Genomic DNA, 246,291 nt, shown 5'->3' with positions numbered 1-246,291 from the left:
CAGCACTTGTGCCAGGATAGATCAAATTTGAGGCCACTCGAAGTGGCTAAGGCTCGCTGGCAGATGTGCACAGGACATACTCAGGGGTTACGGGCTGACTGAAATGATTTGGCACATGCACCACATGTGCCCTCTGTGCCAATTCGCCGCGTTTTATCAGCCGGACCGCTCCGCTTGTTGTTGTGAGCGTCGCTCCTCCGCTTTCCTTTGTTCCTGGAGGGGCGACTGCCTCCCATTGCCCAGTAGCATCTGATACCGCTGGTACTGTACCGGTCATTGGAAAGTGCATACACATCTCTAGGCCCTCCTGGACCACATCAGCCCATCTCTGCCTTCTGGTGACCATGTAACCCCCCCCCCCTATCTGGCACAACAGAAGTTGCTTGGACATCCGGTGGTTGAGGAGGCATGCTGTGGCTGGGCATGCGGGCTATATGACCCAGCCAACGCGTACATTTGCTCACACTCACAGAAGCACATGGAGGCGCGCACACATGAGCGCTGTTCAATTCAGGTCCCCTGATGATGTCCTCTCGTGAATTCTCTCCCGCAGAGCCATCAGCCAAATTGATCAGTTGACAAAACATTCCAAATATTAAAGTAAAACAACCGAAAACACAAACTGCTTTGATGATTGCCCCCATTGTTAGTGGTGGCGCTCACACCACGTATCTTTTTTTTTTACCAAAATGAGGCATTCGGCAAACATGAAAATCAGGCTGTTAAATCGAACCTGTTAAATGTATTTATTACAATTCGGCCAGGTGCATGAGTGGGTTCAGTGTTTTTTTTATTCTTCGTTTAGAATAATTTTACCCACCAAGAGATTTAGAAGTACACTAATTGATGGTGGTGGTTTGTGAATAGCTCGGCTTCTATGTGTACGTGTGTGCGCACTACACGTCGTGCAGGGCAGGCGTCATGACGATGCTTTAATTGATTGCGGGTGTTGGCAAGGCGAAGCACACGGCACGTACACAGACGGATGCATTGAAACAATGACAGCAGTGACATCGCGCACGCGTACTTTTTTTTACAATTGGTGCTTTTATTGTCATCATCGTAGCATTTGCATCGTTTTTTGTTTCTTTTAATTTTCATCGTAACACAGGAGCCACTCAATCCTATATTCGTGCCGTGGAATGTTCAGTGCCACGTGGAGTCAGAACAGATATAGATTTTTTTTTTGTCAACGATGCAGCCGCTCCATGCTGCATTTCACACGCGGTCACACACACAGCGACACCATCGAGTGAGCTGGACACACGCAGTGGCACAGCCAAGAGGTGACACACTGACAACAATCCCCCGTATAGCCTTACCAGACTGTAGGGGCAAGTGCTGTTAGCGAGCACATATAAAGGGCGGCACGGCACACGAGGGCGTGAATGGCCAACACCACGCCCGGCCGCCTTTGTCTCCCCAGTGGCGATGTGTATGCACCGCACCAGGTACTTATTTGAAGCTGAGTCGCCGTAGGGGAGGCCCAGGACCGGTTCAGATAATCTTCACTGGGTGTTGGCCGTGAGCGGGAATCGAATTTGGGACGCCGGGTTCGTAGCGCAGCGCGCTAATCGCTCCCGACAACACCCACAGTGACATACAAAGTAGCACAGCGTGACACCAACACACACACTGTGACACAGCGTGGCACAAACACACACCCACACTGTGACACACACTGTGACACTCAGTGTGGTATAAACACACTGTGACACATCGTGACACAAACACACACCCACAGACAGCGTAGCACAGCGTGGCACACTGAAGGGAAATAGCAGCTGGGTCACGTGGTGCGAGGGGGGGCTCACCTCCCCCCCCCCACTACTGCCCGGCACTGAGAGTCAAGTTGAGAGTCAAGTTGAGAGTTGACCTGGCGGTAGGTGCGGGAGCGGGGGGGGGGGTAAGGAGGAGGGGGGGCGGGGTGATAGGGGTGGGGGTCTAATGCCCAGTGAAGTGAACGCGTCTCCTGCGCTTCCCCGCGTCTTCCCCGGGCTCTTCACGTGAGCACGAACACTGCTTAGTCTCCCATGGGAGACGATGGCTGGTTTTTGGAATGTACCGACGGTGATCGATAATGATGATTATCCGTAGGCTTTCGCGACTACTATCCATAAAATAGATCGCGATCTAACCCCCCAAACAAACTATATTATGGATGATGATGATGATGGAGATGATTAGCTCATCCAGGTCACCAATAACTGAACTGAAAACTCAACCCCCCCCCGCCACACACTCCAGCGTGTGCACATTCATTCGCTGTCCGACGGACATCGCCTGCGCCCCACGCGACAACAACAATAACATTTGAAGAGAGGCGACAAGAGGACACGTGCCGCGTGGGTGCAACGATGCCATGGCCATCCCCTTCGGAAGGATGGAAGCCACTTCCAAACTCAAATCTGGTGACTTAAACGCACCCCACCACCACGGCCACCACCGCGAACGTTTCAAAGGGGACCCCAAGACACACCTCGCTCGCCTTTGGTGTGTACGCACGTTGAACTTCTTTCGCACCGTACCTAACCGACGGAGAGGGAGGACACCACACCGCGAATAACGCAGCCGAGACCAAACAGCGCGAGCTGCCACGGAGTGATTTTTTTTTTGCCACGGTTCAAACCCCCCCCCACCCCCCGTGGCAATCCACTTCAGCATTTGCACAAAGCCAGCTTAAGAAAAGAACAACTGATTGTTGTTATGATAGCAGGTGAGAAAGCACAACTTAAAGACGTAGGTGTATATTGCTGAAACGTGTGGGTCACTTTGCTTTCACTCGACTTGGACGAAATTTTTGTATTTTTTTGGTATTTTGAGCCACTCCCTCTGCCTGCCCTTGAGCCGTGCCAGTGGCCTTCAACGTTTCTCGTTCGTGAGCGCTCCACCTCTCTCTCTCTCTCGGCGGTTGTCCATCGCTCGCTCCACCTCGCAATGCTCCCCCCCCGCCGTCCACCTCTACCACCAAAGCCCCCCCACAGGGGCTTGATGGACCGCTCACGAGACGTGTCTGGCCACATTCCACTCGCGAATGCCCCCCCACCACCCACGCCTCCTGCACAGCAAGAACGGAGAGAGCGGTAAGCAAGCAGCAGCAGCAGCCTGCGAGAAATTCCTAATATTTGTGTTTTCGTGATTGTGTGTGTCTTGCGATTGAATGTGCGCTTGTGTTCACGTGGCCTCAAAGTGCACGTGGCCTGGCACAGGCGCCGTGGTGACGTCACCGCCACTTATGGGGTATTGGTATGTTTGGTGTGACTCAAATGAGTGTCTAGTGCGATGTGTAAACATCGCTACTCGGGAGACAAAGGCGGTCGGGCGTGGTGCTGACCACCCAATCCCGAGTGTGCTGTTCCGGCCTCCATAGGTGCTCGCTAACCCCTAAGGGTGCCGGCTTCCACGGGGTTAGTAGTACTCGCTAACGGCACTTGTCCCAAAAATACCGTGAAGGCTGTACGGGGGATCTTTGTCTTGTGTGTGAGCGTGTGTGATTGGTTGTTTCTCCCGCGGGGTGATTCCCCCTCCTCCCCTCCCCCCGTTTCACGTCCAAGCATCCCCCAGGGGCCACCTCCTCCAGAAGGGCCCGGACCTTTGGTGCACCACGGCACTCTAAATAATGTTTACGTGCTCCGAGGAAGGGGTATTGCCCCAAACGTCGCCTATATTATGGGGTTTTTTTCTCTCTCTCTCTCTCTCCCTTTTACGGCCGCAGTGTTATTTATGAGTTTTCGTTGTTTGTTAATTGTGCTTGTGCACCCCTGCCCAACGCAGCAGTAGCAGCATCAACACCACCACCACCACCACCAAATCACGTATTTCAATAATACTCCATGTTGCTTCTTGCCTGCCCAGAAAAATCGAAGCAATAGCTGGAAGATCTTTTCAAAAAAGGTATCCACATCAACCGTGGTCAATCCACTGCTTGGACGACGACCTCCCTGCCATATATTTTTAACCATCCAATTAAAATTATAGACATGCAAACGTCGTGGCGTGAGCGCCGCGATGTATGGCAACGGCCAGGAGGGACTCGTCAATGTTACGGCGCACGCGGTCCTCCTGGATTTGCGCTCGGCAGTTGCTGGCTGGTACGTGCGGCAATCAAGTTTCATTTATTAAGTATAGAGCCCTGTTAGCCATTCGGCTCTTGAATCGGGTGCAACCGCAACAAACAAAAAAACAAAAACATGAACAAGAAAACATCTTAAAGTGAAATTTCGATTGAAAGCTTTCGTGACTGCAGGGATTCATCTTCTTGGTTCTTTCGGTAGTCACGTAGAATGGAAATAATAAAATAATAAAAAGAAAACCTATGATTATTTTATTATTTCCATTCTACGTGACTTTACCGAAAGAACCAATAAGATGAATCTTAAAGTGACTATGTGCAAACAGAAAATCCAAGAAAAGACAGCAACATATTGCAGAGAAAGCACCGCACACCAACACTGTGTGCAAAAATCCCAGTGGGATGCAAGTCAAACAACAACAACAACAACCGCAAGACAACCTAGATCAAGGCCATCAGTCTAACTCTGTACTACAACAAACAAACATGGCCAAACCGAAAAACCTTTCAAAAATCACCGCGGCGGGAGACGCGGTAAGAAGCACGCGGCCAGGAGTCCAACCGGTGACTCCGTGCCACCCGAGCCCCCCATCCCAACCAGCCTCGCTGCCCGTGACACGCGGCCACGTCAAGACCCCCCCCCACCCCCCCACTGTGAGATGAGGCGACTCGAGGAGGAGGAGGAGGAGGCGCTCACAAACCGAGCGACATTCTCCCGGGGCGAGCCCCCCCCTCCTCCCCAACTCCGCTTGCCCCACGGGGGTCAACATGGGTGGCGCGCACCTGCTTTGGTTCGAGGCATGCGCTGGCGTGATGTTGTGCGCGCGCGCGTCCATGCTGCGTGCAGGGAGCCTGGTGCTGCGTGCCTCGTGGGTGCTGTGTGTCCTGTGTGTCTTGTGGGTGCTGTGTGTCCTGTGTCTTGTGGGTGCTGTGTGTCCTGTGGGTGCTGTGTGTCCTGTGTCTTGTGGGTGCTGTGTGTCCTGTGGGTGCTGTGTATCCTGTGTGTCTTGTTGGGTGCTGTGTGTCCTGTGGGTGCTGTGTATCCTGTGTCCTGTAGGTGCTGTGTGTTCTGTAGGTGCTGTGTGCCTCGTGGGTGCTGTGTGTCCTGTGGGTGCTGTGTGTCCTGTGGGTGCTGTGTGTCATGTGGCTTCTGTGTATCTTGTGAGTGCTGTGTGTCTTGTGGGTGCTGTGTCCTGTGGGTGCTGTGTGTCATGTGGCTTCTGTGTATCTTGTGAGTGCTGTGTGTCTCGTGGGTGCTGTGTATCCTGTGGTTTGCTGTGTGTCCTGTGGTTTGCTGTGTATCCTGTGGGTGCTGTGTATTGTGGCTTCTGTGTGTCCTGTGGTTTGCTGTGTATTGTGGGTGCTGTGTATTGTGGCTTCTGTGTGTCCTGTGGTTTGCTGTGTATCCTGTGGGTGCTGTGTATTGTGGCTTGTGTCCTGTGGTTTGCTGTGTATCCTGTGGGTGCTGTGTATTGTGGCTTGTGTCATGTGGTTTGCTGTGTATCCTGTGGGTGCTGTGTATTGTGGCTTGTGTGTCCTGTGGTTTGCTGTGTATCCTGTGGGTGCTGTGTATTGTGGCTTCTGTGTGTCCTGTGGTTTGCTGTGTATCCTGTGGGTGCTGTGTATTGTGGCTTGTGTGTCCTGTGGTTTGCTGTGTATCTTGTGGGTGATGTGTATTGTGGCTTGTGTGTCCTGTGGTTTGCTGTGTATCTTGTGGGTGATGTGTATTGTGGCTTGTGTGTGTCCTGTGGTTTGCTGTGTATCCTGTGAGTGCTGTGTCCTGTGGTTTGCTGTGTATCCTGTGGGTGCTGTGTATCCTGTGGTTTGCTGTGTGTCCTGTGGTTTGCTGTGTATCCTGTGGGTGCTGTGTATTGTGGCTTCTGTGTGTCCTGTGGTTTGCTGTGTATTGTGGGTGCTGTGTATTGTGGCTTCTGTGTGTCCTGTGGTTTGCTGTGTATCCTGTGGGTGCTGTGTATTGTGGCTTGTGTGTCCTGTGGTTTGCTGTGTATCTTGTGGGTGCTGTGTATTGTGGCTCCTGTGTGTCCTGTGGTTTGCTGTGTGTCCCTGCGGGCGTGTTGTGTGTTCCGTGCGTGCTGCGGGTGCTGTGTCTACCGAGTGCTGCGTGCGCCGTGTGCGCTGGACGCGCGCGTGCTGTGCGTGGACACGGCTCTTTGTGGGGCGTGTTGTGTCTCCGTGATCTCTTATCTCGCCCCACGGCCCGGCCCGCGCCAGTCCCGTGCGGTCCGCACCTTGAACACAGCCCCACACCACGGCAGCGCGATACTGCGACCACTGCCAAGCGCAAGCGGGAGCCCACTCCCGAGATAACAACACCACACACACACACCGCTTGCTCGCCACTGCTTAAACCCAGGTGCAAAAGCCCCATTGAGAATGCCCTGCACTGGACATGCTTTGCTGCTACCGGTTGCAGCAGCAGTAGTAGCAGCCCATTGAAGTCAAATCAGAAGCCGTTTCTTAATTTTAATGTATTGACTCATTTGCACTCACTGCTTACATTTCTTTTGCGGGATTCGTTGCGCGCAATTTACTCTGCTCGGTCGGCGTTCGGGCCCGAGGTCGGGACGGGTCTCTCTCTTCTCATTTCTTATTGCTCCGCGAGCCCCGTTTCGCTGCAATGCGCACCGATGCACAACCTTCTTGAGGGCGATATCGGCACGTGCAAATACAAATCGATAAACAGGATTTTTTTTTCCTGTCGTCGCAAGGAACGAAACCTCAAGTGGGGGTCCAGGCATAGTTTGGTGAAGGCCAAATAAGTAACCGTTGTCCGCAAGATGCCTTTGACACGGAAGGGCTCTCTCACCAAGGTGACATCGCGGGGGATTACAACGTTTTCTGCCAGTAGTCGTGTAAGTGCGGCTGTCGAGCCGCACGGATCGGTGAGGGGTCGAGCCTGGCACGACCCTCCTCCCATTGTGGCGAGATGGGCGCCGCGGTGGCTATGAGATGTTAACTACCTCGCCTGGTATACAAGAGGTCGTGGGTTCAATCCCGACCCAGACACCTGCTGTATATTTGGAGTGTGTGGTGTATCTCTCTTTCCTCGTGATCACATGGCTATTTCTCCGAATCCTCCGGGTTTTTCCCTCCACATTTAGAATCAACATGCGTTGAGAGTATTCGGCTGCTATACATTTCTACGCGATAATCATGTGGCCAGGTCGCTTCTGAAAAAATAGCTATATAGCTCAGTGGGTCTTACCTGGTAAATATTTGTTTGTTTATTGTAACTGAATGCGGAGAGACAGCCAGTGCAGTCCCGTCTCAGCACGATAAGGCGAAGTTCGCCAACACGGTGACAGGAGACCGGCAACAATGAGGGCCAAACACCTCTTGAGACAAAAGAGTTGTCAGTGAACGCCCGTTACGAAGCGATTCACACTCTAAGAGTAAGAAAGTCTCTTTAACATTTTTTTCTATTTTCAAAACAGTTTTCTAACACAATAAGAACACTAATATCAAGCCACGCATTTCACTTTTTTGTTATTGCAGACCTCGTGTACGCCCGTTTTCACGTTTCACTTTCGGCGTCCGTCAAGACGTGGGCGCGCACGGGGGTGGGGGGTCACCGCGCGATCGGCAACGGTCGCCGGTGTTTTGAGCCAATGGCGCGCACATCGAGACGCAACACCCAGTGAACCAGCCGATCTGCCGCTAAAAACCGACCAGGGGGCCTTTCTCCTCACCCTTCTCTGGGTCTCGGCCGTCTCAGGGTCCACCGCCGTCTCAAAGAGAAGCCACGGATGTTCCGGTTCCATTGTACCGTATCTTTGTTTACATCTTTACCGAATCTTCCCCTGAAACGCATCCGGGTCCCGGGAAATAATTTCCCAATGGGTTTCCGCGCGTCGTCGTTTGCCGAACGAGAGCAACGCCATCTTAGGCAACCGCTGGAGCCTCGCCCCAACGAAACATGTCGAGCGTTGCCTCCTCGCGGAGGACATCTTCCTGACGAGACATCCGCCCCGAAGTTCGATGAAATTGAGGCTGGAATTGTGTTCCGTGATGTCCACCTAACACAATTCAGGCAACTTGTATTCACACGCAAAAAAACTGAACTCAACATTTTTTTTAATTTTTACTCAAATGAATGAACACACGTATAAGCCAAACATGACTGAAAACAGCAGATATGAATGCTCCAAAACACAAACACACAGGCACATGCACACCTGAGCTCAAATACAACGATCCCTATTCTTCAAGCCTGGAAAGACTGTTGGTCGGAGTGTTGTTAACGAGCACTTAGTAAGGTTGGCACAGCACCCACCTTTGTCTCTCCAGTGCCAATGTTTTTATGCACCGTATACGGTAGGCGAGTTGACAATGCGGCGAGCCGGAACACCAATTGCCACCGATGTGCACGGCACATAAATCAAACTCGGGTGCTTAAGGCCTGCGAGAAAACGCGCCAACTCAAATCCATGGCACACATGTTGCCTGCAATACGGAAACACATGGGGCACACTCGTACCACCCAAAAAAAAGCACAGCAGCCGTCACGAGCTCAACGTGGATTCCTTTTGATGTACAATCACGTCAGCATGCCTCGACCCGAAGCGCACATTAAACATAAAATTCCCCTCCGTGCCAGCTCGCTCGACATTGGCAGCAACTGGGATGGACTTGAAACAAAAGTGGCAGGGCGCCCGGCATGCTGTCGGGCGGTGTGAATCTCAAGCCACTTGCACGCGGATGGGCCAAACTCTGAGAGAGCGAGAGAGAACGGGGAGGAGGAGGTGGGGGGGGGGAGAGAATAAAATACAACGGGGAGACGGTGCTGGGGTGGGGGTGGCAGGAGAGGAAGTGTGCACCGTTTGGCGCTGCCAAGTCCGGCGCAGAGTGAATAACAACTGTTAGCAGCTCCCCTGACGCTCGGCGTCAAGTTGGAATCCGGCAAGAGGGCGCTCGCTCAAAAACGAGCCATGGCCAAAAAGCGGTCAGGAGAGTTGGGGGGGAGGGGGAGTTAGGCGCGAGTGAAGGGGGGGGGGCGGCTGGGCTGAGCAGCCTCGCCGTGCGTGCGTTCCCACGAACCCGCGCGGCTCACGAGGGTGAGGGGGGGGGGGTGCCTTGCGCCGCGCGAGCCCCCCCCCCCCCCTCATGAACCGCGCTACCCCAAACCCACGACCACCGCCTTCGCAGGACGAGCGGAATTGAGCGAGGAATCCGTACATTTCCGCCGGGCTCGCAGGCTGAGAGCGAGCGAGGGAAACGAAAACCCCGCGACTCTGTTGCTCATTAAACGCCCTCCACCACCATCCCCCCCCTGCCCTTTATTAAAGACAAACGGCGCGCGGGAGGGAGGAGGCGCAAGGCCCATCGAGAGAGCGCGGCGCGCGGCTCCGTCTCCGCGCTCCGGTCTCAAATGCTCAGACCGTGATGCCATCATCACCGCGGCTCGACGCACCACCAAGTCCACGGGGCAGCGCTGGTCATCCACGAGTCGTGGCACGCTGCCTCGCAGCGGTTCGGCCCGGGAGGGGTTGTGTCAGGCTTAGCGAAGGGGGCATTTAACTCAATCAGGAAAAGGAAAATTTAAAATATAAAGATCGTTTGGAATACTTTAAGCAAATAACCTGACAGGTTAATGTTACACTTTTATTTTGTCTTTGCCAATAGCCTCACCACTGATGCTTTGGTTCCAAGAGTGGAGTGTTAAAAGCTTTTCCAAAAAAAACTCCCCAAAGTGTTAATAATAATAGCAAGTCTTTTTTTGCATAAATATCACTATTTTCAATGCCTTCCACCAACACGAGCCTTTCTAAAAAAAAAAAATCGTGCCAATTGCAGCCGCCCCAAAAAGCACTTTTGCCCAGCGAACAAACGTCACCGTGCGGCACGGGGAGACACAAATCAGAACCAACCACCACCACCACCGCGCGTTCGTGGTATTTCCACTTCTTGTTCTTGACATTTCTATAATTGTTCTCAACATTTAAACCCCCTGCGCATCAACCGATTCCTATTTTTTTCCCGAACTTTCTGGTTGCGCCTTTTCTTTTTTATTTAATTAAACACTTTTAACAATACATTCTTTTATTTTTTCCTTTTTTGTTAACGACACTTCTCTCCAGAGATCACCACCGACCACCTTGAGCCGCAACCCGCCGATCGTGCCAGGGTTGCCGGGCCGGTCGCCCGCGCGTTACCGCCACCCGTGCTCGAGAGGGAAAACCTTCATGACGAGTGCCGGCAGACGGGGCTCGCCGCTGGCGGGGAGTGGGTAGCCACACGGGCGTTGTCGCCTTGCCGCCCGCCTCACCCCGCACTCCTCCTCCTCCTCTCAGAGGGAGCACGGGCGCGCGGCCGTCAAACGCGCGCCACGCGTGCGTCGCGAGGAAGCCGCCGCTCGCTCCTATTCCGATCCCTCGGGGCGGTCGCTCCGTGCGCTCCTCGCCTCAGCCCACGTTGGCCCAGGCGAGGAAGGCCGGCACGTCCTTGACCGGCACGTTCCTCGTCAGGGCCTTGAGGCGCAGGTTGCGGTCGTCCGTGAGCAGCACCACGTCGCGGCGCAGGCGGATCGGGTCTCCTGGGGGACGGGCACGAGCGGGGATGGCACGGGGGGGGGGGGGGGGGGGAAGCGGCGGTCAGCGAACCGGATTCGCGGAAGAGCCGGCAACATCTGCAGTAATAATTATCACTGCAAATCATCACTATAAGAGTCCACGATTGAACTGCGATTTGCCAGTTTTGTGAAATCTGTGCACGTTACAAATCTTTTTTGTTAATCGTTGTCATTATTAGCATTATTGTTGTTTGCGTGGGAGCTTTTCACTCAGGGCTCAGCCCAATCTTGCCAAATTGTGCGAGCGTGGCGATCAGGTGGGCACAGCAGCACAGCAGCAGCAACTGGCAGCACCGCGTCACAGGACCCACGACACCTGCACTACACATCCACTGATTTGTCACGTTCAACTCTTTGCCAATCCACTGCTGGATTGAAGGTCTCTCCCGTTAAAATATGACTCTGCACCCACCATGGGCTGCCATGCTCGTACCAAAATACGCGAACCAATGCCCGCCCTCACTCCCTCCGCAGTGGCAGCCTTGTAATGGCACTGTGAACCCATGGCGTTGCCTGCTCTTGTAGGAAACTACATCGCGAGGTTTGGTACGGCGCACGGAGGCACCTCAAAGGTCCCTCTTGGGCCACATTGTCCGCGTGCCTAACAGAGACTCTCGTCTTGAACGACTGCATCTCTCCCTCCTCCTCCTCATCCTCCTGGCAGTCGGCCCACTCTCCCAGCAGCAGGGAGTGCAGTCTCTCATCATCTCGGTCCATCAGATAGTGAGTTCAGCACCGCCTGTCTGCTGGTGATATCGCTCCAACAGAGCTGTCTAAAACGATCTCCTGGACCCGACTTTCATGCCGCCGGGCCTCGCGCCCCCCTTGAGAGGGGCCCCCCCCCACCCCGCACCGCCGTGTCTGTGCGTTAATACAAAGGTGCAAGTCTGCGATCACCGGACGTCGCATTCAAAGGCACTGGGGTAACTTAAAAGAAACCAGTGGGGATGAACGATTGGAAATCTTGAACTATAGGTACACGCTGCACGCAAGTCAAAGACTGTTATGGAGAGATGGGGTAAAAGGGCTAGGAGTGACCACCGCTGGCTTCCTAGTGATGGCCGTCAAACAATGCACCAGGTACTAATTTTAGGCCGAATTGACCAGGGGGCAGGGTGGCCCACAGCACGCGTCGATGCGATTCGTGGCTATGGGAATCGAACTAGGGTCGCCACCTCTCCCCGCGGACGCACGACGACGCACACTTGCAACGTGTGTAAAATGCAAATACGATCACTGCAAGGAACGGACCAACCGTATTCTGACTGATTGGCCTTTGTGAGGGCAATATATCTCGCTGTCACTTATGCGAGACTTGGACCGCCTCTGGATTTCTGAAGAGCTGCTCGGTGCAAGAACCCCAGCCAAGTCTGCTGTGTCCCACGTTTGCCAATGTCAACGTTTTCCTGTTGGTCGGTTGGCCAAAAATATCGGCTCTGAAGGTTTACTGATGTGCTCTGTAATTTTAGTGAATTAAATTCAGCCTATTCATAAATATATTGTTTGTTAAAGTTGCTGAGGCGGCAATTTCGTACTGACGGTAGTCTGTGTAGAAAACAAAGACACCCAGTGTAGCTTTTAAAAGACTGTTGGGGCAAGCGCTGTTACCGAGCACCTACGAAGGCCGGCACGGCACACGAAGCGGGTGGGTGGCCAGCAACACGCCCGGCCGCCTTTGTCTCCCTCGTGGTAATGTTTACACACCATGCGCCAGAAACTCGTTTGAGGCTGAGTCGCACACAGTCACCCACACACCCGCCAGCGATACACACATGCGCACGCGACAGTCAGCAACACACACATCAGGCATGCGACTACGCATCGATTAATTGACTAAAATTAATTCTTAAGATCGCAACACACGCATAAGTCATTTGCGGGAGAATCAATTATTCTCAATTTGTGCCGTAATGGGTTCACGTGACCCCTGCAACCACTGGAAATGTTACCTTCACCACAACGTTAAAAACAATGCTGAGAATAAACCGCGATGGCCGGATCGTGCCGATTCATCGAATCGCGAGGTGGACGCAGCGTTACAGGTCCAACGCGCGTGCACACAGGCAGCTACGCAGACAGTAACACTCCAGTCAAACAGACACACGATGCACACACACTGCCACACCCCCAGCGTGACGAGTGAGCGTGGTGATGCAGCGTGGTGATGCCGCGTGCTGGGCGCGTGTCGGGCGCGTGTGCACACCACTCCGCTGTGTTCCGGAAACCTTGAGTGGTGGGGGAGCAGCGAGCGGAGGGGGAGCAGCGAGCGGAGGAGGCAGTGAGTGGTTGCACGCGAGCACCTTTACTGGTTGGCATGAAGTCCTTGGCTTTGTCCTTGCAGTAGTGCAGGCAGCAGGACAGGATGAGGTCATCGTTATTCCCCTGTGGGAGGGCACACGGGCAGGGGGCGCCGTTAGCGCCGGGCGGGCGTCACGCGGCCACGCGAGCGGCAACTCGGTGGAGCGCCGCGAGAGCCGCCCTTGGACCACCGGCGGCGGATGTTGGCGGCGGTGCGCGGTGGGGGGCCCCCAGTGTTGCCAAGGTGTGCCTTTGAACAGCTACGCATGTGTCTGTACATGAGTGCCCGGGTGTGTGTGGGCATGTGGGTACGTGGGCACCCGGGTGTATCTTTGGACGGCAAAGCGTGTTTACACATGGGTGCCCGGGTGTGTGGGGATGCGGGCATGCGGGAGCCCGGGCGTGCCTTTCCCCGCACGTCCAACTTCTTTCGCGCCGTACGTAGCCAACCGTGCTAATCGGCGGTGAGCGGGCTCGGCGAGAGCAGGCGAGCGGCCGTGTGTGGGTGCGCGAGTCCCACCTGCCGCCCGGCCGTGTCCTCGCTGCGGAAGGCGATGGACTCGAGCTCGTTGCCGCGGCTCGTGAGCGCCCGCAGGCACGGCTCGCGCTCCTCGAAGCGCCCTTCCAGGAAGGTGACGGCGGCGCGTGCCCGCTCCTGCACCAGCCTCGCCTGCTGCGCCGCGCGCCGCGCGTCCTGGCCCCTCGCCAGCCCGTCCAGCTCGTTAATCACTGCACACGCACACGGGCGCACCGCGCCACCGGTGGGCTCTCGCGGGGCTCATAATGGCCGTGCGAGAGCGCCGAGCTAACACCTCGGAAGAGATCTCTCTTGTGACGGGGGGGGGGGGGCCCTGGAGCCCTGGCATCTCGAGGGATGATCATAATGGGCGTGTCGAGACGGCGGAGTTTAACACCTCCAAACGTCCTAGGTTCGGCACCCGGAGCTGGCCCATGGGGAATTTCGCGGTGGCGGCGTCAGGCACGAAGCGAACGACTTTTGAGAAGTTCGGTTCAGAAAGCAGCACACCTCGCCATCTCCCCGGCGGGCTGAGGCTGTGCGTGGCACACGTCAAACACGGTGCGCGCAAGGGCAGGCCGCTGTGTACGAGTGTCAATGCGGAAACCTACACCTGGTCAACCAAGCCACACCTCCGATGAGCGAGGTTGGCTTCGTGCGGAGCAAGACAAGTTCAACGCACGGACAAGACGCAACTGGTTCACGGAATCGAGAAGTCTCTGTGCAACCCCAACTCTGCTGCGGATCTCTCGTGCGAGAGAGAATGAATTTCAAGCGGGCTCAGGTTAGACGCATCGTGGAGAGTTGGACTGAAGAGAACGGAAAACCGTGAACAAGCAAGCATGCAGAACAAATCGTGAAAAAAATTAATTAAAGGCCATGAAATGAGCGCATGCACAAACACTGGGGCGTTGGACCACACATAGAAAGACAAAAGATAACCCCCATAAAGCCTTAACACACTGTTGGGGCAAATGCTGTTCGCGATTAGCACCTATGAAGGCCGGCATGGCACACGAGGGGGTGGGTTGACCAGCACTATGCCCGGCCGCCTTTGTCTCCCTAGCGACTGAAGGGGAGGCCCAGGGCCGGTTCAAATAATCGTCACTGGTATTGGCCGTGAGCGCCAATCGACTCAGTTCGCCGGGTTCTGAGCGCGGTGCGCTAACTGCTGCGCCACCACTCCCCAGACACACCCACACACTCACACGTACACACACTCACACACACTCACACGTACATACACACACTCACACACACTCACGGGGTACGGACAGAGGCCTGTGGGGGTGTGCTTGGCGGGAGCAGGCGCACACACTCACCCACTCAGTGGGAAATTAATGGCGCTGTTCTTAAGTGGCGCAGTCGAGTAACTCGGCATATATCTCGCGTGCAGTGCTGCCCAAGATGGAATTAATTTGTTTAAGTAAGACAAATAGGCGGCTCTGCTCGATGCGCACATGCGCACACACGCTCACACGCACACAACGGTCACCCGCAGCAATGACCCCGGCGTTCCTCCCTTACCGTGAGTTAATAAGCGTTAATGCACACCGTCTCAGCCGCAAAGTGTTCATTCGCTCAACTTATGTTCACTGCAACTTACGTGGTTCACCCACAAAGGACGAAAATGTTCTCCCCCCCTCGCCCCCACCCCGCATAGCCTTAACAAATCGTTGGGGCAAGTGCTGTTAGCGAGCAACTAGGAAGGCCGGAATTTTATCCCCACGTGTGCAGGATAAAACAAACTGTGCACGGAGCGTTCGCCTGATATTAATTAGAAATGGGACTTCAATAGTGCTCGATACCTCAATGATAAATGTTCTGTAAAAACAAGCCGTGTGACACAATGCGCCGCCAAGTTTGCCCACGCTATGGAATCCAGAGGGTGTGGAACAAGGCCACACCACACAGAGGGAAGGTGTGGAACAAGGCCACACCACACAGAGGGAAGGTGTGGAACAAGGCCACACCACACAGAGGGAAGGTGTGGAACAAGGCCACACCACACAGAGGGAAGGTGTGGAACAAGGCCACACCACACACACACAGGGAGGGTGTGGAACAAGGCCACACCACACACAGGGAAGGTGTGGAACAAGGCCACACCACACACAGAGGGAGGGTGTGGAACAAGGCCACACCACACACACACAGAGGGAGGGTGTGGAACAAGGTCACACCACACACACACAGAGGGAGGGTGTGGAACAAGGCCACACCACACACAGAGGGAGGGTGTGGAACAAGGCCACACCACACACACACAGAGGGAGGGTGTGGAACAAGGCCACACCACACACAGGGAAGGTGTGGAACAAGGCCACACCACACACAGAGGGAGGGTGTGGAACAAGGCCACACCACACACACACACAGAGGGAGGGTGTGGAACAAGGTCACACCACACACAGAGGGAGGGTGTGGAACAAGGCCACACCACACACACACAGAGGGAGGGTGTGGAACAAGGTCACACCACACACACACAGAGGGAGGGTGTGGAACAAGGCCACACCACACACACACACAGAGGGAGGGTGTGGAACAAGGCCACACCACACACAGAGGGAGGGTGTGGAACAAGGCCACACCACACACAGAGGGAGGGTGTGGAACAAGGCCACACCACACACACACAGAGGGAGGGTGTGGAACAAGGTCACACCACACACACACAGAGGGAGGGTGTGGAACAAGGCCACACCACACACAGAGGGAGGGTGTGGAACAAGGCCACACCACACACAGAGGGAGGGTGTGGAACAAGGCCACACCACACACACAGGGAGGGTGTGGAACAAGGCCACACCACACACACACAGAGGGAGGGTGTGGAACAAGGCCACACCACACACACAGGGAAGGTGTGGAACAAGGCCACACCACACACAGAGGGAGGGTGTGGAACAAGGCCACACCACACACACACAGGGAGGGTGTGGAACAAGGCCACACCACACACACACAGGGAGGGTGTGGAACAAGGCCACACCACACACACAGGGAGGGTGTGGAACAAGGCCACACCACACACACACAGGGAGGGTGTGGAACAAGGCCACACCACACACACACAGAGGGAGGGTGTGGAACAAGGCCACACCACACACACAGGGAGGGTGTGGAACAAGGTCACACCACACACACAGGGAGGGTGTGGAACAAGGCCACACCACACACACACAGGGAGGGTGTGGAACAAGGCCACACCACACACAGGGAAGGTGTGGAACAAGGCCACACCACACACAGAGGGAGGGTGTGGAACAAGGCCACACCACACACACACAGGGAGGGTGTTGAACAAGGCCACACCACACACACAGGGAGGGTGTGGAACAAGGTCACACCACACACACAGGGAGGGTGTGGAACAAGGCCACACCACACACACACAGGGAGGGTGTGGAACAAGGCCACACCACACACAGAGGGAGGGTGTGGAACAAGGCCACACCACACACACACACAGGGAGGGTGTGGAACAAGGCCACACCACACACACAGGGAGGGTGTGGAACAAGGCCACACCACACACACAGGGAGGGTGTGGAACAAGGCCACACCACACACACACAGAGGGAGGGTGTGGAACAAGGCCACACCACACACACACAGAGGGAGGGTGTGGAACAAGGCCACACCACACACACACAGGGAGGGTGTGGAACAAGGCCACACCACACACACACACAGGGAGGGTGTGGAACAAGGCCACACCACACACACAGGGAGGGTGTGGAACAAGGCCACACCACACACACAGGGAGGGTGTGGAACAAGGCCACACCACACACACACAGAGGGAGGGTGTGGAACAAGGTCACACCACACACACACAGAGGGAGGGTGTGGAACAAGGCCACACCACACACAGAGAGGGTGTGGAACAAGGCCACACCACACACAAGGGGGCGAGTGTGGAGGATGGGAACGGCTGGAGTTATTGCGAAATGAACACCTGGCGCCCGTCACAGCCGCAGGGCCTGTGTGGAGTGGGCGCTGTGTGGGTCACCCACCGAACCCACCCCCCGCCCCGCCCCCCTTGCCAAACCCATGTCCATGAAACACCAGCGAACAGCACTTAGCCCACAACCAGGCTGGCCAAACATACTCGGAGGCGCCAAAGCTCGTGGCCGATGCTATAAAGGTGGCGTGAGAATATTTCTGCGAGTCAAGTTCACGCGAAACGAGAGGTTTGCGCATGCTGACCTGCAACCAAAGTTCAACCGAACTTCCCAGGGGAAGCGCCTGGCAAAGTTTCAAACGCGCAATTGACGCGGTATCACCTTGCGCGTTAAACCAGGACGCTTTCCGCAGATTTCTGCGCGAGCCCTTTCCATCGGCCGGCAGAAGGCGGGGGGGGGGGAATACACCCAGCAGGGCTGGAGGCGACGTGGCTTCTACGACGACAACTACGAGCGGTAAACACGCCTGTTGTACAAACCGCTCAGGTGTCTCCATCGAAGGTGCATGGCAGCGACGGTGGGGCTGTCACACAACTCCGCGTATTACTGTTTGCACGAGCACTTCACGTGCGCCTTTCCTGACGTGCGCGCGTGTTAATTTACACGCAAACGTCTCTCGTTCTGAATAGTTGGTACGCAAGCAGGCAAGCAGGCAGGTAGACGGCAAGGCGGGAAGGTTGGGAGAAACTTAGAGAGAGAGGGCAAGGAGGAATGTGTGGACGGAGGGCAGGAGAGAGGGAGGTAGAGGAGTACACGGAGAGGCGTGGAGCGGGGTAATGGGAGGGCGATAGGTAGGCAAGTGGATACAGAGATAGTTTTACCGGCCCCATACCAAAAAATACCATGCCGCACTGAAGTGATGAACGAGGTTTAGGCACGATCACACACGAGAGAGACTGGACACGCAAGTTTCCTTCCAAATGCTGAAAGCGCCGATGAGGAAATGACCAAATATCCCAATCAGGGACCGTCTTGAAAAACGGGCTGTTATTAAATGGGCGATCATGCGACTGAAGTGGGCCATGGGGGTAATAACACACAAGGGCCAACAGAGATCAACATAAACACTCTGGCTTTTAAACTCTCTTCAAATTGTGGTTTAGTGTCCAGGAGGGTAAACTTTCCCCCCTAATTATATTCCAACTGTGCGGCTACTGGCATCATGTCCAGAGGCAACTCATTTTCCATTCACTACTCTCAAGAGCAAGCAGTGCACAACCCTGCGTCAGAGAATGGCCATGAAAGATGACGTCGTAAAAAACTAACGAGCTGCCCAATTAACATGCAAATTGTGTTCCGGTTCAAGTGATTTGGTTTCTTTTGACGTTTATTTATTTATCTGGGTAGCCTTTTCGGCTTACCCTGAATACATCAATAGGACACACTCTACCCACACTCGGGGCACAACTTTTATATACCCCTGCAAAGAATTCAATTTGCATCGCAAATAAATTTAAAAAAATGAAATGCTCACCACTGGAACACAAGAGTAGTGCCATTGGTGACCCTGCTCAGACCATCAACCCGCTATAATTGAGAACCAAGTTTAATCAGGTATGGTTGCCTGAATCGGAAACTCAGGATATCAGACGTGGTGGCCCAGTGACCTGCCATGTGACATCAGATAACGAGTCAGCCAGCCCCCCCCCCCGAGGGGTATCAACACACCAACACAATAACGGCCACTGTGATCTGAAGTACGCGCCGTGCAGTGTCAGAGGAAGTCTGCCTGCATGGTGGCTCAGCTCTGCAGGATCACCGAAGGCGATCATTGCACTTGCAATGTCAAACACGTGGAGGCGGTAAACGATACATTGATTCGCACAAAACGCATTCGCCTCGCAGCTCTGTTATTTATTTGTTATCCGACAGGCGAATTCCTAAATCAAAGTCTGGAACGCGGAGGTGGGCGGGTGGACTGATGCAGAGATGAGCTTATACCCACGTTGAGTCAACACCGATGAGCGCCTGGGTTTTAATCCTAAACCTCGGCTAAGTCGAGAGCGGCCTTTCACGGGTAGACAGCAGATGGCCTCCACCAATTATTAAAGAAGGCAAAAAAAAAAATAGAAGAAAAACAACCTCATAATTCTCAATCCCAATGAAAAAAAATTACCATGAAGTAAATTACGGACATTCGGCACCCCTAGACGAAACAGAGCTTCCCGATGTTTCTCTTGAAATATTTGTACTCTAAATCTACGGGGGGCTCTCGCCAGGTCAAAGGTCAGCCCACGGCTGTGCGTGTATGTGACCGCGGGTTGGTAATCTGCACGGGAGGTGTGCACAGGGCGACGCCGCCATTACGCACGCCGTTATTTGTCACTCTTCTCCTACGCCTGCCAGGAGTTCAAAGCGACTCCAAGAGGACGATTCCACCCGATGGGGGTCAGACAAGTCAGGTGACTTTATCGGGTGGAATCTAACTCGCCGCGTGAAACGCTCGTCTAGAAAATGCGGACATGTGCGAGAGTAAGGCAGGAAGGTAGATTTTGCACTCGGCTGATGTTTTGTGTTGGTGCCCATGTTGGCACGTACTCGATTACAGTTAAATCAACCGCCGCTGCAGAGAAGAGTCCTCTCAAACAGTAACCGTCTCGACCAGAAGAGGTAGCTTAGAATAAACCATACACTGCACACTATAGCCTTGTCGTTCACGCAACCTGATAACTTAAATAATGTGTACCAACATTGAGGAACCACGTGACAACGCGATGGAGGAATAACGACGGCACCCAGGCATGACCCTGAGATGAGAGCTGGGAGGATTGTAGATGGTTGTCTTCACACATCCATGACAAAAATGGCAATGTCTGCCCCCCCCCCCACCTAAACACCTCCACTCCCCCAGTTGCGCCACGGAAGACAAGGCCCGCCGTTCTCTACGGTCCTGTTGAACTTCTTTGGCACCGTACGTAGCCAACCGTGCTAACCGGGGGTGCGGGGGGGGGGACGCACGACAAACCGAACACTGGAGAAGGGGACGAGTGGCCGGTTTACAGTGAGGGCCAACATCCCCAGGTCTGACCCTCTTGTGCAAAAAAAAAAACTCACCCCAAAAACTATGACGCATAACAGGGAATACTTCTGGAACTGAACCCCCCCCCCACCCCCAGTTTAAATTATTGCCGTGGAAATAGCAAAAATAATTTTAAAGGTTTGTTAAACTCCTTCAAGGAGCCCTCAAGACTTGTTCAGCCTATCCGGCGGATCCTTACGGGAACAAGCCTCTTGCCATCGACAGGCAAAACTCTTCGAGATGCCTCTTGGACCTGGGCAGACATCTCGGATTCCTTGAGTCGAGGGCACGAAGGAGAAAAACGTCGAGTGGCACAAAACAGGCAACTTGGCTACCAGGCGCCAGCATATCAGACGCGGCAGGCACACTCGTGTACTCGTGGCATAACCGTTAACATGTACGGTGCAGCAACAACAGGGCGGCCACAGTCGGCTTGCTCATGTACAGCAACTTGAATGCGCTTAACCTTCAACAATGTGAGTTCAATTTCGATTTAAAGCTTTCATGACTGCAGGGATTCATCTTCTTGGTTCTTTCGGTAAAGTCACGTAGAAGAAAAATAATAAAATAATAAAAATACAACATAATAAAATAAGTCTCACGACGTTTCGGCTACAACGCAAGCAGCCGTCACCTGAGGACGGCTGCTTGCGTTGTGGCCGAAACGTCGTGAGAATTATTTTATCATGTTTTATTTTTATTATTTTATTATTTCCCTTCTACGTGACTTTACCGAAAGAACCAAGAAGAATGTGAGTTCAACCTGCACTCCCCAGGCTGGACCCTCGGCCCGAGGAGAGGTGCCCCCCAAGTTTGCAGCCTCAGGAAAGGTGCCCCCCAAGTTTGCAGCCTCACCATCGGTGGCAGCTGAGCTGCATCCTCTGGCGGGCCGCACGCCAGAGGAGGAGCCTGGACGAGCGTGGTTGACGGGCAAACATTTTGAGATGGCGGGTCTCCCATGCTAGGCCCTGGCGTTCCTGGCGTCGTTTCTGATACGAGAGATGGCTTCTGTCTCTTGGGGCGCTGGGAGCATGGGGCAGCTCACCGCACGCCTAACTTCCGCTTCGCGCGCCGCTCTCGGACGGGCGAAGCACTGCCGATGGATGCCGGGGGTCTCCTCCTTCTGGCAGCTCGGCTCAGCCGGAATGTCTTCTCGGAGATTTCTTTACAGGAAGCGTGCCACGTTTTCGGTGGGAAGGAACAAAAAAAATCCGCTCCTGAAGATGAAGCGAATTGCTAACAAAACAAAACCACTCCTCTGCCTTGATCTGCCAATGAATATTCCAAAAATCTATGCAATTACAAATAATGAAATAAAAATAGTCAAGCTGGACCGTTGCCTGCAGTCACAGTTGGTGCAACGAGAAGTATAAGCTAAGAGTAGTAAATATGGGCTGACACGGGCACTAACACTGTCGTATAATGGAGGTCAACTTGGCAGCACTTTGTTAAAAACAGCATGGCTACAAACACTGGCCAAGCACTGCCTCGTAGCAGTGGGGCTTAAGTTTGGGGAATCGCTCGGGCACAAAGCAACTTGGCTTTGGCACAGCCGAGGGAGGGTAGGGGCAGAATTTGACCTTGTGACCTCCCTCTCGGCAGCGTGAGGCCATCCTCATGCAGCCAGATATGGCTGCAGGGTTTGGTGGAACATGCTGTTCACGTCATTTATTGTGAAAATTCGGTTACAGTTCCTATGACCACTGTTTCATTGCTTTTATGGCTTTATTTTGGTGATTTTCGATACGTTTTTTGGTTTGGCCATGTTTGTTTGTTGTAGTACAGAGTTAGACTGATGGCCTTAATCTAAGTTGTCTTGTGGTTTTTGTTGTTTGACTTGCATCCCACTGAGATTTTTGCACACAGTGTTGGTGTACGGTGATTTTTCTGCTATATTTTGCTGTCTTTTCTTGGATTTTCTGTTTGCACATAGTCACTTTGAGATGTATTCTTGTTCATGTTTTTGTTTTTTGTTTGTTGCGGTTGCACCCGATTCAAGAGCCGAATGGCTCACAGGGCTATACCTAATAAATGAACTTGAAACTTGAACTTGATCCTCTCTGAGTCACCCTCCTGCCCCACACCATGTGGCATGTTGCATTTTATCATCGCCATCCTTTGCGTTGTTATTATTGAAAATAATATTTCATCTGTGAAGGCCATTCATGCAATACAGTTGCATTTAGACGGACTAAATACATTCAAATTGCGTCATTGTTTCGTGACACATTGAGAACCTTCCCCTGTTCCGGGTGCCCAGCTGGGATCCTGAGCTATGGGGAAGAGGAACCACTCTGCTGCGTCTTCGTACTATTTGGTTCCACGAGACTGGGCCTCAGCCTCAGGGCCAAAGCCTGGACACAGTGGGGTGGGGGATCTCACGGCACCATCCCCGACTGATCGGCAACAAACAGCTCATCCGTTTACGTCTGCCACTCGCTGCAAGAGAAAGTGTAACAAGGAGGCTCTCAGCTCTGAAGCATTATAAGGAGACTTTGGTAAAAAGAATATAAATAAAACATTGCTCTTGTACCCACCTTACAACACAAAGCGGTAACAAGTTGTTGACGCCAACATAAAATCCTGGTAGCAAAGGGGGGGGGGGGGGGGGGGTGGCTGCATTTAATTCTTAGGGACATAGTTTGCTCAATAAAGTGGTTATCCAGAAATGTGTTGCTCTGTTTGTACGGCCTCATAGCTGGTGTCTTCAAACAGACTCTGCTGCGGTCACTAATGCTAAAGAGCTGCCTTGTGTTCCCACGGCTTAGAAATTGCATGCCAGATCCCAAGAATCCTTGTGTGTTGGGCTGCTAAATCCTACACTCCAAAGCACCCGTACGCTTGGATAATCAGTGGGATTGTTTTGACTGGAGGTGACATGGTTAGAGTTACAAAAAAATAACATTTACAGCACTAACACTTCAAATCTCTCGCATTCAGCCAATACAATACACTCAATTTAATTCTTATACGCTTTCCAGTTCCATCCATCACTCGACTTATTATTGCTTAAATACACATTGGGAATGCGGTAAAAAAAACCTTTTCAAAAGTTGACATTTTTTTCCTAAATCTACTTTGACAAGAGCGACGTTTTATTTTTCTTCACGACCAAGCACAGGTTGATTTGAGCGCACGGCTGTGCCTTCATTGCCAAACTCCCCGCGCCTGCGCGCGTGGCCCACTCTCGCGCGTTCGTGGCCCTGGCGCCATCGCGTCCACGCGGCACGGGCGTCCCAGCCCCGTCCGTCTTGATAACCGACAGAGGAAGCTCCCGAGCAAAAACACAAGGGCAACGTCCCAGGTACTCGCTCACCGCTCGGGCTGACAAGAGGCGACTTTATTTGTAACTTGTAATGTTCCGCACTGCCGTGGGTCATTCAAATGTTGGCACTCAGGGGCTTTTGGACATTTCACGCATCCTCCCCCACCTCTCTCTCTCTCCACCCCCCCCCCTCCTCTCTCTCTCTCTCTCCCTCCCCCGTTTTCTCTTTGTGTCGCATCTTGAACATTTGCATGCCTGAATAAATTACCGCCGGCCTGGACACGCTGGGGATGTGCGCGCGCCACACAAAGGGGCCTCTTCAGCACCAGTGAGGCCGCACGTCTATTGTCTCCGCGATGCCCAACCGCCCCCCCCCCTACCCCGCCCCCATTTTTTTGCAGGAAATAAAAAAAAGCATGAAAAATAAGAATAGGTTTTTCTCCCCTTTCTGGAAAAAAGGTTCTCCCCCCCCAACCCCCTAAAAAAAAAGCATTTTAAAGGAAGGGAAGAAAAAAATCTGGCAGCATAAATTCAGACAAACTGCTGTTCAGCTTGCAATATGCTCTCTATTAGAATGAAACAAGCCCACCGCCTTGAGTAAACAGCCTAATAGATCATTTATCAACGGGCACTCCACTGTAAACACAACCCCGCATCCGCATGGAGAGGCTACATCTGGTCACGGGATGCCGAATGCGCCAGCTCGCTCACTCTCCCCGCCGCCGAGCAGAGACTACTGGGTTCAGAGCCCCGCCGCGAGCAGCCACCCTCCATGACGTTCGTGTACCCACCGCCGCCACCGCTCACCATCTCTACTCACCACCACCACGGACATCGCTGACCATCTCCATTTACCACCACCTCTCACCATCTCTACTCATCATCACCACCACCGCTCAGCGTCACTTAAGCATTCACAAGCACTGCCATTCGCCACCACTCACCATCTCCACTCACCACCAATACCTCCATCAGCACCGCTGCCTCTACAATAACCACTATTAAGACAACCGCCACCACCACAACTACGACAGCCCCTATCACTTCTACCCTCATCATCATCACCAGCAACAAACCATCATTACGATCTTATCACAACCAGCATCACCACTACCACCTCCACCCACTGCCACCTCTGCCATTATCACCCACACCCTTGATTTCCACCATCTCTACCATCATCATCAACACCACCACCACCACCATCCCTACCACCGTCGCCACTGCCATCATCACTGATTATGTATCCCTGCATAGATTCCTCAAATTGATTCCAAGGGTCACTATACACGTGGGGACTTGTGCCCAAGAATAACATATTTATATATATGATGAATGTCAATTATACGCAGTTACAATGAGGTACGTGGAGCCAAAAGACTTTGAAGTTCATGCTGTTGTAACCAGGTGAGAACTCAAGAGACCAAGATATTCGCATTTTCAAGAGTGACCCCGGGGGGGGGGGGTCGACACGAGTCAATAACAGAGAAGCATTAGCAAAAAAAACGGTGAAAAACACAAAACTAAAACGAAGTTAATTGTGACCAACAGCCACCACTGTCCCACAGCCGGTGGTGCCGACAACACTCGCGTCGTACCAATGTCGTTGCACCATCATCACGACCGCACCGCCAGCCCCTATGAAAACTTCCACCGATCCCAAAGACAAAGATCGCCCCCCCCCGTTGTAGCCTTAGCAGATCGTTGGGGCAAGTGCTGTTCGCGAGCATCTATGAAAGCCGGCGCGGTACACGCGAGGGAGTGGGTGGGTGGCCAGTACTATGCCTGACCGCCTTTGTCGACTTATTAGCGGTGTTTACTACCACACCAGGTAGTCACTTGAGGCCGAGTAAATCTAGGGGAGTACCGGGACCGGTTCACATAACTGTCACCGGTGTTGGCCGTGAGAGTGAGTCGAACTCGGGTCGCCGTGTCTGTAGCGCGGCGCGCTAACCGCTGCACCGCCACTCCCAAATCTCATCGTCACCACCACCACCACAACCATCACACAAATCAACACTACCCCCCACCCACCCCATCACCACCATCCTCTCTCCAACACTGCCAACAACCCATTCCTCCTCGCCGGCAAGCACACCACAATCACCCTCGCCACCGCTCTCCCTCGACTCCCAACCCCCAAAAGCCGGCCCCACAAATCCAACCCCATGCCAGCAATTTGCGCTGGCGCCGTGCCAGCCCCTCGCCTGCAACCCCGCGCACTGCCGTGGGGCTCATGCCCACACGGCTCCGCTGGCCCAACACCACAATGAGCCTGGGAACCCAGTGGATCCAACACAACTCCCATTCTCATTCTCACTCGCACGCTTACTCACTCGCTTGCTCACTTACTCGTTTGCTTAATCGCTCGTTCACTCACCGACTCGCTTACTCACTCATTCACTCGCTAACTCAGTTACTCACTCGCTAACCCACTCGCTCGATCGCTCGCTTACTCACTTACTCAGTCATTTACTCGCTGACTCACTTGCTCACTCTCTCGCTCGCGCGCTTACTCACCCAGTTTCTCGTTCGCTCACTTACACTGTCTTGATTTACTCTCTCACTTGCTCACTCACTCTTTCAACTACTCACTCGCACGTTCATTTTTTCTCACTCGGCTCTACGATTCTCTCAATCAAATCACTCGCTAAACCTCTCCTACTCGCTAATTTTTCTCATTCGCTCATTTCTTTCAGCCTCACTTACTCACCCTCCTCACTCAATCACTTTCTCACTCACACATTCTACCTTCTCATTCACTAGCCCACTCTCAGAGTCTCTCATTCTCTTACGCCACGCTCACTCCCTCTCAATCTCTCCCTAGCTCACTCTTATTCTCTCCCTCACTTGCCAGTCACTCTCTTGCCATCTTACTCCCCTTGTTCACTCACGCACTCTCTCAGTTGTCTCGTTCACCGTTTTATTCACTAACTCGCTCACTGCCTCACTCCCCTTCCCCCACTTCCTTACTCTCTTGCTCACCCACCACCTCGTGTACTTACCAGGTATTTATTTAATATGCCCTTTCTTTTTAATTATCCTTAAACACCTCTCAAATGCATCTGTTTTGGGTGATGGAGCAACTTTAAAAAAATGTCCTGTTGACTTAGCTTAATTATTCTTATTCTTAGCCACAGCTAAGAATAATAATATTGTTAGTAATTTAATGCAATTTGTATTCATGCCATTCTCATAGCGCAAGGCTTCTAAGACAAAGGCGCCGTTTCACAGACACTGCGTTAAGTTTCACAGCCGGAGCGATGTTGCCGTGCGTAATCCCAAGTAAGTAATTTGCAGGTGATTTTTCACACGTGACAAATTGTGAGCACGGTGCCGGCACACAATGGCCCGCGCTTTTCCCCAAACGACGTCGCGGGAACTTTTAACGTCGGATGCGAAGCAACGAATGGCAAAAAAAAAACCGGGGAGAAAAGAGAGTGCGGTATTTTGTCCCCTTCCGCTGTTAAAATCCTCGTAAGAACCCACGTCGATCCCGCCAACGCGCACGGTTCAGGTGCCCTCCGTGGGGCTTGCCCGTGAGATTGAACGGAGGAGGCCGCGGTGGGAACGTACCGATGAGCGGCACGACGAGGATGTAGCGGCGCAGCGCGAGCAGGCGCGCCAGCCCCGGCAGGTGGTCCACGAAGCCGTTGGTGTCGGGCACCAGGAAGAGCGGCACGACCTCCATCTCCATGCGGCACCCCCCGCCCGAGTGGTCCTCCAGCACCGCCTGCGCACGGCACACCAACCGGGGCACGCGTGTCACGCGTGCACCAAGGACAAACCGCGCACGCGTCGCACGCTCGCACGCTCGCACCGCAGGTACCACGACGACCACGAAGACGATGGCCGACGTTGATCACCAAGTGGCGGTGACGTCACCATGCCGCTCGTGCCTGGCTAGGTGCACCTTGAGGCCGTCACGTGCAGTGTCGAAGGCTCGCTTGACTGACTGGGATGATTTGGCAGATGCATCACCCCGCCACGTTTTTGCTCCCCGGGCGCTCCACTCGTTGTTGTGAGCGTCGCTCCTCTCCCCTCCGTTTTTGTTGGAGGGCGACTGCCTCCAACTGCCCAGTGGCAGCGTCCTTCACGAGCCTCCTTCACAGAGGCCGATCTTGATACCGCTGGTACCAGTCATCGGCAAGTCCAATCAACTCCACATCCTTCTGTATCGCATCAGTCCATATCTTCTCTACCTCATGCGGCTCTATCGAGCCAAACAAAAGCTGCTTGGGCATGCCGCGGCTTGGCATGCGGGCGACATGACCCAGTCAACAGAGGGATACACACACCACCATGAAACAACACGCTACAAACAAAGCACACATACCGGTACACCACAAAGGACACATCGCTCATCATACATGCCAAGCACACACACACACACCACACACCACACACAGTACATGGGCATGATGGGAAAAGGCGTGCATCAAAACCAGGGTACAGGGAACGGGGGCATGGGGCAGGGGAAGATGGGCACAACGATTAACCCTAAGCTCGGCTCGGAGCTGTAAACATGTTAACGTCGATGTAAATGTGTAACGCTAAAATCATTAATATTCACTTAAAGTTTGATGAGCGGGCGGCATCTGGCACGTTGGGCGACGGTTATGGTCAGTGTCATATCAGGGATGATAAAACACAACGACGTAGTTTTAAAAAGTGGCGACCCCTCAACTCCAGCCATTATCTCAAGAGGTTTGACAAGGAAAGCGAGACATTCTGGGCACGGTGGCACAAGTTCAACGATAACGATGACAGCGCTTTGGTTTGGCGGAGAGGGCACTGCCTCTTCTCGTGCACCCAACAGCGATCGACAAAGCCAGCAAAACCGTGGGGTCGGGCTCGTACAATCCCAGCCACCCAACCCGCGCGCCGGCTTGGCTGTTGCGCTAACGCAGACCCGCGGCAGAGGTCAGAGAACACCGTGACTCGGGGGGGGGGGCGCCCTTCCGAGACGTCGAAGCGGACGAGAGGAGCGGAGGCGGGGTGAGCAAAGCAAGCGGACACTCTACCTCGAGGCACGGCGCCTCTGCATTCCTCCGCCCGATACGGTGGAGCTGAAAACGGGCCCACGAGGGGCCCCGCGGGCGAGAGACGATGCGGCGCTCCCCATCTGGATCCTGCCGCACGTGGACGCCTTCCAAGCTCAACAGCAGATTGTGGCTCGGGCGATAAGTAAATGACGTTCGAAAACATCCGACAGCGCGACCGAGCGGCACGCACCGGGGCCGTCGGGGGACGGCCGTGGCGGGGTGCAGGCCAGAGCACGGCTCACAGCGCCGCCACCGTCATCGCCGCCGCCATCACCCCGGCGTTTCTTCGCGTTCTTGAGCGTCGACACGAATCATTCATGCTGGTTCCGGTCACGCTGCCGCGCACGCCTCGCCTGTCACGAGCGCTAACCGTCGACGTTGTGACCAAGCGCCACCGAGGGAGTTGGCGACGCTGCCCCCAGTTAATACGAACTGAGCGTTGTAGCAGCCACTGTTGTAGCAGCCACTGTTGTAGCAGCCACTGTCCCACGTGCAGTCGTCAGCGTCACAACGGCATTTTCGAGAGTTCTTCATTATTGCATCCGTTGACAACTGCAACCGCTAATTATTCATCAACATCATCACCATTAGCTGACAATGAAATATAACGTCTGGCTACTTCTATTGTGACTGGAAAGCCTTAACATCCCAGTGGCCTTTCAACAGCACCTGCTGCACAGAAACACCATGCGGGTGCGGGTGAACGCTCCAAGCGTCGACGAAGCAAACGGACTCTCGTGGCGACTTCCTGGTGGCTCGGCACCCATAAACAACTTTTGGGGAAACGACGTAACTTCTTTGAACATCGCAGATCAACGATCGGCATTGTATGCTGCGACCGAGCCGGGCGGCGGGGGATGCGCGGTGGTTCCAAGCGGTGCCTTCCCTCCAGAGGTCGCAAACGGGTTTTGATTCCTTACTCGTACTCGTACCCGGCCACACCAGGGTCGCAAACGGGTACCCGTACCCGATACCCGGCCGGGTACAGGTATCCGGGTATCGGGTAGGCTACGGGTATCGGGTACCCGATTGCGACCTCTGGGATGAAGCCATGTTGCAGGCGCGGGTGGGTTGATTCTAGGAACTTGAATTGTGAGAAGAGACAAGACGTTGGGAAATGAGTGACAAACGGTGACTCACCAGTGACTCACAGCCTACCCGTACCCGTACCCGGCCGCACCAGGGTCGCAAACGGGTACCCGTATCCGTACCCGGTCGGGTACGGGTAGCCGGGTATCGGGTAGGGTACGGGTATCGGGTACCCGGTTGCGACCTCTGCATCCCTCCGAGGCCAGCATTCCCTGGACTCTGCGACCCTCGTACCCAAACGGCTCCAATCGGGCCTCCGCTCGGCCACCCAGGTGGCCACGCAGTGCCGAGGGGGGGGGGGGGGGGAGTGCAGCTCCAGCGCTAGGGATTGTGACCCGATTTGTCGAACAGTCGCAATTCATGGGCCACGATGCAACTCAGGGTCAAGATTCAACTCAGAAACGCGCACGGTTGGTGTTGGGCCGTCGGTGAGGACGTCAAGGAGCCGGAGTGGAAGCGGCGGTGGCACGGTTGTTAGCACACCGTGCTCTGAATCCAGCCACACGAGCTTGATTGCCAGCCACGGCTAACGTTGAGTGGAGAGTAAAAGTATGGATGTCATCGCTTCACCAACCCTCACTAACCAGCGTAGTCAATTATAATCACACAACCCCCAGGGAGGCCTTCATCCAGCAGGGCCGAAAGGTAACTTGGTACACACACAATGATAAATGAAAACCAATTAATGTGAATGACAAGGCAATATCAATAACAAATACATGTACAAAAACTAGAACTATAAAGTCACGTAGAAGGGAAATAATAAAATAAAAAAATAAAACAATAAAATTCTCACGACGTTTCGACTGCACACCTGATGACGATTGCTTGTGTTATTTCTTGCTTGTGTTACCCCTTCTACGTGACTTTACCGAAAGAACCAAGAATATGAATCCCTGCAGTCACGAAAGCTTTAAATCGAGATAGAAATATAAAGTTAAAAGAAAGAAAACGAACCACCAATGATGACAAAAAGTGTTAAGGGCACTATATGCATGTACAGCATGGCCGACGCTTCAGCCTACCGGCCTTTAAGCCATCAAGCTGATTACCAAAGCATAGTTCTGAGAAACTGATTGAATTGGAGGGAGTAATCTTTACATTGACAGATGTTATACGAACCTGATTTAATAGCATCTGCCCACATTATTCTATCAACATAATAATTCTACTCACACAAAAGACGAGTGTGGGGAGGGGGGGGGTTCCAAACAATGGCCCTGGCACTTAATGCGGATTTTTTAAACTCCGAGGATTATGGAGGCCACCCACCCCTCGAGGTGACCAACGTCTGAATTAAACCCCCCCCTCCTACGTGTGCCAGCCAAAGAGCCAGTGAACTAATGAGAGCCAGTGAGCCAGCGAGCCACAGGAGCCAGTGAAGAAGTAGAGCCGGAGTGAGCGTGGGAGCCGCAGAGCCGCTGGGACAAGAGAGCCGGTGCGCAAATGAGTTGGGAGGCCGTAGAAGCCGGAGTGAGACGGTGTAGCCCAGAGGTCGCAAACGGGTTTTGATTCCTTACCCGTACCCGGCCGCACCAGGGTCGCAAATGGGTACCCGTACCCGGCCGGGTATGGGTACCCGTTTCCTACCCGTACCCGTACCCTACCCGAAATGAGTGACAAACGGTTGCTCACCAGTGACTCACGGCCTACCCGTACCCGTACCCGGCCGCAACAGGGTCGCAAACGGCTACGTACGGGTAGCCGGGTATCGGGTAGGGTACGGGTATCGGTTACCCGGTTGCGACCTCTGGTGTAGCCGCAGGTGAGAGGGGACGTGGCTTCCAACAAAGGTCGCAAATGCAGCGCCCGGTCCCGTGTCGATTCAGGAGAACAAAAAAAAATAAACAGAACCAAATGAGAGCGATTACATTCAATTAAATACCCCCCCCCCCCAACCCCCGCGCCAGCGAGAGTGACAATCCACCCAGAAAGACCTGCATCGTATTCATATTCACACAATTAGGTTGCGGATATTTTCACATCTTTGTGGAATTGGCCGACTTGAAAGCTGCCGCCGGCCAATTCGACTTGCCACGGAGCCAACGGAGAGACGGGCGTTTCACGGAGCCCGCCCCCCCCCGTCGAAATGCACAGCCCGGCAGAAGCTGCTGGGACCGTGGACTTTGTGCAAGATGGCTTAGTTACGAGAGTGTTAATCACCAGGCTCACACCATCCTGTGTGCGCGTACATAATTCGGATGTTGTACACGCAGTATGGGTACACACGGACTTACGACACGCATGGTTGGGAAAAACGCAGTTTTGTGAATGGGGAAGTAAATGAACGTCAAAACTCTCGCTTCCTGCTTCACTGTGACATGACGGTGTGAGAATTCTCAAACTCGCAATGCTTTCTTCCACTGGCAGGCCTAGCTAAGCACTGGAAAGTCCACATTCCTATGGCAAGGAGCAGCCTCTGCTAAAAAAAAGAAAACCACTGTTTACTTCCTTAAAAGTGGTACTCATTCTATTCAACCCCCCAGAGAGATAACAGAAAGAATCAACTCGTTCCGAACTTGCAGCCGATAATAAACGGGAGGAGAACAGCACTCTGCCACATCACCATTCAGCCGGTTTTTCAGTTATCACATTAACAGCGAGCGTTAGATGACTAACACGTGAAGATACAGAACAGCATCTTGACCGTGTCAAAAACAAAGATCCCCCGTATAGCATCAACAGACTGTTGGGGCAAGTGCGGTTAGCGAGCGCGGAAGAAGGCCGGAACGGCACACGAGGGGATGGAGTGGCCAGCACTACGCCCGGCCGCCTTTGTCTCCGTAGTGGAGATTGTTTACACACTGCAGCAGGTACTCGTTTGTCGACCAAGGGGAGCTCCAGGACCGATTCAGATATTCGTCACTGATTTTTGCCGTGAGCGTGCTTACCGCTGCACTACGGCTCTCCATTTGAGCGTGTAGACACACACGTAAATAGTGTACATAACACAACCCCTACACAACATCTATGGTGGCATAATTATGTATTCCCAAGACCACTGTTAAATCAAGTGCTTTGTTCCATGCACAGCTGACAACAAGTTAAACAAAGTGGGGGGGGGGGCCTTGAGGGGTAGAGGGGGGTGAGAGTCCCTCCCCTGTAATTGATGGCAAGTTTTCCCGCCCCGGAGGCTCTGCCAGTCGCTGTGCACAGGAACACGCACCGCCTGCCAGCCATGTGCTTTGGCTCAGGCTGGTATGAAAAAACACATGGCAGCGGGTGGCGGGAGTGGAGGGAACACGAGGCAGGGGGAGCGCGCGGGGAGGCGGGGTGGGGTGGCCGTGGTCGCTGCTTGGCCCGTTAAGGCATCAGGAAATGGAAAGAGAAAAGCCTGGGAACGGGGCGCTGAGACAGGGCAGAGCTGGAATGAAAAAAGCGATTGTTTTCCAGCTAGATATTTAGTCATCTGCGATACCGCTTGCTCCTCGCTCTGCCGCGTGTGCGCGCGCGCGCGTGTGTGTTTTAGCCGCCTGCCAAGGGGAGTATTGAATGTGTGAGAACTCTGCCGACTGCGGCCCGACGTTAATTACAGCAAATGCCCAAAGCATGTCCAAGCCAGGAAAACAAAAAAAGAAAAGACAAAAAAACGTGGAGAATTATTTCCCAACGAAGGATGAGTACAGCCCTCACCATGCCCCCATCCCGCACGCACCGCGCTCTCCCACTTTCCCCTCTCTTTATCTGGCACACTCGCAGCCTATTGAGGCATATTTATTCAACACTCATACATACATGTCTTGGGTGGCCGTAAATCAGAGATGTAGGCATGTGCTAGCAAGTCGGCCAGCTAGCACAGGATCGACGTTCAATTCCCATACCAGCTCGCTAATGCAAGGAATTACCAAAGTGCCTTGTGTGTTAAGTGGGCATTAAAGCCTCCGTGATGTCATTGGTAAATGTAGGCCAACGCGTGTCGGTGTAAGTCCAAATGTGTATATTCATAAGGGTAATTTAATTAACGTATAGTCGCAGATGCTTCAAAATAAACAAGCGCTACCCTCTGAGTAGCCATCGTCCACAGGCAAAAAAAACTGCAGTGGGAATAGTGCTTGACAATGTGCGTTATCGCAGCGGTCTGCAGATAAAGGGTTGTTGGGTGTTTGAATGAAGCTCTTGGAATTAAGCCAAACCACCCACATCTAAAAAAGGGGCCCGACATGAAAAGGGCCACTCCTGTTACAACGGGCAACATTTGCGAACACGGGAATGGTAATTTAATGGACTTTGTCGTTCTAAACAATCTTTTCATTGTACATCTAGACTTGGCCGTGCATGCTGTTAACGACGAGTGTTTCAGTACTTTGCGCGTGCATTCATGCAGATGAATCGCTCCGAGCGCCACGCTGACCGGCGCGGAGGCAAACGGCACGTTCGGCACATGACGACCGCCAACACCCCGGCAATGCGCGTCGCGCTAACGACTGCCCCTTCCACGCCGACGGGAGTTTTAGACCGACGCGCAAAACGCTTTGCGCGTCAACCCTCGCCGACTCTTTTTGCGGCGCTCTATTTTTTTTACTAATCACGGTTGGCTAAACGCAGGCCCAAAACGCCAGGCAGCCAGCAACAACATGGCACTATTGAATGTGAAATAGATTTATAACACTGGTCAACACACTTTTTCTGGCATAAGGTATTCCAACTGTTTTAAGGTAATTTCGGGGTGCTGATTACAAATCTGGCATCAGTTTTTGTCTATCACATCAGGTTTTTGAGATATCAAATATTGCATTTTCAATCAAAACTGCAGAAGAAAAATATTAAATAAATGTGGATATCTACATAAAATTATATTATAAACACACTATCCTAAAAATGCAGCACCATATTTTAACACTAAAGCAGTCACTGACTCGCAACAACTTGCAATCATAAGTGACAGAGTTAATTTCGGGTAAAATCAATGAAAATGGGGTATGCCGATAGCATAAAAATGAGATGTGATAGAGCAAATCAGAGATTAGATTTGGAATCAGCACCCTGAAATTAGTCTAAAACAGCTGCAAAAGTCCAGGCCAGAATTTTTTTTTGTTGTTGCCCAGTGTAATAAGAGTTAACGTGCTTCCTGCATTGTCCAACCCCCTGCTCGCCAGGTGCTGTCAAAATGCAAAATGGATTTTTGTACAGTCACGTCGATGACGATCATCATCTTCGCTGTCAATTTAATTTTCACAATCGCCACCATCATCATCGTGGTCTCCCATCATCCATTCGCCACCCACGGCTTGTTTATACATAATGTTTCTATAGATATTAATGTTCTGATGCAGCGTTGGCAGTGGTGCACAAGCACGATTAACTATTTTACGAAATGTCGCTTCTTATACATGTTTTCCTTTTGTACGGCGAGTGTTAGTTACAAATGCGCCGAGTTTGTTTTGTTTTAATAAACAACATACGTCGCTCGCGACCATGAGAAAAGCGGAGGGGGGAAAAAAAGCAGCAACAAAAAAAAACCCACACCTGTATTAAATAACCGCTCACATATTTCAAATCCTCAACATGCCTTGCCACACTGGACTGTGGGGCTTTGTGGACCACCCTCGAATTAATCTGGAGAACTTACAAACCTGACATCATAAGGGCACGCATACGAGCCACACAGCGCCCTGGTAATCCCTCGCTCCCTGCTCGCGCAGGATGTGGAAATTAAACCGGAGACTTTGCCGAGCATTACATCTGCAATAAAATCTATGTGTATGCACGTGTGCGTTATTTATACGTGTGTGTGTGTGTAGAAATGAGAATTAAAGTAAATATTAATATTACGGTATTTATAACGGAGCGAAAGCCACCGTTACACGTATTGCAGACAGTGTATCAGGTACGATGATGCCTGAATGGCTTGAAGTAAATTCTAATGGTGTTCTAGAAGGGTCAGAAAGCTGAAATTTGGCAAATAGTCAGTCATGCCTTTGCTTATAACTGGAACCAACTGAAAACCAGCATTTTCTAACCAGGACTCGTGCCAATTACGACCTGAAAGTGAACACGATCACATTCTGCTGCACTTGTGTATTTTAAGCAATTTATTTGCAATAAATAACCCAAACAACCACTTGTTATTATTTTTTTCTTCAATCGGTGCAAATCCGTGAATGCACGGCCAGTCCCAGGTGTTCCTCCCCGGGCATCACCCCCCCCTCCCCTTAGTGTTCTCTAATTCTGCTCTCAGAAATCTGACAATGCTGAATATGAACATGAAAGACCTACGCTTATAACCGGAACCAACTGAAAGCCAACATTTCCTAATCGGGACTCACATCAATTACGATCTGAAAGTGACTGGCTTCCCTCAAAGGGCACGAAGCGCCTAGCATGTCGCGTTGCTTTGAGTCTTGTGCTAAAACACTTCACAAATATATGATCACTATCATCAGCGAACCGGGCGGATTTGCCTCCCGTGGAGTGCGACGCTGAAGCCAATAGTGCAAGCAATATAGCAAGCACGCCTTTCATCACGAGCGTGGCATAGAGCGCAATCACGGCCTGGACGTGTTGAGAGCGACCACGGAGGGCACGCCACTGACTTCTGCAATGACCGCGAGATTGAGAAGAAGGGACGTGAGCAATGGCAATCCCACTGGATATCTTCACTAGACGTGAATATATCCTTGACGTGTGCAGCACATTTCCTAGAGGCTTTGAAAGGCCTCTCCATTCGCTTTGAAAGGCCTCTCCACTCGCTAAGTTTGAGTTGCCGTCCAGGACAGGGTCATCGTCATCATCGTCATCGTCATCATCGTTACCGTCATCCTCCCGGGGACGGAAAAACGTGCACCGCATGCGGCATGCGGAGGTTGCACCGCTTGGTTGAAAGTGAACGGTGCTTCCTCCAACAGATGGTCAGCAGTCGGCCACAGTATTGTAGAATTTCCGTCGCTGTGCAGGTGATCAGGACCCATTACGTGCGAGTGGAGTGTTCATGCACCAATGCCCACCTCCGCTTTATGATGCCATGCAAAGGTAGGTACACAGACCAATTGAAGCGTAACACTTTATTTTGAACAATGTTCCGTCTTGAGCAATTCTTCGCTTGCAAAGCTACGCGACGATGAAGTGACGGTTATAACGGTGCAGGCAGCAGGTGGACATGTTTGTCAATCGGAGGGGCGGGGGGGTTCGTGACACAAGGCTCCATTCAAAGGGGGGGGGCCCTGCTCGAAACACTTGGCTCGTCCCCACGCTGACAAGGGGCGCTAATGGCACCGCGTGTATAATACCTAACGATTACGACCTCACTCAACACGCTGTGGGTGTGCGGGACACGTTGCATTCTCGCAAACATCGGCGGCAGCGCGGCGCCGACGAAAAAGAACGCGAGGCTCCGTCAAAACAAAGCGGCCGCAGAACTTAGAGGAGAAACCCGACGAAAACAATCTCCAGCACTCGAATCTAGGTGAAGACAATCCTTATTAAGCACGCGTCACCGCTGAAAACGAACAGGAGGCGCGTGCGTGTTGTACGCGCGCGCCCCCTCTCCCCCCCCCCCTCGCAGTCGCTCGCCGTCGCGGATTTCCAGCAAGTTAGCGCACGTGCGGCGAGCGAGAGACGGACGCCCTTCAGCACGCCGCGCTGTGCGTAGGCTCACAGATGGCCACACACATGCTTTTAAATACAAGGTCACACAACGTAGAGGGCGCGCGAACATGTGGCGATGCTATTAAATGTTCCCTCAATTGTAAGTTGTACCCTTGAAATTTTAATTCAAACTGGGGGTACAAAGCAAAGCACTGCCCTGGAAGGCTTCCCGGCAAATTCTTTTTCAGCAGCAGAAGAAAAAAAAAATCCCACACAACCAAAACACGAACAGAGTCTGCAGCTGCACGGCTCCGCGGCGGAATTGCTTTTCCGAACGCGATCGCATTCTGCCACACGTGTGTATTTTTAGCAATGTGTTTGCAAAAATAAATAAATATACCCCCCCCCCCCCAACAACCACTTGTTATTGTTTCTTTCTACGATCGGTGCAAATCCACGAATGCACGGCCAGGCTCAGGTGCTCCCCGCGCTTTCCGAGCATCTCCCCCCACACACACCCACCGTCCGCCCGCCCTCCCCTTATTGTCCCCTAAGTCTGCGCGCTCCAGAAATATGCCAATTTTGAATATGAACATGAAACACGAGCAAGCGTTAACCTCGCCGGGTCAGTGTCGCCGCCCTCCGCAAGATGAATACGAGAGGAAGCGGGAAGCAGGGAGGTCGGGACGCTCCTCCTCCGCAGTAGCAGCAGCAGCAGCAGTAGACGCTACGGCTCCGCACCACCAGATCTTACCCAGTCAGGGCAATGTAGCCCTTGCCGCCAGATGAACCCACAACAGGGACAGCTGCAAGTTGGCAATGATGATCCCAAATGAGCGTGAAGCCACAACAAAGGAGGGCCATATTGCTTCAATGCCACGGTAATGTCAGTTCCACGACAAAACTAAAAACTAAACTTATTTTTTATTTCACTATGAAAGGCCCACTGAGCTACGTAGCTCTTTTTCAGAAGCGACCTGGCCACAAATGATAGCTCAACAAAGTGGCTTATCACGTGGATATTTATAGCAGCCAAATACTCTAAATGCATGTTGATTCTAAATGTGCAGGGAAAAATCGGAGGACCTGGAGAAAAATCCACGCGACCACGGGGAGAACATGCAAACTCTAAATATCCAGGCGTCAAGGCGGGAATTGAACCCACGAACTGACGACCTCCTGTATACCAGGCGAGGAAGTTAACATCTCGCCACCGTGTATGACAACAGGCTGCCGTACACGTGAGCGTGCTCTGGTGGGGCTTCCAAGTTCCTGCAGACTTTTCCCGCGATGATCTGTGGCCAACACACCCGACAGCTTGCCGAGCACGATTTGAAATTCTTCCCATGTCCCAATTCTGATCTGAAAGGGTCTGCCGGTCAGGGCCACCGAACATTAAGCGTTAGCAGCGGCATGCACGCGTTGGCACTGTGACCTTGTCTGCCGTGAAGCCAGGGCCATCCTTTGTCAGCGCTTTTTTACGCCGATTTGGGTCTCCGCCTGACAGCTCCATGCGGCGGCTGTGAGACAAACTGCTTTGCTGACATCTTCTGCGCGCCAAAAGCTGCAACTCGGCGTCCGTAGCAAAAGGCTGGCGTAGCGATAAAGTGCGCGCGCGCCAATGCGTTCGCTCGGCCGCGTCGCCGGGCCCATGTGCGTGTGGAGAGTCACGTCCTCGACATGCGTGCCGACACAGGCAGGAGAGTGCGGCGTGGGGAGAGGGCACGGGGGGAGAGCAGCACAACGTTTTGTGATGTGGCCACCAGCAAATGCTATGGGCACCCGAAGCCTCGATCCGAACCAATCGCTCGATAAATAACAGCAACAACAACAACGACAACACACAAAAAGGGGGTTTATGATGTTAAAAGGTGCCGACTATGAGCTGTGTCACATAAATATAGTCCTGGTCAGCTATAGGAAGTAATCGAAAGCATAATATAATCAAACAAAGGCACGGGATTGGTATTATCAAGATTGCAATCACATTATTCCTATCTGCATGAGCTACGAGTACGCTCTACGCACAAAACACAGAAATGAAGTCCTCACTTTGAACTGATTTGATTATATTCGCTTGCACTGCATTTTGATTACACTTATTTTTGCAAAATTTGCGCTTCCATTTCTGTTGAAATTCAGTGCCCTGCCTTTTCCAACCTCGATACTTAACCCCAGGTCTCTCTTGCACAAGAGGCTCCTCGTCTCCATGGGCTCTCGCCTGGTTCATATCGGTGCCCGTACCTTTAACCCCTTCCCGTTTTGATGACTTAGGTGTACGTCATCAGTTGACATGGGTGTAAGTCATCAGTTTTTCTTCCGGCTCCGATGCAATGACGTACGCCATTGGAATGGAACCGTAAGAAACACTCAAGTAACTTTATCGGTACTGAGGCTCCCACGAGGCCATGCGGGAAAGCGCGGGGCACAGCTCGGCGCCAGCTATCGTAGAGTTGCGGTCGTGTCGCTACAGTTCTCTGCGGTGAGTACAACGTCTTTCAAAACAAGGGCACTACGCCTCTCTAAATTAAATCAACGCTGAGTCGCTCGCGCGTTCCGTAATTCAGGCGGTAAACGGGGGGGGGGGGGGGGGGGGACACCCCCACCCTGCAACTTGCAGACGTCTCGGAACAAGAAAAGGGTTAACGGCCACGTCGCAGCAGACGCTGAGCTCTGGAGGTGAACCGGGGCGGTCGCAGGTGGCCGGAGGAATTCAACCGTCACTTGGCTCAGTGGTGAGCACGATGACCAAGAAAGCTATTAATTCCCACACGGCAAAAACATTTCGTTCTGGCCCCCGGCCCACTCTCAGTTGGAGTCGCTTTTCACTGTTTGCTTGGTATCAGCACGTAAAATTCGGGTTCACTGTCGACCCCAATCTCCTCTCTAATTACGCTCATGACATGAGCTCTGCCGTAGATCTGCACATGACAATGCTGTTTACTTTTCGTATTGCACTGGATAACGTCCATCGCTTCTGAGCCCGGCTGTGAAAAGCCCACGACATTAAAAACGAGTAGGACAACGCTGGTTAAGATAAGTAATGTGGGGGGAGGGGACGATAAAAAAAAAATCTCAAATATCTTCCTCTCAAAAAAACGTAATCGTTTCTGGTTTTACAATTTTGCAACAACCACTTCTCTTACCATTCTCTTCGGGTTCGGAGACATAAAACTTGTGGCTGGTTACAAATCAAGTTGTTACTTAATTAATTCAAGCAAGCCGTACTCTTGACAGACACTGGATGTCAAAAGCGGTCAAGAGTTTGCTTGTACAGAATCAATACTGCTGATACAATGCACTTCCCAGAAGGCAGTTAGGCTGATGGGTTGCTTACATGGAGACACAGACGTGCGAAAGGGGGGACACAGCACTGTCTGCTTGCCTACGCTGTTCTTTATATTCTCCACGACGCCACGAACGACTGTTCCGTTGGCTGGTGGAGGTGGCGGAGTCCGCGCCCCACTATGCCGCTCGCCTCGGTCGACAGCGCCGCTCCTGCGGCCACACGCTGGCGCCTGCCGGCAGGGAGTTACCGAGCCGCGCGCGCGTCCTCCGCTCTGCCTGTGGGCAACGACGAGGGAGACACCGTTGCCGTCCACATGCGCAAAAAAAGCCACCGTGTGTTCCGTATCGGAACGCAAAAACACAAGTCTTACTCCGACACGTGGTTTAGCGATAAATAATAATAATAATAGCTGTCTGCCTCGTGGCCTCACTTACAATAGGGATAATTAATCATTGCTGTGCTGCCACATGGCTAAATAAAGGACGGCGAACAGAATGCCTCTGAACGGCGAGCGTCTCTCCATGTAGCCCCATCGGCACGCACATGGGCTGCTGTGTGCATGCAATTGTTCCCAAAGTGCGTGTTTGTTTGAGTGTTTTTGTATTCTGTGTGTGGTGAGCATGTGTGTACGTATGCGTGTGTGTGTGCATGTGGGGAGCGGGAGTGTGGCGGTTAGCGCGCCGCGCTACGAACCCGGTGACCCGAGTTTGAATTCCCGCTCATCAGAGACCATGATCTGAATTGGTCCTGGACCTCCTCGAGGTCGACTCAGCCTCAAATGAGTAACCCGGTGCGATGTGCGTACATCGCCACAAGGAAAACAAACGCGTGGTTCTGGCCACCCACGCCCTCGTGTGCCGTGCCAGCCTTCATACGCGCTCGCTAACAGCACTTGCTCCGTCTGTTAAGGCTATACGTGGGTCTTTGTGTTGTGTGCATGTGTATTTTGGGTGCGCAGCAGGATTGCAGTGGTTAGCACACTACGCTAGTGCCAGTGGACCTCCCCTAGGTAGTTTCAGACTGAAATGAGTCTGTGGTACAGACAGCGTGTAAAAAACATCACTCAGGAGACCAAGGTAGCCGGGCATGGTGCCAGTTACACCACCTCCTCGTGGGCTGTGCTAATGACTACTTAGTAGGTGCACGCTAGCAGTGCCATGCCATAACAATCTAGACAGGGCATCTTCATCTTTGTTATGCTTGTCTCTGTGCCTTTATGAAGGTGTGTGAGCGTGTGCGTCAGCTTGTGTGTCAGTATGCGCGCACATTCATGTGTGTGCACACGTGTGCGCGCGATCGTGCGTGCATACGTTTGTGTACTCGGGCACGCGAGTGTGCAAAGAGAAAGGTCACCCGTATAGCCTTAACAAACTGTCAGGGCAAGTGCTGTTAGCGAGCACCTATGAAGGCCGGAACGGTACACGTGGGGGTGGGTGACCAGCACCACGTCCGACCGCCTTTGTCTCCCCAGTGGCGATGTTTACACACCGCACCAGGCACTCATTTGAGGCTGAGTCGACCTTGGGGAGGCCCAGGACCGGTCCAGATAATCGTCACCGGTGTTCGCCGTGAGGGGGAATCGAACCCGGGTCACCGGGTTCATAGCGCAGTGGGCTAACCGCTACACCGCCGCTCCCCACTTTTGTGTACTCGGGCGCGCGAGTGTGCACACACACGCGCACGCACGTACGTGTGCGGGTATGGTTGCGTGCATGTTTGCGTGCGTGTGTAAGTGCTCGCGAGCATCTCCCACACATTTCCCTGCTCCTGTTTCCCCTGGCGGGAGCCCGGGGCCTCGCGGGGCCCTGCTGGCTGAGCCCCGGCCGTCAATTCCTGTTCCCACCAAGGAACCCAAGAGCGTCTGGCTCCGTTGGCAGGGAGCAGCCAGCCCTGCGCTCCCCCCCTCTCTCTCTCTCGCGCTTGCCCCCATCCGCCTCTTCGCTTCCACCGCGACCACCCCCCCCGCCCTCCACTCCTCCGGCACCGCCGCCCGCCCCATGCGTCAGGGTTTACTGGGCGAACAGCGGAAACAGCCTGATGTGTTTCTGTAGTGACAGACTAAGCTGTGGAGAATACTTGACCTCAATTGCGGACGGCGAGAGCCAAGGCAGCACCTGCTTTTTTGATGAATTTTCTCCTCTCGGGAGGTGTTAAGATTTTGTGCAGACGGGTAAATTTGAAAAATGTGTAGCCTTGCCCACGGCCCACCACCCACGGGCGCCGCCCGAACCCTGAACACGTGGCGGGGAGGCATGGGGCGTGCGGACGGGGGGCGGGTAACCCGAGTACCGGCCCTGATGCCTTTAAGATGCACGTCACTGCTGGTTTGCCAGCATGCCCATTCTGCGCTAACTTTTAAATTAAGTTTCTCCACTCGTGCGCCGCAAGAAATTCAAAACGTGCAGTTCCCAGAATTGCGTTATCTGGGACGCATCACTTGAAAGGCTCAGCGCTCAAGAAAGCATGCCGGAAGATTAGTCGGAGAGTTTTTTTTTTAACGATACTGCATGTGGCCTTTAAGCCCAATCGGACACTTGCTCAACCGTCCCTACTGAAAAGAGACGCAGGGTGCGAGATGCGTGTACACACACGGGCTCGCGTACTCTACCAATGTGGCCACTCCAAATCTAACAGCAGTGCACGTGTGCCATTAGAGCACACCGCCAAAGCGGGCCTGCGTCGGCAGCTCGAGTTGGACACACCCACCACGTGTGTCGTTAACACCGCCTTGGCAAAAGAAAAAGTGGCAGGGTGATGTTTCGAAAATGACTTCGAAATTAGGCCTGTTCTTTTGCTGGCTCACGAGTTTGATTAATCTGCATCAATTATATGCTCGCAACATTCATGACTGCTTCGTATGCCATACGGCAGAGGTGGTTTCACCAGACTGTGCAGCTGTTTCAGCGACAATATGGCAACCGAGTAAAATCATATTAATAACGTGAAAATGTTTCCGTTCCAAAATAGGATGCAAGGGTTATAATTATTAATTTTAATTTGTTTAACTTTTTTTTTACATTCATCTAATTGTTTTCATAACGAAAAAGAAAACCCAACTCGTTCTCTTCAAGGCGTGCTCATGTACAGGACACACGTGCAATCAAAGTGTGGACTTGTCACAGCGAAGATACTTGAGGATCGTAGGCACACACGCACAATATTGACAAATCAACATTGTTCAGTGATATGAATGGTGACAGGAAGGTTGATGGGGGGGGGGGGTTAGGTAAGGGGCAGGCAGAGTGCTGGGGAAACCAAGAGGTGATATTTAATGCTCAGAGCCCGGAGACGGCCAATCAGCAGACACACGCAAAGACAAAGATCCCCCGTATAGCCTGAACAGACCCGTTGGTGCAAGTGTTGTTCGTAGCGAGTAGCACCTATGAAGGCCGGGACGACACACTAGAGGGGGTGGGTGGCCACCACGCCGGCCACCTTTGTCTCCTTAGTGACGAAGTTTACACATCGCACCAGGTACTCATTTGAGGACGAGTCGACCTAGGGGAGGCACGGGACCGGTTCAGATAATTGTCACTGGTGTTGGCCGTGAGCGGGAATCGAACTCGGATCGCCGGGTTTCGTAGTGCAGCGCGCTAACCGCTGCACCACCGCTCACCCCCCCCCCCCCACACACTTGCCTAGAGGCTACGCGCGCAGGCACACCACCGCCGGTCACAGTGAAAAGCCGCTCACGCAACATAAACACACGGAATTAAGTGGAGCTACGTTAGAAGGAGGTAAATTAGCATTGTTTCCCGACGTCTGTAAAGATTCACACAAACGGGCGTGAGACATTTGCTCCTTTCGAATGCAAACACACACAATAAGAAAACGGTGAGCAAAATACAATTCGATAACCACTGAGGGGTAGGCTTTTAAAAGGCGCTGGGCTGTAATATTCGTGTTTTTAAATAAACTTTCAACTGAAACATATTTAGTAATGCTGTGAGCACACCGAACCCGCTCAAGAACGTGCAGCGAATGTGTCCCTGCGGTCTGGTGTCTGACTCCCGGTGTCCAGGTTGGACTTCCGGAGACCAGCCTGGATGGCACCGGTAGCATTTTAATGAACAGAAAAGATTCACTTTTTACGCGGGAAACTACCTAGCGTGGTAATTTTTGTTTTCAAAACGAGTGTCGGTATGAAAGAGATAATACCAACAGAACGTCCGTCGACTTCGCTGAAACACGGCCAGGACAAGCAACGGCGATCCCATGCACTCAAGCGGCGTTTGCGGACGATGCAAACGCCAGGGCGGGGGGGGTGGTCACAGAACCTCACCCAGCGCTCGTATTTGTCTGGGTGGAGTCCCACAATCACGGCCCTAACACCTAACCAGACATTGAACTCCACCTCCAACTCGGCACTCTGTCTCTCTCTCTCTGTTATCCACAGGCCAACGGCTCCGGCAAGGGGAAGATCCCAAAGGGCATGAGGGTAAAGAACGTTGGCAGGGCAGTGAGTATCATCGCACGGTTGCCACTTGTGAGCTGGTGGTGCCAGTCGAAACCCAAATTGTAAGACCTCTGCCACTTTTTATAGCGACAAGTTGCTGTGCCCTCACGCGGCGAGTTTGGTGAAAAAGCTGGGCTTTCGCAGATAATTCTGTTGCAAGGTTAGGCTGGCTGGCCATGGTTTAACAGCAATGGAAATTCACTCTTAAAATAATCCTCATTGTTCCCATTATTAACAAATACCGGCCTTCAGACGAACTCGCGTGGCTATGATTTTCTTTCAGAGAAGCCTGTCTCAATAGATGCACACCGGCAATGCAGCCCCATGCGATTGTTAAGATTTAAAAGTAGTAGATCTGTGCATCTACAGATTCCCTCGTCGCGGATTGAGCACAGCGAATAGAAGAGTGAACGTGAACATCTTTACTTCTTGCATGTCACCCATAACCTCAGAGTTGGGGCCTGCCCATCAACTCACGCCACCGCCAATCACGTGCGCTCATGCAGCAACGGGGCCCCTTGTTTCCCAGGCAACGAGCGGTACTGGCCGCGGCGTAGAGGTGGGCGGCTTTGGAATATGAGGTTAAGGTGGACGGACGGACAGTGTTAGATGTGGAGCCATTGTTACGCTCTAAGCCTTTTTGTCAGATAAGCCGAATTAATGTTTCTCTTAAGATCCTTTATGATGACAACCCCTCCCCAACCGCCCGTTATTATAGAACTGGCCCTGAAAGGCGGCCAAGGCATCTCTACACGATCTGTTCCGCTATCTAAAATTGTAAAAGGATGGCGAGCCCGTTTATGATGGACATTTGCTCGACAATTGTACACGCCTGGGCTGGCTAATGCGCCTTCTCTCCACATCGCCCAATGAATGCCCAAAGCCAACACAACGGGGGACGTTTTAAAAAGAACCAATTTTACATATTCGAGGTATTTGTGTGCACCATAAATGTACGCATGCATATCTTATGGTGTGGGTGTAGGGCCGTTCATATGTGAATAAGACGTACTGTGCAGTAAATCATAAAAAAAAACATGTTTATGAATGAGGCGCACATGGCTGCAATCCACTGATTTAGAGGTGGGGTTGATGGGACATGCGGAAATTCAGAAAGCAGTGCAGAGCAACGCATCACATTCACGAGGCAGTACAGCCAAGCAGCTCTATCCAAAGCGTGGGCTGTGATTGTTACGTCTTACTACGTGCGGAGGGTTTTCCCCATTGGCACTTCTCCGGTTTTCTTCCATATGCTAAAACAAACAAAATATTCCAATGGCCAAACGTCCCAGAGAGGGCCCCCCCCCTCCTGCAAGCGAGTCTTCAGGCCTGGCCAGACGTTCCGAGGCAAGCAAAAATGAATTATCATTGTTCTTACACGCGGCGACAAAACCGCTAACGCCAACAGCGACCGGGTGACTCTGGGAGAAATCGGAGCGGGTCGTCGTGACAGCTGACTCGTTATCAGCTAAACGCAAACAACCGGAAAGCCAAATATATCATCATTTCAACAAAGAGGATAAAGCCAGAGCGAGAGACAGAGAGAGAGAGTAAAACAAGCGTTCTGCAGATATTGATGTCCACAACTCCCAAATGCCTCCGCTGCTCTCCCAGCAGTGTGCTTGGTAGGGAGGAAAAACAAAGACTGTGAGATTTTGTGTCGTTATGTCATCGTTTGAGGAGAGATTAGGAACGCGAAGGGGATGCGTCTCCCCCCACGGCGCTTCCTCCCCTTGCCGCGCCGTGGAGACGCGGGGGGACGGAGCCCGCCAGTCCCGGTCTCCGCGTCCGGCCGCCCGGATTTCGAGAAGGCGGCGTGCATTATGGGAGGATTCCTGTTTCGGTGATGAATTTCCAAAAAAAACATCCCTCATGAAATGCAGGCCAACTTAAAGGAACATAAAACAGATTTCTGACAATGCCAAAGGGAATTCATTACTGTGAACTCACACACACACACAACGTATATATACATCAACTAGGGCAATGTGAGCCTGGCCAGTGGATGACCGCACTTGTTTTATTCTGTACAATCCATGTCGTTACGACCCCCTTCGATGGGGTCAAATGTCAGAAGTGCAGCTCTCCAGAGTCCTGTGTTTTTGATCTGCCAGTGTTAGCGTTTCAAAGACGAGCTCTCCGTTGGAAATGAGGAACCTTTTACCGTCATTCGCTCGGTGCACTCAGAATCGGAATCACTCCGAATCGGCTGTGCTGTACGTGGCGATCACACGCACCTATGTAATTTTAACACGTAGGCTTTCGCGACCAATATCATCCAAAATAGGTGGACTCTCCACAAATCTGTCTGTCGCCTGATGGAGCTAGTTGTAATTACTGCCGAAATGTCGTACTCAGATTGCAAATGTTGTGGCTCGGCTCTCCAACACACCGGTGTGCTGTACTGGTGACGAATTGGCATGTTCTGTTTACGTGACAACCCTTACTAGGTGGCTGTGTCGGGTGGTGGTGGGTTTAACGACGCATTAATATATTTACGAGATCTAACCCATAAAAAACCTCTATTATGGACTTATGTCATTATCGTGCACGCACGCAGTTTAACACGGCGCTTTTAAGCAGGCAGTCAAGGAGGAGGTGAAATTGAGCGAAATGTTTTACAACAATGTCACTATGACACTGGCACACGGCCTTCCTTATATGCCTAATACAAGATATCCCAGGACAGTCGTTACAATATAATTTGGGGTGGCGTGGGGGTGGGGGTGTTTGGCACACTGCGCTATAAACCGAGCGTGCCGAGTTTCATTCCAGGCCAAGGATATCATCAGCGGCAAGGGATGTGATATCAGACCAGGACACTACCACATCCCCCTTCGCGAACCTGTACTGAGCATTGGGATGAAGCATGCTCAAAACCACCCCCGTGACCGACACGCAAGGACAGACCTTGATCCAGCTGTTGATTTACAAAGGGCCACCACAGAGTGGCATTACAGTTGCATCGCGCAATTCATCGCACCACCATTTCGGGTCACGCGGTGCCTAAATGTATCGGGCACACCAGGGCGCCATCGCGTGTGATTAATACAGCACGGGCCCCGCCTCCACGCACCGCGGGTCAGCGCTGCCCGCAAGCGCGACCCTCTCGCAGCCTGTTTTTCCCCCGGGGGCGGCTGCTGGACGAGTCGAGACACGGACCGACAGCGAGAGAGGCTCGCAATCTCGCGCCGTGAGAAATGTGAAGCGTCCGAGCGCACGCCGTACCGCACTCCGTTGCAACGAATAGCACAGCGTGATAGATTGCAATAACAACTAAATTAATACAACTTTAGGCGTGTGATTCATGAAAGGAGAAAAGAAATAAAGGGGGGAAAAAAAAAATGCGAGTTTCTGGAGAATGTCAAATTACGAGAGCGTGAACCAACAAAAACAGAGAGGAATCACGAGCGATGGGGCCGGGTGGCCGGCAGGCTGGCAGACGGCACCCTGGGAGTGGGAGACCTCTTGCCACTATATTGTTGCGGCTCAGCAGCAACGTCCAATGTAAATTCACGCTCGAGAAATGTCAGGGTGGCCCACGCCAAGCTCCGAGCCCGACTGCTCATAACGATGAGCCCGGCAGTGCTCGTCGGCAAGGCGTGCAGCGCGGGATCAACCCGGCTAAGCACGCTGCAGCAAGAGCGAAGCCCCCCCCCCCGCGGAGATCCACGCGCGTCTCCGAGGCGTGTTCCTTCATGGCCTTACACACTTCCACCTTGCTCAACTCTCACCTCCACGCACACCTTCCCCCTCCTGCTTCTCCTGCCAAAGGCTATCTTTGTAAAATTGTCATCTCTCAGGATCCCCCCCCCACCCACCCCTGACTTGGGCCTCTTGGGCAAGAGAGAGATGCCTTCTTGAGTGAAGGTGCCATGCTTCTTCTCACTGGGCTGGAACGCAGCTGCACCAAAGCCGGCGAGACCCGTCCGGTCCAAACGCACAGCGGTTACCACTTTTTTTTCCCAGCATCGGGTAATTAAGATGTAGATTCGGGGAATGGACGGAGCAGCTGTACGGCCCCAAAACCCCATTCCAAGATATGTGAAGGAAAGGGAAATAAATAAATAAAATGTTACGCAAAGTCGTGAGATGCCCCCACGGTTCAGACGCAGGGGAAGGGGAGAGAGAGGTCCAATCAATCTGCACGTTGCCTCCTTTGTGCTGGCACAGCAGTGATGTCATCCGCACAGCCCTCCCGAGAATTCTGCAATGCCCTGCGCTTCCGCCATGTGGACAGATCCCTGCACTGGCCCACGGGCGCTCGCACCGCGGGAAACAAGGTGTGTGGGGGCGGAGGCGAGTGGCGGGAGGGGGGGTGGGCAGTGGGGGGAGGGTAGTGAGGGGAGGAGGCATGGGGGGGGGGAGCGGCGGTGGGGGGAGGAATGGAGAAACTCGCCTCTCTCCCAACGTAGACGAGAGAAATGGCAACAAATAGTTTTTAAACTAAACTGGATCAATGTGCTTTCTCGGAGCCATGCTGACCCAAACCATTCACCTGCTGACGTTTTTACGCTCAGGCGTCAAGAGCCACGTATAATTTCCCCATTCTCTTTCTTTGGCAGAGTGGCCGTAATAATAATTAAGTAATAATGACTAATGTACTGAGGATCTATACATTTCACGTGATGGCCGTCAAAACAGAGGGAAAAATTAGCACTAATTGGAAAAGCAATAGGAAACTGGAACGGAGTCAAGAGCGTTTCACTTGAGAGAGCACTGGGGCGGAAAACCTAGCAGAGGCTCTGGGCCCTTTCTAAAGTTTGGCATGGACGAGAGGGGCAAAATTAAATGCAGAGTATAAATAAACACATTCAGAAATAAATAATTTCCAATCAAACCCTGTCCCGCAAGCAGCTTTCATCCTGGGAGATCGGAGGTTATAGGAACTTCAGCGACGGCGTTGGTTGTCTGGCCACTACGTAGAGCGCACCCGAGGCTTGGGGGCCATCGATGGCAGCACGGGGACACGCGGCACTACGGTACGGGGGCTCGGAGGTCGGGCAGCTTTGGCTGACCGTGCACACCCAGCTGCTCTGCGACATGGCCTTCGTGCATGACGTTACCCCAGAAGACCTGACAGCGAAATAAATTGCTCTGTTGACAAGCGGGGCTCAGCGTTTGCCAACGAAAGCGCCAGTGGCTTTAAAATGATTGTTCTGGACTGGGTTTTCTTGGAAGTGATACCACTTCCATGTTAGCCAGCCATCCCAGCGGCATGGGTTAAGCAAGGTTTAAACGCACGAGTCAGGAAACCAGCGTGGCAACGGCGCACTTTCCATGAATCGCAAGGGCCGGGTGTTTCTGGTGGTGGTGGGGGGGGGAGGGCAAGAGGGAGGTGAGCTGGGAAGACGGCTCACAAAGGGGCCGGCAGAGAGAGGTGGGAGGAGTGGGTGTGAGGGAGTCCAGGCGGGAGGGATCAGCGGTTACATCAACAACATCGGTGCCACCATATGCTTGCGCAAACCTTTCCATATCCACCACGTTTGTAATTTTTTTTCAGGGAACACAGAAATGGGTCGATCGTGAAGCCTAATGAATAATAATAATTACCATTATTAATAATAACAACCCTCTAGCACTCTGAGTTTGGCCAGAGCACTGTAAGTGCAGCAAAGAGCCTATGTATGTTTAACTTCTTTCAGGGTCTCAGAGAGAGAGGGTCTTACAGTGGAACACAGAGACGAGGTCTCGAATGCGGAGCATGGAGACAGGGCCTCACGGTGGAGCATGGAGACAGGGCCTCACGGTGGAGCATGGAGACAGGGCCTCACGGTGGAGCAGGGAGACAGGGCCTCACGGTGGAGCAGGGAGACAGGGCCTCACGGTGGAGCATGGAGACAGGGCCTCACGGTGGAGCATGGAGACAGGGCCTCACGGTGGAGCAGGGAGACAGGGCCTCACGGTGGAGCAGGGAGACAGGGCCTCACGGTGGAGCATGGAGACAGGGCCTCACGGTGGAGCATGGAGACAGGGCCTCACGGTGGAGCAGGGAGACAGGGCCTCACGGTGGAGCAGGGAGACAGGGCCTCACGGTGGAGCAAGGAGACAGGGCCTCACGGTGGAGCAGGGAGACAGGGCCTCACGGTGGAGCAGGGAGACAGGGCCTCACGGTGGAGCATGGAGACAGGGCCTCACGGTGGAGCATGGAGACAGGGCCTCACGGTGGAGCAGGGAGACAGGGCCTCACGGTGGAGCAGGGAGACAGGGCCTCACGGTGGAGCAAGGAGACAGGGCCTCACGGTGGAGCAGGGAGACAGGGCCTCACGGTGGAGCAGGGAGACAGGGCCTCACGGTGGAGCAAGGAGACAGGGCCTCACAGTGGAGCAGGGAGACAGGGCCTCACGGTGGAGCAGGGAGACAGGGCCTCACGGTGGAGCAAGGAGACAGGGCCTCACGGTGGAGCAGGGAGACAGGGCCTCACGGTGGAGCAGGGAGACAGGGCCTCACGGTGGAGCAGGGAGACAGGGTCTCACGGTGGAGCAGGGAGACAGGGCCTCACGGTGGGGCAGGGAGACAGGGCCTCACGGTGGAGCAGGGAGACAGGGCCTCACGGTGGAGCAGGGAGACAGGGCCTCACGGTGGAGCATCGAGACAGGGCCTCACGGTGGAGCATGGACACAGGGCCTCACGGTGGAGCAGGGAGACAGGGCCTCACGGTGGAGCAGGGAGACAGGGCCTCACGGTGGAGCAAGGAGACAGGGCCTCACGGTGGAGCAGGGAGACAGGGCCTCACGGTGGAGCAGGGAGACAGGGCCTCACGGTGGAGCAGGGAGACAGGGTCTCACGGTGGAGCAGGGAGACAGGGCCTCACGGTGGGGCAGGGAGACAGGGCCTCACGGTGGAGCAGGGAGACAGGGCCTCACGGTGGAGCAGGGAGACAGGGCCTCATGGTGGAGCAAAGAAAAGGGGACTAATGGTGGAGCAGAGAGACAGAGTCTTACAGTGAAGAAGGTGAGTGGTGAGTGGGTTCCAATTGATGATTAATGACCGAGGTCTCCTGAGTGAGTGGTCAGTGAGGTCTCCTGGGTTAGTGGTGTTTTGTGGGTAAGTGGTGAGTGGGGTCTTCCAGGCGATTGGTGTCTCATGGGTGAGTAGCGAGATCTCGTGCAGTCTCGTGGGTGAGCGATGAGTGACGTTTCAAGAGCTAGTGGGGTCTAAAGGGTGAGTGGTGAGTAAAGTCCCGAGGGTGAGTTGTATCTTATGTGTGAGTGGTGAGTGGGGTCTCCAAGGTGAGTAGGGCCTTAAAGGTGAATGGTGAGTGAAGAGTGGCATCTAAAGGGTACGTATTTCTAGATTTGAAGCTTTCGTGACTGCAAGGATTCATATTCTTAGGTTTTTTCCGTAAAGTCACGTAGGTAAAAAAAATTAAATTAATAAAAGTAAAATAAAAATAAAATAAAAATCACAACGAGGCAACACAAGCTTCCGTCTTCAGGTGGAACCGTCACAGCATGATAGCTGTATCACTTGATATCACTTGATACAGCTATCATGCTGTGACGGTTCCACCTGAAGATGGGAAGCTTGTGTTGCCTCCGAAACGTCATGATTTTTATTTTTATTTTACTTTTATTAATTAAAAAATGTTACCTACGTGACTTTACCGAAAAAACCTAAGAATATAAAGGGTACGTGGTGAGTGGTGTCTCACGGGTGAGTGGTGAGTGCAGAGTGGCCTCACACAGGTGAGTGCTGACCTGCACACCTTCACGGTCGCTGTGAGTTCACTGCTGCAGGCACCACTTCGACAGCCAGGTTCTGCCAAGGTCTGGGCTTCTTGCTCAGGCATTTTATTGGGTGACCTTTTTTGTTGTTGCTGTTTCTGGCATCCTTGTTTATGAGGATGAGCTGGGTGGGCGCCAGCGAGGCGCTTTTGTAGGAAATGAATGAATTATAAACACGCACGTAAAACAAGAGAGTGGAGGAAAACTAAATTATAAATATGAGAGTCACAATCGCTCGCAGATGAATTTTTTGGACCACGGCGTTGTAGAGAGAAAAAAAAGGCGTAACCAAAATGACTTTTTATAAATAAATGAAATTGCTAAATGTAATAACATAATGTCTTTGGTGACACTCCACATTTAGCCGAACATAGTTTCCAACTGTAATTGACTAAATCATCTCAACATCAACGGTAACCTAACCTGGTAAATTTAAAACACGGGGGGGGGGGGGGGGGGGTTATTTTTACCCTCCCCGCCAACCTTTTCCCTTCCTTTCACCTCTCGTCTAAAATAAAGAAATAAAACAAAATAAATAAATATAGAATTAGCCACGGAGAGGAACTCTCACATCAGTGCCGGCGACACGACACCACCACCACCCCCCCTTCTCCTCCCTTTATTTCGAGGCCAAGCTCACGCCTCCGCGTTCCGCGTGTCCATTTCCAAGTAAAGGAGTCAAGAGGTAGCCCCGGAGCCGTGAGGCGTGCCGGTGGAAGGCCCTCCCCGCGGCCCCTATCAGCCGGGCTTTCTCTCATTTTGATTGGCACAGCTGTGGAAGGGGATATGGCTTTTGTCCAAGCTCAAGCAGCATAAAGGTATGACGGGTTCTGGCACCGGACAAGAATGCATAAATTCTCACATCAAAATGCCGTGTTCTTTGTAAGATTTTTGATGGCGGTGAATTTTTTTTTTCCCTTAAAATTTTGCACGAAAACAGGTGTTTCAGCGGGTTCAGGTATAAGGAGGCTTGACAGAGGTTGGCAGAGCCAAAAGGAAAAAAAAACACTTTTAAATCCCCCTACTGCTTGCAACGTCTCAGCCTCCGCCGCTGCTCGAGTAAAGTTTGAGTGGCAACCCAAGGGACTCACTGCTGCATTCCCCCCGTCCTCCTCGAGCCACAATTACCGAGGGCCTCTCGCTCCGTGCAGAGTCTGGCAGAGAGCTGGAGAGCGCGGCTCCCGTCCCCGAGGTGGGGCTTGACCGAGGCCTGACCGGCATGGAGCTCGGCGGAGGAAGCAGGCGTGAGCTGAGAAAACATCCCGCGGCAACTGGGGAATCCTTGACCCACACCTGCACCACCGCGCCGCGCCGCCGGACCCCAACCCCTAATCCCAACGGGAGCAGAGTGCGGGGATGAGGAAAAGGAGCAGGGAGATGAGGAGAGCGGGACCAGGGAGAATGGGAGCAGAGACCTGGGAGGGCGGCGCTGATGGGATGGTGTAGGGAGGGAGGCCAACAGCCCATGCACATTTGAGCGGAGGCGTGTTTTGTTAGAACTCAATAATCGCCGTCGAAAAACAGGGTCAGAAACAGCATCTCCCAAATAACCCACCCAACCCACACCCTCCCCCCCCCCACCCGTCGTACCAGCACCGCCCCAGTCGTGCCCATCACAGATTCCGCCGAGGACCCAACGCGGTTCCTGCTTGGAAGGCGGTGGACGCCGGCGGTGACGCGCCGCGCGGCCACGGCGGTTGTTATTTTGGGACAGGTCACGGCACGCGGCGGATCCCCACGCGCCTCTCGGCAAAACGTGGACGCAGTTTGCCGGTTGGGCTACGTGAAGCAGCACTTGCGCGAGGTCGGGGTCGGGCGGGCGGGCAGGCGTGCGTACGTGCGTGCGTGCGGGCGGGCAGGCGTGCGTACGTGCGTGCATGCTAGCGGCCGTGGGGGTTGGTGGGACAAAGCGCTGGGGACAGGGGTCGCAGTGGGGGCTCGTTGCACTTGTGCAGCCACTGGCTCACGAGAGCAATCGCGCGGAAAGGCACCAGCAGGGTAGCGCTGGCACCGCACCCAGCCCAAACCACACCCTGCGTTTGAGAAAGAACGCACTTACCTGTCTGTGAGCCCGTGTGCAGGAAAATAACCGGGAAATTTCATGCTGCTTGTACGTGTAATTATAAAGATAAAATCGCGTACCTTTCTTATTTACAACACTGCATGCGTGCGTGGCGGAGTCTGTGAACTGGTACAGTACAACATATGTATACACGGACAATCCCAAGTTGTCGTTCAAAAATGTGCAGAGTGCTAATTACCAAGAGGGTTTAACTTTACTCGTAAACAAAGCCAACAGTACAGCTGGCAAGGATCGGATTCCCCGCAGAGGAAGGACAGCAAACAGAAAACAAGCCGGGGCTCTGTCAGGGACTAAGGCGATCTCGCTATGAACGGCAGACGTGCGAGACACGGCCCTGCCTTTCAAGACACAGAGCCTGCTTTTCTCAAGCCATTAACTAGAAGTGCCGTTGTTTTGGATCATAGCCGATAAAGTCATTAAGTTATTATACGTTCATAATTTTCATTTTCATTTATCTTTCATTTACTAGCATTGCCAAGTTTGGCTGAATTACAGAAAAGCAATTTTCTCCTTTTTTTTTTACAATGCTATTCCCCACTCATGTTATTATTGTAACAGTATTGTGTTAACACAATTCTTGCTTTTTAATTAAAGAGGTTTTTGTATTTACTGGCTGGTACAGTCAGCTCAATCGTTCGACTCCGAGGTCGTCTGCAGAGGCATGGGGCACAATGAGGCATGCAAATGGGATTCACCGACATTGGGGCTCATCGGTGAGCCATGCCAGGCTACAGACTGCCATCGCTAAATACGGGTTACCGAAGGTGGGATGTCCAGGTCTGATATGACTTACCAATGATGATAGCCTTGCCTACACATGGACTATGTGTCCAAGCAACCGCTAAAAGTAGCGACAACGCAACAGAATTACGGGACGTCAATGCTGTTTCATAAACATTAAGAAATCTCTACAAATTCTTCTTCGCCTTCTCCTTATTTTCCCCCTCTTTATAAAGGGCCCACGATATATATTTTTATAGATCAACTTATAATTACATTTCTCAAATGTAATTAAACGTAAGAAACAATGACTGGCTCCAACAACGGTGGAATTATTTTTGTCTTACTCAGCGACATCTTAAACGGCTGTGTACTTTTAGCCAACTCTTGAAAACACTCGGGGAGCACGTGGTGGTGGTGGGGGTGGTGGGGGCGGTGGGGGGAGTGCATCTGTTACAATCTGTAGCACAACAAACTATTAATCCGGCTGGGTGATGTGAAAATAACAACAATTACCACATGGCTCGAACCGAGAGCCTCTTTAACGGCGCTACGGTTCACCGCAAACCCAATCGGACGGGACACCCGCGCGCGTTTGTGAACGCGAGTCTCCTCTGGCTGTGCGTGTATCATGCACGTGAGCTTCACTACATCTCCCCTGTTGTCACAATTTTATTATTTTTACCCGTGTTACCACCGTCTCTGACGGCCACATTCCCAACTGTGCAACCATCCGTGCTCATAACACCCGCTCTATCACTTGTGCCGCTTGCATGTGTATTACCTGTGCGTGTGTCGCCTGTCACCCACGTGTCACCTGTGTGTGTATGTGTGTGCCATCTGTGTAACCTGTGTGCGTGACTGTCTATCGCCCGTGTAACCAACACAAAAAACTTCCTGGTTTGGAGCGGCAAAGATTTATGGATGGCAGGGTCTTAGAAATCCTGGAAGGAGCAATCTTGAGACATGGTAATGTTAGGCCTGATGGCCTCCAGGGATCAATATTTGCATGTCTGTGTGTGTTGACCGATTCATAGCGGTGCCAAGACACGGACCGAGGTGTGGATACCAAGAGTGGGGTTAACCATTGGCTGCTGTCAAGTAAATGTCACGTGTGTCTGTAACCATGTCACCTGTGTTCAAAACTGTATCGCTTGTGTACATGCCACCAGTATCTGCATCACCTTATCCATGTATGCGTCATCTGTGTGTTTCTGACCTCCTGTACGTGTGCATCACCTGTGGCTATTTCACATGTGTCTATATAGACGATGTCTGCATCAGCTGTGTGTGTCCCGGCCACCCACCCGCTCTTGTGCCACGCCGGCCTTTGTAGGTGCTCGCTAACAGCACTTGCTCCAATAGTCTGTTCCGGCTATATAGGGGCGATCTTTGCTTTTGCGTCACCTGTGTCTGCGTCACTTGTGTCTATATGACACCCATGTCTGCGTGGCCTGTGTCTCTGTGACCTGTGTCTCTATCACCTGCATCTCGATGACCTGTGTGACCTGTATCACCTGTATCCCCGGTGTAGACGTCACCTGTGTCTGTGACCTCTGTCTTTGTGTCACCTGTGCCACCAGTACCTGTATCTGCTCCTGCCGGCGCCGCTGCTCTGCCACCTTGCGCGTGAGCGTCTCCCTGCGCGCCTTCAACTGCCGGATGTCATCACTCTCCTCATCGCTCCCCTCGCTCGCCAGCAGCTCCTCCTCCACCAGCACGTCATCCTCTCCCTGTCAAGACACACGCCGTCAACGCGTCATCTCCACCGTGGGTGATGCACACATCATCACAGTCACTCTCGCTGCACACAATGACGGCGTGTCACTCTCGCCCAGGTGACGCACGTCGTCCTGTGTCACCCTCGCCCACGTGACACAAATCATCTCCTTTGATGCATACGTGTTCTTTGTTTTCTGTAACGTTTACGTTGTCCGGCTGCTACTTACTCCAGGAGTTTCGTGCTCAGACAAAGGCTGCACCTTCTACAACACGCTGCCACCCTCCCCTCCCTTAGCCCCTCGCACTCTCGCCCCCTCACGCCCCCCCCCGTCCCCGTCTCCCAGCACGCCCGGTGAAGTGGCTTCGTATTTATTTACGTTGTATTTTACACAGTGTAATTCACTCATTGTGCGAACTGCCTCATTACCCCTTGTGCACCGTAAAGCTTTTATTTAAAAAGCTTTAAACATTTCATTGAACCCACGGTTAATCATGGCACAAGTGGAATGCTGCCAATTGGGGATTAGGGCACTAAAACAAACAACAAAAAAATGGCCCCCTGTTTTTTCCCCCAGTATTAAAACAAATTGGTATTGCTCGCTTAACGCAAGCTCGGAGATTTAGGGCCAGCGGCCTACGGTAGCGCCTTTTGGACCTGGGCGCTGTGGACGCGCCACGGTGCCGAGTCGGCCTACACCCGACGCGGGCGGAGTGGCGGTGCCGGAACGCGCGCGATCGCGGGAGAGACTCGTGACCGGCCAAACCGCGAGCGCCGACGGACGTCAGGAGCGAGCTCTGGCACTGCGACCGCGTCGCCGAGATCGCAATCGTGGGTGCTGGTCGCCCCCCCTCGGTTGTGCCGAGCCAGTGGTGGAAATTCCACGTTCCTATGGTGAGCACCAGCATTCAAAAGATGACCGAGATCAGTGGTTCTTAACGTGGGGTGCACGCTGCACCCCCTGGAGGTGCGAGACATGGCCAGATTCTTTCAGAAGGTAAACCATCGAAACACAAATTAAGCACGGGCACGTAAGTTACAACTACTTTGTTTCATCAAACCCCTACGTATTTAGTAACATCGTACATTTTTGTAACGATTCAGAACCAAAGGGGTGCAAGGCTGCAGTAAAGGTTAAGAGCCACTGACCTCGTTAGATGGCGACTTCTCCCCCACTAAGCGGTGCTCATTTTATTGGTCCCCGAGGAGTGATTGTTGCATTAACAGTGATGACGAAGACGATGACGATCATCATGATATTGATTAGGTTGATGATGATGAGAGTGGCGATGATTACGATCGTAATTATGACGACAACGACGATAATAATATTGGGTTGAGTTGATCCTGGCTGAAACTTGATCTCGCGGCTGCCCTGCCACTCACTCGGCCAGCTGAGCTACATTTCGGCTCGTGCTTATTTTGCGCCAACGTAAAATCAGTTGCAACGCACTATCCTTACGAGCAGGGACACAACAAAGACTTAAGTTATGCAGATATTAAAATGGCACGCGGATATAACACTGGCGCACAATGGCCTAGGTATGTCTCACGTCCCTGAGGAGCGTGAGATGACGAGTTTGGCAATGCAGTGCACAAACCTGGACCTCGAGCGCATAGACACCCCCCCACCCCCCTCCAAGCGTGACCTCTTACCACTGTTATTACACGTATGAATATAATTTCAAAATACATTAACGGATGATTTTCAAGACCTGTGTTTTTTTTTTCTCCCTTCTCTTTTTTCAGAACCAAGAATTATTATTTCTTAAAACTATTAACCAGCCAAGGATAATCAAACAAAAAAACCCCAACGTACAGAAGAAGAGAGGGAATGAAGAGAATGAAAACCGCGAGCTCATTTCCTACGTAGCCACGCAAACAGGATCCCCACTTAACATTGTTACATTCTGATTTAATGGTTTCCATTTTCCATCTGCAGAGAAGCAGACGTTAGCCAGTCTGTGCCCTGGGTGGTCTCACAGAGAGCCTTCCAAATTTGGCGAGCCCATTCCGTCTGTGCTCGCTTGGTGTTTGCGAGACGAGAGGCGATATTACACCCGAGCGTCTGGTTTGGCTGCATTGCGTGTGCCAGCTCATGTTTATGGTATATACAAAGACAAAGATCCCCCGCATAGCCTTCACAGACTGTAGGGGCAAGTGCTGTTACGGAGCACCTATGAAGGCCGGCACGGCACACGAGGGGGTGGGGGGCCAAAACCACGCCCGGCCGCCTTTGTCTCCACAGTGGCGATGTTTACACATCGCACCAGGTACTCATTTGAGGCTGAGTCGACCTAGGGGAGGCCCAGGACCCGTTCAGATAATCGTCACTGGTGTTGGCCGTGAGCGGGAATCTAACTCGGGTCGCCGGGTTTGTAGCGCTGCGTAGCGCTAACCGCTACACTACCACTCCCCGTAACATATACACGCGCGTGCACACGCGCGTGCACACGCACGGCATTTTCTTGTGGTCGTTTTAAGCCTTTTATTTTTTATTTACACGGGGGAGACTGGCGCTGCGTGGTGCCGAAACGTTGCGCTGTGCGGGGCACGGTGCCAACGCGCCGTGTCACATTCGGTCCTCCGCACGCTAAATGCACGCTTGCTGGGCCATAAAGGTATGCTAAAGTGGTAATTATATTACAAGCGCATGCCAACTTTAAAGATTTAGTGATTGTGATGGCTGTTGGTTTTTTTTCTTACTCGTTTCATTTGCTTCTTCACTGCCAATGGTCTCCGCGTACATGTACATGCGCGTACGTGTACATGCACGTTACGGATCTCTACATATAAGAATGTACATCCGTCACTTAACTTGAAAACTAAACACCTGGGACTGTCCCGCGAGCTTCTGCCAAGAAGCCTTCAGCGCTCTTTACCGCCAGCGAGCTGGGTTTGGCACAGGCGCTGTGGTGACATAACTACAACTAAGTGGTGAATGACAGCCGCTGCTGTGTATGTACACATCGATGCATCATTTCTGAAACAAAAAACTAGTTTTTTTCGATGGAAAAGTAAAGAATGAAATTTTCTGAGTTCCGGACAGCAGCCCATCCCCCCAGCCCACCCCCGCTCCCCCCCCCCCCTCGTCGCCTCCACGAGACTCGAGAAAATCGCTTGTGCCGGAGCAGCAATCGATGTCGCATTCCCAGCTGCTGAAGCAGCAGCAGCAGCACTCATTCATTAAAAGCATCGTAGAGTCGGCGGAGCTAAGGACTGCATTAGCGACGCAGGCACGCAGCGCTGGCCCGCACGTCAACACTCACACGCTCCTTCACCTACATCCCACCCCCCCAGCACACGACGGAGCAGCGTTCAGAGGAAGGCGTGAGCTCCCGAGGGGCGGCACTGTGGGCACGCGCGCCAACACGCGTGCCAACACGCGTGCCAACAAGCGTGCCAACACGCGTGCCAACACGCACACACTCGCGCGCGGCGCCATGCAAGCGTGCAACCTAAAACTCAGAGCAGTGTCGCGATTGCTTTGTCGGTACATCGCCTATCAGATGAATCATCCGATCATGGTGGTCCTCTCGCACTGCTTCCCTTAGTAGGAGTCCCCAAGGATCAACAAGGTGTCAGCTGGTGCTCACCAACCACGAATGTTCCTGAACAAGCAGTGACAACTCCACATTCTTATGGTGTAGAAAAACCCCTGTGAGAAAGCCACCCACCGGTTGGTACACAAGAGATGATGATATCGATGACAATGATGATGAGGTTGATTTTACACAAAGGACTTTTCACCAATTACAAAGGTAAGCCAGCGTACCTGTGTTATGACCGAAATCCTGAATAAGACAAATCACTGCAAACAATCTGAAACAGTAACCAAAAAAAAAGAAGCAAAGCTCCACAGCGACACGTACAGAAGAGATGGTGAGCCTTGGGCTCTGGTTAAATAAATAAAACTGAACTGAAACGGTCAAAGGATTCACAGGTATGAGTGCAGCAGCGAAGAGAAATCTACAGGCGTGTACGCCAATGGCTGTGCTGTTTATGTGTCGTCCGGTTGGGAAGGACACACGCTCACCCGCAACCCGGGCAAAAAGGGATTCATTCGTTAGAGGTCCACACGCAGTCCTTGAATTAGACCTCAACATTCACCTCCAGGACACCGTCATTCCTCATGTCCACCTCCCTTCTCCTGCCGTGGCGACTGTGGTTAGGTTGTTTCCTTTGGTCGACGCCGGCGCTTAACGTGATTGGCTCCTGGACCGACTAAAGAGGGGCAGCAGAGTCAAGGAACACAAGTGGCGTGCCCTCTCAAGTACAAGCCGAGGTCTAATCAAGCGCACATGCTGGGAAATAGTCCCCATGTGGGATCGCCTCCTACACACCGCAGTGCTACAAAGCAAGTGGTTGCGGGCCGTGGCACGGTGTGTGTGCACCGCGTCACTGCCGCCCCCAGGGTGTAGTGTTACAGAGAGGGGGCCCAGGCAGAGCCTCCCTGACAGAGCCCGTTCTCGCCACCCAGACGCGACGGCCGCTCAGAGCGCGAAGTGGGGTTCAAGCGGGAGCCACGGGTGCTGGAACCCTGCCGGCAGTAGGGGGGGGGGGATAAGCTACTTGCCCCATGTGCTGGGCCATCTTTGGTTACCGGTGATGCTGCTTTGTCTGAAGACGAATGGTGACTCGAGCGAGACGCTTTAACCTCGCCCACAGCGTTCGCCATCAATGGCCACGCCAGGCTCGAGGCCAGAGCAGTGCTCCGCAAGCCACCCGGCCACCTCATGTTTGCATTGTGTTTTTTTGTTCGAGTTCCAAACGGCCTACGTTGCATGAGTGCGGCGAGTTCTGGCAGGGCGGTAATTGCTCTGCGCTATCTCTCTCTCTTCCCATGGCAAGTTCACTTCACCGCATCTGTGAAAACAGATCGCTGCGAACCGTGCTGGCGATTTGGATGGCATCCAGTCCATGACATCACTTGCCCTCACTTCGACTCGGAAAGCCCACGCATCTACAGCTGGACAGTTGTGAGTGAGCATCATCCCGGAGCGCCCTCCTCTCGATGCTTCTCGGTGTTTCCACGAGTAAAAATCACTCGGCGACAGACAGGGCGAAGTAAAGCCACGACAGTCGGTTTCAACTTCTGTTCGTGTCATCGTACAAAATACCTCCCTGATATTTTAGCGGACGTTGCTAAAATTCCATCTCTGAGAGGGCTTCGCAGTTTTTGCTGTTTCACTGACACGCCGAGCAGGTTTAAGAAGTGCACGCGCTTAAAATCGCCGCACTCGATATACTTCAGCACACATTAGACACGCAATCGTTATGAACAAATAATTTGTGGGATGATGAGATTCGATTAACGATTTCAAGTATAAAGTTTGCGTTAAAAAGAACTGAACACACCTGAATTTTACGAGGAGGCCAGCCTCAATTCCCAACACGTTTTAGGGCATTCAGGGCAAAAGAAAGGGGGGGGGGGGGGGGGGGGCGGGCAGCTAAACCGAGGGAGGAGGGGGTCACGCGACATGGCGAGAACGCAAAGAAGAGCGGTGAGAGCGGCACAGAGAGAATGCGGCCACGCAGGTGTCAAGGGGGGGCGGGCGCGGCTCAACGCGATCGTAGCAGGGTCACTTGCAGAATGCCACGTGTGCTGCGCTTATCCACGCACAACAACGACGACAACGACAGCAGCCGCCCTTTGCAACTACACACCTCCGAGTCTTCTGCCAGGATGGCTGCACTGAAGCCACGCGCGGTGGTGATGTCCCGCGCCAATCGGTCATGGGACACAGCGAGTTGATATGGGGTTTGTAGCTGGAATTACTTTTTATGATTCTCTCCCCCACCCCCTCACCCGTACACTAAGTCTCTGCTCACGTGCGGAACAGCCAGGCATGTGTACACACAAAGCCACATGCTTTCATGCTTACACGCTGGAACACACGTACGAATCACTCCCACAATCTCACTTGCACACAGCGATAGGTCTCTATTCCCCTATTAATTGGAATGGACTGTTTTTACAAGTGTTGTTAGTGGGCAGCCCATTGAGGTATGTTAATCATGCAACAAGAGGCAGTGGTGTGTCCAAGTCCACCGGAGGCTGATTCGGTCACCCCACTTCTCTGAACGAGAACTCACGCAACTACATCAGGTACCTCATTGAAGGCTTGGTCACCCAGGCCAGATACAACTGTCATGAGCGATGTGCATGACTAAGCATAATATGCATACACGCGAGTACGCGCACTGGCCTACTAACACACGCACAACTATTAAAGTCGGAGTCAATCTAGGAGAGGCCTAAGACAGGACCAGATACAACTGGTCACTGACATGCATGGTCAGGAATCCAACACTGGTCGCAGTGTTTAATGCTTTCAAACAACACGCAAAAATGTGTAAAATGCACACAGCCTCTGCGCGTGGGTAAAACCCACCAGCATTTTCTGAAGAAGTGCATTGTGGTCCTCTTGTCCGAGGTCACCATCGAAATTAATTGAGAAAATATGAGCAGTGGACAAAAGCGGTCCACAGTTGTCTGTCACCGCCTCTCAGTCGGTCACATTTGCTCAAATTTATTTTGACGGTGACAAGAGATCCACAATGCACGTCCTCAGGAAATGCTGATGGTTTTTGCATAATGCAGAGGCCGTGTGCTTTTGACGCATTTCAGCGTGTGTTTGTTTGAAACGTACGGTTTTCCGCCTGCACCATTATTCTGTTAAGATGGGTTTTTTTCTCATGAATTTCAATTTGATTATTCGGGTTTGGAGCGCAATGTGCGAACCGCTGCAATTCCGCTCCACACATACGTAAAAGTATCCCCTGAAAAGCCTTAACAGACTGTTGGGGCAAGTGCTGTTAGCGAGCACCTATGAAGGCCGGCACGGCACACGAGGTGGGGGGTGGTCGGCACCATGCCCGGCCGCCTTTGTCTCCCGAGTGGCGGCAAGTACACATCGCACCAGGTACTCAAATGAGGCCGAGTCGACACACACACACATACAAAAACAAAGATCGCCGTGTAGCCTTAACAGATTGTTGGCGCAAGTGCTGTTAGAGAGCACCTATGAAGGCCCGGAGAGCACCTATGAAGGCACGGCACACGAGGGAGTGGATGGCTCGCATCAAGCACGGCCGCCTTTGTCTCCCCAGTGACGATGTTTACACACATCGCACCATGTACTGATTTGAGGCTTAGTCGAGCATGGGGAAGGCCCAGGACCAATTCAGTTCATCGTCACTGATGTTGGCCACGAGCGGGAATCGCTGCACTACCACACATGTGCACACACATACACACAAACACACAAACACACACATCCCCACCCCCTCCTCCACCGCACCATGCCACTCCTGCCCCCCACAAGCAACATCTGCCCGCATGTCAGCGAGCGGCCAGGAAGGAGGTGAGCGCGGCGAGCCCTGCTGCTCGCGGGGACGCGGCCCCTTGGCCATGCCACCTCGTGCGCCACGACCCCGACAACAAAGCCCTGCGCGCCGCGGGGATCTCGTAAACAGACGAATTAAAAACATTGTCACACCGGCAGCAACGTGGGCTTATTTACAACGAGCCCCTATTTTTAACCCCGCATCCTCCCTATGCGTTTGATTAAATAAACATAAACCAAGGCTAAACAGACTTTATGGGCAATTTTTATTTGATGTCAGATCGACCCCTTAATGTTTTCCGCCCACTGTGGTACGAACACGGGGAGGGGGTCCGATCGGGCACGAAGTGAGATTGGGAACGGCACGCGGTGAGGACAGGCGCACCGTGGACACAATGCCTTTCATGGCCATGTGAGGAAATTAACCAAATGAAGCACAAAACCTTGCCGATCTCGTTAAGGAGCATAAACCATCACGTGAGCTCCGGCCATCCTGACAGCAGCGCCTTTTGGCGAGCCATCAAACAAAGATGGTCACCGCATCGCGAGCTTTCAGACGCGCTTCTGCGGCCGCCTGGAACGCTCTACCTTTCAATATAAGGAAGCCACTGGAGCTGTGCACTTTTAAATCTAGATTGAAAACTAATTTGTTGAGAACTGCTTTTTGTGTTAAGTTTGTTATCCTTCCCCTGCACCTCCGATTAGCATGGTTGGCTATGTACCGTGCGAAAGACGTTCAATATACATACAGACAAGCGACGACCATTTGAATTCAGTGACACTAAAAATGATTATCACGAAACCTGAGGTCTCCTGCAAGGAGGCCCGAGGTGCTCTGCCCATCATAGTTTATACAGATTACCCGCACACAGCATTCTCCCAAAATATGTGTTTTATGATTCTGTCCCTAATGGTTTTACTTCAACTCAAACCGATGCACGTTGTTGGAATTCTAGTGAACAGTGGACACTGATTGGAAGTAAGAGTTATTGCCCCCAAATGTTATCAGGTTCCAGAAGGCAGCATTTGGTTTGAGGGAGGGGGAAAATATTTAAGCCTGTACCAGCAAATGTGCTTTTACATGTTAGTGCACTCACCTGTGTGCACATTTGTATGTAGAGAATGCATGTACCCGCATATGGTCATAAGAAAGACAAAGATCTCCTGTAAAACCTTAACATACTGTTGGGGCGTGTGCTGTTAGCGAGCACTTATGAAAGCCGGAATGGCACACGAGGGGATGGATGGCGAACACCACGCTCGGCCGCATTTGTCTCCTGGATGATGATCCTCACAACACCGCACCAGATACTCATTTGAGGCCGAGTCGACCTAGGGGAGACCCAGGACCGGTTCAGATAATCGTCACTGGTGTTTTGCCGTGAACGGGACTCGAACCCGGGCCGCCTGGTTCGCAGCACAGGAGACTAACTGCTACACTTCCGCTCCCCATAATTAGAACACACACACAGGTACAGACGCACTAGCATATGCACGTGCGGGGTAACACTTGACCAGTCTGCCCCGCTCTCCACGTCACGGCTTTCCCCTCACCTGGTACCTGGAGAAGTCCCCCCCGTGGACACGTGGCCCTGCTGATGGGGTGGGCTCGTCACGTCCTGGAGCCACCGACACGTACTTGCCGCCCTTGTAGGCAAGCAGAGGCTCTTCCAGGCCGCACAGGGCCTCCAGGAAGTACTGGAGCGCCGCCACGCGCTTGCAGTCAGCCGCGAGCACCTGCACGACACAGGGCGGGGGTGGGGTGGGGGGTTAGAGGTGAAGCTTCGCGACACCGGGCGCTCTCTGCTCGGGATGTGGATGAGCCGCTGTCAAGGAGCATAAACCATCACGCGAACTCCGGTCATCCTTGCAGCAGCGGCATTTGGCTGGTCATCGAACAAAGACAGTCATCTCGTCGCGCGCTTTCAGATGCGCTTTCGCGGCCATCTGGGATGCTCTTCCTTCTGATATTTGGAAGCTACTAGAGCAATGTACTTTTGCATATATTTTGAAAACTCATTCATTTCGAACGGCTTTTTGTGTCGAGTTTGTTGCCCTTCCGCCGCACCTCCGATTAGCACGATTGGCTACGTACGGTGCGAAAGAAGTTCAACACATGTACGTGCATCGACGACGCAGCTCAATTCAAGCCACAATTTGTCATTGCTGCCACGTGCGGGACGCTGCCCTCGGTTTTCTCAGTGAAGCAATGAGAGTACGGAAACGCCCCTAAGTGCAGGCGAAGAGGTCGTGACGTTTATGGCGAGGGATGCTCCGTGGAGGAGCGGATGACAACCGGCAGTGTGGTATTGGGAGACGAACGATCCATAACACTGGGGGGGACTGTGGATTCAAATGCCAGATTTTCTATGATGAAGTTTGAACAAATCTCTATTGGCCCCGCAGGCTAGGAAGGGCATAGCTGTAAACCCATACGGTTTACCCATATTCTTGTACAGGGAAATTGACTTTTCAGGTCCATACAGCGTACAGCCGTTTCAATACGGGCAAAAAAAATAGCTTATTTGTTTGTGTTTCTCCCTTGTGGTGACCAAAACGGTTTGAAGTGGTCTGTAATAAGAAGGTAGGCACTGAGAAGGGGTTTACAGGTATGGAAGGGTCTACTCTAAGACAAATAACTAGGCTACATGCCCACTGCACTTCAGTGCCTGAATGCAAGATCTAATAATATTAGTAAATGTTCCAAAGTAACTTTGGGGTCCTAACAAAAAAAAACAGAAACGAAAGTTTCTTGATCGTCAAGATGAATAACAGTGAATCCAAAGGGGCTTCTAGAGCAACGGAAGAGTCCTAATTAACGCGAACCAAATGTGAACCAGGGGTTTCTCTGCCTGGTCAAATTAGGGACGCCGTTAAATGTCGAGTTGTTCTGAATCTGGGGACCTTCGAATCGTATAATTCTGGCGGCAACGACCAACGTCAAGTTGGGGGACTGTGGTGCTCACTCTCGAATCTGCGGACCGCTATGGATTATTTGACCTCCAAGCTGAACACTCTGTCACACCAACCAGAGGTTGTCCTGCACCGACATGTGATGTTGCAGCCACGAGACTCAATTATTCATTGTCTTGATAAATTTATCACTGTTAGATATTTATGTGGAGATGTCCAGAGGCATGTGTACATCTTTAGTCACAGGGGAGTTCAACAGCGCAATTCGCTTCAACATCCTCTTCTCTAACAGAGTTATAGCCCATCAGCATGGGAGATCTGGGATTGAATTTATAGAGGCCCAGTCTATTTTTTTTTTATTTTTTGTTTCTAATTTATTTTGGGCTAGGACACGACACACAAACACCTCTTTTCTTACCCAAGATGCCACAGGGTATTCACGTTGGCGTTGTCTCATAACAAGAAATCTGGCAGGACAACCAGGATTTAATAGGTGTTTAAACAAAAATGGATATACCATCATTAGTGATATTGTTGTATGAGAAACCAACACTATATATAACTAATTAACGACAATATTTAAATCAGTGCTCGCTACCCTCTGTGGTTTCTTTAAAGATGCGGATTCCCGAAGCGGAATGTCCAGGGCTGTCACGAAAGCACAGAGAATGATCGAAGCGGAGTTAAGGATGCCCCCGTTGGGGATACGACGAGCGGCACCGCATGGCTCAATTGGGGCCCTCTCAGAACCAGGCGGCGGCCTCAACGCCGAACGCGGTCCGATGCTTCACAGCCCAGGCCGCATGGAGTCCACTCGGGGGAGCCAGGCCATCCCACAGAAAGATCTTTTGATTATAACGATCCCACCCGCATCCGTCGTGACATCTTGTGAGCAAGTGGTCTTCTAACAGGAAAGACAAGGCAAAGATTCCCCTGTAGAGCTCTAACATACATTTGGGGCAAGTGCTGTTCGTAAGCACCTATGAAGGCGGGTAAGGCACACGAGGAGGTGGGCGGCCAACACCGTGCCCGGAAAATACATAGACACACACACGGGAAAACAGATGAGTGCAAAGACATCAACCCTAACCCTACCCAGTGCAGCCAACTACATATGACACGATTCACCACCCCCGGCACCTCCTCAGTGATTTGATTAATTATCATGGTGTGATTCAAGAGTTATTTTCTGTCTCACTTTTCCCATCTTGTTGGTTATTGTTTCTTTTTATGTCTTGTTCGCACAACTTTGTTCACAGCACTCGCCTCATGCAATAAAAACATTGCACGACAGTAGCATCATTCCCAGATAATCTATTCTTACACGCACGATTCATCAGCGTAAAAATGATTATTTTAATTGAACTGATACATCATTATACACCTCAAAAGAACAGTTTTTTAGCAGACCCAGGTATGTTTGCGCTCCGCAATCAACAGCTGTGTGGTCACATGACTCAAGGCGGCAGAGTGCAAGATGGGAACAGCGGCGTGGGCAGCAATCGAGGTGCGATGTGTGGGCAAGCGCTTGCTTGCCCTGCCACCACTGACACTGAAGTCCACTCGTCGACATTCCGAGACGCAATCGTCTCCTCTAAAGCCAGCCCTACAGATGGGACACGTTTGTCACATTTCAAAGTAGGCCTTCTCAACCAAAACAACTCCAAACATCGTTTCCTTGAGAATACGGAACATTGGTTCCAATCCTCTGTGAGCAGCAAACGTGTCACTTGTTTTCATCACCCAAAATCAAATAGAAGAGGCCTGGACCCAGAAGCGAATGAGGAACAGTGTGGATAAGATTGATATGCTTCACTGCATTATTGGCCTGCTACCACTGGGCCTGCTATGGTTAGTCTGCTATGCAACCTCAATGACTTCATAGCTGACAACTACATGGCAAATTTGCAAGCACGCACAATGCAGAACTATTCTTAAAAACGTGTCTTATGGCTGCGTGAGGCTTTCTTGCACAAATAAAGGTTGATGAAAAGCTTGTAAAATACATCTCTGGTTATATGCAAACTTTTAACTGAAGAATTTTAATTATTGAGTGCTCTGAAAAACTGTCTAAAGTTTATGGGACAGTGGCACTATTTAGATGGCCTCTCGTAGGCCAAGGCCTCCAATAGGCCGAGGCCTCGCAGAGGTGGCGGTCGCGAAAGAGGCGGTGGCGGCAAAGAAAAGAGCCCATCAACTCCTCCCTCCCTGCGTTCCTTTCAATAGCCTGGGGGCTGAAACGAAGAAAAAGCACGAAAAATTCCTCCTCAAGGTCGGGAACATTGCTCGTGTCTTCACATACGTCTAGTTCCGAACAAGCCACCCCAAATAATGAAGACCTTAAACCCCCAAAAAAAATACCGGTGTTATTCATTCATGTAAGTATGTGTTCACAAAGTAAGCCCCAGGAAGCCTCTTGGAATTATTACCTTTTTTTTGGCCCAAGTGACCAAATTGGGCACAGCCTTAACAAGCATGTGGTTTATATTTACGTGACATTTAAAATGGCATGTTTTGAACACAAAATATGTGGCGTAAAATATCCTCCCAAGAAATGGTTAGTGCCCTGGTAACAGTGCCCACATTTGGCCGTGCTTTGCACTTGCGAACGAGCAGAATGTGACAGCCGTTTATTGTCAGGGTCTGAGAGGGCCTATTAGGTTCCCCTGGCTCCATGTGCCTGTGAATGCCGTTAAACCAGTCGTCGGACATTCCCTGGACAAACAGCCAACCTCCAGGCGCCACCCCCGCCGTGTCCCTTATGCCCACACCCCGATGCCCCCCCCCAGCCCGCCGCCACCTCCCCCCGCCGGTTCCCCCCAGAGAGGACCGTGGCCGACCCCATTGGAAGACGGTGGTCACCGGGGACCCGACCCAGAACTCTCAAGGCCAAACGCCCCGTCAGCCATGTAAAGAGCGACTGTGACACACGCTCACGGCACGGGAGCGGTGCACTCTGGGAGCGGAGTGGGCGCGACGCGCAAGTGTTCACGCACGCCGCAAGCTCGCTCGGGGCGGCCCTGGGCCACCCTGGCCTCCTTTAGAATTGCTGCCCCATCGCACGGCTCTGCTGGGAACGGCCTGCGGGCCATGGTGGGGGGGGGGGTTTGGCGTTTTACGAGCGCGGGTGTTCAAACGCCATTGGCCGTGGCCGTTGGACAACAGACGGAACCCGACCGCGAGGGAGGGGTGGCGTGGGTGTCAGGGGGGGGGGGCAGGGGGGTGCTGTGTTTTGTATTCGCAAGCTCCGGGGTCACGCAAACAATGCGAAGGCAGCAGTTCGCCCGGGCTGATGTTCCACAACGCCACGAGCCTCTGCTCAATGCTCCATTTGTTTTTTTTTTAAGACCCCATTGTTCTGGATGCTATAAAAACTGGGGGCGCTTTAGCAGGAATTAAAAAAGCCATCTTTTGCCAAAATATGAATGAACAAATATTTTCCTTCTAAGTTTTCTAACTGTAGTATCTGCTCCACAACCGGGAATGATAGCACAATCGGCAGGGTTTGCAGTTAAGTGTTCTTGCGGGGGGAGGGGGGGAGTTAATCTGCCATTGAACGCACTAATTTATGGTATAAAAATACAAATATGTATAATAAACCAAAAGGAAATATTTGCGATAGATCAGAATTGTAAAAAACATTCAGCATCAATGAGTTGTTCTTACATTCGTTTCATACAATAATATTGATTAATTTAATCAGGAATTAATCGAATTATTTCCTTTACAAAATACCATCCTTTCTGCCCCTAACACAATTTTAAAAAATCGAGATACATTGCTTAAGATGGCCTTGTTAAAGACAAGTCAAGCAGACATGACCCTTGCACAGCTCTGCTTGAAATTGAAGCTGTTAGTTGGATGTGAACAACGGTCTATTTAAAAAGAAAATGCTACTTGTTTTCTCTCAAAACGCAAAAAACACACAGAGACGAAGGGAAACTCGCCGCCGCCCGTCACAAAAAGCCACGAAAAGCAAGCGCTTTGCGTTTAAAAAAGGGGGGGGGGAAACCCCCCCTGACCCTTGGCACACCCCTCTCCCCCCTCCCCGCAGAGCTCATCGCAGGGAATACGCCGCTGCCCAACCCATGTGGAGAATGTCACACTGCTGTTTGTTTGAATGGAGTGAGTCAGTGTGTCCCGGGCGCCCCCCGAGAGGCATGCTGGGAAGTGCCGTGTACGTGCCGAGCAGCAGTGAGGCCCGGTGCATGCTGGGAGGTCGTGGCGAGGTCAGGGCGATTTTGCTGCTCGCCAGGCAGGCAGGCAGACGAGCACACGCTGTGCGGGAGGGGGAGGGCACGCACCACGCTCGCTCGCTCGACTTCACGAGACGCCGCTCCGTGGCACGGCGAGTGCGCCAGCCCCGTGTTTACTTTCACAACCAACGCTGCGCCAAGACACACATGTGCACACATGCACTTTTTTTTCTTTCCCTTTTCCTCCCGCGAATACTTATTGCAAAAAAAAAAAATTTGCTTCCCCGAAAAGTGCACGCGGCCAAGCAAGACGGGGCCCACGTGCAGCGGTCGCGAGCCGCGCAATTAGGAGCCGAGAGCACGGGGGCCTACCCACTGCATGGGTAATTACCCTGTGCGTGGCCCTGGCCTGGAGCCCAACCTTCACCGCTGTGACACCGGGAGATGCAGTTAAAGAGCCAGCGAAGTGGAAACGGATAAGAGTGAGACAGACACGCAAACGGCCATGAAGGCTGGAACGGAGACGGGCACGGAGACAAAAAGAAATACAGATTTTTCCGGGTGGCAAGTAGCCACCCGGACCGTGCTGCTCCTTACATTACCGTCACGGCTGACATCAATAAATAAAAAATCCCAGGAAGCTCAAAATCCCTTCCTCAAATTTCATCCGTCGGTTGGGCACGAAAACAGCCCCCCCCTCCCCCACTGCCGGATAAATTATATTTCCAGGAAGTCTATTCAAACGCACATTTGCAAATTTTCGTGAATGTTTACGAACACTAAATTTAGCGGTGATCTCTTTAATGATGAGGTCTCTCATGCAGACTTCAACCAGCTTCGCTAGCCACGGTCACCATCCAATATATTGCTTCGTTTGTCATAAAAGCGAGTCCAAGTTCACAGAGCGCTCATCCCTTTATCTAATTCCCTACTTGCTTTTCGCCTGCCAGAGAGTACGGCTCCTACATATGAATCGCATTATTAATGTAGGACCACACGATCAATAATGGATGCATATAGAGCCACAATGTGTCAGGTTCATAAAATCAGCTCTATGGCGCATAGCTTTCATATTTGCTTAAAGGAACGTAATGTAAATACAGAAAGTATTAAACGGGCAAATGAACGTGCAGATGGCTGAACAAAGAAATAAACACGAGCAGTAAATAACTTCCAACAGCAACATTCTGCAAAATACAAGCGTACACGTTGTTTAAAAAGTGTTTATTTTTTCATAGATAAATAGCCCTGGATTTATTTTGAGTTTCCTGAAAAAAATTGATTGTTGTTCTGGAGTTTGATTTAAGGCAGTACCATTTCGATGACTACTACGGATTACGCGACCCAATCTTTACCACAGAATTCACGTTAAACACCCCGATAGCCTCGTTCCTGATAGGTGCAAATTGTTCCGTGACCATTAAATAAGACTTACTCGAGTGAGCCTTTCCTTGCTGTGAATCATTTACAGCACAGACACCAGGGCGAGCTTCCCTGCATTTGATCCAAAAATTAATTCACTCAAATTTGAAGCTCACAATTGGACAACAGCATGCCCAGTGTGCAATGTTATTCACTTGCACTGCACATCTCAAAACACTTATTCATCATGCTCCCGTGCTAGTTTTTGTCCTTCTTTACCAAAAACCTAGTGCAGGGCTTTCCAAACACTAGTCATTACGTCGGACCACATTTATTCACATCTAAACAGATGTGAATAAACGAGTGAGGCGGGCATGCGGACCGGAGATCGGGAGTCATGGTCCTGCGTGAACATGGCTGTAACACGGCTTCTAAATGCCACCTTTTTCACACAAATGTAATCGATGAATCAATATATTGTTCCTGGCCAAATATTTATCACGGTCTCGCATGTAAAATTAATCATGAATCTCAATGGGATTTCACAAGGTATGTAGCTTGAATTAAAATCACGTGTGATCTGGGGAGTCACCTCATTAGCCGATTGCTTAATAATTTTGCCTCCACCCAATCCCTTGCAAATGTAACCCGTACCACATCGCGATTGAGCGGTTGTGTTGTTTTTTTTTTACTTTAATTCAATTAAGTGTCTTTAATCACATCACTGGCTCACAGCGCACATACCCGCTGATGTGTTTTGGAGGTCACGCTTTGCAACAAAGCAGGCCCGTCGTGTATAAATATTCTAAAGACGAGCCCCTGATGACGATGACACCGCTTCCCCACATGAATGTCAGCGACGATGGCAGTGACTCCACCTGCACCCCCCCCCCCCTTACCTGTCACTTCACCCTAAAGCAGCTGATCGCCCCCATATCACTCCTGCATTTAAAACAACCTCCGGTATAGCCTGCAATTTGCACACGGTGTCAGCGCGTGATGCGTTCAGGGTGCACGCGGCAGTCCGCGCCTGGACGGCGTTGAGCAGATGCCCCCCCCCCCCCACCTTCCACCACCAGCAAGAGGAGCTGGACAGGCCCGAGCAGCCGGCTTGCCGCCGTGCGCGGCCGCTATCGTCTCGGCGGCGTGCCGTGGAATCAAACGGACGGAACGTTTGCGTCAACACTAGGGGCTCTCTGGCACGGACGCCCGCTAACCGCCCCCCCCCACCCCACCACCCCCTTAGCGAATTTTATCTGTGCAGTAACAGCCCCGCGTCCATCCGTCCATTTGGATGGCGAAGTCTCGCTAAGCCTAGGGGCCGGCGACAGCAGCTTGGGCCTCGGTAGCTCGGCGACAGAGTCATTGCCCGTTAATTTGGGGGGAAACAAAAGGGAAAATGGACAACAGCGAAGGGAAATCTCTCAATGACCCACTGAAACGTAGCAGCAGGTCACGCTCTATAAACGCCCATGATCAAGACAAGACCTGCATTAAATGGGCTTCAAAAGCAATTTCATGGGTTACGTTTTTTTAAACACGTGAGGAAATGTGATTATGAAGTGAAGAGAACTACAGCAAGACCACATATTAATAGGATGTGTTACTGTTTTGGTTTCGCGTTTCAATTGGGAATAAAACATTCATTTGAAAACATGGGGGAGCATCCATTTCCTCGAGGTTTGCCTACGTATCTCTATCACTGGGCTCGCATCTCTTCGGGGAACATTTTCATTCGTGGGGACATTTGGTGTCTAAAAAGAAAATGTCGCGTGACATTTTCACGGCCTCTTGCGCGGAGCCGTCTGAACGTCCCCTCAAGCAAACGGCACACTCCATCACAGCATGGCACCGTATGGATGTATGTTGAAGAACTTCTTTCGCACCGTACGTAGCCAGCTATGCTAATCGGAGGTGCAGGGGAAGGACAAATTAGACACAAAAAACTGTTCTAAAGAAATGAGTTTTGAATCTATATTTTGAAGTGCATAGCTCCAGTGGCTTCCTCATATTGGAAGGAAGAGCATTCCAGAAGGCCAGAGAAGAGCGTCTCAAAGGGCGCGATGCAGTGACCTTCTTTGTTCGATGGCTAGCCAAAAGCCGCTGCGAGGATGACCGGAGTTCGCGGGATGATGGTTTATGCTGCTTGACGGCATGGCATGGTGAGGCACGGCACGACACGGCATGGCGAGGCACGGTACCGCGAGGAACAGCACAGTGACGCAAGGCATGGCACAAAATGGCAAGGCACAGCACGGTGAGGCACGGCACGGCCTGGCGAGCCCGAGCTAGGTGTGCGCACAGCACTCCGGCGATGGATGCAGAGCGAGCGCTGCGCTCTCCATCACAATCAAAAAGGAATCCGTCAAAAAGGGCGATTCGGGAAGCGTGTGCAGGGCTGTGCTGGGACCACCGCTTGCTGTAGGTGTGTCCTTTATGGCTCCTTGGTGACAGTTTATAGCCTTTGTTTTGTTTTATAGTGATTATATAATGGGGGGAGCGGGGGGGGGGCAAATGTTGCCGGGTAGGAAACCACGCTTCCTCAGATTGGGCATTATAGAGACCAGCACTGCACAGTCAAAAAAGAAAATGCACCGCTTAAACTTGAGCTACTTTTCGATTTGTAAATTACCTGCAGTAAATGAAATGTACATTGAACTTCTTTTGGACAATACGTAGCCAACAGTGATAATATAATCGGAGATGCGGGGGGAAGGGAAACAAAATAAAATATACATGCATCACTGGGTGAAGTGCATATGCTCCTGTTCGTATGCGCCTGTGAGTTTGTGCAAAGCTAATAATGATTCCATTTGTTCATCCAAAAAAGTTTTCACGGAGTCTCAAGACTTGAGAAGGATCTTGAATTGCCACATTTGGCCAATTCCATCGATGGGTGTTCGACAATGACATCCACCTATACGTACCATCACGAAACATACACTCATCTGCTGAGAACCTGCTGCTGCCGCTGCTGCTACTACTGCTGTATGTAATCAACTCGGTTGTTCATCCGGCGCCCTGGTGGTCTGGAACAGTCTCTACCAAGTGAAGTCCGCTCAACTGTGACCATTGGCGCTTTCAAGACCGGACTAAAAACATTCATTTTCGCTTCTGTTGTGTTTAATATTCCCTGTGCCATCCGCGGGTTCCGTCTCAGCCTGTTGCCGAATATGGCCAACGCGTGACAAATCTCGGATCGACCGACTGATTGACAAGTGAGAGGAAATCGGCCTACCCGGAGAAAACAACGAAAATCAATCACTCGCCATCCTTCCATCATCTGGCCACCTCGCAAAAATCTCCAACCAAATAGTTACCAGGCTGAAGGCGGCTTACTCTTCTAGAAACCGACGAGACCGGACACGGTTCGCCAGGGCGATTTTTTTCTTTTGCGTTGTCTGCGCGTACCTGCTCGTGCACACGTGCCGCCTGTAAGTGCCCTACATGCCAATCGCTGCCGATCGCGGGCACACGTGAGAACGGGAACAACGGTGGCGGCCGACTCCGTCCGTCGTCGGACCCAACGTTTTAATTAAACTCAGCTCCACGCCACAAAGACGACCCCATTGATTAAAATGTAATAAGAAGGGGCTGTGACGGGGTCGGTGGGGAGTGGTGGGTCGGTCGGGGGGGGTGTGCTACGCAGGTGTTCACGGGGGCCCCCCCGAATCCACGACCCCCCCCCCACCCCCCGCGACCACCGTAGCCGTGTCGGCTGTCGGAGCCCGTTACTCTGAGGCCTCGCAGCCGCAGAGTGAACGTCCCCACGCTGCGTGACCGCCAGATGCTCCTGGTGTGCGTGCCGATTTCAAGCGGCAGGAGGGGAGGAGCTGTGGAGGGGAAGGCGTGCCGAACCTGGGAGCACCGTTTGCTTCGCGAACATAAAAAAAAAAGTTTAATTTCTGCCTCGAGTAAAAATCGCGGCGCGACAGGATTACAGCTAAACCCACGGCGGAACGTGGGGTTAACGGGCGGGAGCAACTCCGCGCCTGTAGCGAGTGCCGTGTTTATCGGTGACCGTAACAAGCGCGGAGCATTTGACGATGTCAATTAGCCAACGTTTAACGTTCCCCGCATGGCCTGCCAATGATCAGTGGCTCGTGGAAATGGTAAATGCTGTCAAGGTCCCCACCGATGTGATGTAATTTTATGAATCGGTGCGGGCGGTCAAATTATGCTTGCAACAGATTCAGGATATTTAAATCTCGATTTCAGACGAGACAATCTGATTTGTAAAAATGTGAAGTAGCAAACAGGGTGATTACATGAAGGAAAGTTTTGCTTGTGCTGAGACCTTGTGGTGTTACCACTTCATAAAATATCTCTCGTATTCTGCTGCAGATATATTTATTTTAAATCTGTCCCTGTGTGTATTTTTTTTACTTACGCCAGTGGGAACTATTACCCTTTTTTGAAAAAGTGAAAATGGAAAGTAAAATAAGCATATTGGACGTTGAAAAATTGTACGGTATACAAAATAATAATTAATGGGCACTGCATCTGGTCACTGTCGAAAATGTCCGATATTTAAAATCACAAACAACCATAATATTCCAAATGTGCCTCGTGTTACACATCTCCGCATATGTGGGGCTTGGTTTTGTGAGTGTTCAGCAAGTGAATATTTTAAATGGGACATCAGCACCGCACCTGGTTAGATATAGGATGTTGTTCGACTCGGAGACTATTCGCTTGACATAAATAGGAATAGAATAATTCACTACACGTGATTTCTCGGTGCATGACACTATTCAACAACCGCCGAACCGATTCACCTTATTACACCAACCAAACCTGCCAATCACAACCAATCAAAGCGCAATCAATTATAATTAGTAAATTAGATCTCATGTTTCGACTGTGTCGATGCCGTCATTGCATCAATTGAATGTATGTCAAACTTCTTTCGCACGGTACCATAACCAACCGTGCTAATCGGAGTTTTTAGCTCCTGTTAACAACCTGATGATTGCTGGATGTCATCTCCGGCGAAACGTCGTCACCCATTTAACCGTCGTGAAATTCCTCTCCAACAACAAGAACAACACTGATGGTGCTGCTGATGCAATAATACACTTACTGGACATCTGTGAAAAAGAGCTTTATAGCTCATCGGATTCCTACGGTATAAATATTCTGATTCTGACATTTGGCATGTTTGATTCACATGAAACTTTTCTTCATAGGCTGGGTCGGGTGGAAGAAGCTTCATGACAAACACAAGATGACCAAACCCAGAGGGGTCCAGCAACCAAAATAACAACAAGTAAACCCGTAAAAACAAAGTTTTTCACTATAAATCCTTTATATGCGTGGCGGTTAGAGTCCTCTCGTCCTCTGGCTTGAGATGGCTGCCACCTATGGGTCAGATGATTGTCTGCCACCATTAAGCAATTGGTAATTAAATATTTAATTTGTTTTCCCTAAACAGTGTAAAATTTAGGATTTTTTTTTCACAAAAATTAATTGTCACACACAACGAGTCTGTGTGGAAAATGTCAGCTCGATTGGATCACGGGAAGTGGGTTAAAAAAACGAGCGAAAGATTTGCATGGTTCTAAGCAAGCAAGCGAACTTAATATAAAGGATTTAAAAATATATTCGCCTGTGGAAGACGCGGGGATCGATCCCGCGACCTTTGGCATGGGAAGCGAGGGCGCTACCAACTGCGCTACTCCGCCACGGCCTGTGGAGGGGTTACGCTCTGGGCTCTTACACTCTGACGTTCAGCCAAAGCCATGAATGACTTCTATTTGAATATATGTAAAATAATTTTTTTTGCCTAAAAAGTGTAAAATTTTGGGAATTTTTTTCACGAACAATAATTGTCTGGCACAACGAGTCTGTGTGGAAAATGTCAGCTCGATTGGATCACGGGAAGTGGGTTAAAAAACGACCGAAAGATTTGCACGGTCCTAAGCAAGCAAGCACGCAAGCAAGCAAGCAAGCACGCAAGCAAGCAAGCGAACTTAATATAAAGGATTTAAAAAGAGCGATGTTTTTCGAATTCGGTAGAAAACTAAATATTTCAAGAGTCGCAATGCAGTCCTTAAAGAGCCGCACGCGGCTGACCTAACCGAAAAGAAACCCGATTATGAATCATATTGGTCGTGGAAGCCTAGGTATGAAATGACCTCTTCAACAAGTTTGATCCGGAGTTTGAGTGTCCGTGTTGTGTGTTGGTGTCTGCTGAGCGTTTATTTACTGTGAAAAAGGCTGACACAGAGTGGCGAGGCCAGAGCCCACGAACGCTCCGTTGTGCCGAAAGGTCACGTGTTAATTACTCCAGGAGGGCGTCCTGACCCTGACCCCGGTGCAGACGTGTTAGCCCGGACGCACGATTGAGCAAACACTGCCTCCACCTGGCCTATCGGTCCAGCCCCACATCGCCAATTCACAATCAGACACGTCTCTGCCAAATGTAAACCTTCCTTGCAACTAATGAAACATTTGCATCTGGTCTTAACCGTAACCAACACACACAGTAGCGCTTACGGGAAACTGGGCAGCTCGAAAAAACTGCAAGTGGAAATGTTCCACGAGCATTTTTTGTTGTTGTTGTTATTGTTGCAGTTACGAGCACGGCTTTGCTTGCGGTGCAAACGCTTCGGTGGGTGCGCAACCTTGCGACTGCCAAGGCGACAACAGACATGGGGAGGAAGGAAGCCTTAAGAGATTCCTCTCCATCGGTGACGTACGCCACCAAGACAACCGTGCGACCTCCCACAAAATTAAGTCATAACGTCTAAAATTATCCCATGTCAGGTGTTGCCCTGTACACTTGGGGGAGGAGGCAGGGGGAGGGGTAACGTCTGTGCAAACTTTTCCTCTCCAAATGTTATGACCCTGGTTTGAATGCGGAGAGTTATTTCAGACGAGCCTCTGGTGCGTGGTTGCGCTCTGGCTCTGATGATTGACATCCCCGGGAGATTTTTACATTTTATTTCCCCCCTCCCCCCGCCTTTTCTTTTCCCCGAGCTTCATTTGTGAACAATAATCAGCCATCCTTCCTGTGGCCTGCTGGGTAAAAATAGTGGGCGGCAGTTTGCGCTGCCAATGAAATGTGATTCTGGGTCAATCGTGTAGGCAATAACAGTGCATGCCGTGCTGTGTGTGTGCGTGTGGAGTGCGTTATGTGTCTTGTTGTGTCACGAGTGCTGCTTGTTCAGGGTGCGCCGTCATTTGCTAAGTGCAATGAATAATAATGTGTGTTGTTTGCATTGTGTCACGTGCAGGTTGTGTAACGTGTGTGTGGTGCGAATGGTGCGCACGTCGTAGGTGCCCGTCTCCAGTTGGCGAAGGAAATTCCCTGTTCTCACTCAAACTAAACTATAAACTAAACTATTTGGATTTTACCAGGTAACTCCCACTGAGCTATATAGCTATTTTTTTTAGAAGCGAACTGGCCACAAATGATAGCTCAACACAATGGCTTATTGTGTGAAAATGTCTAGCAACCAAATACTCTAAATGCGTGTTTCTGAATGTGGAGGGTAAACCGGAGGACCCAGAGAAAAATCACGTGACCGCGAGAAGAGAGACATGCAAACTCCAAATATACAGCAGGCGTCAGGGTCGAGATCGAACCAACGACCTCCTGCATACCAGGTGAGGGAGTTGACATCTCTTACGGCACGAATCAGACTGCCCAAAGCAAAACCACAATTGCCGCCTTCCCACCAAGTGATTGTTCACCAGAGATGTGACGATAGTGGTGATGATGATGACAGTGATGACAGGAGTTTAACTTAAGATTGGAGTGCTGCTATGCCATACCAGATGAGCTGTGCCAGCCCTGACTGTGCAGCTATATTTGGGTAACATCCTCGTACCGTTTCCAGCCTCGTTTGGTGCGCTGGGGCGGTGGCGGGGGCCAACTTGTTTCTAGCTCGGAACTCTGCCAAACCTCGCTCCTTGAAAAAAATAAAAGTCCGATACAGCGAGGGTCAAGGCTCCCTGCTGCCCTGATCAGGAAATCGAGCCACAGCCTGCTGGGGTTCAGCTGCAGCTTGAAGTTCAAAACAACTCCTCTGAGAGTCGAGCAATTCTGCTCTCACAGTGCGACACTGCGATTGCACAAACACGGCTATTTTTGGACATCGTCATGACCCGCGACTTTGACGGTGTCCGCGTGCGTGAGTCCGCGCGATCGCCTTCCCTTTGTCCTGGAGCACGCCACTCTGCTTGTGCTAGGCCGCGCGCGTGAGCGGTCATTTACAAGCACGGACCGAGGCTACCAAACTAGAAAGTTATCGGACGTGCGCCTCCTGCGATTTATAAAAGACACTCAGCTGTTCAATCACAAGTCCGTTATTGCACGAGGTAAGTTCCCTCTGAGATTCATTTAGCTTTTAGTTTTTATAGGAATCTGAGTGACAGTGTTACACAAAGATGGTCTCCATATTTTATTAATTTCAGGGAAGAATAAACGTCTGAAATAGGCTATGGCAAACTGCCCCAAATTGGCCTATCTCTGTGAATGGCCATACTACACATAAATTACCTTCTAATGAGCCACAAGAATTAATGCGCCGCTTTTTCTTTTCAAGCGATGCATAATCTCAGTGGGCTCTCGGCTGCGAATAACAAAGGAAATTCATAATTGAAAAAAACACACGCATTTATCGTCTCCGGCCATACAACAGTTCATGGTGAGCCGTAGAAAGTTAAATAACCGACCTCTCGCGGTGGGAGCTTAGCGTGGCTATCCACGTTACCCGAGCGTAAGCACCTTCACATGCGCTGACCGCGTGAGACCCCCGTCACACGGAAGGGCCAGGGGAAACCAGAGCCTGGCCGCTCCCGTGTCTCACCAGCGCACGCAAACATCGGGGCGAGCTGAACGGCGGCATCATTTAACAAAGTTAAACGAAAACGCCGGTGGCTCTGCTTCCTCGGCGGCGGGGACGCTCGCACACTGAACGCCGGTTCATCATCATCATCATCAACGCAACTGACAACGTAACGGATTTAAAATATCCAAGCTCACCTATTCTTCTGCTCGCAATTCACAATTTCACAGCGAGCCGTGGCGCACTCTCGTTCTACTTGTTGTCTGCGGCATCTTCGCCGTCTCGCTGACACGCTCTCCTCCTCCGGTTCCCACGTTTTTAGCTTATTCTGCGCATGCCTCGCGGGCTCCAATTTGCATGCGGCAGATTCCCCCCCGCGGAAAAATGAAATCCTAGCACTCGCTGGCATCAACACCTCCCAGCCACAGGCGGAGCGCCATCAGAGGGAAGCTTAGAGTATGTAAATATTGTAAGCCATATAGAGATATGGATACGATATAGAAAAAAGATTTCCCAATATTGACTCTAGCTCCGCATCATGAAAATGGAATTTAGGTGTCGTGATAACACGTTAACACAAGCCACAATCGAGAAAGCGGGCACGATTAAAAAAACACGTGAAAAGCAGCGCAGGCAAACAGAATGTGTTAAACATACACGGAGTTAACAAGAACAAAACATTGTGCTCGTACATGGGCGCACTTGCCAAACGTATTCCTACAAAACTCTCTTCCTGTTGCCCGTTCAGGTGAATTGCTGTCAAGCAGATGTGCCGCGCTGGAACCCGCTCCACCATAATTTCCACCGCACAAAAGAGGCGGTTGTGTGTGAGAGAGCGCGTGCGTGTGAGCCGCTGCCAAAAGCGCCAACTCCTCCGAGTCACAAGGCGGTTCAAGCTTCCTCTTGTGCTGCCTGAAAGAGTTTCTAATTAGACTTTCACAGCTCCCTTGTCAGAGGAAGCAAACGCTCCCCGAGTGGGCCGTGGGGGCTGGGTGGGGGGGGCTTAATGGCGTGCGGGGAGCGTGCGCGGGGGAGTTATTCGTGTCATGTCGTCCTCGGCATGAGCAACTAATTAGGGCTTACAGAGAGGGCAGGGCAAGCGCAGCCGCCCAGGTGGGAGCCGCCACAGGCCGCGGGCAGGGGGGGGTGGACGCTGCAGGTGAGAAGGGAGAGACGCTGTTAATTAAAGGCACGCGCTTTGTTGTCGGAAGAGAGGCGGTAGAAGGGGGCATGGGAGAATATATCAGTTTCATACTAAACAGCTATACGTGCAAAAGCGTGCGAATGTACTAACGGAAAAGAGATAATGGATTCCAGTCCGCATTTAAGGTAGGGGAAAGTATTGTGAGTGAGCACCTATTAGAACCAGCCTGACACACTCATGCATGTTGGCACCATGCATAACCCGCCTATGTGTCTCCCCAGCGCTGACTAAGTTCCGGCTATGATGTGTCCATCTAGGGGTGCAAACTCCAATGGACGCTCAACCCCGAGTTCACAGCCAGCAAACACATGAAAGTAATTACTTTTTTCTTCAAGGAATGGACATGGAAGAGCTTACACGGTGAACAGAGTAACGAGATTGACAAACCCCGGTTCGTCGAACGTCTCTGTCCTCGGCGCATTAAACACGCGAAGCAATCACAGATTGGTGCGATGCTAAATTGCATTTCAACATATTCAGAGAAGGAAAAAAAATTGCAGACAAAAAGACAATAAACATTAAACAGTGAGGTCAGTGGGTAACTCGTTTTAGATTAACCCGAAGCAAGAGATTCAAAAGCCTGGAGGATCAAATTGATGAAAGTGATGCCACCACTTAAAATAATGAATTTACTCGCATTGCAATGGATGATGCATTGAAGGTGGGGGAGAAGAGGTTAGAAACCAAACCGTGAGTGAAGTATCCAAACCCACAAAAAAACACTGCTGACGAAAAGAAGAAATGTTAATTGAGACAGAGATGCAAAACTGAAGACAGAATACGCAGGATAACACTGAGAGGAGACATCGGAGAACACAAACACGACGATGATGATGATGATGATGAAATAAGAAGAAGAGGTTTTACCCTCTCTGGTAATACCCTGCACTGCCTCCACCACGTTTGACATTGGAAAGTGTCAACTCAGTCCAACAATGGCTAAATACAACTATCTATTTCAAAAAGTGAAAAGCATTTACAAGAACTTAAAGCTTTCGTGACTGCAGGAATACATATTCTACGGGTCTTTCGGTTGCGATCGAAACGTCGTGATATTTTTATTATTTTTCCTATCAACGTGGCTTTACCGAAAGACCCGTAGAATACATTTACAAGCAACAGAACTACCCTAAAATCCTCACTTTCATCACCAGTTTGCTTGGGAGATCAACTCTACGCGGCGCTTTTCCTGGCCTCAGGTTCTGGGTCGCTCTTCGCACCTCCTCGACAAATGGCACAACAGTCAGCCACTCACGCGGGGGTGCCCAGCTACTTTCTACAATTTTTCGAGGCTCCACAGCTCTAATAGGGTCAACCCCCCCCCACCACCTTTCCCCTGCGATGTTATCTGAGCTAGGGGGATTCCCCTATCCAAAGACCTCGCAGAAATGCTCAATGCATCTGCAAATCTCTTCCCGGGGGTCGGACATAGGATCGCCAATTCTTTCTCTTTAGGATAGCAAGAGGGTGAGGTGTTGCAAGTTACTTTTTAAAATTACATTTGTGATTTTTGATCGTCAGCTGCTGAGGAAGTTTCTATCGCCTGAGCAACCCGCGACTACCAGCCATCCTTTGTCGCCCTGCAGGGCTCACCGAATCTCCAAGCATAGGCTGTGGTAAGCCTCCTCATTCTCAGGCATGTTACACTGTAGACGGTGGGAGTCGGGCCTGCCGTTTTCTCTTGGTAAGCTGCATGAGCAACATTAATGAGCTTCACCCATTTCCTCTCAACATCAGGAAGGGGTGGGGAGGGGGGATGGGATGATGCCAACCTCAGCTGCAAGTGATAATCAAATTCATGCTTGCAACTTTCAATGGCCAAATTATTTGAATGGGATCCTAGGTGGAAACTCACAACCGTAGTGGAGGAATGCCAAGCGCATCTTACAGGTGACAAGTGGGCATATCAGCTCCACAGGAGGTCCTGGTGTCAAGGACGTGGGCGAGCATTCGCTGTTCTGTTACTATATAGTCCAGCACATGTTCATGGTTGAACCTGGCGTGCATTCAAGATGTTGTGTGGATGCACCGATGGGAGAAAAGCATGCCGGTAATCAGTCCATGGGTTGCGCATAAATCTAGCAGCCTCCTTACGTTGTTATTGAGCTGATATGGCTCATGCCTTCTCATCACACCTGCCCAAGTGTTAGCGTAATGGCCCACTAGAGCATTAAAGTCACCTAATAATAAGATGACGCTATTCTCAGCAGCCACTTTAGCCAACACTTGGGACAGGTCACGGAAAGCATCTGACTCATCAGCCATGCCTGGATCCATCCACAAATGTTCATCTTCTGTGGGGCCCAGGCCACCACCACCATTGCTCACCTCCTGCTGATGGGGAGGTGAGCCCACAATAATCTGTGGGGCTCACCTCCCCAAGGGTTCATAAAGAAGTGGCCGGGACTAGTGATGTTAAGATAGGAGAGCGGCCTCCTCGACGAGGGCACGGAAGTGGCTATGTTAATGTGAGAGCTTAGCATGTTAATGTAAAATCAAAGACTGGTGCAATCCAAAGGCATGAGTGCAACCCAACGGGTGCAATCCAAAGGGCCTGTGAGTATAAGAGTGCAATCCAAAGGACATGTGAGCATGAGAGATCTAAGAGAGAGGCATAGAGAGAGACACACAGAGAGTCGGAAATAACAGCTGACATAGTCAGGTAGAATGGAAACATCACAGTCAGTTAAAACTTTACCTGGTTAATAACGTCCTTCCAATGATTGCTCAGTTTGTACCCATCCTCTCGGTTGAAGTTGTGTCTGTGTTTATATATCTCTATGGCTTCATGAACAAATCTCAGAAGGTAACTGGTAGGTTTGCAGAGTACCACCGTCTTGGAAAAATCCACCATTTCGTGTGAGCCCACAGCGTTAAAACAATGATCGGCAACGGCAGAGGTATTGGTCCTACCGTGTTTCAGATCTGCCTTGTGTTCGCGAACGCGGTCCGAGACATGTCGTTTCGTTTCCCCAATGTAACTGCTGCCGCAACCACAACTCAAGTTTGGAGACACCAGGGTATTGCATGTCAGGAATCACATCCTTTACAGATGGGATTAAATCACGGATTTCGTGTACTGTGTTGAAACGAACCTGGATCTTGTGTTTGTTAAAAATTTTGGAAATCTTTTTGGTAACCCCTGCTATGTACGGTAAAGTGATGGTTTTGGTTGGATCCTCAGAAGGTTGTCTCCGCATTGCTGCGGAGACAGCTTTGCGGATTGTACGGTCCGAGTATCCGTTCATCCTGAGGGCTTGGTGTACGTGCTCCAACTCACTGGCTAGGTGCCTCAGCAGCAGACCATGCTTTCCCACCAGATCACAGACGCTTGTGTTGCGCCCAAAACGTCATGATTTATTTCATTTTATACCTACGTGACTTTACCGAAAAAAACAAAGAGTAAAGACCTGTCCAGCAACACACAGGCACACGCATGCACATACAACGTGCACTGCATGTACATTCTCTCAAATGCAAATGCACCCGCGCGCTATCACATGCGGCGGAGCTAAACAGTAAATGTGGGCCCCGATTGTATTTATTATAAAACACCTATTAGAATGCCCAGTTAAATGGGCGCTCAATCAACAAGTCACGTCGGCTCTTTGCTCACCAAAGACATAACCAGTAGGCATTCAGGTTTCTCTACTGGCAGCGTGGACTTTCTCCAGGTAATCCCGGTTTCCTCCAACACGTATAAACCACCCGTCATAAAATTGGCTGACAACAAATTAAAATAAAAACCCAATGCAGCGGCAGGACCCTCGTGAAAAAGAGTCCTACGACTAAGTAGTGGGCGCCACAGTGGCGAGATGTTAAACTACCTCGCCTGGTATACAGGAACTCGTGAGTTCGATTCCGACCCTGACGCCTGCTGTATATTTGGAGTTTGCATGCTATCTCACCCCGTGGTCGAAGATATTTTTCTCCGGGCCCTCTGGTCTTTCCCTCCATATTAAGAATCAACATCGTGCGTTTAGAGTATTTGGCTACCGATATAAATTTCGACCTGATAAGCCACTTTCTTGAGCTAACATTCGTGATAGCGAGGTCACTTCTGAAGAAGAGCTTTATAGCTCAGTGGGCCTCACATGGTAAAATACAAAATATTGTTTTTATGTTCAGTTTTAAATAAAAAATACCTCTGCTAATATTACACATGCATCTTATTATGCACACATGTTTACACTAGTTCGGCTTTCGCATGTCATTACGCAAGGAATGTGATGCCTCTATTGTGATCAGCTTCATACTTTCAAGTCTGTGCATTTATCTCGCTAAATGTATTTTCACCATTATTGCTATTATTACTGACATTGGTCTTGCTAAACGCCGCAAATGCATGCACAACCTACAGACGCTAACGGCACATTTCCCAGATAAAACCTCGCCACGTGGAATAAACAAACGGATGAAAAATGAATCGCGGCAGAAAAATTACGAGTGCACGCTTCAGCACAATAATCTCGAGCGCATTATGAGTAGCCTTAAAGTGTGAGCCCATTGTACCCCCGTGTTAACACGTGCACGTGTGCGCGCACGGACGCGCGCACATCTACAGCGCGCGCGCGCGTCTGTAGCGGTGGCCTGGCTAGCAGTTGTCTCAGAACCATTGAGCCAATGTTGTTTCATGTTTGGCCGCAAAAGAATTTCTTGTCTGATTATATTATTCATTAATTCATTGTCATGACGGAAGGTTCAATTTCTTATTATACTACACCACACTTTTGTAATTCATTTAACTGACATGATCTCTGTCTGCCGAAGCAGCCATTAATTATATTATCACACCGCTTGTGGTGAGGTAGAGTGTAGCTAAGACCACATTTGTTAACACACTACCAGATCCGGCAGAGACCAGTATGAAAGAAAATGCCAAACTGCACCTTGAAGGCCTTGCGATATAATTCATTAAAGCTTGCTGTGTAAACCTTATTGCTTTAGTTGTTAGTCAGTCATGGCTGAAAATCAAACTCAGGAAGCCAGGTTCATAGCACGCTGTGCTAACCAATCGCACGAAACACCTGCGACCACACGTGAGGACATGTGGCGGGAGCGCCTTGGACAGCATGAGCATTTGTTGTAACGTTTTGACGCCGTGCCCTTACTGGACATCTGTGAAAGAAGAGCTGTTATAGCTCATCGGATTCTTCCGGCATGAATAAAAAATAAAAATCTGATTCTGAGTGATCAACTCCTCACGGGAGCAATCGTGGGGTGGACCACGTGGACAACTCTGAACCGACCCCGCACTCAAGGGGGCAGCTCAACCTGTCCACGTGGCAGCGCGCCACAAAAGCCGGAGAGCTGCGATGGTTGCGGCGAGAATTACCGACCGCGCGACGCCTCTCCGTCTGCCCACGGCTCGAGGAACGCCCCCGGCACCACGCAAGGTCTTGGCAGCAGGCGACCTGCGAGCGCCCGAGACGTGCTCGCCACTGGAAGGACATTTGACAATTGGTGGAGGGACGCGAAAGAAAAGATCCACTGCGCCGCCGTTTCGTATAAACACGCTGTCGGTGTTGGTTAAGAGGCCAAGTCGAAGAGACCCATAAATAAATACATTAAAAAGAGAACGATCGGTGTGGGTGTGGGGGGAGAAGTAACACTCGGTATGCATTCCAGCATGATGTCAAGAATAAAATTTTGATATAAGGGTACAACTACACATGTATAAACACTCATTAACTTAATATACAGAGGAATTCAAAGCTTGGCCAATTGTTGGTGCCGGCTCACCACCTGGCTGCCTTCCAGCTTGTCTGTGGTTCCTCAGCAATTATGAGACGCAGTTTGCATGAAGGATGCTACATATATACACACACAAATGAAACATTATTATTATTATATAGTGAGATACAGAGACAAATGGGTACGCACACGTGGCCTTAGTTATAGGCTTGGTAGTACCCTGCGACAACGGGAGAGATGCGTGCCATCCCCATCCTCAACAGAACCACACTCAATCCTCTCTTCTAAAACGTCCACATCCCTTGCCGTGCTTCGCCACACTCCGTGGAATCATCGCAGGGGGGGGGGGGTGGTCAAGTTACGAGGCAGGGTGCGTCGCCGCGCCAAAACATTACGAGTGGGCACCGTCAGAATGTTACTATGGATTACAGGTAAACGCAGAGGCCTTCCGCAATACACGAGCACATGGATTCCTCGTAAACGTGGGGAAGGGACGATCGGGCCACCGTTGAGGGGGCATAGATTTGCAATAAACACAAGAGAGCAGGTTTATCACCTGGAGGTGCAGAATCGGATTTATAATAAACGCAAAAGATGCCGTACATCACTCCCACTATGTAAAGGTGGATTTACAACACGTTAAAAATGCTCGCTTTATTACACATTGACTGCTTCACTAAGGGCGGCGTAAATGAGCGACACGGCACGCAAATGAATATCACCGCGAGCTGAGAGTTGAGGCTCCGTGGACTCCACACAGACTCGCGACACATATTTAGGATTATTAAGATTGGTTGGATCTACACCGGGCACAAGGATATATCGGGGTTGGTGGTACATCATACGAGAATGAAAATTTTTTGTTCTGATTCAAGGTAGCCCGAAGATTGGAGTACATCAAGCTGTTCATAATCAACGTTTTTGGGTTTAGATCGCGTTATTTATAGATGTGTCGTAACCCTCCACCATCCGACACGGCCAATCAGTAAAAAAGTGTCACGTTGACAAAAGACAAATAGTTCACTGCTTTAGCCCACCGGTGTGTTGAAGCGTGAAACCACAACATTTACAATTTGAGTACGACGTTTCGCTGGTAATTGCATCCAGCATCATCGGTGTCAACGTGACACTTTTTTACTGATTGGCCGTGTCGGGTGGTGGAGGGTTACGACACATTTATAAATAACGTGATCTAAACCCAAAAACGTTGATTATGAATAATATTGGTCGCGAAAGCCTGCTACGTGTTAAACTACATCAAGCTGGTTGCTGCTCTGTCCATGTGGACTTGTGACTGTGAAGCCACTCGTAAGCTTGATTTGTTTTCTGCGCTGTCCAGATTCCTCCCACACAGTGTTGAGGAAGGTGACCACATATCCCAAAATAGGAACCGACCATCCTCAGATGTCTTCACGCTTTTTCAGGAGGGTTCTGTATTTTCTGCAGGGTCTCCCCTTTGCAAGATAGACTTGTCTCAGGCATTCTCTCAAGAGACGAACCTTTTCTTATCATGCATCGCACCTCCGATTAGTAACGGCTGGCTACATACGGTACGAAATAAGTTCAACATACATACATGCATGCATCACTCTTAATTAGCATTAATACGAATAAAATATGCAATTTTGTATTCATACACGTGTTCCTTTAATACATCTCAAGGTCACCAAGAGAGCAAGACAATGGAAAATACAAAAGCACTACGCAGCGTGGGATAAGCAGCGTGCCAGGCCCACGTGGAGGGGGGGACAGTGTGACAACGGGGGGCATGGGGAACGGAGACGGCAAGAAGCCGGGGGGGGGGGGGGGGGAGGACGCAGGCACAGAGGCATGGGGGACATGAGAGGTACGAGGACAGCGGTGTGGGGAGGTGGTGGTGGTGGGGGGGGCAGCGGCAAGTGAGGGGAGGGCACGGGGCGGAGCAGCAGTAGAGTGGGCAGTGGCAAGAGGCGGGAGTAATGACCCAGGTGAGATGACAGCAAATGATTGCTTGTCACTTTGTGATTAAAGATGCTCGCTGGCGAGTAAGATGGGATGAGGCTGCACTCAGCCGGCCCGCCCGTCCGCCCGCCCGCACGCCCACCCACAAGAAAGCTCCGTCTAATTAAAAGTCCGCCCGCGAGTGCGTCTGCCACAGCTGGCAGCACTCCGCCGGGATGAAAGGCAATGTCAAATGACATTTTAATAGCAAGAGAAGGGGGAAAAAATTGCAAAGTGAATATTAAGTAGTGTTTGCTCAAGCGGTCCACTAAATAGCTGTTGAACATTAATAACAGCTGTAAAATGTTAAGCAGATACACATTTTTTCTCTCTCCCTAATTTATTACACTGCATGCCGATTTTGAGCTGCCGCAGGTTAGGGGGGAAAAAAATATACACATCTGAGTGGCTCGTGGGCTTTCACTGCGCAGCATCAGCATTCAGGTTAAGTGGCGGGAATGGGTTGGGCTGAGTAAATGGATAAATTGTGCGCTTCGCACGATCCCTGCGCAGAAATTAAAATGCTCGCACAATTATGGGCGGCCATGGAGTAATGCGTTGCGACTAAAGCAGCCGCAACTAAAAAATGTCTCTATTTTGCAGCGGAGGGGGGGGGGTATTGACAATGAATGATTTTTATGAGTGTATACGTAAAAAAAAGGGCACCCACGTAGCTCGTTCCGATATTTTGTGTCGTACATTTTTGTAAATAAGACAGCTGCTGGCAAATTCCACTTACATTTTTTTTTACAGCCACTAAGCAACACCTACAGCTGGGGAAGTTAAAGAAACAATTCCACTGCTCTGTAGTTTTTTTTTTATTACGAACAAGTGGGCACAAGGAATTCTTCGTTGTCGAAGGCATGGGCTGTGCTGACTGGTCACTCGAGTGAGTAGGATAACGCTGGCCCCAGGGGCAGTTTCAAATAGCAATTGCCACAGGTGGCGTGAGTCACGGCTAGAAATCAAACACGGGCCCACCAGGATCGTGGGTTATGGACCTCCAGAGTAATACTCCTTCAAGTGTGCACGTGTGCATATGCATGCACATCTAATTCATCAAAAATAGAGTGCTGCAGTGAGCTGAAAAAGATATCCCTCCAGGATTAAAACTGTTGCAAGGTAGATCTTGCCAATTAATCAATCAATCATAATGATGATGATGGCATAGAGTGAATCTGAAGCTCATTCATTTTCGGCAAATTGCTGGTCACATGTGCAACATAAATGAGCAGAAGCCGATTTTGAGGAGGCCGGATGTGGACTGTCAGATGAACCATAAATCACTCAATTATCATCGTTTAATACGTCTGCAAAACCTGGCACAGACTGCACATGTCACTCGAGATACACACCAATCAGTGATAGCCCTCCTCACGCTGAAACGTGGGTGTGAAATGCGAGTTTCAGCCATCGGTGAAAAAAGCCAGATTCTCTTAGGATACTGTGGTGCCCGGCCACCAACGAGCGTACATAAATCTAAACACTTTTTTTTTGCTTTCTCCACCCAGCTCTGCTCTGAGATGTAAAATTTCAAGCGGATGACTGACATGCGATAAACCCCTCATTAGAGGTAGAAGGAGCAGCGTGTCGTGTTGGCCTGGAGAGTTCGAGGTGGCTCCAGAAACAGTCCTGTTGTGTCATCATCCAGGAATCCCAGAAGACGACATGAGGTGACATGTGACCTAATGTGATGCTCTGCCGACTGAAGGAGCAAATGTTTGCGCGGTGCAGTGGGGGGCATTAAATGTTCCGCATGAGCGCCTAAATCCAAAATGCTACGCACACCCCGGGCTGAGACGTACGACCGCTAGCACACGACTGCCTCCTTGCGTGCGTGGCACACGGCCCGCTAAACCAGCACGCACGGACTTCGCAATGGCAGCCCCACGCACGCAGATTTAAACAACGAGGTGAATTGAATCGATCAAATGCACGTAGAGGCTGCAATTCAAAGAGACCTCAAGAATTGCTTGCGGGCTGGATGAGCTCAAATAAATAAATAAGAAACCAAACAACTGGTCTGAACGCTCTGTGCTCGTAATTGCTTGACAATCGGTACCCATTTTGCTGATCGTCACTTTCCATGGGTTAGGAAAATTACACGCTTCCCGGGTGGCAAGTGAGTGGTACAGTACACGGACTGCATCCACCTCGAATTGTCATGCGCACACACAAAGACAAAACGCACTAAAAAATATACGCGTGTCCAGGTGTGCACTACTCGGCAGCAATTTGACTCTGCGAGGAAAACAGCAAACGGGCAACAATTAATTATGATGTCCAGTGGCTAAAGGAAATGTCAAGGTTGTTGTGAGGTTTCAGCACATGACATAACCTTTTGTTAAAAGCATGTGAATGCACGGCAGCGTGGGTCCCAATTGGGGTTGTGCCGCCCCTCCCCAACCTGCCCCCCCCCACTCGCCCCCCCCCCCCACCTATCCCCTGTCCTCCCCCAGCGCCATTGTGCGTCAATCACGGAGGCCTCGCCGCGCCTCACGCCAAGCGCAGAGCAGCTTTTCCACAACAATCCCGCACGGCTCTGATCCCTGGGCTATATCGCGCGCACGGCTGGGCGAGCGACTGTCCGCACGCAAAGTCCGCCGTTACCCCCCGCGGGAGCGGGTCAAAGGGGGGTCGGGCCAGGTCAGCGCTCTCCGCTAATCAGGAAGAGCCAAGACCAAACACCCCAGTTGCTCTCCCCAAGGGGCCACGGTGCAGGGAAGATGGTGGGGTGGGGGGGGGATGAGTGCAGGAGGAGTAGGAGGAGGGGGTGGATGGGCTTGGGATGAGAGTGGGTGGACGGACAGTCAGCCGAGACGGCGAGAGGGAGAGCGGGCGCGAGAGTGTGGGAGGGAATGGGGCAGAGGGGAGTGCGGCCGTAGGCAGGAAATGGGAGACAGGCCCCGAGAACGTTGGCTCTAAAACAACCGCGCGGTTGCCAGGAAATGCGGGGAAGTGTCAAGTGGACGTGAGCACGGCCACCGGGAAAGGCTACGCGATGCCTTTTCGCCGGGATGGACTGCAGGGCACTGTGCTGCTGTTTGCACAGCGATCTTCGCTGGGGTGGGGGCGGCTAGCGCCTTTTGCCCATGCCGTTGTTGCCCAAGTTTGACTCGTGCCACCGCCCTGCACCAATGCTCATGTGGCTCCACCACGAGTGTGGATCCACTCTCTGCCTCTAAATGCTGACATTCCGACCGTTTCACACGGTTGTTTTGGTTTGTAACTTTGTCGTAGGCAACCAGAAACCAGTTGTTGCTTGAAACACTGTCATAAGCAACCAATTTTGCTGACATAAAAAAAACTATCCCCATGAAAAACAATAAAAATGAAGAACGATAACAGTCGCTTTGTTCATTATATCTGTAATTAATGTGTATTTTCAAGCCTCCCACGTTGATTACGACTCATCGTGGTATGTAAAATTAGTTGGCATCGTCACCGATACTGCTCCTGGGAAAACGGACGAGAGGCGGCTTTTCTCCATGACTTGCACCACGAGGCTTTACCCCGTGATGAAGGTATCACAGGCTTCTACTTGTAGCTGGAGTCACATGCGAAGAAATCCTCCCAACTTTAAGCTGAGCTAATCTAGAGGAGGCCCTCCCTGAGCACTCATGTGAGGCTGTCAGTCTAGAAGTCGTCCCAGGAAGCCACTGGAGCTATGCACTTTCAAATCTAGTTTGTTGTCCTTCCCCCGCACCTTCAATTATCACCACTGGCTACTTACAATGTGAAAGAAGTTCAACATACATACATCACCGAGTATGTTTTTCAGTTTGAGAGAACCCAGCGGAGGAGGTACGTGCTGGCTAAAGGGACTGGGACGAGGAGCTGGGAGATGCATGCCTGCTGTGCTCACCGCTCCACTCTCTTCATTCCCCATCAGCATCGCTAATGATCCTCCTGAACAAACGCCCGGCTGTGCGTGTTGATTCAGCATTAATAAAACAAGCTGCAGCGCACGCGCAGACAAACACAGGAACACGGACAGCGCTTGAGGGCGACCAGCCCCAACCCAGGCAGGCAGCTCGCAGCCCCATGAGCTGATGATGTGCTCACCACTGACCCGATATCCCCAGGTGTGTGGTTTCATTCCCACAGCTTTGCGCAGGCAACTGCCAGAGAGCTCCTGTTACTCGTAAAACGGACCTTGAAGAAGCTATGGCTTCACTACCAAGAGTTAGGCCAGTGTCGGCTACGACCACGGTTGGAATGACGCAATAGTACACCATTTTTACAGCTGTGGCAGCTTTTTTAGTACACGATGATGCAATCCAGGGCCAAACTGAACCACAAACAAAACTAGGCCAAACATTTTACATTCAATTCACCCCGAATTTTAGGGTTAAAATCTATGATATCAGATGACTGACATATAGTGAATCATTCTTCACTGCACGTACCAGGGCCACCTGGTGTTGATTAAAACGGCTCTATTGAAGTGATTCCAGAAGGTGCTGAAAACGAGTTCGGTGACTTATGCTGGCTCGGTTTCTTGAGCAGCTGTTGACAAACTCCCTCCGTCCATCAGCGATCAATGGATTCCCGCGGACTCGCTCTGCTAGAATATCCAGAACTGAAAAATATCTATAGGATCTACGCATCCTGTGCCTCCCCCCCCCCACTACCAGTCTCACTGGCAACAGCATAACACGTTCCACGCCACGATAAAACCAAGAACGGCAATGAGGAACTAATGCACTCGACAGTCAGAAACCTGATCCGAAATGATGGGGAGTCGGGCGAGCCTGGATCTCGAAGAAGAAGTTGCACTGTCTCGTTTCATTCTTCGGTGTTCCCAACTGATAAAAGACGAGCAGCAAGACAATGGGGACGAGACAGATGATTCCGAGGAGGATATTGGTCACCTCTTGTGCTTGGTTGATCTCCTCCCTCACCATGCTCTTCTGGGACTTCATCTCCACCCTCCGATTTAAGATGTTCCTCAAGGCGAACTGAAAGTAACCCCAACCCCCCTCCACTTCTAAGGCAACCCTTGGAGGGGACGCTTTCCCAAAAAAATATTGGGTCTCCTGGTACTTACCGAATACAAAGCTTTGGAAACAGCCTCCTCATCCACACCATATTTTTCCTTGTCCCCCATGCCCACGGCCTGCAGCTCTGCACCGTGGCGTAGGCCCCTGAAGAAGGCCGGGGGTGCGAGTGCTGCATCGTCGACCTGTACCCGGCCTCCCTGAGAGCATTTTGCGTGCCATCACTACAAAGTACCCCTGGCATTAGAGTTAGGGTCGATCCCGTAGAGTTAGACTCGATCCTGTTAAAAAAAAGGCTTTCTGCTCCTGTGATCGGGGTCAACGATCGCCCTGTGCTGCGTATGGTGGGGGGACCTCATCAGCCCCAACTATCCTGTACACTCAAGTTGCGACTGTCCACTACTTTTCGATTTAAAGCTTTCGTGACTGCAGGGATTCATCTTCTTGGTTCTTTCGGTAAAGTCACGTAGAAGGGAAGTAATAAAATAATAAAAATAAAACATAATAAAATAATTCTCACGACGTTTCGGCCACAACGCAAGCAGCCGTCCTCAGGTGAGGACGGCTGCTTGCGTTGAGGACGGCTGCTTGTGTTGTGACCGAAACGTCGTGAGAATTATTTTATGTTTTATTTTTATTATTTTATTATTTCCCTTCTACGTGACTTTACCGAAAGAACCAAGAAGATGTCCACTACTTGCGAGCGACTTCCATCAGACCCACCTTGCTTGCTGCGAGTGCTGGGTGTGGGGTCAACTTAACGACTCCTGTTGGGTATTGTAACTCTGGGTGTCGACCTCGTGGTGCTCCCATGCTCTGGCATCCATGCTTATTGGTCCACACCGTGCACTTAACCGACCTCTCCTGCAGTTCCCTGGCCAGCAGCGCCTCGTACATGATACAATCCGCCCCGCTTTGAGCTGGTCCCAGGAAAGTAAAACACTTGGATTTGGGCATCTTTGCTTTCAAGCAATGTGCCACGCTTGCCACGCTCATGTTGCACACATGTCACTTATGCTACCAATTCTTCCGGGGCTCACGCTAAGCCCTACTTTGCCACTGCCAGACCCGCAGCCGAAGCCTCAAGAAAGCTAGACAAAATCCTTGCAATGCCGCAGCCCCGGCGAAAACTCCAGCCGCTTAAGATCGACCACCAACAAAAACTAACTCTGTCCTCCCTGGAACACAATACATACAGCAGACAGTGGGTCTCCAAAATATCAAAAACTTGTTGTAAGTAGGATTAGTAGGAAAGGACAGGATGTGAAGTGACCAAAACTTAATTTCAGTTCCAGATATACTGGCAGAGCTGAAACAAATGATGAAGTTCAATGATTACGAAAGGAGGGAGTTTGTCAATGGCCACGAAAAAAATTTCTGGGGCCATCTCCTGACATGATGCTGTAAGGCTGTCCTGGACAGGAGGTAGTTGGTAGAAGGACATTGCTTCGTTTTTTGTTACATTACATTGCTCAAAGAAAAATTACAGTTGTCGTGATGCTGCCCCCACCCCTACCAACTACTGCCCACACCCACCACTGCCTACTGCTTCGCGTGCACACACTCCCACCCCTACTCCAAAATTCTTTGGCACTAATCGTGACGGGTACTGCAAGATCCGACCATGTCCGACCAGTGCGTGCCGAGCTGCATTGCTTCCAGTTAACGAACAAATAACATTTTAAGGTCGCACTCAATACATTCAAATTGCTCGCCACAAATGAACAACAGTAATTCTAGATTTCAAGCTTTCGTGACTGCAAGGATTCATACTCTTAGTTCTTTCGGTAAAGTCACGTAGGTAAAAAATGAAATTAAAATTAATAAAAATAAAACAATAAAATCACGACGTTTCGGAGGCAACACAAGTCTCTCACTTGATGCAGCTAATCTGGCTGTGACGGTCCCACCTGATGACGGAGACTTGTGTTGCCTCCGAAACGTCGTGATTTTATTGTTTTATTTTTATTAATTTAAATTAAATTTTTTTACCTACGTGACTTTACCGAAAGAACTAAGAGTATGAACAACAGTACCTTGCTGATCTCGTCAAGGAGCATAAATCATCACGCAAACTCCAGTCATCCTCGCAGCAGCGGCTTTTGGCTAACCGTTGAACAAAGACGTTCACTGCATCGCACGCTTTCAGATGCGCTTCTGCAGCCATAGGAGCTATTACTTTTAAATATAGATTGAAAACGAATTTCTTTACAACTACTTTGTGGATTTGAAGCTTTCGTGACTGCAAGGAATCATCTTCTTAGGTTTTTTCGGTAAAGTCACGTAGAAAGTAAAATAAAATAAAAACAAAAATCACGACGTTTCGGAGGCAATGTGTTGCCTCCGAAACGTGTGTTGCCTCCGAAACGTCGTGATTTTTGTTTTTATTTTATTTTACTTTCTACGTGACTTTACCGAAAAAACCTAAGAAGATAACTACTTTGTGTTTTAGTTTGTTGTCCTTTCCCCGCACATCCAATTAGCACAGTTGAAGTTCAACATACATACAATCATGTCAAGTTTCAAGGAATACCCTTGAGACTCATGGGTTTTCATGGAGTGTCTCTCGGCCAGGCAATGGATTAGCACGTTTTTTTAATGGCCCAAAAATAATACTCTCAGTCTTATTTATTGCAGTGCACCAGCAGCTGCTGATGGTTCTGCTCTTATGTTAAAGTCAATTCCCAAAGTTGTTCTTTGCTCACAGCCTTTCTACGAGAGAAAAAAGCAAAAAACTAATCGTAACTATCCAAGGTTATTATTAATTCAATGACCATGGGAGTGTTCACTAAGTGGTGTACATTAGCCCATTGCTGCTGCGCAAACCCATTCGGTAACCCACACTGTAGACTCGCTCTTGCATGGGTGAGTTTTTTTAAGTCGAGGCCTTGCTGAGTTTTGCTACTCAGTTGATGTCTCTCACTCCAATCAACTTGCTTTAGCCCACAGTTGCCAAGTCTCATGGAGAACAAGAAAAAACTGCTTTCAAAAACAAGCCCAAGCCTGCATCCAGAGTTAGGGGTGGAGGGGGGGGCTACAAAATAAAGGGGCAGGGCGTAAATGAGAGGAGTGAGGGGAGGAGTGTCTAAACAGGACAGTGGCGGGCCTAAGCAGGAAGGGGATCGGCCTAAAACGAAAAGTTCGGGCCTAAAGAGGAAGGTGTGGGGCCTAAGGTGGAAGGGTGCAGGGCCAAAACAGGAATGTGCAGAAATTTGTATTTAAAGCTTTCGTGACTGCAGGGATTCATCTTCTTGGTTCTTTCGGTAAAGTCACGTAGAATGGAAATAATAAAATAATAAAACGAATGTGCAGCTTATAAAGAGGCGTGGTCTCTCCTCCCCCTTTAACCTGTATTTAAGAGCTTGCATCTTGAATCCCTGCCTCACTTGATGCAGCAAATCTGGCTGTGACGGTCCCACCTGATGACGGAGACTTGTGTTGCCTCCGAAACGTCGTGATTTTTATTTTTATTAATTTTTATTTCATTTTTTTACCTACGTGACTTTACCGAAAGAACTAAGAGTATGAATCCTTGCAGTCACGAAAGCTTCAAATCTAGAAGGAATGTGCCGCTTATAAAGAGGCGTGGTCTAAACAGGAAGAGGGGCCTGAAAGAATAATAATAAACGGAGCCCGAAAATTTATCCGAAATAAGGGTCCTCCAATTGCAAAAGGCCCAAAAATGCAAAATTGTTACTCTCAAAAAATGACAGCAGCTAAAAATTCCGTGTATATAGAAGTACTTCAACCATTAACTTTTCCGATAGATTCAAATAAGGACAGCAGGTAGCAAAAACTAATTGTTGCATATGCGCCCGCAGGCCAACTAGTTATGGTATGATTATCTGATGAGGACTACCATAAACACTTGATAAAAAAAATACTGTTCCAAGGAGAGAACTGGCAGCAGATTCAAGGTTTTTACTCTGGCGCAACGGCAAAACACAACCACAACAAGCACATAATCCCAGGCTTTATCAACCACCACATCTGCTTGGAGGCCTGCCAGCCAGCTCTCGGACCGCCCTTCATTGCTGCCATTATCACGCACCTGTGGCTGCCCGGGTCCTTGCGTAACCCTGCAGTGATTATGAGCGAGGGCCAAGACAAAGATCGCCCGTATAGCCTTAACAGACTCTTTGGGGCAAGTGCTGTTAGTGAGCACCTATGAAGGTCTGCACAGCACACGACGAAGGGGATGGGGTGGCCAGCACCCGCCCCGCCGCCTTTGTGACACAATGTTTACACACCACACGAAGTACTCATTTGAGGGTGAGTCGACCTGGGGAAGCCTCAGGACCGGTTCAAATATTCGCCACTGTTATTGATCATGAGCGGGAATCGAAGTCGGGTCACCGGGTTCGTAGCACTAACCGCTAAGACTACCGCTCCCCACACACACACACCCACGTGTACACACATGTACGTGTGCCATGATTCTAGATTTGAAGCTTTCGTGACTGCAAGGATTCATATTCTTAGGTTTTTCGGTAAAGTCATGTAGGTAAAAATTTTTTATTTTAATTAATAAAAGTAAAATAAAAAATAAAATAAAAATCACGACGTTTCGGAGGCAACACAAGCCTCAGTCTTCAGGTGGAACCGTCACAGCATGCTCGCTGTATTAAGTAAATTATTTTTTATTTTACTTTTATTAATTTTTATTTTTTACTTACGTGACTGAAAAAACCCAAGAATGTGTGCCATGATGCCCTACTTGCACACAAGCTGTGTATTCAAACCAACATGGAGCCACACACCCTAGCCCTATCAGATAATCTGAGCATCGCTGTCAGGATCTTCTACTGCTGCACCTCACATTGAAAGCAAATCTCTTACAAAGACATATGTTCTCCTGAACAAAGCATGATAAATGATGTCTAAATAACACAGCCAATTAAAGGGAAATTGCACGATTATGAGTCAACAAAGCAATGGTTGCATGCTCAAATCCTGACCGAATTGGGTAATGATGATAATGATGACATTCGTATATGATAATAGGTTGAGCGATTGTCAGGGGTCAATTTGAGGCTGCTACTGTAAACAAATATGCCTGTTAATGCATCTGTCTACCGATTAGTGTGTGTTTGTGAACGCTGTTAGTGTATGTCAACTAACCCACTCCTGTGTGAATGTTGTTAGGGCGTGTGAACTAACACACTGGTGCGTGAATGTTGTTAACGTGTGTGCACAAGGCCCATCGGTGTGTGTGTGCGAACATTGTTGGTGTATGTGAACTTAAGCATTTGTGTGCGAATGTTGTTGGGTGCGGAGGATTGGATAGTGAAAGGAGAAATCACCGTCGGTGCACGCATCTGCCCACATCTCCAAGCTCGCCTGATGGCAATTAGAAAGGCCATTTTCAACATCACCATCTTCAAGGGTCAAGTAGGTCAGTCTCAAAGGATGGTCGGCAAAGGCCCAATACATCCAAGGAGATGACACTCCATGGCACCACACCCCATCTCAGGGAAAGCCTTGGATGCCGCAAACCTTAAAGAAACCCGACAACCAGGCGTGAAGAGACCATCAACTTGCCTTTTCCTTATCATGGGCAAGCAGCTACCCTGATCTTAAAATAATTGAGTACCAAGCCCATCTCAAACTCCTCAACCACAAATTTTCCCAAGTCTATAAATTGAGTACCACTTTATGGAGAAGTCAACTGTGGTTGTCACGCCTCTGCCATAGGAATTGTGTAATTTCTGCCACCAGCTGTTGGCTGCAAACTAGAGATGAGCACCACCTCAATGCTCAGCCGAACAGAAGATCACTATGACTATATGATCAAGGTAACGATTAGGATGCTAGTGGTGGTGATGATTCATGATAAAGATGATGATGGTAGCAGCAATGATTGCCATTGTGCTTACAATTGTAAGCACGACGGCATATGCCGCTGGCTGGGTGGCCGAAAGTTTAGCCCTTCTTGCTACTAAGCCAGGTGGCATGGAATTTAATTGTTCCTTTCCTGCAGATGCAGACAATTTCCGAGCGTACGGACGACGTGAATTGTCATGTGGACATTAAAGACCTCATGGTATAATCGCAAAACAGTTGGCCACTGTGTACCCACCAATCCTGGTTGTTCGTATTACATATGTATAATACGCAAATTTAAAAGCTCAAATTTTTAACCTGATAATAGCAGCAGTCACCGTTTGAACAGTTCGCCAGGTCCTCTCCCGTAAATAACATTGAATAAAAGACCTTAAGCGACTGACGTATATGTTACACTACAAAACATATATTATGCAGCGAGTAAATTACACATTGGCAACAACACGTGTTCGCTGCGGGAAAGAGGACACGTCCCTACTCTCTGCAGGAGTTCGATGTAGAAAATTCCCCAAAAAATGACACCGATCAACAACAGCCTTTCAGCCAGCTCATAGCACCTGCTCACAGCTTGGATGCTATCCAGTCCAAAATGCATCATTCTGCAGCAGTAACAACACTCGAGGCGTTGATCTAATTCACACAGCACGTGGAGACAGACCTCCAGATGTAAAACATAAGAAATAGAAAGTACACACAGACACACAGATCCAGATATCACAAATAGATGTATACGTCACATGGAGATATGGCTCCAGACACTACAGAGATGAACACACATAACACACAGACAATTATGTCACACACAGAGACCCAAACACACAGATTACATACACGGAGACACAAAAGACACCAGACATCACACAAAGACACAGGTCCACTGAGACACACACACACACATCACACAAAACCTCCAAATCTCAGTAACAAATAGATTATTGGACATCACACAGAGACACACGTTCGTCACAGACACTGACGTCACACACAAAGACGCATCGACACAGCTCCGTGGACAGCACGGCTCACATAGCACCATGGGTAATAAAAAGTCAGCGAGAACGTCAGCAGCCTTAGAAGCACACGCGTACCATCGTCCTCCGCACCCACCCCAATAGAATCCTCGAATCTACCAGCCAGCGAGGAATCCTAATGCAACTGGATGCCGGCAGCCATTTCACTACCCTTGAGCACTACTGCCTCCGCAACGGCATCTGCATCACTCCGCCGTGCATGAGACGCCGGCAAAACCCAAGGGGGACACTCTGCGGCATTGGTCAGTGCCCTGCAGGCAGGCCTCTTCGTCGAAAGCACTTGGAAGACATCGCGTCGCTCGAGATGCTCTGGAAGCATCCCCAGAAAGTTGTGGACTTTTTAAGAGAAGTCGCAGTGGGCGGGAAGGGGGGGGAGGTCAGGCAGGTGCCTTCGCCGCTATGGTGCTGGTAGCACAGCAGCAGGGGATCTGGTGATGGGTTTTTGAGGGTGATTTTTTTCTCTTGTTGGTGTCCATGAACACAGTAACACACAATGGGACTAATGTTACACGGGAAACCCGCGTTATGTCTTTGATAAAAAAAAAAGGGAGCACATAAGCAAAAAAAAACCGACATGATGAACGAAGTAAAGTGCCGAATGACGGAGCATCTTTCTCGTTTGATCGTTTTAAAACAAAAAGGAGGGAGGGAGGGGAAAAGTGGCCAGGGAAGTTACAGCCTCACCTGGTCGGCGTCCTCTTGCACGAAGCAGGGCTCCTGCGGCGCGGACAGCAACGGCACGAATCCAGCGAGAGCACGGTCCTCATCCAGCACCAGCGGCACCAGGCCCGGCCCGGCCTGCGCTTGCAGCTGCACCTCGCTCACTGCCACACCAGCCAACGCGTTGCACAGCTCCGCCAGGGTGCTCCACGTGTCCCCGCACACGCTGCACACGCCACGCGAGCCATGGTTAAGCTCCGGCGAGCGTGGGTCAAGGATCACAGGGGATGGCGCACGGATCATATAGGTCACGGGCCACAGCGCGCGGATCGCGAGCAATGCCGCTGGGCGAATTGGTGGCTGGAGGGCTTACTGCTGGGCTAGGGATAGTTGCTGGTTAAATTTTTCACTCGTGTCTGCTGCAGAGCGGACCCCAAGGTTAATCATTCATACTTTGAAATACCTTATTTGCTCGCATTTATTTGATGGTCATCTCTACCAGATCGACCTTGTAAAAAACAGCCCATGCAGGGTCAAGTTCTTACGTGGTGAAGAAAGCTCTCCGATTCTGAGGGTCTTTATTTATAACGAGGTAAAAGCCCGAATTGAGACCTAAAATATGAATGTTAAAGTTGTCTGCATTTAAAGTAGAAAAAAAAGCATTACACAGATTGCGAAACAAGAAAAACAGTTCATGAGATATTCAGAACAATTTTAGAAACATACACATATAAATCTAATCAAAGTTAAGTAAAAAATGTAGACGTAAATTAGTCTCGTCCAGAAAGGCTTTTAAAATCAAATATATAACAAATCTATTGCCCAATCAAGATGATACATGTTTCATGAAGGTTTACTGGGACAAAACTACTTAAAATGCAACACAATCAATATTGGTGCACTTATTAGGAGTATCAAATATGCAAGTGGATTTGCCAAATTTAGTGTTGACTTTTTGGAAGATGGCATGAGCATTTTAAATTACGAAATAAATCATTAACTTTTTCATCGGAATAAAACATCCGATCGTACCCTAATTCGGTAAGATGGCAGCAGCACATCAGTTCCACTTTAAACTGACAAGAACACCGATATAACAACTGAATATTGCATACAAGAGTAGACAGGGTAGACATAAGACATTCAAATACAATATGAAGTGAAAAAAGTTATAAAATGGAGTGATTGTTAGAATTGTGACAACAAGTGTAGAGGAGTGACGTCGCAGGGAGTGACGTCAGGGGGGAGACCCCTGGGGGGACGGTCACGTCATGTTCCAGGGGGGAATTTAGGGGGAAGCCCGTGACGTAAGAGGGGTCGTCGTGGCAGCCGGGAACGGGAGAGGTTGGAGGTTGGGACCCGGAGTAGCGTAGTCTGACAGGAGGCTAAGGGTGGCTACTCACCCGACCGGCCGAAGTGCAGTTAGCCCTCGGCCGGTGCAGGGAGGAGAGCCCAGATAGCCGGGGTGGTAGCATCCCCAGGACCCGTGTCCCCTGGGGAGTATAGTCTAGGGCAGGGGTCGGCAACCAAAATAACAAGAAGAGCCATTTCTTTCCAATTCGGTACAAAATTCAGTATTTCAAGAGCCGCAATGCATCTGAGTACATACTGTACATACGTACATATTGTCAGAAAGCAGCCCGTAAAGAGCCGCATGCGGCTCCGGAGCCGTAGGTTGCCGACCCCTGGTCTAGGGCGTCCCTTGTTAGGCGTAAGCCGGTGAACCAGTTAGGCGTAAGCCCCAAATAAACTTGGCGCGAGACCCCTACAAACTCACCTGCCTCCGTGTCGTAGTTTGCACCACAACACAAGATAAAAAAAAAAGCATTTCTTAAAAATATTCCAACTGTGCTATCGACGGTAAAGCCATGGGACGAAGAATCCATTTGGAAATCTCACAGCAGCGCAATTCGTCACGTGAGAGAACGACCCACAGAAGCGGATCTCAAAGAGCTACCTCTGAGATCCCTTCAAGTGACCTCTAGTCCACACAGTAGGGGGGGGGGGCAGCACTTTGTCTCCCCCACTGACCAAGGGATTTGAATGTCCCTTTTGAAGCAGACAGTCAGGTTTGTAAATAACAACCGAGGGCACTACCAGGCAGCTGTGGGAAATCAATAGTAAACCCCTTCCAGACTCTAGGGCCAGGGGGGTGTGCAACAGGCCACATTAAGAATCTCCTAGCGCTCTGTGGGCCGCGGGGGTCACGTGGAAACGTCTCAAATTGTCACGTCGGGTCAGCGAGAACGACATCGTGCTTGTAAACAACAACATGGGCCTTGGTAGTCCTGTTCGAAAGCGAACAGCCCGCAAGTCCCTTTCAAATGGTGCTCGAAGGCCAGTTACAATCTACGCGGCCGTACACCAGAGGTCACACGAGCTGTAAGTCGCGCACCCTAACTCTGGGAAGGCTAATGCAACCCTTACAAGTTAATTCCTGGGCAAGGGAGGAAGTAGGCTTGACTGGCAAGAACCTCGGTGCCTCAATTGGCTGCTACGTGGAATAAATAAAGGACATTAAATCAATGGATCTCATTCCACAAAACAACATTTGCGCTCCAATATATAAATGATCAAAATCAATTTTCATGCAGCCACTTCACGGTGCAACTCGGGATGTATTTGAATGACATAAGCCGACGTCATTACCACAAAACGTGCAGCCGGTACAGATTGTACCTACTCCAAAAAAAACCCCAGTGCAGCGAAGGCTTCCCACTCTTCATGGAAGCTGATGAGTTTGACTCTTGGTGTAAACTTTAAACAGCACAGCTTATTTGTTTTAAGAATTTCCCTATAAACGACTTGACAGCACTGTTGCGATCCTTGAAATCTCCCACTGTTGTTTTGAAAGCGTGCGCTGGAGCAGCTTACTCTTCAGCGCCATCACGAATTCACAAACTATCCGCACCCCACCGCCCCCCTTGCATCCATTGCCACTCCCCACACCGCGAGACCCAGGGAAGGAAGGAGCGGCGGCGGAGGGAGCGGGTGGGCGACGAGAGGGAATCGTCCAACGCCTATCGGCACGCATCGGCAGGCCACACTCCATTACACGCGTACACACGTACACGCGTACACACGTACACACGGTGCGTGCAGCAAATAACGACAACTACCAAAACAACGGCGGTCACTTAGGCCGCGCTGAATTATTGAACTTGGGCAGTCAGCTGATCTGCGCGATTTGGCGACGTAGTAGTGGAGAAATGCGGGGAAGCTTCACGCTCCATCCACCAAACATAGGCTGCCTGCGGGTGAGGCGCATAAGGGAAATAAATCTGCAAAACTTGAGGATGCCTCTCTGTTAGATGTTCCAAACAATCTCTGAAAAGCGAAATGAAAGGCAGCAGACCACACATGGGAGCTTCCGAGTGTTTCTGTTGGTCCAGGACGTCGCTCACGATCAGCAAAGCATTTTTACAGCTGAGATTACCGCTGATCCCGCTCCATCTGAATTGAAATCTTTCGGCAAGGTCAGGGGTCGATTACTCAGGTCCACGTTTGGGCGATGCCTACGGCACAAGCGATCCCGCAGTGAAAGCAACAATTATTTCTGATTTATCTCTTCGAGTGTTGTGCCTTTTTTCATTGCGCTGTCATTCTTTATGACCTGATAATCCCAATGCAAAAACAAAACAGCTTGCGTTCCCGACTCCGCTGCGAACCTGTTTGTTCGTGAAAAGGGGGACCACCCCCCCACCTTTCATTCAGCATAAGGCATGGATATCCAGCCATGTGGGTGCAGCTATGCAGTGTGCGACACGCAATCGCAAGGTTCCGGGTTGATATCCTGGTTGGGGTGGTTTCCTTAGCCCTCTTCACCCTTCCATGGTCAATGAAACGAGCACCACAGTCGGTGCGGGAACTAAACAGTGGGCATCCTCTTGAAGACTCCTCTACCATAGGAATGTGGAATTTCCTTCACTGCCTCAGGGCTGTAAAAACAGGAAATGGAGTGCCGTTACTACTCGGCTGGGCAGGAAACCACTTGTGATGAGGCGTGTAACGATTCATCACCCCAACGACTCCATGAATATGAATATTCACGATTCGAAGATGCGATTCGCTTCAAGAATCGATTTTTTTTTGTCACACGTCTACCGTCTCATTGGCATTGTTATTGAGTTTTCTTGCGTCATCGTTTGTAGCATTTGATGCATTCCGTAACTAACGTATTCTTGCACACACGCTGTGATGCGTGTACCTTGAGCATACGAATCAATTTTAAATGGGGAATTGATGCACTGTTACGTGCCTGTTTGGTACAATTGGTTTGCTGAAACTGAGATGAAATAAATATATGCGCAGGGGACCGTTTAGAACACAATTCATTTTTTAATTGTGATTAATATTAACGCACCAGTGAGGTTGGTCAGTACCTAATAATGGTACTTGAATAAAAGCAGCTTTTTGTTTGTTTTATATACATACAGAGAAGTCACCGAGTCTGAAGAGACTGATTGGATAGAATAGTGTTAGTGAGCACATACTTACGTGGTTGGTTAAAGCCTGAGGCGACACTATAAACAACATCACAAACACCCAACCACCTTTGTCTCCCAAGTACCGACATTGACCGCAACACACCAGGTGCTCACTTTAGGCCCGAGTTGACTTTGGGGAGGCCCAGATGACGTTCAAATTGCCACCAGTGTGAAATGGCCGGGGAGTTACACATACCCTGTTCGCTCATATCACACCGAGGTGCACTCACAAAATTAGCCACAACACTGCTCCTGAGACAAACATACACACAGACACACAGTAGCAGCTTTCCTGTACGCAGGTAAACAGCACCACAGTGGCGGTATTCCCACAGGTTCAACCCCAGGCCGAGTGCGCTAGCTGTGCTGACCCCGCTGTGGGACACTGTCGATGCGACGCGTAGCTCCGCGCTCGCCCGCGTTGGAGCGGAGCGGCAAACTAGTGTCTCTACGGAGCAGGCCAAAAAATGTCATCAGATTTGCTCCCGAGAATTTACACTCAATCTCGGGACACATCTTTTAGAAAATGAACGGCGCTGCTCCGCGTTCCGCGAGTGAACCACCGGTAAACGTTCATGCTCGGCGTGCACATGTCTGCGGCTGATAAGGGCTTTCTAAGATTGTGGCAAATTACGTGTGGCAACTCCAGTTTATGTGCGATGGCTCACAGCGAGAGGGCAATTTAAAACGTGCAATTGATGCACATATGCTCCGCTGATTTAACCATATGTATGACACATTAGTGTAATGGACTTCAGGTGAACTTCCAGATAAATTTAATGAATTCCTAATACTGTCTTTGTTTCACAAACAACTTTAGCTTTCATAAACTATACATTTGCTCTTAAGGAACATTGTAATGTCATAACGTGAACTGGATGTGCAAGTGAATGTCAATCCCTTTCCACAGAGCCGGCCTTCATCAGAGGGCCACGGAAAACATCAAACTTACCCATGGAAATGGGATTGTGATTAGATTATGTAAATTGTGGGAAAAAATCCAATTGCACTTTACGGTTGGCTACGTCCGGTGCGTAAGATGTTCAATATACAGACGTACATTTCATTAGAAGAAGAAAATATACCAAAAACATGCTCACGCGCCTCCTATGTGAGGATGGGCATCCCCACAGCAAGCAGAGTGAACACTCTTCAGCCGCGACAGGGAATCTCAAGCTCTTTGGTTTCCACTCCTAATCCCACCTGAGGGTGAGGTCTTTTTTCATGCAAAATCATCATTGTGCAAGCACTCTTCTGTGAGACGGTGGGGTGATTATAATTCTCCGATGGTTGCAATAGAATTGGAAGTGTTCGTGGAACGATGCACTGGGTCCTCCAGTTCCCACCTTGGCCGCATCACAAAATATTCCGAGATCACAAGAGAATTAGAATGGGCCCACATTAACACGTGACATTACAGAGACTCAGTTTCCCACAGGTCTGTGAATGCAGTACGCACAACCAACTCCCAGATCCTACCCATAACACGGCTTCAACGTTAATTAGTACAGTCGACTGGAAAACTCGCAGCCCAGCGGAGTTTCACACATGCGCTTGATCCACCAACCCTTGCCTCCAAAGCACCAGATCACAGCCCGTGCAGACCCCCAAGCCTGGCTCAAAACTACGAGTGTTTACAAACAAAAGCATTCCAGCAAAAAATGGGCGAGACAATTCGTAAAGCCATCAAAGCATTGTCGCCGAGCTCATTCATCGTGGCAGCCGGTGTTCAGTGCAAGATGACGGCCTACTCTAGCGAACGTTGCGAAGCACCGCCTCTCAGAGCGAACGTCTGCGAAGCGACGTTTCGCGCGATGGCCCCTTTCGTCGCGCGAAATATGCCGTTGCACGCGCGCACTTCGTTACGTACGTACACGCATACCGGCTCGCAGCTGCCCTACTTCCTGCTGCAGGATTGCTCCCTAATCAGGGCTAGAAATGGGATTACTTGTTTCTCCTAAAAAGCTTTTAAATGCTATTATGCGGCCACTGCGCCACGCGCAGGTTTGCTAACGGTGCCATGGCCACAAACCAGGCCCCCGTGTGGCGCTGGGCTGCAGGAAAATTTATAAATTTAACATGATCACCGCTAATTGCTTTTACCAAACTACCCCCCCGCGATACATCACAACACATTATTTACGCTCACTTGTGTGCAAAGACAACGCGAGGCGGCAATGGGCACGAGAGCCGCGCCTGCTGACAGCGGAGAGACTTCACGTTTCAAGACGGCCCGGGACCCTTTTACGGCGGGCCGTGGCGGCGGCACGTTAAGGGAAATTGCATCAAACCCTACGAGTGCCGCAAAGAAAATTACTTTGTTATCATTTCCAGGACAAGAATTCTCGTAATAGGACAAGCTGAAAATGCCGATCCCTTATCCCATTATTCGACAGCTTCCGCTGACCGCACGGGGCACTGCTCCTCCGACGTTGTCTCGCACGACAACATTCGCGATGTCGAGGCCGTTCTTTGCGTCGGTATTTCTTGCATGCTCGAGAACAGAGTAGAAGGGAGTGAAATGGTTTCCTTGAGTGCCTTTGCGATAAATACCCGAGGCCATTCAGGACATGGGATTCAGCAGCAGGAACATCGGCTGTACGGGTTTGCACTTCACAGCTCGCTTCCTTACAAACCTGTCCTTAAGTTGTGCACTGTTGATTTTACCAATAAGATTGCCGTTACTAATGCTGGGTCGCTGTTATAGCAGGTACAGACGCTCCCTGTTCATGCTTGTTGATGTTTATTGCTTCTGTTGCCGTAAAAGTTTTCCTGATTGGTGCCATCTATGACTGCTGTAGAAGACGTTGATGTAGATGTTATTTATGACTGTGACTGATATGATCTTATTTACAAACGCTGTGCAGGGCAATGATTTAAATTTTTTCTACTGCCAAATGTAGGCGGGTACGAAAGACAACGCAGATGTTTTTGTTGCTGCGACTCCTGCTGCTTCTGATGATGTCGCCCCTGCTGATGGCTTTGTTTGCGTGCACCCTCTCTGCTGCTTAAATGTTGTTGTTGACGTGAATGGAGCTGCAGTTATTTATTTTGATGTTACTGCTGCAGCTGCCATATCATCCCCGTTCAGTTTAGGTAAAGGAAAATGCCGTGGCGATGAATGGGACAAATCATTGTTGTGGGCTAGAATCAGTTTATTGCGGATGGGAGTTATGCTTAATTTGTTTTATCGATATTCTACATCGTTGAGACTAAACACAGAGGTATACTGCTGTAACCCTCACGCAGGTATTAACCTGTTATTACACCTGAAGCACACAAAGCAACAGACAGCTGACTCAAAGAATGAATGGCCAAATCAGAGCAAAGGCCAAGTATGTACCTCTGGGAGCCTGGGTTTGAGCCCCCGGCGTGATAGCAGAGGTTAAAATCTAAACATAAGCGCACGAGCGGAGCGGGTCTGAAAGCTGCGGCCGTGTCACTGGTGATTAATGCAGAGAAAGCTGCAGTGCAAAATTAGTCCTGCTCTATGAAACGTGGCGTAGGCCGAATGTGCATACCTGTCAACGCCTTATCAGTGCCCTACCTTATTACAGATCAATTCAGACCTTATTGGTCACCCCGTGCCCTTATAAATCTCAACGTTCATCCAACAAAGTTCCATCACAAGCAATGGTGGAGCCAGGATTTTCAGGTAGGGGGGGGGCAACCCCTCCAGCAATGAAAAATGATATGAGTTGTTAGTAAGTAAGGACTTGTCCCTTGCTTTTTATTCGACGCGTGTGCGGCGATGGCACAGCCATCGATTGAGGGTCGAATTCGAACCGCGTTGTGTGATCGGCATCGCGCTCGCTGAAGGTATGACTTCAGGGAAGTCGTGTACTGTATACACAACTGCGCACAAATCTGAGTCACTTATAACTGCTTTGCCATTACGTATTGCCAATTATGGACTCAGACTATTGTCCTATCATCTCATAGAGTCCCTTCTACACAGTGCCAGTGGGGGTTACAAAATGCCGATTTATTACTAATAAACTCCATTGGGGGGCACGTGCCACCCCTCCTCCCCCCACTGGCTCCGCCAGTGATCACAAGGGAGAAACACAAACAAAGAGGAAAAAAATGTGTTGCCCGTATTGAAATGGCTGTATGGTGTATGGACCTGAAAACTCGATTTCCCTGTACAAGAATACGGGTAGACCGTGTGGGTTGACAGCTATGAATCTGTGGAGTGAACATTGTTCGGCGAAGTTTGGAGAGAACACCCCTTGTGCCCCCACCGGAGGGTGCAGCGGCTGCCAGCGAGGGCCCTTCCACGCGGTGGCCGTGCGACGCGCGGCACTGCCGATGAGCGCTGCATCCCTCCTTGGTGCCGAGAGAGCGCCGTGCGAATTGGTGACAGCAAGCGACTCAAGACGGCTCCCCAAAGACAAAGATCCCCCCGCCGTGTAGCCTTAACAGGCTGTTGGGGCAAGTGCTGTTAACTTGAGAGGCTTTAGAATAAGACACGTGACAAGGACTACCATCAAATTCGCATTTCAGAGACTTCCTTTCTCCTACGTCATCCAATCTATGCTGCACTCACTCACGAGGTGTGATGAGCGGCAGCTCCTGGCGCCAGTGTCAGAAGGCAGCAAATACCTCCTCGCCTTCACCATGCGCAGGTGACAGGAGCAGGTGATGAATTGATCACTGGAATGTGCAGGTAAGGTGCAATGATAATAACGATCGTTGTGCGCCACGTCTGGGTTCAAGTTGAACGGGCTCCAATGGTGCCAGCGGGTGGAGGCAGGGAGCTCGAAGGAGTCCACTGTCATCACATTCAACTAAATCACCGGCACAGAGTACCTGGGGGGCTGGAAAACCCGGAGCAGAATGGGGCCACGCTGGGTGCAACCACCTGACGGACCCACGAGCCGCCCGCCGGAGACGACCAACGGCGCGCAGCCGAGAGGCAGGAGCAACGATGGCGGCACGTCTAGACACACCTACGCTAATTCCTCAGAAATTACCAAGCGGTGGGCAACACTGTGCAGTCCACCCAGTGACAACTGGCTCAGTGGTGAGCACCGCAGGATAATTATTTGTGTCTGTGTACGCTATGTAAGAGTACAGCAAGAACATTTAACATCTATACCACAATTACACAGACAGAAATGGACTGAAAGAGACACAGGCAGACTGTGCAAAGAAGGAAACGCAGAGTTGAGGGTGGCTGAGCAGGTCTTGGTGATGCGCCAGATTTATATTTCTCTCTCGGCTTTGAAATGCAATAGAACTGTGCGCGAGCAGAGCCTCTTGCCATGCGCGGTGCATGGTGGTGGAACGCGCACCTCTACGGAGCGGCATCAACGCGAGCTACAAAGATAGCTTCGCCAAAAAAAAAAAAGCTTAGAAATGCATCAATGAAGCGGCTTTGGGTGCAAAATGCACCGCTGGCATTGGCGGGTGATTCTGGTGGAGCTGTCGAGGCCCAGTGAGCCCGAGGGGTTTGGATCAATCTCAGTACCAAGGGGTATCTCCCAGGGATCATAGGTACTCACCAGGGAGCCAATTAGCACAGGCTAACCGACTTCATTGCCTTGTCCGCCATGGAATTTCTATAGGGACCCTTCAAATTGTTTTTTATTTGAAGTCAACATTAAAGGCTATATGACATAACTAACATAAAAAAAAATCATGTGCGGGCATCATCGCACAAACGTTAAGGGGTGAAACATTATTTACAGGCGAAATTCATGAACAACTTGACTGAAGTCCAGCTGAAAACCGCAGACACCCACGTGCGTCCCCAATGCGTCTGAACGGGTTCTCACCTCTGGTCAAACAGAGAAACATGGAAAAAAGACAATGAAACCGTGCTGGGCAGTAGACGTGCGAGCGTGCGTGCGAGTGCGCGTGCGGCGTTTTCACTGTGCCTCGGAGACTCGTTGCTTCACCTAAACCCTGCCACAGGCAACACGGCTAAAATCGCTCCGATAGCCGCGCAGGCCCCGGCAAACAAAAGCACCCCCCCCTCTCCAAGACGCACAGGCTGCTGCTCATTTTCAATCCCAGCTCAAAATACACCACGGACGTCTCCACCTCCCCCCCCCCCTTTTTGTTTTTTTGTGGTTTCGCTTTTGACGCCTTTCGTAATATATGGATGTTTTTTTGTACACAATATCTACAGAATTCTGAGCACGCGTTGACGAGAGAATGTGCCAACGGGGGTTAGCGGGCCGCTCGCGCAGTGGTTGGGAACGCCAACGGTGCTGTTTATTGTGTCACGCGTGGATGCGCAATGGTTAAGAACCACGGGCTTTGTAACAAACGTGGATGATGCATGGCAACAGAGCCTTCTCCCCTCCGTCTCTGCTCCCTCTATTATCCATCCCTCCTCTACGTCTCCTTCCTCTGCCTTACCTATCCCCCCCCCCGCCTTACATATTTCTTCATCTCTCTCCTCCATCTCTCTGCTCTCTCTCTCCTGATCTCCGGCTCCATTTATATTTCCCCTCCCTCACTCCTCTCCCCTGCTTCTCTCCCCTCGCTCCATGCTCAACTGACCGAGATTTCCAGCGGAGGAGTCCATATGCCCACAGCCATCACACGCAGCACACACTGGATGCAAGCCAGCTGGAATCATGTCAAACCGACTGGGCAGCCAGCCAACCAGCTGAGCCACCAACGAGGAAGCCACCGTGGCATTTAACCACCCAGAGACACTCAGACACCCAGCCACCATCCAGCCAGTCAAACCACCATCATCCATTCTGCTAGTCCATCAAGCCACCGAGCCATCATGATAACGCATCACTCGTGTGCCCGCAGGCAGCCAGTCCATCAGGCAGTTCGGCCAATGCAACCAATCAGCTGACTCGCTCCACCTTCCTTCATTCAGACTACCACCGAGTCGAGCGACATTGACGCCAACACCAGCCAGCCCACTAGCGACCGGTCGACGAGCGGCTATTCTACAGGTTAAGCCACCCACCCAGCCACCCAGGCAGCCAGCCAGACTATCCACCGAGCCCAGCCAGACCATTTAACCCACCCAGCCACTCAGCCACCCACCCAGGCGGCCAACACCGCAGCACACATGCAGCCAGTTGCACGGCAGCATGTGAAGAGAGAAAAGCCCTCACACACTCTACCCCCCCTCTCTCCCTTGACCGTTACGTAATTAACGGCACTGGGGTCTGGGACGGTTGCCAAGTAGAACAGCCAGCAAAGGGGTTGGGTGGCGGTGGGTAGGAGAGAGGTAAGGGGAGGAGGAGGGAGCGTCGTGGTTGTGGGTGGGGGTTTGATGTGATCGCTGGCGGCAATCCACGTGTTGCCTGGCGTGCGGCCAGAACTACCCCACTGCTATCAGCTCCACCGCACGTCACGAGGCAGCCAGCGTGCGTCCCGATGCCTAATTGTTTCCAAACACTCGGGGTCCACGCTCCTCCACGCCACACGGCGAGCTCCGGCTCTCTAAGGAGGACCTCGTGATTGTTTGTGTCGCTCGTGCCCCTCGCAAAAAATATATACACATTCTGTGACGTCGCGCCGAGGCAGTGGTGGTGGTGGTAAAATAGCAGACACGCGAGGCGCCTTTCCCGCTGCATCAGTGGTTTTGGCTTCGTCTAATTTCGGTGAAAGAGGGAGGGGGGACTGAGAAGGAAAAACGTTGAATAGATTGACAAAGATATTGTTGACGTCTCGGCAGGAAAGGCAACCTTGAGAGAGCCATATCCATCAGTCCTTTGGAAGTCACCATTATTTATTATAACCGGAATTTCTGATGAAAATCCATTAAAAAAGCATTAACGAGCATGAGATCTGCCTCACCAGGCATTGCTCCAATCGATTACGCTCTATTATAAATTGTACACAGCATTGCTAAAAAAAAAAGAATATTAAACGGTGATATTAAGGATGTTAATCATTCAGGTGCCGCACCCTTTTCCTGCGTCCGCCGGGGTCGGTAATTGCGTGATGCGTTTAGCGACGGGCGGTGTCTGGCTACAGCCCTCCACACAACCGCCCCCCCACCACCCCCTCCCGTCGGCAGCAAATGCCCATTAGGGACGAGGGTAACGTTAACGAAATTAGCGCGGTGTGCGGAACACACCGCGCTAATTAAATTACATTCGCTGCTCCGAGGCACAAAAAGAAGTTTGCGCGGTTGCGGTGCCCGGGCAAGCACATTCGAAGCAAGGTCGGGCAATTGACGCGATGAAATCGACTCGTCGGATATTGTTTGGGGCAATTGTTGGCAGCGCCGGGCTCTCCTCCCTCCGCCTGGCCGTCTTCCAGCTCTTCTGTGGTTCCTCAGCAATTGTGAGGGGCGATTTGCGTGAACGCCGACACATTGGCATGTTGCATAGTTGGGTCTCGCCTTGACTATTGCAACTCCGTCCTAGTCCGGACCTCCGCTGGCAACCTAAAGAAACTTCAAAGACTACAAAATAATCTAGCACGCGTCGTCATTGCCCACACTCATCCCCGTCTCGACTCACTAGCTTGTCTCCGTGCCCTCAACTGGCTACCCATCGCCAGTAGGGTCACATACAAGACCGCCTGCCTCTGCCACAATGCCTTCATATCCGCCTGCCCGCCGTACCTTTCTTCATTATTGACAACTTGCAGCTCAGCACACAGCAGATGCCTGCGCAGCGCAACTCACGACCTCCTTTTGTTACCAAGATCCAGGATGGTCATGTCTATGCGCCGCTTCTCGGTGGCAGCCCCAACAGTCTGGAACGATATCCCTCTGCACATTCGCAGCATCACCTCAATCGCCTCTTTCAAGAGAGACTTAAAAACTCACCTCTATAACCACGCTTTCGAGCGACTCTGAGCTTGGCTCCGCGCCTCTGAGTTGCGGCCACTACGTCTGCAAATTTGCGCGCGTTACAAATTGAACTATTATTATTATCATACACAAAGCTAAACGTTGCCATTGTTAATAATGATCACACTCGATCAGATCGTTACGAGAAAGGAAACAAATCGTAGCCGTCAAAACCTGTGCGTCTAACCGTGCTCGACTGGCATGGGTCCCGTACGACGACCAGACCCCTTGGAGACTTCGTGCAGCCGATCTTAACAGGGTGCGCACCAGCTTCACGACAGGCCCACGGAAAAACACGCGATCGCAATGACGCTTGCGATTGGTGAGAGGCCCCGACAGTGACATCGGGCTGTGTCTTAGCGAGAGGTCTGTGTGTGAGCGTGCGCGTGTGCGCGTGTGTGTGTGCGTGCGTGTGGGGAGCGGTAGTGCAGCGGTTAGCGCGCTGCGCTACGTACCTGGCGACCCGGGTTCGATTCCCACTCAACGGTCAACACCAGTGACGATTATCTGAACCGGTACTGGGCCTCCTCTAGGTCGACTCAGCCTCCAATAAGTACCTTGGGCAGTGTGTGAACATCGCCACTAGGGAGACAAAGGTGGTCGGGTGTTGTGATGGCCACTCCACCCCCTCGTGTGCCGTTCCGGCCTTCATAGGTGCTCGCTTAACAGAACTTGCCCCAACAGTCTGTCAAGGCTACACGGGGGATCTTAATCTTTGTTTTGTGTGCACGTGTGTGCGTGCGCGAGCAGCTGTGCCCAGCAGTGGCGGGGGCCTCGCTGGGGGCCACTCACTGCACATTACACTCGGGCCACTCCACACTCGCCCGCCGTGAGTCTTCTGAGGTCGAGCCGAAATCATCCCCCCCCACTCCCCCCCCACCCCATTTTTCTTCAACTTTACTTCACAAAAACAGCCGTGGCACAAATTTTACCCGTCAAAATGTGTGCACTGTATGAATCAATAATAAGCTATCAATTATTTCTGGTTAAAGAAATAACCAAATGCTATTGTCACAGAGGCGATTTTTGTTCATTTGGAAATAAAACTACCTGCGCGTTGAGACTTTATAAGGAAATATAATTATTTCCGTTGCCGCAATAAACTGCAGCTGGGAATCTCTGCGCAGCTCCGCAAATCCCCCACGCCCGCCCTCACGCTCAGGCCCCCCCACCAACACCACCAACAGTGCTCACGGATGTAAGTCTTTCATAGCACACAGTCCCTTCTGTGGTACTTGACCCCTTTTAGGGTATGCGTATGACCCACGCCTGTGGTACAGAACCCCTACTGTGGTAAACTCATGTCTCCCTCATACGGGGCACGATCAAGTCTGCGGTGCGCGCACACACGACCCACTTTTATCCTGGGTCAGAATAGCCCCCTCTTCGCAATCTGCGGCACCCATATCAATGAGCGGCGGTCCGTGTAAAATATGCTACTCTAATTAAAACCTTATTATAATCATGACCAGACTTGCGCATCCTGACATCCCATCCGCCCGAGGACTTGTGAGTTTCAAAAGGTCAAACAGCTTTGCACGGGTCTTTTGATGAGGGATCAGGTATTGTGGATGTGGCAGAGGAAAGCCAAGTTGACTTGTTGTCGAGACGCTTGTGCACTACACAACTGCGTCTCGGCCCTGAATATCACAACACGTCCATCCTGATGAGCCACGCTCTTGGTGAGATTCAACTTGATGTCCTAAAGCTATGGGACGACCAGAGGTGCGTTTCCAGAATTAGCAGCTTCAAAACCCATCTGCAGGAAGACAGGAACTGGGTTGCAGGCCACCCTTTAAGGTTGTGACAAGAGGGACGAACCAACAACACAGAAGCATTTTTAATTTATCCCCAAATGGAGTAACCTCTATTATCCACGGAGACCTTTTGCCTCCGATGCCATTATTAAGCAGTCTGCGGATTACTCGCAATTTATAAACTAGCTTGAAATTATTCGCAAAGGGTCCATGTAATTATCACACGCATGTATTACCCTTTCTTTGTCCAGGAGGCTGTGAAGATACCAACGTTTCACGGACAGAACTTGCCAGAAAGAGCTGCCTAATAGAAAGTCAAAACAGGTGCGCAAAAGTTAAAAAGGAATGCCTTGCATGCCTCTTACACTTGATCTACCCGTCTTGAATAAATGTCTACCCGTCACGTCATGTACCCCTTAACGCTTGCTTGTTCGCTCGGCCCAGATTCATGGCCATTCAGCCAGAGGTTGCAAACGGGTTTTGATTCCTTACCCGTACCCGGCCGCACCAGGGTCGCAAACGGCCGGGTAGGGTACGGGTACCAGTACCCTACCCGATACCCGGCCGGGTACGGGTAGCCGGGTATCGGGTAGGGTAACAGGTATCGGGTACCCGATTGCGACCTCTAGGATGAAGCCATGTTGCAGGCGCGGGTGGGTTGATTCTAGGAACTTGAATTGTGAGAAGAGACAAGACGTTGGGAAATGAGTGATAAACGGTTACTCACCAGTGACTCACGGCCTACCCGTACCCGTACCCGTCCACACCAGTGTCGCAAACGGGTACCCGTACCCGTCTGGGTACGGGTAGCCGGGTATCGGGTAGGGTATGGGTATCGGGTACCCGATTGCGACCTCTGCATTCAGCCCATTTAATCTAAGCTGCTACAGTTATTGAGGGTCGATTTGTCCACTGGGCAGCCCAGCAGACGAAGATCTCACACCAAAGGACAAATCCGAATGGTGTCATCTGTGAAATACCTGCCACTGTGTATTCATCATTGCTATGGGAATTACCAAAGTGTGCCACGAGTTGCCAGGTGGATACTCAAGACTGTGGCAGCATCTATTTGTAATTATAGGCCACTGTGTTACAGAATAAATGCCAAAAAAAATACAAATATATTGATAATAATCTATAAAAACCTACGAGTACTAAGTGGGTGAAATAAAGTATGGTAACCAGGTCTGCAATTTGTGTAAAATAAGTATTTTTCGCCAAGCCACGTGTGAGGAATTTTCCAAGATCTTCCTCAGAAGACGTGTGATCTCCAAAATGCTCCGCTACACCAATGATAACACAGAAGCCAGTCGGCCGGGGATTTTGAGCTGTCTGCCTTGATGATGTCAACTTCAAATAACAAATGTCAGTTCCACGGTATACCACGTGCAGCAATTGAACCCGAGTCACTGGGATCATAGGGCAGAGAGGGTGTCAAACCCCAACTTCCCGTGTATCCCATACAGCAATTATGTACACGCAGCCACAAAAACGCACGTGCACTTGAGCGCGCGCACACATTTAAAAAGCCAAAAATGTCACTCTGAACGTTCACAAACATAGCCATTATGGGGCAGCGTGGCCACTTTACATGCAGCGGCGGTGACGCGGCCTTCTCAAGGCAGTGTGAAATCAAAGTAGCAGCTGTCCCAGGCCCATCACAGCGACGCCGAGCTGCGCGACGCGTGCTGCCCTGGCCACTCGCCAAGACGCACGTCACCAGCAGCGCGCGCACGACACGCGCTCGCGCGCACGACACGCACACGCACGCACGCCAGTGCCCGGACACGTTGCCGCCAGGTTTGCGGCGCAAGCCTTTTGAAGCGGCTTCGCAGCATCGCAGTGTCATTTTTCCATCCACCGCCACCCCCCCGCCACCCCACCACCGTATTATGCGACCGTCAACGAGCGCTGGCGCTGTGCCACGCCCAGTAGCTGGCGCACCGCCAATCGTCGACGCGGGCGTCATCATCGCCATCATCGTTCAGGGCCCGGGATATTGATCTGCGTGGGTTTTTTAAGGCCACTCGCTCATCATCCGACTAATGCCCCCTCTCCTCCCTCCTCCCTCCGTCCCATACTGCCAGCATTAAAAAAAAGAAGTGGGCATTAAACGCAGCTGTAGGAGACGGGGTGCAAATGCGGCTGATGCCAGTGGGCGCGGGCGCAGCTGAAAGGAGGGGGGAGTTAGCGGCGTGAGAGTCAAGTGAAGATGAGTAGAGGCTCGGGGGAGGGGGGGGTGAGAGATGCGAGTGCCCGCCGAGCAGCGGAGGAGGAGGAGTGCGAGTGCATCTGGGGGTGAAGGCGCTGGCGGAACGCCACCTGGCCCGGCGCCAGCACCCAGAGCTGCTGTCAGCGGCAGCGCCGTGGGCAGGAAGGGAGCGCAAGCACCACCACCCCCTCTCCTCTCCCTCTCCTCCTCCTCCACCATCGCCGCATTTCATGGCCGTTAATCAGGATGCTTATCGCCGCAGCCCTTTTATTTACTGCAGCGAGTTGACACCGTGTCACGTTTCCGCTCGGCATGGCTCACAGTACACATATAGGTCACGAGGATGAAAAAAATATATACAAAATACTGCGCAAACACACGCACGCACACACGCTCAATTTGCTAACAGCTGTCCGTACGCTAAATAGCGTAGCTTGCGGACGACTAGCGAGGCATGCAAATGTAATTTAAAGGATTACATTTTTGTACGTGTAAAAATAGAAATCGGGAAAAAAAAAATGTTTGCAGGTTTGAAGAGCAAAAGGAAAATAACGAACAGTTCCTCGCTGCTGCTGCTGCTGCTAGCGAGCGGGCGGGCGAGCGAGCGGCAGTGCGCGGAACACTGCTGCCCTCTAGCTCCCCTATGCCCCTCGCTCGCTCGCCACCGCTAACCCCTGATGCCCGACGCGCGTCTTTGTCCGCAGCGCTGCTCCCCCGAGCTTTTGTCCAGCCATGAAAAGCGTTTAGGCACGGGTGGGTGGTGCGACGGAGGTGGCGAGAGAAGATTTATAAAACGAACAATAAATAAAATGGAAGAATAAACGGGCCATAGCCTTCTGTTTAAAGACACAAATATGATCTGGGCAGGGTATTTAACCAGGAGTAAATGCCTTCTAGATTTGAAGCTTTCGTGACTGCAAGGATTCATATTCTTAGGTTTTTTTCGATAAAGTTACGTAGGTAAAACATTTAAATTAATAAAAGTAAAATAAAAATTAAATAATAAATAAAATTCACGACGTTTCGGAGGCTTGTGTTGCCTCCGAAACGTCGTGATTTTTATTTTTTATTTTATTTTACTTTTATTCATTTAAATTTTTTACCTACGTGACTTCACCAAAAAAAACTAATAATAGGAGTAAATGCCGTTTGGTTTAATGATAAGAAAAATTGCTCGTAAACCTAAAACTAAATTTGGCATTGTTTGCTGCACATAACATACATATTCAGAACCGAATCGTTGCGAGAGAATATACAAATGTAAATAGAAGCATGGAGAATTCCGTCAAACATTATGTTGATGGAAAGGTCTGTAATTTGTTGCTCACAACCTTTTAGGCAGTCTTCGTACACATTTAAATAACAGGCCTGTGTGTGTGTGTATACACTGCGTATAAACACACACTTTAAATTATTTATTGTAAGATGTATTGCTATTAACCTGTAGTCATTGATAATAACACAAATCAATCGGTAATTGCCCTCCTTCGAGGAGAAACGTCAACCATTATTGTTCGTTCACGTTCACTTCAATTGCGCCATTTCACTTTCAATGCCTACGGTGAGAAAGAGGTTGCCATGACAGGACGCTCACATCCAAGTTAAATCGTGCCCAGTTTGATCCCTGTTCTTTGTCAGCAGAACGACCCAAATAACCCGAGGAAAAATAATCAAAGCAGTGGTTAAGAGCCAACTTGGGACTTGGCTCCTGCTGCTGCTCCTGAAAATTGCCAACGGCTTTGCCTTATTGTGGCCATCAATTAATAAGCACCCACTGTTGCCTGTTTTGTAATGTGCTCCTACTGAGACTGCTAAACCCGACTTTGGCCTTTTTATACCACAATTGTGGTGCTGTGGGCATCTCGACGTAGACATATCCATTCGGAACTCTCACTCACAGACAGCCTCTGGAAGGTAACCTCACACAACCGCCTCTGTGATCCCTGCAATTGCCTATTATCTATACAATGGGGACCGCCTGCACATTCTCACTTGCCCTGCGATAAAAGTGAGAGCTGGATTGAGCCGAATTAAGTGACGAAGCAAACTTAAAATTACAGGGGTGTTTTTTTTGTTGTTGTTGTGAACACATTGATGACCGGGCAGAGACCATCAACTTACTACGGTTAGGAACTTGCTAGTTGCCTGGATTCAAACTCAGGATCTCATCGGAGCTGCCTCAGTGCTCAGAGTAATAGCCCCTTGAGCCACCTACAGCCACTATACTTTGATTTTATTACAATAAAAAAAATCATCGCTAGAGATTTTAATTTGCAGCTGCTCCATCAAGGCACTGATGTTGTTATTATTGTCTCAAAATACATTTGTAGCGTAAGGCTTTGTTGTTTGGAACAGTTTTGATGTGTGCAAGTCTATAAAATCAACAAAGACAGGCTCGTAAATAAATAAAATATTCCAGCGTATAGAAGCAGAGGGTGGAGTTGTGGCCAAGTGGTTCGCGCACTGCACCATCAACCCAGTTTCCTGAGTTTGATTTCCGACCAAGGCGAACATTAGTTCCTGGCACCCACTTTCACCAACTCGCACCTACCGGCAGCATTGTGAAGTTCGGTCAAACAACCCGCATGGTGCGGTGAGGTACTGTCAAACAACACGGGGTGGGGAAAGCTGACCTTGCGAATACCAAAAAAACCCCACAATTTCCAGCCCTCCACCACCCGACACGGCTTTAGCCCACCGGTGTGTTGAAGCGTGAAACCACAACATTTACAATTTGAGTACGACGTTTCGCTGGTAATTTCATCCAGCATCATCGGGCAATTCGCGATCTAAACCCAAAAACGTTGATTAGGATTAATATTGGTCGCGAAAGCCTACGTGTTAAACTTCCAGCCCTTTGCTTTTTTTCAAAATTACAATAATTAGTATAATCTCCCTGTGGGATAAACTCATCGCTGCGTGTTGCCTTAAACACTTGGCGGGACGCATGCCAAACGAACGGCACTGTGTGCACCGCGCGCGTCGTGGACGGCAGCATTGAAGTAAAACCCAGGGATTGATCTCCCCCCCGGGGGGCCATACCCGCTCCATCCCCGCGGGAATTGCTCTTGGAGGTGAGCGCGAGAGGTTACCAAAGCACAGACTGGACCCCTGCCCTTATCGATACCGTGTGTTTGCCTGCACCCAACGGCCTTTAAATTGTGTTGGTATTTCCGGGGGAACACTTTCTCAAGTTTAGCTGGAATAGCTATATATTTTGTTCTTGGTAAAATAAAAAAAAAATACAGACCCCAGTGTTGGGATGTTAAGGTTTCGGGAACAGCTTCAAGAATAGGCACATAATTAATTTGTGGATGACGTATAGCTTGTAACACATGTGATACACGCGGTTTATCTAACTCTCTCAAAACGTGCAATGAAAAGAGAATTCAACGTAACATCTCGGCTCAACTGCACAAATGAGAAGACAAAAAACCGCGACGAAACACAAACGAAAACGCAAAAATGTGACCAAGTGAATCGACTGAAACTAATTGCAAGCCTGAATCGTGACTGACAATTCATTGAATCAAAGGGCGCTGGGGGGGGGGGGGGGAGTTTGAATCTTTACGGAAGCCAGAGTTGTCCTGGTGGGAGCAACATTTGGAGCAAACGCCATGGGGATTTTGCTTTGCCAGAGGGCCGAGCCATGTCCTGCCAGAGTTCACAAACCACTGGGATTGAGAGCTGAGACAGAAAAAAAACACATACAGACAACGATGCGTGTAAACAAACAGAGCTTAAGCACTTGTGTTAAGCACTCGTTTACATCGGCGGCTGCCGACACACTTTGGCTCATGACACTAATTATGAATCTTTTATTAGAGGGGGTAGGGGTGGATTCCCTGCCTTTGCACGATGTGACCCATCTGCCGCCATTTCCTTATGACAAAAACTACTGGAGCCAAATTCGGATGGTCACGCCAACACCTGCACTTCCCAGGATTACTGGTCCATTCTGACCAATATTAGCACTCAACACACTCAACGGTAAACCTTTAACTTTCTATTTTGAGGGATTGGAGGGTGGGAGGAGAACGGAGCATGCTGGCGGCCACCTCTGGAAACCGTGTTCAAGCCTGTAACGTATCGTGCGTTTGAAGAACTCCCCACTCCAGTTTTCCATATTTCCTTATTTCGGACCGAGGTGCCCCCTGACCTATACTCGCCCAGGAGATGGCCGATGCGTCAAGTTGAATGCGATTTTGGACTTGCGCGCGTCTGGCCCCTAACTCTGAAAGGATCCTCGACGCGTTCGCATTCCTGTACCCAGGATGTCACATCTGCTTAAAGGCCGACTCTTTCTTTTGGCAGCCCTGAAGCACAAACAGCTCATCTGATTTTTCCCAGTCTTTGGACCATCTCAGATAAAAGGACAACGCTATAATTGGGGTCCAACTTCCTGCAACCTAGCTTCTGCAAGACAAAATAGGCTAAAGCCCCTCTCCTAAAACGCAGGGAATAAGGCCTGTCTAATGGACGAGAAATAATACTTTTCCTGAGCTCACAGCCCAGAAACCGAGCTGTAAATGTAGCAATCGCAAGTGCCCTCTGTACCATAATCGGAGATGTGGAGATCGCGAGCACTTGCGCCAAGGAAGTCTACACTTGCCCACGCTGCTCCACCCCACGCCAGCATTAACGCCGGGCATGACCACAAGCTGCAGACTCGTGTGTCGCCACGACTACATTGCCATGGCCACTGTGGCTTCGAATAGAGGCAAGACGGCGATTCCCGCCACCGGCCGTCACGTGACAGGCCGCGTTTGGCAGGAACCACAATAACTCCTGTCGCAACATGCTGTGGAGAAGACACACGTCTTCGACAGACGCATCTGCGACCTCCAATTAGCACACGGTTGGCTCTCTCAAGACGGGAGAGATCCTATGCTTCCATGTCATGTGCGGCTCCCAGCCACGTCAAACACCATGTATTCAAGTCGCTCCTTGTGAGCTCAACCCCCCAGCAGTGGAGCTGAATCGAGCACTTTGCTGCCATATTGCATTCAGTGCTTAAAAATAGCGCTAACATTTCAGAAGGTATTTTTCAATTTATGTAAGATAGGTAAAGAAAGGTAGTGTATTGGATAGATTGCTGGTGGTCCAATCAGGAGGCCATGCAGGGCAGTGTACCAAGTGGAGATTCCAGGAAGTTTATACTGCCATTCATATCCATCTCTGATCATTGCCAAAAGATTTGCCAGCCCAGTGACCTGGTGATGTCTCTCAGACGACCTGCTTTTTGAAAAACCCATCTGGGTTTCCCTCTGGTTTAGTGAGGGGGGACTGGGTCCACCACCATCATGTTGTTATCCTGCTTCCTGTGATAACGGGATGAAACGATGCATTTGCCCGTTGACTGGCTCCAAATGACTCGGCAAACACCACTTGTCGTCAACCAGCCTTGGTCCGTCTCAGACTAGCTCGGAGGCATTAGGAAGACCCTTCATCTTTTCTGCAGTGCCAGCCTGCCACAGTCACGGTTGCGGGAGGAGGCTGTCACGAGCACTGCACTGCCAGCACTTCCAGCTGCAGCTCAGCGTTGCGGGCAGGCTCGCAATTACCGGCACCTGCAGCGCGACCTGAAACACCTGTTGGCACTGAAGGTTGTCTGTTAACATACCCGGAAACACCAGAATAATTCACGGTAAACTACGAGCCCAAATGCCCAAAGGCTCTTGACATTTCGGAAAATCTGCTGTGCCCAGAACTAGGCATCTAATAAACTTTCTGTTTTCATTCTTCGGCGATGACAAAAGGCCGTTTTATATATAGCCGTTTGCGACCATGCGCACGAACGTATAATCACTTAAGTCGTCTTTTGTAATTTCGCAGGAAAAATTACGTTCCCTTTTATTTTTGCAAAACTAAATCAGTCCTTTAATTTGTCAATTGAACCCTCGTGCACCTACATGTGTTCGGCGCACTTTTCCCCCCAGAAATTCCAGCTGAAAAACAATCGCTTGCAATTTCAGTTCATTACTCCAGCTCATGTATGATGGTTGCAGGCCAAGACATGTCTTTTGCATTCTCAAGGGGGGGGAAGGGGGGTGGGGGGAAAGTAGTCGCTATCATTTCCATTTTGAGATTTTGTTTTGTTTAGTTTGAACTCTTGTTAAACTTTTGTCTTTTTTTAAACCGAGCTCGAAATAGCAAAGAATGGGGGCACAACAATATTTTCCTCTGAGTCCGACCACGTCGTCAAAACAAGACTTGAAAATATACACCGAGTGTCACAGCTACAAAGGGATTTCCACTACTGTCAGAGCACAGATCCTGCACATGAAATATCAATGACTGTGCTGGTAGTCGCATGCAAAAGAAGACAAAACATTTCATTGTTCTTTTTGCGATAAAAAAAAACCCATTGCCTTGTAAACTGAAGATATGACGTTAATGTCTCACTCAGGCAATGGCAAAGCCATGAAGGCCAGGAAGAGAGACGGAAGTAGACGCTGAGCTACAAGCAGAGCACTGTTATTAAATATATAAAAACCTTCAAAATAACAACAGAGAATGTTTACATCTGCATTAGGGAGAAAAAAATGGAGGAAAAAAATCACGCACATGCGTGACGGTTTTCAATATCAGTTTGTCCTTGGAAGCATTTAATTATGAGGGAATGGCCTTGCGCACCTACAGGAATCGGGATGTCCAGAGGCGGCTCAAATTGAAAACTGCTTCATGACGTTACATTTCACGTCGCACGACGACATGAAGTGACGCGTAATGACGTCATCGGGAGGAGAGGGGGGGGGCTCTGTGGGCTCCTCAGCCGGCAGTGCACTGACAACCAAGGTGATGCATGAAGACTTTCGATCTAAGTTGGAAAGCGCTGTGAGTTAAAACAATGACTCAAGAAAAGTGAAGACTAAACGTCAGCGCAGTGCATTCTGGGTGTCAAACAAGCGCCATCGCGTGAACGTTTTCGGTGGTGCCACGTGCTTCCCAGAATGCAACGCCACACGCAATTACCGGTCACCTCCGTGGAGCTGAGGCTATTTCTAAAAACAAACCCACGCCGTAGCGAACGCGCGTGGATTAGCCACCGGCGAAAGGTCTGGCACAGACAACAAGCCATTTATCATTGCGTGCGTTATCAACTATGTTGTGTCATTTTAATGCGACGGATGGCGTTGAATATGAACCGCCGGGCCTCTCAGTAACGGCGTGCGGCCCCCTATCACGCGACCATGACCGCGCCGCAAACGAGATCTTGCATCAAAGTTGAAACGGCATGAAATTGCAGTGCGTCCGCCGGACCGGAGACTCAAAGCATGGTCCCCCCACCCAGCCTCCCCCCAACCGAGTCGCCGTGCATGATGAGAAAACACCTCCGTTCAGCAGCCCCCGTGATCCATGGAGCTCCGGGGCCTCCGGGGCAACGTGGCGTCAACGCGGAGTACAAATCGGAACAGAGGATGCCGAGCCCGTGCGCCCATAGTGCACAACGCGCATGCCTCCCATGAGAGAACTACCCGGACGTTCATCACACTGAGCAGTAAGGTACACCGCGGCGCGTGCGACAGACGAGGGACTCCATTCTCCATTACCGCACCTCCGATGAAGCACGCTTGGCTATGTACGGTACTGTACATTGATAAGCACGTCGGCTATGGAGTTAACAGACGGGGGACATTGAGGTATACTCCTTAGAGACTTAACAAACACGTAAAGACGCAGGGGTGTTCACGGCCACGTTAAATAAGTAAATAAAAACACAACGCTGGCGCAGAAACACGTGGAGAAAATCGACGAAGAGAGAAAAATAAGTAGCGTGCAGTAAAACCCCGGCCTCCCAGACGAATCGGGAGGAGCCCTGAGGCAGAGGGCTGAAGAGTCCGGCTAGCTGCTACAACAATTAGAGCCTATGCAATAAAAAGTATAACCCGTAAAAACAAAGTTTTTCACTATAAATCCTTTATATGCGTGGCGGCTAGAGTCCTCTCGTCCTCTGGCTTGAGATGGCTGCCACCTATGGGTCAGATGATTGCATTGCACCATTAAGCAATTGATAATTAAATATAATATTTTGTCCTAAAAAGTGTAACATTTTGGAAAAAAAAATTCACGAACATTAATTGTCACGCACAACGAGTCTGTGTGGAAAATGTCAGCTCGATTGGATCACGGTCCTAAGCAAGCAAGCGAACTTAATATAAAGGATTTAAAAACATTGTGTATGTGTGCGTGTATATATACACATTTAAAAATAAATATCGGTGAGCGCAGTATGTGCATTCTACTCTGTAAACTAAAAAGTACTTCCTAAATGTATCGTGTTGTGTCCTAGGTCTGCTCTCCACCCCAAAAATAAAACTTACAACCATTCGTGGACGAGCTTACTCATGCGCCCTGAAAACGATTGCTTAAGGGCGCTTCAAAATTTAGAATTTTTATTATTGCATTCTGAAATACCCTCCCACTCCACATCCAACAAATCGACTCCATCATATTATGAAAATCTTTACTAAAAGTCTTTTTATTATCCAGGCATACGCTGAAAAATAGGTAATTACTTTTTTGGACATTTGACCGATTTATATACATGAATCGTAACTTGCGTGCACTCCACCACAGCCCCCCGTGTGAAGGTTTCCTGGCTTGGTTGGGAAGTTGGCAAGGTGGTCTGGGGATTTGTAGTAGTAGGCCTCATCATGGACTCCTTCCTTTGTTGTGATCACTTTTTTGGTTATTCTGTGCTTTTTGTTTCGGTGCCATTTCTGAATTTGTTTATTCGTTTTTTATTGTGCTTGGGATTAGGGGTTTCATTTGCTTGGTAGTGGATGTATATGGGATTTGATCCTTATATGAAACTAGCCTTATACCCGTCCAAGGACGGGTGTATTGCAGTAAATCTGAAACTTGCAAGCGAAAAGCAGACCGCGACGTGATATTCATTGCATCAATGCGTGTGCAATTTGTAAGGTCGCGGTGACACAGACCTATTTCATTTTAAGGTTATAATCCCTTGTTCATCGCGACGTCCTTTTTACTTCGATGTCTCAACAGCGTTACGGAGATCGCGTGACGTGATGGTTCTGCCTTTGTAGTGAGGGTTGTAAGTTGACGCCAAGGAGGGGGGAGGAGGCACAATGGCCCCCTATGTGGAGTGACGTCACAGCCGCTAATCATTATTAATGAGGGGGGCTGTTCAATGTGGAGTGACGTCACTTGCGCATGAATATTAGTGAGGGGGGAGGGGAGTACAGTGACGTCACCTGCTCATGATTATTAATTAGGGGTGGGGGGGGTTTCCATTTGAAGGACGTCACCTGCTCATGAATATTAACGAGGGGGGCTGGTCGACGTGGAGTGACGTCACGAGCATAAAGGACCCTCCTGGGTGATTATAGTAGGTATGAATGTACGATGTTATCAGATGCGATTTGCACAAACGTGTTTTTTTATGAAAGTATAATTATTGTTTGTCGGTTAGTTCGTTAAATCAGTCCCCTCCCACCAGCAAACCCCAATCCCCCATCACCATTCTCCCACACCACCCCTTACACATTAAGTGCATTGTACACATGTAGGAGTAGTACAATAGTTCTCTCCCTTGATCGGGTCTAGGATACATCGACCACCCCCATCGCACAACAACGCTACCCCCTCCACCCCGAATCACCCAGCCCTCCTCCATCCCCCAAACCCCCGGCGTTAATGCCAAGTAGCGTACAAGCTGGACCCAAAGAGTGACCAACATAGAAGTAAGAAAAAGGCTGCACGTAGAAGCTGACCTGATGATGCAGGCAGTGATGAGAAGGAAAGTCGCAACTATTTGGACACACGTGTAGGATGAACAACAACAGGAAAATGTAAAGTGTGGAGTTCGGAAAAATGCAACTGGAAAGAGAGGAAAACCTAACAGAGAATGGCTTGACGAGATGAGAGATTGGTGCCAGAGAGATGCACGTTACTTGAGCATATTTATGTAAGACAGAGGAAAGTGGAAATAAATGACTAAATGTTCGGCGGTCATCTACGGGCAATCTGCCCATGGATGATAATGATGACCGTACATTTAACATCCTTTAAATATACTTTCCCAGATAATTTAGCCGTACTGAATTACATACAGTAACATGGTCTACTGCATTTCATTACATATATATGAATAATTTTAATGATCATGCATGTAATGTATTGGCAGACCCTTTTGGGCGAAATGCAAATCTTAGAGTCTTAACAGACTTTTGGGGAAAATGCTGTTAGCGAGCACCTATGAAGGCTGGCATGGTACATGAAGGGGTGGGTGGCCAGCACCACGCCCGGCCGCCTTTGTCTTCCCAGTGGCGATAATTCTATACACTACACCAAGTACTCATTTGAGGCTGAGTCGACCTAGGGGAGGCCCAGGACCAGTTCAGATAATCGTTACTGGTGTTGACCGTGAGCGGGAATCAAACTCGGGCCGCCAGGTTCGTACCGCAGCGCGCTAACCGCTACACTACCGCTCCACACATATATACACACACACAAATACACACATACAATCAGAGATACCAACAGACAAATATGCTGACACACACACACACACCGCAACCACCATTCACCACTGACCAGTTCTGACATCGCCTCGGTTAACTAATAACGTAGGTGTTTGTAGCCACACTATGATCCATATCTTTATTTGCGGGTTAGATCCACGTAGCGGTTTCTTGTGGCAGGCTAGGTGCAACTCTCTGGAGTTGCATACTCACGCATCGACAGACTCACTCTGCGGGGATGTCCAGCGAGGTGGGCGGGGGGTTCCACTCCTCGGGGTGACCCAGCATCCAGTCGGACCACACCTTGAGGCCAGGCAGCAGGTCCCGCACATCCGAGTGCAGGCACGACACGCACAACGCAGCGCTGCCGCCGCCCTGCTGCTGCTGCTGCACCTCTGCTGTCGCACACAAAACAAAAATCTCCCATGTAGCCTTAACAGACAAGTGTTGTTAGCGAGCGCCTATGAAGGCCGGCATGGCACACAAGGGGGGTTTGGCGGCCAGCACCACGCCCGGCCGCCTTTGTCTTCCCAGTGGCGATGTTTTTACACGCCGCACAAGGTACTCAATTGAGGCCGAGTCGACCTAGGGGAGGCCAACACACACACAATAACACACGTTTTAACCACCATACAAACACCCTCTAGAAACACAACAACATCCCGATGTTAATGCAGGAAAGCTTCTCCGAGTGAAGACTCGACAAGGAGGGCCCTGTTTGGGATGTTTGCGCTAATCCCTTCGCTTATATAGGAAAACGCCTGCAAACCAGCAACTGGAAGGCTGGGTTAGTGGATCACAAAGAAATCACTTTCTGCGGCGTTGTGGTACCTCTAGAAGGGAGGCTAATATCAAACTGGTAAAACAAAGTGTCGGACGAGAGCAGGATGGAGTGCTTTTGTAAAGCTGAACTTGAAAAAAAATATATATAACATACCAGCGTAGCTAAAAAGGGAAGAGGTTTAACTCATCCGGATCAGTAACATGGACATTAACAACGAGAATGAAACAAAAAACTGAAAAGTGCATCAAGAAATATGATTCATACTTGGGTTATACAATATCCCCCCCATCTCCGATTAGCACGGTTGGCCACGTGCGGTGCAAGAGAAGTTCAACATACACACACATACAATGAGAGGCAGAAAGAAGACGGCACGGATTTGAGAACACGCGCAGTTGAATGCACTATTCACACTGTCACGATAAAGGGGGCTTCGTCAGGACAAGTCGATCAAGGAGACGACGAAAGCCGATGGCCAAGAAAAAGGAGCAGCCAAGGAATCTAACACGTCCCAGCGTACGTCCGCCAAAGAGATGGAGTGACAAAGTCAGCTTTTGTGCGGTCGCTAGGTGGATCATCACATCACAGAATCACAAGAGGTGACGGCTTGAGGACTTCCTCCAGCAGTGGATTGACCATGGATGATGATGATTTCAAACAAGAGATCTTGACAAAAAAAAAACAAGTAGCACAGAGAGGTTGTCAACCTACTATTTGTACCGGCCCCTTCTGACACTGCCACAAATGAATGATGACGTCTCTGGGTCTGTAACAGAGGTCGCAACCGGGTACCCGATACCCGTACCCTACCCGATACCCGGCTACCCGTACCCGCCTGGGTACGGGTACCCGTTTGCGACCCTGGTGCGGCCGGGTACGGGTATGGGTAGGCCGTGAGTCACTGGTGAGTAACCGTTTGTCACTCATTTCGGGTAGGATACGGGTAGGATACGGCTACCTGTACCCGGCCGGGTACGGGTACCCATTTGCGACCCTGGTGCGGCCGGGTACGGGTACGGGTAAGGAAGCAAAACCCGTTTGCGACCTCTGGTCTGTAACAGCCACGGTGTGGCTGACAGCGGACTTTAAAAAACGCCCACAGAAATGACTGCGCAGCTGCAAAAATCGAGCCATGGACTCGGCACAAACTGGGCTAATGGCGGTCGTGTCACCCAATCTATTCACAACTGCTTATGTTGATGCACTGCAGATACACTATTGATGTATTGACATCGTTTGCCCAGAAACAAATTTACACGGGCACTGTGAATGAAATGCACTGCAGTCTTTCCTGCTCCATCTAACTCTAACTAGAACTGGATAATTACTGGAGGAATCGTATTTGATTTATCCCTGGATGATTCCTGCAGGAATTCTTCTTCTTCTATGGAGATCCCCATGTTAAATCTCCATGGGATTTAAACAGGGATTCTGCCACAGAAGATGTGCGCATGAGAAGTCGATTCGATTGAGATTCGAGATTCGCTAAGTTCAGCTTTGCTTGGCTTACTTAAGCATTACCAATTCCAGGCAGCCAGAATTTCCACTGAAATGTATTTCCAAAGCCTAGTGTGCAGAATTACCGATTCCTTCCCAATTCCGGCGTGACTTTCAGACAAGGCAGAAGGATCCGTCGGGCCTGGCAAACCTAGCGGAACCATCACTGAAACATATAACCGATCCCTACGTAATACACCTCACTGGTGATTCTGGTCGACACTGGAGATTTTGGTCGCCATTCCCTTCTGACTGGCATAGACCAGGATCACCTTTAAAACTCATAGCATAGCCATCGGCTTATATATGTCAATGGTGATTCTGGTGAAGAGATCAGGCCCCAGAGCCCGTTGGGTCGTCTCTTCTTACCTAAATTCCACACCAGGCTCAGCACAGCCTTGGTGCCCCGCGATTCCACTGAACGTATATTTACTGAAAAATGCAATGACGATTCCAGGCCAGGAATCACGAGATAAACCCCCCACTCTATTAGACGTGTATAGTTTAATGTGTGCCCGTACAACTATGAGTTACAAAGAGGTTTCATTATGAGGACATTGAAGGCACACAGATTCGCCACAGTTGAACCATTTATAGCCATTCCAGAAACGCCTTATCAGTGCAAGTATCGCGTCAAAAAAACCGAAATAATTATTCGTGCATATTCTATATCAACCATGTAACAATTCACCCCAACAACCCCAAAGAAATCGGGGTCGTGAGTTAATGATTGGTTATTATTGTATTGTTCGTACTGTCTATACAGTTTTGTTTGCTCAATTAAGACCACTATACATAGGTTTATACGATGCACAAACGCCATATAATAAATTCTCACAGCATGATCCCATGCATTCATCGTGATAAGAAATTATTCTGAGAGATGAAATGGATGAATCTACGCGTTACCACAATGCTCTTCTACGTGTGCAACATCGCGACAGTGGGAGGGGGTTTATTGATGCCAGCGCTCGGTGGCAGGTGTCGTGATTTCTCACGGCAAGGCGTCAGGGTCACCTCGGGCCCCGCGGAGAAGGAAGGGGGGCAAGCGGCGCTGTGGAACATCAGTCACGCAGTACCACGACGGGGCCACGCGGCCCAACGTCAACTTGCGGGGCCGCGCGTGACGGAGCCACGGGCAACGCCACGGCAAAGATGCGCACGCATCAGCGAGGACACGCTGGAGCCGCAGCGCATCCTCGTTAGCCTCGCACACACTTCATTTAATTAGCTCATTTGCGCCAGCTTAACGAGCTGCAGGATGGCGGGGGGGCGGGGGGGGGGGACATCCACCTGTTTCCTCAGTCTGAAAGCTTTAGAGCTTTCAGCCGCCGGGCACACAATTGTGTATAGGACGTGGCGCGAAGGCACCGATACAAACTAATTACGCGTTTGAACGCGGCAACTCGTGAATAATGCATGGAAAAAAACCGCCCAAGCCAAAAAGCACACTCACACATGCACGGCGAACAATCAAAGGGGAAACTAAAAAAAAAACATTCAAATCGCGCAACAAATGTTTATGTATGAAAACCTCAGGTGCACCTCGTTGTTGCATATTACGGTTTATAATGCGAACTAATTTGTGAAATTTCAGTGGGAGTTTTGTGATCTACCTCCTTAGCCGGGATGCATTTCTGAAACATTACACGGTGAATACCAAAGCATAGTCTTTCTAAAAAAAAAAACGCACCACGCTGGCTGCGACGAGTTGCACGCTCCGATCGGCACCCAGATTCCCCATCTCAAACGAGGGCCAGAAAAAACATGGGTACATGGCGGGGCACCAGCGCGCTTCGCTCGTACGTCGCTCTCTCGCTCGAGCCACACGCGCGCATTCATTAGCACGCGGTGGGGATTTATCGTCGGGGGGGGGGGGCACCAGGCAGAGACCTTCCCTGCGTTTGGCCATTCAGGGCTGAATCCTTTCGCTTGACAGAGCGCGCATTGAGAGGTCTGTCTAATTGACACGGACTTTAAATTGGGTGACCCATGGCAAAGAGGCTCGCTTTGCAAGGGAAATCTGTGTTTGTGCCCCTGGATCACGGCATGATACTCGGTGGATAAACTGTTTCAATGTCTGCTTCATAAAGGAGGCTCCACACCCTGACTCTGCGTCTTCTCTGGGAGAGGGGAGCTGGGTGGCATCCCCTGTTTGAGTGCCGTGCTTCAAGAGGGGGTGGGGGGATGCTGAGATAAACTTTGGGCATCTGGGAAGAGACAGCACGGAAATCAGCTTGCAAGACTTTTTTTTACAGACGAGGCCACTTTATGCCAGCATCCCTGGAGAAAATGTCGCTGAAAAAATATCAATATCCTAAAGAGAAACTCATTTAATGCATTTTATCGCCATAATCATCCTGGATTGAGCTGGGAAAACCTCACCGAGCCTAAAGGGTGTCCTTTCAGGAGGGTCCAATATTTGGAATGCCCTACCAACTTCTTTGACGATATTTTCGACGTGGAAGGAAAATTGGTTAAAGGGAGAAAACCCCGCACGCGTGAGGAGATAACCGTTAAATATTCTAAGAGAATTTTTCGATTTAAAGCTTTCGTGACTGCAGAGATTCATCTTCTTGGTTCTTTCGGTAAAGTCACGTAGAAGGGAAATAACAAAATAATAAAAATAAAACATAATAAAATAATTCTCACGACGTTTCGGCCACAACGCAAGCAGCCGTCCTCAGGTGAAGACCAGGTCTGTCTCCCCTTCTACGTGACTTTACCGAAAGAACCAAGAAGATGAATCGCAAGCAGCCGTCCTCAGGTGAAGACCAGGTCTGTCTCCCCAACAGACCTGGTCTTCACTTGAGGACACCTGAGGATGCAAGCAGCCGTCCTCAGGTGAAGACCAGGTCTGTCTCCCCGACAGACCTGGTCTTCACCTGAGGACGGCTGCTTGCGTTGTGGCCGAAACGTCGTGAGAATTATTTTGTTATGTTTTATTTTTATTATTTTATTATTTCCCTTCTACGTGACTTTACCGAAAGAACCAAGAAGATGATTCTAAGAGAAGCCAACAGCAACACTTTGTGGCCCTAGCAGAGGCCACTCGACAGGCACCCGTAGGAAGAAAATCTCGCAGTGAGCTCCACCACCCCCCCAACCGACGAAAACGCCACGTAACATACCTGCAATGGCCCGGACAAGCCCAGCCACAAACACACCCACCCCTCCCCCCGGCAGTCATTATCCAAGTCTCCTCGAGTGTATTTTGGGGAAAATATTTGCAATAATTCCACAACAAACTCCCGACTTACAGCTGGGATTGGAAAAGAAAAAAAATATGGTGCCGGCTCACTGAGGGCCAGCTGTCTGCTGCAGGCGACTGGAGGTCAAGGCGACGCTGAAGGATTTAAACATTCCCCAAAGTTCCTTTGCACGAGCCTGCATTTGCAATAAAAGTGAAATACTAGAAAAATACGAACCATACACACGAAAAAACGGGTTACGTCTCGAGCCAACATTCGCTTCAATTATCCCCAAATAGGAGCCAGAACGTTAACACATGTCACAAGCAAAAACTGTACTTTCCGTAACCCGAAAAAAAAGATTCAAATATTGCGTTACTTACTTGCTATTATGAACCAAAAATGCTCGTTCAAAGGCAAAGGGAAAACAATACTTTAACCAACAATTCTTAGAACAACAGAGATGGAATTTCTTTACAGCACAGCCACTGCAAGCCTCTTTTTTTCCCACAGAAGACTGGATACTCAAGTTGAGTGCAGTCAACTCAACCAGGGTGTGAGCACAGAGTTACTAAAGCGAGCCTCTTGTTAGCCTCCACACAACATAAGTTTAGCCAATCAAAAGCCTACGCACGTACATATGTATATAAAGATATATACATACACGTTGAGCTTCTTTCGCACCATACGTAGTCAACCGTGCGGGAGGACAACAAAAGGCAGTTAGAAAGAAATTAGTTTTCAACTAGATGATTTAAAAGTAACATCGCTCCAGTGGCTTCCTAATATTGAAAGAGCGTTCCAGACGGCCGTAGAAGCACATCTGAAAGTACACGATGCAGTGACCGTTCTTTGCTCGATGGTTAGCCAAAACCCGCTGCGAGGATGACCGGAGTTCACGTGATGGTGTATGCTCCTTGGCACTACTCAGCGAGGTAGAGCTACATACAAGTGGATGGAAGGATAAATATATAGAATGAGACGGAGCAAGGCATTTGATGGACATCTCCTAACCCTCCTTATGCTCCCACCGGGAGGAACAGGCAGATAGGTGCCAAGAAGCGACCACCAATCGCAAATAGAAAATAAACTTAAAAAAATATTAAGCGGAAAATAAATATCCCTTTGCAAACAAACTTTTTGCACATGTGGACAAGTGAATAAAAAAGAGTGTTAAAGTAATGAAAAATAAAAAATGTATCGTACAGAAAATGTTATAATACAAAGCGGTGACACCGTAAACATTTTGGGAAAATGAAAACACGCTTGCCAAAGTATATTTAACCTAAAAAAAAAAGAAGAAAATTATGAAAGATTAAAATTTTCTGGTTGCTCAGTAACCCCGGTGTATTTTTTTCCTGCAAGGAACAATTTCCTCCAAAAAAATTCTCTGGTGCAAACTATTCCTTGACCTTTCGGAGCAATTACTACAACCCCACCTCCCTCTTCCCATGCATTCTTTTGTTTTTTTGCCATTTCTCTTTGGCAAAAAAAAATGCAAAACAATCCAAACAAGAATTCCATGATAACAAATGCGACACCAGCAAAAGGGGTAACACAAGTATTTACAGATGCGTATGTGGGTGTACAAAACCTTATTGTAGTTCTCTACACACGCGTATATACACGTTATACACGCTCACTTAATTGTTTGTGTATGTGCGTGTGTATATCCGGTCCTGAGCATCCACTGGGTGAACTTGGCCTCAAATGAGTACCTGGTGCGATGTGTAAACATCGCCAAAAAGGAGACAAAGGCAGCCAGGCGTGGTGCTGGACACCTACCCAGTCATGTGCTGTGCTGGCCTTCATAGGTACTGCTCGCTAACAGCACTTGCCCCAATAGTCTGTTAAGGCTAGACGGGGCATCTTTGTGTGTGAGCTTGTACGTTGTTGATTCACAGACAAACACACACTTACTTGTGTACACGCACGCACAATCACATGCTGGGAATGGGACGAATCCATCAGAGCCGGATCAAATCGAATCCGAAATTCTGCTGAGCTTCCGAAAACCGAATTCCAATCAAAATGAGAAAACAAAGAGGCAAACGAGCAGGTTGGAGCACATTTGTAAGTGTGAGTTTGATTCTAAAAGAGTGTGTGCGCACAAGTTCGGTTTTATTTTTTGGCACTGCTGCTTATTCTTTAGAATGGGACTACTAAAGTGCTCAGGCTGGCATTGACTGGTGGGCTGTATGTGCCGTTAGCAACACGCTATTAAGGTTTGAAGTAAGGCGCACAGCACCAAGGTACGGTGTTGCGGTGTTGGGTCCAGCTCATCAAGCGTCCACTCTTTGCAAATCCTCTCATGGTTGCTGCTGCTGCTGCTATTGCCCATTCACCTACTGAGGTGCTGTTCATATTTCTGCGCACGGTGCAGCAGATTAACTTTTTTTTTACTGTACAGTACATGGGATGCAATAACACCGATTGGTAAAACGATAGGATGTTTGTGTACGCTGTTCAACCCCTGCCTCCTCACATTAAAGATGCACCGGCGCCAAGAGCAGATTGTTCTCATATATCCCATTATTCCAGGAGGGCGAGAAGAACGCGTGCGTGTGTGCGTGCACGCGCGCGCAACCACGTCGGCACAGGAGTACGCGCCGGCGTGTGCATGCAGATGTGTTCACGTGCGTACATGTGTTCACTCATGTGTCTTGAGTGCTCGCATGTTGTCTGTGTTTGTGTCATAGAACAGCGAGCGGTGAGCTCGCTGCACTACTCGGGCCTTCCTGAACACGACTCGGCATGAAATGAGTACTTGCGGTGGTGTGTAAACATCGCCACTGGGTCTCCATAGGCGGTCGGGCGTCGTGTTGGCCACCCATCCCCTCGTGTGCTGTGCCGGCCTTCATAGGCGCTCGCTCACAGCACTTGTCCGAAAAGTATGTTAAGGCTATACAGGGGATTTTTTTATCTTTGTGTATGAGCAAGTACGTGTGCATGCGAGCAGAGGGCACATGTCTTGACAGTGAACCTGTGCTGTATTAGAAACCTAGACTTGGCATGGTTAGAGATGGAGTGATTTTAAGACTATGGATTCCAGCCACATCACGATTCAGCAGCTGGTGGAACGAGCTTGGACTTATTTTCTGTTTTAATGTAATTTACTCAGTCTAGTTTTGAATGTTGGTAACCGTTTAATATTTCCTGTCCATCTTTAAACACATATTTTGAGTACCTCTCCTGGGCCACCGAGTTTTGGAAAAAGTCCACCTTCTAAGAATGGCTAAATATGCTGACACTATTAACCAATAACCTGGACCAAATTTCACGCAAAGATGAAAAGTCTTCAGCATCACCATCTCTACTTTATCTTAATCGATACATAGGCTGACGATAGCTTCTTCCACCTAAAGCTCATTCTTTTTACAGACATCAATATAATACGCAGATCAGCCTCGGGTTCATATGATTATTGTTTGGAATTTTATCATCTCTGTATAACACTCCTCTCATATTTTATTTTAAGCGATTTGTACTGTGCTATCTTGTACGGCCGTTTTTGCTTTCGTAACTCTGATCCAGCACGATGGGCCCTCACCTGGTTAAAAGATATTGTTGCTTGCTTATCATAATAATGCCCTTTTATTTACCTCCAATTTCCTCAATGATGTCACACATCTGCCTGCCCGCCGTACCTTTCTTCATTATTGACAACTTGCAGCTCAGCAAACGGCAGTTGCCTGCGCAGCGTGACTCACGACCTCCTCTTGATACCAAGATCCAGGATGGTCATGTCTATGCGCCGCTTCTCGGTGGCAGCCCCAACAGTCTGGAACGCTATCCCTCTGCACATTCGCAGCATCACCTCAATCGCCTCCTTCGAGAGAGTCTTAAAAACTCACCTCTAACCACGCTTTTGAGCGACTCTGAGCTTGGCTCTGCGCCTCCGAGTTGCGGACGTAACGGCCGCAAATTTGCGCGCGTTATAAATTGCATCATTATTATTAAAACTCGTTTTCAGCTAAAAATGTTACTCTTATTCAGCACCGAGATAGAGAACCCAGGGAAAACACACGCATTTGAGGGGGGTAACACTCAAAGCTCCGCACACGTAGATTATTGAATCCAATGCTGTACACTGCCATTTTCTTGACACCGTACAGGCATCGCAGCACAATGCCACGATGATGCCATCAATTATGACATCGGTAGTCGAGATGACATCAAGTGCTTCTGTTGGGGAAAAATAACAAAACACAGGAAATTCCGCTCTAAAAGATAATTAATACCTTTCCAGTCTCATTGAAAAGCAGGAAATGATCATTCTTTTTTCTCTGATTTACCTTCTCATTCATTTGCATTCAAGAAGCAAGGAAGTAGGAGTATTCGCTCAGTAAGCCAGTAGGTTTAAACTTACAAACTTCACGGTCTTTCTATAACGACCTGTCATTATCGTGATTTTTATACCTGAATGCTCTGAATCCATAGTACATATATGGTGCTGATTAAAAAAACCTGTCGTGCACACGCATAGCACTAATGCCTTTTGAGAGAGGCTGCATACACACAGCCAGGTTCATATACAACAAATAAATTACTTCTTTGTTGGATTGTTTTCCGAAAATTATAAGCAACTGGAAAAGGTAATACGACGCTTAACCTCTGAAAACGCCTACATGCCCCCATGGCATTTATACATGGCCTGTGGTGCATTCCCAACACCAATCGCCAAGCGTCCCCCACACAATACGGTGTGGCGAGTCGTGACCCAGCCGAGTACGAGGGCCCTCATTGACAGAATTGACGACTCAGCGGGTCTCTCGGGATCTTCACGGGGGGGGGGGGGGGGGGGGAGTGAGGTGACAGAAGTTTGGAAGTTACACTGATGCAGCTGCGCGGTGTGACAAACAGCAGACAGCTCAAGTGTGTAAACGTGCTGTTGGAGCGATGGTCGTTCTTTTTTGCCCTGATTTCCACTGAGAGGCTGGCCTGCCCACATTGTATCAAAACCAGCCAACATCCCATATAGATGGATTCGCTGCAGGTCACTGTGCTTACCCACTGCGTTCCAAGAGCTTCACCGCACCGCTGCAGATAAACATGCTACCCCGCTGTGCGCGTGCTGCTCATTTTCCTCCCACTGTGCAGCGGGGCTCTAGAAAATGATGATACGTGGCGCCCATAGCCTCCGCTTCGAGCGCCGGAGACGAGAACGCCCGGTGCCAAGCGCGCACCACCGGGAACATTTCTGACCACGGCGGCCGTGACCTTTTGAATCTCGGGTCACAAACCCAGAGCCCACGTGGCACAGCCATCTGCATGCAGTAAATCCCTGAGCAATAAGGCACGCACGCACACGATGACTCAGCCCCTGTGAAAGGGGGGCCTGGAGGCCCATCCTGAGAGCGAGCCCTGGCCCAGAGGCTTGGCAACTGGGATGGAAACTCACGGCCTCCCAGGGGACGAGTGCGCAGCCAAGGACTTGTACCGGGCACTTGGACATCGGAAAGCGGTGAATTCCCAATCCCAAGCACGAATACATTGGCAACCAAATCAAGCAGATTCTTCACTTATCCCATTGGCTCATGAAAGAGCCAAGGACACATACCCAGCATTTAGATATCGAAAATAAGATTTCTCTAAAACATACACACTCCGATCTGGAACTGAAATGTCACACATCCATTCAATTAAACACCTTGAGGCGGCGTCACCGGAACATTCTGATAAATGCAAGATGAAAATCAAGAAAGATAAATTGCTGCACTCCTCACCATCAATATGCAGCACAAAAATGCCGCTTAATTGTGGGGGTGAAGTTAAGCTCGCGAGTTTCCACATGGGACTGCCAAGAGCAGATTTCATGGCATTTGCCAAACGGACTTTGCTGTATTCCGGCAGATAAGCCTCAACAAAGAAAACATCCCCCTTGACATTACAGGAGAACACGTCTAAACTGCTGCACACAATGTAACTACTGGGAGCGATCGCCATAGCTACGGCAGTGTACACCATATTTGACGACTTTTAGGCTTGCAATCGTTAAAATCTCAATTTCAAAACAGCTCCTACTTGGAGAGGCAAACTGCTGTGCTCAAGCGAGGGCTATTTGCTCTTCGTTAGTACTCGAGCTGAATAATATGACTCGGGGCTGATAAAGTATATATTTTTTAATTTGGCCAATTTGTCACCGAAAATATAAATAACATCCTTCAGTTAAATATTAACAGGAGTTTTTTTTTTTTACCGCAACATATTCTCACAATATTCAGCAAAATGAATTTGCATTCTTTAAAAAAAAATTGGTTTTAACAAGCACGGGAAAGAGACACGCGAAAGAGACACGCTTAAGCAACATCATTGTGCACCCAATTACTGACGTGTGTTCACACGAGGCACGAACTGCAGCCACAGAACAACGCGTGCAGCTGCGGCTGCTATAATCACGCTTCAAACGAGCATTCGCGTGACAACGTGCGAGAGTGGCCTTCCCATCTGTGGAAGCGGGTGAGATACACGCTGCGTTGGCCGCCTTTTATTCGCATTCCGTTGAAATCAGAGCAAGATTTGCATGTGAACATACTCTTTCAGGGGGTCCAAATGTGTTGTGGTGGCGTGTGGCAATTTGCCGTGTGCTTTTACCTTAATAAGTGACTGGGTTTCATGGCCAACGGTCAAGAAGAAATAACAGGGTGAAAGCCAACGAATGGAAGGCGTCCGAGAGAGAGGAGGGGAGATGGGAGCGGTGGAAATCGGTTCGTGTACAGGTGCTGGATGGATTTCTGCACCGCAGGTTCATGAGAGGTGGAGGTGGCTTCTGAAGGCCGTGGATTGATCGTGGCTGATGATGGGAGTGACTGGGTTTGGGTGCAGGGAGCAAGTTCCAGGCTGAGTATAAACAGCAACAAATTTATGTCGCTGAAGGGAACAACTGAATGTATTCCCAAGCAATGTCGACCGTTTCTGTCGGGATTCACTGTGAAGGCGGACGACTGTGCACAGGGGGATGCAAATATGCATCTTGTGAGCGATAACTCAACGGTGGCGAGATGTTAACTTCCTTGGCTGGTTTTCAGGAGGTTGCGGGTTCGATCCCGACCCTGATGCCTGTATTGGAGTTTGCATGTTCTCCCCCGCGGTCGTGTGAATTTTTTGCAGGTCCTACGGTTTTTCCCTCCGCATTTAGAAACATGCATTTAGAGTATTTGGCTGTTCTAAATTTCCACATAAGCCACTTCGTTGAGCTTTCGTTTTTAATTTTAGATTTAACTCTTGGAACCTCCGAGTTCAACCAGTCTACACAACAAAGGCTCATTCCTAACAGCGTGCTTCAGCCGCACCGAACCTCACAATAATAATATTCAGGGCCTACCTTGGCTCCTCCCACCCTCAACCAGTATATATACAAGGACTGTTTTGTTGGAATTTCTCTTACTTGATACAGCTATCGTGTTGTGACGGTTCCACCTGAAGACGGAAGCTTGTGTTGCCTCCGAAACGTCATGATTTTTATTCTATTTTTATTTTACTTTAATTAATTTAAAATGTTTACCTACGTGACTTTACCGAAAAAAACCTAAAAATACTTTCGTTTTTAGCCAGTTCGTTTCTGAAAAAGGGCTATTAATTCAGTGGGCCTTACCTGGTAAAAAAAAAAAATAGCTTAATTTTAGATTGTTTCTCCAGCAAGGAGACCTCTGGCATAAGGGCAGACGGACACAGCTGCACCACCTCCGAGCTCCACCATTTACCTTTGAGGGAGGTGGCCAGCAGCTGAGAGCAGCGCTCCACCAGGAGGGTGAACATGGCTTGACCCAGCGCCGTGGCTTGCTCCTGCACCACCGAGCGGCAATCCTCCGCATCTGCGTCTGCTCGCACATGACGTCGCACGGAAAACCGTGCCGTTAGGGCTTCGTCGCAACGAACAAAAAACGCTCGGCGAATGCTTTACACCACGTCGCAGATCCTCGGTACGCGCTACATCTTGTCAGGTGGCTCCATCAGTAAAGAGAGAGAGCAGCTCACAATGGGAAGGTTGTGAGTTCGAATCAAGTTGGGGCTTGACTCATCCCTCTGTCGTAAAATTTGTCGGGGAAGACAACAGTGGCTGTCTTGTCGATAAACAAGACAAATTTAAACCACTGGCTCAGGGATGTAAACAGCAGATCAGCACTGCCTCAATGATCATTGGAGCAAAACAAAATTGAGACTTTTGACTGCATCGTAAGAGAAGCACAATAATACATTTCACAATCAGCATCACAATGCACTGCAAAATCAGCATCACAATGCACTGCACAATCAGCATCATAATACACTGCACAATCAACACTACAATGCACTTCACAGTCAGCACCACAATGCAATGCACAATGAGCACCACAATGCAATGCACAATGAGCACCACAATGCAGTGCAGTCAGCACGACAATGCACAGCACAATCAGCACCACATCAACAGCACATCAGAACAGAGAACCGAACTGCACAAAATGGCACACTTGAAGCACAACAAAGAGCGAGCAATGCACTGCACCACAGTAGCATTTAGGATAACTGGATAGACTAATATCTTTAGCAACTGAATGCATCTAAAAAAGTTGGATTTTAAGGAACAAGCTAACAAACACGCTAAGGACCAAAATCACCGTTCTCAGCCATGATGCCATCATGCTGCTGCTGCTGCTGCCTGTGGTGTAAGGAGCTCTAAGGGCTTTTAAAATCCATGCACAGGCGGTGCAATCGTCCTAATGCGCCCTCAAAAACGAGGGCATATTCAGCGTCCACAGCCACAGCACAGGATTGGGTTTCAAACCCACCGAACCTTGACCCTGAACGGCAAGACAAGGCACTGTGCACCTCTGGGCCACTCGTGCCGCCCCCCTTTTGTGCTTTAATTCAAATGTATAATTTTTTTCCAAAACGTGCTTGCATTATTATTTTTTACATCAAACACGCATTGCTGTGAACGGCCATTATTTTGCAAAAACGCATTATCCGTATTATTTTAATATTCACGAATATGAAATAGAATTTAAATGAGGAAGGGGAGAAAGAAAACAAATGTTCGCGCCAAGCTGCTGCAAGCTTCCTTCAGCAATTGCATGTAATAGGGTGCCAATGAGTTGTGCACAAATCACCTCGGCTGGCCGAAAGGAGCGCTGGTGCATTTATGCTTAAAGCCACGATTTTCAGTGGCTTGTGCCAAGGTTTTCTCCATTTACACAGCTCCCATCACTGTCTCGGTTATCACCACCACCACCACCACCGTAGTTCGTCATTAGTAATCCGCCGCTAGAAGACTGCATCTGCAACTCCACAGTGATGCACCACATCTCATCACACGCCGTGTAACATCTACTGTAGCTAGCAAAAAAAAACACAAGCTTGTTCTGCAGTCTCCGGAAAAGAACACGCTATCTACAGGTGTCACGAAACCTCGTGTTTGACCAAAGAACAGCTGTGCCACGCTGACAAGAGTTAAGAGGTCAAGGGCCCAGTCCCAGGCTGCTCTTTCGAGACAACCAAGCTCAAGATGCCTGCACGAGCAATTTCTTTCCCTCTCCTCACTCTCCATTTCTTGCAGTCGTATACATTTCTTTCCGTTTTCGCTTTCCCCGTGCGCTTTGCCCCCCTTCTCAGGCACAATTCCACAAAGTGAGATTATTAAGGGATCTTCGGAAGGCATACCAGTGCTGACAGTGATGCGCGGAGGGTAAACCCACATCTCAAACCGCCTGTCTGGACAGGGTCAAACCCAGCCTGAGCCTCGCACGCCTCCCGCCCCTCGGCTGCCAGTCTCGTTCAAGCAAACTTAATTGCAAACGATGTCTGAGTCCACGGCCACCCGACGCATTCGTCTCCACGCCCCCCCGCCTCCCCCCCCCGCTGCTGCCCCCCCCCCCATCTCTACCCTAATTACACGTGGGTGATCCTCACACTCCTGAGTAGAGTCCTAATTCAGCAATTTGTGGGTGCTGAACAAACTTATTAATGCAACATTTTCTTTAAGGGGTTTTTAAGGTCGGGAACAGCAAAGGCTGCATGCATTTCCAATTGACTCATGTCTACATGGAGTGTGGAGGGCGGGGGGCAAGGCGGCGGGGGGGGGGGGGATTGGCTGCTGAAGTCCCAAATGTACCCCAAACTAAACTAGCGTTTGGGTCAAGCCGAGTCCGGTATTCGCAGATTGGACAGCTACTGAGAGGACAGAAGAATCACATTACTTTTTATAAGGACGAGTTGTAAATGAGTTTTGGGTTTTTTTGGCCATTACCTTCAAAAATGTTAAACGCTGCTTAAAGAAACACTAGAAATTGGCAGTGCATTTACAATCCGGACCTTTAGGTCTTTTCCTTATTAATCATACAACTGTGATTTTTCACACTGGTTATGTTTTTTTTACGACTTTAACCATTATGGTATGCCTTTGAAAGATATTTTAGTTTCCTATGCTGAAGTCTACGCTTTCATCTGTTATCCTGCCACTCAATATAACTTATCAAGCAGAGCCCTCATCCTGTCTCCCACAATCAACTCACTATCTAACACCACACACTACAAGCACAACATTGGGCTGGAAAACCTCTCAATGTTTTGGTACAACGTAGTAAGCGTACAATAAAAAGTAAATAACCTGAAACTAAGCTGCAATATAAGCTGCAATCAGGGTCAAACTAAGAATAAGGCAGCTTTTCTTTCTTCTCACAGGATCAAAGCTGTACCTTTGTTATTTAATACTCTACTATTCTCTTTAAGCACTGTATGGAATCATGCAAATCCACAGACGTAACAGGGCCACAAAGCAAGTCGTTGCACAGGCTTCAGGTTTTGCTGAACCAACGACCGCACTGAAACTTCTCCATTGAAAACAACGTTCCGGCACCACTTCCGACTCCGGAATCGTGCAGCTGACCAAAACCGCAGAAGACTTCGACCGTAAAACAACTGTGGATGGCCAAGGAAGGCCAATAATTTTGCGCGACCCCGCCGGAACAGCGGCCGCCTGGTCGCACGGCACCGTCGCGGATCCTCGCTACCCGCAGCGCCGTGCTGCTGCTGCTGCCGCCGCCGCTGCGCCCCACGCTGCACGTCAGGACGAGCGCAAGCCGCCGCGGCCGGGCAGTTTAGCGACACGCGGCGAGTTCTCGGCGCTCGCCGGGGCCGATCGCCGCAAGCGCGTCGCCTGCCCTGACCAGACCCTCGCGCTCAACCGCTGCGATAACAAGACACGGGGCAAACTGCCCTTTACGGCTTTTGCCGGCGCATGCGCAGGGTGAACTTCTGCTCGGCTGTTAATGATGGCGCCCCACCAGCACCCTGCCGGCGCTCAGATCCCTGTTATGCCACAGCAGCGCGCGTCTCACACTGCAATTAATGCGAGCCCTAATAATGTTAATAATGTCAATAACGCCCATACTAAGAGCAATGCCGTTAGTGTTGTGTTAATGGTAACGCCAAGGTTGCGGATTGCACCACCTCTAATAATGCTAAGGCCAATATAGGTAATGTCAAAGGCATGAATGTTAAAGTTAATGTTAAAGTTAATGGTAATATCTGTGTTAATGTTAAGGTCACAATTAATGTTAAGGTTATGGTTAATGTTAATGTGAAGGTTAAGATGAATGTCAATTTGTGTTCGCGTGTGAGCAGCAGTGTTTGTGCGAGTGTTAATGTTATTAATGTTGTTAACATTTTCAAAAATACATTTTAAAAATTACATCATAATTTATTAAGTTTATTTTAGGTTCTGATAATTAAATAATTATATGAAGAACAATTACTATTATGTTGGGTCTATAGTCACATCAACACAGAGTAAATAATGATATCAGAATCAGAATATATTACCATAATCATACTGATTATATTATAATTTGAAATTATGAATCTCAAAATTACTATGATTTTCTAGTGTTTGTGATTTTAAAGTGTGTCTTGTTGAACACTCAAATTTGTAAAAGCCCCATCCAAGTGAACATGACAGTATGCTAGCACTGGTGCTTGTAGATTTCTAATGGCCTTGGCATCATGGCATGGTATTGGACACAAATGTTGAATTCTAATGGCCCTACCAGCATGGCATGGTATTGGACACATAACGTTAGCGCTTCCACAGATTTCGAATGGCTCTGCCAGTGGGATCAGGAACACATGGTGGAATGTGTACTTTTTCTTAGAATGGCCATGGGGCAAAGATTAGTGGAGGCACACAAACGCGGAGGAGCATGGCATTTCAACCCTGCCCAGGCATCGTGCTTCATCGGCCTGCACCTGTACACGCACGCGCGATGGATGGAAAAACCTGAGGTCAAAACCAACGTGGGAACACGAAGTCACAAACGCGAGCACGCATGCACAAGCACAGACACGTGGGGGCTCGCACGCGCACAGGCACACGGGCATCGAAATGCTTACTTCACACGCCTGTGCATCACTGCACCATTTATAATTCACAAGGGATGGCAGCGCTCCCTTCCATGCGGACGAAGCCACCAAAGGGGGGCACACAGCGCGCGAAGCTCCCAACAACACCACTGCCGCCGCCCAATGGAAGTTTTGCGGGCCAAAGGGGAGGCGAGCGTTGCACGAGAGCCGTGCAACGAGCTTCCCGGCGCCGCGATGCCCAGCCCACGCCTCCAGCCAGACGCAGGTGAGGTGGGGGGGACAGGGCACCACCGCGTGCACGCCCGTCCTGGGACCCATCGCAAAGCGGGAGTCATTACCCAAACAAAAGCGAGGGAGGCGTCCGCACGCCTGCACGCGCCTGCCGAGGGCACGGGGTGGGGGGGGGGGGAAGCGTCGGGTGCCACGCGGCGTGAGAGTTTTGGGCCCGGGCAGGACGGAACACGCAAGCCCGGCAGCTCACGTCAGGAATGTGGCCCGTCGCTAACCCGAGGCTTCGGCGGAACCCCCCGTGTCACTCCAAGCAGGCATTCACATGCGTGTTCCAGCTGCAGCTCAGCCACTCTTGTTTTAAACGGAGTGCCACTTTAACAGCTCGTTGGCATTGTTTAAGTAATGTACCTCCTTCGTCATCCGCCTTGTTACTTGCAACACATATATGAAGAGCGATAGATTAGTGTTTGTCTGCGTGTCGTTTTTAAATCAATGTCAAACGACGGAGGGTGTCGTTTAAAATGAAATTCCATGTGAGGTTGTATCCTGAGCTGCAGTTAGTTGTTCAATAATCCCAACTCGGTTCAAGTCACTCATTTCCAACGGGCGAAGGAGGATCGCAGTGGGCAGGTGAACCTGAGCACTCACAATTAGTTCATGAAACAAGTCAGCTCAACAACGAGCGCACAGCGCACGGGATTAACATAGAGGATTCCGGCAAGTGTTAAATATCAGGCAGTTAAAAAAATGAGTGGTGAAGTGGAAACGTGGTTTTTCATCCTCAGCGCTGCCTGTGTCTCCTGCAGGCACGGATCCCCCACCGGCACTGCACGTCTCTCTCCAAATCCGTCCATTTATTTTCAAATATTTTGTCAGAGAGCAGCGCCGTTGTGCACATCGGCAGCCGTGACACGCTGCTCCGGGGGTCACTTGACGCTAGATAAACTGGGGGCCGAGAGCCGGCCTTTTGTCCGCGAGCCATAAATGCCGGGAGATTTAACGGCAAAATACATTTCGCTCGTTTCGTCCTTAACCCTCGACCCCCTCCGAAGCACCGCGCTACGCGCCCGCCAAAGCCTTTGCGAGGTCTTAAGCCAATTGAATGGCGAGGTCGCGCGCCCGCAGCGGTGGCCCAGCCCCGTCCCGCTCTCCACCCACCCATCCGGCGCGGACCGGTGGCCTTCCGGGGCCCCGAAACGTGGGACGACGGGCGAACATTGGCGGGAACCGCTGCTCTCGGGGATGGGGTACGAAGGGGGGGGGGGTGGGGGGCCGGACTAATCCCGAGATTAGTAGGGAACGGAGGACGCACGCACGTGTGCGCGCGCGCCCCTACCGCTGCGCCAGAAGGTGTCTCGGCCAGGGTGTGCGGTTTAACCAGAGGAGGAGCGCACATTGAAGGCAACTCGGGGGGGGGGGGGGGGGAGAGCTTGGCACGGCGGGTGCGCGCGCTGCAGCGCACAGCGAGGGTTAACGCGCGCAAGCACATTACCAACATGTCCTGAAATGAACTGAGAGTGAATTTCCATCCTCTGCCCCTTATTATTGCACGCTCGCCACCACTCGGGCCCGAGATGAGGTGCGCGAGTGGTTTTACGTTTGTGTGCACACAATTACACGCGAGCCTGTGTGTGTGTGTGCGTGCGGAGTGGTGGCAGAGTGGAGCGTACTGCACTGTGCTTCGATCCTACGGACGTCGGTTAAATTCCTGGCTGTGTACAACTGCAGTGGATACTGATATCTTCGGCCTAAAATGAGTACGTGCTGTGGTCACGTAATAAACATCGAGTGAGAAACAACGGCAGCTTGCGGGGCGTGCGTGGTGTCAGCCTTAACAGTGTCAGCCTAGCAGAAGGCTTATTGATGTGCTGTCTCGCAGCGCTTGTCAGAAACATTCTCAAGCTAAAATGGAGAACCGTTGTCCTTTTCTTCTGTGGGTGCTAAATATGTTTACCTACATTCGGAGCATGTGCACGTGTGCACATCTGTGGTGTGTGCGTGTGTGTGTGAATGCGTTGAGTGCAATGTGTGTGCATGTGTGTGCGTGTGTGTGTGCTGTGCCCTAGTGTAGCGGTGAGCGCGCGATGTGCTGTGAACCCGGCGACCCGAGTTCAATTTCCGCTCACGGCCACCAATGCCAGTGAAAATGATCTGAACCGTTGCTGGACCTCCCCTAGGCCGACTCAGCCTCAAATAAGTACCTGATGCAATGCGTAAAACATCGGCATTTGAGAGACAAAGACGGCCACCCCACCCCTCATGTGCCATGCCGGCCTTCATATGTGCTCGCTAACAGCACTTGCCGTAACAGTATGTTGAGGCTATACGGGGGATCTTTGTCTCTGCGTGTGTGATGTACGTGCGTGAGTACGCATGCGTGATGGTGCGCGTGTGTGTGGCTGTGTTTTTTAATCTTGCCCCAGCGCGAGTGACTGCGACGTGAGAGGTGGGGCGAGGACAGGCACGAGGGGAGGAGGGGGTGGGGGGCAGCTTCAGCCCAGCAAGCATGGGCAGCGCACGGTACCACAAACCACACACTCCGCATGCCTCCATCAGCACCAATCCGCTCAGTCGCTCACTAACCTACTCACCCGCGCACACGCTTGCTCACGCGCTTAGGAACACACTCACTCACCCGCAAGCTCGCTCAGTCAAGCGCACGCTCGCTCACCTTTACTCGCTAACTCACAGACACACAACATTTGTAGGTTCACTCACAGACCCACTCACTCACATATTCGCTCACTCACAGACTCACTCATCCACTCACTTACTCACATATTCGTTCACTCACAAACTCACTCATCCACTCACTTACTCACATATTCGCTCACTCACAGACTCACCCACTCACATATTCGCTCACTCACAGACTCACTCATCCACTCACTCACATATTCGTTCACTCACAGACTCACTCACCCACTCACATATTCGCTCACTCACAGACTCACTCACCCACTCACTCACATATTTGCTCACTCAGAGACTCACTCACCCACTCACTCACATATTCCCTCATTCACAGACTCACTCACCCACTCACTCACATATTCGCTCACTCAAAGACTCACTCACCCACTCACTCACATATTCGCTCACTCAAAGACTCACTCACATATTCACTCACTCACAGACTCACTCACCCACTCACTCACATATTCGCTCACTCACAGAATCTCTCACCCACTCACTCACATATTCGCTCACTCACAGACTCACTCACCCACTCACTCACATATTCGCTCACTCACAGACTCACCCACTCACTCACTCACATATTCGCTCACTCACAGACTCACCCACTCACTCACTCACATATTCGCTCACTCACAGACTCACTCACCTACTCACCCACTCACTCACATACTCACTCACATATTCGCTCAATCGCAATTCCAATTCACAGATGCACACACAAACTTCTGTACACAATGAGAGCAGTGGTGGTGATGATGCTAAGAAAATAAATTAAGAGATGCTTTTTTCCACCAATAAATTATATCGAAAGCATTATTTTAATGTTAATGTCTTAAATTACTATTTTAGCCACATTCTTATAATCCTTATAAGCAGCTGCATTTGGAAGCTTACCCGCTCTTTTCTCTCCACCTGAAGAAGAACGCTTGTGTTGCGATCGAAACGTCGTGGGTTTTTTGCTTTTAAATTAGATTTGTGTTTTCCATCTACGTGACTTTACCGAAAGAACCAAGAATTTATCGTATATTGCTATTGTTGAAGTCAGAATCTGTATTCTTCCTGGAGAAATTCAATGAGCAATAAAGCTCTTTTTCACAGGTGTCCAGTAGGGGCAGGTAAAAGAGTTACAACACCAAACTAAGTTAAAGAAAGATAGGAAAGGTAAACAAATCACACAAATACTAAGTACGCAAAATAGATCAAGTACAGCAGTTAAAATTGCATCAGTACAGCAAAATCCCAAAGCTTAGGCAAGGCGGCAAAACAACAGCAATAACAGTATCAGACCACACCACAAGACGACACAGTCCCTCGATATGCGAGGGAATGCCCTACGGGTACACCTTCAGTCAGCCGAGCCCGACATCAAGTCAAGGAGCCACAACCCAGGGAAAAGGGGATGCCATGGAACTAATTCTCGAGTCACTTTAGGTCGGCCTCTTCCCCCCCTGAGCACTAGATGGCGTTCCTTCACGCTCTGTTAACTGTGGTTCCAAACATGTCAATTTGGGGCCATGTCAGGGTTAGGGGCCTGAGGTCACGAGACAGACTCAGATGTTGTTGGGTTAGGTGACCGACATGACTTGCAAGATGCACTGCCTGTACTCCCCAATGTATGGTCTTGCTGTTTCTTTTGCGCCCAGAGAGCTGCTCATTATTCGCTTCTCCATTGTTGCTCCTCCAACTGGTAAGCAGTGTCCTTCATGAACCACATCCACAGAAGGGATTCGCCCTCCCCCGCCCATCGTCCAGACATGCTCGGCAAATCTCCGGACCTGATCTTCGGAGTCGGAGATCATATTGCCACTCATTTCATTCATGAGGATAATAGGGGGTGGGCATTGAAAGTCACTTTTTTTCACAGCGATCGCAGGATATTTCCATCTGTTCAGCAACCCGCGGCCACAACTCATCATTGCAGCATCTAACGGCCCTCCGAACATCGGGTGTGAGATATTGTAAACGGTGAGAATGGGTCTACCGCTTTCCCTCAAATAGATGTAATTAGGCTTTCTACTTTGGGAAAAACGTCTTTTTTTCCCAGTCATGAATCGCAACGGGCCACGAACAGCGCAGAGAAGCCTTTCGAGAAGGCGCCGAGCGCCCGCCCCTTGCATGTGACTTACTCAACGCTCTACCCACAACCCCTCACGGCTTACGAGCAGAGCGAGATCTAAGGGTGGAGGAAGTATGCACGCAAGAGCACAACGCCTCCTCCAAGAACACAAGCAAACGCACAGCGCTGAGGGGGTGAGAGTCGAGGGAAAAGTGTGACACTCACAACACAGCACGGTGTGGATTTTCCCCCAAGAGGAAGTGTCACAACATGTTGGATTTGTTAAGTGTCACAACTCACTGGATTTGCGAGATGGACACCAATTTAGAAGGAGTGTCCCCTGCCAAACGATTGAAAAAAGTGACCCTGATAAATTCGCCTTATGATTTGCAGGAGAGTAGAATGTGAATGCCACCTTCGGCCAGGAAATAAGGTGATATTCCCCAAGACTACTTTATTAGTTTGGAAATCTACAAAGGGGGTGGGGGGAGGGGTGCTAGCCTGATCTGTTCTATGTGGTGTTTGAAGGTCAGGGTTCTATTAATGATATCTTGGGGGGCATCATGAGGACACGTCAAGCGTGGTCTTCAGCTGCATGATTGTTGAGGTGGAAAGCGCTTATTTGGAGGGATTCGTTTGGAGTTTCCAGTGACGTATGTATGTTGAACTTCTTTCAAACCGCATGTAGTCAACCGCGCAAATCGGAGGTGCGGGGGAAGGACAACAAACTAAACACAAAAAGCAGTTCTTAAGAAATTAGTTTCCAATCTAGGTTTACAAGTGCATAGCTCCAGTGGCTTCCTAATATCGGAAAGAAGAGCATTCCAGATGGCCGCAGAAGCGCATTCGAAAGTACGCAATGCAGTGACCGTTTTTGCAAAATAAATTGATGAAATATGCCTCCAATATGCCTCTTATAAAGTTTGTGCCCCCTGCAGCAAGGGCTAGGTCATCTGCATATGTGAATTTGTGAGATGATGTACATCATGGCGTATGTTCAAATACTTTTCCAGGTGATTATTACATGCTGATAGTGGAGGCGTAGTCAAGGTCCAGATACCAATTCCCAATCGCGCTAAGGTGGATGGTAACATGGTGCGCGGTCATCCGCGGCACCTCCATCCGCACCACCCCGCTTCCCTGGCGTGCGCAAGGCACGTCGCGAGATCAACACCTCACAGACGTGTCAACGGCAGCCCACCGCCAACGGCAGCAGGCGGATCTCGCCGAAGCGCCGTCGTTCCCGAAGTGCACTTCGCAAGCGCGAGCGCGCGGAGCAAAACAACAATAATTGCGGCCTCCCGAGGGGAGGGCAGGAGGGAGCAGAGAACGAGAGAGAGAGAGCATAAACAGTTTGTTAGGGATTTCCTGCCCAGCCAGCTGCTGGCCCTGCCAACGGAAACTCGAGTGCCGCACTGTTTTGCTGGTGTAATTACGTGGAAAAACGCACGGCCGCGGCGCCCCCCCCCCCCGCCGCCCCCACCGGTCCCAATCGCGCGTGCCGCACTGCTTCACCGGCTACTGCGTCTCTGGACGCGATCGAGAAGAGTTGTGGAGTCGTCGCCACGCCGCTGCTCCGCACGGAAACACCTGCCCCCCACCCCCCCCCCCCCCCTGAAGGCGACGCAGAAATTTATTTGCGTGGAATATTTTCTCGTGAAAACGTTTGAAAAATAATAATAATAATTTTCAAGGTCAATTGGATGTGTTATACCAACAAGCCCGGCCGTGTGAAGGCTTTACATATGGCTTTTGGGGGTTGGTGAATCGTGCAGAAATGGGGGTCTTGAATTGATGGCTCTATGACCAACAGCTAAATAATACAACAGAACCATCTGCCGATAACTGAAGGGGGGGGGGGGGCAGTGTGTTGCCTGGAGTTCAAGTCCTCCTCCTCTTATATGCGTGGTTTTCTCCAGGTGTTATATAAAAACAACAAAAACTAAAACTCAAAATATAGCAAACGAAAAAACTGCCTTGGTGGGGCGGGGGGGTTGGGTTACCGAGTGGCTCAGGGGGCTCAAGTCCATGTGATGGTACTGAGCGAGCGGGATTAACAAAACGGGCCATACACGCAGGGTAACCGTGCGCCGTAAAATGAGCTCGTTTTTATCTTTCGCCGCAGACGTCCGTGGGCATTCTCTCGGGCAAATTGAAATGGCGGCCACTGGCTGTGTTAATCCCGGCACTTTAAATTTTGTCAATTAAGCACAAGTGTGCCTAAGGGGAGCCGTCACAAAGTGGCACCGGGGAGAGACGAGCCGGCGGGATTACAGTGCCACCTGAGAGCGAGGTGACCGGCCCAACGAGGCAAACGACTCATGGGGGCAGCGAGCCCCAGACGAGTCGGACACCAACCACTGAACGAACACATTACAAGGTCGCACTCATCACACACAATATGCCGGCCACAAATAAACCACAATTTGTACCTTGCTGATCTCGTCAAGGAGCATAAACCATCGCGCAAACTCCGGTCCATCCTCGCAGCAGCGGCTTTTGGCTAACCATCGAACAAAGAGAGTCACTGCAACGCTCCCTTTCAGATGCGCTTCTGCGGCCGTCTGGAACGCTCTTCCTTCCAATATTAGGAAGCCACTGAAGCTACTGTATGCACTTTTAATTATTAAATAAAAAACTAATTTCTATAGAACTGCTATTTGTGTTTAATTTGTTGTCCTTCCCCACACCTCCGATTAGCACGGTTGGCTACGTACGGTGTGAAAAAAGTTCAACATACATTGACATACGTCTCTGGCCACTTCTCAAATCGACACACATTTTGAACACTCGCCTGTATCGTAAATCACACGACGAATCACACAGACCAAATCACAGTGTCGCCCTCTCATATGCATGGTGGTTATCACCAAGGTACTCAGGTGTCCTCCCGTATGAAGCCAAACATTCATTCATGACATTCTGGCCCAAAAATCCCATCGTAGCATGACTCTCCTTGAAGAGTCTTGGGACTCAGTGAGGCTATGGAAGGTAAATTGTAATATTATATCATTTAGGGTGCAAATTCGACGAAAGCGCTTACGCACGAGTATAGAGAAAAGGCAGCAGCTGCACCTACAGTCTGCACGTGGAAGATAAGTCTGGGCCCGTCTGTAAGGGACACCTCCACAACCCTATAACATGTGAAATGCGTGCGTAGTACACTCGCAATGCAATTGTGCGCTGTGTTTTCAATGCAACGTGAAATCGGGACCAAGCGTGAGACGCTGTGCAGCTTCACCTGGCTGCATCAAGGACAGACGAAGCCTTGCTTCGTTTTTTTCTTTCTCTCTCGCGAATACGCCACACACAGGAATGCATGAGGAGCCTCCAATAAAATAGGATGAGACTTGCCCATCGGCAGGCTATTTGGCTGTCTGAAGAAAGTATACCGGCTGCAAAACCACAGATATAAGAGCAGTATGTGTTTAAGTAATTTTTTATTAAAAACATATATCCATTTTAAATTAGCAAGCACAGTTAGAGGGCTGCCTGTTGAGAAAACTGCGAGCCACACTCATAGAGACTTGTTAGTGAACACAGAGACTCGTAGTGATGTGCAATGAACAAGCGCCATTCCCCAAAAATGTTGCCGATTATATATTGTGTTTCGTTTAAGGCAGTGTTATTTGATTCATGTGTTGAGGTATTTTTTTATAGTCGTGAACAAGCCATTGTACGTCTCAGGAATACAGCGCCGGCTTCCTGTGATACTTTGCCCGTGACCAAATCACCACGAACGCCCCCCAATCTCGCGCCATCTCAGAGGGTTTTGAGGGGGTCAAGTCTGGTTAGAGCTCAGACGTGCGAAGAGACAGCAGCACCGCAATGGGTTCGGGCCCCACAGATGGATTTGGTTCACTCACTGATTTGATGCTGTGGATCGAATCCATGTGGACCTTTGCGTGTCGTCCCCACGTACGTATGTGCGTTCTCTGAAGACTCTTGTTCACTCTCATGAGTCACACACTCACTGAATCGAAGTGTCCACACATCGCAATGCAGGAAATAATCCTGAGACTCAGTGAGGCTTTCATAGGTAAATAACTGACAATATCATTCGTGCAAAATCGACTTGTAAATCATAGCCTCTCATACGCTACATAAATGTTGGCATAACTACAAACTTGAAAAATATTTCCCTAGGTTTCCCATGCAAATCAATCAATATTTATTTGTTATGGAAAATATCCCGTTTAGCCAATTACCCAGCTAGATTGCGTGGGAGATCCCTAGTCATCCAACAAAGATGGTCACTGCATCACACGCTTTCCAATGTGCTTCTGCGGCCGTCTGGAACGCTCTTCCGTCCGATATTAAGAAGCCACTGGAGCTATGCATTTTGTAAATCTCGATTGAAAACTAATTTCTTTAGAACTGCTTTATGTGTTTAGTGTGTTGTCCTTCCCCCATACCTCCGATTAGCATGGTTGGCTACGTACGGTGCGAAAGAAGCTTAACATACAGAGGTACATAGAAATGGCCGAAAAAAATCTTCTGGATTTGTCTCATCGTGAAGGCGGCATCTGCAAATTTTTACTGAAAATTGGAAAGAATATTTTTTTTGAAACGCGAATGCAACATCTAACATATCCCATTCCATTTTCACCTGGTAGAATAAAGGACACCGATGAATGCTGCCAGCATGCCTAAACAGAAGCAGAAATGCCACTGCCACTAAAAGGTTTTCATAACATGTCTTTGGTCTAGAGATAAAACAGAAGATGCAGAGCTCTCAGAAGTCCTTAGGATTCTCACATTGATATTGGTGACCAATCATGCTAAGCCACACAACACTGGGAAGCTGGTTAGGTGAGATAGAGAATAATAATTTTTCTTTACAGCCCTTTGTCAGACCACTGCTGGTGTTGGGAGTCTTCACACCGGATAGGTTATGGGGGTTGTTTTACTATACTTCGCCATGTCGATCAGTGCAGGTCGGTAAAAAGGGAGGGGCCCCAATTCAGATATCGCTCCAAACTGATGTTTGCCATGACCAAAAAATGTATAGTTCACTCTTAAGCCAAATACACGGACCTATCAAAACTTGATGCAAAATTAAGTGGGAATGCAATTAGCAGGCTCGACGAAAAACCCCAAAAAAACCACAGACCCTTGTATGGGACAGACTCGCACATAACCATGGCACCTACAACAGAAGGACAGCTCACAAAACACAACCCCCTCTCGACCAGCAATTACGGACGCGGCCACGCCCGGCCACTACGGGGAGGTGTGCATACCTGGGCTAGCCCCTGAGCTGACCTGGGCGACAAACAACAGAGACAAAGAGAGGAGTGTGCGTGCCCAGCAAGGCTACCCTCGGGGGCAGCACACAAAGCGCACACGCACATTCGTGCCCACACATGTCTTACTTGCCCACACGCGTGCAACGACATTACACAGAGACGAGCTTTTAGTGCTCGGGCTAAAACCTGCTTTTCACAGGTGGTCACCAACATGCTCCGGCTCGGATGCCACCGATCCCAATCTCTGTGCTGTGCACCCAGAAATAAAATAATAATTTCCTTATTACATACGGTTTGGGGCTCTCCCTTAGGGGAGGGGGGTAAGCTCCCACACCACGTGACCCTTCCATCTCCCATTTATCAAAGCCACCCAAGGAAGGACATGTGAGTAAAAACCGACACATCTGCAAATAACACAATGATCCAACTCAACCAGCATACGCAGTTGAACTATGGTCAAGGCAATGCACACAACGGACCCAATCAACACATATATTTCTCACCATTATAAATATTTCCCCTTTTTCAAAATTGACAATTTCCCAATTAATACTCTTGGGAAAACATTTTGAGGAGACACTTTGAGGAGACGGCGGGAGGAATACGAAGCGTGTCAGTGACTGCCTATGAAAAAAAACTACGTTTAACGCAAGTACTAAAACGCTGCTTATTCATAAGCTGGTCACCAATACGATTTGGTTCAGATGAAAATGAACCTGTACCAGGAGCCTAGCTGGATGCGAGAAATGATTTTCACCCTCCTCTATACCCCCAGGCACTACTGGGGGACAAACATTATAGTTATATTCTCTAGCTTTTTGAGAAGGTGGTACAAAGGGTAGGGCTCTATAATAAATCAGGACTGAGTTTTGGATTTAAAAAAAAATCAGGGTTCGGTTAGAGGCAGGTTTGGGTTAGAATTGGGTTATTTTACGCCACAATTAAATTTTGGAGGCTTGGGTTGATGGATCACAGAGACATGTGAGACTCCCAACTCATTTGTTTGTGAGGAGGCCTGGCGATGACAGGACAGCAAAGATATTCTTTAATTCATCTATATGGAGCTTTGAGTGATATCCCCCCCCCCCCCCGTATACGTGGGGTTTCTCCGGGGTTTACTCCCATGCACAATAAATACATTCATGAAATTGGCCAAACATCCCACTATAATTTGAAGCCTTTTTTTTCCTGAACGAACAAATGAAAAGATGACGTGGACATGTTTATGTTTTTTAGGGGGGGGGGAGTGAGTCAGCGTCGTCTGGAAGTCGGCCTTTGTTGCAGAGCATCTCTGTTTAGCGTCCACGGTGCCCGTCATGGGCACACGCGCTGTTCCCGTGGCCGCCTAGAACGCGTCACACTTGAGCCTGACCTCAGAGCAGAGGTCGCAAATGGGTTTTGATTCCTTACCCATACCCGGCCGCACCAGGGTCGCAAACGGGTACCTGTACCCGTACCCGGCCGTATCCGTACCCTACCCGTACCCGGTCAGGTATGGGTAGGGTACGGGTATCGGGTACCTGATTGCGACCTCTGGGATGAAGCCATGTTGCAGGCGCGGGTGGGTTGATTCTAGGAACTTGAATTGTGAGAAGAGACAAGACGTTGGGAAATGAGTGACAAACAGTTACTCACCAGTGACTCACGGTCTACCCGTACCCGTCCGCACCAGGGTCGCAAACGGCTACCCGTACCCGGCCGGGTACGGGTAGCCGGGTATCGGGTAGGGTACGGGTATCGGGTACCCGGTTGCGACCTCTGCCTCAGAGGCCCACAGTGCTCGCTGGTGGTGCCTCAAAACAACACGAAATAAAGGTAACGGGGGTGAGCGTTGTCCCAAAGCCCCCCCCCCCTCCCAACCACCACCATCCCAACAGCCCCCACGCCAACACGGGCCTTGTTTGTAAACAGAGACCCTCACGCAGTGACGTGATATTAACGAGCGCATATGCCGCCTCTGCTCACAAATATGCACAATTCTGTTTGGTTGTTGTGGAGTTTCATCCGCATTTAAAAGCACCCATGCAGACAACTGGCACCTAATAACAGTCCAATTTTGTCCCCTGCGACACGCGAGGCAGCCATGAGTGATAGGAGCGGCTATTACACATTACTCCTCGATCGCGAGCAATTCCTGCACGGGAGGCAAACACACTTAGGGCTCTCAGCACGCAGGGAAATAACAAGAACAACTCCAAGCCATTTGACATTTGTTCTGTCAAGATTTGAGCTTAAGGACAAGAGCTACGAGCTGCGTCCCCTCGCAGCGTAGCTCCCCCGTGCCAAGCCAGCGCCCAGCAGATGCGGCTCACAGAGCCTCTACTACCACATGGGGGAGGGGGGTCATGGGCGCTCACCCTGGGCCGCGACGTCGCGAGGCCAGCGGTTCAACTCCCGACCGTGACTGCTCATTCATCTGGGAATGGTCGGCCAAGTGTACGAAGTTCGCCAGAAGGGGAATGCCAAGGACTCTGCAATGTCACTTGCAAAGAGTAAGGCGAGGCCTGACAGTGGCAATGGCCAACTCTCAAATCAGAACTTAAATTTGGGCGGATTGTAAAGATGCGTCGATTCATTGCTTAAAATGTATTCCTATGTTAGTGATAAGTTGAATCATGTACGTAACAAATCGAGCCGGACTCAATGGAGTGAATGTGCAATTTCAGGGCTGCACCTTTACCTTTTGCCTGCAGATTAGAGGGTGAGTGTGAGGAGAGCGGGGACAGAGTGAGTCACTAGGGATGGAGGGCATGAAGAAGTTAACGATAGAGCCGATGGGGAGAGGGCAATTAAGATCATGAGAGGGACAGCGAGCGAGACACAAATGAGCCAGCTGGAATGCAAGGAGGACGGGTGGCTGAAGGGGCTAATCCTCATGTTACCCTTGTCTCAGAGCAGAGATCCAGCAGCACTGAGATCCTGGGTTCAAATTCTGCGCTCCTATCCAAGACCAAACTTGGTCGACGTATGCGGGGGTTCAAATATTTCCAGGAGGTCAGCAGCGCCGACACAAGCCCCACCGTAGAAATGTGGTTTTGTTCTTAGCTCTGTCGTGCTTAGCAGACAAGAATTGCCAGGCTGAAGAGGCTGCATGGTAGTGGCTGCTGGATCGATGAAACCATAGTGGAGATTAGGACCTGGCACCACTTCTGGATTCCAGAAAGCAATGTGTGGCTCTGTCGCTGGAAGAAGATCCAGAGTTGATTGTGCCTGGAGGCTAAAAGCACAATTACGATATTTGTGAAAAAAATGAATAACAAAAATGTTAAAAAGCATTCCCACTCACATCTTTCAAAGAGGACCATCGTGCGAGAGATTGGTAGAGAGACGGCAACATTCCTGGAAAAAGTGGCTATTGATGGAGGCGAGCCACCTCTTGAAAAGGCTACACTCACATCTGCCCACCATGTCAGGCTTAAGGTGCGGTGTTCATCACCGTACGGGAACGGGAAGGTCTTGTATACAGGCATCAACGCGACCGCCCCCACCTCTCCACCGCTCTCGTAAATGGAAGTGGAATTACATGGAGGGGACAGCAGAGACCGGGTGAACAAGGAGGCTCCAAGAGCTAAGGGAACACGGCAGCAGCTTCACCACTGTAAGAGGGAAAATGAAAGCATGAGAGGCGAGGGAGGGTACACGAGAGGCAGACCAGAAAAAACGTAAGGGGGTGCATGGGTGAAATAGGGTGAAAGAGTGAGTGCAGGGTTGGAGGGGCACAGGAGGCTGAGAGGCAGAAAGAGAGAGGCACAGGGAGAGAGGGAAAAGAAGAAGAGAGGCAGAGGGAGGAGTGAGTGAACACTCGGTGTAGCCCTGGTGTTCCCAGACAGCTCAGCGGTGCCTTTGTCTCGCCCGTGTTCCCACATCCGCCGAGCGGAGAGCGATCGGTCCAGATGGCCACGCTGCCTCATCACGGCCGAGTCTCAAACGCTCCCTTTGTTTGGAGTAACCCGAGCGACCCCGCGGCTTCGAGCCCGCACGAGCGGTCAGGCGGCTTTGTACCGAGTGGCATCAGCATGCCATGTGGCACACAAACGCCTTTGAACAATCCCCCCCCCCCATCTTGAAGAAAGCCATAAATGTTGACTTTTTAATTCAATAATTTTTTTACTTAACTGCAAACTATTTCAGACTTTTGTTGTTGTTGTACAGTGTGTAGATACACACATATGGTAAATAGATACATACAAGTTTTAGCTGCTCTTAGTAGCTGCCACGCAAAAACAAAACAAAATTCAGGTCAACAATACATGCTAAGCTGCCAAGTGTAACACGTAAAGTTGATCTTACAAATAGAAAATCGCAAGTCATGCATTCATATTTATCGTCTATCAGACAAGTAATGTTGGCGTGCAACCACTGAGGCCAATGTAGCACCTAAGGGGGTGGTTGTGGCCAGTTCTAGGCGAGTCAAGCCGCCTTTGCCACCCCAGCGGAAACCTAAACAAACCACACGCTAGACACTCATTTTACGGACAGACCCAAACCAGATTCCAAATTTCAGTTGTCACAAGCGTTGTGCTTCATGGCCAGGAACAGTTTGCAAAATGCACAGCGCCAATAAAATGCACCATACGTGCGTTTGGAATAGAAACAAGCTGGCGAGCCAGTCTACTAAGAGAACGAGGCATGTTGTTAGGGGTTCGACGGTACGGAGACAGTGCGCACACGGAAACGTACAAATGCACATGCGAACAAATCCACAAGGGTGCAAATGCGCAGACCCATGTTGCCCACGTTCAGAAGCGCGCAAATTAATTGTGAAGGCACAAAGTGTCCCGTAATTTGTCAATCTCGCCAAATACCTATTCTGGTGTGGACATTGGCATTGCCAAGTTGTGTAGTAAGTTTCACGACAAATAACGTAATGGTTTGTTGTTTTTGTAAAAATGTGAGATGCCCTCAAATGGATGGGCAGCAACACAGATGGACATGATGTCCCGACTAAAGTAATACGTATCCCATCAGCTACATTAAAAACACCAGCCACAACATTCAAATTTAGAAACATACACACGAGTAGAGTACACAAACAAATATCTGTGCATATATCCATAAGGAGCAGCAACGATAAATGCCTATGTCCTGCATGCAGTGCACTGAGTGCAAGCAATCTGGTACCACTGAGCGATATAGCTTCTTTCCATAAGCGATTGGCCACAAATAATAGCTCAACGAAGAGGCCTATCATGTGGAAATGTATAGGAGCCAAATACTCTAAAGGTCTGTTGATTCTAAATGTGGAGGGGAAAAAAAAACGGAGGACCCGGAGAAAAATCCACACGGCCACGGGGAGAACACGCAAGCTCCAAATATACAGCAGACATCGGGGTCGGGATTCGAACCCACGACCTCCTGCATTCCAGGCGAGGGAGTTAACATCAACGCCACCGTGGCATCCCACGTTACGCGGTTAATTGGAGGGACTCACCCGTCCCAAACGTACAATGTGCGGACAAACAGAAATTACGATGCAGCCGGGAGGGCGCACAAGTCACGCGCGCGTGTGTGAGCAGGGGAGCACTGTGCATTACTGTTTCTGCTCAGCAGCATATACTGCATGCTTGGCATAGAAACCAAATTATTACATCCAATACCACGGGTTTCAGAGTTCGTGTGTGCATACATCCGTGCCTCAATCTTCTCTAACACACACGTTAGAGCTCGACAGCATGAAAAAAAACAAAAGCAATGCTATACAGGCAAAAAAAAAATGAGGTTGTACCCCTCAAAGAAAACACAGTTTGTTCTCTACGTAAATAGATAACAAAATTATGGATTTTTGTTACTGGCAAATGGAAATGACTTGTTCAGTCAGTCTAGTTTATATATAAAACAGCAACATGTATCCTGCTTACAACAATGACTGACAGCCTGACATTCTCTGAATTGTAATTTTCAAGTGAGAGATTTTAAAAAGTGCAGGAAGGTCAGGCAATGGCTTCTGCTATTTAGAAGCAAACAAAACCCTATTATTTCTCATACGCCCCATTAACGTGGCTACCCAAACACCAGTGCTTGACTCTTTGTTGGGGCACGCATACGTTCTGCATCATGCCCGATCTCAATGTGTGTTCAACGCCTTGCTATCAAAACGGGTACCGTCAAAACACTAAACGCCGCGTCTGTTCAAGGAACAGCTCTAAATTTCGAACAATGCTCTCGAAACTTTACCCAGTGGACTACAAAATCACCGACATGCTGTACATTCCCTGCGCCAAATTAATTATGAATGCCTTTTATGTTTACTCTGGTTTCTTTGGACAGCCCAATATTTCTAATATCATTATTATCATCATCTGCTGTGGTAAGACACCCCCCACCCCACCACTACCGCCCCCCCCCCCACCCACTTGCTCCCATCATTTCTGATGCTCTATTACCAGATTAAACTTGGGACCTGGCTCCGCAGCAAAGCTGGACGGATTAATGTGAGGGAAGTGTCATTACGGTCCAGGGAGTGTGGTCGGTAGCAATCGGGATCCTGTGCCAGCCAGCAGACGCGACTGCGTTTGTCTGGTTATCAAACACTGCCCCCAAAGGCATTAGCCCCGTCATTATGACAAGACCCGCCTGGAGTGTGCGGCACGTTTAACTGGCGGATTATGAACAAAGAAATCAAAACAAATTAAGTCCCTACCAGTCAGTGAGACTTTCGGCATCCACAAACGATTTGATGGCATCCATTTGAAAATAAATGGTACGCCAGTGAACGCAAGTTTCCCGTTGCAATCTGAACTGTGGACGGCTGTGCAAACTGTCTCAGCAGCAAAACCGCTCTCGTCATTAGGCCATAAACTATACAGGGGGCTCAATATTATGCTGACACTTTAAGCACTGGGGGCCTTCACCACACTTCGCTGCGACCTACAGGTGCAACAACATTACGTCCCCCGTTTCCTATTGGCTGCGACGGTAACAAGTCTTCCCCTCGCGGAGCCACACCACGGTCAGAGAGCCGAGTTCCCGAAAGCCTTGAGACTCAAGCTTGAAATGGACTCCACGTGCTATGGACTGCACTGTGGCGTGACCCAGGAGCTCATTACGTGCACTCGAGGCGATCGCCCCGACGTCAAGTTAACATTCGGGTTTCTCTTGTCGCTAAAAAATTCGCTGCCTGCTGCGAGCACTGCGCAAACCTAACACGATTGCCTCCTCATTAGCTGCCACAGTGTCCCCATCTTTAGGGGCATGTGGTGCACGGGGACAGCCAAGTGCAGGGCAGATCCACACTGGAGCCTTTTCTGTTTCACGAGGAAAGCATTTGAAATCCCTTCTGCAAAGTGGACATTAAAGACTCCTTGACTCAACAAAAGAGTAGGTTGTCATTTGAGCAGTGTCTTAACTCAAAGCTCAAGTTTGACAGCAGCTGCTGGATCATATCTATTTCTTACGTGTCCCTGTCCTCCCTAGCAACAGTGGGAATTCACGACAACCTGGTTGAAAATGAACGCGTGATTTAAGCACAACCATGATTTCACAATCACAGTATAAAACACTTTTCACTGTGACTGCAAACTGATGATGTACCTGAAATGCAGGGAATAATAAAACCCAATAGCAATCATTATTTACACACAAACATTGCTTCTTTCTTTTAAACATAATTAAATCCTCGAGTGATTGCATCGTCATCGCAGGGCTGTGATGTTATGCAGCGATGTCATTCAATTATGGCCGTGTTAGGTGGGGATGCCTTATTTCCCGTTCCGAGACGTCTGTAAGTTGCAGGGTGGGTCCCGTTCACCGCTGAATCTCGGAACGCTCAAGCAGTTCACGTTGATTTTATTTAGAGGCATAACGCCGCTGTTTTTAAATACATTGCTTTCACCGCAGAGAACTGGAGCGACACGACCGCACTCTACGATAGCTGGCACCAAGCTGTGCCACACGCTCTCCGGCATGGCCTTGTGGGAGCGTCGGTACGCCTTTCGACCCGAAGACGTACCGGGGAATGGGAAAGGGGTTAAGTAGTGGGGCCATGTACCGGTCTATTCGTACAATCGCATCATCAACGTCACCGCACACTGTACGGAAGGGCTCCCTTCAAACGAGGGCCGTGTGGCAGGTCCGTGCACTACGAGCCACGGAAAGTAGTCGTTGGCGTGAAGCGCGCGCGCGCACGCACACACACGCACACATGGGCGCAGCACGCACCTCTCAGCTGGCTGTTGTGCACGGCGAACATGTTGATGGCCATGAGCTGCAGCATGCGGGTGCCGCCCACGGGACAAGGGCTGTGCTGGAGCAGGGCCCTGAACTCCCGCAGCGACGCACACACCACCGGCGCAAACCTCTCCATCCTGCACGCACGACACCCACACACACACACGTAAAAAGATCTCTTCCTGCCGTGTAGCCTTGTATGCTGAACTTCTTTCGCATCGTATGTACTCAACCGTGCTAATTGGAGGTGCATGGGAAGGGTAACAAACTAAACACAAAAATCAGTTCTGAAGAAATTAGTTTTCAATCTTGATTTAAAAGGGCATATCTCCAGTGGCTTCCTAATATCGGAAGAGCGTTCCAGACAGCCGCAAAAGCACATCTGAAAGCGCGCAATGCAGTGACCGACTTTGTTCGATGACTAGCCATAAGCCGTTGCGAGAACTGTTGGGGCACGTGCTGTTAGCGGAGCACCTATGAAGGCCGACACGGCACACACCACACCCAGCCACCTTTGTCTCCCCAATGCTGATGTTTACACACTGCACAAGGTACTAACTTAAGACTGAGTCGACTTAGAGGAGGCCTGTGACCGGTTAAAATATCCTCCACTGTTATTGGTCGCAAGTGGGAATCGAACGTGGGTCACCGGGTTAGTAGCAGTGTGCTAACCACTGCACCACTGCTCCCTACAGAAACATTGACACACAAGAATAAGACTGCTGGTGAGTATGAATGTGCTGCTCCTGCTAACGGCATTTGAAACCAAATCTTAATCATGTGATGTGAATTTGTGGGTAGCATCATTACTAATTGGAATTCAGTAGAAAATTACTTCATATAAACTGAACAAACTTACATGTATTTTGCATGCTGTGTTTTTGGTAATCCATCGTCATCGCATGTTTATTTCCGATACACCAACAACAACACTCAAAATAAGCCACGGCAAAATCAATTGGAGGCACCATTCCAGAAGGAGACAAGCCAGTTGTTACGGTGAGGAACTAAGCGAGTGTGACACTTGTAACTCAAAAGGGGCGATGGGATTCATTGCCGAGGAGTGCCCGTGTGACACGCGCCACCCCACAGGCACTGCGCCCTGATGTCACTCTTGCCTAAGAGCTCACGCGGCGATACTGACTGTAGCCTGAGTTGAGGTTAACACATTTCAAAAACGGTTTCGGTAGGTGCCAGTCCAAATGTGGCACGCAGTTTACCGGACATCAATATCACTTTACGGTGTTTCAATGTCAGCTATTGCAATCTCTCAAAACACAGTCACGTATGATTGCTTAACTTTTTTTTTGCTTCTCCCCCCCGCCTCCCAGACCACCACGACGAATATATTACAAATGCGCTATCAGCGACGTGTTATCAGATGGTGAGATTTCCATTCACAAACCCATTCAATGCAGAACGCAGTGTGTGTCACCCAACGTCAGAGGACGGACTCTGGAAGGGAACATCTCACAACTACTTCTGAAGTCACATCTAACGCCTCTTATCCACACGATAGACGGTGCGCACCTTCACACCTGCCCTGCTCGACAGAGGTGTTCATCGGACAGCGACATGAACAACATGTTTCAATCTTTAAGTTGCAGGATGTCAAAAATAAGTGAAAAACTAAACTTAACATGGTGGGTTTTTATATAGCCGTTGGTGACTTGGCTGTGACACGCCGATGAGCTACGCATCGCTACCCAAGCCACCAAGATTGAAGCTACACTCACAGCAGCACTGTCTGGGTTATCAGTCTACTACACCAAGAACCAATACGTGGCAAAACAGCTGAGACGCAAGTGAGCCTCTTCCATCTCAGTAACAACTGGGAGGCCAACACACAACTTGGCATCTTCTGGAGCAAGGGTACCGCTCGCTTGCTCGCTCATGGAATCCGGTCTACCTTGGAGTGACATTAGCCCACATGCTCTCCTGCAAGGCAACACCTGGGGGAGGGTGAAAAGGCCAAGCCTGTGCCCGGAACAATAAACTCAGGAAGCTCGCAAACTCAACATGGGGAGGCAACCCAGGAACAATACGAGCCAATGCACTCGCACTTTGCTATTCTTTGACAGAATACACATGTCCAGTGTGGGAAAGATCGGCTCACGCAAAGAAGCTGTACCCTGTGTTGAATGACAGCTTCCGATGCATTACCGGATGCCGAAAACCAAAAAATGTGAACAGCCAGTGAGTGCAAGCCGGAATCGCCCCACCGGATATCGCGAGAGCGGTGGCAAGCTAAATACAAAGATCATGACAAGGTGAGGACACTGGACATCCACTGCATGGCCACACAGCAGCTGTAAGCGGAAGAGCTTCCTAGCTGCAACGGAGCCGCTTAAAAATATCACCGTGGGCTACGCCACTGGAAATGCGGTGAACACGAATCGACGCGATAACCAAGGACGTCAAAATGCAAGCTGACCTTGCGGAACACCCTCGCCGCTGTCGCAGAGTGAGATTGGTCAACCAGGATATGTTTAAACCGCCTTCCAACGGCAATCGGGAGGGTCAAAAGTCAACGTGCGGAAAGTGGGGCTACTCGAACGGTACTGACACGTGCGCCCGAGGTGAGAAACAGACCATGGGGCGTCTATCGACCAGTCGGCTTCCGGAGGAGGAGCTGTGTCTCGTGGAGAACCCCGCCAGGGTCACGGGCCACATAATCGCGCGCCTGATAATGGATGAGCATACGACTTGTGGTGACAGGAAAAGGGGAAGATCAAGTCGCTACACCAAAGAGCTCAGTTCAACCACGTGTGTTTGCCCAGATACAAACTCAGCGCAGCTTCTTAAGTGCTTTGAGCCACTTAGCCACCTCCAAGACAACGTGTTCTGAATGTTCCAGACCAAACAACTGTCCATCCTGTGTTTAGTCACCTGCTTGTGTTTAGTCACCATCCGAAATATTCACATTTTCTAAAATATAATTTACGTGTCGATTTAAAGCTTTCGTGACTGCAGGGATTCATCTTCTCGGTTCTTTCGGTCGAGAAGCATGTCTTCTCGACAGACCTGTTCTCCACCTGAGGACAGCTGCTTGCGTTGTGGCCGAAACGTCGTGAGATTTATTTTATTATGTTTTATTTTTATTATTTCCATTCTACGTGACTTTATCGAAAGAACCAAGAAGATAATTTACGTGCTTCGGTTTTCAAAATACATTTTCCCAAAAGAATACAATGCATAGCTTTTGCGTGTGGCATCCTCGGGACAAAAGGCCCAGAAACCCTGAGTGCAGAGGCTCTGGAGAATTGAAAAAAATAGAAATAACAAGCAAGAGCACCCACGGGCGCGGCGACGTGCTGGTGCACTGAAGGAGCGCCGCCAGCTCATGCCGCCAATCAAAGTTGGCACAAGGTTTGCCGAACGGGACGCCGTCTGGCTCCGAGGGCGCACGCAGCGCCGCTGCCAACGGCGCGTAAAACCGCAAACGCCAGCGTGTCTGGGTGGGAGGGTCACGGCGGAGCAGTAAATAAACCTCGCCCCGCAGGGGGCTCGCAGCCGTCCCGCGGTGCCACCTCACACGGGGGGCTCGCCGAGGCATGCTCGTGGGGTTCAGCAGTTACGACGATTGTTGTGCGTTTTATTTTGTAGAATTCCGATGTATACTTCACAACTGATTTAAAGCTTTCGTGACTGCAGGGATTCATCTTCTTGGTTATTTCGGTAAAGTCACGTAGAAGGGACAGACCTGGTCTTCACCTGAGGACGGCTGCTTGCGTTGTGGCCGAAACGTCGTGAGAATGATTTTATTATGTTTTTCTTTTTATTATTTTATTACTTCCCTTTCTATGTGACTTTACCGAAAGAACCAAGAAGATACTTCACAACTGGTTTAATTTGCGCACTGCAGGCGGGTAAATAGTAATTAATGTTAATGCTGTTCTATTAATTTGAACGATACATTTAAGTGAGTTGGACGGGAAGCCATTGCGCAGAGCTTAAGGGTGGTCTACTCTCTCAAAATTGAGATAGTTGGAAAGAGAATAGTGTCTTCAATATCAACTGCACAGTAGATCGGTGCGCTTTGGTAATGACGCCTCGTGTAGATTTCTGGCCGAATGCAGAATCAATCTTGCTTGCTGCAAGCTCAATGAGCTCTGTGGCAAGCACACCAACGGCTTGCCCGAACCTCGCAGCTTAGGTTGATTCATTAATTTATTATACAAAAACACCAAAAGGCTATACGCAACAACTAATGACCCGGATCACTCTTGCAAATGAGACCATCCAGATCTCCTGCGTTCTCACCTGGTTAAACAAAGCACACGAAAAGCCCCAGGGCAGCTTGGGCGGTCGTGAGCTGGCCCATCTCCAGCAAAATATTAACGTGCGATTAAAACAGGAAGCAGCGCGTGGGACGGCGAGGCCACGGACCTCGCGCCAGGGGGGGGGGGGCACAGAACCAAGATAAACCCGAGAGCACACGCCGGCCCGTGGGAGGACCGTGCTGCAGCGAGGGGAGGGGGTGGTGGTGGGGGGGGGAGAGGCACGGCCACGGCAAGGTGTGGCTGACCTGCGGATAAGCACCCACAAGGGGCACGAGGTTGTGATGGAGCCATTTGTTCAAGGCACGGAGCACAGAGGGGAGTGGGCGAATAGTGACCAACAATCATGCCCCTAGTGAGAGTTGTTTGTACGAACGACGTAGAAACTCATTTCCTTCAGACGTCATCGCCGCTCGCGCCAGGTCAAGTCCAAAGCGTGCAGCTTAAGTCCGGTCTCGCACGGGGATTGAGAATTCTGGTGGCTGCAGCGCCAGGTGAGCCTCTCGGGGATGCCATGGCTGTGTACGGAAACGGGTGGATATTTTGCGCGCGCTTGAACCCGAACACCCTTGGCATCCCAGCGAGGAGCACTCCTGCCATTAACGCCGGACACCGGGTGCTGCGCCTGATTGTGCGCGAGCGTCATTAGGTACCGGTGTCAGGGTTTCATAGGTGCCGACAATTGCACAAGGCAGCCTCCCTTTGCTTAAGTTGTACCAATTTGCAATATTTAAGGAAAACATCCGTATCGCTTCACTTCGCCGTCTCATCCTTGCCCCCCCCCCCGCCCTCTCCTCTCTCTCATCCTGCCACGACCTTGTGCACGCCTGTGCCAAGACGACTGACGTCTGTGGGTGAGAGGCGCGTACTTAAAGCACCAGCCCACGGTGCGGTTTTAAAAGCGCACGTCTCGACCGCATGGAGCTCACATTCCTGCGGCAACCATCGCAACTCCGAGAATGTCAGTGCGACAGGAGTTCCGTGAATGTGCCGCCCATGGCTCAGACCACCCCCCCCCGCCGCCCCCTTTGAGCGCCGAGGCTGCCGGTGACACATCTCTCTCTCACGGCCACCTAGTCATTTGGGAAAGTACTGTTTATGAAGTCTGCTCGCGGTCACTGCTGATCCGCAATTTAACCGTACGCGCGACCGACGTGAAATTATAGCCATGCAAGTCACTGCAAGACCGCCGCCGCTATTAAAACCAATTAGCGCCTAGGCTAAGTGCAACACCGGCAGGTAAATAATGTTTAATTTTAACGCTGCCCTATTAATTTGTACCACAATCGATCGAGTTGGCCAGGATTGGCAGAGCTTTGCGACAGACGGTCTCTGCTGGCAGCACAGGTTCCACGTTGCGCCATTGTGAGCGTGTCCCAGACGCCCAGCTGCGTGGACACGAGGACGCTCCAGGCAGGACACAGTCTCTCCACAACTCACGGTGTAGCCCAGCGAGCTTGGACCTCCCCCACCCCCCCCCGCCGAGTTGGCCACATCGGCCTTCGCAGCAAACGAACTCCCCAGAGCGCTGAATCACGAGGCGCAAATTGCTTCTAAGCGGAGCCACATTCCCATGGATATGCACAGCCGCTCTTGTATAAGGGCATTGGATTTACTTCCCCCCGGATGGAATAACTCTGAATTAATTTCTCAAGTTAATGTTTTAGTATACATTTCACTGCTGTTTTCTCACCACATCTCGTTGCGCCGGCTCCTGCCAAATGCGTGAAAGCTGCACACGAAGCATTGCACCAAGATATTTCTAATAATGCTGGCTTGTGATTCCTCTTTCTAAAATCAAAGGCTCCAGCATCTTCACTGTGAATGCTACAAGCAGATGCTAATGCATGCAGAGCAGAGTGGTTCAGCCACAGACCAGCACTACCAACCCGCCAGCGACAGCCTTTTTATATTACATGGCAGGAAAGCCACTGCACACCGGTCTAACGGTATTAGGAACAATTTAAATAGCATAGCCACGCTACACTACTGCCACATATTAGCCTGCACTCCGGTATACACTGCGAGCCGTACCGTGCCCATGACACACGTTACCAGCCTGCAAGGTAACGTCATATGTTCTGCTATATCGTGTAATTGCCCATTGATTCAAAGCACTGCTGCGTTTATTGCACAGACTCCACACAAAATACCCTAATTTACATAAAATGAATTACCCAAAGCCTGGGAAATCACAACTGGGCTATAAAACGTTGAAGACATCATTAATCAGGCCTTTAATGCATTTTTTTTCTTCTACGAAGAATTTCTTTTACGCATTTAAGCATTCATCCACCCATATTATTTTATCCCAAAGCAAGTGGCAACGCCGCGTCTTCACTCTCGCACCCACACTCGCAAACGCAGGATTCCCTGCCAGACGAGGCGCTCCCGATTGACAAAGCCACGCTCGGCGCACGAGCGCAGCTTCGCAGTGAAATTGCTGCAGCAACGTCAGATGCATTTGGGCATCAGATGGGTACAACCAGAGGCCTTTGCTTTGTGTTTAAAACAAACAGAAAACCCCGCCCCGCCAGGAATGGTTGCCGGTTCTCAGTGCTGTGGCGCCCCCTGGCGCGTTCACCGGGCGGGGTTTTGCTTTTGGGGAAAATGACCAGGGCTCGCACAAAAATGCAGTTTGTAAAGGGCTCCTGAAGAAAACGCGGTGCCGTGAGCGTGGCTCCTGCAACGTTTGAAAATTGTGAACTTTGACAACGAGTCACCGCCTCCCTGAAGGCAATGTGCCTACTTTTACTGCAAAAAGTAGGCACATTAAAATTTTGAATGCGTTATTGTGACTATCTAGATTTTCTACAACATGTACATTTAATTGATAGCTGTGTAACAGTGTCTGCACCACCTAAACGCATACTTTGTTCATGCTTGCTTTTCATTTTTTAAAGTTTGTGTCGTAATATCAAAAGAAGTCATGACATTTAAAAGCACTTAATCCCACGTGAATAGCATGCTTTACGGCAGGCGACTCAAATGAGAGGATAATAAAAACAATTTAAAACTATGCCCCAAATGTCAAGTACAAGCAACCCTCGACATACAGAACAGACATGTTCCCGAAAAGTGGTCCGTGAAGTGAGCCGCTGTATAACGGGGGATCACTATGTTGGTTTCACACCTGATGATGATTTCTTGCGTTGCGATCGAAACATCGTGATTAAATTAATTTGAATTTTTTATTTTTTGACTTTTATTTTTTACCGACGTGACTTTACCGAAAGAACCAAAGAGTATGGATCGATATGTATTTACACGAGACAAGACTCCTCCTGGGCTGTACAAAATAAAGTATCGCAACGGCAACATCATGTGTCACTTCGCCTGTTAGCGTTCGTATGCGCGGCTATCGTGAAGACGGTTAGACCAGGCGCGCGCTCGCGCTTTTGGACAGCGCCTGCCCTACACGTGGGGTGAAAAAATGTTGAGGGGCCGTGTGGAAACGTGACGGTGTGCTCGAGCCCGTGCCACTCACCCGATCTTGGTGAACAGCTTGCCATGAGCGTACAGGAAACTTTGCGCAAATTTCTTGTTCAGCTGACGGACGGGGAAAAAAAGCAACAAAACACGGATGTTTTATTTGAAAAGCAAATTTTAAAATGCGTAAAAGAAAACGTATTCAAGGATTAACACTGCGGAGGGATTTTACAACGGCATGGGGGGAGATGGCGTTCACCACTGAGGCAGCTGTAGCACAGCTGCCACAAATGTACGCCTGTATTCCAAAGTGCAGTATCTACGATGGATGTTAAAGACCGAATGATACCATCACTGGCAAAACAAATTAGGTGAAAAAGCAAGCTTTTCAATGCACAAACTTTCATTTGCACTCTCAAGAACAAAATACATTATTTGGACCCCCAGAATTAATCACATTTGATGTGCTGAATAAAAGTGGGTGGCGCTCTTTCGATGTTATATTTTCGTTATGAAAGCCACCCCACTTTTATTCAGCACGTAAAATGTGATTCATTCTGGGGGTCAAAAGAATGTATTTTATAGTTGAGTGCCAATAAAAGTGTGCATTTCCGCAACTCTATGCTGGTGTCAAATAAATGTTTAACTCTACTTTTAAATTGTATTTACTACGAGACTGGAAACATTAATAAGTACCCACAGAAACTCCGTGGAAAAAAAATAATCTCAGTGGCTCTGACCAAATTACATTTGACCAATTACATTACAACACAATTGACTTTAAATAGAAATATCCCATCAATGACTACTCCACCCTCTGCCCTCCAGTGCAGCTGAAGGAAGCCGTCATGCCGATTGCAGATTTTGCCAAGAAGCCCCGAAACACAAGTTGCTGCCCTCATGGGTTCCCCTAGAGTTTTTGTTTCTGGACCATATGGTTTTCACAGCCCCTACTAAAGCAGCTATCTGCCAATACTGTGTGTCTCAGGCTTTCCTACACGCGTTCAAAGCATCATTACTGAGTTACGGTAAGGCGCTCCATTTCTGCAGTCAAGCCACTGTGACATCATTCCCATATATCTGAATTACACAATTACAGCACTCCTAAAAGTTACTTTGAAGTTTTTCTTTTGCCTGTTGAGACACCCTGGGACACGCAGTATAGGCACGTACACCCAAGAAAACAGTTGTTTGTTTCGCGCGTTTGGAACTCGCATGACTCACATCGGCGGCGTTGGCCAAAGCGGTGTGTTCGCCGGGGCTGGCGGGCTTGTCCACGCGCCGGGGGCCACCAGGCGCCGGCCTGGGGCTCGGGTGGATCCAGATTTCGACGCGCGTGGAATCCGCAGCGGGGGCGGTGGGGCCGGAGCCGGCGCCCCGGAGCCCGGGGGCTCCCCCCCGCACGCCCACCTCGCCCTCGGGCTGCCAGCGCCGTTCCGCACGCTCCGCCGCCACGGCCTGCGCACAACCAAGACGAGAAATCGACGGACTGCCGATGCGGCGAAAGCAACCTCCATGCCGAGTGTTTAGATCGCCTAGATGTGACCGCATCTGGAGACGACTTCATTGCTGCGCGGTGCAGACACTGCCGCCGGTGGGAACACGCTCGCACATCCTGCCCTCTTGAGTTTGCCTTGCTAAAATCAACAGCGGCGCGTTCGGCGCACGCCTGTATTCCACCAGTTGGGAGGCAAGGGTTGGTGGATCACATTGATGTGTGAAATTCTCAATCGCGATTGGATGTGAGGTGGCTCGAAAATGTTGGAAAAGAAAGTAGGATCGTGAATCATCTCTGTGCACATTTGAGTGCACCCCTTGTGCACGGTGGTGAGATGTTAACTCCCTCGCCTGGTATGCAGGAGGTTGTGGATTTGATCTCGACCCCGCTGCCTGTATTTGAGTTTACATCTTCTCCCTGTGGTTAAGTGGATTTTTCTCAGGGTCCTCCGGTTTTTCACGCCACATTTATCAACGTGCGTTTAGAGTATTTGGATGCTATACATTTCCACACGACAAGCCACTTTGTTGATCAATCATTTGTTGCTTCTGAAAAAAGCTGTGTAGCTCAGTGGGCCTTACCTGGTAAAATAAAATAAATGTATGGGATTTTTTTTTTTAACTCCGGTTTCCTCCTGCAGGTAGAATAGACCTTACATATAAATTGGCCTCGCATCCCAATGTAAAATCCTCCGGAAAAAGTATTGAAAGTAGGGTTAAAGTTTACAAAAAAATTATTTCGACAACCCAGCGAGTGGAGTAGAGCACTGCTGAAATGTTTTGAATTCAAGTTAATGATGGATTACTGGTGTCTTACATTATAAGGTTGCACTCGTTACACACAAAGTGCATGCCACAAATGAACCGTAATACATAAAGCATCACGCAAACTCCGGTCATCTTCGCAGCGGATTTTTGCAAGCCATCGAACAAATATGGTCACCGCATCGCGCGCATTCAGATGCGCTTCTGCGGACATCTAGAACGCCCTTCCTTGCGATATTAGGAAGCCACTGGAGCTATGCCCTTTTAAATGTATATTGAAAACGCATTTCTTTAGAACTGTTTTTTTTCTTTCGTTTGTTGACCTTCCCCCGCGCCTCCGATTAGCACGGTTGACTACGTACGATGCGAAAGTTCAACATACATACATACGTTTGCGTGGCTTTATGAACCGCTCTGAATAGTGTCGAAGTCCAGGGACCTTCGCCCGCTATTTCCTGAAGAACGGACCAAGCACGCCGCCGCTCACCTTTCTCTTCGTCTCTTCGAACAGACTGATGAGGCTCTCCTTGGCCGACAGGATGGGGTTGCTGGCCGCTAGGCTGCGCATGTAGTAGTACACCGCTTCAACCTTCCGCCGCTGGAGGAACATCGGCCGGTCAAGTCAACGTCCTTCACCCCCGGACACACTACATCGAGGGTCAACCCATTTACAGGCAGCAAAAAAAAAAAATCCACACTTAAGCCAGGACCTTCAAGTAAACTCAGTTGCACTCATCCATTTAAAAGTGAACATATGCCATGTGAAAAAAAACACACAATAACCTACTTTTGGAAATTATACTATAGGGTCACATGAAAGAAAAGCCAAATATTCCAAAGCAAAGGCCTCTTGAAAAAGGATCTTTAAACACAGTGAAGCTTTCTTGCGTTATTAAAGAATATGTCCATTGATATCATGGGACCTCCTTTGCCAGTACCAAAATATAAGAATAGGTTTTTCCCCTTTTTTCTGGCAACAAAACTGAAACCTTTTTACGAGGAATCATGTCTGCATTAACCACAATACTTGTGGTCAGAATGCAAACAAAAAACATACTCTGATAAAATATGCATTGTCCTTTAAACGGATTGGTCCACACCAGAGACAGCTTTCTTTTATCAGTATGTTTTTGTTTGCATTCTGACCACAAGTTATGTGGTTAATGCAGACATGATTCCTTGTAAAAAGGTTTCAGTTTTGTTGCCAAAAAAAGGGGAAAAACCTATTCTTCTATTTTGGCACTGGCAAAGGAGGTCCCATTATGTAGATGCTCACCACCGAGCTCTCATTACTCTGATAGTGCATTGTCTTTGTGTTGTACGTCTTGTAGCGTCCTCTGGTCTAACACCGTTTGAGACGAGGCTGAAAAGAAAGCCGTCTCTGGTGTGGACCAATCAGTTTCAAGGACAATGCATATATTATCAGAGTATGTTTTTGTTTGCATTCTGACCACAAGTATTGTGGTTAATGCAGACATAATTCCTTGTAAAAAGGTTTCGGTTTTGTTGCCAGAAAAAAGTGAAAAAACCCTATTCTTCTAATATGTACATTATTATGCATTAATGCCAGCAGGGGCACCTATCCCTTATCAATGGGAACAGTATTCCCACAAGGCACAAAACAAATCATCCTATATCCCTGGAGTTTAAAGGAATTGTTACAATTCATGCTCCTGATTCGATTCTTAATTGTGTCATGTGTGGTCTTGTTCCTATTTTGTCTCACTTTTACTTCCTAATTAATAGTCTTGGATTTGCCATCTGCCTTGTTTGTTCTATTAGCCTAACGGTATCATGTGCATATGTTTTACATAAAATCCAAACCTAAACTTACGAGCATGATTCCATGCATTATTCTGAGCATAAGAATCTCTCTCATTTGACGAATCATCACACGTATCACAGAAGCTGTTAGAAAGTGTGAAAGGGAGACCTAAATTGTCTATTAGTGGCCCTCATTTAAGCATTCACATCTTCTCAGCACAATCGTCGACACCGTTGCCGATAACACAATCAACCGGGTTGCAGGGTTCAACAAGCGGTGCCAGCAGGCGTGGGAGATGGAAGGGGGGGCAGCACACGCGCGCGCGCGTTATCACCTGCTCCACTCGTCACCCCGCGTGGCGTGCGGGCTGCTGAAAGGTCGGCCTTGGCCGGGCTCCAAGTCTCTCGTCATCTCATGGGAGAGCTTAATCAAGCGCCGCCGCTTACAGAGACGACAGCGGGTTTCACGCGCGCCGCTCACGCATGTGCCGGCACGGCAGAGCTACACCCCCCCCCCCATCCACCGCCCCCCCCCCATGCCCCCCACCTCCGAGCATCGCAAACGAGGCAGCCGGCACCGTGTCGCACGCTGCCCAGGAACTGACACGGCCCGAGCCCCAACGGGGCACAACGTGCCACATTTATCAAGGCACGCGAAACGCCCGTTTTTAAAAAATCACAGCATCAGCTCGACGCTGACAAGGCGTTACTGGTTTCCCCGGGGAGGGGGACGCACGGCGTGGTAATTCCCACACGAGCGTAGACTCTCTCATAAACATTCCCAACTGAGAGTGAAGCCTTCATGATTCCCATGACTTCTGCCAACAATCTTATCATCGCCGTACTATCATGATCATTTTTTTAAATTATGCAACTGCTCAATGAGAACTGTGGCGCTAATGTCCATTGGTGGTCCCGAGTCAGTGGTGACATTTCCGCATTCTTATAGACAGGGAGCAGTCATTTCCATATGACGACTAAAATGTTGACTTGTGGAGCCGTACAGCCTCACCAGGTGGTGCTCATTCTATCACAATCCTGCCACGAGCCAAAATGTGTGACATTTTAAAATTCTCTCGAAGAAGAAAAAAACAGATGACTTCAATACGAAACCCCACTCCCTATACAGATGTTTAATATAAAGCTAACACGTTCAACACAAGTGCATTCTTGCTTCAACACATCAAGCCTTCAACAAAGCAATATGATCCGCATGTAGCTCAGTATCCAAGCTGCGATGCTGCATATTTTGCTAAGACTGACAAAGCAAATTACCATAAATTCCTTTCAGCTGACAGGCAACGCAGCAGTTAAATGGTTTATTACCTTAATAATGTCTGTTTGAACGTGTGACTAATGTGACGGAAAGTCAATGATTCCTTACCCCACATTTTATAATGCAACTTTAATGAGTCGAGGAGACGCCCGCAATTACACGCAGCGCACAAAATTATGCCGTTTAACAGTAGGCGTGCGATCTCGCTGCGGAGGCGTTGCACGTGCGTGCATTCGTGGCGCCGCCTGTTTCACGCGTTCGCTCGCATCACGAAACAAACGCTCGCCTGCGCCGACAGAGACGCACACCGGCAGCGCACCCTCGCTAGCGGCACCTTGCACCATCCCTGCGGAGTCATCCCGCTAAGATATTTTCAGTAAATAAATGTACAACCTATCCACACCTGCGCCGAGAAAGCTTGCTTTGCCACGGCCGTAAATTGACCGCCGACTGTTAAAATGATTGTATTCGAGAGCCACTGTGCATGCTGGTTAATTGAGCACACACACACACTGCTTCAACCCACACAATATGCTCTCTTTGTTATGCTCTCAGTACCCCTGAAAACCCGACTGCGTCACATTTGTCTAAATTAGTGTACGCCCAACCCTGGCTTTGTCCTGCCACTTGTACCTCTGTGGGCCCACAAAGGCAACACGTTTGAAACACACATTATTTAGCTGCTCCCAGTGGGGAATTTTTTTTTACTTCCGTCAAGAAGGATTATTTATAGAACACACCGCTATAGGTGAATGCAAGTGACCGAGTGATTGATGGTAAACATTTCCGTGTTCCCAATATGACCTCTCATCTTTCCACAATAGATCTGAAAGTGCCAATCTGTGCGAGAAAAAACTGTGATGACTGATTGAAAAGGTCACAACGACCTCGACAGCAAAAAAAACCTGTAAACTAAACAATGCATGAACGGATACAGGCATACGGGTAAAGGCTACTAAACCTGTACTGACAAGAGGATTCCCTATCAGAGGGCTGTTTAGTGTTAGTGACAAGGCAACGCAAGTCGGCAGTCGCTACTCCCCGAGCGTCCACCAACGGGTGCTGATGGGGCACAGACAGACGCGGCGCCTCACCGTGTATATGGCGAGAATGGCCAGCTGGTTATAAGGCCTCCCATTCTTCGGAGCGATCTTCTGGGCCTTCAGGTACCAGCTGCGGGACGCACAAAAGAGCTCTCAGCACGAGCGACAGCGCCACTCGCCAACTAGACTCCATACCGTGCGTTACCAGCTGACGACACGCCGATATAAATTATTCCCCGTTTCAAGCGAGCTCTGGATGACCGTATGTTTGTAGAGGGAACATTTTTGTTGCGCAATTTATTTGAGGATACATTTGACAAATTAGATAAACCGTTTACAAAAAAGCCGCAACAGCCGCACTTCATGTTGACGGAAAAAGTACAAATATATGCATCAAAAGGGGAGTATATAATAAGGAGACACAATCTTACTACAATAATTCACAGCAACAGTAGAAGATGGTTCATGGAAATCTGACTGGAGAAATAAAGGCATAAATATACATTGGGAAAATATTACGTCTCAAATTTTCTGATAATTTCATGATTATAATACCCAGTCGGAAATAATTATCGAAAGATTTAATATTGAAAGCTGCCTGGTGGGGCTAACAATAAACATGAGAAATATGTAAATTATGCACAACAAGTTCACTAAACAATTGAGGATATCTGTGAGAGGGGCACAACTGGAAAACACAGCAGTGTAAGCCGAGGGCAGTTATTAAAGGTGGTTCAAAGAACAAAAAATGCAATAAAGAGACTGATGACAGGGAGCTGGAATACTCTTGGAAAATTAAACTTCATGAAAGGGAACATACCAATGTGCCTGTACGATATGAATCAGTGATTAGTAAGATGAGAAAGTCAATGGAAGCTGCAAATGGTACAATGAATATTCTTAGGTTTTTTCGGTAAAGTCACGTAGGTAAAAAATTTAAATTAATAAAAGTAAAATAAAAATAAAATAAAAATCACGACGTTTCGGAGGCAACACAAGCGTCCGTCTTCAGGTGTAACCGTCACAGCCCGATAGCTGTATCAAGTGAAATTAATAAAAGTATTAATTTTAATTTTTTACCTACGTGACTTTACCGAAAAAACCTAAGAATATGAATCTTTGCAGTCACGAAAGCTTCAAATCTAGAATTGGTACAATGAAGCATGGAGAGGTGCATGTTTGGAATGGCAAGAGGAACATGTGGGTTTAGGAATACATGCACAGGTTAAGATACAATATATTGACCGTGAAAGCTCGGGCAGGGCATGTTCTGTGCATGTATGTACGTGGAACTTATTTCGCACCGTATGTAGCCAACCGCTCTAATCGGAGGGGCGGGAAAGATGATGGCAGTGGTTGAGATTTACGTCATAGGAGCAGCCAAAGGAGGTAAACATACCCACAAATGGATGTCCATTGTCGACATGGAGCAATAAAATCAGCTCGTGTGCTGGATCTATGAGGATTGTTGCTTCACAAGCCGTTGGTGAAAGGCGCTGGGTTTGGGATGCCTTCATCGTGTAGTGGACAGATCGTGGACGATTGTGATGTTTTGAAAAATATGGCCTACTAAATAGGTAGGTTGCATGAAGCCTACTCTTGTAGGCAGCAATGTACTAGGGTGTTTACTAGAGGTGACAGGGCTCTAGAGCTCTTCTGCTGCAGGGAGCCATGGTGAATTCGAGGAAAAAGCGCCTCGTGGTGTGTGCAATGACGGCTGGAATATACGGCCGTCTGACGATCAAACAAATACGCGAAACAGAATAAATCTAAATCCACCTTGCCGTCACAATTGAGATTTAAAAAGCTTCTAAATGCAAACTTAGCTGAAGACATTGTGCAGTAACATAAACAAATGAGCAGACATGTCGCGTCAGTGACGCCGATGAGCACAGCCCATAAGGACGTACAGAGACGTCATTGCCACACAGCCTGACGGGTAACCCGCGTAACTCAATAAACCCCACGTAAATTTTGATTTAAAGCTTTCGTGACTGCAGGGATTCATATTCTTGGTTCTTTCGGTAAAGTCACGTAGAAGGGAAACAATAAAAGAATAAAAATATAAAACAATAAAATTCTCACTACGTTTCGACTGCAACACAAGCAATCATCATATTTTATTGTTTCCCTTCTACGTGACTTTACCGAAATAACCAAGAATATAAACCCCACATACCCGCCGCCGATAAGTTTTCATTCAATGTCACAAGGTCGTGTTAAAATCGGTGTTAGTGACATTTACACTTGTCCTCTTGATAGAGCCTTGTCCATGGATGTCAGCTTGTGAGCAAGCAAGGCCTTACAGTGAAAGTGAAGTGTCGCAGGCACATGTCAAATGGGATGCTGAGACTCTGAAACCTCTGAACCTCACCTTCTGGCCTTGCCATAATTGTTGGTATCGTTGTACTGCTCCTTATAGCGAGCAATGTCTCCTAAGCAGATCATGCACCTCTGAGCGCTGATCAATGCATATTTCACCTGCTCGCACACACACAGGAACACACAAAATGCATTCATCTCCAACTCCCCTGGTTAACATGTTGGGCCTGCAAGCCACCCCTAACCACCACTACCACATTTCAACACCCCTGAGTTCATACCTGTCTGCCGCGTAAATAATGGATATTTGAGCCACTCGTGGAATTGGTCACCACACTTCCCCAACACAGAGCAACACGTGACACAGGATGTTTAACAAGGTGAGAGAGAACAGAGACACACACGGTAACATGGGTGCAATGCAAATGAATGCAAGAATACATATGAAGTGCCAAACAGCAGTACAATAGCCGGCAAATGTCAACACAGCAAGGGATTCTTGAATCCACGCGAGGCCTTGAATGTGTTACCCTTTTGTAAGCATGGGTTTTGTTTAGGTACGGAGGCTTCCATGCATATGCAAAACACTCATGAATGGAATTAATCCAACACCTTAATGCGAGACTCTCCTGGAAAAGAGCCTCAATAATACTTGAATTTTATATCGTGTCATTCATGCCAACAGCATCCCACAACGCAGAAAATTAATTAAATATAAGGACCAAATCCCATATACGAGTTTGGCTACGTACGGCACAAAACAAGCCCAACACATACATGCCAAGCAAATGAAAACCATACTACCAAGCAAAATAAAAAATGAATAAACGAATTAATAAATGGCACCAAAACTAAAGTTATCAACTCTAAGAAATGAGTCCATGGGGTCTACTACTACACAAATCCCAGACCACAATCCCAACTTCCCAACCAAGTCAATTGTTCAAAAAGCGATTACCTATTTTTCAGCATATGTCTGGATGAATAAAAAAGGAAAAGGACATTTTAACATTTGTATTCATTATAGTTGTAGCTTCCCCCACCCCTGTCCCTTGGCCATGGACGGTAGGGAAGGAAGGAAAAGGGATGGCCATGATCCACTCAGGCAATCTTTATTGGCAACTACTGCCAGCAACACAATAACCATGAGCGACTGCGACCAACTTGGCGGGCAAAAGGATTCAGTTTTCAATCACGGCAGTGTGCAGCCGATATAAATCTGCCGCAGTGGTTTAGAGGCCCAATAAACCATCATGGCCCATCATACCATCACACATCACACGATAGCGTCAAGAGATGACACTCAAAATGAAGCCACCAAGAGTGACGTGACATCCCTCTGCGATCCGACTGGATTAGGACGCTGTCTTTCCGACAGCCCTGTTCTTCACCTGAGGACGGCTGCTTGCGTTGTGGCCGAAACGTTGTGAGAATTTTAGCTTATTATGTTTATTTTTATTATTTTCTAATTTCCCTTCTACGTGACTTTACTGAAAGAACCAAGAATATGGAATTTGCAGTTCCAACTGCTCACTAGGGGGCGCTGCGATCACATTCGTTGAGATTATGTTAAATTATATTGTTACAAAGCGGCAAAAAGGACTAAGCAACTATTGCTGAAAAATGTCCCCAGTGGATCATGGCCTTCAGTGCTCAGAATGGGCTGGTGGTACTGGGCCAGCAGAGCCCAGTTTCCCAATGCAAAACGGGTTACACGTTTTAATTTCAGTGCTATTCGTTCCACGTACAGTTTTACTGACGGCACCAGCGGGCGGGCTCTCGTCGAGTTCCTGCAGGCTGAAGACGTACACATCCTGCAGGCTCCGCAGCAAGCCCGCGTAGAACAACAGGCCCTACAAACCGCCGGCAGCACATAGGGAAACACACTTAAGCATGCGACTCATCACATATCTCAGGTACAGCCGGGCAGGGTCGTGGGAGACGCAGATGTAGTTCAGGTGGACAGCCCGGTTCGCTCACTAGGCGAGCAGATGGGTGAACAAGCACGGGTGGGTGACGGAAAGCGAGGGTGCAGGTCAGTGGGTGGGTGCATAAATAGGTACGCAGATGAGAATGCCAGTGGATGAGGAGTGACTGCGGGGAGGGTGGGTGTGCAGGTGGGCGGGGGTGAGTACACAGGTAGGTGGGTGAGGGTGCAGGCAGGGATGTGAATGTGCAGGTGAGTGAGCGTGCAGGTGGGGAGGTGAATGTGCAGGTCGGTGGGCAGGCGTGCAGATGGAAGGGGGAGTGCGCAGATGGGCGGGCGTGCAGATGAGCGGGTGTGCATGTGACCGGGCATGCAGGTGTGCGGGTTGTGCAGGTGGGCAGGCATGTAGGTGGGTGGGCATGCAGGTGGGCGGGGGATTGCGCAGATGGACGGGCATGTAGGTGGGCGGGCGTGCAGATGGGCGGGTGTGCATGCGAGCGGGCATGCAGGTGTGCGGGTTGTGCAGGTGGGCGGGCATGTAGGTGGGTGGGCGTGCAGGTGGGTGTGGGATTGCGCAGATGGACGGGCATGCAGGTGGGCGGGCGTGCAGATGGGCGGGGATGCATGTGTGCGGGTAAGCAGGTGCACGGGTTGTGCAGGTGGGCGGATGTGCAGGTGGGTGGGCGGGCGTGCAGGTGGGTGGGTGGGCGTGCAGTTGGGCAGGAAGGCGAGCCAGCGCTCACTTCGTCGAGGATGCCCAGAAGGCGTGCATTGACCCTCTCGGCATCGTCGTGGCTGGCAGAGTCGCGTAGCTGCTGGCGCAGGCGCTCGATGGCCTGGTAGAAGCCGTACTTCCAGAGGCCCTGCTCGGCGCCGGCACGCTCGCACACCTCGATGTCCGTCAGCACCGCGCGCTCGTACACGTTCACCAGCTGAGTGCTGCGGGGGAGGAAGAGGGTTTATTTCTGAAGAGCGCAGCCCTCTCGAATCACAAACTCACGCGGTAACCACATCGTCCCTCTCACCAACTCGCCATGTTCGTGAAATATCAGTCCCATCCCCCTGCCACCCAAGAACTTGCCTCGCATACAGCACGAACCCCAGAATTTACATACTCCAAAACAGACCTCACATTATCCCTATGCGAGGAGTGAGAAAACTTTTCCTTAATAGGATTCTCAAATACTTTTGGCGGAAGACACCTTAACACAAACTTAAACGTCATTCAATATTCAAGTAAATGTGTAAAAACAATTTACATTTTAATCTGGAGGGACAGATGTGCTAAAAGGGATAATCTTCTCCTTCATTATTTTTTTACTCACATTCTCCACAATGGTGCAAATTATCGCGTAAAATACTTTTAAAAGGATCACTTAAATCATTGGAAAGGTGCCCCAATATTATCCATCTCACTGTGCCACCATCACCGCACACCGCAGATTAAAATAATCTGCCACAATGACACAGCACCGTCACACATCGCGCCGCAACGTCCGGATCCCACTAAAAACTTCAAGTGAAACTCCGCTCGCCGTTACCGCAAGTGTTCCGCCAGATCTTGATCCTGAGGTCCGAGGCGGTCCCAGTTGAGCAGAGCCGCCAGTTGAACCTCCAGTGCCGTGGCAGCGCTCAGGAGCGTCTTGATTTCAGCCTGCACGCCACCGCTCAGTGGCAGGGCCGGCACCATGCCCGTGTAGCCACCGTAGAAGCCACCTAGCGGCATAGGACACGTGACCGGTCACAACAACAACAGCAGCAGCAAGAGCCGCCACTAAGTTGAGGTGACGTCACCTCGGCGCCTGTGGCAAGTCAGGTGCACTTGGAGGCCACAGGAAGTGTCGAAGGCTCGCTGACAGGTCATGGGACAGACCCAGGAGCCATGGGTTGGCTGACTACCGTGTCAAATTGTGTTGGTCACACCAACACAACATCGCAAGCACACGTGCAGAAAAGTATCATCACACCAAGCAAGCGATACACACGTACACACCAACAGCTTCAGCAGTCATATGCTTACATACGAGTGTAATAATCATCTCAAATCCAATTTGATGTTTCTGTAACTTAATACAAATATTACTACCAATGTTGTTTTTTTATTAATTTGCCAGAAACATTTTGTGACAAGAAATGCGTTTTATTTAACATCAATATTGATGCACTTTTTTATTTCCTCTGTAATGCGTTTTTTTTGTTCTTATTCCATTTTGTTTTTGCTCCGATTTCTATTCACTCCATTATTATACTTGTTTTTACGCCATTTTCTGCCATTTTGGTGACCCAGGTAACTTATGCAAATGAAACTAATCCTGTTATCTTGAGGTCTTACCTAGGGCGCCAAGGTGGTGAGATTTTAACTACCTCGCCTGGTATACAGGAGGTCATAGGTTCAATCGCGACCGAGACACCTGTATATTTGGAGTTTGTGTGTCTTTCTCTCTCCCCGTGGTCGCGTGGATTTTTCTTCGGGTCCTCCAGTTTTTCCCCTCCACATTTAGAATAAAAATGCACGGTTAAGAATATTTGGCTAATAAATTCCCATGTGATAAGCCACCTTGTTGAGCTATCACTTGTGGCCAGGTCGCTTCTGAAAAAGAGTTCCATAGCTCAGTGGCCTTACCTGGTAAAATAAAAGTGGTAGTAGTAAACAAACCTGGGTTAAATTTGAAACCCGACACACAATTGAGCAGCGTCATACCAACACAACACCACACACATACACGCGCAGTCACAATCACATAAAAGCACGGAAGCTCCACCAGCATAGTGGTGCAAACAGTATTATATGCACCAGCATGCACATGAAACAGTGCCACAAGAACACAGCATTACATACACAGGCGTAGCATCACACCTACCAGTAAACACACGAGTAGCATTTCTCAGACACACATATAACAACCAGCAGACACATAGGTGTCGCGTCATACCTCACCAGTACCCTACCCCACAAATTTTTAACTATAAAAGTGGACTGAAGTTTGGTGTTTCCGTCTCGTGGAATGAGCATTTAAAGCCAGTGCTGTGAGCAGCCCCGCAGGATGAGGGAGGATGCCCTAGAGCTCACCAGGCAGCACCCCGCATGCCATGGCACTGGGGTACATCATGGAGCCGTTGGAGATGCCCGGGAATGACGGCATGGAATACGCGTACGGCACGGGGAATGTGCACGGCTGCTCGCGACCCGGTAGGCGGTAGTGCAGAGGGGAGCACGTGGTGGGGTAGGGAGGAAGGCGCGTAACGCTAGGCTCCTCGCGGCTTGAGGGGGAGCCATTGTCATCCTCGTCTGTGTCGTGGAAGAGCAGCGCGGGCGCCTTCATTTTTCCCGCCGGGGCCCGCTCCGGGTTCCGTGGGTCCCAGAGGCGCCAGGCATCGCCGCCGCGGCCCCTCAAAGCACGCTGACCCCTCCCCGCATCGCGGTGGGTCCCGCGGTCCGGTGAGCACGGCGGTAGAGGGGCGTCGCTAGCGGCATCCACGGCGCGAGGCAGGAAGAGGATTCCTCCCCCTCCCCGAGCGCGGGGCCCGTCCCGCACGCCGGCCCCCGGGGACAGTCGGTTCTCGCTGTCGCGGTACGCCGGCCGCCAGTTACCACCGAGGGCTGCGGCAACGGGGCTGCCGAGCGGCGCAGAACTGCGCTCATCCCTCTTCTCGGCCTCCAAATCGCTGCGTCCGAGCTCCTCTGCCGAGTCGGATGAAGTGCAGTCGCTAAAGCCGCGCCGGCGCTTCCCATTGTCGCTCTCGGACGGGTGGTAGCCTCTGATGCGGCGGGGGCCACGCAGGCGTCGTGCGGGACCGACTGCCGCCCTCTCGGCCTCGGCCTTTGCGCTCGGCGCCACGGGCGGTTGAATCCTCGTGCGTGACGTCGCTTTAGACCGACTCTGCTCCTCGGGGTCCGAACTCACAAAACCGCATTCGTGCCGAGCATTTCTCTTATTTGTGTCTTTTTCTGAGCGTGATTTACCTATGCCAGAAAATGTCCTGTCATCAGCAGCTCTCCTATAGCGGTCATTGAGTGCACGCTCACCTCTACTTGGCTTACCACTTGAGTTTTTTACGTCCCTCCTCACCGTACCCTTTCTCGCCGCATTTGGCTGATCGCACTTATGCGCCTCTTTGGATGCCTTGACATCACTGTCACTCCTGCTGGACACATCCCCTTGTGTGTTCTCCGCAAGCAGCCCCTCACCCTCGTAATCTTTCTCCTTATTTTCTTTCCGCCGCCTGCGCGACCTCCTCCCCTTCGTGGCGCCCTCGCTGCCTGCGCTCCTCTCAGCTCTGTGCTCCTGAGCACCATCAAGGTCCTGCTTGCTGGGATTCGGTCGCCCGTGCGAGTCCTCGGTTGGGTCGCCACTCAGGCAAACGCGCTCCAAAGTAGCAGTCAGCTCTACTGTCGCCTTGTTTTCGGGGGCCTCAAGACCCCACTTGGACTCCGGAAGGGGATCCCCCTTCCTAGCCGGGCGGTAGATTTGCCTCTCAGGCCTCCTGCCGTGTTGTGCTGCCTCCTCCCGGGATGGAGGCCGCCCTCCGGATGCGCGGCTTCCGCCGTCCGCTCCCGCGCTCTCCGTGCACTCAGTGGCGGCTTTCCCGCCGCCACGACCTCTTGCGCGCCTCGCCGAGCTTTTATGCTCAATCTCTTGAGTGCCCGAGCTCACGACATCTGTGCTGCCCGCGGAGGAATTCTGTCCGCGATCCGTCGCCATGCGCAAGGGCTGCTCGGTGGGGCCCCTGCGCTTGCTGGCAGTGGACCATCGTGTCACGTCCTCCCTGAGCGCTCGCTCCTCAGTGCTCGCAGCGGGGCTCTGCTGCTCGCGGGCCCCCCGTGGCTTGTACAGGGCAATGTCCGGGCGCCGGTTCTCCTTCCGCTGCCGTGGAGCTTCTGCGCACTCTCCTGGAAATAAAAAAGCAACACGAGCTACAATAAAGCCTCCCTAATGCGAGCCCGTCTCGTCGGAAAAATAAAGCTATGACAGGTTGACCCTGGTTGGTACTTGAATAGGTAGGTGTGTGGCTGCAAGTTGGCCATTAGATGGCAGTGTTGAGTGTTATCCCCTCATACGCATGCATTTTCTCCAGTTTCTCCTGTTTCCTCTCACGTGTCAATGGTATTGCCAAACATGGTGGTGAGGCAATCATCCTAAACGAGGGTCTCGAGTCCGAGGTTTTCCTGTGTAAACACGTGAACCTAGATTGAAACCTCGTTAAGTTCTCTTTGTTTTTCTACGTATATCGTCTAATTTGAAGGTTACCAAAAACCGAATTTATATGTTAACGTTGCGCAAATGCAAGTCCTCGATTTCATTCAAATGTTGTGCCTACTGTACAAATTTCCACACACGTGCTACTTTCCTATTGACGGAAGTTTTCCAAACCACTCCGTGCGCTCCAAAAAGCTGCACATCGGTTAAGCGCCCCGTGTCTTCACGTGGCCTGACAGTCACTACAGATGAGGCCGCTATGATTGCGTCATTGGCGAGACCACGTGAAGAGCAGCGACGTTGTGAGGAGATGCCCGAGATTCATTGGGTGATGTGCAGAAGATGCGTGGGAGACAGAGATGTGCACAGAGAGGATGATGTCAGAATCTGAATATTTACATATACCGGAGGAATCCGACAAGCTATGAAGCTCTTTTTCACAGATGTTCCAACATATAGATGTGTGTGGTTGGGGGGCGAAGACGGTGTGAGAGAGACAAGTGTGGGTAAACGCAGCACGGAGATGTGTGTGGCGAGAGGCTGGAGGATACGAGGGAGAGAAACAGAACAATTATAGGTACAACAGAAGCAGAGATACAACATGGAGATAAACAAAAAAGAACACTGATAATATATGCAGTATTTGAAACTGATTGGTCCACACGGGATATGCATATATTATCAGTTTTTTTTTTCCTTCTGACCACAAGTATCAGTATCTGTGGTTAATGCAGACACGATTCCTTGTAAAACGTTTCAGTTTGGTGTTTTAACATCTTAACACCCGTTTTGTTGCCAGACACTGGCAAAGGAGGTCCAATGATGTAGATGCTCACCCCGAGCCCTCATCACTCTGATAGTGGCATTGTCTTTGTGCTGTTCGCCTTTTGGCGTCCTCTGGTCTAACACTTTGAGACTAGACTCGAAAGAAAGCTGTCTCTGGTGTGGACAAATCCGTTTCAAAGACAATGCATATACTGTCAGAGCATGTTTTTGTTTTCAATTTTCACCACAAGTTTCTGTGGTTAATGCAGACATGATTGCTTGCAAAAAGGCTTGAGTTTGGCGTTTTAACATCTTAACACCTGTTTCGTTGCCAGAAAAAGTGGAAAACCTATTCTCATATTGAATTTTAACACTACCAAAGGAGGTCCCATGCTCGTGCCAGGTTGCCACTTCTTGACGAGCTATGAGTAACATCTTAAACCCCTTACCACCTCCACAGTAGTCATTCCGTAAAAGCCGTCGCTCTGCCGTGACGATCTCTCTCCCTCGATACACACACACAATTCCGAACGTTGACGTCTTCACGCGGCTGTTGTTGTTATTGTTGTTGTTATTATTGTTGTTGTTGTTGTCAATGCGAGGCAACGCGTTACGGGACACTGTGAACGCGCACGTTTCTCTGAGACCCCTACCCCCCCCCCCAGCGAGTGAGGGGGGGGATGTTGACGTCGTTAACGCGGTAACGAATCGTGAGGGGAGCCGGGCATTGCGTGTGTGGTAACGGGGTAACGAAGCGGGGCCCGTGTGAGCAGTTACCCGGCTGCGTGGAGGCTCCGGGACAAAGCTCTCTCGCCGTCACCCGCACCACGCGAACATCGTCCGCCATCGCTGTTGTGTGTGTGGGGGGGGGGGAGACCGCCGACGAACAAGGCGCGCTCCTATTGGCTGTTACACTACTCCCCCCCCCTCACCACGCCCATCGCGTGCGTCACACGCGCCTTGCTCTACCATTAGTGGACGAGAGGGGGGGGGGGTCGAGAGTAACTGCGGGTGTGATTGGAAGCGACGGAGATGAAGGGGGTGGGTGGGGGTGATAGGTGTGGGGGAGGGGCTTCTGGCAGCGTCACGTGGGTGATGGCGGGAAAACAAACGTAAACTAAACATAAACAACGCATTCACAACAACTACGATGCTACGACGTCAAGTTCAAGTTCAAGTTCATTTATTAGGTATAGCCCTGTGAGCCATTCAGCTCTTGAATCGGGTGCAACCGCAACAAACAAAAAACAAAAACATGAACAAAAAAACATCTTAAAGTGAATATGTGACTAAGTGCAAACAGAAAATCCAAGAAAAGACAGCAAAATATTGCAGAAAAAACACCGTACACCAACGCTGTGTGCAAAAATCCCAGTGGGATGCAAGTCAAACAACAACAACAACAACCACAAGACAGCTTAAATTAAGGCCATCAGTCTAACTCTGTACTACAACAAACAAACATGGCTAAACCAATAAACTTTTCGAAATCACCAAAATAAAGCCATGAAAGCAATGAAAAAGCAATCATAGGAACTGTGACAGAATTTTCACAATAAATGGCATAAACAACATGTACTACCAAAACCCTGCAGCCATAGCTGGCTGCATGAGTCACTCCACCTTTAAGATCAGCACACTAAATCAAAACACAGGTCATACTTTGTAGCGATCATCCGGAGCGAAACATTTTATTTTAGGTCACTGAATAGCACTGGCAGCTAGGGGTGTACAACTCCTCTAGAGCAGTTTTGAGTGAAGATCTCATAGGTAGTGACTCAAGTTTCAATTTATTGGCAACAGCATTCCAGACCCTGGGGGCATCAATAGCAAAGGCCCTTCCTCCAGTATATGTACGGCAATAGGGAATATTAAGCTGGTAAATGAGTGTAGACCTTAGGTCAAATTTGTTCTTTGAAACAGAGATGAGATCCAGCAGGTAATCTGCAGATTTTTTTGCAAGTACATCATGAATAAATAAGATCTGGTGCACAAGCCGTCGAACATTCAGAGATGTTAAGTTTGACCCAATGTAGAGGTCACAGTGGTGAGTCCTATATGGGCAGTTCAATGCAAATCTTAAGGCCGAGTGATACATTGAGTCAAGCTTCTTCAGTACAGTACTTGGGGCTGATTTATAAACAATGTCACAGTAATCAAGTAGAGGCAGTATGGTAGCTTTAATCAATTCCAAACGGAACATAGGGGGGAAGCAGTGCTTGTGTCGATATAGAAAACCAATTTTAATTTTTGTCTTTTTCCCAATATAATCAATGTGATCTTCAAAATTCAGTTTTGAATCCAGGATGATCCCAAGATACTTATAGATCTTAACTTGCTTTATTTGATCATTATTTAAGGAATGTAATTTGGGGAAAATAACTTCCCGCTTTAGTCCTGGTGAGAAGCATAGCACCTTGGTTTTGGCAGGATTTAGGACTAGTTTAAGAGCAACTAGCTGATGTTGTAGTTTGTTGAAATCACTCTGGAGCTTAGCAATCACGTCATCCGGAGAGCGGCCAGCAGTAATTAGTACCGTGTCATCTGCAAAAAGATTTACCCTGGAATAATCCAGTTCAGTGCCCAAGTCATTTACATAAAGAGAGAACAAGAGGGGGCCGAGAATGGAACCCTGTGGAACCCCTTTTGTTATCTTAACACTGTTTGACCTCCAACCATCTGTGAATACAGTTTGGGTGCGAGAAAAGAGGTAATTTTTTAACCATTTTACTGTGTTTTCGGAAAAACCGAGGCAACTTATTTTACTAAGCAGGATGTTGTGGTCTACTGTATCAAAAGCTTTGGACAAGTCAAGAAAAAGACAGGCGCAGTACTGCTTATTATCAAGGCTACTGTAAATGTGATTCATAGAGTCTAATGCAGCAGATGTGGTGCTGTATTTTTTTCGGAACCCAGATTGTTTTAGATGTAATAGATTGTTGGCGGACAGGAAACTGATAATTTGGTAGTTCAATAATTTTTCAAAAATTTTCATCAACGGGGACAAAATTGAGATAGGTCGGTAGTTATTTGGATCATCTTTAGGGCCCCCTTTGTGAAGTGGACGAACATAGGAATGTTTCCATTCTAGAGGAACTGATGCTTCTTTGATGGACAGGTTGAAAATATGGGCTATAGGTTTGTATATTAGGTGACCAACACTTAGTAGAGCAAAGACGGGAATACTATCTGCTCCGGTAGAGGAGGACCCTTTGAGGAAGGACAATTCTAAACGAGGGCTGCTCCTGAGCTATATAACTGCAACAAATGACGAAGTACATAGGATTTTTATTAAGTTAAATATATATGTTTTTATGACGGTGGTTGGATTTGAACTCGCGACCTCTGGACTGCTGCCGCCGCCTTGTGGCGAGGTCTGAGCATTGCACGCTGTGCTTATTGAGAGCCCCCTGGTGTCTTATCACGGTAAATATTACTGTCATATTCAAATGATTAACTTATAATTCATATGTGGAAACTTATAAAATATATATATATACAGTAGCACATTTAGTGTAAATACTTGTATTTATTATTATCATTCTGATGAACACTCCAACAAATTATTAAGTAAATAGGATTATTTATGAAGTTAAATAATCTTTTTTTAATAACGGAGGTTGGATTTGAACTCGCGACCTCTTGACTGCTGCCGCCGCCTTGTGGTGAGGGCTGAGCATTGCACTCCATACTTATTGAGAGCCCCCTGGTGTCTTATCACGGTAAAAGATTACTGTCATATTCAAATGATTAACTTAGAATTCATAGGTGGTGAGTTATACACTTTTTTTGTATACAATAGCACATTTAGTGTTCATACTTTTATTTAATATTATCATTATGGGACCTGCTTTACCAGTACCAAAATATGAGAATAGGTTTTCCCCTTTTTCTGGCAACAAAACATGTGTTAAAATGTTATTCTGACCACAAGTATTGTGGTTAATGCAGACATGATTCCTTGTAAAAGGTTTCAGTTTGGTGTTTTAACATCTTAACACCTGTTTTGTTGACAGATAAAAATGGGAAACCTATTCTAATATTACCATGCTGACGAACACTGCAACAAATGTAAATATGATTGTTTATTAAGTGCAAAATATAAAAACGTAGGTTGGATTTGAACACAAGACCTATTGACTGCCTTTAAGCCCACACCTACGATTAGCGCGTTTGCGCGACGTACGGTGCGAAAGAAGTTCGGCATACGTAATATTATTTGTGGAATAATTTCGAATTGCACGCTGCAAACATTTGTAAGTCTGTGTCCCAGGCGAGAGGCTTAGCCCGGTTAGCTGCAGCGCCAGTCCGTGTGCCGGGTGCTAGGTGGAGTATCTCATCACAGGATCCTGAAAAAAGTGAGGCTTTTATTCAGCAGTGGATTGATCGTGGCTGTTAATGATGAGGTTGTTGAGTATAACCTCGGTGGCGAGATGTTAGCTACCTCTGCGTGGTATACAGGAGGTCTCGTGGGTTCGAGCCCGAACCTGACGCCTGCTGTATAGTTAAAGTTTGCGTCTCTCTCTCTCTCTCTTTTTCTCCGTGGTGGCGTGAATTTTTTCTCCGGGTCCTCCGGTTTTTCCCTTTACATTTAGAATCAACATCACGCGTTTAGAGAATAGTTGGCTGCCCTACATTTCCGCACGATGACAAGCCACTCCGTTGAGCTATCATTCGTGGCCAGGTTCGCCTCTGAAAAAGAGCTAAACGGCTCAGTGGGTCTTACCTGGTAAAATAAAAAGTAAACAAAATCGGTTGTCATATTCTTGGTTCTTTCGGTAAAGTCACGTAGATAGGTTCAAATAAAATAACAAAACAAATTCTAGATTTGAAGTTTTCGTGACTGCAAGGATCTATACTCTTTGGTTCTTTCGATAAAGTCACGTAGATGAAAATTACTGTAGTAATTTGCTGTGGCTGTTCCATCTGATGACGGAAGCTTGTGTTGTCTCCGATACGTCGTGATTTTATTTTATTTAGTTATTTTCATGTTATTATTTAATCTACGTGACTTTACCGAAAGAACCAAAGAGTAACAAAACAAATATTTGTTTATTCTCTTTGAACAAACAATACATTTCTTTATTTTCTTTGAACCTTTCTACGTGACTTTTACCGAAAGACCCAAGAAAAACTAATTCCTGCAGTCACGAAAGCTTTAAGTAAAAAAAGAAATCGGTAGTTGTACCTGTACCTGAAGCCAGGCTCCACCTGGGGGCGCCGCTCCATAATTTCCGAACAATCAGCTGTCCTCTCTTCCTCTCTCGCCGCCCAGATCAGCGACGAATCATTTCGTAACAGCAACGAACCCTTTACACAACTGTGCGTCCGGCTTCTTGACCCGGTAGGCACGCAACGTCGGGGTCGACGTTGCAGGTGTCAACCCTCGCCGTGAGCTGTGTTTTTTGTCATCGCTTTTGGCGCCGCCTCCGCTCCATTGGCGTCGTCGATGGGCGCAGAGCGAACGATGTGTGGACGTTTCGTTCGAACGACGTGCGGTCGTTTCGTTCGCTGCGCTCCACGCTCGCAGGCGCAACTCTCTTTCTGTCGTCCGCGAGCGTAAAAGGTGAGCGCACCGATCGTGCGCTCACCTTTGTTTGCGGGGTAAGCGAGAAGAAAGCAAAAACGGGGGGGGTGGGAGTGGCGGGTTTCGGCTGGGTGGTGTCCTGCGATGCAATCGCCTCTCACCCAGATCCCGACGATACGAGCCTTCCAAGTGTTTCGCGAAACAATTAATTGCAGGGAATTATTCGACGAGTGAATGCATAATTGGACAATTGAACACGGGCGATGTGAGCTTTCCGCACCAATGTGCTCCAGCAGGTTACGTTTACGCGCTGAAACACTTCCGACAGCACTCGAGCACAGGCTGATTATAATCTAGCACACACTTCATCTTTACGTGAAGAGACGGACTGAAAACAAAATCCAGTGTCTTAAATCTGGTGTATGAAAGACCCGAGAAAGGCACCCGTGCCTATAGAGGGAAGCATAGCAAGTAGGCTTAGACATTTGTGCCGTGGCGTGCGTTACACCCTGCACGTTAGTTGGTTTTCTTTGCGGTCACGCGTATCCTATGACCTATGGAAAGAGCCTGAGACTATGTGAAGCTCTGCTGATACAATCACTGCACCCACGATTATTGAAATCCCTGTAGTCCACCTCACAACAGCGGTGGGGTGCAGGGGGGAGGTGTGGAGGGCGGGGGAGAGCGGGGATGGGGGGGGTCTCGTTTGCCTGTCATCAATGATTGAATGAGTGGTTAGTGATTACGTCACGGGGCACGGTGATTAGACGCCAGAAGTGGAACATTCGCAAAAATGTGCGGAGGGGAAAACCGTTAGGGAGCAAATCTCAGACGAGCACTGCCCCTCATCTCCACATTATCCTGACATGCACTCCTAGCCCCACCCCACTCGCCTCTCTAGCCAACCAGTCACGACCCCAAACCCTGACTACACTCGTGAAATCAGATCGTAGCCTTGCCCATTATCCCAACTACGCCAGGCGACCAGACCCAACCCTAACCAAGCGTACACGAGCCATGACCCGATAACCACACGAGCCAACCACCTCCGCGGAACTTTCCCTACCCCTGAGCTGAACCCTATCGCCACCTCTGGGGCTTAGCGTGGCCGTATTGGCATGCTCTGTTTGCTTTACTCGTTTGATGTAAAAGAGCCTCGTGGTTCCAAACACACCCCGCAACATCGCTTCCTTCCTCCTGCCAGATCCCGTAGCGGCTGCAGAGTCGAAATGCGACCTCATCTCATCCCACGTAAGTTTTACACTGAAGATGTAGATATAAAATCCCCCCCACCCCCGACCCCACCACGTTAGGTGGTGACAAAGGCTCGGCCGCTGGTGCTGGGTGGGGGTGTCCGCGTGGGAACGAGCGACCTCGGCTGTTTTGTAACGGGGGGGGGGGCAAGGCAAGCGGCTGCTGTCCACCACTCAGGGGGTGCTGAACGCCGCTGCGAGCGAGCTGCGCCCCACGGCCTCTTTCACATCCCCTGCCAAGATTCCGCCAAACTGGAAGGGGGCTAATGCCTCTTATTTGTCTCCACAGTGGCGTCGCTGCGATGTTTATTGTAACGAGTGGCGGCCTCCCTGCTGCGTTGGCTTTGACGTGCAAAGTGCTGCGTTAAATACGGCGCCTTATTCATCCCCGTTGCTTCTGGGCTACGCTGCAGGGACGCGGTGACACGAGCGCGTCATTGCTGCTGCTGCTGCTGTTGCGGCTGCTCGTGTTGTGCGGGACTGAACTCAACACGCTGAGACTCTCGCAGTAAGGACGCCGTCATCACGCGGTCTCTTTCCATCATCTGCACCACCACCACTAGCTGCTGCTGCTGTTGCTACTGCTGCTGCCTGCCATCGCCGTCGTCGTAGGCAAGCCACGATTCTGCTCCGTTGGCTCCTCGCCCGCTCCGGGAACACGGAGAGGCGGGAGGCGCCGCGGGCCCGGGCCGTGCGGGCCCCGGGTGTGAGCATGCCCGACGAGCGGGCCAAGCGGCCCGACAAGGCGCCCACCTACACGGGCGACAAGAAGGCGAAAGTGGCGGGCAACACGAACCGCAAGTGGGTGCGCCTCGCCACCGTGCTCGTGTACGTGCTCTCCGTGTCCCTCGCCGCCATCATCCTCGCCGTCTACTACTGCCTCATCTGGAGGCCCGTGCACGCCTTGCCCGCTCCCACACAGCCGGAGCGGGCAAGCCTCGCGCCGGCCTCAACGCTTATGGACTCATCATTATCATCATCCTCCTCCGCCTCCTCCTCCTCCCCGTTCTCATCGTCCTTCTCGCCATCACCACCGCCATCGTCCTCGCTCTTGGACAAACCCGCGACGTCCTCTAAGAGTGGCCACGGCGAGGCGGGGGCACAGCCAGGGATGGGGGGACCCTAGTCGAACCGGGCAAGCCGACGCGAGCGGCCAAGAGGAGGCCGGTGGCACACGCAGGAGGACGAGGATGGCGACCGCCACGCGACACGGGGAGCTCCCGCGGTGGCACCTGCGCCGCTTTACCTGCGCGGCGCTCACGGGGACGACGAAGCGCTCCGTCATTCGCCCCGCGCGTGAACCGCGCGTGATCTGCGTACCCCCCGTGGGTCGTTTCCACCGTAGTCTGTCCGCTGTTGGATGAAGGCGTTTCCCCAACGCCCCGTCGCCTTCCCTTCACCGTCTCGCCACGCCACGATCCATTTTCACACCAGCACCTGAGCCCATCTCGTTTGCTCCGTCTTCGCGGTTGTTGTCCTCCTCTCGGGGCACGTTTTTTTCACCCTTGGGCTGATATTCCGTCACCAATCTCGTCCATTGACCGATGGAGTCCTGCCCAAGTTCACCCACTTGCTTAGTTTAACAATCAATATGATGTCTTCAACGTGCGTGTGTTCCATGACCCATGTGTTCCCATGTTCGTGTCTTTCAATGTAATTCTAAGCGTGCAGCTCTCCGTGCGTTCTGTGCACCGTCTTAGTTTGTGTTCTATCTTGAATGTCCGTGTAATTTTTTCCATTCATATGCCACGACGGGCAGTATTTGCACTGATTTAAGACGTTCCTCTTCGCGCAAATTGATATGCTACGTTTCAATTTTTAGGTTTAGTTTTAAAAAGATCTCTGACCTGCCCTGGTTCGCCTCTTTCGTTAACTTGAAACACATTTTATAGCTGCAAATCCCACTGTCTTCTTAACAATGATTATATCGTTGAAAACATCTGCTATGCATGACCTTTGTGTTGCTCGTATTCATCTTGTGCCCAACTTCACGGCCTACTTTGTTATATTCTGCAATCATTTACTGCAGTGAAATTGTTATACCTTGGTTAAGATGTGTACACATGTTCGTCAGCACATCCGAGATGGCAAATGCTTTCTCCGTTTTATTTGCTCATCTGTTGTTCATCCTCGGTGAGAGTGCATCCCCTTGCCCCACCGCTCTTCCGATTGTCATGTTGTTGCTTCTTGTACTCGGAGTGTGGCTGCTCGATCTTTATAAAGCATTGCGATGACGTGTACACATCTAACCATACAGGACTTGCTTTGTGAGAGCATCGATGACCTGTATCAGTTTCCACCGAGTCAACAGCTACACATCTTAAATAGTCTTATGCTAGGATCTGATTGACAGCTTGTATGTGTAGTCGATGGTAGAAAGAAAAACTTTCCTAAATCCAGCTTATTCACGTGTTTGCTTGACCTTCTTGGTTCTTTCGGTAAAGTCACGTAGAATGGAAGCGTGCCATTCAGACTGTCTACTTGACGGACATGTTCTCCACCTGAGGACGGCTGCTTGCGTTGTGGCCGAAACGTCGTGAGAATTGTTTTATTATGTTAATTTGTATTATTGTATTACTTCCTTTCTACGTGACTTTATCAAAAGAACCAAGAAGATGAATCCCTGCAGTCACGACAGCTTTAAATCGTGTTTGCTTGACTTTATAAAATGTTCCTTACTTGGTCCACTCTCAGATCAGGAGCAGAAACATTTATATTTACCCTTGTAGATTACACAACAACCCACCGTTGACTTCTCGACAACATGGTACAGTATTCGTTTTATCGACCCCAGAGTGATGACGGGGCGAGTCAATCCCCAACCCGGATTTGAGCACGTGACCATCGGCGTGCAAGCCACTCAGCTGAAGCGGTGAGCCTCCTTGCCAGGTTGTTAAACCATTGACTCGGTGCAAAGTTCAGCTGTCACCCTTGCGGATGATGATGATGATGAGAGCCACGTGAATACTGCTCCCCGAGGACGAAGCTTCAAATGCACGGCACTAACACACGCGTGGTGTCAGAGACAGGTCTAGGAGGTTCCAACCCGGTGGTATGGTCCCTAAATCCCAAGCTGTTTAAAAAGGGCCCTGCACTCATTATATTTTTTTGGACAAAAGCATTCCATATATTTTATCTAGTAAATACCAACTTTGGGCACTCAATGTGGGGTGAAGAGGGAGGGTGGGGACGCATGGGGGAGGGGTTATGCCCCCCTCCCCCGTGTGTCCCCTCTAGAATCCACCACCGGTGGTGGTGTGTTCCACTCATGATGTATGCCAATGTATTTGATAAATACCATGCAGTTGATCATCGATTATCCGGCTGCTTCCAACATTATCCGGCGGTTTCGGGGCCGCTCCGGCGAAACGGGCAGAAGCGCTCCAAATGCTGTAACCCAGATCCGGCGATCGGCACTGCGTGCGTGACATTCAAAGAAGAGTGGCTACGCTTGATTTTAGTGTCAAATATTCCCTACAGTACTTTATACGCTGCATACGCCAACGTAAACAACGCAAGTACTGCACCATATAAAATGTTCATGACTAAATTAATTATAGTAATCAGAGGTGTGGACTCGAGTCATGTGACTTGGACTCGAGTCAGACTCGAGTCATGAATTTGATGACTTGCGACTCGACTTGGACTTGCATAACAATGACTTTGTCCCACCTATGAGATGTGGACTCGAGTCATGTGACTTGGACTCGAGTCAGACTCGAGTCATGAATTTGATGACTTGCGACTCGACTTGGACTTGCATAACAATGACTTTGTCCCACCTATGAGATGTGGACTCGAGTCATGTGACTTGGACTCGAGTCAGACTCGAGTCATGAATTTGATGACTTGCGACTCGACTTGGACTTGCATAACAATGACTTTGTCCCACCTATGAGATGTGGACTCGAGTCATGTGACTTGGACTCGAGTCAGACTCGAGTCATGAATTTGATGACTTGCGACTCGACTTGGACTTGCATAACAATGACTTTGTCCCACCTATGAGATGTGGACTCGAGTCATGTGACTTGGACTCGAGTCAGACTCGAGTCATGAATTTGATGACTTGCGACTCGACTTGGACTTGCATAACAATGACTTTGTCCCACCTATGAGATGTGGACTCGAGTCATGTGACTTGGACTCGAGTCAGACTCGAGTCATGAATTTGATGACTTGCGACTCGACTTGGACTTGCATAACAATGACTTTGTCCCACCTCTGATAGTAATACAAAAATAGGAAATATAAAGCGCGATCCTGCAAAGAGTGCGTTGTGTAATTCGGCGTGTAGCGGATCACCGCTCTAAAGGGCTGCATCGGTGCGGCGATCGTCCCACACGTGGTTGTGTTGAAACGAGCGTAGGTACGTACATCACCCCATGCAGTTTTCGAGATTTGTAGTAATAAGTACGCTACGGTAAATACATTTATTTTTTTACAGTATCTTTGTCTATTTGGTATGTTTATGCCAATTTCATACAGTAAACTAATTTAAAACACAAAAAAACATGCACAACACCTAAACACATTTCACACAAAAATGTGCCAAAATAAGCTATTTAAAATTATTCCCGTATCAAAGTAGGGAAAACAAGCCAAGGCTGTCTCTGGTGTAGTCCAATCACTTACAAAGACAATACATAGATTATCAGAGCATATTTTGTTTGCATGTTCACCATAAGTACGTGTGGTTAATGCAGACTCGATTTCTTGCTCAAGGTTTCTATTTGGTGTTCGAACATCTTAACACCTGTTTTATTGCCAGAAAGAGTAAAACATATTCTTATTTTTCATATTAAAAAAAAATAGTGATTATCCGTCGTTTTTGCAAATTCGGCGCCCCTCCTTACCACCCCACCCCTCGAAGCCATCGGATAACAGTGTAAAAACTAGATTTGCTCCTGGGTAGTAAGTGTTATTTCCTAATTGCTTATGCCTCAAAGGTACGAAAAATGTCTATTATTCCCCACAAACTTTGCTTTTGTGACCAGGTCGGTGATATTTTGAAATTTACTTATTTTCAACGAGAAAACGTTTGCATTTGTGTATTTCGTTCACGTAAAGTCCTGGTCACAAAAGTAAAGCTTGCGAGGAATAACAGCAGTTTTATATACTTTTTAAGCATGAACAATAAAAAAATATAACACTTAGTACCCAGGAACAAAAATTGTGTTACATAGTGTAATCGACGATCCAATGTACGTGCATGACAAGTCATGTACCCCGCTGATGTACAAAGCAATGCCTACCGATGTAAATTAAACAGCGTGATAAATGAGCAAATCCAATTAGGTCATGGACGTGCGTTGTAGGGGATGGCAAGCACACTGCCCGAACGCCTGACAGCTGATGGAGGCGCTTCTGCAATGCTCACGTTTACAAATGGATTTTGGCCTGATGCGTTCTCTGACACGTTCGTGTGTGTAGTTCGAAACTGAAGGCGTGCAGCAGCTGCTGCGTTGCTCATCCTGAGCTGCATGACTTACAAACGTAGCGCCCTTACAATCGACATAGTTAATGGTATGTAGGCATGGGTGTACCCGCAAGCCTCATACTCAAAAGTCTTATGTGATGACAGTGCATTTTGTTGAATGTTGTAGTTGCAATTCTCCGTGGAAACGGCACTGCACTCACACCCTAGTTTTGCCTATATGCCCCACTTGCATCTTTTCATCAGCAGCTCTTCGTAACGTGTCGTTGCTGTATGTCCATGCGCAGGAGGCAAAGGATTTGACAGACAGTTATTATGTATTTAGTCCACGGGCCGGAGCAGAAAGGGAGCAAAACTCTAGTCGTGCCCATGTATTCCCTCCACGTTTAGAAACACGCGTCTGGAGCATTTGTCTGCTGTAAATTTGCACGTGATAATCCACTTTGTCGAGCTATCGTTTGTGGCCAGGTCGCTTCTTTAAAAAAATATCTTACTACATGACTCGGTGGACCCTACTTGCTAAAATAAAAATAGTAGGAGTATTTGCACATCCAATGAAAGGGAATTGCTCGATAACCCATGCAATTTCACATGGTTATGGCATGCTCTAATTCACCATTAGGGGCCGTCCATAAATGACGTCACGCACCTAGGGGGGGGGGTCAGACATTTGTGACGAGGCGGGGGGGTTGACAAATGTGACGTCACATCAAAATGCGCAACTTTAAATATCGACAACACGTTCTACTTAATTAAATATATTTTTAAATAAAGTTTTCTCCTACAACATGAGAGTGCAGCGCCACATTAAATACGCACTACAATGACAATAGTTTAAAGCGATTTGAAGCATGTTTTATATTTTTTGGGGGGGGGAGGTTGGCAGTTTTGTGACGTCATATTTGAGGGGGGGTTTGACTTTCTGTGACGTCGTGTGACGAAGGGGGGGGGTCAAAAATCGTCCAAAATCGCGTGAAATCATTTATGGACGGCCCCTTATTGGCCACCTGAAGTTAAGCCACCCCAGATGGTACCGACGAGTGAAATGTCTAGTCTGCAGGCCACACTTAATTTCGCGCACAGTATTTCAACATTTCACTATCCCGAGCTAAAACAGAGGAAGATGTTCTCAGCTTTAACTTACCCGTCAGTTCATACAGCCATCTCTCTCTGTGTGTGTATAAATGAGATCCACACAAGTACCAAGTGTTTCGTCAAGGTGCATTTATTCGCTTGGTAGTATTCATGTATAAAGTGTCACTATCGCCATATTTCACAACATTTGGGAGTATGACCGGGCCTTTTTGAGTTGAAAGGTCACCCACTCGGGGTTTCATTGAAAACAACACGAAGAGACGTTGTGAATGTTTTTCCAGATATAACCTTACGTCAAATTTGTATTACTTCAGAGATAAATAATAGCTGAATTTAATCTCGAAAGATAAAGATAGGGATTCAACAACTAAGCACCTAATCTTACGTGGTGTTACATATTTATATTGTTCAAAAAAATGTTTCATTTGATTCGTGTCAAGGATGCTGCTCATTATGCAGTTACTTCTTTTGCAATGGTTCTGCTGAATCTATTAATTAAAATGTGTAAGGACATACGAATAAACGTAAGCAATGAGATTTGACAAGATAACCTGTGTTGTATGGAGTATGGGACGCGTGGCACAAGAGGTCACACGACCCTGCAGGTGACCGGCTCCAGTAGGAAAGTCGTGAGCGGCGAGTGAGCTGGGGTTAAAGACACAACTCCAAAACGAGCATCTGCTGTAGCTACACACCTATTGCTAATGAGGAAAACATTTTCAATGTATGGTTGAGCGCATCTTTCTGGCAATCCAGTACGTGCCATGGGCAGTGATGTGATTCTAGTAAATGTTGTCACCAGGGCACTATGATGGAGCAACGGAGTTGATGGGGGCGCCATGGTGGTTAGATGTTAACTCCCTCGCCTGGCATGCAGGTCATGGGTTCAATCCCGACCCTGACGCCTGTTAATTTGGAGTGTGGATGCTCTCGGTCGCGTGGATTGTCTCCGCGTCCTCCGGGTTTCCCCTCATTTAGAAACACGCGTTTAGAGTATTTGGCTGCTATACATTTCCACGTGATAAGCCACTTCGTCGATCTATCACTTGTGACCAGACCGCTTCGAGAAAAAGAGCGATATAGCTCTGTGGACCTTACGTGGTAAAATAAAAAAAATAAAAATGTTTAATAGTTTCAATTTAAAGGCAGGGAGGAAGGACTGAGCGAGGCAGTCGAGAGGCGGGAGGGAGCCGAGGGAGGAGAGCGACGCTTTAATTGCTAACGTGGACCACACTGGGCATGGCACAATCAAGGGGAGAGGGTGGACTGGTCGGAGCCGGGGTGTGGCTGGAGTTCCGCCATGCGCGGCTGACCCACGCCGTGCCGGCCTTCAAGGAGCAGTGGGCGCTGGAGGAGGCCGTGTGCTCGGTGGCAGATGACGGGGAGCTCTGCATGCTGATATGAGCTACCCGTCGGAGGCTGGTAGGACTGCGAGAAGGGCGGGGTGCAGATGCAGCACTTGTCGTAGTAAAACAAAACTGACATAGAAAACAAGGGGAACAGACAGAGTAGGGAGAGAGGGGGTAGAGAGGGGGGGGGGGTAGAGAGAGGGTGAGTAGAGAGGGGGGGGGGTAGAGAGAAGGGGGGGGTATGGAGAGGGGGTAGGGAGAGGGGGTAGAAAGAGGGGAGGGTAGAGAGGGGGGGTAGAGAGAGGGGGGTAGAAAGAGGGGAGGGTAGAGAGGGGGGGTAGAGAGAGGGGGGGTAGAGAGGAGGGGGGTAGAGAGGGGGGGGGTAGAGAGAGAGGGGGGGTTGAGAGAGGGTAGGGGTAAGGAGAGCAGAGCGTGAAATCTTTTGTGAAATCTTTCATTTAAAAGGGGGGGGGGGGGGTTAACATAAAGCAAAGCATTGAAGAAAAAAACCGAAATGATGAACGAAACAAAGTGCCGACTACACCGAGCATATTTTTGTTTCCTCTGATTGTAAAAAAGAGAGCGTGAACAGGGAGACCACAGATGTCAATTTCACAGAGGCAAATATCGGTTTTCCTGCAGTACATCTAAAGATAAGAGGCACATAAACAATCACAGAGACCAGTTTATCTGGGGACAGATGTTTGAATTTTGTTTGTAAATTCACTTTTATTAGAGTACGATTTAGTGTATAATCAAGGATGTAAAGTCAAACTCATGAAAACCATTTACAACTGTAACCTAAAAAAGTGTGCACAGTGTAAAGTTGTAAAAGCTGACATCGAATCTGTTAGAAACGCCCGGAGAACAAGCACGAGGAGCGGGGGAGCGCGTCCATAGACCCACACGCAGCCAGCGAGATGAAGCGAGCACACACACATCGCAGGGATAGTGAGTGACCAGCAGTCGAATGCATGCAGCAAAACTATCCAGAAGCACATCTACTCGGCATCCAGGAACCAATTGTATCGTCGTTGCGTCCATGTGAGTGCCAACATTGAGTAAAATGCCCATTCACCCCCGTGGGTTGAGAGTTTCTCTCACGTGAAAATTGAGAGTTGTGGAATTTCTTCTGCCAAGTCAGGAAGCGTGACCGCCCCTCCAAGCTACAACAATGTTCTTCTTACAACCCCCATACCGCGGCTCCTTTGACCAAGTGATTTGTACCCCGAGCCGTCACTATTAAGGGCACAGATACAAACGCAGATGTGTGACCAGAAGTTTAACTCAGTATTCCGCGGGTGTGACTTAAGAGCACCGTGTACAGAGTGGTCCAGATACCTCGTGACCCCCATTTAATGCACTAAAACTTCATTTGTTTTAAGGTTTATATCCAATATGCAAAGGGAGGAAAATGAAAAGAGGGGGAGGGGGGGGGTCACAAGGCATCTGGACCACCTTGTACAATGGCTCTGGGTTTCGTAGCACAACGAAGTGGATTGCTCGCGGAAGATGGGAACTCAGTAGGTGGCATGGTCCACGACGGCAAAGTCAGAGCTACGTCGTTGCCCAAAGTCTGACCACATGCGATGCCAGCCCCCCCCTCCCCCACAGCGTGCAAACGGGGACGGCGAACTCCGGTCAAAATCAGTCAGAGGTCACGTGACCATTCAATGTCTCAGCGCTCTTCATTTGCCAAATTGGTGGCTTTTGCATGGATCTGGAGGTGCCGATGTGGTGTGATGGCGTGGTGGCCTGGTGCGATGATGTGGCGTGCTGCGGATGTCACGGTTTGGCGTGATGGGCCATGATGGCGTTAATGGGGCCTCCGATCCATGCCAACCAATTAATACCACTGCTGTCGTTGGCGAGAAATAACTCTCGTCACTCGTGGTTTATGCGTTGCCAGTGACGGTTGTTAGCAACGATAGCCCCCAAAAATTTAACTTGTGTGACTCATGACCTTCAAGGTAATTGGACGGACTTATCAGAGGTGGCTTCACCGTGACCCGCCTCCCCCCCTATAATCACAAAGAACAGAGACACCTCAAAGCGTTCGGGTTCAACAAGGTGGCACGGCATCTCGGGCGCAAGCGACAACCACCCACCCGTTGACTATATATACTTTAGATGGGCTCGAACTTTCGTTATTCGGGATCAGCAGGATAGCCACGCTGCCATCCTGCCCAAGGGTTGTTTTTTAGGGACATGTATGAATAGCACTCGGTATAAACCGCGTTTACACCTACGAAAGGCGCACCAGGCTCGCCCTCGGGGCTCGCACACGGCGTGCACAACGCCGTGGCCGAGCTCACGATGCCACGCGTGACCCACACACCCTGTGGCAGCCGATGGGGATTCTGGTCAATGTAGGGGAAGAGAGATTCGCCTTGTTTATCGAGATAATTTCTCCACGTTGGGTTCAATAACCAGCAATTCGTGACTTGTATTGGCCTTTGATTATCACCATGAAGGGCACGAAACGTCGAATAAAAAAACGAACACACTAATAACTATTCATCAACCACACCCAACTCTAGATGAACGTACAGTCTACTTCACAATCCATGAACAATGAGCCACATGGGCACGACCCTTTGCGGCATCAGCCTACGAGAGAGATGCTATAAAAGAGACCGAATATGGCTTTAACGGACGACGCGGCACAATAACATTGGAGAAAACCCCTGCAGCGTCTGGCTTTCCGAGGGTAGCGGAAGGTCTGGCAGTCGTGTAAGTGGAACATTTTGACAATAAAAGCCCAGCTTGTGCGATGTACGAGAGAGGAGAGCAGCAGTTCGTCGTCGACCAAACCAATCGGCAAGGAGTCCGGACTTGATATCGCTGCCGAGTCTGGCACGCGAATGCTGTGCCTGCAGGGTGTTCACACGGTGTGTCCATGGTCACTCGGCGATTCCAACTGCACGCGACTCCGACGCAAATTGCGGTGGAATATCTCTGCGCGTGGGCAGCGATGATGGGAACGCATGTGGTTTGGTTGTAGGCAAGCATCCGCAAGTGACACCCTGAAGTGGCATTTTATACTTGTTTTTTCAGATTAAATGTATTAAGATTGTGTTTAAATTCGTCGTAGTACTAATGTAGGGCCCTATTTTTTTTTTTTTACTTGAAATTTCTGGAGCGCACTCTGCATGGAATTTTTAAAAACTATTGACTCCCGTGTTCCCACACCGTGTTTATGCGGGAGTTGGTGACCCAGCCCCTCTATCTCGTCTATTCAAGCGGATCGCTATATTATCAAGTCTGCAGGTGCGGCGAGCATTTTCGGGTGACCAATACCGAAAATTAAAAAAAAGACCTACAGAGCACAGGGGCAGAATCGATCTTCTGTCGCGAGGGAGTTGCTCACACCTGATATCACCATCAAAGTGACCAACCCCCCTGCATCTACCGAAGACGAGAGGCTCGAGAAATCACAAAGCGAGCACGGGTAATCTAAAAAGTGTTAACCCTCGTACGAACAACGGATAATGTACTGCGATTGCGAAAAATGATTGCAGCTCCCGACGAAAAAAAACGAGATATTACGTTGTATATAAACATGCACACATTACGCCAAAGACGACAAAGACTCCCCCCCGCCCCACACCACCGTATAGCCTCAACGGACTGTTGGGGCAAGTGCTGTTAGCGAGCACCTATGAATGCCGGCACGGCACACGAGGGGGTGGGGTGGCCAACATCACGCCCGGTCGCCTTTGTCTCCCCAGCAAGGTGTTTTTTACACACCACACCAGGTACACGTTTGAGACAGAGTCAACCTAGGGGAGGCCCAGTACCGGTTCAGATGATCGTCACCGGTGTTGGCCGTGAGCGGGAATCGAACTCGGGCCGCCGGGTTCGTAGTGCAGCGTAGCTACCCCCCCCCCCCCCATTACACCAATGAACTATTCACCTACGAAGGGTTCTCGAAAGCCATTTGAGAACTTGACAGAGATGCGGAAAGCAGACACCTGCCCATTTCAATGAGTGCACATCTCTCTCGTTACGTCATAAGCACACCCACAAGCGGCGCATTCAAAATACGCCTTCTCTTTAAGTTTGTGCATGGACTAGCTTTTAAAACAATCTTTTCCCAATCGTTGTAATTGTGCTAATTGCCAACGTGTCATGGGACGGACTGTCAAATTCGAAACTTGCAGAGCAGTGCATCAACCAAAGAAGCAGACATCACAAAACTACGTCCGATATCCCTTCCAGTGGCCTCTTCACGCACTCTGGGGTGCACACCTTCTCACACTGCTGCAAACAAAGGTTCGTCACAAGTCAAGTCAAACAAAATAACTCTCAGTTGCAATTTTGGCATCGTAAAAATGTGATGGCTTTTTGTGCAGTCGTTGACGAGAAGGCTGATACCGTTCACTCGCTGCACTTGAAAACTTGATTTAAGAAAACACGGGGCCATATCCTAACCCAGGATGTTATCGGTGACCGCTTCGTGGCACGACTCCAAAACCACGTGGCCAGGAGTCCTGCGTCTCGTTCTCAAATCCTTTCGACCACCCTTCTCTGCGTTGCAGTCGTATACACGCAACAGCACTCTCAGCTACCCGACACTGAACGTCTACTGACACATATGCTAACTTTACATTTAAAAGCTATATATTGTATACATTGGTTTAATATCAAATTCCTTCAAGCGAGAATGCAACTGTGCCTAGATTGGATTATTCTGACCCCATAGTTGGGTACCTGGGTAGGTAGATCACGCGGAGACCGTCGGTCAGACCCACAACCTGCTGGCTTGCGAGATAACAACACAGACCTATGGGGTCTGTTTGTGTTACCCCTCTGCCGTGTGAGGTTTCTCAACCACTTTGGTGTCCTCCCACATACAAAATGCCATGATAAAAAAAATGTGGGAACTGCCTGACAAAGGTCTGCATGCACAGCGAATCTTTCTTGGAAAAAGGTCAAGTTTAACTATTTTTACAAGAAGCATAAAAAGAGGTCTCTCGTCGGCACGCAAGGTGGAACGCGGCATCACGAGAAACGAAAACCAAAGTCACTGCAATGGCGATTGAAAGGCCGTCCCCGTTTGGCGCACTCTGAACCGGTGGCTCGGACATCACCCATCATTTACGAGCCTTGCAGTAGCAGCCGTCACTGCCAAACTCATCGGTGGTGGCTTCTGCAATGACACACTCTCCACAATTCCGACACTGCATGGACTTAAAGTCGCAACCCGGACAAAAACTGCTGTCTGGTTGATTCCGGCCGAGGCTGAGTATTCCTGGCTGTCCCACATCAGACTGAGGCTCCTCTTTTTACAGCTTGTGCTGGACAGACTTTAAAGTAGTCGAGTCGGACACTCACTCACAGCTCCCTTAGCGACGCCACTGAACTTGCGTAGAAATGTAACGGCATCACAGCGACGCCACTGCAAGCGCTATAAATGGCATACACGGACATAAATTGTATTTTCGCATTCACGAAGCTTCAACCCGAGGATGGTTTCACATTGGTAGTCTGCGGGTCCACGACCGTTGGGAACCACTGCTCTCAAGGGTCACCCAAGACACAACAAAGCTTCATCAACGCTACGTGCATAGCAACCAAAGCTGTTGACGGGACATGCAGATAAGTTAGCACGTTTAACATCAACTTAGTAACTGCAGTATGGTTTATTCATTTCTTGATATATGGGTATTACCGCACATTTTACCTTCATAACATAACGCATGCAGCTGCCAACACATGGGGGTTTAGAAAGCCATTGATGGACAAGAGGGGTTCCGTCGGCTGCAAGGAGTCCCACTGCAGTGCATGTTCTGCCCGTGGTCGCATGGATTTTTCTCCGGGTCCTCCGGTTTTTCCCCACGACATTTAGTATCAACATCACGCATTTCGAGTATTTAGTTGTTATAAATGTCCACATAAGTGACTACGTCGAGCTATCATTTGTGGCCAGGTCGCTTCTAAAAACAGAGCCAGACTGTATAGCTCAGTGGGCCTTACCTGGTAAAATAAAAAGTTCAGTTCGAGTATTACGGCCTTTCGGTGTGACCATCACAAGGCACTGGAGGGGCTCGTGATGTGGGTGAGGAGACGGTGTTGTATGCTGCACCACGTGGGTGAGGAGACGGTGCCGTCTGGTGTAGCGTCATCGATGTAAGGGGCATAGTAAGATGTCATGGGAGATGTTTTATCACTCTCCACGCCCTCTGAAGCCTCCTTTGTATTAGAGTTAATTACATATGCATGACAATTTACATGTGCGGTCAAGCTGTAATGTGTCACATAAGTAATCTTAATACATGCAAGCAACGAAAATGGAGCATTTGTATTTCGTAGAGTTCTCTCCTTGTAGGTTTACGAGGCCTCCGTTGCAAAGGGGCTTTGGTTTCATTGGACTCTCAAGGTTAAAAGGTCACCGACTGAGCGAGGTGAATGCACTCACCGGGTGCCTTGGCAGGTCACTGTTGTAGAAAAAATTGACAAACGCACGCATCATGCAGATAAGAAACCGATTAACTAATAGCGCCGAATTGTAACACTTAACAATATCCACGAAAAAATATTCCTGGGAAAAAACATTTCTGGGGAGCTTTTATACAGTTGTTTTTTTAAGTAAAGCTTCGACTATTACAATGACAGTGATTTATTATAATTTGACATCAGTTTTACTTTGGGTTGAAATAACACCGCAAATAGTCATCGCAGGCGATTTTCCTTGCGTCAACGATCAATTTTCTTCAGTGAACGCCTCACACTGCAGGGCCCCCATTTTCAGAGGCATTTTTTTACGTTTCAAATATCCTGAATATTATTTATCTCGGCCATTGCTGTTTTTTCTGCGGATTGTTACGCACAATATTGTAATCATGAACCCAAAAAAAAATTTCCCAGGAATTTTTTTTTAATATATGACGATAAAATCAACAACACACACAGAGAATGCCAGGTGCATCCATAGATGCCAAGCGCAGTCCATGAGGATGGGGTTTCCTGTTGTAACAGCATAAGAGGTCCCCTGCGTGGAACCAGAGGCGATCGACATAACGTTTGCGACTGCATTCAGAACTCTGTTAAAGGCCACCGATTGTGTATGTTACAAGCGTAAATGGGAAATGCTAAATTCTAGTCTTACAATGCAGTGTTAACGGCTGCATTTTGCGTTCTCAATGGATCCATGCGATGCAAATGACGCAAACGGCTGGCCGTCAACCACGTAGCGTTTTTCTTGCCATCTCGACGCAAATGATGAACACAATTGAAGATAACGATGACAATTGCATACGAAAAGTACCAATCAGAAGTGTGACATAACTTCGGATCAACTTCACGTTCCCGAAAAGAAAAAACAAACGTAGTAGAAAGAATAGATTCATATCCACGAATGCCAAGTCGCGAAGACCACAAATGCATAAAATATGTTCTGTCCCGTCGGTGCGAGCCACCGGACACCCAACGCTGCACAGCCCACACCACCACAAGCCCATCAGGAGGAGCACCACCCCTCCCCGCCCCCCACCCCCGAGTTCTTCAAATGTAACACTGCCAGTGAACGTTAGAAGAACGGAACGCACCTTCACAAGCGAAGGGCCTGTGCTATAAAAATGAACAATAACCCGTTTGTTTTGTTATGTTAAAACGTTCAAACTGTCCGCAGCGTTAACAAATTCACTGGACACATAGTCTGCTTCTTCGGCTTTAAATTAATAAAATTTAAATAAAATGCCCAGCACTGTCACGATAGAAAAGAAACCGAGAAAATCTCAAGCCAAAGAGGCGGGACACCCACCTGCCACCCAACAACACCGTTCGCCGCCCTCGGTACGACTCCGAGAAACGGAGGCGGCGTGTTGGAGGAGCGACAATGGAGGTGGCCGGGGGAGCCGCGCAGCGTTGGCGTGCAGTGGAGACGACGCGCAGCATTGCAAATGTTTCCGACTTGACAAGACACCCGGTGTGATATGTAGATGGCTCAGTGGAGAGTGATCACTCTGTGACACGCATTCGGTGTGAAACGGTCATGATGACCTAGTACATATTTGCAAACTATAAAACAATTACTAAAACTAAAGTAAAAAAGGACACACCATGAAACGATGTTTTTTTTACCGTGTCCGTAGGCTGTCACGTGGGTTGAACCAATGACATGCAAGATAAAGAAAATTTGTTCACACTGGGATTTTAAGTCGATCAGCATCAGAATCAAACGAAACAGCACCGAGGATTGAATTACACGGCTTTAGTGCGGGGGCGGGGGTCCTGCTTGCGGCAGGGTTACAGGGAGGCCCACAAACGCTCGGGCCTGAGCCTCAGCACCCGCCCATCGGTGAGGTGGAGGAAAAGCTCAGCAACACCAGATCCATGAGCAACGTGTCCTGCTCCTCGCCAATGGCTGCCACAAGAACAGGGTTCCCCCGTCGTTTGAGCATGGGGGATAATGCGTACCGGCTGCGAAACAAGGCGAAGTTGCCTGCCTATTTTCGCAACTGTTTGTTACGAATGTACGGTGGAACGCAAGTAGTTAAATGCTAACGCATTCGGATCCAGAAGCCGGTCGTCAACAAAAACCAGGAGCAACTGTTTCTGGACAACACGAAACAGGGCATGGAAATCATAAATCAGACCGCGCTACAAACTACCACACTGCAACCGTGCGCCACGGCCCACGAGGGCGCAATTCTGATCATGAGTGACAATTGAATCCCCAGACGTATTCTACACTGTGATTATAGTGATAGGTGAGATGATTAAGTATTTGTATTTTCTTCAGGCTAGTGAGGTGTTAGCAAGTACACTTAAGTTACACGGCCGTCTTAAGATCCCAACGATACGATGGCAAGGACGCCGCCGCGCCTGCAGCGAGGCGCGAGCCCATGGAGCTTGCGCGAGGCGGCGGCGCACCAGCGAGGCGAGACGGCGATCGCCCCCCCCCCCCCCCCGGCGCATGCTCACGCTTGCACCCCGGCCATTTTCTGAATCAGGGGAGACTGGCAGGAGGACGAGGAAACAAAGGACAAGGATCAACATGGGCCATCACACGTTGTTTACATCACATCCTTCACAATCGCCGTGGTAACATATCGGCACGTGCGGTGCCAGCATGCTGCATCGCATCGTAAGCTGCATCATATACTTCATCACCAAATGTATATCGCCATGTATCGCATGACGTGGTCGCCACTCAGCCTTACCTTGCTGAGGTCGATGCCGGTGAGGGCGTGCACGGTGGCAGGAAGCTCCGCCAGCAGCCGCGTCACCTCCGTCGTGGTGCGGTTTCCGTCTCCGCCCAGGATCACAATCTCATCGATCTTCTGCAGTGGCGCCGCCACCTCCGCTGCGATCTAATCCAAGGGCGGGCACGCACGCATCGCGATCAACGCACGTGTAGACATGGAACCGCACCAAAACTTAAGTGCTGGACATGCTTTCACACACTCGCGTATGCATGCATGTACGTATGCACACACGCAAGCACTGCATTTCCACACATGCAAATTGTTGGCCGAGAGCAACTTCTACATTTGAGAATTTGATTCATTTTTTAAAAATCTACGTGCGTGAAATCCTCCACTACTCGATAAAGCAAGTGACTTAAGGAAAAGTACTCTGAAAAACGTATGTTGATTTTTTTAAGTTTTGCTGGCTGGCTGGCACGCAATGGTGACGTCACCGTGCACATCTGCGCGATGACATCACCCGCATCATAAGTGTCGAGCTGGGTTTGTTGCGTCCACGCAGACGTCAGTCACGCCTCCCGCCCCCGACCCACCCTCCACCGCGGCCATGTATCCCTGGCCCGTGCTTGTGTGTCTTGAAAAATAATTCTGAAAGCATAACAAGGAGTCGCAAACCTCCCTGCCAAGATGCCCCCCCCCCTTTGCCAAAGATCCCAAAAGGTCTGCTCTTTTTCTATCTAGTTTCTGGCTCATGTTTATCTACAAAAGATAAATTCCCCACAATCACGTTCATTTCTCGCTCTGGCTCGAAGAAGAGGCCCAGCCCAGAATATCAGCTGCCTGTAAACGTGTCGGCTGCCCCCAAGAGGCGTTTTGTTGTCATTGACGCACGGCAGAGTGGTGCGAGCGTACGCCGTCCACAGGGCGCCTACCTTGGGCAGGGCGTCGAGCACCATGGAGGTGATGGCGGCTTTGCCGTACTGCTTGTAGGCCTCGGCCTTCAGCCGCATCTCCTCTGCTTCTGCCCGCCCGATGGCTTCAATGGCGGCCGCCTCTGCCTCGCCGATCTTCTTGATCCTCTCGGCGTCGGCCTGGGCAGCCAGAACGCGCTTGATCCTGCCCGGTTCGAAACGGGCAGAGGGGAGAAGTGGAAGAGAGGCGGTGAGAGCGGGGAAAACGCGCCGCGCTTGATCAAGCGTTACCTTTATTTTTCACGATCTGAACGCTGTGCGCGGTTTTGGCCGTGCGAATCGCTCCACTACGGCGAGAACGCTGTGCGCGGTTTTGGCCGTGCGAATCGCTCCACTACGGCGAGAACGCTGTGCGCGGTTTTGGCCGTGCGAATCGCTCCACTACGGCGAGAACGCTGTGCGCGGTTTTGGCCGTGCGAATCGCTCCACTACGACGAGAACGCTGTGCGCGGTTTGGCCGTGCGAATCGCTCCGACCCCGGTCCAGCCGCGGGCGCGGCGGCACTCGTACTTCTCTCCCTCGGCGATTTGCTGCACGCGGAAAGCCTCGGCCTGCGCAGGGCAGCGCACGGTGGCGATGAGCTCGCGCTCCGTGCGCTGGATCTCGCGCTCCTCCACGTCGATCTGCTTGCGCCGCTGCACCACCTCTATCTGGCACTCCTCCTGCCGGATCTTCTGCTGCTCCTTGGCGGCCTGCAGCTCGTACGCCAGCTGCGCCTCGGCTTTCTGAGCGAGCGGACGCACAGGCAAGCACGCGAAAGTTGTGAGAGGGCCTTTGCGAACCATCACACACCAATGTAGGCGGGCCGCACCGCTCCCCACGCACCTTGGTTTGACTCTCCTGGTTGAAAAAGGCTTTCTGCATCTCGTATTCTCGCTTGGAGTTGGCGATTTTCGTGTCGGCGTTGAACTTGACGTCCATCATGTTCTTCTTGCACTCGGCCTCCTGTGAGTGGAGGTGAAGGGGGTCGCAGCGGTTGTGCTCAGATAGAAACATGAAGCTGCGCAGCATCGTGTTTCGGAACAACGGAGACAGGACAGTTCTGTACGTGTGTGACAAATGGGCCAGGACAGCGCCGAGCTGGCGGATGCGACGCGGCTCGTGTTTGCCGGTGCCGGGAGGGAGTCGGGGCTCTCACCCGGATGCCTGCATCTCTCTCGGCCTGGGCCACACCAATTTCGGCGTCTCGTTTCACCAGCGCCGCCTGCGTCTTGCCCAGGGAGGCCAGGTATTCCACCTTGTCATAGACGTCCTGCCGAGCGCCGAGACAAAATGGCATGGGAAGACCGTTAGCAGAAAAGTCAGAGAGAGTTGGATGTTGCATGAGCACGGTTATACGAACACCCGGCCACAATCTGCGAGGCGTTTATCTCAGGCTTCACTGAAGTAAGTTCTAATCCTATAGCCGTTCACCTCCAATTAATCCAATGAAAAAAAAAAAATCACATTGTCGAATGGACTGAGACTCATAATTACAATTGAAAAGCAGGCTTAATAGTGTTTTACAGGAGTTATTGGATTAGCAGGAAACTCTGAACTCGCGTTGACCTTATGGGTCTCATCAGCAGTTGGGCCTGTAAAATAGGTTGTAAAACGTTTATTGTAGGACAGCACTTCAATCACACCAACACATACAGCACATGTAAAAACATAAGCTAAAAGATGGGAAATTAAAGCTTTATGTACAGAATGGCATCAATACGTAACTGCTGGTGGTCAGGCCAGTTAAACAAATTGGGATCCAACCTTTATCCATGTATGTTGCTTATAATCCTCTAAAAGAGTGCATAATTAGTTTTCAAGCAACACTAGCTTCATCACAAGCGGCTAAAATGTGGACTTTTAAACCCAAAATCTCTGCAGCACTGGCTCGGTGCTCTGAAGCACATGGCCGTAGAGTGCCCTCGCCTACGCAGGCACCTTGATGGTGAAGCTGAGGATTTCAATCCCCATGCGGCCCACGTCAGGCGAGGCCACCTCCCGCACAAGCTGCGCGAACTGGTCCCGGTCCTGGTACACAGCCTCCACGGTCAGGGTTCCTGCGAAAGCACGCGCCGCCGTCACCTCGCGCTCTCGCCAGCGCGATACACGACACGCGATGCCGACACTCGCCCAACGACGCAGAACGTAGGGTACAGTACCCTATGTAAGGCCCACTGAGCAATTTTGCTCTTTTTCAGAAGCGACCTGGACACAAACGGATAAGCTCAGCGACATGGCTTATCGCGTGGAAATGTATAGCCGCCAAAGACTGAAAACGAATGATTCTAAATGTGAAAGGGAAAAACCGGAGAACCCGGAGAAAAATCCACACGACCAAGGGGAGAAAATGGAAACTCCAAATATACAGCAGGCGTCAGGGTCAGGATCGAACCCACGACCTCCTGCATTACCAGGCGAGGTAGTTAACATCTCGCCACAACGGCGCCCTTCAGATGCTCGTCCTAGAAGAATATCCAAGCAGGAGCAAGTCTGCTGATTCCTCTCCCCCCAGAGGATAGTCATCCAGCAAGTCTGGGACCATCCTGAGACACAGCATACAGATGGCATATACATGCTCAGACATATTTTGGTTTCTAAGAAAATAGATATTTGCTTTTTGGATCGCGATGTTGCAACACAAAAATCCTGCATGTGTCCACACAGCATAACATACGGAGACCGCGCAACACACGGAGACGCAAGGCAGCTGCTGCGCACCGAGGATGGATCGGAGGTGGCCCTCCAGGGTCTGCAGAACAACGCTCTTGATCTCATCCACCGTGCGACCCAGAAACTGCTCGCAGGCCACAGCCAGGAGGTCCTTGTCTGTCATGACTTTGACCTGGATGCAAGCAACAGGCACACACAATCACACACACATACATAACAATGCATACACACATACACACGTGTGCACAAACACACGCGCGCATAGGTCCAATCGTCGATGCACAAACACATATAATCATATTTATCAACATCAACCAACATACCCCAGTTACCCATAAAGACTCTGCTGGATGGTAGAGTTAGCAAGCACCTACTAAGGCCAGCATGGCACAACGGGTTGTGTGGCCAACACCAGTCATCATCTCCCTGGTTCTGCGAATTATAAAACCACACCAGGTACTCATTTAAGACTGAGCAAACCATGGTGAGGCCCAGGTGTAATATAATCTAACATCAACCTTTCCACCAATTGTATTATTTTAAAACTCCCCACAGTGTTACCACCTGACAAGACAAGGTGGAGGTTGTTTTTGTCAAGACTCGCAACCACATCCACAACTGCACGTGTGCGCACAGAACTTTGTTACAAATCTGTGACAAGGATCAGCAGAATCAATGGTAAATTTTCCACAGAGCACAGATTCACGTGAGCACTTTTAACCACGAGAGAAACGCTAAATCTATTCCAACGTTCGCGAGCAAAGTGGAAATGTTGACTCTACGTTTTCATGCAGACGGTGCGGCATTCACAATGGCCAACACAGCCACCACGCCCCCTGTTTGTGAGAGAAAGTGGTGTTCCTTCTAAATATGGAGAGTTCGGCCGGACTCCTGTTGCATCCATGTGCTGTATGAACACCTGCTGTCGAGCAGACTCAACCTGCCGTGAAATCCATACACACAGGGTGGGTGAACAAGCGACTAAACACACCCAGCGTAGCCACACACATACCCCTCTGCTCAGGGTAAGGGCTGGTATGGCACACAATTGTGACCTAGCACAATGCATACGTTGTCACCTTTCTCTATCCAATGCATCAGATGCAGTCCGTTCTCCTATAAAGCGTGTTTTTCACAACGTGAATTGGATATAACGCGATGAATGTATTAGGCAACGCATTTTTTTATAACGTGGATGCGAACTGGGTATAACGCGAGTGAGCGAACAGCACTATGTCACGCGACTAGGAATAAGCTGTTGTATGGCTGGCTCGGCGTAGCATCGAACAAGGCGGGATGCTGCTGGATGCTTCTAGATGCTACCTACGTGCCTCAGTCTTTGTTCAGCCAGCGTACGCATCTCACGTGTTATCACGGACTGTGCTTTACCCCATATTATATATTCTAACGCGATTCTTCGATAACGCGGTGTTATTCAGGAACGCAACTACCGCGTTATAGGAGAACAGACTGTACTATTTTTGTTTCTAGAATTTCGGCGACCTGTGGCCGTCTTAATTTAGCTCCCGCGAAGGGCTTCTCAGCACTTCGTACCTCGCCCGTCACCCCCACTGATGTCCTCTTCTTCCCCCCACCCCTAATGTGTGCAGAGACTACTGACTCTATTGTATGTAGGGTGTTTGCATTCATGCCTTCGGAAAGGCTCTTATAATTTAGTTGGACAAATGGACAAACGGCACGCCAGGTTTTTCAAATAGAAGCAAACTACCTCGGACAGCTTAGAGTAGTTGTGAGGTTGGCTGCACAGGTAAGCTTCAGGTTCTGCTTGCTTCTATTTGTGCACCGCGCACAGGATTTGAACTCGGGTGGCCCGGGATCGTAGTGCAGTGTGAGAACCATGAAGAGATTCTGGCTCCCTAAAAGGATTAAATCACCCGTGCAGCATCAGCTGGTGTCCACAGCTGTTATCTTAGCAAATTGAGAGGATGTTTGAGTAGTCAAATATGGCACTATGTACAAAGGACATGGATGACTCCCCATGAGCCAATATGAATGGCCCCGCAATGAAAACAACACACCAGCAGTGTAAGTGCTGCACTAGGTGTAATACTAGCAACGCTAGTAGCTATCAAAGACTGCACGATAAGTCTAAAACAAACTGGTTTTTTCCCCTGTTATAGTCCTCATATTTGACGTTAATCGTGTGGCATAAACTCACAAAACAGCGTGGTGAATGTACGATATAAAAATGTATATTTAACTGCTGTGGCTCTCTTCCAAAAAGGACCGCAGTGTGCAACAAAATTCAATGATTTAACGTTACTTGTTACTTAGATTTATGCCCAATTTGGTGTCCGATCGACAGTGCAGTTGACATTTAGACAATGAACACATCACCAGAAAGCTCAACCCCCCCCCCCCCCCAAGGTGTAATCTCGAGCCCCAAAAATTAGGAGAGGCATGGGAGCCCATGATGCCAAATGACGCCCACAAAGATAAGATATAGATCCTCAGATAGCCTTAACTCTATTAGAGAGCACACATGAGGAGGTGGGGTGGCCAGCACCACACCTGATGTCTGCACACCGCACCAGGTATTTATTTAAGGGTGAATTGACCTCGGGGAGGCCCAAGACCGGCTCCATACATTCGGCACCGATGTTAGCCGTGAGCGACAATCGAACTTGGGTCGCTGGTTTCGAAGCGCAGTGGAGCGCTAATCGTGATGGCACCGCTCACACACGCACACACGCACGCACTGCACCCCATCTCACCTGGGCCACGCCTGTAACTGTCAAAGCCACTCCTTCCGACGTCTCAACATCCTCGCAGCGTGGATTCAGAGTCATGATTTCAAGAGAAATCCTGAGGAGCAAAAACTGTTAGCCTCGGGGTGAAGCACTACCAACCACCACCACCACCTACCTTTCACGCGGTCCATGATGGGTGGCCCTGCTGTGGACGGGTGAGACGGGGGAGCTCGGTTAGTCGTTACTGGGTTAGTCCACGAGACAGACGCTGGGAATAGACCGGGGTTTATTGGGATGGGGCACGTTGGGAGGGAGGTTGGGAGGTTCAAGGAGAGGCGGGGGCGGCTGTTGGGAGAATGCTAAATTCTTGCAGACGGAGGTGGTGAACAGCACAGCCAGATCAGATCAGGGAGTGAGTTACCGACCCTGCGTTTGTAACTTTTTAAATTCCTTATTGTGGTATGTTTTTCATTGTGTATTATTACCATGTGCACATTGTTTAGGTACAATTGAGACACATTTATAACAGAAACAACCTTTTATGGTTCAAAGTCCGTCATATAATCCATAGTTGTTACGTGTTATTCATTTGACACTAGTTTACCCAGAAAAGCCTCATTCAGTCTCTATACTTTTTCAAGAGGGTTTTACCAGGTTTTCATAGTTGGATGTGACGGTTTCTATGTGTAATCCCAACTAGGTAATTTAAAGTCAACATTTCTGGACCTTATTGGTTCACTCATTTCTGCTCACAGTTATTCAGTAATAATAAAACAACAACCAATTGTTACTATGTTTTTCCAAGTCCTCTGTGAACAACTCGTAATGTTAATATCAATTATGGAAAAGCAACAATAATGATATTTACATTACAATGCAGTACATAATACAAGTACACTCATAGGCACTATTAACTATTAAATATACGTTAACTATTCAAACGGTTGCTCTGACTGTTTCGCAAATAACGTACATGACTTGAGCAAAAGCCGACGGTGGCTATGTCTGTTGGCGGTCGTGCACACAGCAAGGCGACCGTGTAACCAGCTCATGCCTGCTCTGCTCTTTTGGGACTGGCGAGATGTTAACGACTTCGAATGGTATACAGGAGGTCGTGGGTTTGATCCTGATCCCGATGCGTGCTGTATACTAATAGGGTTTTTCCCCTTTTTTCTGGCAACAAAACTGACACCTTTTGCAAGGAATCATGCTTACATTAGCCACAATACTTGCAGTCAAATGCAAACAAAAAACAATACTCTGATAATTTATGCATTGTCTTTGAAACTGATTGGTCCACACCAGAGACAGCTTTCTTTAGAGCCTAGTCTCATATGGTGTTCGACCAGATGACGCCAAAAGGCGCACAGTTCAAAGACAACGCACTACCAGAGTAATGAGTATTGTGGTTAATGTAAGCATGATTCCTTGAAAAAGGTGTCAGTTTTGTTGCCAGAAAAAAGGGGAAAACCCCTATCAGTATATTTTCGTACTGGCAAAGGAGGTCCCATGATGCGTGCTGTATATTTGAAGTTTGCATGCTCTCACCCGTGGTCATGTGGATTTTTCTCAGGGTCCTCCTCTTTTTTCCTCCACATTTAGAAACATGCGTTTAGAGTATTTGGCTGCTATAATTTCCGCATCATAAGCCACTTCGTTGCGCTATCATTTGTGGCCAGGTTGCTCCTGATAAAGAGTTACGACGTTTCCCCAATAATTACAATTAAAACCATACTTGCAATTACTAGCGAAACCTAGCACTCAGATTGTAAATGTTGTGGATTTGCTCTCCAACACACCCGTGTGCTGTACTAGTAACGAATTAGCATGTTCTGTTTACGTGACAAACCTTACTAATTGGCTGTGGCGGGTGGTGGCGGGTTTAACGACACATTTACGCGATTTAACCCACAGAAACCTCTATTATGGATAAACAAGAAAGGACGACACCCCTTTCCGCTAGCAAGCCAATCAGAGGAGAGACATGGCGGCTTTGGCCTTTAGTGATACCTAGCGGGGATAACAGTTATTACCGGCTCTCCATGCCAGTTCACATGCAGCTTCCAAAAAGACCACCTTAGACTTTGGAAAAGTGAAATTATTCGGTGAATTTTTGGTGCATCGATGATCCTTGTGATCCTTTTGCGTCTTGATTTATATCTTTCATGACAAACATGTTATTAGAATCTCTTAGCTATTTGTTTGATAAGTATGTCAACTTAAATTAAAACATTGGTCCAATTGTATTTCCTAAATCCAGCTCCCACAGTCATATGTTTACAGCATATAGAAGTTAGTTCTAGATTTGAAGCTTTCGTGACTGCAAGGATTCATATTCTTGGGGTTTTTCGGTAAAGTCACGTAGGTAAAAAATTAAAATTAATAAAAATAAAATAAAAATCACGACGTTTCGGAGGCAACACAAGCTTCTGTCTTCAGGTGGAACCGTCACAGCACGCTTGCTGTATTTTATAAATTTTAATTTGAATGTTTTACCTGCGTGACTTTACCGAAAAAACCCAAGAATATAGTAGTTAGCATCGCCATCTGTGCCCTGTACCGTGAATCCATTGATCTCAGTTCGATTCCTGAATATAATTAAAATCAGTGGTGAGTGATATGTGAACTGGTTATGGGTCACTAGCCACCTCCCCCCCCACCCCACAACGTTTATCAGTCCATATTGGCCAGCATGGTGAAGTATGGTCAAACAACTTTCATAACCATGAAGACATCGGGAGACTTTCATCCAGCAGTAAATCCACAGAGGACTTTAAATTATTAATTTATGATTAAACACTCACTGCTCTGGCTTTGGGAATCTGGTTGTGCTGCCACCTTCCTGCGTGGGCGGGTGGAATGGATGACACTCGGGCAAAAATGGAAGGATTCGGCGATCAGATTCTGCGGGCCGAGCCCGGCTGTGGCACATCCGCCGCCCCCACCCCTCCAGCCACCTCCCCCGCCGAGCGGGTTCAGTACCTGTGCCACCCCCGTGACATACAGCGGCACCCCCTCGGACGTCTCCACGTGCTCACACAGAGGCTTCAGCGTCATCACCTCCAGGGGCAGTCTGCCCAAGCCAGCATGCGAAAGATGAGACGCAGAGAGAAAGGACAGTGAGAGAGCATCAGATGCAGGGGGCACAGCGGCAAGCGCCCAATAGCAAGCGAGGCGGCCAGGTGGACCACGCATGGGGTTATGTTCGCGACCTCTGCACAGGGCGGAGTACTCCAAGAGACTCTAAATGGTTGAGCCCGAGTACCAAATGTCCGTGTCCGAGCTCATTTGGGCGAATGGTTCACTCCGGAGAAACAGCCAGCATAGCTGAAAGCTGATGCCTGCTCAAATGGATCAGTCATGACTCCATTACAAGCTCTCTATGCAGGCTGGATGGGGGCCTGTGACAGTGAATGAAAACACTAACAGATGTATGTAGAACTTCTTTCGCACCATATGTAGCCAACCATGCTAAAACTATAAGGCTGAAAACACAACATATGGAAGATGTGTCTATGATGGCTACATCACAAGATTAATTTTAAAAAGGGTTTATCTAGTCTCTTCCTTGACTTAAATAAACTAGAATGGCCGGAGAAAAGTCACAAATACTAGGAAGAACTCCAGACAGCTCATTGACCTACTTACTCGACGGCCACCTATCCTACAGACACAACACGACCACTAAAGGTGGCTGGGGGTATCTTAATCCATATGATCCCAATATGACCTAATCAGACCTCGATATCTTCACAAAAAAATGCTCTCCGAAGGTATGAACCGCATCTTCGTGCACACGGCTTGGGCTCGCCCCCTCCTGCTTTCTCGCTGCCCGGTGGCGAACCGAAATCAAGAAATTGGGCCACGATGCAGGCGCACGAGGGCCCAGGTGCCAGGCTCAAGAGTGTGGTTAATGCAATGAAGATAATATTTTATTAGGTCAATGATCCTATTTAAGCACATGACAGGACCATTATGATTGCCTCAAAGGACGTTAGTTGTTTTGCTACAGCTCTGTGAATTATGGACATCTGTTAACGTACCGCCACCACCCCCCCCCCCCCGTGTTTTTGCTGTTGTTGGACTCTCCCACTCTAAATGGAGCTCTCCTTGCAAACAAAACCTCGAGCAGAGAATGGACGACACTGTGCTGCGCCAAGCGCACAAGGAGGGGGGAGGACAAGAGTGGTTCTGACAATTGATCTCCCCCCCCCCCATTCAACGGAGCAATGGACCCATCCGCCAAGGAATGTTAGAATGAGGGAGAAGGGAGTGTGTCATTCAGATAAGACAATTTCTGTTGCACAACTGAATTTACCTTGAAGCAATGACTTTTGGCAGGATGTCTTTTTTTAAATATAACAGGTTTTTTTTTAAAGGCTTTTGTTTCACTTAACTACTCCGTTCACCCCCCCGCTCCCCTCTCCTGGTTCAGGCCGAGTCAAAGACAGAGGGGGGTAAGAGCAGCTGATGAAAGCAATGGCAAAGCACAGAGGACACTGCACACACACACAGACACAAACTCTTACGTGAAATAGCAGAGGTTAATGCACTCAAAACAGGCGAAAAAGCAAAAGCGGACAATGGCACAATGCAACTTGAAATAATTATGGTTGCACTGTGGCATGGGAGAGTGAGAAAGTTCGCAATCTCCAATTATGTATGAAAGTGCAGCAAAGCGAGGCTACCTCGTTTAATATTTACCGCGAGGAAAGCTACAATAACCCACGCATCTTTAACGACATCTACGACGTTCACCCGTGCCCTGGGCGTAGTGCAGATGTCAGTGGCACAGCTCCAGAGGAACGGAGCACAAATGTAGGCCAGGGTCATCTTTTTTTTATTCCTCCAGCGTCAGTGAAACGATCACTACGCACGTGGGTTGAGGTTGCACCGCAAGCTGGGACCCATAAGCGGTTGTTTGTTCCATGGAGGTTGGCGGCACTCGGGATAATTTTGACCAACTCGCTCACAGAAACTGCACAGATGAGAACTAAAAGCCGCGGCTTTTTGTTGTCGTTACTTTTGACAACTTCGACAACAGGTTAACTGGCACACCTTATTAAATCACTAATTCTAATCAATTTAAAAGGAACGAAGCATAGATACAAAATTTAGCCAATAAGGTGAAAATCAATAAATGGATATGAATTATTTAAGGTGCTAATGAGCCCAAGGAAATAACAAAAGGCACATACATGGTGCTTTTCCAAATCAATAAAACTCACTTGTGCAATATAGTACAGGACTGAGAGCTGTATTCTGCACCCAAATACCCCCACAGTTGGCCCTCCATTTTTATAAAGCCAAACGGTATTATGTGCTGTAGCCCAGCAGAAAGCATCCACACACTTAATTTGGCCCGGAGAAACTGGTAAAAAACTGGACAAAACGGGAAAAACGGCCTGGTGATGATGGCAAGAGGAATGAGGGGGTGGGGGGGTTCGTGCATACATGCTGGGACGAAAGGGCCTCGTTTCCACGTGATCGCTGGCCAGCCCTTTATGTGGCACACCAAACCAACACGCCACATTTCCACTCGCCGTGAAATCTGACGCCGCCGCCGGCCTCTACAAATTTGCGCAGCTGCTGCTGCTGCTGCCTCCGAGCTTCGGGGTGAAACCCAACGGGGCTGCCGAAACCTTAACAAGTATTCGTAATGAATGTGGACCGCGCTTGCTTATTTTCGTAAGCTTGGTCCATGACGCACTTTTGCATCTCTGAAGACCGGCATTGTGGATACGATCAAAATGTTGTCGTTGCTCGCGTGCGAGGAGCAGTTGCGTGAGATTGTGCCGCGCTTGGGATTTCCGGGAAAAGTGACCCCGCACTGCGGTCGGCGAGCACGTGCGAAGGAGGCGGCTTTATGAGGAAATGGGAAAACACTAAACGTTTTGGAGTACATGCCAAATGACGATGACAAGAAACCTTGCAAGTAAGCAAGCAAGGCAAATACACACAAAATGCTTACATTCAATTATGCTTTCCTTCACAAAATGCATATCAGGTCACGGCCTAAATATGAATAATCAGATGCCTCGAGTACACTCCGCAATTACGTTACTTTAATTGTTTTCATAGAACCCATCAGATGCAACACAAACTGCGAAATGGCCACATATACTGCATCAACTGGGTTTGGCCAAATGATGCCCGTTTTCTAAGAACACGTGTGTCAAGACAATGAGAGGCATGAAGTGCTAAAGAGGAACCGGTATGGTCGGGGGACTGATCAGTGTAGGCCAGTCATGTCCAGATTTTAAGAGGGCATCGGATTTGATGTTTTTTTGACACATACCACATCAGTGCCCTACTTATTCCAGACCAATTCAACCCGTATTGGTCACCCCGTGCCCTTATAAATCTCAACATTCATGCTACAAAGTCCCATAACAAGAGAGAAACACAAATATATTTTTTGCCCGTATTGAAACAGCAGTACACCATATGGACCTGAAAACTTAATTTACCTGTGCAAGAATATGGGTAAACCGTACGGGTTGACAGGTATGTGGACGTGTGGCCCTGATTAGCAAGCATCTTTCTTCAGATGATCTTAGTAAATTAAACTGCCGAAACGTGCCTCCAAACTAGAACCATACATGCGGAGTGTACAGGCTTTTAAATTCATTTCAGATATATATTTTGTAAATAAAATATAAGCATGTTATACTGACACACTTCCACGTGTATCATTCAAGTATGAAAATTTATATGCAGGGGCGGGAAAATGGTTTGATCATTATGAAATATTCGATTAAACGTGTATATAATTATGAATTGCAAACAATGCCTGTGTTTTGTTAATATTCAGTTGTAAAAAGTGACCACGCCCTGTACACACAAAGCAGCATCAGTGTACACATAAACGTACATACATGGAGCATATTTATTAAACTGATGACAAAGCGTCAATCTGCAACCATACAGAGCGTACAGTGCAGATACACGCATCTTCGTAAGCGTACTGTGGAGAGTTTAACATCGGCATGATGTCATGAAGGGGTAAACGGGCACTCCAGAGACTAACTGCAATTATGGGCAGGGAACTGATGTGTCTGTGAGAGCCAAAGTGTGCATTAATCAGTCCACTGAGCACGGTTCTGTTTCCACATTAAATGCATTACATCCATCCCACAGCCCTTCACTTTGTATCGGCAATGGGAATTTCACATTAGCATTTACAGACTCATTTTAAACATCAATTCTAATTTTATTTTTAACTGTGCCGTACACCGCCAGACCTGTACAGTCTACCCACAATTCAACTATTCAATTCCTCAGAACACTGGGAAGCACGCCAGCTACAGTTTCATCACGAAGTGCGCTTCTTCCTGTACTGCAATGAAACAATGCAGGTCAGATGGCCATTGCATTCTACACAATGAGCAGCACACAAACCTGCAAGTAACATTTTAGGAAGAACCCGTAAAAACACATTCAATGAAAAATATCCATCCCCATTTAGGACCATGAGAAATCCAATCATCTGAAATCACAATCACGAGTATGCCACCTTGTGAAAATGACTGTTCAATTTCAAGGCCGCTTTCTGATCTAAAACAATCTTACAGGATGCAGAATACAGCTCGGAGACCAGACAATGGCGCATAGGGCAAGGGCCCTCGCTTGGGAACACAATTGCATATATTCCTCGCTTGCAGCCATGTTCTGCGCCACGTAACTCACGACTACCTCTCATTAACAAGCCCTCGCTTTCTGTGCGCTTTCGCTAGCGGAGCCAGAACATCGTGTGACGCACCAGGGTCCGATAGGGCCAATGGATGCACTACATTACAATGCTGTACGTGCAGCCGTACGCGCCGCCATGTGCACGTCTGCGAGCGAATATGTGCATGTTAGGAGGAGCGTGGTTGCTGTTGGCGCACCGCGCTACGAACGAGTCGCTCGCGATGAGGACGTCTCCCAGCCTGGACAGGACTTCCCCTGACAGAAATTCAGCCTGGAGTGAGTGCCTAGTGTGTGTGTGTGTGCGTGCGCACGCCATTAATGTGTGCTTGTGGCTCCTCCTCATCATCACATCATCATGTGATGGTGCAAGCCTTTACGGATGCTCGCTAAACGAGGTTTTGTACCCTTGGTAAAAACACGTTTCTCTAGTCCACACTGCCAGTCACCGTTCCAATGTTATTCATAACATTCAGAAATTTCTGCAAGCTAAAGTGATGTTGTTTGTGAATAATAGATCTATATAATAATAATAACGTTTAGCTCTTATTCAGTGTACTTTTGGATGAAGGCCAATCCACATTTTTCAGCTATGTAGGTTGTTTTGATTTAAAAAAAACATACTTCACCACGCTGGTCATTGCAGATTGGTTAATGGGGGGGATGTCATGACCAGTTCAATTATCCCTCGCTACTTATGTTCGTAGTGGCCGGGAATCTAATCAGAATACTGGGTCTCAGTATAGCTCCACAGATGTCAAACAGGCGTACACACCGATATCAAACCCTGCAACAACACAACTCTGCTAAGGAACACGTGCACGCATGACGGTGGGAACGGCTGCTGCATTTGTTTTCGAAAGAAAATAATCGCACCCCACCCATATCCTCCTGTGCTATGCTTTGTTTGATAAGCAATTTGGTGAAGTTCAGTTAAAAAAAAACAATTAAGCAACCACCGGTTTAAAGTCCAGATTTAATTTGTGGCATTCTGATTGGCTGGCTCTGGTCACGTGAACAAATACCTCACATTCCTCACCAGGCGGCTTTACTTTTTGTTACTGGGATTTTAATGACGACCTTTCTCTGCAAATGGCCGCTGCCCCTTACTGCTCTTTATTTGACACCCACCAGCTTCCACAGTCTGCTCTACCGTGGTCTACATCACATGCCCCATTTGCATCCTTGCAAGACAACAAGAAACGTGCCTCTTGCTGAAAGTGCAGTCGGCGTGTCCGCGTGGCGAATTACTTTCCAAAATGCAATGGCAATTACAACATTGCCTGCCATTAAGAGTAGTTCTAAAAGCCCCCCCTCTCTCCCCTTTCTTCCCCTCCTCTCTTCCCATCGATCCCTTCACGCTGTTAGTTCCTCTTCCCTTGTCTTCCCCATCTCATACTAAATTCCTTGTTCCGGTTCAGCGGTCCTCACATCGAGAGTGGGGCAATGAGGTCAATTGTTTTCCTTCCTCTAAATACAGGAGGAGCACTAAGTTCTCGGACGTGGTCTGCGGAGTGTATGTGTCCCCCGCCCCTCCCCCATATTTCCGCTGTGATTTGTGCTATGTCTTAGGCTCGTGTTGAGATATAACAAAGACAAAAAAAGGGTAGTTCTAAAAGTGCCTTCCCCTTGCCTGATGTGAAAGAAGCCCGCACGTACTGTTTTTTCCCCTTAAATCTTGAGGGCAAATGCACACGGGAGATGCAATGGACTGTTTTATTGAGTGGTTAAGGCATCAGTAGGTTTAAACAGGCCACGGTAAAAACAGCACTGGAATCATTATGTAAGGATTGTTATGCAATACAGTGTATGTACTACTCAAGGGAAAATATACAAATATTGCTGGGTATGGTGGCGGAGGCATTTCAACCACACAACTTAAGAGGCCGGGTCGGTGGATCAAGCAAAGTTATGAGGTTTCTGACTTCTCAGTTTCAGACACAAAAATACTCAAAGGAACTGGCCAAAAAATCAACTGGCCAAAAAATCAAGTAAGAATCTTGAGATTCAGTGAGCCTTTCTTTGGGAAACAAATAACTAATTTTATAATTTAAGGTGATTAACTTAAGACATTTGCTTTATGTGTGTGTGCGTTTATTAACAGACTTGTATCCTTACAAGATTAAATACCAGGTTTTGTAATCTACATTCGGTGCATATATTCAGGAGACGGATGACAAATATATATACTGTTACACAATGCAATGCATGACCCATGAACCGAGGAAAAGATAGCTCATGACATTCTTATGTTGCATAACTGGTCTGTGTACACCACGTGTCACATTGCAGGCATGCTGACATGCCTGGCTCAGGGCGACAGTGGCACAAGAGCTATATGGGTAAAAAATCGCCACAAATACGCACCTCTGAGCTTGGGAGACCAAGCACCACACCCATGACCATCCTCCGGTCACGTACTTCTTCTCATCAGCGCCACACCAACCACCTGCGCACAGCATAGACGTACACATTCATTAGCACACCAGCCATCTCGGGCACAGCATCAGACATGCACACACTCGTTAACACATCGGTCACCAGGGCACAGCATAGACGTACACGTTCATTAGCACACCACCCACCTCGGGCACAGCATCAGACATGCACACACTCGTTAACACATCGGTCACCAGGGTACAGCATAGACGTACACGTTCATTAGCACACCAGCCATCTCGGGCACAGCATCAGACATGCACACACTCGTTAACACATCGGTCACCAGGGTACAGCATAGACGTACACGTTCATTAGCACACCAGCCATCTCGGACACAGCATCAGACATGCACACACTCGTTAACACATCGGTCACCGGGGTACAGCATAGACGTACACACTCATTAGCACACCACCCATCTCGGGCGCAGCATCGGGCAGAACCATGTTAAAAGGCTCCAGTTCTTATGATCTGGATGGCATTAAAATGCACCCATATTTATTTTTGGGCACTGCAGTGGTTTACCGAGGGCACATTGTCTGCAATGCAAATGATCAGGGCCTTGTGAAATTATCTCTAAGGGTGTGCAATGACAACTGGTACACAGGCATGTAAAAACATAAAATAACAGCACACACGTTTAATGAAAATGACTGCAGAGCAAGGCATGTTGTAATAATGCCGAATTCGAAAGAGTTCATGTAACATACATATATGTTTGTTGAACTTATTTCGCACCGTACGTAGCCAACAATGCTAATCTGAGGAGCGGGAAAGGGCAACACACTAAAACGCAAAACGCAGTTTTAAAGAAATGAATTTTCAATCTCGATTTCTATATACATAAATGAAATAAATTAAGATGTCACCTTTTTCTCGGGGTGGGGCATCATATTCTTTCTAGTGGCATCGGTGGCCAAAAGCCGTGAATGCCAAAAATAATGCAAATGATTGCCGATGGAGTAAATGGATCTTTTTTTTTAAACATGTCAAATGGCTGCCTCACTTCCTGCAGCCCAGGAAGGATCTGTGCAGGGAATTTACTGCAATGAATGCCGCGCTATTTATAGCCGACTAGCATCTAGGGCACACCATACTCCAGAGGTTGCAAACGGGTTTTGATTCCTTACCCTTACCCGGCCGCACCAGGGTCGCAAACGGGTACCCGTACCCGGCCGGGTACGGGTAGCCGGGTATCGGGTAGGGTACGGGTATCGGGTACCCGGTTGCGACCTCTGCCATACTCCAAGCGTCGATTCACTCCTATCTCCCTGTCGGCTCCAACATTCGCATATACAAATTACGCATCCCATCAGGAGTAGCGACGGCTGCCGATTCGCTGTCGAGCCTTTTGTTGTCCGAGGCTGCACAATACGAGGCCTAAGGCGATGGCAGTGTCGCCCCTCCCTCTTGTCAAGCTGGACACAGTGCTAAGCCTGTAGGACTGAACAAGCGAGCTGCAGAGAATCAAGCTTGCATTAATATTGCATTTTAAAGCCATTATCAACTGCACACATTCAACAAAATAATTAAGTTCTAGTTGAAACTGCCACTGAATATTCTAGATTTGAAGCTTTCGTGACTGCAAGGATTCATACTCTTAGGGTTTTTCGGTAAAGTCACGTAGGTAAAAAATAAATAATAAACTAAATAATAATTGAAATTAAATAATAAATCACGATGTTTCGGAGGCAACACAAGTCTCCGTCATCAGGTGGGACCGTCACAGCTAAATTTACTGTATCAAGATTTACTGTATCAAGATACAGTAAATTTAGCTGTATCAAGATACAGTAAATTTAGCTGTGACGGTCCCACCTGATGACAGAGACTTGTGTTGGTAAAGTCTGTATGTGTCACATACGTGACACATACGTGACTTTATCTAAAAAACCTAAGAGTACGCCACTGAATATATTTCAGCCGAGAGGCCTCTCTCAGAAAGACACCAAGCAATTGTAGTAAAGCACATTTTAAAAAAATTGCATGGGCCTCATAAGTTTGTTGAAGCATCTTTAATCTGCTTTTTGGAATAAACAATATTGCTTGATGTGTTTTTTGTTTATGCTGGTTGGAAACGCAGTCTCAACCAGTCGAATCGAGTTGCACTTTTATAAACAGACGTTCGGTAAAGCACTTTCAGAATTTGCTTCTAAACCACCGCAAGCCAGTCCTTGAAATAATTTCATGACATCGGTTTTGAGCTTCTTTGCTGAATGATACTCTTTCCCAGAAATTATCTGCTTACAGGAAACCAGAGCTGCTGCTCACGGCGCTGGAGATTGTTCGTATTCTTAAAGCATGATTAACTCTGTGTGTAAATTATAATTCAACCTCGTGAAAGCCTACAAGGGCAGCATGTGTGGATTATGTAACTGAATGTTTATGCTGCAAACGAGCAAGAACGGTTCACATAAAAGAAAAAAAGAGACCATCAAACCACAGACTACTCGATATGCTTAGGCAGTTGTGGGCATGGGAACGGCCCTACAACATTCCACACGCGAGATTTAGAGGGTAATCTTCAGGGTTAGAACTACCTTTATGGTTTAGCAGAGCACGGGAACAAAGACGACTAAAACAAAAACAGCTACCCCACTCATGAGAGGGCCGCTGTTGGGCCTGCCCACTCTACACGTGTTGCAATCACACACGCAACTCCATTGCTTAATAAACCGGGTCATGGTTGTGGCTGTGATGACAGATATAGATGCAGATAAAAACAACCTGGATTCATCAACTGCAGATAAAACTTTATGTTTGCACAAAAAACTAACTAATATTGGAATGCTGAATATTACTACTCGAAGAAAAAGGAGCTGAGTTTTTGTTCCGTACAATTGAAGCCGGTCATGCAGTAAGTGCCTAAGTAAAAGCACATTCGGTCTAAATAAAGCCCTACATTCAAGGCAATCTTTTTCAAGTCAATACAAGTCAAGCGCAGAGTCTCCCTGATAGATGCCAGCCGAACAGTGCATCTCCCCCGCCTGTTCGTGTAAAAATAATCGTCAAAAAATGCAATATTGTTTCTCCCAAGAATGCTGGAAATTCAGGTTACGTGTAACTCCCGATACCGGGGCATGATTTGCTGGGTTAAAAAACATTGCCACCACCGACCTAAGGTCCTGCAGCTGGGCTGACGGAGAGTCTAACCACCACGGGCTCAATGGGGGGTGGAGGAACCGCCTATTGAGTGCCAGTGTCGAGTTTTACTACGCCAAGGTTTTCGTTATAATGTCCAACAAAAATGTGATGTTTTAAAAGTTTAATAAAATTTCATACCAAGGTTTTGAGCAGAAAGCAGTGCTGAAAATCCATTGTTTTAATGTACTATGCCAGGCATCGGCAATCAGAATTAGGCGGGGTGGAATGTAAATGGCTCCTGATTTTACATTAACCCGAGTTTAAACATTTCCAGCAAATTTGCATTTTTTTACAGAAACAATCTAAATGAGTCACATATAACCCAGTTTTTCACATATTTCCGCAGGTTTAAATCTAAAAAACCTTTAACATGCACATGCAATACGAAACCGTATCTCATTGTGTGCGGTTAAGCATTTCCCATTTGTTCGGGTTTTGGCAATCACGAAAGCATTTCAACACACAGTACTTTCCTCATACTGTGCCAATACAGGGACATTGCACAGCTTAAGATATATTTCAAGTGCAAACTTCCAAGTGACCAAGTAGGCACAGCACAATGACTTGTGCGCGGCTCCATCTCAGCTAATCAAACAAGGGGCTTCTGCAGAAATGTGTTCTTACTAGTCCATGAAATGGAACCACTTCAGTTGGACAAACATTTAAAATCACCAATAAATGTGAATTATGCAATGATCACACGAAATAATTACGTTATCACGTAATCAAATTTTCATGAGACATATGCACAAACTGGTATCGCTCAATGTGTACACCTCCAGTGGTACTGAATTTTGCACTGGCCCATGGACGAAATGACGATTAATCAAATGCATATATTGCAGCTGAAAATTTTTACCTATACATCTCAGATGCCAGAGAATCAGAATTATCAGAATATGTAGGTTACCTATCTACGTGACTTTACCGAATATTAATTATTGCAGTTACGAAAGCTTTAAGTACGTAAACTTTGATTTAAAGCTCTCCCTTCTACGTGACTTTAACGAAAGAACTAAAAATATTTAAGTACGTTTTTATAAAATTTCGATTTAAAGCTTTCGTGACTGCAGGGATTCATATTCTTGGTTCTTTCGACTCTACGCGACTTTACTGAGGGATATCGATCCGTAGCTCGTGTAGCTTGTGCATTCTAGTGAATTGGTATCCACTGAAAGAAAATGTTGTTTACAGAAATGTACTCCGTGCTGCCCTCAAAGCCATTAGTGCCACAGTAATCACTGGGGACTCAATCCCGTCTGGATTCGCAGTGACTGTGGCTGTGTCCACCACCCAGTCTTTGGTAACCGTCTCTCTTGCAATGGTCTCTTCTTTCCTTACACCATTCGGCTTTTATCAGTACAAGAAGTGTATGTGCCCCCTTTTTTCCATGTCTCAATGTGCCCACGCCTCTCTTGAGGATACACATAAAATCCCACATATCTGTTGACTAAAACGTGTGAAATACACACTGAACAAATGCATAATCATCGATTCTTGGGTGATTGGAATGCATGGTTCGCTTGGGTCAAGAATCGGCTATGTTCATCGATGCACCGTTCTAGGCCCAGTAAATAAGTCAATGTGCGTGCACTCATTGGGGGTATCGCGAGTAACAGTGATGGTGTCTGTATTTATGCTTATCCCAAGCGGTTGCGAATGATATTCCACCAAATGTATCTGGTTGCGTACATTGTAGAGTGCTGGGTTTAAAACCTCGAAACGTAAGCTCAACACAACATTCGCGTGTCCAGCGGCGAGAATCAATACCAGATTGTGGATAATTGTTCACTGATCAAAGCCGCCGCTTTGCAAAACCTTGAATAATTTAGTTTCTAACACAGAACGTTGCCTCACCCTATTCAAATGCACTGCTGAATCTAAGCCGCCCCTCCCACCCAAAAGATTACATTTTTCCCTCTCAATCGACCTCTTGCAATAAACTGATTTATTTTCTTTTAAAAAAATTCTGTGCAAACGATTTTTGACGTTACGTCTTGTCTGTGTGGTTTTTTTTTTGGGCTCATCTGCTTCGTAATTTGATCACCTCCGCCGTTCAATTGCTGCTTCCCATTATAATTTAATTGGCCGCTCGTTGTGCGATTGATGCCAATGCGTTTGCATTTGTAGATTTAAAGCAATGACAACACCAGAAGCGGTGTCCTGTGCAGATTATTGGAAAAATAATAATAAGCTTGCACGGGAGACGCGAAAAATAATTTCGAGATGAGATTTCCCTTTGATTAAGAAACTTGGGATGTCATTGCGTTCTCGAATAAAGATTCTGACCGATAGGTTTCAAAAATACGGACCCGTTAAATTGTGTGCATTTCCCCATGAACATCGCCAGTTCATATACCATTGTACGTGCAGCACACGTATGAAGATTATCCACACGTATGAAAATTATCCACACGTATGAAAATTATCCACACGTATGATAATTATCCACACGTATGACGTGGATTGGCTCATGCGTGAAATCGTAGGTTGCAATGCACACGAGACACACACTTATGCCCACAGCCACACGCCCCATGGACAATGTACACAACTACACACACGATACACCGATTTAACACACACGTTATATATGAAAACATGCAGCACATCCGTCTACAACTATGCACCAATGTTGTGCAATGATGCACTGAGGTAGTGTAACTCCATGTACACGAATGCACGCATATTACCCACCATATGTGCACTCATGTAAACACTCACACGCTGTCTAGAAAAACTAAGATGACCCCCCCCCCACTATATTGTATAGCATTAACACTGTTGTGGTTAGTGGTTTACACGAGCAGCTAAGAAGGCCAGCACGGCACACGAGGGGGTGGGTGGTCAGGACCACACATCTAACGCCACCCACACTAATACACACAGTGTACACCGTGTGTACACCCATGCAAACACACGCACACAAACACCATGTGTATATCCATGCAAACACACGCACACAAACACCGTGTGTATATCCATGCAAACACACGCACACAAACACCGTGTGTACACCCATGCAAACACACACCATGTGTACACCCATGCACACACATGCAAACACACACCATGTGTACACCCATGCACACACACACACCGTGTGTACACCCATGCACACACACACCGTGTGTACACCCATGCACACACACACCGTGTGTACACCCATGCACACACACACCGTGTGTACACCCATGCACACACACACCGTGTGTACACCCATGCAAACACACACCATGTGTACACCCATGCAAACACACGCACACAAACACCGTGTATATCCATGCAAACACACGCACATACACACAGTGTGTACACCCAAACAAGCACGCAAACACACGACCACACACCGTATGTACACCCATACACACACACCTTATATACACCCATGCAAACACACACACGCGCGAGCACGTAAACACGCCCCACAGCCCTCAGGCCGCAACAAAAGGGCGCGCCATTTCCTCCGCGGCGCAACGCCGCGCCATTCACCCCGCACGCTCCCTGCACCGACAGCCGTCGTCACGTTCCGTCACGTTCCGTCTCGTCGGTGTCGAGGCGGACTCACCCGACACTACGAGTGCCTCGTTGGGCCCCACGGTTTCACAGTTCCCCATGGCCGCCGCGTCTTCGTCTTCTTCTTCTGCTGCTGCTTCTTCTTCTGTGTCTCGCACCTCCGATGGAGTCCACGGCACGCTGGGGGAGGTCGGGGGTGGGGCCACGTGGAGTTAGAGATTGCGGGGGGGTGGGCGGAGCAACGATGGGATGGGCGGGGTTAGCGGCGAGGGGGCGTGGTTTAGGGTGATGCCCGCCCACGTAGGGGCGTGGCTACACGTAAAGGGCGTGGTCTATGCCATCGGGGGCGTGGTTACACGAAAAGGGCGTGGTCTGTGTCATTGGGGGCGTGGCTACACGCAAAGGGCGTGGTCTATATCATTGGGGGCGTGGCTACACGCAAAGGGCGTGGTCTATGTCATTGGGGGCGTGGCTACACGCAAAGGGCGTGGTCTATGTCGTTGGGGGCGTGGCTACACGCAAAGGGCGTGGCCTATGTCTTTGGGGGCGTGGCTACACGCAAAGGGCGTGGTCTGTCATTGTGGGCGTGTCTACATGCAAAGGGCGTGGTCTGTCATTGGGGGCGTGGCTACACGCAAAGGGCGTGGTCTATGTCATTGGGGGCGTGGCTACACGCAAAGGGCGTGGTCTATGTCATTGGGGGCGTGGCCACACGCAAAGGGCGTGGTCTGTGTCATTGGGGGCGTGTCTACACGCAAAGGGCGTGGTCTGTGTCATTGGGGGCGTGTATACACGCAAAGGGCGTGGTCTGTGTCGTTGGGGGCGTGGCCACACGCAAAGGGCGTGGTCTATGTCGTTGGGGGCGTGTCTACACGCAAAGGGCGTGGTCTATGTCATTGGGGCGTGTCTACACGCAAAGGGCGTGGTCTGTGTCGTTGGGAGCGTGGCCACACGCAAAGGGCGTGGTCTATGTCATTGGGGGCGTGGCTACACGCAAAGGGCGTGGTCTATGTCTATGGGGGCGTGGCTACACGCAAAGGGCGTGGTCTGTCATTGGGGGCGTCTACACGCAAAGGGCGTGGTCTGTCATTGGGGGCGTGGCTACACGCAAAGGGCGTGGTCTATGTCATTGGGGGCGTGGCCACACGCAAAGGGCGTGGTCTGTGTCATTGGGGGCGTGGTCTATGTCATTGGAGGGGCAATTCGGGATGGGGCCCCTATGCCATTATCTTTGGAGCCAAATATTCCTCCCCGCCGGTATCGCCATGACCATTCGGACGCTGTCTTTCCGACAACCCTGTTCCTCACATGAGGACGGCTGCTTGCGTTGTGGCCGAAACGTCGTGAAAATTGTATTTTATAATGTTTTATTTTTATTATTGTATTATTTCCCTTCTACGTGACTTTACCGAAAGAACCAAGAAGATGAATCCCTGCAGTCACGAAACCTTTAAATCGAAATCCATGATCAGACTGTTGAGGCGAGCTGTGTTGTGAGCGAGTAGCATTGAGGGGGGTGGGTGGCCAGCACCACGCCCATGTCTCCCCGGTGGCGATGCTTGCACACCGCGTCCATGTACTAATTTGATGCTGAGTCGACCTGGGGGAGGCCCCAGGACCGAGTTGGCACTGCTGTTTGGTCTTGAGCGGGAATTATTTTTTCACCTGAAGACGAAACGTCGTGATATTGTTTTTTTCTATCTACGCGGCTTTACCTAAAGACCTATATAATTTTTTGTTAATAATGGTTTAATGACGATTGTTCAGATCGTTTCGTTTTTACGTTGCTTCCTCGAGTCTTGGATGCTGCCACCGTTATGTAACGGCGTGCAATGTTACATAATTGGGCGAATCGTTAATATGAATCACAAGCCCGTCACGCACAAACATGCTTGTTAATATTCGTAGTCATTAATAATAATGAGGTGGCAGGCCGTCCCCTCGTCTCCTGGGCTCCCTCTCAGCCGTGTCCACCACGCAACTGAAAAGCAGCGCTGTCCCGGTTTCTATATAATTAAAGACCTTAATCTGTCTGTCTCAACAACCTCTAGGGTACTTCCCGACAAGTAGAAAGCTGAAATGATACAAACGCAGCTTTTAGCGCACAAACAACATGACACCTCTGAAAATCTGAGATTTTTTATTTTAAGGCCTCCAAATCTCGATTTTAAGTGCCCCATAAACATTATCCATGATATGGATATTGGTCGTGAAATGGATGGCATAAACATTAATGCCGTTAACCCTCCCACCACCCAACACAGTTAATTAGTAATATTTGCCACTAACAAAACGTGGCAATTTGTTACGTCAGCAAATGTGTGTTTGAGAGTAAATCAGGATCAGTCTTATGAAGCTGGTTGTAATCACCAGCGTAAATGTGAAGTAGTAACAAAATGGCACTTTTCTTTAAGTGACAAACCTTAAAAATTGGCTGTCGGGTGGTGGCGGGTTTAACGATGCATTCATATGAACGCAATCTAACCCCCCAAAAAACGTTGTTATTATTATGCGAGATCTTGATGGCGCTGGCGCATGACTACGCAGGGCTCCAATTGTTCAAACAGTGCTGCTTGCTGGCACGCCGTGACTGCTCCCGGCATGGTGCCAAGGTGCTGTGGGGCTCGGCTCAGCTTGCACCATGGCCTCCTTCTCTTCATGCCTGCCCAAGCTGTGGATGCGGAGAGGCGGAGATGAACGGGGCAACGTTGTCGGGCGGTGGAAAGTACCTCGGTCAGGTTGGAGTCACATGTAGTGGCTGCAGGAATCGACGTGATTGACTGGCAGGCTACGGCGCAAGGTCCTGCTGAGTTTCTAAGAGACAAGTCTGGGAGTACGGAGTGCGGAAAAAAATGCAAAAACTGGTGGTGGTGGGCAGTGGTGTGATGGATGGCATGGGAAAAGTTTCAATGGATAATTTCATGGGGAGCTTAAATAGTTATGTCTCATTTGCACTGTCTTGTTTACGTTCTCATTCATTCTGTTCATTATCTTAATAAAAAATGCATAATTGAAAACCATTCAAACACGCACTAGTTAATGCAGGCATGTATCGCAAGTGTAAAAATAAAATGTGATCAAATATTATTTACATCCATGGAGGGAGATACAGAGGATGCTGAAAATCTTATCGATACATTATTTTTAATGGGCTTCAGTGTTCGAGTTGGTATTTGTGATATATGATCATAGCTATTCGCTACTGAATTTTATTGCAATCTGAAAATGAATGTCTTTGCACAGACCACAATTATAACATGTTCACGCGAGTGCAGTGCATATGTACAATGTGACGATATCTTTAAATGCAGCAGTACATTATGCATAGCTTTGTCCGACACTTGAAACTGTATCCTGTACTCGTTCTCCACCACTGTGCATTCTGTTCAAAGTGCATACCAAAGAAGTTGAAATATGAAAGGATTTAAATACCACATGCAAGTGCCCTCTGAGTCAAATAACAAAACACTCAAATATACCAACAACACTGGCATAAAAGGAAAATATACAATGCGAAATATTTCGGGCAACGTTCCTTCCTCATAGCAAGTAGTTTTCTGTGGCAAATTGAGTTAACGAGCACCTACAAAGGCCACAACAGCAAACACACATGTAATGGGTTCAATTTAGGCGCACACACTTCTTGGGAGGCAACACTCATTTATTAATGAACACAACGGTTACTCAACAGTTACTCTTACTCTACACATAGGGTGGTGACCACCGACCCACCCTAGCTAACACACACTTGTCTCTTAGCTACTCCAGCGTGACCCAGCCAGGTGGCTGCTAGCAGTCCGCTCACTGTAGGCCTTCTCTTCTTGGCATCTTCACGAGGCGTCTTCATTCTTCGCAGGAACAGCCCCGAACCTCCTGAGGCCGCTTATATGGGCCTCGGCGTGCCCGGGCCCCACCCCGGCCACGCCTCGCCTTTTGAGTACCCTCTCGAAGCCCCCCTGCTGTCCACGTGCCTCCCGAGGGCCCCCTGGACCCCCGGCACCCACTGGGATCCGGTCACGTGTCCAGCACCGGCCCTGACGTCATTCCTGCCTCCAGCCGGGATGACGTCATGTGTGTGTAGACCCACGTGGTAGTAACGCTCCTGGCACAGTGACGTCATACGTGTGCGTATGTACCCAGCAATGATACCACAATCACTACATCACCCTCCTCCATGTAAAAAAAACAGCCGTCCCGGCTGTGACAATACAGGAAAACAGTGTGCCTCCAACAACAACATCAATAATAACCGGCGACGATAATAATTACCGGCAGAGCACAGGGGCGGTTTCTTCATTAGGGCGATTGGGCGACGCACCACCAATGTGTGAAAGGGACTTTTTCAATCACATTAACAATCTCATTCAACCACAGAGCTATGCTAGCCGTTACTGTGCCTCTGGATATAGTCCAATCAGCGTCATGTCACGTTCTGTGGAGTACCGCCTCTTTTTGGGCGATTTCACTCCGGCTGAGAATCGCCCAGAGTGGTCCCATAGACTTACATTCAAAGATGATTTTTTTCGAAAGGCGGGCGCTGCAATGCATTCTCTATGGCTTCCGGGAGGGCTCGCACTAACGTGCTTACGTCATCATACGTCAGCACGTTTCAGTCAACAATTTTATTTGTCGCCACCTAGTGGAATTTCGATTTAAAGCTTTCGTGACTGCAGGAATTCATCTTCTTGGTTCTTTCGGCAAAGTCACGTAGAAGGGAAGTAATAAAATAATAAAAATAAAACATAATAAAATAATTCTCACGACGTTTCGGCCACAACGCAAGTAGCCGTCCTCAGGTGAAAACCAGGTCTGTCGAGGCGACAGCGTCTGAATGAATCAGCACACGTGCTTGGAGCATGTATATAAGCTGGGTTGGAAGGGGGGAAGAAAGGGGGAGCCTTAACAAAAGAATATGAAATATCAAGAGGAATTTAGCATATTTATGGGAAATGCAGGTATGTGACTAGTACTGCATATGCCCGTGCATTATGCATGATTAGCAGCATCAAAGGGAGGGGATAAGGGTAGCATTAATGAAGGGAAGGAGTGTTAATAGTATGTAGCTGCAGTAACTAAAACCACCACGTAAACAACTAAAGTATAAACTACATATTGTCATCAGTATACTAAATATACTCTACAATACGTTGAGTTACTAACAGTAAGTAATACATAACAATTCTACGTCGTAAAAAAATATATATATAATATGCTTGCATCTAAACTTTATTCTCTTACATCACACGAGTCTACACCTTACTATATACTGCCATAGACAAACCCAACATTAAATTATATACTGTATTGCACACCAAAGAAAGGTTCTCCTTTTCCGACCACCTTGTAAGTGCCACGCTGCTACAAGGAGAGATGTTTCAACAGCATGGCCATACATTCCCTGTTGAGGCTCTGAACATCACTGTCAGGGCATACCCTATGTTAAATAAGGCGAAGCTGAAGACTGAACTGTCTGTCATTTAAGAGAGTCCAGAATTCAAGGGCTGCTGTGGTGCACTAGCGCTGTACCAGGTTTTGCTGAAGTACAACCTCCAGGATACTTTTTCGGAGACTGTTGCTCTGTTGAACATCCTCATAACCACTCCCATGACAACTGCTGAAGCTGAGAGGTGTTTCTCAACCTTAAAGAAAATCAAGACATTCCTGAGAAATGTAATGGGACAGGAACGTCTGAATGCAATGGCTATGCTTTCCATGGAGAGGGAACTAGTCAGGAACATGCCTGCTTTCAATGAGAGAGTAATTGATCACTTTGCTACTTTGAAAGAGAGAAGAGCAAAATTTCAGTATAAGTAAGCACTGTATTAAGCGAGTAATGTGATGTAAGTAGTGTAATAATAGTGAGTATAGAAACAAACAAGGAGATGTATTGTAAGAGTCACTTTATTTTTCATTAATATTAAAGTAGTGAAGTTGCCTTTACATGCTTAAGCTGTTAATTTATCCATTGCATGGGTGGACCTTATCCTTATCAATCATCCAAACATTTGCCCCCCCTGAGAGATTTTGCAGGAGCCGCCACTGCGAGAGCATATGTACACCGAGAAGAACTGGTCAACCCGCTTATCCCTCAGCACAGCCCACCCATAGCAAATTGTACGCACGCACCGACATATGAAAGTCACTGTTTGACAATGGCGTAGGCAATCAACAAGGTGTGAGAGTCATGCACAGCGGCCAGTCTTCGAACGAGTTCGCGTTGCTGAGCCCCCAGGGGAGGCAAGCACGCTCTCATTGGAGGTCCTGGGGGAACTCGAAAAAGGGCACGGCCCCTCCCCAGGAGTTGGGCAACAAGATGAGCAGGAGTGATGTACGGGCGCTCCACTTCCCCCTTCAAGTCCACATCCGGTCAGCACAACCGGCGACTCCAAGGGCAGCAGGTGCAGGAATCCTGTGACGAGAAGAACCACCTCCTGAGGCACAGCACCACAAGCCTGCGCCTCAGCTCGTCGGACACAACCAGCCACCTGGCCCAGGGAAGTGGAGATGATCGGAAGAAAAGCAAAAATACACAAATTCCGACGCGTTGGATGCACAACCAACACCGGAAATCAAATCAATCACCCAACCACCCCATGGATGGCAGGGTCTCACACCGCTCTGCTACCGTTCCACCCCACAGGCGGCAATAGGACGAAAACTGAAAGTCTAACACCCACCTACACACACCACTTAACATTCTGGACGTCTCCCTACGTCCCAGGTTGAGAAGTCGCACGTCAGGCTCGACCCATGTACTGGCTCAAGGAAGGCATGCTTCAAGGTCGAGCCAGTATGCTGCACCCAAGGTATAACGTTGGATGTCGTACAACATCCCGGGTCAAGGAAGCCATGCTTCCCGGTTGACCCATGTACTGGGCAAAAAAAAAGTCTCACTTCAAGGTTGCCCCAGTATCTACTTTTTTTTTTGAAAATATGTGAAATCCACGTGGCACAAAAAAAATGCCTACTCTTGCCCAGAAATAGTTCACACGTACAACCCCCATATCTCGGAGGCCACCCGTGTATGTACAAAATGGCGGGCACATGCGCGATCCGCGTGCGCCAAAAATGGCGGCCCAACGAGTGTACAAAATGGCGTCCCAGCACCCCTCACTGAGGAGCACCACAGACATTACATGTCACCCGTTAGCACCCCCCCCCCCGCCTTTCCGATGTGGCGTCTCCATCCTAAAACCGTGCACGTCGGCCATATTAGGGGGGAATTCTATGTAACCACCCCACCGCCTTTCCGACGTGCGTCAAAACCAGTAGCACGCGTCAGCCGTATCGGGGGAATTTTAACCCAGTCTCTCTCCAAGACTCGCATCGCAGCATATAGTTGTACCGACCGAGCTGAGACAACCCATCGTTTACACGCTCCTACTCGCAATGCAGCCCCTGGCTGCATGCAATCGAGCAGAGGGAGCAACAACAGACAGGAACCCACTCGTCCTGCCAACCAAAATCCCTGACATTAACGACGGGATTTCAGCACCCAACTCAAAAGCAACTCACCATAACCTGCCTGAGCCTCTGTTTCACTGTTTCAGACGCGCCTCGGAGAGTCTCGAACTCCAGGTCGTCAGGTCAAGCCGCCAGCCACAGCATGACGGGACCACAACTCCCCGAGCCATGTGAGTGCACAGCCCACTAGGCTAGACACGCCACGGAGTGTCTCGAACTCCGGGCTGTCAGGTCAAACCGTCAACCATAGCATGACGGGACCACACT

At 49.5% G+C, this 246,291-nt stretch overlaps 2 protein-coding genes across 5 annotated transcripts; both read right to left on the bottom strand.

The window, feature by feature from the left end:
* Positions 1-7,942: 7,942 nt before the first annotated feature.
* SMG6 (SMG6 nonsense mediated mRNA decay factor) lies at positions 7,943-192,488 on the bottom strand. Of its 3 annotated transcripts, none has more exons than XM_078873763.1 (20): positions 192,400-192,488; positions 188,730-190,550; positions 187,201-187,375; positions 186,403-186,598; positions 185,481-185,585; positions 183,785-183,891; positions 181,462-181,540; positions 177,815-177,925; positions 176,290-176,523; positions 175,124-175,185; positions 167,348-167,493; positions 144,319-144,435; positions 131,373-131,541; positions 103,437-103,638; positions 66,288-66,470; positions 57,251-57,397; positions 27,308-27,464; positions 13,480-13,688; positions 12,962-13,043; positions 7,943-10,625 (listed from the first exon to the last, which is right to left on the bottom strand). In XM_078873763.1, the coding sequence occupies exons 1-20, from the start codon at positions 192,467-192,469 to the stop codon at positions 10,495-10,497; spliced, it is 4,503 nt and encodes a 1,500-aa protein (XP_078729889.1). In that variant the 5' UTR covers positions 192,470-192,488; the 3' UTR covers positions 7,943-10,494. The 3 variants fall into 3 exon arrangements, with proteins under 3 accessions (XP_078729889.1, XP_078729890.1, XP_078729891.1); XM_078873764.1 differs by having other exon boundaries at positions 131,373-131,538; XM_078873765.1 differs by lacking the exons at positions 7,943-10,625; positions 13,480-13,688 and having other exon boundaries at positions 12,961-13,043.
* A 14,474-nt stretch (positions 192,489-206,962) lies between these two features.
* FLOT2 (flotillin 2) lies at positions 206,963-238,757 on the bottom strand. 2 transcript variants are annotated; one of them, XM_078873756.1, is made up of 11 exons: positions 238,613-238,757; positions 231,826-231,907; positions 224,752-224,842; positions 219,107-219,230; positions 218,327-218,445; positions 217,545-217,658; positions 217,232-217,351; positions 216,917-217,131; positions 216,368-216,551; positions 215,451-215,600; positions 206,963-215,246 (listed from the first exon to the last, which is right to left on the bottom strand). In XM_078873756.1, exons 1-11 carry the CDS (start codon positions 238,659-238,661, stop codon positions 215,208-215,210), a joined length of 1,287 nt encoding a protein of 428 aa, XP_078729882.1. In that variant the 5' UTR covers positions 238,662-238,757; the 3' UTR covers positions 206,963-215,207. The 2 variants fall into 2 exon arrangements, with proteins under 2 accessions (XP_078729882.1, XP_078729884.1); XM_078873758.1 differs by lacking the exon at positions 224,752-224,842 and adding an exon at positions 221,794-221,884.
* Between the last annotated feature and the right edge of the window lie 7,534 nt (positions 238,758-246,291).

The sequence above is a fragment of the Lampetra fluviatilis genome, chromosome 37 (assembly GCF_964198595.1).
Source record: "Lampetra fluviatilis chromosome 37, kcLamFluv1.1, whole genome shotgun sequence".
NCBI classification, from domain to species: Eukaryota; Metazoa; Chordata; class Hyperoartia; order Petromyzontiformes; family Petromyzontidae; genus Lampetra; species Lampetra fluviatilis.
This window is presented reverse-complemented; position numbering and strand designations above follow the sequence as displayed.

Coding starts and splice junctions, on each gene's coding strand:
- FLOT2 (XM_078873756.1), bottom strand. CDS start 238,661: ATGGGGAACTGTGAAACCGTGGGGCCCAACGAGGCACTCGTAGTGTCG. Junction 217,352..217,544: donor AGAGAGATGCAGGCATCCGG/GTGAGAGCCCCG, acceptor CTCCACTCACAG/GAGGCCGAGTGCAAGAAGAA. Junction 216,552..216,916: donor CAAATCGCCGAGGGAGAGAA/GTACGAGTGCCG, acceptor CGAACCGGGCAG/GATCAAGCGCGTTCTGGCTG.
- SMG6 (XM_078873763.1), bottom strand. CDS start 192,469: ATGGCGGACGATGTTCGCGTGGTGCGGGTGACGGCGAGAGAGCTTTGT. Junction 187,376..188,729: donor GGCATGCGGGGTGCTGCCTG/GTGAGCTCTAGG, acceptor CTATGCCGCTAG/GTGGCTTCTACGGTGGCTAC. Junction 103,639..131,372: donor TCGCTGGACATCCCCGCAGA/GTGAGTCTGTCG, acceptor TGGCGTGTGCAG/CGTGTGCGGGGACACGTGGA.